This window comes from Dermacentor silvarum, chromosome 1 (genome assembly GCF_013339745.2).
Source record: "Dermacentor silvarum isolate Dsil-2018 chromosome 1, BIME_Dsil_1.4, whole genome shotgun sequence".
Classification (NCBI taxonomy): domain Eukaryota; kingdom Metazoa; phylum Arthropoda; class Arachnida; order Ixodida; family Ixodidae; genus Dermacentor; species Dermacentor silvarum.
In genome coordinates this window covers 186,974,015-187,245,246 of record NC_051154.1, presented here as the reverse complement: position 1 = coordinate 187,245,246, position 271,232 = coordinate 186,974,015, and the positions used below count along the sequence as shown (strand labels likewise).

The 271,232-nt window shown below is 45.6% G+C and overlaps 4 protein-coding genes across 5 annotated transcripts in view; 2 read left to right on the top strand and 2 right to left on the bottom strand.

The window, feature by feature from the left end:
- Nucleotides 1–37,980: 37,980 nt before the first annotated feature.
- Nucleotides 37,981–156,450, bottom strand: LOC119436524 (ER degradation-enhancing alpha-mannosidase-like protein 3). Its single transcript, XM_037703393.2, has 21 exons — nt 156,193–156,450; nt 155,599–155,644; nt 153,835–153,935; nt 153,718–153,757; nt 144,456–144,568; nt 142,988–143,141; nt 135,997–136,125; nt 134,456–134,561; nt 130,898–130,995; nt 103,685–103,810; nt 99,173–99,256; nt 90,406–90,489; nt 85,464–85,588; nt 73,152–73,311; nt 72,252–72,409; nt 68,394–68,523; nt 64,532–64,613; nt 53,993–54,222; nt 51,598–51,643; nt 49,307–49,486; nt 37,981–39,183 (listed from the first exon to the last, which is right to left on the bottom strand). The coding sequence occupies exons 1-21, from the start codon at nt 156,294–156,296 to the stop codon at nt 38,717–38,719; spliced, it is 2,763 nt and encodes a 920-aa protein (XP_037559321.1). The 5' UTR covers nt 156,297–156,450; the 3' UTR covers nt 37,981–38,716.
- A 312-nt stretch (nt 156,451–156,762) lies between these two features.
- On the top strand, nt 156,763–230,045 carry LOC119436523 (uncharacterized). 2 transcript variants are annotated; one of them, XM_049658368.1, is made up of 15 exons: nt 156,763–156,882; nt 164,731–164,885; nt 169,468–169,597; nt 170,540–170,675; nt 173,355–174,119; nt 176,366–176,414; nt 177,863–177,971; nt 184,820–184,999; nt 191,062–191,178; nt 197,457–197,729; nt 198,037–198,178; nt 203,144–203,245; nt 216,245–216,372; nt 221,023–221,220; nt 229,667–230,045. In XM_049658368.1, the coding sequence occupies exons 5-15, from the start codon at nt 173,507–173,509 to the stop codon at nt 229,946–229,948; spliced, it is 2,193 nt and encodes a 730-aa protein (XP_049514325.1). In that variant the 5' UTR covers nt 156,763–156,882; nt 164,731–164,885; nt 169,468–169,597; nt 170,540–170,675; nt 173,355–173,506; the 3' UTR covers nt 229,949–230,045. The 2 variants fall into 2 exon arrangements, with proteins under 2 accessions (XP_049514325.1, XP_037559319.1); XM_037703391.2 differs by lacking the exon at nt 156,763–156,882 and adding an exon at nt 156,890–157,026.
- Nucleotides 230,046–235,273: 5,228 nt separating this feature from the next.
- On the bottom strand, nt 235,274–239,101 carry LOC119436522 (codanin-1-like). The gene has a single exon (XM_037703390.2). It carries the CDS (start codon nt 238,977–238,979, stop codon nt 235,506–235,508), a length of 3,474 nt encoding a protein of 1,157 aa, XP_037559318.1. The 5' UTR covers nt 238,980–239,101; the 3' UTR covers nt 235,274–235,505.
- Nucleotides 239,102–266,284: 27,183 nt separating this feature from the next.
- Nucleotides 266,285–271,232, top strand: part of LOC119436069 (argininosuccinate synthase-like) — a 23,545-nt gene continuing 18,597 nt past the window's right edge. The window contains exons 1-2 of the mRNA XM_037702815.2: nt 266,285–266,552; nt 268,897–268,909. Coding sequence (XP_037558743.1) covers nt 266,451–266,552; nt 268,897–268,909 — 115 coding nt within the window. The 5' untranslated portion in view covers nt 266,285–266,450. The remainder of the gene's footprint in view (nt 266,553–268,896; nt 268,910–271,232) is intronic.

The window sequence follows — 271,232 nt, the reverse complement described above, 5'->3', positions numbered from 1 at the left end:
TGCAGTCGACTTCCAAAAATGGTCGCCTCCTGCGTTGGAGTCTCGCTTTGCAGCAATATTCTTTCGAGATACGCTATCAAAAGGAAACTCTCAATGGCAATGCCGATGGCTTAAGTCGAAGCCCCTAGATCAAGAATCAGCCTCGATCGTTTCATCCAAAATCGTGTTTTTTTTTTCCTGACGTAGGATTGGAAATGTTTTATTTTTGTTTACGCAGTTGGGTTAAGTCACGTCTTGTGAAGCGTATAACAAATTTATGTATGTATTTAGTGCTGCTGTAAGTTGGTAAAACTGTCACTTTTGAGCGGGGAAATAAGCCTGGCAGAACTCAGTGGGGATTTGTCTCGCGCTTGCTGACTGAGTGGTTGAGTGTCGGTGAAGTTCTGCAGACGCATGCGGTGAACGAGAAACTGCTGCAGACCTTTCTGAGGCGTCTAGACTCTGACCGGGACATTGAGCTACGTGTTTCGTGCTCAAGATGACTGTGCGACAACCGATGACGACTGCAAGCACCGACCTGCGTCATCCCTCTGGCCAGCGGATGCCGTCCCCTGCCCATCGGGATCTCCTTCGGTGGCGGGGCAGTCTGTTACGATTCCCTTAGAGCTGCGATGCCCGGACCACGTGTAGTCAATTCTGATTCACTTCGAGCAGCCATGCGCGGACCACGTGCAAACGCATGGTAATCAGCGTGCCTAACGATCTCGCTCATAGGCGGAAAGTTTTCATTTTTCCGAGGGGGGGGGGGGCGGGCTGGGACCTGACCAGTTTTCCGAAACTTACCCATATATATATATATATATATATATATATATATATATATATATATATATATACAGGGTGTTTCAGCGAACACTTTCAAAATTTATTTAAGGTTGCCTGTGGCAGATAGCCCAATTCTAGTTCATGAGCTGGTATACTCGAAGAGGCGGACATTACTTGTGGGGATTGAGGGTTGCGCCGGCAATCGGGCTTCACTGCTCTGCCATCCCTCGCCATCGTTCCCCGCTGGCCTCCTTCTCCGCCCGCGCCGCCTAACCGGTTCCCGCGGTGGCGCTGCGCACGCGGCGGTTGGCGGTGGGGGCGGAGCGCTGACGTCACTACGCGGCCGGTTGTCGGCCGCTAGCGGGGAAGCGTGGACTTCTCTCCGGGACCAGCGCACGGTACGTTCATGCTTTCCTCTCGTCCGCCGACACCTTTGTGACTAGGACTGAGCTCGCGCACGGTGCCTTTGCCCGTGCGGGGAGCGCGTACTTTGTTCCTTTCCCGACGCTAAGCCGACGAGCGGTGATGATAAGTGGTTCTTGAGGAAAGGGAAAGGTTGACGCTATCTTCTGCAGCCCTTGAGGGTGGTGGTGGTGGAAAACTTTTATTGAGAAGGCCCGAAGTAATGAAAATTAAAAAGCAGCGTTGTGGGCGGCCTTCAGGCTGCCGGTTGTGGCGTCCAGGCCGTGCCTAGTCGCGACGTCCTCTGCCCAGGTCACCAGCCGGAGTTGGAGATCCGGCTCGGTGCTGGACAAAGCAGCCTCCCACTGCTGCGGACTGGTTAGGTGCCAAGAGGCAGGGGGCAAGTGTGCCGGGCAGGAGAATAAGATGTGATCGTAATCGGCGCGGGAGCTGTCACATAAGCGGCAGGCCGGCGAGTACGTCCCGGGGTGGAAGAGGGCAAGACGTGCAGGAGTAAGAAAGGTGTGGGCCTGAAGGTGGCGCCACAAGTGTTGGTGGTGCTGGGAAAGGGATTTGTGCGGTGGGGGGAAGGTGAGACGAGATAGGCGGTAGTGCAAGGTGATATCGTGGTACGTGAGGAGCGCATCGCGCGTATCCATTCCCGGCGGGGGCGGGCTTGCTCGGTCAGTCGAATCGCGAGCGATGGAATTGGCCGCCTCGTTGCCAGGATGGGCCGCGTGAGCGGGCACCCAGATGATTTGGATTGGGCGAGAGGGAACAGTGTCGGAACGCAAGATACCGGAGGCCGGGATGCCACCCGTCCAACCGCGTAGTTGTAGACTGCAGGCTTGGAATCACTGAAACTGTATTCCGCGGAGGTTTGCGTGATGGCAAGGGCAATAGCTGCCTCTTCGGCCTCGACCGAGGTCGAAGTGTATACTGAGGCAGTAAGAGTGGGTCGAAAAGAGTTGTCAGTGACTGCAAGGGCATGGGCTGGGTAGTGGCGGTACGGGGCGGCATCCACGTAAGCCACGGCGGGTTGCCGTTCGTACTGACGCCAGAGCGCGGAGGCTCGCGCTGCTCTACGGGACGGGTGGTGTTCAGGGTGCATATTCTTAGGGAGGGGATTAACGGTTAGCAGGGAGTAGACGTGGGAAGGGATGGGCAGTGAGGTGGGAAGAGGGGTAAGAGGGGAGAGTTTAAGGGTAGAGAGAAGTGCGCGACCAGGCCGAGTGCGGGAGAGACGGAGGAGCTGGGCCGTGCGATGGGCCTCCGTCAGCTCTGTAAGGGAGTTGTGGACGCCCATCGACAGTAACCGAGCCGTTGAAGTAGATGTGGGAAGAGACAGGGCCGACTTATATGCCTGACGAATGAGGCTGTTGACTTTGTCTTCCTCGGTGCGTGAAAGGAAAATATACGGAAGAGAATAGATGAAGCGGCTGAGAACGAAGGCCTGGACTAGGCGGCGGAGGTCGTTTTCGCGCATGCCGTGGTGACGGTTGGCAATGCGGCGTATTAGGCGGATGGTCTGGTGTACAGTGTTTGTGAGTCGAGTGATGAGGGTGGTGTGCTTGCCATTGGACTGAAGAAAGAGTCCGAGAATGCGGAGAGTAGAGACGAGGGGAATGGGTGTGCCGTCAAGGGAGACTGTGAGTGGAGAAGGCGACAGGGGGGCCATCCCCCGAGGCAGAAAGAGCAAAAGCTCCGATTTGGCCGGGGAGCAGCTCAACCCGACAGACCGGGCGTGAGTCGCCACCGCGTCCACGCCCGCCTGGAGAGTGGTCTCCATGTCGCCAAGATTGCCGGTGGTCACCCATAGGGTGATGTCATCGGCGTAGAAAGCATGAGACAGAGCTGGGATAGTGCGTAGTGCACGTGCCAGCGGGAAGAGGGTGACGTTAAATAGAAGAGGGGACAAGACAGAGCCTTGGGGAGTACCCTTGTTGCCAAGGGAGAAAGAAGGAGAAGAAAGTGGGCCGTACGAGATCTCGGCTGTGCGGTGGGCGAGGAAAGCGGTCACGTAAGCATGGACACGGGGTCCGACATGAAGGGAGGAGAGAGCGTCCAAAATGGCGGTGTGGTGTACGCGGACCCAGATAGGTCTGGAGGCGAGCCAGGATGACGTGCTCGAACAGCTTGCCGAGACAGGAGGTGAGAGAGATGGGGCGGAGGTGCTCGAGGGCAATAGGTTTACCGGGTTTGGGGATGAAAGAGACACGTGCATGGGTCCAGGAGGAAGGAAGAGTACCAGCCTGCCAATGCTCATTGAGAAGGTCAGTAAGGGCTTCGAGGGAGGGGGTATCTAGGTTTCGGAGTGCCTTGTTAGTGATGCGGTCCGCCCCCGGGGCCGAAGTGGTGCGGAGCGTGAGTAGCGCCGCACGAACCTCTCCCAGGGAGATGTCCGCCTCAAGGTCAGGGTTAGGGGAACCGGTGTAGGCGGGAAGAGTTGTAGGGGGGTCGGTGCAGAGGTAGCGGTCCCGGAGGGCCGCCAGGAAGTCAGTATCGGTGAGTGGGGAGGAGTGAAGGAGATGGGATATATCCTTGCGCTGGGAAGCTTTGGTGTGTGTAGGGTCTAGCAGCACCCTGAGAAGTGACCACGTGTCGCGGAGACCCAGGTTGCCGGCCATGCGGTCGCATGTCTGGCCCCACTGTTGTCGAAGAAGAGAGGAGCAGTGCTCCTCCATGTCCGACGCGAGCCGGGCCAAACGGAGGCGCAGGCGGCGATTGTGTTTCTGAGCCTGCCACCGGCGGTGGACAGCGTGATAGGCCTCCCAAAGGTGCAGTAGACGGCTGTCTGCCGTGGTGGAGTGTGGTGCTGCAGGGAGTGTGGATGTGGCAGTATGGACGTCTGCCAAAAGGGTCTCAGTCCAGGCAGAGAGATCGATGATAGGAGCAGAGGAGGAAGTAGAAAGACGAGTGGAACGGAAGCGGTCCCAGTCAACTATCTGGGTGAGACGAGTAGAGGTGCGAGCAAGGGAGGGGAGAGGGAAAGTGGTGCAGAGGATGTAGTGATCGCTACCGAAGGAGACTCCAGTATTAGACCAGGTCGGATCGGCTACATTTTTGGCGAGGGTAAGGTCCGGATTGGTGTCTCGTTGGACACTGGATCCAATCCTGGTGGGGCGAGCGAAGTCATTAAGGACGGAAAGACATTCATTGTGGATGAAAGTCCAGAGCGAGTGGCCCTTGCGGGTGTTCTGGGGGTAGCCCCAGCTAGTATGAGGTGCGTTGAAATCGCCCAGAACGACCATGGCGTTGCGGCCAGCGCAGGAGAGCGCTTTGCGGAGGACGAGGAGTAGAGGGGCTGAAGGGGCTTTGGGAGGGCTGTACACATTGAGAACAAAGAGGCTTGCCTCAGTGCGACGGCGGGGAAGGATTTCGAGGAGGAGATGGGCACAGCCTGAAACGTCCAGCTGGTGCAGCACGGCAGCAAGGTTACGGTGCACCAGGGTGGCAACGTTTGGGTGGGTCTCAGAAGAAGGATGAAAGGAGGTGTAGTCGCGCAGCTTCACGGGAGCTAGGGGTTCCTGGAGTGCTAGGACAGAGGGGAGAGTGTCGGGAGGGATGTTCTGGAGGTGGAGCTGCAGGGTGCTCCGCTTGCCGCGGAACCCCCGACAGTTCCACTGCCAGAGATTAAGGTGCGGGGGGTGTCTGGCCATGATGGATGGCAGGGTCACCGGACGGAGTTGGGGTAGGTGCCGGGGGGAGGGGGGCGGGGAGCGAGAGGTGCGCGAGGGTGGCCTCAGTCGCGCTCTGGCGGGCCTCTAGGACCGCGACCCTGGTGTCTAGGGCGGTAAGGTGGGATTCGATGGTGGCCACGCGGTTGTCGACACTGGCGATGCGCTCCTCAAGTCGCACGAAGCGCGCCATGACGCGCTGCTCAAACGCCTCCAAGAAGGAGGTTGTTTTGCGAACGATGTCACGCTCGGGCGCTACGTCATCGGAAGAGGGTGATCGGCGTTTGTGCGGGGGGTGGCGGGTGGGAGAGGAGGCGCGCGATGACGCAGCCGAGGGTGCCGTGTTCATTGGCTCCTCTGCTGGCGCCAGCTGAGGCGGCGTTTGTGAAGGTGCGGTAGCTGGGCAAGGAGAAGGAGCGGGGGAGGACAGACGCGCTAGCGCGGCCTGCAACTGGCGCGACAGCTCCTGAATTTGTAGCTGCTGGGCAGCGATAGTGGCCTTGAGGGCCGTGGTTTGGGGGTCCGACGTGTGAGGCTGCGATTTCCAGCTTACCGGTGATGTGGTGGTGGGGGCGGTGGACGCCTCGGACCTGGGCAGAGGCGGGAAGGAGACGGAGCGGTGGCGGCTGGCAGACCGGGCACCACGGGAGGGAGAGCGGCGGCGGGAAGGCCGAGAGGTCTTGTGGATGGGCCCGGTGGGTGGCGCTGGTGGGGGAGGCTGAGGCTTAGAAGAGGTGGCCGGAGGTGACGACGGGCCGTTCCGGTCGAACCGGAGCTTGCACGGACGCGAGCCCGTGACGTGGGCTCCCCTGCACAAGATGCAGCAGGGGACGCAGGTCGGGGGCTCGACTGCCTTGTGAGCCTGGCCGCAGCGGTGACAGAGGGTGGATTTGGGCTTCGTGCACACGTCCGCGCGGTGGCCGGGAGCCCAGCAGTTAGTGCAGGCCTCGGCTTTCGGGCGGAACGGGTGGCAGCGGTAGATCCCGCAGTTGAAGACGATGGCACTGGGGAGTGTTGTAGTGCCGACGAAGGTGATGAGGATAGATTGCGAGCGCCCCATCTGGCGTGCGTCGGCGATGGCGTAGGGGGTGTTGACATTCATGGCTTGTAGATCTTGGACGATCTCGTCCTGGGTTTGGGAGTCCACGGCGTTGTATATAATGCCGCGGAGGGCGTTGTCGGGTGCTGCCATGTAGGCACGCAGGGGGTAAGAGGTGGGACCCAGGCGGAGTTCCGATACCCGAAGGTAGAGACGAGCGCGGGGTTCAGATGGGGTGCTGATAGTCAGGGAGTTGTTGTACGGATTGATCCGTACACGGTCGGCGGTGCGGGCGGTGGCATAGTCGATGGTGGCAAGCGTGCAGAGGATTTGTAGCAGGGCTCCGTTAGTGGTAGTGCGGAGGTCAAGCCCCCCTCCCGGTCTGAAAACGATTTTGAAGTCCTCTGCTGGGAGACGAGGGAGGGGAGCGTGACGACGGAGAGTGGTAGTGCTGGGGGTGATGGCTGGCGGTGGAGTAGGGGTCTTGGATGGGGGCGAGGCAGGCGGCGTTGAGGCGATGGCCTGGTGGGCCGCGGCTGCACGGTGTGCTTTCACACCACGGATCCATCGTGAGTCGGCTTCGAGCTCAGCAGGGGTGATGGAGACGCCTTCGACTTGGTATGCCATGTCGGCGGCTTGGATGGTCACGAACGGTTTCGGCGGAGGCTGGTGAAAACGGGCGGCGTCGGCCGCAGGTGTAGCGTGGAACGCAGCTGCGCGTTGCGCAGGCGCTCGGAGTCGAGCGTTGCGCGCTATGCTTAGCGCGTCGGTGGCGTAGCAGATCACAAGGGTTCGAAAAGGTCGAAAATGGTCGGAGTCATTGGCCGGCCGCCAGGTCGAGGAGAAAAGGGAGCCGAGACGGACGCCGCTTTCCCTGCTCGTGGCCTTGGTGGTGGTCGTTGTTGAGGAGCTCGCTCGAAACACGTCCGGCCTGTTCGGCGGCGGAAAGGAAAGTCCTTCCGCAAGAAAGCCGTAGCGCTGTCTGCCCCCTTGAGGGAGCACGGCTCAGCGCCAACGGGGAGGGGTAAGTGGGAGCGAAAGAAGGGATAGAGTGGAGTCACCATGGCCAGGCGTAGCAAACCGACAGGCATTGGCGGCACGTATCGGCCGATTTGGTGGGCCGTAAAGTGCTGCGGAGTCTGCGGGGGTGTGGTTCCGGACCGGTCAGGCCCGGGGTGGGATGGGAGGCCGTGAGGCCTTCCCGCTTGTAGAAATGACCTTAGAGGCGTGCGGAGAGCCCTGACGAGTCAAGGAACTCCACGACGCCTCTAAGTGCAGAAAGGTGGTGTCGGCCGGGGAAGAGGAGATCTTCCTCCTTGCCAGAGGGGAGGCCCAGGCGGCGGAACTCCTGCAGGAGTAGGCCCCGCTGCTGGAGGTACGCCGGGCAGGCCAGCAGGAGGTGTTCCATGGTCTCCGGCTCCCCGCAGGAACTGCAGGCCGGGGACGACGCTCGTCCCAGTCGGTAGCTGCGAGCTGCCGTCCAGCTGCAGCCGATGCGGAGCCGGAGCAGGAGCGAGGTCTCCCTGCGAGCCAGGCCTCGCTGTGGGAGTGGTCGTGGAGGGCGTCCCAGTGCCACCCGTTTGTCTGGGTGGTGGGTCGCCAGGTGTCGCCGCAGCCGCAGCCCTGTGAAGTCGCCCTCCGTCACGGCCCGGCTGAGGGGCACAGTGGTGTGGTGGGCGTCCTTCGCCAGGGTGTCGGCGGCCTCGTTGCCCGGGATCCCTACGTGGGCGGGGATCCAGTGCAGGGACACCGGGTGGCCTGCGTCCTGCAGCGCTGTCAGCCGGGTAGACAGCAGTGCGACTCCAAGGCTGGCGCTTTCTGGCCTCTGCAGGCCGAGGAGGGCTGCCTTGGAGTCGCAGAGGATGGCTGCCGGTACCCCAGGGAGCTCCTCGGAGAGTAGGTCGACGGCCAGGTGGAGGCCTGCCACCTCCGCTGCAGTTGAGCTGGCGTGTCTTGGCAGTCGACACTGCCTGCTCTTCTGCAGGGCTGGTGCCGTGCAGGCCGCCGTGGCAGAGCCGGTGTCCGGTACCACCGAGCCGTCGACGTACACCAGGAGGTGGTCTCCGAGGGTCTCGTCCAGGAGGCAGGCGGCCGTCTGCTGCAGGGCGCAGGCGGGCGAGCGCCTCTTCGAAGTCCCGGGCAGCTCCGTGGCGATGGGAACAGGAGGCCTCTGCGGTGGGGGCAGCTGTACCGCGTTCGGAGGTGGGTTGCCAACCACCTCCTCGTAGAGGCGGCACAGCTGACCCATCCTTGAGGAGGGCCGGGACTGGAGGCGACGCAGCAGGCCTCTGCCATCAGGAGCGTGGTGGAGGCGGTCGAGGTGCCTCAGCCCCTGCTGCAGGAAGAGGAGCGACAGGGGCCATGCTCCAGCCTCCGCCAGGGTGGCGGCAATCTGGGAGCTCCGGGGGACGCCCAGGCAGAGTCGGATGGCTGCCCGGCGCTGCAGCTCCAACTTTTCGAGGCGGTGTGGCGGCAGCGCCACCAGCGGGAGGGCGTACCGCAGGCGTGATGTGGCCGCCGCCTCGTAGAGCCGCAGGGCCCACTTCACCGAGCAGCCCTCTCCACGGGCAAGGAGCTGCGACACGGCCTTGCGGACCCTGATGGTCTGGGTCTGCATGGCCCCGACTGCCGGTAGCCAGGTTAGCCGGTGGTCGATGCGCAGCCCAAGGTACGACACAGTCGTACTCCATGGGATGCGCACGCCTTCCAGCTGCAGCCGGGGAGCTGAGCGCCGTGCCGCTGCTCTCGGGTGGACGAGGAGGGCCACCGTCTTCCCCGTCGAGACCGAACCGACGAGCGGTGCCATTAGTGCTCGCGCGAGGTCGTACCCCGCCGAGCCGCACTTGCCGAAAGCCTAAGCCGAAGGATATTGCCCGTGCTCTCGCGAGTTGACCCATTGGTTATCGCCAGAGCAAGTAGCATAGCCGCCGGGACTTTTCCTAGCGGCGTGTCCCAGCTTGAGCCTGTGCTCTCGCCGCGACGGGCTATAGGCGCCTGTTATTGTATTTTCGCCCTGGTGCGGGACCCCTTTGGCTCCCCTCCGTGCGGGCGTTTGTGCAGTGCTGGTGCCGACGGTTTCAGTAAACAGTTTCCGTCAACTCAGGGCTTTACTGTGTTTTTGCGTGCGTCGCTCGGTAGCCCCTTGCGGCCTCTGAGCTCGCGCGCGAGCGGTGCTGGAGGCGACGGCTGACGCGGCCCTGTGGCTCGCTAAGCTCGAACCCGCGGTGGTTGGTCTCCTGTGAGACACCAAGAACCCACATACTTCCACAAGAAATTGGAATGCATAATCGAATAATTAACAGAAATTCACTACTTAGGTTTTTAACTAATTACCTGATGGGGCATATTGCAATTTACAAATTGTAGCCGTGGAGTTCGCAAGGCGGATCCACTTGGAACGAATTCTCGGGATGACATCAGTTTCGAGATAGTAATTCCCAAACTTTGCGGAGAAATGCATTGGCGTTCCAGTTAATTTTGTGCTTCAATGCATAACGCGACGTTTTGTTAAGAACCTAACTGGAACGCCAATGCATTTACCCGCTAATTGCGCGAATTAATATCTCGAAACTGGCGTCATCCTGAGAATTCGTTCCAAGTGGATCCGCCTTGCGAACTCCACGGCTACAATTTGTAAATTGCAATATGCGCCATCAGGTAATTAGTGAAAAACTTAATGAGTGAATTTCTGTTAATTATTCAATTATGCATTTCAATTTCCTGTGGAAGTAATGTCCGCCTCTTCGAGTATACCAGCTCATGAACTAGAATTGTGTTATCTGTCTGCCACAGGCAACCTTAAATAAATTTTGAAAGTGTTCGCTGAAATACCCTGTATATATATATATATATACCCTCTGCTCACAATTTTCTATTTCTAGCTTTATGGCGCATGCAATTATATCCACACTTCAGGCAAATTGTCACTGCTGTCGTCGCCGTGATGTTCCGCATGAAATCCAAAAGCCATATACATGAGCGACCCATACCCTGTGGGTGCGAGAAAAAGCACGTAACAGTGAGCCGAAAAAAATGGCGGCTTGTTGGGCATTATCTTCCCACGCGCTCAATATTCGGATTAGTTGTAGGTCACGTAATCAAACGCGAATGGGAAGGAGAGCACGCGTCGTTTCCTCTAGCCCTGCCGTATATAGCTGTGAATGACTGTGCTCGACTGACGCTTATGGGGCCCGCGTGCCATATCATTGGTGGGTGCAATGATAAAGGGCGACCAGGGATGGCTGCTAACTTCATGCGCGCTGTCCTTCCTTGCCGGGCTGTCTTTCTGCGCCCCTAGTGTTGCAGAGTTAAGAGACAGAGGTCATCGCAGATCACTCACAGAGACCGTCAGTAGTGGACATAAAAATAGGCAGACAATGATGATGAATCTAATTTTCAGAGTTGCGGTGAATTGCGCGGTTGTAGAAACAGTTCGCCTCCGCTGCCAGCGTTCTTCACAATACTTGCGTTGTGAAAGCGATTGTTCGAGATCATCCAGTGAGGTATTTACAGGTTCACATGGTCCGTGCTTACTATGTCCACTATGTCCACTATGCTTACTATTTTAATTTTATCCGAATGTTTACTAAAATTTATATGGCCACTATAACTAACGTATAGACTCGTGTAAGGGCCACACTTTTCTGTCGCGATTTTGACGAGCCTTTCATGGGACCGGGCCATTTAACCTCATTTTTCCAACTACGAGTATCAAATCCGATGTAAACGTACGCGATCGCCTCCTCTCGACATCCAGTAGCGACGCGCGAAAGTATGCTGCGCGCGACAATTCGCTGTTGAGCCCGATCAGAATCAGCGCATGGAACGCGATTGCTTCTAGGTTGGATGTCTTTTTTTTTTTAATATTAGCTGTCAAGGTATGGGTGCGGCCCTTACACGGGTGCGATCCTTACACGAATTTGCACGGTAATAATCTTCCTACGTGTAACTGTCTTCTACTTCGCTAAGACTAATACTGCTTCGCCTTCCCGGCCAAACTACACTCTTTATTTTTTTTTTTTTTAGTACTTTGAGTCCGAGTCCCGATAAGCGCTGCTGCGCATGACTTCTAGACTTCTATTTATTCTGATTTTGAGTGAATCTGGCTTGGCATCATTTCGGTTACTGAGTGAATTCTATATACAAGGTGTTTCAGCGAACAGTTTTCAAAATTTTTAAAGGTGGCCAGTGGCAGATAGTACAATTCTTGTTCATGAGCTCGTCTACTCGAACAGGCGGGCATTACTTACACAGAAAATTGAAATGCATAATCGACTAATTAACAAAATTAACCAATTAAGTTTTTAGCTTATGGCCCATGGCCTTATGCCTTATGGCCCACCTTATGTCCCATGTTGCAATTTACGAATTCTAGCCGTGGAGTGCGGATCCACTTTGAACTAAATCTCAGGCTGACACCAGTGTCGAGATATTAATTCTCTAACTTTGCGGAGAAATGCATTGGCGTGCCAGTCACTTTCTCAACAAAACGTCGTTTTATGCATCGAAGCACAAAAGTAAGAAAAGAACAAATTATGGTATTTTACGTGCCAAAACCACGATCTGATTATGAGGCACGTTAGCGTTGCGTCGCACGCTAACGCTAACGTAAGGGTTTTCCGCTATACTAAAACTCCCTAATATTAGAAGAGCTTTTCTTGTTTTATTTTGTTGCCAGTCATTAGCATTGCCTACTGGAAAGAGAATCAATATTGAGACACATATCACTCACGTGCTTTTCACACGCCGTTGTTAGAAGAATCTGCCGAAGGGGTCACTGAAGTCTGCAGGTTTTTTTCAGGGTCAAAAAAAGCACGCGAAGTAATTTGAAGTAAGGTGAACATACATCAACATATTCATTCTCTAGGTATAGGCTATCCATTTAGTTGTTAGTTGGCTACCTCTTTCTCTATAAAAAAATAGAATAAACTTTGTCCTTTTGTATATATTTAAATATATTGTGTCTGTGCGGGGTGTTCTCAGCGGAAATTTAAAAAAAAAATGTTAAAGTCAGGAAACACGGATGAGGTAGCCGCCGCTGGTGCTTCTAATGCGTTTGTCCTCCTATTGTCAGGATTTGCCGAAATAAACGAAAGTATAAATCAAAAGCCGTGCACGTCCGCGCCAACAATGGTGCCGTAAGCTTTTAGCCACAACAAAAGTGAAAATGTGGAGGCAACGCAAGAAAATCCTCAAATTATGTGGGTAACACAACTCTGGTAATTACATTTTAGGGGCGGGGGGGCTCAGCCCCCCCTTCCATAGGTCGGCGCCTATGATCTCGCTCGTCAACATGAATATACGTGTCAGTCGCGAGGGTCAGAGACGAAACCACCGTGCCGCCTTCAACCCTTCCTCCCCCGCTGAGGACGTTCACCCCGCTCCGGTCACCCACCATCTCTACTTCTGGTTTACCCCATGTCCTGCAGTGGCAGAGAAGAGAGGGGGAGATTGCCCGGGTGGTGGAGGGTATAACCCAGTTAAAAAAAAAAAAACCTCCAATTAGCTTTTCCAATAGGAATCAACTGGGACCAATAGGAACCAATTGGAAAATGCTTACTTCCAATCAGTTACGAATGGATCAGAGGAGAAACCAATTGGAGTTGCCAATTGAAATGAACTGGGCCCAATTGTTACCGAGTGCAAAATTCCTAGTTACAATTAACTGGTTACGATTGAGTCAAAGTGGAACCATTTAAGCCCTATTGGACTGGCCAATTGGAATTAACTGGACCCACTGGGAAATCCTTACCTCCAATTGGTTACGATTGAGTCAGGGATGGAACCAATCGAGTCCAATTGGACTTGCCAGTTTGAACCAGCTAGGCCCTCCTTACATTCCCAACTGAGTCTAATTGGACTACCAATAGGAATAAACTAGCTAGAACGTAACCAACTGGGAAATCATACTTTCAGTTTATGAACCCATTCAAGGAAACTGGAATGAGTTATAGCTATATATACATGCAGTACTAAGGCTATAACAAACCTGTTTCTGACAGCTGGAATCCTATTTAGGTTTGCTTTGTGGGGTATATATGTGTATTGGTATTGCCCACTGGTGCAGTTGGCCATTCCAACCAATTGGTTTCAAACCAATTGGCACCCATTGGGTACAATTGGTCACTCCAACAAAAACCAATTGGTCACGTTCCAGTTGGTTCAATTGGTCCAGTTATGTAATAATTTACGATTGGAATTTTCCCAGTTGGTACCAATTGGAAATTTCCCAATTGAAGTCAATTGCTTTTTTTGACTGGGAAGAAAGCCAGCCAACAACCACGTGGAGAACACTTCTGCTTTGCCCTAGCGTGCAGGTGCATGCACGCTGAAATTTTCTTGTATATTTTCTTTAGAGCACACCACTCACCCGTAACCATGTATTAAACTTAATTATGTTACTTGTTTTTACGTCCCCTCGTCTTCCCTGCCGGACCCTCTCCGATGGACAACCTGGTCGAGCTCCAAGCAGACGCTGTAGAAGGTACCCCCAAACGCCGGCCCGTAGCAGTGGGCATATACTTTATAAATCTCAATTGATATTATGTTCTTACTTTGATGCTTCAGCCGCATGAATGCTGCTTATTATAGTGACATGTGTACTTATTAATGCGAAGGCATTATATGTCCCATGAGGCAGAAAAGCCGACGTTGTCCTCAACTGACCTCGAGGCCCAGAAGGGCCTCCTGGATCAAGCTGGGCGGGTGGCGGTGGCCATTGGAGTCTTGGAATAGGGACCCACCCTGAACCGCATCCTTCCTTTTTTTTTCATCAATAAACGTTTATTCCTTCCTTCCAAAAATCTTCGTCAGCGTGTATTAAGATTGGTACACGGAGTAAGATAAACAGGAGGCCGACTCCGCCACCGCGCAACGCATTCGCTCGGGACAACCATGCAACGCGGGCGCCGGGGGTCTAGCTCATTCCTTTGCTCTCTCCCTCCGCTCCTCTTCACGCTTTCGCACATGCTTTCTCCTTCCCTTCTGCTTCCAGCCGACTAATACACCTACAGTCTACCTACAGAGTGGCTTTGCGTTAGTAATGTGTCTCGAAAGTTTGCTTCTCTAAAGGTTGTCAAAGAAGCATTTTCAGTTCTTAATCTTAGTTCATGTTTGTAATCATGTATCCCCTTTTTTTGCCATGTTAATGAACCAGTAGCGCACCGACCGGGGGGGGGGGGGGAGGTTCGGGTGTTGTAAGCCCCCCCCCCCCCCCCTGGGGCCGCGTTAACCCCCCCGGTCTGTGTTTTTGTTCATCAGGCAAATGCAACCTCAAGCACCCTCCTGAATTCTAATGACAATGTGAACAGAGCACTGAAGTTACACGTTGGACTGGTGGGGCTGGACGCGTGGGGGGGGGGGGGGGGGTCGGATGTTGTAACCCCCCCTGAGGCCGCGTTAACCCCCCCCCCCCCCCCCCTACGCGTCCAGCCCCACCAGTCCAACGTGTAACTTCAGTGCTCAGTGCTCTAGCTGTTCACATTGTCATTAGAATTCAGGAGGGGGTTTGAGGTTGAATTTTCCTGATGAACAAAAACACTCAATAACTGTATTGTATTTATTCATTCACTCATAAATTACTTTGAGTAAAACCCTGAAGAAATAAACATCGTCATCATCCTTGATGTCATTATATTAGAAAGGGAAAACAGCGCGAAAAAACACAAGACAAGAGTATGTACCGACTAGCCCAAGCCTCTACGGTCATTATATTATTATAATTATTTAGGCATTTTATTTGCTGTTGCATGCCTCTGACTTAAGCAAGGAAATTGCATATTATGCAAAGTGCTTGCGTCCCCCCCCCCCACCAAAAATATTCAACTCCCCCCCCCCCCCCCCTGGCAGAGATCCTGGGTGCGCTACTGTAATGAAATATATTGTAACGAGCATACAAGATGCAGTTGGAAAGAAGAGGAGGACGAAGTGCTTCTAGGCCTGATTGCGCGGTCACCATCATCCATCTCCTTTAAATAAAGCCATTTCTGCACAACTCTCCGTAACAGTTGTGGTGGAAGGTGCTGGGTAATCGACACCCGAAGACGGAGGTTATACCGCAAGTTCTTCGTCGAAGCCGCCGCCTTGCTGGACTTCCACCGAACCCAGCGGAGTTGGAGATGTCCCGCGACGCGGAAGAGCAACGGCCTGTCCCAGCCTCTGCCGGTTCTGTCCAGCAACTACGAGATGCACGTCCCTTCGCCGGAAAACCGGGCGAAGACGTCGATGAATGGCTCATCCATTACAAACGGGTGAGCGCCTACAACAAGTGGAACAGCACTTCTCAGCTTTCCAACGTTGTGTTCTTTCTTGCGGGTACCGCGTTGGTGTGGTTTGATAACAACGAGGAGACATTCACCACATGGGAAAGATTTGTTTCGCAAATCAAAGAGCGCTTCGGTGACTCCGTGACGAAAAAGAAAAGGGCAGATCAGACGCTTTCACAACGCGCGCAAGTGCCGGGCGAAACATGCATGACCTACATTGAGGAAGTGCTAAAACTCTGCAGGATGGTGGACTCTGGCATGTCCGAGGAAGACAAAGTCGGGCACATCCTAAAAGGAATCGCCGAGGACGTTTATAGCTTTCTGATCGCTAAAGACAACCTGGCCTCCGTCGCCGACGTCATCCGGCACTGCCGCACGTTCGAGCAGCTTAAGACGAGGCGCGTTACGCCGAAGTTTGGCAGATTAGCCAACGTGACGACCGTTGCAAGCATAAATAACGACCAGTCGTTTGATCTTGCTTCAACGATCCGTCAAATAGTCCGAGAAGAGCTCAGCCTGCACTCACAAGTGACTCACCGCGATACTTATCACCCATGCTCGTCCCCTGCTGTTGAAACAACCGTTTCATCCTTCTCCGAGTATCCCGCGGATTATGGACTCCCGCCTCGACAGTCACCACTTGTCTACGAAAGCGGCGCTCCCTCTGACGCTCGATCACGATGGGCAGGGCCACGGTATTATCGCCAAGGCCCCGTGACTTATGATGCCGGGACGCAACCAGAGCAACGTCGACCCTACTACCAGGACCCCAATTACGACCGATACAACCGCTCCCAGCGAACACCGGAGGCGAGTTACCCAAAAGAGAACGAACTCGCTTACCGCCCACAGAGAGCAAGCATTGGTTTTGAAGAGTATACAATGAACCGTGACCCTCCCGTGTGCTACAGCTGCGGTTCCACGGGACACATAGCTCGTTACTGTCGCCAACGCCGTCAGTCACGAAGGACACCGCCGATGTTTTCGCCACCTGGAACCCGTAGATCGCATGACCCATGGATCCACGGACCATTTCTCGCGCGATATCAGACGCAGCGATTCGCCAGCGTCTGACCGCAGCCTGACACCACCAACTAACCGTCCTCGTCGTTCGCCGTCCCCTAGGCGCCGTGCATCTTCGCCCCCGCCGGAAAACTAGCATCCGCGGCCGATGGAGGTGAGGTCGCCGGACGGTCTTTGGATGAAATACCTCTGCCTGCTGTGATGATCAAAAACAAAGTGAATGTGCTAGTTAACGGATTACCGACCATTGCTTTAGTTGATACTGGTGTGAATGTGTCTGTCATGAGCCTCGCTTTCAAGAACCGCCTAGGTCACAAAGTTATGTTTTCATGGGACGATGCCATTACCTTTCGTGGAGTGGGCGGCGAGTGGCTCCACCCCCTCGGCGTTTGCGCTGTAAGTGTTACGTTGGCTGGGAAAGTGGTTAATGTGTCGGAGATTTTAGTCCTTGCCCGCTGTTCGCACGATGTAATTCTCGGCACAGATTTTCTTCAACACTGTGGCGCTTCTGTGGACTGTGGAAATGGTGAAATCCATGTGAACGAGCTGCTTTTACCCGCGCTTTCTGAACAAAGCTCGATCGTGTGACGAAGAATTAAGGGATACACTCAGTGTGCTTGATGAAGTGCTGGCCCCCTCATGGTGCCTAACGCCCGTTCGTGTTTGTGCAACTACTGTTGACGCTCCTTGCGTTGACCTCGTGATTAGGCCCATCAGCATTAACTGTGCTAAAAAATTTATACTCGTGCCTTGCTCTGTCGTGTGCATGACGAGAGGAGTCGCAACGTTGTGGGCGCTGAATTGTTCCGCCACGCCCATAGTTCTGCCTCGAGGCATGAAAATTGCCCTTTTCGATGAAGCTTCATGCAGCTCAATAGCAGTACTCACAGCAGAGCCCGCTACTGCTTACTCTCCATGCGATTATCGCCCTTCTGAAGAGCTGATTCTCGGTATGATCAGCAAGGCGCTCTGCACATCTGAGCGTCAAGCACTGGTACAAGTCCTGTCCCGACATGTTGCTGCATTTGATTTTACTCACGGAGATGCGCCACTTGATTTACCATCATCACGAGCTCGCCACAGAATAGATACCGGCTCAGCACACCCCATTCGCCAGAAGCCCTACCACGTGTCATCCTCCGAGCGCAAGGTTATCGCAGAACAAGTTAAGGAAATGATGAAAAAAGGTGTTGTTAAAGAGTCGTCCAGCCCATGGGCAGCTCCAGTAATCCTCGTCCGGAAGATGGCTCCTGGAGATTCTGCGTAGATTACAGACGCCTAAACGCTGTGACGAAGAAGGATGTCTACCCACTACCGCGAATCGACGACGTCATCGATTGCTTACACGCTGCTTCTTATTTTTCGACGCTTGATCTACAATCGGGATATTGGCAAATACCTATGGAACCTAAAGACAAGGAAAAGACCGCATTCGTGACCCCAGATGGCTTATTCGAATTTAATGTTATGCCTTTTGGCCTCTGTAATGCTCCCGCCACCTTCGAAAGATTCATGGATACAACATTACGTGGCCTAAAGTGGGAGATATGCATGTGTTACTTGGATGATGTTGTAATCTTCGGCCGCACGTTGGAAGAACATAACGCCCGCCTGAGTCTTGTTCTGAGTTGCATCGAGAAAGCTGGACTAGTTTTAAACTAAAAAAAGTGTCGGTTTGGCGAGCGTCAAACATTGGTTCTGGGACATCTAGTCGACAAGGATGGCGTCAGACCCGATCGCCGTAAGATTGAAGCAGTCAGCTCCTTCAAACCACCACAGACAGCACGAGAACTTCGCTCCTTCATTGGTCTATGTTCCTATTTTCGTCGTTTTGTACCCCGATTTGCCGATATTGTTCACCCGTTGACATCTATTCTGCGACAGGATGTAGCCTTCACATGGACACCGGAGTGTGACGCATCATTCTCGCAACTGAAGTTTATACTAACGTCAGCACCCCTCTTGCGTCACTTCGACCCATCTTGCCCGACTGAAGTGCACACCGATGCTAGTGGAATCGGAATAGGAGCGGTACTTGTACAACGTCACAACAACGCCAAAAATGTCGTCGCATATGCCAGCCGTTGTCTGAGCAAGTCGGAGCGCAATGATACGGTTACGGAGCAGGAATGCCTGGCAGCTGTTTTCGCCGTGCGGAAATTTCGATGTTATCTTTACGGAAGACCATTTAAGATAGTCACCGATCATCACTCTTTATGCTGGCTGGTTGGCTTGCGTGATCCCTCAGGTCGACTCGCGCGCTGGGCGCTGCGCCTTCAGGAATATGACTTAGTGGTGTCATACAAGAGCGGACGTCGTCATGCCGACGCAGACTGCCTTTCTCGCATTCCTCTTGCGACTTCCGACTGCGAAGCTGATAATTTTGATGACTATCTCGCTGCCATTACTCGTACGTTCCCCGACGCGGCAGACTTTCAGAGAGAGCAACGCAATGACCTCAACCTGGATCCGCTGTTTGCCGCCGCTCGTACTTCTCAAGGCAGTGGTCGCTTCACCATTCGTGATGAGTTGCTCTATAAGAACAATTACTCCGGGAATGGAGCACGTTTTCTTCTAGTTGTTCCCGAGAGTCTCCGCTCCGACGTCTTACGCGCCATGCATGACGATGCGACATCTGGTCATTTCGGTTTCGTGCGAACGCTACACCGCACGCAAGAGCGATTGTAGACGGGAGACGACCCACGTCGAGGCTGTCTGTCGTGTCGACGTTCAAAACTCGATTCTTGTGGCTGGATCATGGTGATCTGGGCATGGGCGTTGTCGGAAACGGGGCGGTCACCGCAGGCAGGTCGCGGCCAGGCCGCCGGCGCCTCCAAGTAGCGCTCATCAACGGAGCATTGATGGCACACGCGGTTGGCATCTGGGCCTTGAAAATGAGCCAGTTCATCTCTAATCACTTGCCGTACCAAAGCCACCAGGCCGTTAGAGGCAGATACGTCCACACTTGCTATGTTGGTCACGTTGTCCAGCCGACCAAACTTCGGAAGAATGCGGCGTGTCTTCAGAGCCTCGAACGTACGACCTGCAGTGACGCCTTAAGTCGGACGGAGTAGTGAGGTCTTCCTTGGAGATCAAAAAATCGTACACATCTTCGGCAATTCCTGTAGGTGTCCAACCTTGTCCTCGTCCCACATGTTTGCGTTCACAATCCCGCAAAGCTTCAGGATTTCCTCAATATAGGTGGTACACGTCTCTCCCGGTAACTGCATGCGCTCGTCGTGAAAGTGTCTGCTCAGCCTTTTTCTTTTTCGAAAGCGAATCACCAAAGCATTTGTTTATCTCTTCGACGAATCTGCCCCAAGTTGTGAGCGAGCCCTCATTATTGTCGAACCACATGAGGGCAGTTCCCGCAAGAAAAAAGACAACGTTAGAGAGCTGCGCAGCCGTGCTCCATTCATTGTGGCGGCTCACCCTCTCGTAGTGTCTCAACCAGTCCTCGACGTCCTCATTCGCTTTGCCTGAGAATGTGCGTGCTTCTCGATGAGGTGTCCAGTAACCGGCTGGCCTCGGGCGAATGCTTTCGGCCGCGATTTCTTCGCGATCGTTGCCTCCGTCCGAATCGCTCATGTCGACGTCTCCCGGTGGTAGCCCGGCCAACCGTTTGCTGCGACGAAGGGGTAGTAGAGCTCGGTCGTCCAGTGTGATGTACCCAGCACCTCCACCAAATTGTAACGGATGGCATGGATTTATTTACAAGAATGATGGATGGTTAGCGTAGCACAAGGGACAGGACGGTCATCCAAGCCCCTCAGGCAGCGGCCAGCTCCTCGCGCACACTTCTACTTCCTCTCCTTCTGCTGCGCCGTGCAGCGTGACAATATGCTTGTCCACTGGATGATTGTAACCATATGGTATCAAAATTAAGCCAAATGCTTTTAAATTTTAAATCCTTTACAAGTAGCATGGGATAAAAAAGGTCGCAGTTTCGCCCGAAAGGCGAAGCATCGATTGCGATAGCAAATTATTAGACAGCTATGTGAAGTAATAGTAGTTTTATCGGCCGTATAAACTTGTAAACATTCGCTTACTAACTAAATTAACAAGCATGCCACGCACGATGACAGCGGACACTCATCAAAACGCTGGCGTGAGAAAGAGCGGCTTGATCTTGACTGAAGAGCGGATTGACTGAGCAGCAACGAGCGAATTTATCTTAGTGCTGCTCTCGCTTCAACGTGAACTAAGAGGCGAGAACAAAGCTATCTCAGTCCTCGGCGCACCTGGACTCCGTACCGATCGCAGATCGCTTTCAAGATAAAAACCCCCTTTCCCGGGTGCCTTGCACGCGATGGAAGGCGGCGCGCTTCCTCCTTGCCTTCGTACCTCGCGCGCGCGAGATCGAGTCACCACCCTCGGCTTACCCTCGCACCCACAGTACAGTGTACAATACACTGTACCCACAGCATACGGCGCGCAGCCACGATGTTATCGCACTTGGACTTCATACGGTAAAGCCCCCTGGAAGAAAAAAACCACACACACACACAGAGACTAAGGTAGCCCCATTCGTGTCACTGTGCAGGCACCTCCTCTCTCGTGCGTTTCGTAGATTGTATATCAAGTTAATCGAGGTGCGAAGCCCGTGGAGCATGGCCCTGGCCCGGAAAGATGGGCTTGTGCAATTATCCCGATAGGGCACACCAGGGCGGTGCGGTTCGGAGCGGTGCAGTGAAATAAGGAATTATTATCTTTAATGAAGAGGCGAGTAATTAAGTGGTGTCAATTCAACAGCAAGTCATACCCATAGTCAAGCAATATAAGTCCCTCGGCGTACACATAAACGAAGGAAATAATTACTCAAGCAACCACCAAGATAATCTGAAAATAAAGGGGAAGCGGAATGCAGCGCACAGAGCACTGTGGGGCCACAATAAGTATATGAGTATATGAATAGTGCCAGCGCTAACGTTCGCAAATGCCATTCTATGCTTAAAATCGGATATCTTGTCAGGGTTGGAAGTTAACCAAAGATCAGTAGGCCAGTTGGCTTTGAGAACCCACGGTAAAACCACAAAGCAGGTAGTGCAGGGTAACATGGGTTGGGCCTCTTTTGAGGTCAGGGAAGCACAGAGCAAAATCAGTTTTGAAGAAAGACCCAGGAACATGGATGAAAATAAATGGGCGGCTAAAGTGCACGTTTATTAACGAGGCCTTTACTTAGATAGCCCCTCAATTTCCTTCCATTTGTTGACTTCTCATTTGTTTAAAAAATAGTCATATAGCTAGAAAAATATGCAGTCCTTTCTGCATGGAAAAAATTAGCTTCATGCAACTTGTTAGTACAGCAGTATTGTTGCGTATTCTGCCTTGTCTAATCCGAGTGCGCATGTCACAATATCAGACCAACCACCATAATATATATCTTGGGAAGCCGGAATCAAGTATCAAATTTGATGCACATAATCATTTCTATTTATTCAGAGACTCGCCTGATAAGATTTTCATTTATCGATGACTTTGTTGCTTCCACTATCGAATGCTTTCGTTGGTGATCAGCCAAACACTTTACACATATTGAAAATTGCAGCACAGGTCCCATCTATATTTCAAGATGCAGGCAACACATTTTAAGTATTATTTTCATTAGTGCTTTTGGTTTTGAAGCATGATATTGCCGTGCACAGAGCCCCTGAAGGGGATATGCACAGTGAGAGGCAGAAAAAAAACCTTACTCAATGTTCTTAATAAGCTGTTGTCACATTGATATGGTCTCTCTTGGATTCCATCTACATATCTTACTCAGCAGCATGAAAAATTTATCAGTGTAAAGTGCCCTACAGGTATTGGATACCTTGAGTCTAGTGCTTGTGGCTCTCAGATGAAACAATGACCCAACAGCAGCTGTCAATTTGAAATGACGCCAAGGATCTGTCAATCTTCCAGTGGAATGCTAGACTCTCCAAATCAAGCACTTCTGACTTAAAGTCTGTATTCACCAATCATTTTCCCATCATCTTTTGTGAGCCAAACTTGTCAACCCTGACTGTCTGGTTACGAGGCCTTTACATAATCTACCAATGGAGAGCACAACAAGGTCATGGTATATGTATGCTGTGAATTTATGTATGTTTTTCAGCCAGTGCCACCTGAAGAAAATCTGTATGTCTGCCTCACTGTGAAAAAGAACAAGCTCTTTTTAACAGTTCAAGAATCCTACATACAGTTAAACCTGCTTATAACGAACCTCCATATAACGAATTCCTGGATATAACGAAGTTTTTCGATTCCCCGCCGTTACTCCATAGAAGCACATGTATTTGAGACCTCTACGTAACGAAGTGGCAGCGGGAGACCCCCTCGATATAACGAATTTCCCCCTCCGACCACCTAGAGATTTCGCCCCAAATTTCGTCATTTTTGCGCGAGCCGCAACCGGAAGCACCTTCTCCGCCGCGATGGAATGCGAAGCGAGCGCCGTGTGCGTGCGTGCGTGCGTGTGCGAGGCGGCCCTGCATCCCTCGACCCGGCGATCTTGCCGCCGCGGGCGTGACCTTTCCCCCTCCCTTCATTCAAATCTGATCCTGCCGCTTGCTGCAGCTGGCCTAGCGCGCCAAGCCGGCACTCTCTCCTTTTCCAGCTGATGTTGCCGACGCGCTGGTACACGCTGTGGCACATCAGACTCGATGAGCGCGGACACGCGCTGTCAAACGCTGGCGGCGTGTGGAAGCGCCACTGGAGAAGCGAGCGAAGTGACCTTCGTGCTGTTGTCTATCATTTCAACGCAAACTGAGCGCCGAGAACACACAGCACGGAGAAAGCTACGAGCCGCCGATGCACCTACACTGCTACTCTGCCCCAACGCAGATCGCTTTCAAGATACGGCCTGCCCGACCGCGCGCCGCCCCGCTATCCCTCCCCCCTCGCCGGTGCCTCGAGCGCAACGGAAGAAGGCGCGCTTCCTCCCTGCTTTTGTTGCGCGCGCGAGATTTAGCCGCGGTCGTCGGCTCCCCTCGCACGTTTTCACTCGCACATACAGCATACGGCGCGCGGCGACTGCGTTATCGCCCTTGGACTTTATGGTACGGCCACGCTAGCGGCAAAAACACGCAGCAAAAACGCGCGGCAACGCGTCATGCCGCGCGCGGCAAAAGCGGCAGGAATCGGGGGTCTTGCGGCGTGCCGCGCGAAATGGGTTCTGCGGCAAATGCCGCATGCCGCGAGATGAAGAACCAATCAAGAGCGACGAGGGTGACGTCACGGAGCCATCACAACCGCGGTGTTGCTCGCCCGTTCGGAGAGCGCGGGAGATCTTATCGCGCCGCCGCGCGGCGAGACGCGCGTGCCACGGTGGCCTCGTGGCAAGCGCAAGGCGCTGACGCGCGGCAACTTGCCGCTCGCTGCATGACACACGCGTTTTTTGCCGCTAGCGTGGCCGTACCCTTATATACGGAATATCTATGAGCCAAAACCAATTTTAGGGCCACAAAGCGCCATGGAAACCATCTTTATATAGCAAATACGGATCTCAAGGGCCATACTGTTGCTGGCGGAAACCGAAAATACGTCATAGTAGTCGCCCCCGGCACTTTGGGCGGCCAATGCCATCGTCAAGCCACTAAGCCAAGCGACATGAAAAGTCAAAATGGCCGCTCGGGCCGGCGCGGGATGGCAGTTCGCAACACAGTTGCGACGCAACAGCGGGGTTACCAATGCATCGAGTTGTATGGGAGCTGTGCCGGGACCGGTCGAAAACGACGTAACAGCCGGGAAAACGCATCCCCCGGGAACGTAACAGCGAGGTTCTACTGTAACACTATACGACGCTACAACGCCACCGTGACGCTCGCTCTTCGTTTCCGATGCCTCGCGCTTGTGCGAAACGACACGCGTCCTCGCATCCGGTACCTGGTGCGACATTCCGAGGATGAGTGCTTCGACGAAAACGGAAAACGGGTGCGCGTTACAATTGAGGGCGCGTTAGAATCGAGTAAATACGGTAAACGTTTATTTTTCGAATTTTCGTGCCGAACCTGCATATAGAGAAATCCTCTTTATAACGAAGTTTTTCGGGAATTTGTCAATTTCGTTATATCCAGGTTTAACTGTATCTCCTTCATGCAGATTCAAATGTGAAAAAGTTCAGAATATAGTGATGGAAACACCTCATCCTTGGATGATTACAGGGGACTGTAATGCCTTCTACCCCCTTAATTTGGGCAGCACAAGACTATTCAGTTATAGAAGTATGTATCTCATATCTTTTGCCATTAATGAAGTACTTTGTTAAATGATAATATATTCACCTACCTGCATAGTTCTGCATACAGCAGCTGCATGCCTTGGTTGGAACTTTGTTTCACCATTTTATCCACAAAGTGTGATGGTTTATGATCACTGAGATTGGCAGAAGTGACCATTTCGCTTACCTAAGGGTTGAAGGGCTACTCAATTGAAAAGTTACCTGGTTCCACGAGATGTGCCGATTGGTCAACATTTAAATCTAAGATGAAAGATGGATGTCGAGATGGTTTATCCTCTGGCACAGAGGATGAGATGTGCCGATTGGTCAACATTTAAATCTAAGAGGAAAGATGGATGTCGAGATGGTTTATCCTCTGGCACAGAGGATGCCATCAAAGGCGCTCTGCGGGGCACTGCACAGTCACTATCGCAAACACATAGTTTTGCTGGGACAGTAGTAGAGAATGGTTTTGACACGTCCGAAATGGTTTTTAGAACATCACGAAATCTACCCAGACACTATGGCTGGCTTCCATGAAGGCCACTCCTCTATAGGTCGTGCAATTGATATGGTGACATATGTACATTACGAGTCATGCAAATGATTCTCTGGCGCTGCATTTCTGGATGTCAGGGAGGCATATGACATTTCACATGAAGCCACCCTTAGCCAATTGGTGGAGGACTTCATGACAAGATATACAACTGGGCCTGCAGCTGCACGAGCTCTTTCTACATCCAAAAGACAGCCCAAACACTACTGTAGTCGTGGAGTTCCTCAGAGCAGAGTACTGTGCCTGACGCTAGTTACAGGTTTTATTGGACTCACCCACTACTGCCAAGCACAGTCCAACTATCAACTCATGTATGACAATGGCATTTACATTTGGACTTTGGGTGTGAAAAGGTCTCAACTGCATACACGGCTTCAAAAAGTGGTCACCTTGAAATCTTCAAGTGGTATTCACATGGAGAAAAATCCCTTGCTTTGCAATGGGAACCTGTCACACATGACGATAACGTCACACCTTTTCAGGGCCAAGGGGCTGATGTAGCCATTGCCGAGTGATGGGGGGCATTTTGCTGCTCCAGTACAAAACATCCCCTCTTGACGGGAGAGACGGCGGGGATTGTACCGACTAGTCCAGCAACCTATCGTACCGTGCTCACTGGCAGCATCGAAATCGCCGCTGCCTTCGCAGGTGCTTGGCAGTCTTGTCTGCTTCCCAGTGTTTTTTTTTTACGGCACGAAGACCTGCTGATATGTCTAAGCTCAGCTATGAAGCGACTCTGCTTTTCATCTCACTCACTACAGCCTACCCATCGACATCCCCACACAGTCCGTGTGAGTGGGGGAGCAGCGTGAAGCAGTGTGGCGGCTCATGACGTTGTGTTGCCCTCTAAGATGAGGACTCTTCCATGTGAGTACCACTTAAATTGTGGGGTTTCATGTCCCAAAACTGCACAGTAGGAGGAATGCACCCTGGCATCTACATATCTTTGTGACCAAGCCCTGGAGATATCACCTGAAGCAAGTGCGATGGGGATCATTATCGACACGGACCTCTCCTGGTGTCCTCATGGGAGAAATCAAGGAGCATTTGACAGCAATTTGTGGTCTCAAATTTCTTGGTGGAAAGACATAAGGTGCTTCCATGCAGGCTATGCTGTAGTTTTATTAGGAACTATGTGGGGGCTTTCTGTGTTACAGCCTGCCCGTGATATTGAGCTTGTGTCAAAATGAGAGCACCCAAGCTCAGGCACTCGGGACTTGTCTTGAGTTTCCACAGAGTGTATCAATGGTAGTAGAAATAGCTAAGGCTAAGGGCCATCCAGTCAGAACACATACCGCTGCTGAGACAATGCAAGCGCGTATCGGACATCTTGCCCAGATTCAGTGTCATCATCTCGTCAATTTAAGCTAAAGAAGATCACACACAGTGTTCAGCATGACTACTCAACAAACCATGCTTCTACTATGTCGGGCTTCATGCTAGTGGCAAGATCTTTTCTTCTGTGTTGCATTAACTGACCTCAAGTACACATTGCAATTCTGAAAATCCAGAAGACTGATCTATGCATTGCTGCACTTCAACAACACAGTTCTATTTTTACTGAGAGTACTTTAACCAAATGCATACCTATACTGACGGCTTGAATTACATCCATCAGCTCAGCCGGCACTATGGTTGTACCATCAAGATTACTATTCAAGTGCAGACTTAACATGTAATGACAACAATGAGTGTGGGACTTGCAGCCCTGTGTGGCGTTCTCCACTTGATCAAGTGAGGACCTCTGAAGCACTGGGTAACATCTTGGGATTCAAATCCACCAGTACAATTGTCTACAGTTAGCCCTTCAATGCAGCTACCAAGAACAGCAGGAAGTCGAAATTAAGAAATTTTATTAAGAGGCCATGAAATTATCTTTCAGCATTTGCCTGCTCACTGTGGCATAATTGGCAGTGACAATGCAGATGAAGCCACTACAACGTCACACGAACAGAGTTAGTGCAGTGATGCTACTGCGGACTTCTGATTTGGAGCAATTTTTGGAGCATCAGAAATTTCAATTTGGAGCACTTTGGAGCAGGCAATTTGGCATTTGGGAGCAGCTGATTTTTCACATCCTGAAGTATTTCGAAAAAGCGAGTTGCAATTTACATTCAAAGACCTGAATAATTCGTACATTCTTAGGAGAAGCTTGGTAAACATTTCCATCCATTGCAGATCTTGTCGAGAAAAAAATTCTCTTCTGTGCATGTGACACACACACACACAATTGACATAGTTTCATATATTGCTAGTTTTTCCAGATGTCATTCGGTATATCTAGAAACAGAAATGATGGGCACATTGGCGGCATGCAGTTATTATGATCACATGTCATGCTGCGCTTCAAACAAGCTACAGTAGAACCCCGCTGTTACGTTCCCGGGTGCTGCGTTTTCCCGGCTGTTACATAGTTTTCGACCGGTCCCGGCATAGCTCCCATAGGACCAAATGCATTGGTAACCCCGCTGTTGCGGCGCAAATGTGGGACCGTTCCCGCATCATGCGTTGCGAACTGCCACCCCGCGCCAACCCGAGCGGCCATTTTGACTTCTCATGTCGTGTGGCTTGACGATGGCATTGGCTGTCCAAAGTGCCAGGGGCGACACCTATGACGTCTTTTCGGTTTCCGCCAGCAAAAGCATGGCATTTGAGATCCGTATTTGCTATCTAAAGATGGTGTCTATGACGCGTTGGGGGCCCTAAAATTGGTTTTGGCACATAGATGTTCCGTTTCAAGTCCAAGGGCGATAACGCCGTCGCCACATGCCGTATGTGCGAGTGAAAGCGCGCGAGGGGAGCCGACGACCGCGGCCAAATCTCGCGCACGCAGGAAAGAAAAGCAGTGAGGAAGCGCGCCTTCTTCCGTCCCGCTCGAGGCAACGGCAAGGGAGAGAGAGCGGGTGGCATTGTACTCTGGCATCAACTGCGTACTGCGCGGCGGCGCGCGGGCCGTATCTTGAAGGCGATCTGCGTTGGGGGCTGGTGTAGGCTGGTGTAGGTGCGTCGGTGGCTCGTAGCTTTGTGCGTGCTGTGCGTTCTCGGCACTCAGTTTGCGTGGAAGCGATAGACACCGCAGCAGAATCAGAGGAAGCGGATGCGCCGCAGCTGCAGCGAACTTCGCTGCTGCGCATCCTCACGCCAGCGTTTGACAGCGCGTGTCCACGCTCACCGAGTGTGATGTGTTCTTGTTTGCCTGTGCGCGCTGACACCATGCTTGTTAATATAGTTAATAAGCGAATGTTTACAAGTTTATACGGACGATAAAAGTACTATACTACTTTGTATAGCTGCTTACTAATTTGCAATCGCAATTGATGCTTCGGCTTTCGGGCGAAACTACGATTTTTTTTCACACGTAAGAATTAAAATAATGTGTGCAGTTCAACAATACTCTCATTTCTCAATTTTTCCTGTTTCTCTGCTCTTGCGTTTCCCGGCTCATACGTTTTTTTTTTACGGTCCCGTGAAAAACATATCAGTGGGGTTCTACAATAGTAGCTGCGTTTCCGGAGTAGATAACGTCCGTCGATGAATCGCCAATTGACCTTGAAGCCACAAGCCTCAGCAGAAACCGCACTTTGCCATTGAGCCGCCTTGCAAGGCAGACGCCGCGTCGGCGCCATGCAAGGCGCTGTGGCCTAATCGGGACGTACGCGCTAGTGTTGTTTCGTCTCCTGTTCGCAACTAAGGTTGCAACTAAGGCTCGCCCTATCATCACGTTGCACATTTTAATTCCCCGGTGGTGCAATTGCCGGCGATAGATGCCGTCAAATCCGAGACTGTTTGGCGCAGTTTTCGTCGATTGTATCAGGATGGTGCAGCAAATCCCATTTGGCGTAGTTGGCGGAGGAGTGGAATCACTAATAGTGTATTACAATCACTTTCAAGACTGATTCATTATCATTAGAGGAGCGGGAACGCCCAAATATGTCCACGAGACTGCACACCCTGAAGCTGTCACTACAGCTCTGACCACCAGCTGGACTCCCTCACGACGAGGCAACTCTCCTCTGTAGGCTGTGGCTATTTTGTTTACGAAAGCCTACTCTACTCTCATCAGAATGGCTCACAGTGCTGTGTGCACTATCTGCGACTACCTTCAATTTGATGAAGAGACAATTGCTCTCCTACGCATTACCACAATTTGACCATCGGCCTTTGTTTACACACAAGGTCCTAGAATACAGACCTTGCCATCCATGGAAGCACAAAGTTCAGAAGACACTATTGAATTTTTTATAATCGCCTTTGACCTCATGACATTTTTCTTGAGTGCACATGTGTCGAGGAACCTTCTGTTTCATGTTTCCATTCCATCCTCCCCGTTCTCTTGTGTATACGGCCTGGATACTTTTCTGTCAACCTCACTGCCTTCCTCGCACCATACTCTTTGTATCAAAGGCTAGTGCACTGGGCCATATTTTTTTTACAGATAATTGATTATGACATGAAAGATTTTAGCTGTCCTGCCTTTTTTTCCCACAAAGCCCATCTGCTTTATTTTACTTAGCAATGATTGACGTTAACACCACCTTTATGGTAAAACACCAAAGTCTAGAACTGGAAACAGAACTCAAATTAATGCAGTCACTAAAGAATTGAAAGGAAAATGTTAACACCAACACAGTCCCTTATACTCACTTAAGCTTGGTGCACCAGGAAAATACTAGTACATAAGAGCTTACATAACTACAGTAAACCTTCACAATACTGGAATACATCTTTAATTAGCACTTGATTAACAGTCTCATGCCATCCCCACCTCAGTGATATTTCTTCAAAACATCAGAACTTAGCCTATGGCGACTGAAAACTGCAGTAAGGCTTCTTTATAAAAAACATTAACATTTTTGGTTTCAACTTTTCCAAAGCATTTTGGAGGCCTCAATTTAGTGCAACAGGTGAGCAAGAAATGTGGTGAAGAAGCTAGTATGGAGACATACTAATATTAATCTGCGTTCCTCTTCTTCCTTAGTAAAAAAAAAAAAAAAAAAAGGAAAGGAAAAAATAGCAACTAAGTGCACATGGCTTTAGTGTGAAGTGACCTGACGTCCACAATTAAGGTGGGCTAACCTGCATTTCAAGCTGGAATACAGCTTGGTCATGGAAACGGGGGCCTGAAAGTGCAGTGCCATGATACCACTTTACTAATGTTGCAAGTTAACAGGTTATAATAGTCAGCTGAATTGCATGCACTATAAAATTCCCATGGCTGGGTTGCAGACATTGAGAAAAAGTCAGCATTAGGCTGTCACTAGAGAGAGAGAGAGAATATAAACAGCCTACTGCACCAAAATCAGACTGATATAATTGTTGAAACCGCGATGTAAGAATAGTTAAGGTGTTGACACAGTGGCAGAGAGTGTGGGCCAGATAGTATTGCCTGTAGTAGAATCAGCTGCACTCCTGGTGGGCCCCCTCAGTGCAGTGTACCCCGCCACCCTCCCAGATGCTGTGGGCAGCGCCTGTGCTGCACAGCAGCCAGCCATGGCCTCCAAGGTTGTGCCGGTGCACCTTTTGCTAAGATGTGCCAGTGCCACCTCTGAGGCTACTCAATGAATGCATGGAAGTGGCACGTTTAGGTTTTGGTAACGATGGAGCTGCATCAACTCTGACCACTTGGGGTGCCTTTAAAGTGCCAAGCACACATGCATTTTCATATTGTGCCAGCGAAAGCATGCAGCCACCATGGCCAGAAAGGATATAGAAAAAGCAGAGATGAGAGTCTCCTCTTAATTACTGCTTTTGACTGTAGAAATATATTATTCAGTGTCTAAAGAAACTAATGTCCAATGTCTAAAGATGTTCTAACAGTAAACTCAACAAGAATAGTTTTTTTTCTTTATCTATATAAAAATGCTGCAAAGTAATCAATACGATTACTGCTTGAATGTTTGCTTTAAAGCACACGACATGTTGCAATTTACTTCTGATGCTTTTGCAAATGAAACGGTTCTGTGGTTATCTTACTTTCACTGAATAACTTATACGAGCTATTTTGTCATCCAGCAGTTACAATAATGGTTCACTGCATTTTAAAATAATTACTGCCAACTCAGTCACACCAAAATCTCAGAGTGATGGCATTTTATGATGCACGCTGTCTAATATCACTTGGCAACAGCATTTGCCTGCTTAATCTAAAAAACATGAAAAGAAAAAGGGAAACAATGAATAGTAATATACTGGCTATGACTACCAGATGCATGACAGCCTCAACAAATGCATAAGGTGCGAAACATTAATGGTGCCAAAATACCACTGATAAATGTTCTGTTGCCCCTGTCAGATTTGTGCCGCGATGCCTTATGCCACTTTTTCAGCTAATGTAGTTATTGATGTGTACCACCAAGCAGTCTCTGACAGTTCCCTATCCACAATATGGTATAACAAAGCAGTGATGATACTGCTTGACAGTACACACCTACAGCACAAGACACTGGTTGACTAACATAAGATAATATGGACACAGAAAGAGGCGATGAAGGTCTGTGCAAGGCTAAGGCTCATGCCTTAATTATAAAAGAATGTGTCAAATTTCATTAAGTGCCTACATAGCTTTCAGATGAAATTCATGCCGTATCATGCATTGTTGTCACCAGAATCAAGTAGCATTTTTTTTTTCCTTGTTCAGGAAGCCAAATGCTATAATTTTACACTGTACCAGAAGTATTCGACAGCAAAATGTTTCAAATATTTTGGTGCGAAAACGCCAAGCAAGCATGTAACAGACCTTTAGTAACCTTGAGAAGATTACGTTCAATAGAATAAAAGCAAATTTGAAACCATGCAACTGAGAGTACACAAAGGAGATGTCTATAACATCTTTGGAGTCTTGATATATGCTGTAACAACAGAGAAACATGTGTCACAGATTTCACATAAATTTAAAACTCTGCTTTAAAAACTGTCTCAAGACAAGTCCTTTGATAGGATCACTATGTAGCACCAAGGAAAAAAAAAAGTTTTTGCACATGAGAGAGTCCACAACACTTCTTTCTGGCAAATGTGGATGGATGTAAATACATATCATCGTCATTCATTCACTGCAAGAAGTAGATGCACGAACAGACGATGAAGAGAGGGAATGCTGGGTATGCCATAACAATTGCCTTGCAACCACAACAAACAATCAAAAGCACAGAAAATTCCCACACTAACAAAACTACAACGAAGAGGTGCTCCAATTCACAGTTTAACAGCAAATGCCATTTCCATAGCAGTATTAAATGAGAAAAAATATTGAAGGACGCTTAAGATTCGCCTTTAAGAGTAGAACGCGATAGCATTATCGGGACCCATTCGCATCGCACTGTTCGCATCTGGCAAGTAGGCTTCATTCACTGCAAAACGGAACGTGGGAAAGCCAGCTTACAAAGACCAAGCTTACACCAATCCCCTTAAAGTCGGCTTCACTTTTAAACAGAAATGCATTGCTGGGAAGACGTTTTTCCAGGGGCAATATAAGTCGTGATATATTAAAACGTGAAGGCCCTAGGAACTTTTTTTCATTATATTATTAATTGTTTGCTATTGCCCCCATGGGTGCGCGTGTACAAAAGGCATTTACAGGTCAAGTCCCAATTTGACCTGCCAAGGATGCCAGCGCCACCTGGATAAGATTTTCGCAAGTAGGCTCCCAGAGTGAGCCGGTGTTATGGTAGAAATGCTGGCAAAAGAGGTTTGTGTTCGAGTTTCCTCGTAACAGAATTATGTTTTCTCGTACATTCATATAACAGCCCGACGCCACCATGTCTGTAGGTTGTGCTTAACTTGTACTTTACCATTTTTCTGGCGGATTTCACGGTGAGAAATTCAATTTTTGTTCACTAACACCTTGCACCACGACGAAGGGCCTGCGCGGTCGGGGTGGTTCAGATTGATTTTCTCCTGCACTAACACCTTGCGTCACACGTAGGGCCTGTGCAGTCGGGGTGGTTGCGGATGATTTTTTTCCGCCATGGACGCCGACATCGCACGCCGCGCCAACGCAGGATTTTCTGCAACACGGGGCCCTTAACGCTATCGCGTTAAAAAGGGTGGCTGGTTTGGAAGTACATGAACCTTTAGAGCAACAGCCACGTTCAGACATTTATCATTCCCTAGTTCATCCTTCATGCAGATTTATAAAACAAAAACACATCTGTAAAACCTTTTTTTGCTTATCAGGCATTGTTATGAAGAGAAACTAGCATAAATTAAAAGAAGAAAAAGAATAAAAAAACTTAAGCCAACATTCTGCAGTGCTTTTCATCTGAATTCTCACATTCATCTGAATTCTCATATTCATGAGACTATGATACAAACAAAATGAATGCTTGGTTTCCATGAAAGAACAACACACAGACATGTTCCAAAGGTCCTGCAGATTTCACATCACACTTATATACACATGCACACATATTGCAGATAGCCTACCATGGGTGGAAAAACAGTTGGAACAAAAACACGTCTCAAAATCTCTTTGCAATACAATAAAGTTCACAAAAGCAGCTCTGAATTAAAAAATCATGCACAATACTACTCCAACCTGCATAAAGGTAATCTCGCAGGTGGGTTTTTTGCAGAAAAAGAGCACATAAAGCAGGGTAAAAATGAGGTTGGCTGCAGTCGAGAATAAAAGTTCAATATAACTCTGTTAAGAAGGCAAACAGAAACAAATAACTGTAAGCCAGTGCTCAGTCAGGCAGACTACTTTTCATGTTGCAGGAGAGCAAGGTTCCCTGATGTGCAGCGGCAAATTTTTTTTCAGGTCACCTCATTCTACTTTTTCACATCACAAAACATTGTCACCACAAATATACCAAACCTCAGATATGTATGTCATGTTCCACACTATTTTGCCATGACCTTAACTTCTTGCTAGAAAAAAAAAAAAAAAAAAACTTCAAACAGCACCTTCATAATCTTCTGTTAAAGACTGACTTCATTCTGTTCACACTCTATAGAAACGCTGCATGGCTTGTTAACAAGGGCAGTAAACAGCACATGTTTTTGACACATCCCTGACTGAGAGCACCTTCCTTCACATAGCTCTTATGAACAGGTAGCCATCTGCAGATGACACTGGCCCCAGGTAACCTCTTACTTAAACATATGCATCACGCGAACAAGTTCTTAAAGACAATGCTGAATATTTACACTATTTCTGACCTTTGGCAAGTTTCTTCCAAAGTACACGTCATGTTAAATGAAATCAATGGCTCGACTCTTATCCATCATGTTCAAAGAAGTCATGGCGCTCTTTGGCCATAGCTGGCCCCTTGCGCCATTAAACACCACACATCATCATCATTTTCAAAGAAAGTGAAGCGATTTTTGATATTAGAAAAAAAAAGAGGGGGGGGGGGAAGACAAGTGGAACTTCCTGATAGTTGCTTGCATTTCAGTATGGTGTCCATGAAGCTCAGGCCAGAGACACATGCTCTGACACCACTTTACATACAACTAATCAGAAATGGTAAACAAGAACTTGCTGACAAATTGCTTCACTGCGAATAAATGAACATTCTTGTTTTCAGTACTTTGATTGTGGCCCGGTGAGCTGGTGGTTAGGCGACAGTGAAAACATTCCTGCATATCAGTCACCATAAGCAAATGATTGCTACACTGCTGCAGATGCCTGAAGTTGCTTTGTGGGCCCCATATCTTGTGAATAATCTTTGCAGGTATGAAGTTCTTTCAATTAATATACAGGGTGTCCTAGCTATCACGCAGCACGATTTAAAAAAAGAAAACAGCGTTACGCGAAGCAAACCTAGTGCGTATTGTTTCCAGTACAGTGGAGTAGCCGCCAGTAATTTTTTAGTTCATGAGATTTAATTAGGTAATTGTGATTATTTATCTAACTCGAGAAGTACAGGCAGAATTGCCGCGCAACTGGCTGCTCGAGGCATTTTGCGTGTATTCGTAGGCTTCTTTCACGCTCAGAAAGACACATTTATGTAGCATGTATTAAGCAACAGAAAGCTGTATTGGGAGTTTTTCATGTTGCTCTACAATCTTCTCATTGACACTTTGATAATTAAGACAGTACTTCTCGAGTTAGATAATTCAACATAATTACCTAATTAAATCTCAGTAACGAAAAAATTACTGGCGGCTACTCCACTGTACTGGAAACAGTACACAGTAGGTTTGCTTCGTGTAACGACATTCCTCTTTTTTTAAATCGCGCTGCGCTGCGGATAGCTGGTACACCCTGTATATATATATATATATAAAGCTTTCCTGAAAATTTTTCCACTGCTGGCACTGCTGCTTTTTTCCACAGCTTGCTGCGGTCAAAACCACAGTAGCATCCAGTGCTGCAATCTGGCCAGTTATCACGTATAATAATAAGCACAGTAAAGGCAAAGATAATAATACAATATCTTTATAGAATATAATGGCTGATAAAGGAACAATTGGAACCACGTTACCTCTCTGTCAATAATTATAATAGAATGATGATCTATTATGATATCATGGAAGACCATGATAACTCCCATCCTTCATTTCCTAAACCAATTATAAAACTCTGGCCAAGAATAAATGAGACTTTTAGCATGTTGCCTTCAGAGCTGCACATAAAAACAAAAGCATGTACTTGAAAGCACCCTAATTAAAAAGTACACAAGTCAGATGCTCACATATGTGAAAGATTCAGCAAAGAACTAGCAGCTAAAAAAAAAAAAAGCTTTTTATTCTAGGTGCTCATTCTAGCACAATCATTGACTAGGCTGCGCCAGAAGATTACACATATTCTTGTGCGTATGACATAGCTTGACAATGCTTTCCTTTATACATCTTGCTTAGAACTATACAACAGCGCACACACTATATACACATGCTCAAAGCATGTGCACATCATACCTGCCAACCCTTGAACATTAAAATTCGTAAATGTCCTCTGGACACGACACCAGGGGAGGTGGAGAGGAATAGCACATATTTTTTAACAAGTTTACTCTGAGCCTGAGCACAACCCTTTGTTGGATGCGAACACACTTAATTAACGATGGTTTACCTTTAGATGCAGAGCGCAAGCAGAAGCAAACTTCGAACAGCTGGAATGTTGTTATTAAATCACAGTAGCTTTTTTTTTTTTTATCAGACTTTGCTGTTGCCAATGTTGCCTGCTTCAGGAATTCACCCGAATAAACTTGCTTGAAACAAGTGCCCTCTGGTGCCCTTTCATCATGAGGCAACATTTAAAGGGATACAGACACAAAATATGAAAATTTTACAATAATGCTGAAAATGAATCCTCAGTGTGTGATTACACCGAAAAGAAGTAGTCACTTAGCTCATTTTTGAGCCGCTGGCTTTATTTTTGGCGTTTTCATGAGCGCGCGCCTCGCCGCCCGACCCGCGGGAGTTGGAAGGCGTGACGTCACGACACCCTCGTCGGAAAGCCAGCCGGCCGGCCGCGGTCATTCGAAGCGCACCGACACCACCATCGCAAGCATGGATTCAAAGTCTGGTGCCCCTACCAGCGATGAGTACACGTCTGAAGACGAGGACCATTCCAACTTGGCAAGAAATATTACCGCCAGTAGCGCACCCAGGATCTCTGCCAGGGGGGGGTTGACAGTTTGCCAATACCATCTAAACAGCACTAATTTCGATTTATTCACGGGAAATTGTCAAAAAAATGCGCTTTTTACGAGTGTGCAGACGATTGCGCGCCTTACATCTTAGTTGCAGTACTCAAATGCGTAAGGAAAGAAAAGGGGTTAAACAAAAGGGGGGGCTAAGTGGGCCTCAGGGGGGGGGGGGGTTACAACCCCTCAATCCCCCCCCCCCCCCCCCCCCGTCGGTGCGCCACTGATCACCGCTTACAGTTACGAGCCTCACGTGTCAAGCGACAAAGAAGAGCAGGCGGCCGTAGAAGTGCCGGTCAGGTTTTCGCGAACCGTAGAGTGAAGATTTCGCTCTGCACCAGACACTTGTGCAAGAATTATTTGTCATTAGTTTTGTAAACATGCGTTTTCAAGAGCGCACGCAGGCGAGGCAGCTGCTGGGCACTTCAGCACTGCGTGGATGGCTGAATAGTAGTTTATGCCGTCGGCGTGAGCAACTGCTGTGAGGTATCAGTACCTCTGAGACTCTCACGTCCACTTTGCCAGCCGCCCGACAGATGGCAGCACCTGTCTGGTGTTCTCCCCAGTTTTTCCTGCTTTTAGCCTGTGGAAACGCAGAGCTGTGTGTGTGTCAGCCCCGCTGCCACGTAGGACTGATCTCGTGAGTCGCGTTCGCGCTCGCTAGCCTTGTATTGTTTTACTATGCTTTGCCAACATCTTTAAAGACATTACTGCCTTCGTGCCTAGTCTCGGGCATCTCACCCCAGCCTCCCCCTCACACTGCTCAAGATGGCTGAAAGTGAACGAAAACAGTACCGACATCTTTTCGCCTCCTCTTTTCAAATGCGCCGCTAATCACTTCTGCCTTGTGTTTTCGTGAGAAGACCGATGGCAGAGCGTCGGGCTTTAGGCGTTGCCTTTTGAGCGGCATGCCGTGGCTTTTCAGCACAGCCGGGCTGGTCACATAATCATCGTCGACGAAGTGGTTCGCGCAAATGAAGTCATTTTTTAGAGGTCTCCAGGCTGGGCGTGATGGCTGACAGGCAGGTATCTAAAGTTTATGCACCTTCTTGTCTCTGGGAAACGTGTGCGACAGCGTGTCATGACCGACGATGCTGTTATAACAGCAATGCCTGGGAATTTCCTTCCGCTGCGACGAGCGCGTCAATACCGAGCAACGACCGCGGGAAGGCGCATGTAAGACGCACTACCTGCGTGGCGCACCGACGGGAATTATGTTTCAGACGGACCACGTGCGAAGATATGTTGAAAGGGGTTAAACAAACGCTGCAAGGGACCGACACCCCCGAAAACACTGTGACGGCTGTGGCCGACCTTGGCTGCGCGCCCAGGTGGGTGTTATGATGTCAAATTTCGGCTTCTGCCGGCGGCCGCTTGGAGGCAAAGTGTAACAGAAAATGGCAAAAAAAAAAGATGTTTCTTGTTTTTTTTTCGTCATTTTCAACAATTCAACTTTTGTTCCGATGCAAAAAAACCACCCGCCAACTTTTGTGTCCGTATGCCTTTAAGGGTATGGTTGAAGAACGATGAGCAAAATTCTGAGTCTCATTTGCGGTATTGTGTACTAAATATCTGTTGGCAATCACCATTACCATGGCGAATGACAGAATCTTCGGCATTATCACTATGATCCTGTGAAGCTTCAGCAATCTGTCCACATCTTGGATGTTTTCTACTTGTGCCTACTGTACATCACATCTTGGTTCAATCAATGTGTCCAACAAAAGTTAACAAGTTTGCAAGTTGAACTAAAGTTCAACTCAAGTTTCGTACAACTTCAGAAAACATTCATAAAATCATAGAACAAGCCCAAATCGTAAACATTACGGAAAATTCAGGAGAGTTGGCAGGTATGGCGCATGGATGTAATACTTAGTGGACACTTTCATCAAATCAGGACCAGATGCAGTAACTTTGATGGTGTAGGTAATTTTCAAGGGACACTATAGCTTAGAAGTCTTAAATATTTTTGTGAAGAGAATATATGTAAATTCCTCACCCAGGCTCACTAGGCCACAACCAAGAATGCACTGGTCAGGAGCTTTCACAATAGAAGTTATCACCCACTGGCAGACTCCTAAACCACCTTGGCATGGAGTGCACTCCAGTTACCTACAATGAAACAGCAGCAGGCAGCAGCACTGACAGGGCAAAAAGAAATGCACTTCCTGGCAGGATCGTTTGAGTAAGAAAGTTCCCATGGTCATCGGGATGCTTCAGTAGTATATTCACAGTGGTGTAGCATGATGAATGCGACAAAGGCCTCTGCACTGGAAAGTGGGTTGACTGAAGATGTTGCAGGCACAAGAGGTGATGTGCACAATCCATCGGCACTAGAATGCTTTGTCTTGGCTTCAGCGGTGAAGTCTTCTAGACGCTCCAAAAGGCTGCGAATATCCATCTCAAAAAGCTTGTGCTGGCTGAGCAACTTTCCCAGCATACGGCGGATGGTAGCTTCTTTCTCTAGTAGTTCATTTGTCTCGCCATGAAGTCGACCTAATGCATCCAAACGACGTAAGATTTGCACCTTGCGTAGAAGTTCAGCTTCTGCAGAAGATGGTCCACCTTCTGTAGGCATGGCTGTGGAGGCCTTCTTGCTTTTCTTGGCTTCACCTGATGTTTGGTTGGCTGCCTCTTCAGCAGGTTCGCCCTCAGTGTTGGAGGACGAGGCTGTGAAGACAAATATGAGCACAGCAAAGGTTTCAGGTTATTTGCAATGTGGTTATCGCAAGCACACTCAACTTGACATGTTGTTGGGCGAATTGGTTCATGATAAGGAATAAATTAAAATAATGCAAAGAAAAAGACATGGACAACACAGGGGAACATCATGAGCTCTTGTGCTGTTCCGTCTTGTCCATGTCTTTTTTTTTTTTTTCCTTCTCTTTTACTCCTAGATTCAACTTGGCCTGCAATGGCTGCACTAGTTCAGTAGTAATCTAGCCTGCCTCCATAGCACATGCGGCACTGCTGTTCCGCTAATGCTGCTTGAGAGCAGGCAGATCTACAAGCCAGACATGTGCTAGCCAGCATAGTATGGTCATTGAAATGAAGAGTGCAAAATACCAGGTGCATGCTGTTCTGGCCAATAAGGCAGGTTTGTGGCACACTGAATCAAATCATTTTAAATTAACCTTGTAATGCCTAATCCCATTTTCACTATCGAGAAAAATCAGAACTTGTTTACCTTTATTACTGGCTATGGAGAGCACATTAGTACAAGAAACAACAATGAAATGCTATCTGCGTAAAACCTTAATATGTAATGTGTCATAGCTTGCTACTCTGTATATGAGATTACTGTACTTGAGTCAGCTGTTATTAGGTACAGCATATTTATTGCTTAAAATTGCAGTTCGATATATTATTAGATGCTTGCGCTTTTTCTATGCGTATTACGAAGTAAAGAAAGTTCACACTAACAAGCGATACACGCGCCCCCAATGCTTAGCGGCGCACATGCTGTTGTACGTGCGCGAGTTTGCGAGTAAGTACCCAGAGTTGTGTGGTCTCCCTGTGAAATACACAATGCCATCGACAAGTTGTGCCATAAACGTGTGCCAGTGCACTACAATATTAGCACACACGTGGCTACAGCAACACACTGAAGCACGTGTGTAAAAGCATCGTTTCGCTTTCGAGAACTTAACTTGTCTTGGTTAAAAAACACTCTTGACTGGCTCACGACCAAAGCAGTTAGGATAGGAAACCACGAAAACACGTAGCTACTATAGTAGATATAATTGAGCACATTGGAAAACATGAATCGCAGAAACATCGGCTTGACAAACAAAATAATACCTTCTCACAGCTATGGCCCCATTTGTCGTCTGCCTGCCACCAATGCTGCTGTATAATTGCTATCGCGCTCACCTATCACTGTTTTCAGCATGCTTCTAGTTAACGACTACATCCTCAGTGCAGATAGAAAAATTTGGATAAAAAATATCCCATGACGTTTCCCGTGTTACCACTTCATGATAAGTCACTCTGATGACCGATAAGCTTTCCATTGCACTAAAAAAAATGGGTACCATGAAAAATGGTTGTCAGTCCCTTTAACTCTTTCCATACCGGGCCCATAGGGCATCGTTGGCCCGCTATCAAAGGTTTGAAACACCCCTTTCGAGACCTTCTGTGCCGCTCACGGACACACTGCGCCATCGGACGTGAAGGAGGAGAAGTATACTTTCGTTTTTCAAGTAGTTCGCATTTTCCCCACCAGGCGGTAATTTTTGAACGCGTTTCGAAGTTTCGCGACCATCAAAGTTGAAAGCAAAAATGGCCGCTTTCAAGAGTGGCGCACTGTGATTGTGATTCCACTGTGTCTGCGGCTGATTTTATCGATGGATCGAGCAGCAGCAAGTCTGAGGATGCTGCTTTTTTGTGGAACTTTGAGTTTAAGAGCGACCAGCCCAGAACATCGACGGCTGCAGCCTGGCACGCCCCACTGTAGCGCTTGCAGTTAAATTTTTGTAGCGAAATACCTATTCAATGAAAAATTTAGATTTTTTCGGGAGGTAGTGCCTGTTAGACGGCAGTACATTTTGTATACCTCATAATTTTCATTACATTTTTTACTTAGTAGATACAAGCGTGTCTTTACAAACTTTGTTCAATTTTATTCCACAATCCTGATTTCGGCAATTTATATCCTTTTTATGACATACCCATAATAAAACTTAATGTGTGAAAAGTGCTTTTATTCTACTTTTTCTTTATGTATAACATAAAGCATTGAGTCCAGTAGTTCCCTCAGAAAAAAAAAATCTGGCGTAACCTACAAAAAATACCTATTTTCCTCATGGCAGAAAGAGTTAAGCTTCCCAAGGATAACCCTCTACTGCACGAATTATCATACCATGTGGTAATTTTTTTTTGCTGTGTAATTGTATTTTTCATCAAAAGAAAGCACTCAGAAAGATTGTTTTTTGGACACACGGTGATAAAGATATCGGTATGTGCCAAATATGGCACATTGTGCAAATCCACAGAAACCTTTTCCGCATTAGGTGAAATGAAAATGGCAACTGAAGGAGGCGCTATCTTGCCTCGTGAAACAGAATAAAACAATTGCTTCCTGAATTCAAGCACAGGTTGACTGAATTTATTGCAGCGCAGAGAAGATTTTTTTTGTGTGTGCAAAGTGGACGGGACTTGCAGCGTTTTCTATTGTCAAATTCGGGCCAGTGTCCCACTTGGTCGGCTCGAACATCCTACACAGCGCGCCTTCAGCCAACAAAACATGCATCGGATCCCGTTTTGGCGCCAAATACAAAAGTGCGCCAAAGTCGACACTGCTTTACTATGATATGCAAATGTTATACGCAATTGTTTTATTTACGCATCCATTCGATAATCATCATATGAGTCCGAAAGGTCTGAACCTTTACTTGCAGAGGGAATATCAGCGCCAGTTGTCCTCTGTCGAGGCTTTATCAACTCGTAAAATGTGCGCGAGTCCATGCTCTCACTCCAGCTGCATCCATCCGGAGATTTGCACAGTGTGCCAAGTATGGCACCACGGTGTAAGAAAATAGGTGCTCCAACGGCGCGCCCGCGCTGGGGCGAGAGAGCGGCCACTTCGTGTGACTGGAAGTGAGCGCCGCCGCTAGGGGCAGCACGTGTTCAGGAGGCCTTGGAGAAGCGGCACAACAGTGGATAATTTACGACCTCCGTCAGCATTTAAACGCCCATACCCAAAGATATCCAATTTTTCGTTATTTAGACGCCAAATCCTGAGCAGGTAGAAGGTTTCATGCCACTTACAGTCAAAATACCGTCATTTCAAACACGAGAGAGACGCGTCGTCTGCTCGAGCAGACAGCGCGCTGCGCTTACCGGTGCTCGCCGCGTCGGAGTCAATCAGAATGTCAGCAGAAATATAAAGAGACGTTCCTCCAACCAAGTAAAGTCGTTTTAAGCAGGCAAACGACATATATTCATCGAAATAAAGCACTTCTGCCGTGCGTGCCCATAAAAGCGCCAGCAAAGCGAGCGAAAAAGTGGCCCCCAGAACAGGTGCTGCCCCTTGCGGCAGCGGCGTGCGTACAATCACACTAAGTGCCCGCGCCTCGCGCCGTCGTCGGATCACCTTCTTCTTTTACACCGTGGTATGGCACATACCATCTTGCGGTCCAAGACCACAGTTTCGTACATGTAAAAAAATTTTTTTTTAAATTCCTGTTTGCTGTTTATCCCTAAAATTATAAATATATAATTTTTTATTGTTGTTGCATACGTTTAAAATAGAAAAAAACAAATGTTCCAACCCAGCCCATAAGCCAAAATAATTTTAAGCGTTTTTTCAAGACAAGAAATGTTCCTAAATTGGAGAGCTTGCAATAAATGGCAGTACAAGTTTAATTTCAAGGTCAGGAAGGCTATGGGCCTTGTTTTGGGTGCATAATTTTCTTCGCTGGCTTTCTTGCAATAGCCTAAAAAAAGAATAACCACTATGTGCCAAATCTGGCACGCTGTGTCATGGAGGGTTAAATAAGAATTTTGAGCAAACTCACCAGCATTGCAGGATTAATGAACCAATGTGCAGTTATAGTGGTTTATATCCCAGAACGCATTAGTATATACAGTAGAACCACGTTCATGTTTTAGAAAAAAAAATGCAAAAAACAAACGTACTAACCGGGAAAACGCACAATCCGAAGCCATTAAAAAATTTGGGAGACTCAACTGTAGTTGACATCTACGTAATGCGAAGCGTTGTGTGAATCGTTGTGGCGTGACACGCCAATGCACGCAGAGCTGATGGGGCCTGGGCGGCTTGAGACAGACGCTGTCGTTTTTACGGCTTCAACAAGCTTATGTTTGCACTCATCACATTTGGCCTGGGTCAGCAGCTTCTTCAGATGGGGCATTTTGGCAGTACTGTATTTTTCGGTGTATAACATGCATTATTTTTCTGAATTTTTCGTCGGTGAGTCTTATAGAACGGTGCGGACTTATGTACTGTTTTTTTTTTTTTTTCGGGGAAACTGCCGTCAAAATTGGATTCGATGTTATAGCCACGTGAAGCGTGCTGGTTGACTTAATTGCTACGGGTTCTGTGCGTGCTATCGAGGTGCGGGGTTCTTCTCGTGATCGAGTTCCTGAGCGCCGTGCGATAAGGACGGAGCAGCAATGCAAGCGGTGGCAGGCCAACCACTTGTCGACCGAACGCGAAGGCGTCGCTTCTGCAGATCGCTGTCAAGATACGGAACACGCCACTGCGCAAACTACGCAGTTGCCACCAGAGTGCGATAAGGACGGAGCAGCAATGCAAGCGGCGGCAGGCCAACCACGAGTCGACCGACCCCGAAGTCGTCGCATCTGCAGATCGCTGTCAAGATACGGCGCGCGCCGCTGCGCAAACTACACAGTTGCTACCACAGTACAAGCCGCCCTCCTCCCCCCCTCTCTTTCCGCACTGCTTTCCTCTCTTGTGCGCGATTCGGCTCACCATCGCATGCTTTCACTCGCACATATAGCATACAGCGCGCGGGGACGATGTTAACGCCCTTGGACAAATTTATACGGTACATCACGGTAAGCACAACGGCAGAAATGTGCCTGGAGTGGAAATATATGGCACCCATACGCTTGCGCGGGACCCGTGTTCACGGAGTGAAACGTCACTTTTTTTAAAAAATCGCTCACCGAACGAACAGGTGCATCTTATACACCGGTGCCGACTTATATACGTTTTTTTCCGGAAAAACTGCCGTTTTGAGGGGTGTGCGTCTTATACAAAGGTGCAACTTATTGACCGGAAAATACGGCTAGTTTTCACGTGCTCACTTGGCGTGCAGCACAAGATGCCGACGCACGTCGAGCTGGCGAGGTCTGAGCGGCCCGATACGCATGGTGTCGTTTATCTATTGCATGGGTTCTCAAAGTGGGTTCCGCGGAACCCTGGGGTTCCGCAGGCCCCTTCTCGGGGTTCCGCGAACCACTAGCTGATACATTTTCTGTGGTCCCGCGCTCACCAAGCGGCTAAAACGGCGAAAACGAGGTGCGCTCGATCCACAGAACCTCCATTACTCATGCCCGACTGTCAAAAAACACTCACAGCGCGTAACGGCAACGCGCGAACTGCGCAATAAACTTGCAAGCAGCTTGTAGCCACCCAACCTCCGAAAACGGGCAGCGCGCCTAAGCTTTCGCACTTAAATCTCGGAGGCCGTAATTTACCAACATGCGCATTTCTCCCATTTGTAGATAGCGTACGTAGGTGCCGATTGCGTGCGCACTGATGTATACGTTGGAGGAATAAAAAAAAATGAAGAAAAAAAAATGCGCGGGAGCATCGCAAATACGCGCCGCAGAAGAGCAAGAACGGCGCTAGCATCCAACCGAAACGAAGCGGCGCAGTCCGCATCGCCATGGTCCTCAGTGGCAATCGTGCGCGGCACGTGATTGACAGCTACGCCGGAGCGGTTCGTGCCTAATTGTGCCCTTAAAGACTTTATTCTTGCGTTTATCGCCGCGCGTAACACCGCGTTGGCGGCATGCCGCGCACCTTCATAAGTGCGTAGTTGCCATCCATGATCGCGTCGATAACCACTGCAGTTTCGTCCGCAGCGGCTGCGGCAAACAGTAGTTTCGTTTTCACTCGGTGCGCGCATCGGCTGCGTGCCACACAACTGCGTAGTCGCCAACCATGGTAGCGTCGATAGCGACCGCGGTTTCTTGCGCACGTCTTGCAACGAACGGTAGTTTTGCGTGTGTTGGCCGCCTGCCTTCTGAACCGCAAGGTCGCCGTCCATGATCGCGTCGATAGCGGCCGTGGTTTCGTCCGCAGCGGTTGCGGCAAGCAGTAGTTTTGCTTTGACTCATTGCAAAGCTGTCGAAGATTAAGAGCACCGGCTACATCGCGATGTACGGACAATTTGTTGGTGAGCAGCTGACTGGCTAAAAAATAATCGGGATGTACGCGCGCGAGGCCTTCGCCGCTGCTAGCGCTAATCAGTCATGAGATGACTAGAATTTCAGCTTCCGCACTGGTCTTGTGCTAAATAAGTATAAACAGGATTGGCTGATTCATTGAGTAAATAAAAGCGTGTTGACGTAATTAAGCATTTGTTTATTGTTTTCTTGATACCCTCGATAATTCGACATTTGGTTAATTACGTCATTTTAATTGGGCTAATTCGAGGGGGGGGGGTTTCCTTGACACTTCATGGAGCTTAGCAGGGTTCCCTGGAACGAACATGCTTGAGAACCGCTGATCTATTGCATAGTACTTCCGAAACTAAATTGAGCTGGTGGTCTTTGCCAGAATACGATGCTGCCATAGTGAAACAAGGTCCTTACTTCGCGCCGCTTGCAGCAGGGAACGGCAGCGCATTTGGGTTATCATCTGTGGGAATGCACGACTCTCACGCGTCGCCTGATGTTTTTCCCGCATGGCTCCTGTCTCCTGTAATCCAGCTTCGCCGTGTGGCTTTATGGGGAGGCGGTCGGTGTGGTTGCGGCGTATTGCGAGAGATGACGCGGGTGTTGCACTGCTAACGCCACCCGATAGCGGGGTTACTTGGGGGCAAAAGGGAAAAGGGTGCAGCTCTTTGGCGTGGGGTCGGCAAACAGCGCGGACGTTTCACGGGACCGTCCCGAGAAGCCGTAGGAGCATGACACCAGAATGGACGAACATGGATCGTTCGAATGCGCCAACGTTTGCATGACCGTACACGTGAACAATTAGGCGTTGGTGTCTAGCATGCAGGCGAACATATTCGCTCACTATTTCGTCATGGTGAGTCGGACTTCCTCGATTTGTCTCGTGCCCATCGGCGTAGTAATTCGGTTAGCAGGCATTAGTGTATGAAAGGTGCAATAAATGCCCTTTTGATTGTTTGCACTACTGTGTTGTCATTCCTTTGTCCCAGGAGCACGTGTGAGACCCAACATGTCTTTTAAAAAGTGTGCAGTGTGCTTTCTGCAGCACCACGCCCTGAGCGCTGTGACACAGATAGGTGAAGATGCTTATCGCAATAGGGTTGGTGGCAGTAGCTGTGAATGCGGCACTGGTGATGCGTGATGACTGGCAAGATTTGTAGTACTGGAATAGGAAACTGAGTGTTTACCAGCGTTTTCACATGACACGGGCAGGCGAGTACTGCGGGGAAGCTGCAGCGACGAACGGCTGCGCGCCTCGAGCCTTTTCTTGTTTAGGTACACGTAGGATCAAGTGGCCAGAAAACATATCATACAACCACACTTTGGCGATGTACTGAACGTTCGTGCGGAAAGATGGTGTCTAGCAGGAACGTAAGCAAAATAAAAGTGTAGCTGGATTGGGTCATTTTTACAGCAAAGCTGTCTATGGCTAGGGTTCTACGCATTTTTCGTGCCCGTCAACAGATCTGCGCGTGAAAAAACGCAGCTCCCAAATTTGATGCAAAATCGCTTCATTCTATGCAAAAGCTTATATGTCTCATCACTTGGATATGCATTTTCAGTAGATTTCAGTAGTTATCAATGGGCACCATTTTCAAAATGAGTAGACTGTCAGGTAGATAATAAGCGTTTCTAAAAGATTTGCTGCTGCACGACCCGCGTCGGCCATGTGTACGCTCACACCGCCCTGCCTTTGTCATCATTCCAAGCGCTTGCGTGCCTAGTTTCCTTCCCCTCTCCCGACGTGGCGGTCCTGTCACGTGTCTTGTTTCCTCCGGCTCCCTGAAATGACGGTAGTCTTCGACACGAATGGGTGCCGCCGATCAAAATGTGTGCGTAAGCATGTCTTTCTTCGCAATGACCGCTGTCGCTGCTCAAGAGAAATAAAATTTGCTCATACCTTTGATGTAAATTCTGTGTCACATCTATGTCGTGTGCTAAACTGCTTCGCTGGTAATCCACTTTCACAGCAGTGGAATGGCGCGAGATTTTTTCTTTCTGAATTGCGGACGTTAGCACCGGGAAATTGTACGAAACAGGATTGTATGAACGCAATTCTAGTGTAATTAAATTGGTGTGAAAGGATCTTAATCACCATTGGTTATGTTTTAGGATACCAGTAAAGATACCAGCAGGTTGAATCCAGATGAGAACGAACAGGTGGTTCTGGTCACCATTCCCGACATTGATGAAATTTACTTTAGGCGCAGGTTTTGGGCCCAGAACAATAATTTTGAACTTAGTTTTGTGAAAAAAAATTTTGCTCGCCTGAAAAAAATAATCTCAAACTTCAGCTGTCAAAAACGCTTTTCCGCCAGTTTTGCGATTTTTTAACTTTGAGTGTGCATAGAGAAACAATGGTACACTTCTGGATCACAATATTTTTACCTACGAAGAACAAGTTAAATGCTACCTTATGAATATTTTAGTGCACTTGGCTACGGAAGGAACTTTGAAAAAAGAAAAAATCACAAACATGGTAAACGGACCAAAATACCTGCAATTCAGGAATTTATTGCTCTAGACTAATTAAAGTGAGGATAATGAAACTCGGTGCCCATGTTTCAAGTCTTCACATTCTTTTGAAATAATTTTCATTACTTTGTCAAGCACCGCTATATTTAAAAATTGCACTTAAACATAAGTGGTTTGCCAAAAACATCAAAATTTGAAAATAGTTTTCTGAAAAAGGTGATTTCTAATTTTTTTGAAGATCACTCTGGTTGAAGTCAAGGACATTGTGTATCACTGTGCGTAACAGTACCGAACAAGTTACAATGCATCAAATGTGACCACACTCAGCCTAGCAGCTGCAACACGGATTTTGTGCGTTCTGATTTGTTGAGCTATGCAAGCACTCATTCAACGCAATATTCATTGTTCAAATATAATGCTGCCAACAAGCAATGCTGTCCTGTGTGGGTTACAAATTTCAAAGCTGTGCCTTTTCCACCTACTATATTATAACTTCCCACAACTACATGGAAAGCTTCTTATCCCACCAACCTGTACATCTCATCGCCTTTTTAACTATTGCAGCATCCAGTGCTTGCAGGGTTCAACATCTTCCTTTAATCAATCATTTTGCCCAGCGCCATTACAGAGTGGAACAATTTACCAGATAGAGTTGTCAGCGAGCGTAACCCCATTATCTTTAAACAGCTGCTTACCGATCACCTCAAACTCTAACCTTATAATCACCTTACTGCGTTTTTCTTGTTTTACGATTCCCGGTTCACATTGTGATTTTTCTGCCGATTTGCTTTTACACTGCCTATGTGTGCCTCTAAGTTTTTAATTTTTTAGTTCTGTTCTCAAACGAATCCACAGGCTGAGTTTTGTAGGAAATTGTAACCATGTCTTTGTTCCTATTCTTAGCTTCTGTAACCCCTTCTTATGTAATACCCCGACAGGGGTCCTTAAGGGAAAAATAAATGATGATCATGACACACCACCCCAGGCGGCCACTCATGAACGCGAAAAGTGTCGAAAGGCATTAGCACTGGGAAAAGCCACTGCTACAAAATACTGGCCCTAGTTGACATTAGGAGAAAAAAATGGAGCTGGGCAGGCCGTGTAGTGCATAGGGCAGATAACTGGTTGGCTATAGAGCTACAGAATGGGTGCCAAGAGAAGGGAAGCACAGTGGAGGACGGCAGAGAACTAGGTGGTGTGATGAAATCAGAAAATTTGCAGGGACAACTTAGAATCAATTAGAGCAAGACAGGGGTGATTGGAGATCGCTGGGAGAGGTGTTCGTCCTGCAGTAGACATAAAAAATAGGCTGATGATGATGATGATGTTTTAAGATGCAAACCAGCCCTGAAGTTTTGATCAGTTAAAGCCGGCTGAGGAGACCTCCACATACCCAGGAAAATACAAAGCAAGTGCAGCCACTTACATGAGATGATGCTCAGGTCCGACAAGGTGACCACAAGGTTAGGGTGCTCTTTGAATGCATTGAGCAGCAGTTGGCCATCCTCGGTGAAGAGGAAGACAAGTGGGATAGTGACATCATCCGTGCCATCTCCGGACATGGCAAACACAGGTGACTGCCGTGCGTTGGTGCCTGCCTGGTTATCTGCAAGGTGTCACCCACCCATTGAAATTAAAAAATTTTTATTCAACCCTTTGATGGTCACCGCCACACATGTATTGTGGCAACTGCACATTTAAAGGAATTTGCCTTTGTGGAACGAATAACCATGCACAGTAATCCCTAAAGATGTTGTTACCTCCCACAGGATTAAAAAAATGTTTTTCTATTGTGCTGTTGCTCCTTGGCTCCCACCAGGACTGACTTTTTTGCATTGCGCGCTATGGTGGCTACTACTGTTATGACTAGGAGCATTTGTGCTTCGCCTTGTTCGCTGCAGTGGGCTCATGCCGGTGTGCGAGCGCTGCTTCTCAGTAAGAGCATCACGAAAAAAAAACTATGGGGGCACCTAAGCAATTCTTATGATGTGTAAATGCAAGAGCATCACTTGTCGCTGAGTGTGTCGCTGAGTTATGTCACTGAGTTATGTTGCTGCGTTTAGTGCTGCTGTGTTAGTTTCCGAGTGTAATGTTGCTGCTTATGAGGTCACAACAACGCAAGACGACAAACCGGCCGTATTGCGATCTGTCAGCCGAGTTTTATTTCCGGAGTTCTCATTAAAGTAGTGTTTCACGCACATTGCGCTGAGTGTTCTTTCTCAATGACACCACTTTTCAGCACGATGACACCACTTTGATTCTTATTCGTCGTCGTCGATCAACTCCGGCATCTGCGGGTCCCCGACAATGTGAAAGGCTGCGGAGCGAGCACGGCGAGCTGCAGCTTCTCGCTCTGCCATCTAGTGAATCACCCGCCAGGCAGAGCCAAACCATGTGCACAGGCTCGAACATATTCATCACTGTTGCCTGTTGCATCGGTGGTGCTATGCAACAGTGGCGCAGTGGTTAGCGCACACTAAGTATTGAACGGTAGCAGTGGCGGCGGGGCAGAGGATTGAATCCTCACTGTGGCCACTTTTTTTTTAGTTAGATGAAGATGACGTAATTTGTGTGCTGTTTTTCTGCCACGGCTTTCTGATGACAATGGGTTCGCATGATGAGCCAAGTAATGCTCTCGCATTAAAAGTAATTTCTATCTCCCAAAGTGTTACCACGAGACGTTTACCGGCATGGTCCTCTCACAGGCACACAATTACATTATTTGAATTGAACAGTGAAGAAACTTCAACGAAAATTTATTCACAGGTGGGCACTTGCAAACAGACGGTACCACCGCAATTGTGTTTGTTTTCTCAAGAATCGCGAGAACTGATCTTATCTCATTTAGAGATCCGTCAATTATTGCATAATCCTCACTCGCTTGGATTTTTCTGACAGGTGTGCAATCACGGAGTTTACTTGTGGGCGCTCACCATTGTACCTCGCCTTTGCTATGGCCATGCGTGCTGGCTGTTTCAAAGTATTAATGATAAAAATAAGTTGTGTGAACTTTTGCCACATATTTGTAAAAAGAATACTCATTACAGAGTGTATCCATATACTGAAGAATAAACCATGTATGCTGCACAGAAACATTTTTTTTGCTGCTTTATTATCACTTGAAGAAAGTTTTTATAATGTTCATTTTGAAACAAGTTGTCCTGAAGATTTTAAATCTGCAATAGTAGCCCTGTATATTAATATCAAACTTAAGTCATTCCTACCTTTTATGCAATGGTTTAAAAATAAAGCATTTCAGTGTGTCAGCAGCATGAATTATTAAACTAGGTAAATGATGTGATGCAAGTTTGTTATATTATTATTATTATTTTTTTTTTACAATAGAACAATTCCCGAGGTCATTCATTGAATTGTTATAACTGAAGCACCTAACTCTATGGTGGTGTAATCCTCATCTCTCCCTCTCAACACACCTTTTCTTTTACCAGTCTACATGGGTTCATTGATGCGATAATTTATTAAGAACTGCCACTTCTATTCATGAGCTGTTTAAGACATACATGTGCTTGTAACCAACATCAACAGTGTACGAAACAAAATTCAGCAACCTTCATGTGATAACATGAACATAGCTGTAGAGGTAAAACAATTGCCAATCCAGTGGCTATTATTGAGGCACAAACAAACCACAAAAGTGTAAGTTTTGATTGATTCAAGTTCCAGTGCTAATGGACGAAAGGAGAAGCTGAAGCTCACCCAGAACTATGCCTCCAACAGCCCCAAATGCTTGAATTTTTCTTGCCTAGAAACAGAGACAAAAATTACTCTATAAAGATGCAAAAGTCAGTAACAATGAATTAAACGCATAACAATTAGAACCCTTTTGTAAAATGATCTTGTTAATCTGTAAGCAGGGACACCAATCAGAAGCGGTTGGTGAATGAGACAAGCAAGTGAAGCAGCAGCCACTTGCCCACAACTATGCTGCTTGGCCAGAGTTTATTAGGTGCAGTTGTTAATAGGTCAGGGGGAAGGGGCACTGCCCTGCACTGCGTGCTTTGTTCCTCATGGCCCATTTGGGCGTGACAGTCTGTAAGCACATTTTTCCCAAATTGCATCATCTTGAGAACACCTTATCTCTCAACACATCAATTCGCACAAAAACAGAATGTAGGCAGTGGTTATTCGTGGTGTCCAGAGTGTGAAGTATGGCAGCCGGATGCGGGCTCCAAGTTTAACTTGCCTTGCATTGTAGGTTTAGCTCATGCTAGAGGTTTTAGAGTGGTCGTTGCTTGTCACAAAAGATAAAATTAAAACAAATTTATTCTGTCGACTACTGTGCGAAAAACAAATCATAGCTGATGTTTGTGCCATCGGCAGCGGCGACGCACTCAGGCTGGCCTTACAATGGCAGAAATATAGCTTTGACCCATTTTTTTCATTAACAGGAAAACCTTGCCGTTGTGTGGTGAAACTGAAAAACTGCCATTTGTTGGTAGCCAGCGTCTGGAAAATGGTGGAAAGTGTGCCATGCCGCTAGTGTGTACAATTATCATGTAAACTGTTTATTACAGCGAAGCTGTCTATGGCTAGAATCCCGGGATATTTCTCGCGTTCATTGACAGAAAACTTATCAATGGCTCGTACCCCCGTGAGCACTCATACCCCATAAGCAAGCAAAAAATGCAATGGCTCAAATCCTCATAAGGCAGAGGCTACAAGCACTCAGCAAAGTGAAGCAAACAGTGCATACATTCTTTGGAATCATGTATACAACATACAGAACAGCATACGTTTCAATAAAGAACAAGCTCAAAACAAGCATCCGAACCACATAATTGATAAGGCACTCGTGATAGCAATGAGAAGCAGGCAGCGCTCCCTGAATACATTTCCTGGTAAAGATTACTGTTGCACAAGCTGCCACGGCGATGCCAGCTTTTGATGTGGGGCGTGACGTCCCTAGCCTTTCGTATATAAAATAACCAGCCTAGCAACAGATTTCAATGTTGTTGCAGCACCACTATGGGCAGCGGCGTGCTGTCAAAATTACCATTAATCCCATTCCTACCATTACTCTAAAATAGCACTACTATAATAAAGCATTGCATACCCCCCTCAGCAGTTGTAGTGGTGGTTTTCAACAGCTTCGCTGGACATCCACTTTTGCAGGGCCAGGATGGCAAGCTTTATTTATTTTTTGTTTGTTTGTCCTACTTTTGATTTTTTTATTGTTTTTGCGACCATCTGCAGGTCCAAGTAACCAAACATTAGGCAGTGGTGTATGTGATGTTCTGTCTTTTTACAACATGCTATAAACCTAATTTTGTATAGAATGGACCTCTACTATAATGGACCTTTTTCACTGTATTATAATGGTCCATTGTAACGAGCATCAACTGTACAGTTGAACATCGTTATACAGAAGTTGCATCTGACACAAAAATACCTTCGCTATACACATACACGCTGATATCGCTGAAAAAAAAAATTGCTGTCATGTTTATGCAAAAGAAAAGCAAGCATGATGCCTCTGACGATACCATCTTGGATCCCACATTTTCGTTAGTGTATAATCGATATTGTGTCAGATCCCAAATTTTCGAATTCATAATGGCGGTACACTACTCACTGAAATAAAGCATGACCAACAAAATTTTATATTTCTTATATCAGATAATTCGTTCTAGCCATGTTCCTTACATTGAGGTTCAAGTGTATTAATAATAATTAGCTTTCACATAGTTGTTATTTTGTTTCATCCCCATTCTAGCTTAGCTTCAGCTGAGTGGATGTGGCACTCATTGGACAGGCACACACACACTTCAATCACACCACGAACTCTGCAAGATTTCTCAGCAACATGATGACTACTTTGTCAAAACTGAAACGCTTGTCCCTCACCAGAACACATGCCCAAGGCATGCTCTTTGTACCTGCTGCAACCTCTCCATTCCCACAAGATCATTTCTGGGGAGAGGGAGTTGTCTGTACTCCCAGGCATTGCAGATCATGCCCTTATTGATCATGCCAAGGCTGTCTCAGTGCAAATTATCAAGTAATATGAGTACATGCCTCCACCTGAAAACCCCTAGAAAACCTGGACCTTACTATAGTGTCTAAAAGTTGCGAGGAGCTCCAGTGCACTCACTTTCTCAACAAACATACACTCGCCACGCTCCATGATGACAATCTTGCCCTTAAGCTCGTGACTGTTGTGCAACTCCCCACAGCCACGCAGAGGGTCAAGCAGGACAAGTGGAGCACGAACTTCATTAGCGGGCTTCCCAAGGTCCTTGCCAAACTGGGCAGGCCCCGCTTGTAGAACCATATGCATCTTGGTAGAAGGCAGTGTGAATGTCACAGACCGCACATGCTGTTCTGCACACAAACAAGGACAAAAAATAATAAGACACATAAATGCCTACAGCCCATGCATTCTGTATTCAATGAACATTGATTCAATCTGCTTAATGAAGCAATAGGTTTTTAGCGGAACAATTTCTGCAGATCAAAACCACCAAGTCAGAGGATAGTAAAATCTGCTATGCTTTTAAATGTAAGTTCTAGGAACAGCAGAGTTTCAATGTGCTGAAACATATGATATGTATAAGACTTTAGATGTTGTATCAACAAACCCATCAAGTCACAATTACATTTGCAGTTATAATGAAAGTGTACCACATTCATCGCTAAGTGGATATCGAAGGTGAACACGAATCCATAAAGAATTACCGTATTTACTCGCATAATGAACGCACTTTTTTTCCTGAAAAATATGCGTAAAGTTGGGGGGTGTGTTCATTATGCGGGGTAAAATCATGAGCGATTATTGTCTGCAGCCACCTCTAAAAAAGTCGCAGTTTTGCCCGAAAGGCGAATCATCGATTGCAACAGCAAATCAGCGGACAGCTATACAAAGTAAGGATAGTAGTTTTATCGGCCATATTAACTTGCAAACATTCGCGTACTAACTAAGTTAACAAGCATGGTGTCAGCGCGCACAGGCAAACATGAACACAGCACACTCAATGACCACATACACTCGCTGTCAAAACACTGACGTCAGGAAGCGCGGCAGCAACAGCGAGCGCAGTGACCTTCATGCTGTGTATTGCTTCAACGAAAACTGAGTGGTGAGAAAGGAGCACACACAAATGTATAAGCCGCCATCGCACCTACACTCAGTCACCGATGCAGATTGCTTTGAAGACTCAGCACAGACGGCAAAAATGCGCCTGGAGTGTCCATATAATTGCTATCACAATAAAAGTAGGAGATGCAAGGTACGACATGGCATCTGACACAATCGTACCGCCGGATGCTATATCAGACGCCAAATCGTACCGTGTCTCTCCTACTTCACGGCAGCAAGTTCAGGGTGTGATCATTATGCGAGGAAAAGAAAAAAAAAAAACACACTTCTTGATTGGAAAAGTGGGGGGTGCTTTCATTAGGCGAGTAAATACGGTAAACATGCAAAAAACAGTCTGTTACACAACCATATTCTATATTCAAATTGTGGGAACACTTTGATTCACGGTACGAGACCTCAAGTTTGCTGAAGTGCAGATAAACAGTTAGGACTAAAGCTATCACTGAGTGAATTGATGGCTTGCTCACTGAGCGAATTGATGGTTTGCTAAATAACAAGAAACACAGATTTTCTGTAGGTATAGATCCCATTCATTAGGAACTGCTGCTAGCTGTCATGGATAGAGAGATATCAAAGAGTAGCCACTTATGTCTATTGAATGAAACAAACATGCAAGCAACCAGTAAAAAAGTTCCTGAATTTGTTAAGGTTAAGCTGAAATAAACAATGAATAATGCATAAGCAAGTGGAAGCACTCGTGGCTACATGAGCACTACATGATTTCAAAGCATCTGACCTGCAAAGTATGTACTATGCCTATGGCTTTTACTTCTATAGGTTAGATCATAACTCCTTCAGTCACAAATTATGATGCACTGTTGATAAATGTGTCAAGGTTGCACAGTTTTATCCCAAGCAGCTGTAGATTCCATTTCAAAATATATATTCAGGGGGGTAGGATGAACCTTTCAGTATCTTTAATGAGTCCTTATAATTACAGTAAAACCCCGGTGATACGAACCCGGCTGGTACGAATTTCGGTGTGATACGAATTCGTAACATTCCCCAGCCGAAATACATTGCTCACAATACGAAAAAAAAAAAAATCGGCTGTTCCGAACGTGTTGCCGCGCCGCTACGGATCATACGAACGCGTGAGCAACAGCGGCGGCAGCCGAACCAGCGGGGCCACCGGCACAGCGGGATCTGGGCGGGATCCATACTCGCCAAGCAACCGACTACGTCACGCGGCTGCGCAATCTCTCATTGGTCCCCATGTTGAGCGGACCAGACCACATCACAGCCTAGCCATCACAGCCTAAGCGCAGCCCCGACGGTCAAAACGCTCCCTGCACTCGACGTGCTCAGGCGTTCAGTGGCGTGCGAAAACATTCCCAAGATCACGTGCGCGCACTTATACGCCTTTCAGAAGGCGATCGTTGACGATTTGGACAAGAAAACGTCCCGTTGATACGTTTTTTAAGGGACCGCAAAAAAAAAAAAAGCAAGAAAAAGCCGCACTTTCGCCCGAAAGGTGAAGCAACGGAAACGCAGCAGCAGCAGCAGCGAGAGAATTGACCTTTGCGCTGTCTCTCGCTTCAACGCGAACTTAACGTCAAAGACACAGCGCATACGAAGCTATATTGGCACTAAGTGCACTTTGTCAACATCGCAAATCATTTTGACGATAAGGTCCACACGGGTGCGTTGTATCTGCAACGTGCTGGTCGCTTGTTGAAACGCATCGGTCGCTTGTTGCAATGTGCAAGCTGGCTGCACCGCTAAATTTACGTGACCGCCACATTCATACGCAACGTAACGTCCTGGTACATTTTAGATTGGCGAAGTATCACGAGGAACGCCCAGTTATTCGAACGCGAAAGCATCTACGATGGTTAATTCGAACATACTGCGCACCGACAATGCTCTCAGCAGCGCGCCAAATCACGTGGCGGCGCCTCCGACCGGCATTACTTGGAGTTACTGTATATGGTAGCATATACAGTAACTCTAGCGTTGCTCCGACACCACCACAGAGCAAAAGCTTAGGCGAGACCCCTCAGCGCCGCGCGGAGAAAAAAAATGTCACAGTTTCGCCCTAAGGGCGAAGCAATGAATGCGATAGCAACACAGTAATGTCATACGAAGTAAGGTGAGCGGCTTTGGTAGCAATATGAATTGTAGTAAACATGAGCTGATTAAGTAAGCAGGTGTGCTGCGGCGTAAGTAGACCGACATGAAGAGAGACTCAATGACCACGAGAAGGCGCGTGTGAAACGGTGGTGTTGATGAGAAGCGCTTACCGTGGGCAGCGCGTGCAAAGGGACACACCTGTAGCGCTGCACTGCCGACCCGGGCAGCATTGCATGTGTAGCGTGCGTTGGAAAATGTGGCCCGACTATTACTAACTGATTGAACAAGCGTGGTGTGAGCGCGCACAAACAAACATGAATAGATCACACTGAATGACTGCAGACAACGACTGTCAAAACGCTGGCAGCAAGCGCATACGCCGCAGCAACGGGCGAAGGTACGTGCGGTCTATCGCTTCAACGGAAACTGAGCGGCGAGTGCACGGCGCATAAAGGCCAGAGCCGTGTGGAGATAAGCGACGGTGCGAGCGAGCGACGAGCGCGGTTGTTGGCAGAGTAGAAGTGCGCCCCGCCCCCCGCGGCGCTGGCTTCCCGCTTCCTTGCTTGCGCGTGGGCGACTGAGTGCGTTCGCTCTCCGTGATAGCGCGCGTCCCCGCACGCTTCCGCTCGGGCATACGGCGCGCGGCGAAGATTTTATCTATAGGGAACCTCACGGCGACGCCGACGGCAGAAATCCAGTTGAAGTGTCCATATAATTGCTATCGCAATAAAGAAGAGCTGCGGCGTCACAGCAAGGTCGCCGTTTCTCCATGGCGCTGGAACACGCGTGTACGTGCCGACGTCTCCGCCAACGCTGCGGCTGCAGCGTAGAGGGAAGCAACGGTGGAGGCCCAGTTCGGCCAACGCTCGCTTCAACAGCAGGAAAGGAAACTTCAGGGAGTGGGCTAAGCGGCGCCGGGCTGACGGGAGCGGCGGACGCGCACGGAGACAGTCGAAGGTGAGGGGGCTACGAAGGTGTTGAGAGGAAGGGCGAGGGGAGCCTCCGAAGCGACAGAGTTGCCGAGGCCAAATCCGCTTCCCTGCCGCCCTCCTCCCTCACCTGCGACAGTCTCCGCGCGCGCCCGTCGCCGTGTCGCCTCTTCCTCTTCACAACCATAATCTCTCTCTCTGGCCATGCCTGCGCCGCCCGCTCCCTGAAGTTTCGTTTTCTGCCGTTATCGCGAAGCGAGCGCGGGCAGTTTTGTGGCCCTCACTTGAGATGTGCTTGCGCGCCGCGATATTTCACGAATCGCACTGTTCGTACGTCGTGCTATGGTGCACGAATATTTCAAAAATAAGTCCTTCTTTTAATTAAAACAAATTTTGGGCCCCTTCGAGTTCGAATTATCGAAATTCGACTATACATGGAAGTCAATGGCATTTAGGTCGGTACCGCGAAAACGCGACGTAGCAGCCGGGAAAACGCAGCAGCAAGGAAGGTATCAATGGGATTCCACTATTAGAAATCTTTTCTGGTAAAAATAAGTTCATTTTTCTTGATATTGTGTTTGTTTTGATGATACGAATTTCGGCTGATACGAATATTTCACGCGACCCCGCGAGATTCGTATCACCGAGGTTTTACTGTACAGTGATTAAATCTACATTTACTGTATGCTCAGTCATGAGGCGTTATTGCACAAAAATAATTCAACCACCATCTTAAAGCCCATGCTCAATTTATTTATTTGTTGCACGCATAACGAGAAAAAAGACCCTACTATTTCACGACTGTCAACGGAACGTGACACATCGAAAATCACGTCAACATGGTAGTGCCGCTTACATTTATACTTGCCATTCTCTGCTGTGCAGCATACAATTCTAGAAGCGATGCCGACAACAAAAAAATGGCAGCACAGTTTTCAAGTGTCTACATTATAGGTACGTTCAGTTCGCCTGCACCACCTGAACCAGTTTGTAAGGTGCTGCACCCTGCCATTCGTTTCAGTGGTGCAGCAATGGCGCCCGCTGAACCACGCCGTTCGTTTCAAAAGGTGCAGGAAAGGTGCAGGGCTGCTTCATGATTTTGCTGCACCCAATCCACTGTCGGTGCCAGCTTAGTGCAGGTGTACAGGTGCGAAGCAGCAGCGCAGCAGACGACGCAGCATAAGGGCGCGAGTGCCAATAAAACCCCGCTTACGTACGTCTTATGTGTATACGCAAGTGTGGTGAATATTTACGCCCCAAAAGCCGATTGTACCTGCAGTTCAGGACCTCGCAAACTTATGCACTTTGTGCCCATTAGTCGGAAGTAACGCCTGCACCACGTCTGCACCTTAGCATTCGTTTCGAGAGTCACGCTGTGCCTGCACTGCAGAAATCGAGCTGCACAATTTCTGAACTTCTCGTGAACTGGTTCACAGTGATGCAGGCGAATCGAATGGACCTTATATATATGGTTTCAGTTTCATTTCGAAAACATGGCGTAGCTTTCAAACGTAGCCAAATACAGGACGCTCTCTGGGTTTTGGTCAAGAACTGGCGTCTGGCACTCTGCGAAGCACGTGGAACCGTCAATCTGGGGGCAAGGCCTTTGCACTATTCAAACGCTGAAACCTATAGGCAACTTCTAGGCTGCTGCAGATAGATTCGCCAGTTGTGAACGAAACTAGTTTTTGTTTGGAAATGTTCATAACAAGCTTTGCAAGAGGCTCACAAGTAAACGTGTTTGAAAACTCATCTACGTACAATCAAATTTGAATGCAGAAACACGCGCGATTAATTCTAAATTAAATTACAGGATTTTACATGCCAAAACCTTGATCTGATTACGAGGCACACCGTAGTGGGGGACTCCGCAATAATTTGTACCACCTGGGGTTCTTTAACGTGTGAATGATTCTAATGATTGATTATAATGACAGCGTGTCCAGCGAGAGTGACGTGGACACTGAGTGCCTTTTTCTCAGTTATCCGATTAGCAATATTCAGCAGAACAGAACAAGGTGTTCATTCTATTGTCTTTGCATTCTCTGCATAATTATTGCATGCATTTAAGGATAAATATTTTTGAATGATGTTATTTTTACTGAAGCTTCAATTTTTCTCATAATTTTCTAAGATTTCCTAAAATACTGGAAAAAAAATAAGTTTTTTTCCTCCCGTTAAAAATTTCCATAAATTTTGCATCCCTAGTTGTGTGTAGCAATACTCTCCACACTGAAGTGGAGTCAAACTGAGAAGGAGAAGGTTCATCATTCCGTGTGGGTGAAGCGACGCACTGAACAGGACAAAGCGGAGAGACACAAGAATACACAACACTCGCTGTGAGAAGGTTCAATTTGCCTGCAGTTTATAGTTTGTGGTTTCTTCCTTGCCTGCACTGGACAGAACTGGCAAAAGAAGTCACATACACAAAAGTGTACCCCATGAGTGAAGGGGACAAAAGAAAAGCTATCTGATCTCTGGTAAGCCACAAGGTTAGCAGTTGTAACAGGTTTTTCACATGAAGAAGTGGCCACACTATAGAGGTGAAACACAGGTGCACTCTGCAAGTGATGCATAAATGTCTACTTTATGCGCCATTATTCTTTTTGTAGAAGACCTAGAGTCCCTATCACTCAGATTTTCTTATTTGTTTTGTTTTCTAGGTTTAATGTGATGTCATCGCCAGTAAAAATGCGTTTCATGTCATCAGCATTAAATGCTGGATATATACAGGGTTGGAATACGCTAGTTGGAATACGCTAGCGCAAGACAGGGGTAATTGGAGATCGCAGGGAGAGGCCTTCGTCCTGCAGTGGACATAAATATAGGCTGATGATGATGATGATATACAGGGTGTCCCAGCTATCACGCAGCACGATTTAAAAAAAGAAGACCGACGTTACGTGAAGCAAGCCCAGTGCGTATTGTTTCCAGTGCAGTGGAGTAGCCACCAGTAATTTTTTCGTTACTGAGATTTAATTAGCTAATTGTAATTAATTATCTAACTCGAGAACTACTGTTCTAATTATCAAAGTGTCAATGAGGAAATTGTAGAGCAACATGAAAAACTCCCGATACAGCTTTCTGTTACTGAGTACGTGCTACATAAAAGTGTTTTTCCGAGCGTGCAAGAAGCCCGCGAATACACGCAAAGTGCCTCGAGCCACCAGTCGTGCGGCAATTCAGCGTGTATTCGCTGGCTCCTTTCACACTCGGAAAAACACATTTATGTAGCACGTATTGAGCAACAGAAAGCTGCATCGGGAGTTTTTCATGTTGCTTTACAATTTCCTCATACGCACTAGGTTTGCACTAGGTTTGCTTTGCGTAATGCCTTTCCTCTTTTTTTAAATCATGCTGCTTGATAGCTGGGACACCCTGTGTATATATATAAAGCTGAGTGGCTGACAGAAATGCCATCTGGTAGATAGAAATCGAAACGCTTTCGTGGCTCAGTGGCTTCTCAGGCCAAACAGCATAAAAATAAACAGCTGATCTCAATAAAATAGAGCTTTAGAATACGGTACCCAAGTCACACCCAAGTGTTGGGGGGCCCTTCGCACTCTTTTATGCTCGCTGTGCGTTCTTTTACACGCCCGGCGGTTTGCATCCCCAGTGCTTGGGCATCCGAATCTAAAACTTTCTAATAACGGCAAAACACTGCGAATACTTTATCCTTAGTGTAAGATGAGACAAAGCTGATTTTATCATTTATTTCTTGCTGTCACGGAAGAGAGCAAGTAGCAAGAGCAAATTCGGATCGAAGCGAGTGAACTTATTGCTGCAATGTTGTACAATCATGCAGTAACCAGCGGAAACCGACGGCCAGACTTTTGGGCGATAAGCGAAAATTTTTCAAGCAGCAGAAAATGCCACGTTCATGTGATGTCTTGGGATGCTGTCGGCCTTGTCTTGGCTTGGTTTCTGGCAGCGCTTTTGCATTTTAAGCAAAAAGTGATAGCGCTGGTTTTTGGGCGCCGTCTTAGTCCCTTACGGCAGTAAACGGCGGTGATGACGTGTGCAGCATCACGCCGCCTCACTCGTGGCAGGCAATTTGAATTGCACTAGAGAAATTCGGCCTCTTCAGTTATGATTTTCTCTAGGCCTAACTAAGTCTTTTCTTGGCACAAAACAAGCGCTGTGAGGTTTTTGGAATGGTGTTTTAACAGTCCACACTAACTTAATATTGGCCTTTAGTGTCCCTTTAAATGTGTGTGCCGAATCAGTACAACATGAAAGCTAAAATGATGCTCACTCTGGAGCATGGGCTAAGGTGCTCAACAAGAAGCATTTGTGACAAATGGTTTACGATGAACAATTTTGTCACAACTGATTATCTAATGCCTCCATGCCATTTACCTAGTCTTTACCATTGCTGTTATATAAACCACTTGCACCTGAATAGGATGAAATGTGCTACTGGTACAATTTGTTTCATGAAGAGCAATCCGCACTAAACACTATCTGACAAAGTTTTAATTAAAGGCCAAAGTTTATTTTTTTCAGAACCATTCTGCACTTGAAGAATGTGTAATGTGACTATAAGAGCATTTTTCAAGCTATATACTTATAAATAGTGTTAAGTCCAATGATACTGTGGTGCATAACAAACGCTTGCTTGCTGGAAATTGGTTACCCTGTGTTGGTGGTCAGGAGGGAGTTATGAATTTTTTTTAGATCATTTAAAAGTGGGTATAATGCCACCTGGAGGCCTTTTACTTGTAACACTGACACTTCACGTACTGAACTTAACTGAAGCAAATCGTTCACATGAGAGCTATGAATGCAATCAACCATGAACAGCTACATACCTGGCTGAGCATTTCGTTAGTGCAATTGTAACTCAAGTATGACCAAAAATCAATTTTCAATTAAAGTACAACTTGGCAATGTGCCAAAGGTGCACAAAAGAGTGAGTGTTATAGTTCATGTAGAAAAGTAAAACAAAGGCAACACTTTCTATGAAACACGTATATGGGATAATGAAGGCTGAGTGCTTCAACCCTTTAACCCACAAGCTGAGCCTGTATTTTGTAGTGATGCCTTTCCGATGCTAATGCCTTTTCGCGCTTTTCTCGCTTGTTTAGTGGCCAGAGCGACGGTCCGCTCACATTATCAACGGGATCAGCCGGCCATGACAGTGGATGATAAGACTAGTATAGAATAAAGCATAACGCATCACTACAAAATACCGGCCCTGAAACTGCACTCCTAGCAGTTAGTACCAATGTCAACAATAATGAAACCCATTTGTTGTGGCTGTAGTTTGCTTTCTCAGCTTGCTGGAAATTAGCAATGCTAGTCAATTCAGTCAGTCATCAGAAGGTAAACAAAAATTATATTAGGCAATCTGGCAGATATGTAAGGTTGGCAATATAGCCATTTTAAATTGACAGTGCCCATGTTAATAGTAACCCCAGCTTCTGCTGTCAAAGGTGTCCTTTAGTCAAGGAAATTTCACCTTCACCTAAAAACAAGAGCAGCAGTGGCAATTTGTGGTTCAGTGGCACAGGAGCAAACCTGAAAACAGGATGGAATGTGGAAGTCTTGTGTGCCCATGAAGGTGTTCTGGCTACTCTAAGCAGAAACTGTGAAAGGACATTAAGACCAGGACTGAGCACTGGCAACTAGTGCAGTGTGTGACATAGTGCATTCGAGCTCAGATGGGAGAAAAATGAAAATAAGGAAAGCAAGAGGCTTAACTATGGCCTGTAGGAGCTCGAAACAAAGATATCCCGAGAAATAAATGAAAGAAAATGTGTGCATACTCATGCATTCTGTTTATAAGTTGGAATTTCTGTCACCGTTATTATACAGTTGATCATAAATTCATAATTATTTAAAACTTACACATGTACTGAAAGAATGCATCTTTTTCAAACCAAATTTCTTTGTTTAAATATTGAGAGAACACGAATGATAAACCCTAGATGTAGAAGCATTTTCTAAATTAGAATCATACAAGCAAAAATGATTTTTTTTTCTTGACTGAGCTTAGGCATATGAGAGTTAGCATATCAGATTTTCAGAGAGCAACTTTTCCGAGTACCTATGAAAAATTGCTTTCATACTTTAAGCAGCTTTCCCCCCCTCCCGCTTTCCCCCCCCTTCCAAGTATCGCCCCTGTGCACCATAGGAAAGTTTCGAACTTATACCAAGTTTTTTATTTTTAACAAGTTATTTGCGGCCATTCACAACTTTACGGGTGCTAAAAAAACTCGAATTTTAAATGTGAGAGAATAAGGTGCACTGTGACACAACCAGGCTCACATGACTGTTCTGGTTAATCTAATTTTTCAAGCCACAGAAATTTGGAATCTTAAAATTTCATAAAGAGTGGAATTTTGATGAAAATTAATTTGCACAGGCAACCTCATACCATTCAACTAATTAAAACAATTTGAGTGGTTTCAAATATGACACATGAATACCTTATGATTATCGGGCTCTCTGCATGCAGTTAAAAATAATTAAAATAAATAGAGACAATTCAGGCAAAGATGTCTATATTTATAATACACTGCAAGCACACCTTGCTGGTTCTGCTGCTTCGCCAATTCTATCATCTCTTGCATGAACAGCAGGCCCTCCTGGGCATCCTCGGGGCTCTCAGCCTACAATCAAACAACCAATACAGCATTCATGACAGTGAATCCCCAGAGGGTAAGAAGAAAATCTATATACAGTGATGCACAAGAACGCCAGCTGCGACACTTGGGTTGCCAACTCACCCGTGCAGAAAGTTGGGATGGGTGAAAATGGGGGCACTTAAGGAAAAGAGTGTGCTGGTAAAATCTGCATCAAAAATTTTTAAAAGCATTTTGTCCGGTGTAAAACAATCCTTTTCTTGGATTCTTGCTGCTTACAATACAGTATTACATAAAAGCAATTGAGGAATTTCTCATACTTTAGGCAGATGTTCAGCTTGACTTTTTGAAGCTCCATCTTAATGTGCTCTACATGCTTGATTTCAGTCATCTCTCGAGAAGCTTTTCATTCCAGAAAAACAAAACAAAAAAACTATGCTCTCATCTTTGCGAGAATGTTACTGACATGAACAGAAAAAAGATTTGGCAAAGTTGAGGAGGTTCGGGCAGTTCGAAATCACATGCTCAAGATGCTGGCAGCAGTTGCACTGGGAGAGGAAAGTCAGTGTCCAAGTCTCACCAGGCCTCAACTGAGGGCAAATGGCTCTCCTGAATACCGCGGACCGACAATGCTCTCAGCAGCACGCCAAATAACACGGCGGCACCTCCGACCGGCATTGCTCCGACACCGCCATAGAGCAAAAGCTTAGGAGAGACTGCTTAATGCAGCGGCGGAGGCCCATTCCTTCAACGAAACTGCCCACGCCGGCAAACGCTCGCTTCCCGATAATGGCAGAAAACGAAACTTCAGGGAGTGGGCTAATCTGCGCCGGGCCGGCTGTACCGGCGGTGCCGGCACGGCGGCACGCGCGCATGGAGACAGTCGAAGATGAGGGAGCTGCGAGAGAGTTGAGAGAGAGGGCGAGGGGAGCCACCAAAGCCACTGCCACCGAAGCGGCGGAGTTGCCAAGGCCAAATCCGCTTCCCTGCCGCCCTCCTCCCTCACCTGCGGCAGTCTCCGCGTGCGCCCGCCCCTGGTGCTGTCCGCTCCCAGAAGTTTCGTTTTCTGCCGTTATCGGGAACCGAGTGTTGGCCGGCATGGGCGGTTGCACTCGATATGCGCTTGCGCGCCGCGATATTTCACGACTCGCACTGTTAGTGCATCGTGCTATGGTGCTCGAATACTTCAAAAATACGTCCTTCCTTTAATATGAACTTTTTATTTCGAACAATTTTTCAGGCCCCTTCGAGTTCAAATTATCAAGATTCGACTGTATTTGTTTTAATGAAATAACACTAGCCATTTAAACCACATTCTTTGTAGCTTACACCTCATATACTTTAGCTATGGTTCTGCCACAGCCGCTGGATATAAAAAAGAAAAAAAAAAGTGCAGCCTGCCGCGTGCATCGAAAACGGTGTCATCCACCGCTACGCTACCAGTCGGGGTCTGTTGTCTGGGATCGGCATAGGAAATGCATCAGGAACGCGCTTGGAACGCCGTCGCCCGTGGAAGCCGACGCGTTCCGTCCCCGTCAGCTAGTGCCGTTCGGCCCAGCCAAGCGGCCGAGAATGCAACTACGGATGGGACGTTCACTCCCATTGCAGCCCGCCTGATGTGACATGCCGCACTTTTTTTTTTAATCCAGTGGCCGTGGTTATGCTTATGGAGTCAGTATGAGCAACACAGTGCCAGCATATTAGGGCATTTTTTTTTAGCTGCACCAAAATTTTTAAAAATCGTCTGTGGCAGATATCACAATGCTAACCCTTGAACTAAATTACTTGATGAGGGGGACGTTACTTCCACGAGCAATCAAATACGTAACTAAAAAATGCTGGCTCTCCTGTAATCGAGAGTAGATGTAAGCATGAAATGACTACCATATGGCGTCTTTTGCTGCCTGTGGTGCCGCCGCCTTCAACCGCGTTTCTTCTTGCAACAGTTCAGCGTGCTCAACGTCTGTCGCTACTTTTTCTTCTTGTCGCGGACTGCTGGCCTTCAAAAGAGCACAGGCAACCTCTCTCTCTATCTGCCTTTTGAACGTCGCTATTGGAAATGACAAATAAAACTTTAGCATACTAGAAGTTACAGCTTGAATGATATTGTGAACAAACATTAGGAAGAAATTGGAAGCAATACATTTTGTAACTTGTTTAGGAAGTATCTAGCGCATGTAATACGGTCCTGTACCAAGGGTTGGGGGCCAGAGACTGCATTTTCCTAACTTTTGACTGGTTGCCCAGATGATCTCGTTTTGTTCTCGCAATTATGCATGGATGTTCTCATTTGAGTGCCCTGATAACAGCTCTGGCTTTATGCTCAAGGTCACTTGAAGGCCGCCGACAACGGGAGCTAAAAGCATTTCATGCTTAATAATTTAACTAATTCAGTTTTTAATAATTAAGTAAAGGCACATATTGTAATTAACAAATTCTAGCTAGTGAGTTTACAAAACATATCGACTTGAGGATGGCACCGATTTCGAGATATGCACCGGCAAACTTGCGGTAAAAATGCACTGTTGTTCCACTTACTTTTTTAAGAAAACGCCGTTTAATGAATTGAAGCACAAAAGCAACTGCAATGCAAATCTATTTCATTGCACACTTTGAAAATGAATATCTTGAAACTGCCATCATCCTGATAATTTGTTTCAAGTAGATATGTTTTGCAAGTTCACCGGCAACAACTCATAAATTGGAATAAGTGCCATAAAGTAATTAATATGTTAATTTGTGTAATTTTGTTACTTACTCCATTAAGCATTTAATTTCACATAGAAGTAATGCTTCCCTCGTTGAGTAATTTACAAGTGTTAGAATTGTCCTTCCTACAACAGGCGATTTTTAAAAATTTGGTGCAGCTAAAAAAAATAAAAATAAATAAAAAAAAAAAATAAAAACCACCTTGTCTTAGTGCTCAAAGATGGTCAAGTAGCTTCAGATGTTACTCATTAAAATGATGTGTGAAGGCAGTGCTAGAGTTTGCATTTTAATGTGTTTAATTTTCTTGCTGTTTAGTTTTTGTATATCAACTTTATTAAGTGTTCATTCTTCATACTAAAATAAACTGCCAGAATACACCTCCAAACACAATGGAGTTTTCACTCCAAGTAAACCATATAGTATGCATATTATATGCCATGACACTGTATCCAGGAGAGAACTTGCACCTTTTTCAACAGCTGCCCACATCAAATGAAGTTGGCAATGGTCCAGCAAGTCACAGTTAAAATTAAATATGATCTTGTGCATAGCATTAAAATGCGGGGGAAAAGAAGTCCTGCACTTCTTGAGAAAAAGTGTAAACAAATACACAACTTTGTTCCAACCTTTGTTTCTATCTTTCTTTCTTTGCCTGCTTCAGTCAGTCATAGCACACTAAGACTAAACAAAGCTATCCTACTGATTAGATCAAATGCCCTGCTTGTATAATTTATGAGTGCATCAGGCCTTGATTTTGTTATTCATCTTACTACTGCACTTTACTGTGTCAATGCTATCTTTGTTGTGCCATTTCACTTAACCAGGACAGCTTTTTCAATTACTTTCTTACTGTGTAGTAACAACCAAAGCCATAAAAGGCCTGGCTCTTGTGTGGGAACAAACCAAGTAATTTCTTAGTCCAAATATGAACAAGAACTTGCACTCCTTCAGGTAAAAAAAAGAAAAAAAAAAAAAACCTCCAATCCTTTTCTAATACAAACTACCTCATTGTCACACAGTTTAGAGCAATTTAATATGCACGAAAAAGGAACTTCTTCACCCAACAAAGCATGAAAAACGTGCATCAAGCTGTGCTACCTGCGCAGCGTTGTGGATGAGTTGAATGCGGCCGTCAGACATAAGTGTCACAAATACGCCCATTTTCTTGACCAAGTTCAGGTGTTCCTTCTTGTTGGCCTCAAATTGTGATGCATGGAGCCTCCTAGTACTTGAAAGGTAAAGAAGAGCAGAACGTTTCTTTATAAATGGCCAAGAAATAGTGAAGGCTTAACTGCTGCAAATGCATTGGCACAAGAATACAAGCTACAGTTTACAAATAATAGAAAGCACTGATCTCTTGATTAAAGTACGCATTTAAAAATTACCTAAAACTTGAATTTAGCAAGTGAGTGAATGCTAAAAGAGAGAGCATGAAAATGTAATAGAGCCTTGACACCGAATCATGCTGAAACACTGTTCTTAACTTATACCAAGTTATGCCATATCTTAGATAGTACATCACCGTTGCGGGGTTTGTGTCATTTCTGTGCTCTATAGGACAGAAAGCCCTTTTATTTCATGTTTACAGAAGGATTACAACCTCAGCCTGCGAAAATGAGCCAGCCAACAAATAATCTTCTGTTAACTGCCAGGTAAGAACACTGTCACATCAGTATAGATGTGGCATAGTTAATTAAATTTTAAATTTTGCTACATACCATGAACCAACTACTCTAGCAGCAAGCCTTCTTAATACCTCCAAGCACTGAGTTACGAAGTGTCCACCATAAATTGTATCGAGTGCAAATGTGGCAGTCTCAAGTAACTACTAATAACTACTCTGTTAGGGATTGTTCATGCAGCTGCTAGTTCTGACTATAAAGGCAGGTTTGTTTTGAAGTAAGATAAAACAGCCAACTGTTACAAACTGAAAGCGTCTACATAAACCAATTAAAAGGAACACTAAATACGAACATGTACCATGCACAGTCTTAATCAATATTTATTACATATTAGTACCTGGCCTAATTTTCTTCCATTATGCTCCTCAGTAAAAAATAAGTAGAAGGAAAGATACAATAGTGAATCAAAAATGAACCTATAAAATTTGGGATTGTAGATTCATCTCCTTCACACACACACACACACACACACACACACACACACACACACACACACACACACACACACACACACACACACACACACACACACACACACACACACACACACACAACCATGCACATGCACGCATGCAACCCCCCACCCACACGCACATGCATGCGCGTGCGCATACACACACACACTCACACACACACAGGAAAGGGGGTATGCTTATCAGACTTCACTTGAATGGTATGATAGTCTGCTGGGACTGATATATGAAGCAATTTAACAGCAGTTTATCAGTACTATTTTATATAGCTAAAGCCAACAGACCATGTCATGCAATATAAATAATTACTTCCAGATATAGCGCAAAAAAGTACACATACACGCAAAGAAGACACAACAGACGCGGACCAGTGCTTGTCCGCGTCTGTCGTGTCTTCTTCATGTGTATGTGTACTTTTTTGCGCTATATGTGGAAGTAACTATGTTAGACCAACTAGCTCAACAGACGGTCCTTCTGAAATATACATAACACCAGGCAGGTTTAAATGTTGCTTAAGTGCAATGAATGCAATAAGCATTATTTAATATTTTTATCACTGAATTTAATACTCAATAATGGCTTTGTAGCATAACTAGAACTGTGCCTAATAGACACCATGCTTAACCTTATACTTATTAAGTTAGAAACTGTCCTAATACAGGGACCCCTATTTAAGTTTCTTGTTAGAGTTACTGAGGTCCTACCTTTACTTATTTCATTTAGTAAATAAATAAACATTAGTGTACTATTTCTAAAATGATGCTTCCTAAGAAACAGTAAGGAAGTGATTAGGCAACTTGGGACATGGTAGCATGAGATGCTCAATACTGCAAGAGCCCCATTTTGGAATGGCCAGTTTCACAACTTTTGTTTTCTGTTTCCCATATGCCATAGTTGGTGATGTTTCAATAAAAAAAACATCAGCATGAAACCTTTTTTAGATCACAACATAGGTATGATAAAAAAATGTTTTAAGATACTAAAAAGACTGTTACAGCGCTTATCCCCTGGTATCACTTGGGAATTAGCTGCATAAGGACAAGAAGAAATTTAGTATGCAGAAATAAAAATAAAATAAAAGCTGAATGCACTATATTATTTACATGCACCATTCACATATCATAAACACTAAATTTTGCGGGCAGACCACACTTCTCAAAATGATGCAATGTTCCATGAAGACTCTAATTTGCTCTAAAGATGTCAGGTATGAGCATCAGACAAACGGTATGAGCTGTTATCAAGCTGTTATGAAACAAAAAGAAAAGCAAAAGCAGATAGTGTGGGTGTTTGTCAAGGCAGCCAAAGATGACGATCAAAGAGTATAAATACATGTACTACAGCACCAAGTGTTTAAGACCTAATTGCCACCATGTCTTATATAAATGTCACTTTTCACTTTCTGCTGACTAAAAACCTCCTTGGAAGCAACCAAAACAAGCATGGCACTTGCAGGCAGAAGTGGAACATGGAGGTACATATACAGGGGCCGTATTCTGAAATGTTTCACTTCGGCGATAGCTCGCCTAGGCAAACAATTTCGCCTTCAGGCGTGCGTTGATTCGCTAGTTGAGCAAAATTGAATGACGTTGGGCTGGACCAGCCAATCAGCTCATCCAAGTTTGCTAAAACAGCCAATCAGCGTGTGCCGTTGGCGGAGGCATGGCCAAGGCGAACTATCGCCAAAGTGGAACGTTTCAGAATACGGCCTCAGATATGGTGCAGGTTCTGATATGTGCATCTGCATGACAACCCTTAAGTGATTCAGTTATACAACTGCTTATTTTGCAAAATGTAGCCCCTCTACAGATGCAGTGTGAAGAAATTCTAGGCTATATATTAGTCTGGTAGTGTTTCAGATTGGCATTGTGTTGCACAAGTGCCAGACCATACCAAGTTTAAAGCCTTAGCTAAAAAACATAATAATAGTCACTTGTCTCTGAAAAGATTACCAAATTGGCTGTAATCCAGCCTTTTCAAATTACATGTGCAAGGCTCAAATTAACATATACACAAATTAATACACATAGCAATAACACAGCTCATACGAATAAGGGTTGAGAAGCAGGCAAGAGCATCACTGGCTGTATTATGAACAAAAGTACCAGCAGAAATGCATAAAGAAAACTGTGTGCCAAAAACAAGGAGGAATTACGGCACTCCATTGTGATCATGCATGTAAGCATTAAGCAAAAGGCTAAGCTGCTTCTGCAACAGGTACATGGCTCAGTGCACGCATCTGCCCCTTACTACTTACTCCCAGTGCACATAGTGCCTCTAATCCAATAGAAAAGTATGTAGACACTGGAATATCACAGCAGCAAACAATGAAAGACAATGCATTACTGTGTGTTTGGCCTCAACACTTTCCTTGTCTCAACAACAAATTTGGCAGCACAAACAAATTTACCAAGAAGCTTCACTGTCCGTAAAAAGCCACCAGAATGGAGCACTAGTTCCCTCAGGATCGGTATCAAGCTGGTTCTACTGTGTTATGTGTTCAAATGGTGGTTTCTGCGTCACAACACCAAAGCAGTGGCAAAATTCCAGTGCATTGCATTTTCAAGGCATGTTCAAGCATTTTTGGTGACCTACATTAAAGGAAGCCCTGCAGTGCACAGTCTCTCGCAATGTGCAGCTTTTTTGTCCAGAAGCTTTATTATTATTATCGTTATGAAGAAGAGAAGCATTTGCAGGAGGATAAGGCAGGCAGGAAGGCTTTATTGAAGGGCTACTCATGCAGGTAGCAGCGCGTGTCGTTTTGGAGGCAGGGCCCCACTGCAGCTGTTGGCTGGAAGTACCTGGAGGCCACTGTCGGACAGGCACCCTCGACCAGATTTTTGAGAGGCTGTCGCACAGTGTGTGCGTAGTTGCTCTTGGGGAACAGGAAGTGTGTGTTGGGGCAGCTATGTGAGAATTCCTCCTCCGGGGCGTAGAACATCATTCGTGGTGACTGCATCTGCAATCCCAGGTGCAACAGAGAAAAGGAGAGAACAGGGTATTAAACTCCCGACAGTGCTTTGACATTTCTGACGTCCTTTTATACTGCAGCCAGAGATGCGAATGGTGCAAGCGCCTGACTACTTTTTCCTAAAATGTAGTGAGATTAGCACACTTCTCCTAGCTTCACCTGTCGTCTAAAAGAAAGCGGTACAAGTCAAGAAATTTAATATATAATAAAACTTATCATCTTACAACAGTAACAAACCGTAGGAAGATCGACAAGATGGCAAGATGACTGCACCAAAGAACACCAATGCATGTGCACACAGAAAGAAATTGAACATGAATATCAATATTATGAAACCTAAAACAGGAAGAAACACGAAAGAAGCCAGCATGAGAAAAAAAAAAAAAAAAACAAGAAGGGAACAAATTCAAAAGACAGCAAAGCTTAGAATTTGAGAAAACAAGAGTCACTGCACAAAGAAAGAAATCGGTGCATAGGGCACATATAAACTGCAAATATTTACACCAAGAAATTTTACCTGTCATCACGTTTGCAAGGAAGGCGCCAATAAAGAGCTTGGCACGGGCATGCCAAGCTTTATGCTTTTTAAACCATTCCTTGTAAGTTGGTATTAATTTTTTTTCTTCACATTTGCAACGATGCAGTGGACTTGAAGAACACCTCCCTGTATTCACAAATTCACCTCTACTCCGATGTGTACTTTCTTTAATTGTGGTCACCCTTGACTCACCATGTCAAAGTGCGTGCGATTGATGCGTGCTAAGCTGAGTGGGAGAAGATGGGCTTCAGTGGTGAAGACAAAATGGTCCAGGTCTAAGGGCAGGTCCTCTGGTGACGCGAACAGCAGGTACAGGTACTTGAGCGTCTCTGCTAGCACAAACGAGTCCATCCTGTGTATAAGGAGCCATAGAACGACATCAGACAGGAATCTAAAATGAAGAGTGGACTAAGGCACTAGAGTGTTGTTGCTCTAAACCAGGAATTCTCAAACTTTCTGGCCTTAGAGAAACCCACCAGCCTTCCCAGAAAGAACTGTGGAACCCACTCTTCCCTCCTTCCATCTGTGTGCTTATCCACTAATTCACTATGACTGCCGCAATTAATTAATGGAATGGTTACATACGGTATATTACATAAAGATGAGAACAAAAAGAGCACAAATTACTCAATAATTTAAATGAGGTAAGTGTGGCTCTGCGCCACTTATGTCAGAGCCTACATTCTGTTGCACTTGCAAATGGAAACTGTAGGGTGTTTCTAGGTAACATTAGTCAGGCATGTCCAGATGGCATTAGTAATTTTCATGAAAAAAATATACCAAGTGCCTCACATACTAACTTGAAAAAAACTTAATCGTGCTACACATTAGATGAATGAGATCAAAGAAATGGTGTTCATGTTGGTCTCGAGTTACCCAGACAGTTTTGCGATTAGTCAGCTAATTAGTTATGGTAAATCATGCAAAATTTAAAAAAAAATTGTTTTAGGGCATAATTCATACATGAAAAGTTGAAGAGCATGCTCAGAAAGACCAAACAAAATTGCTTCCATGGGGTTATCTTTTATGTGGCTCCTTCTGCGCTATGAAAAAGCCGACAAAATATCGAAAAAAAGGTCACTGTGCTCTTGCATGTCTGGATGGCAGAACTCTCAATTGCTTTTCAGAAGAACAAATCCTGCATGTCTATTGCAAAATAAACAAAGTTATCGGCCATGATTTCCAGCATATGTCAGCCCCTTGGATGTGAAGATCAAAATCCGCCACGAACCTAAATAATACGAGGGAGGCCGGCACTGCACACAGATGCCAACACACTTGCCAGCTTTTGACGGGCATGAGAGTTTCGTTCTTTAGAAAAACGATTGAGAGTGCTGCAATCTAGACACACAAGAGCGCAGCAACGTCATTATTTTTTCATATTTCACAGGCTTTCTTCAGAGCACAGAAAAAAGAACCATATAAAGGATAACATCACAGAACCAGCTTTATTTGGTGTTTCTGAGCACACTCTGCAACTATTCAAATACAACTTATGCCCTGAAACAAAAAATATTAAAAATTTGAAATAATTAAGCACAACTACTTGGCTGACTAATCAGACGAAAAGAAATTGTCCAAGTAACTCAAGATGACTACAAACAATAATCCATTCATCTACAAGTTACATGGAACACACAGTATGTTGCTCCTTTTTCTGCTGGAACATCAAATCCATGCTTCGTTCTTCAACAAAAAAATGTCACAGTTTTACCTGAAAGGCGAAGCATCAATTGCGATAGAAAATTATTAGACAGCTATACGAAGTAAGGATAGTAGTTTATAAACTTCTAAACATTCTTTAACTAACCAAATTAACAAGTATGGTGTCACGCACACACAGTCAAACATGAACACAACTGACTCAATGACCGAGGACACTTGCGGTCAAAACGCTGGCGTCAGGAAGAGCGACAACAGCAGCAAACGAATTGCCCTTTATGCTGTGTCTCGCTTCAACGCGAACTAAGCGGCGAGAACACAGCGCACATGAAGCAATCAGCCCTCGGTGCGCATAGACTCTGTACCCACCACAGATCGCTTTCGACATAGGGCTCTCTCAGCCACATCATACGCAGCTGCCGCCGGAGTAGAACATTACCTCCTACTCCCTCCCTTTGCTGCATTACCCATGATGGAAGACGGTGCACTTCCTCCCAGCCTTCCTCCCTTGCGCGTGCGAGTTAAAGCCACAATACTTCTTGGCTCCTCCTCGCACGCTTTCACTCAGATCCACAGCATACGGTGCCCGGTTGCAATGTTCTCGCTCTTGGGCTTTATACAGAACATCACGGCAACGGTGACTGCGGTAATTCGCCTGGAGTGTCCATATAATTGCTATCGCAATAAAAATACTTTTCCAATGGAAAAAAATTTCAGAAGTTGCCATTGCCATACACACCACTTTCGTCTCTTTCACAAATATTGTCAATTCCGGTAATTATTGCTCAAAAATCATACCTTGTACAGACATTATATTCCTTGAAAAATATGTTTGCAGGAAATTGTGCAGCAGCAATCATTGAAAGCAGTTGAATTGCGGGGCAGCCGTATTTTGTACTTCTCGAAGCTATTGATGGATGGATGGTAGCACTTGTCGGTTTATCTGAGCATGGTTAGATATGTTACCAATACATGGCAATAGTTACCTCTGTTGCTTGAACGTACTTTTGTGTGCTTTTGGTTTTTTATATCATCTCGAGTCGCAGAAGAAATGGTGGCATCCGATGGCGAGCGTGCTCTCTACGAGCGTGAGATACTGAATATTCTCTTTGACAGTGACAGCGATGACAAGCCTTATGACGACTGAACTTTCTCTGAGCCTTCTTCTGAAGAAAGTGAACCTGACAGTAGGTCTGACTCGTATTCACCAGAAGGCGACAGCCCATGCTGGAGTGCTTTAAACTTTTTCACACAATGAAACGCCTGTGACTTCAAAAACTGCACAGAGTAAAATCTGAATGCTTCTCAAATGTACATACATGTATGTTTTATAGTTTTCAACCAAATATTTGACCTAGATGCTCATGGTGCAAAAAAAAAAAAAAAAAAATGACCGTATAGCATACTACTGCTTCCGGGAAAAAAAAAAAAAAAAAAAAAAAAAACACGCGGTACAGAAGGCCTGTGCGCATGCGCGGCAAGTGGCAGCGAATGGGTTAATTTGCAGCCTTGTTTCTTAGGTTATATTTGAGCCAGGACAATGAAACTTGCCTCAAATGTTTTCTTTCTCTACAGTGCAGAATTTATGTTCATAGCAAGCATTTGTCTTATACAGAGTCCTATAATCCCATTCATGTATACGCAAGTATGCAAAAAAAAAACTTTTTAAGTAGAATAAAAAATTCACCGACGATTACGATACTCCCTAATGAGAAATTTGAGCGCAGCTCTATACACGTTTTCATTTCAGGATATATTGGCTGGTGCAGACAATCTGTCTCGTGCGGCACATTGCAAATAGAGCGAAATGTGGCGCGACTGCCTTGCTAAGCGGGAGATCGGGAGAAGCAGCACGTGGGTGCGATCCACAGCAGCCGATGCCAACAGATTTCAATGGCGCAAAGAAAAATTACCATGTAGCATATTACTGCTTTTTGGGGGGAAAAAACATGCCTTGCAGAAGGCGACAGCGTATCATCAACAGTGCATAAAAATATGGAAACAAACAATTTAACTCAGCATCATCTCAAACATCATATCAGCAGCATCTCGAACAAAGTGCTGCTCATGCAGCACTTTGTTTCCATATATGGTATCGGTGAACAGACGACGGCGTGCTACTCTGGCGCCATCTCATAGCGGTCACCGTAGAGCCCGTTCTGTGCAGCACTACGCTTTTCTCACATTTTTGCCATACCTTCCTCCTCCACTTTCCGCCTCGCGCTCTCTACGCTATCGCAATCTTTCATCCCACGCTGCGCTCCGCATTCTCTCTTTCATCCTTCGCTGAACTCGTTCGCTTGGTTAGGAGGGATGCCGACACTCGCCGCAGAAACAGGCGCCTAAGAGCTGCGCTCTAAAGAAAAGGGGCATCTACGACTTTTCTCAGAAAACTATCTTAAAGCCCATCGTTCGTTCTATTGATATCTTTCACGCGACGTCACGCACCTACCTTATCACCGTGTCAGGGCACCAACATGGTGACTACGAGCACTTCAGTATAATTCATCTTATTGAAAGCTTTCATGTGATGTTACAGACCCAGCCTATCATCATGTTGGTGCACCAACATGGCGGCTACAAAGACGTCAGTGCAAGCCATCTATTAAAATATTCAAAAAGAGGCAGCACTATCCATTTATGTTATGGGATGTATGGCAACAAACAACCAACCTCAACATTTCTTATTGCATGTGTTCAATCCTGTGTCACACATCTCTTGGCAAACATCAGTTGTAACTTTCACAGAATAAAAGGAGCTGTATACATACACACATAAAAAAAGGTATTTCTGAAGGTACAACTAAAAAAAAAAATTCTGGGATTTACATGCCTAAACCACGTATGGCTTTTGGCATGCCGTAGTGAGGAGCTCCAGATTAATTTTAACCGCCTGGGATTCTTTAACATACACCCAATGCACAGTACACAGGCATTTTTGCATTTCACGCTTATTGAAATGCGTCCGCAGCAACCGGTATTTGATCCCATGCCTTCGGGCTTAGTGGTGTAACACCAAAGCCACTATGCCACCACAGTGGTTAAAGACTCGGAAAAGTTCTGCCAGCAATATTGTTAAAAGTATCTGCATTTTTAGAGTTTCATGGGACATGACTACCTCGTGGACAGCCTTCCACTGTCTCTCCAATGAAGGACAGCCTTCCAATGTGGCTGTTATATTTTTTTTTCTTACCTTGCAGTTTTGCCATTTCAATGTCCTCTTTTTCCAACTTCTTCATATTAAAAAAAAAAAAAGTTTTCATTTCTTCTGTGTTCATCATTTATCATTTCTGTGGCTCTTTAGCATTGTTTGTTCATTTTACTTCTTCATATCCTTCCACTGTTGTTCTAGTTGCATAGTGACACTATTATGTGACATCACTACATGGCCTCCTCCGACATCTATGCCATAGCTGCAATCCTCCAACCTCCCTCCCATTTAACCTCCCCCAAGCTTGCACCTCTGTCTTCAAAATTACTCCCTTGGTAGCTCCCAGCCAGCTTGGCAGTTTCTGCAGCTATTCCTTTCTTTCAAACTGCTTTTCCTATCGCGCACTTTTCATGGTAAATATCTCTTCTTCCCTGGTTCACAGTATCGATTCTCAGCATCTGCTTTAGTAAGGCTTACGAGACTACATGATGCTGAGTTAAATTGTTTGTTTCCATCTTTGTGTGCATTGTTCATAAACGCTGTGTGATCCCCCATCATAGCCACCTCTTTTTCTATACTTGAGAACAGTCAACAGTTCTTATTTTGTCATGGGCTGTCAGACTTCCGACAGTGTACATGAGAGTTGATTCACTACACTCGTGCTAGGATTACCAAAGGAAGACATACTAAGCACGGCCTGTAATAAAGGGGAGCGTATTAGTAACAGAGTCGGATTAAACTTGTATCGCGATTTTGGACTGCTTCTAGATCGTTTATGAGGTTAACATGATGTGGGTTCCATATGGCACATGTGTATTCTAGTTTAGGTAGAAAGAGTGACTTGTAAGCGAGCAATTTTACGTGATGTGGGGTGAGTCGAAGATGCTGTTTAAGAAATCCCAGTGTTTTGTTTGCTGATGATATCATGTTAGCGACATGTGCATTCCATGTTAGGTCATTAGATAATGTAATGCCTAAGTATTTGAAAGACGATATGGATTCTACGGATTTGCCTATATTATGTGCAGTGCAGGATAAAGGCCTCTCAAATTTTTTTTCTAGAGTAATGTGTCCTGTACTGAATGAACACAACACTATAGTGCCTGAAATATTCTCATTTTATTTACCCAGCTCCGGCTCCAACTTTGCTACAAACTTGAATATAGGAATTCCACTTGATAATAAAAAGTTGTTTTCAAGCCAGTTTTTCAAAAGTGTCATTTTTACTTGGACAATCTACATTCTTTCTTTGCCGAGTACAATGTTAAACCCGCCACTTGAGCACAAAGCCCACACCTGTGATTGCATCTGAATCGATTCTTCATATTGACTGTAAGTACACATGATACTCAAGTTGCACTGACTATCGTGCTTCACAGTTACCATCACAGCAGTGAGCCAAAATAGACATCTATCAGTAGTCTGTCTCAGGCATCGTCAGATTCTAAGAGGATTAGAAGACCACTCGTTGGTGATACTGCAAAGTTTCATTGCTCGTTAAGAACACCTCAATGTGGCTTACTACAAAAAGAGAGTTACTGCCTTCTCATTAGTGTGCCTTCTAATCAGCGTTTGATTGCAGTGCGTGTGGAAGAAGCAGCTGGCACCGCTTTCTCCTCCTCTATGCAAGGCGAATACCCCCCACATACTAGTCTTCTTACACACGTGCGCTCAAGTGTGTGTTTTGAAGTTTCCGAGGCAGAAATTTTATAATAATTAACAGGGCTGACCAACACAATGAAGCCCTCAATCAAGTGCTGAAGGCAGCCATAATACACTACCAAACTGCGCATGCAGGCTGTCTGAAGCAAGACAGCCGCTGCGCTTTACAGTGAAGAGGTAGCACGGATTATGCAGAGCACGGTGCCGGGGCCAATTTCAGAAATTCATATCTCGCTTATAATAGCAATCGATATATATATACAACATCGAAATCAAAGGCCGATAAGCAGACTTATCTAATACATTTGATGTCGTATTTTTACGAGGAGTACCTCATTGTGAAAATCATGAATGAAAGCGAACCAAAAGCAAAATTTTTGTATGTTTTGCATGTTATTTCAGAAAATTCCTAGGGTGTATTGGCACTTAAATAATTTTAGTATATTATATAGCTTTGCATTTAAAACAATTATAATAAACAAATCGATAGCAGTTTGGCCAAGAAAACATTGTCTGTTTGGTACATTTTTGTCAGAATTCGAGACTCATAAGGACCATTTTGTTACCGAATTGCCAATAAGCACCATAGCATTTTGAAGACAGATCATTGTACATTCAGTAGGCAAAGTTGTAAAGCGTGAAGATATTCAATATTAATTTTCTTGTAGTACCATGTTTCACGCACTTGAGGAAACTGAAATTACGTCATGTGACGGAAATTTTTTTGCAACAAAATATTTCGGGAGATTCTTTTCAACAAGGTACTAAATAGCCATGATTCTTTAAAGTATTATCTGAGATGGTCGAGCGACATGTCCGGGACACTTCGCATGGAATGACCCTAAAGGCAAACGTCAGTCTTACTTGTGCAGCTACCACTACCGAAGCAACTCAATGTTGTGCCATCATCAGTGATGACACCTGCTTTGATTCCGCACATGCATCTCTGCTACCAAGAAGATGCATGAAAGGCTCGATGTAAAGGCGCCTCACACGTTACTTACACCAGAGATCACGCAACAACCCATTTTAAAAAGTTTCACCTCCAAGAACTAAAGCGTAGCAGTTTCGTGTCAGCTAAATAGTTGTTTTCTGCTACTGACCCTGGCAACAATATCTGTGATGGAGTTGGCTTGATGGCTTAATTTGTGACAGCCCATGAGTGTATGAAGTGATGCAACTAGAACACGCATGTAGGCTGGCGGAGTGCACCCTTCTCTTAGCAGCACTTGATAATCGGCGGACTAGCATATGGGAGAATTGCCTCATTAAATTTTCTCCACTCGATACAAACAAATCTGCTATTCGCAACATCTCTATGTGGCTGACTGCATGTGGAAACATGAAAAAGGATATGTTCAGGTGCAGCTGCATACTCTTGCATATCAGGGACTGTATCACAAAAACGCTGCACTTGCCCATTTGCCTTAATGAACCATTTTCAATCATTGGTTGTGAACTCATAGCGAGGACTGCAAACAGTATTGTTCAATGTTGGAAGATTGTGTTTCTCGAAAATTACTTGATAATGCTAGTAGACAGGCAAGCAGGCAATGAACTTTATTTTATAATGCTAGTAATTTGAAGAAATTAATTGTGACCAGCTGCCTTTGTGACTAAACTTTGAAAATGCCCTTTATACAGTACAGTTCACTATCTCTGTACTAAATACCAAGTCTGCTCTGATCTGTCTCGTACAGTAAAATTAGTATTACATATAGTGTACTCACACTGTGCCTTCTACATTCCATATATGAAAAGTAACTTTCTCCAGCACATTACCATAAAGTGGCAAAATTCGCAATTCTAGATACATTTCTTTCACACATCTTTCCTTCCCACGGCAAGAACAGGACCTTTTGTTTCCAGCTAACATTTCAAATTGCAAACCATGTGGCACTGTAATGTAATATTTTGTTTTCCATTGGTGGCAACCAAGAGATCAAGGAATTATGTTCAGTGTCCTCTGATGTTTTCAACACATGACCTATGCCGTGCATGGGAAACCACGACCATTGCTCGCGAAGAGGTACACGATGCAGGATTGAACATGCACAACAAGAAATGTGGAAAATGGACTGTCTTTGTTGCCATACAGACAGACGAGGCAGGAACCAAGGAAACCACGGAAAACGGACCCAACGGCGCAAAACGCGTTTCCACGGGAGAAGACGCTGAAGTCGTTGCGGACGGTTGGATCGAAGTTACCCACAGAAGAAGGCATCGCATGAACGCCAACGAGATGACGGGAAAGGACGACACCCGCTCGCGAAGCCCGATGCACCGAGGCGGTCGAAGCATAGTGAACAAAGTTCTACGAGCAAGTAGGATGCCCAGACTACCCAGGGATGATATCAAGATAATTGTTCGACCGAAAGACGGGCTGAATATAAGGAACACGTGCGGAATGAGTCTCGACGAGGCGATACGCAAAGAAGCGGTAGTGGGGGACGACGAGATGATCACGATCTGTCCCAATCCCACGCAAAACATCCTGGTGATAAGCACACCGGATGAGACAACAGCGACGAAAATCGCTAAGGTCAAGGTTTTGACGATCAACGGAAAGAGGCACGGGACCAACGCGTACGTTTCGGCGTCAGAGCAAATGGTAAAAGGGATTATCCGCAACATTCCCCTGAAGTATACCCAAGACCAGCTCACGCATGCGTTGGTGAACTCAAGAAACCCCTCTTTAACGTACGCCAAGCGGCTCGGCAGTACGACCACCGTGATATTGTTGTACGAAGGAAACAGAGTCCCCACATGGGCTTACTTCAATAGCATCATGATAAGAGTATCCCTGTATCGGAAACAGATTGACTTTTGCAAGGAGTGTGGCAGGCTCGGCCATCCACCCGACATGTACCCAAGACCGGAGATCAAACTATGCCCGACCTGCGGATCGAAGAACCCAAGCAGCGAACACGAATGCACGCCCAAGTGCCGGATCTGCGGCGAGGCGCACCCCACGGCCGACAGAATGTGCAAGGCAAAATACAAGTTGCCGCACATGGTGAAGCAGAGAAGATGGCAGGCGAGAAGCAGAGTAGAAAGGGAACGCACGTTAGAAGAAGGAAAGACGACCCCTCAGCGGACCCCATCACCATCGGGGGTACAGTATGGCGAAGGGAAAAGGCCAAAGTCGCTCGAGATCCAGATCCCTCTCACCAATAAGAAGACGGAGCCGAAGTTGTAACAGACGTAAGAGCAGAAGTCGAAGCCGGAGTCGGAGTGGAAGCAGCAACCGGAACCGAAACCGCCCCCTGCCAGACGGCGTGCGGGCCACACACAGCGAGACACAGACAGGGCCGCGCAAAGTCACCTGGTCCGATATAGTCGCGGGAAGAAATGGATACTCTGTAGAAAGCACCCCCGTCACTGGCAGCACGAAGGGAGCCCCCGACGCCCTCCTGGCAGCGAGGATGGAGAAAATGGAGCGAGAGAACAAAGAACTTCGAGAAGAGCTGGGCAGGGCCAGAAAGCAGAACGAACAGTCAGCAAGGAAAATCGACGAGTTGCAGCAGACGCTGAACGAAATCTTGAAGAACATGAAAGGATCCTCTCATGAGAGGATCTCCTCCTCCACCTCCCGTGAGGCCGCCGAGCGAGGCAATGCGACCGCGACAGGAGGCGAAGTAGGGGAGATGGACACTTCTTGCGGCGACGAAACGCCGGCGACGGCGGGCTCCAAGCGCAAGGGCACGAGCGATGCGCTACCTACGGAAGACGCTGTGGACCACGCACAAGCTCCGAAGAGACCCAGGTCAGGAACCAGAAATATAGACGCGATAGAAGAAATGGTGAACAAACTGACGGACAAGACGGAGCGAATGTTTCCGCATTCGTGTCCGGCACGATTACGAACAAGGCCCTCAAATGGTTCCCCGCGCACGTCGGGGAGCTTGGCACCACCAAAGACAACAGCCGCAACAACAACGACAACAACGACAACAACAATACCAACAGCCGAAGACGCACCGGCATTCCGCCCAACCACAACGCGATCCCCCAGAGGGCAGCCGCCGCCATTGTTGTGCGGGGCCCCAACGGAGGAGTTACCAACACAACCCAAATCGCGGCGGACGGAGCTGGGGGCCACGGGGACGCCAACCGCGACATCACGGAGTTTCCGGCCTCGTATCGAGAGGTTCTTGGTCACTACAAGAAAGAACGTAAGAAATATCCACAACGCCACGGGCGGCTGGACAGGTCCCAGGCAGTTGACCTGAGGTGGTTGCAGACAGGCACTTTCACCAACCCCTACCACCTGCACCGCCTGTGGCCCGCGCGGCACCCATCGCCCGGCTGCCCCTGGTGCGAGCACGAACGGGCTGATATGGCCCATATGCTTTGGGAATGTCAACGCCATGAGCAAGAAGCACCAAGAGGAAGGCAGAAGACAACATGATGCCGTAACAACAAAGTTACAGGCGTTTGATGAATGACTACACATCTACCACAGTTTCTCCATTGCCTTCACTACCCTCCTCACAGGCACTCTCTCCTACTTGCTGTGTACTCTAACCAACACCATACAGTGCAGTGAAAGCTACGAGTGAAGTCAGCACACAAGAAAGGCTCTTCCATTGTCCACCTCTGATTGCCTTCCATGAGACGCCCACTGAATAGAAGCTTCATGGAAGGATCAGTGACACACAATGGGCAAGCCCTCCTATTTTCTAAGAATACACAGCTGGCTCTTGCCACGTTGGTGCTTTCATTGCCGGCCAACCATATCGACAGATTTTACCCTGGCGACATCATGTACATGACCCTGCTGGCATCATGATATGCAAAGAGACTGGAAAAGCGCGCAGAGGAGTACAGGATTGTTTTTTGAATTGGTGACTTCCCCAGTACAATAGAACCTTGTTGATACAATCCAGTTTCATACGATTTCCCGGCGCCGATGTTCATGATAGAGAATGCAAAAAAACTACCCAGTACAGTTACGCTTCTTTATTACTGGCTAATGATTCCTGGAAAACACTATCTTTCGGCACCAACACTCAGTATATCACTAAACTGTGATCGTGCGATACGTTTTCGGCTTCTAGAGCCCATGTAAACAACAAAAGGTGGGAGGCACACGCGCGATTGAGAGCGGTAGGTGCCAGCAACGGCAGCTTTCCTGCAGTACTCACCTGGCCGTGTCACATGGAAATGCCGCCATGCACTTGGTTTCCTATTTCGGTACCAGCAAAATCCTCGTGGGTCATCGTACATTGCCATTCACAGCTATCGCTGCCAACCCATGGTGATAAGCATCTTCACGTATCTGTTTCACAGCGTGTGTGGTGTAGGAAGCGTATTGCAAGCTTCTAATAGGCAATTACCCAAACACACTCCGCCGTTCCCTGCAGCAGGTGGCGTAACGTGAGCGTCATGTTTCGCTCTGGCAGCATTGTGGCATCATGTTTCAGCATTGCCTACCAGCTTGATTTCGTTTTGGTTAACCATCACTGACTTAAAATGACAAAGCACGTCTTCGATCGCTTGGGCCGACATGTCTGCGTCTCGTGCCTCACCGATTTGATTCTCGCCAACTGGGCACGTGGTAACTTCCTGCCAAAATTCTCTGCCCCAAGAAGCTGCTGACCCAGGCTGAATTCGAGGAGCATGAACATAAGCTTGCCGAAGCAAGAACGACAATGTGCGTTTTGGGTTTCTCGTGCACCACCACATTGGTGCGTGCACCAGCGTCTCGTGCTGCGACAATTCGGGCAGCGCTTCTCATATATATTATGTAGATGCCAACTACAGTTCAGTTTGCCAAATCTTTAGTGACTTCAGATTGTACGTTTTCCCGGTGAGTATGTTCTTTCTTGTGTTTTTTTCCAAAATGTATCAACGAGGTTCTACTGTATTGTGTGCACGATGCACATGTCTACTTTAAATGTGTTGAAAATGTCACAGGTGGTTTGGTGCCCTTTAATGCTTATAAGGTGTGTATGGAACAAGCGTGATTGAAGCACGACACAGAAAGATGGATAAACTGACACCATACTCCTGCCATTATCACACACCTGTCCTCATGTGTTCCAGTGCGAACATCCTTGACAGCTGCAAATCCACAAAGCACTCTTGCATGCTTCTGCAATGACTCCACCACTCTACGGCCAGCTTCAAGGTAGTAGGGGTCCCCTGTTGCCTGCACAAAAAAAAAAGGAGAAAACACAACAATGCGGCGCTATCAATATAAGGCAAGTACAAATGACTTCAAAAATTTTAAAATGTTTTAAATGCACGCTTGAAATGGATGCCCTTACTGAGAGTTGCGTAGAGATCGAATCATACGCAAATGCCCATTTATTCCCGTTTGACAGGGCCCCAATATATTTTGGTGTATGAGGATAAACTATGGGTTAAGGAATGATTCAGCACTGACTATGTAGTGCCTATAAATGCCTATTTCAGCCTTCTGTGTCTATATACAGTGGAATCTCGATGATACGATCACAGCTAATACGAATTTTCGGATGATACGAATTTTTCTGTGGTCCCGGCCGAGCCCCATTACTTTGCAACGTGCTAGAGAACGGTTGTTACGAATATATTTTCGACCCGCATCGGTTGATACGAATAAACGCCGCCCCACCGACAGCCGCGAAAGAGAACAGCGCGCAGTGACGCGCTTTCTCCTTTTCTCTTTTGGTGCGGAGGCGCACACGCGGCGCCGGACAGCGCGGCGGCCGCGACTGGGCGCGAAGAGTTTAACGCGGTGGCGCTTTTCTTGCTTTTGCGCTTTTCGTGGGGAAGTGCGATCTATCGCTTCAACGGAAACTGAGCGGCGTAACCACAGTGCATACAAAGGTCAGAGCCGTGTGGAGATCTTTCAAGATATGGTGCGCGCGACAACCCCGACAGCCGACACAGGCGCAAAGTACAAGAACGCATTTGTTGGCAGAGTAGAAGCCCCCCCCCCCCCCCCTCCCTCCTTCCCTCCCTCCTGTGCTGCCTTCCCGCTTTGCTCCTTTCGCGTGGGAGATTGCGTCGCCAGTTGCCCTTGCGCCCGGTTGCACCCCCCCCCCCCCCCCGGCCTTTCGCGGGACGGAAGCAGGGCCGGGCTCGACTGGCGCGCCCGGCCGTGACGGAAGTCGCGTTTGTGCGTTCGCTCTCCGTGCGTGAAGGCGCGCTTTCACTCGCACATACGGCGCGCAGCGACGATTCTATCGCTCTTGGACTCATGCTCCACGTCTCATGCTCCTCCTCGGCATCGCCCTCGTTGATCTCCTCTCCCGTCGGTGGGCGCACCTAGTTGAGAAGCGTGCTCGCTACCGCCCTTGTCGGCGAGATTTTCCAGCGGAAGCCGCATTATAACCGGCATTTCGTCTCACGCGGCTGCACTGTAAGCAGTATGCGTACACATGGAGTTCTATGGGAGGGTAAACGGGAGTCGGAAAAGGCCGCGTTCTAGCCTGTTCTGCACTATAAACAGTTACGTTATAAGTAATCTATACTGTAAATGCTTTCTACGTGCGTGTGCCTGAGTGAGTTCACCTCCGACTCTTTAATTTAGCTAGTTTTAATTGTGTTTCGATGATACGAATTTCGGCTAATACGAATATTTTTCGTGACCCCGTGATATTCGTATCATCGAGATTCCACTGTATGCCTATTTTTGCTTTTAGTACATGAAAATGCTTTTTTTCTCGAGATCTTTTTGTTTCAAGAGCACATTTGGTTGCTTTTTTCCACAGGACCTAGCAGCATTGGCAAATACTGTTGCTAATGGCAACAAACCAGACAATGTGACCTAGCAAAGGGCCTCAGCCCATCTGCTGGACACTCATTAGTAATGCCAGAGAAGAATATCACAAAAAGTCCCCTTCTTCAGCAATGGATGCGCAACTTCATGTCACATTGCAGGCGGGAATTTGAAAGAGAAAAGTGCAGAATTTTTAGAAAGGTGTACTGTATACTGTAGCTTGGAAATAAGACTGTTGACTGTAGATTGCAATGCGTGTGGGTTTGGTGGAAGCGTGCAAAGCTTGCATTGCAGGAAATACTGTTGACTATGGATACACTATCCCCTTTTTCGTTGTCCTCCTCTCCTTTTCTGGGTGCACAGACATACCAGCCGATGACGGCTCATCTAAACTCTGCAATAGATGAGAAATAAACTCTGCCCCTCACTCCACCCTCCCATATTCTTCTTATTCAAATAAGTGCATGTAAGGAGACACTTGCTCCTTTACTCAAACCTGAGACAGAAAGAGAAACATTTTGTGAAGAATAAAGTAACTGCGATATACAAAAATTGTTTGAGCCCTCAATTGCCATGAGAAATTTTGAAAAATTGATGAAAAGTTCAGAATTTTTTTAAACCTGCATTTTTTCTGCCATTTTTCTATAAAATATGATACCAGGAATGCTATACAAATTTTACTGCTCTTGTTTAAGATATTGTTACGGGGAGAAAATATATGAATTTACTATATATACAGTTACAAGGTTGTAGCTCAGTGGCCAAGGTAACACCATCTACCGATCTCCGAGACACTTCAACTTCCTCTTCACCTCCCAACATCATTATGCCCACAGCGGCACAAACTCGTATGTGACAATATTAATGAAAGACATTGCGTATTATTATTTGTCAAAATTACAAAATAGTGCAACCTGTATTTGCATATACACAAAAAAAAAAAAAAAGAAATCGGAATTTGCAGAAAGGTACTTTGACCGTGTAGCATACAGGTGAGCCAGTAAATGCTAACCTGGGAGATACAGGAGGCAGACCCGAGTTCTGACCCCAATTCCAAGTGCTGGCCATATGGTATGATTCACAATCTGTGCTAGTACTGCTTGATGATTCATCAGTCAAAATCTTCATCAGTTTGATCATCCAGCAACTCAAAATCATCACTCGAGCGATTGTTACTGCCAAAAAAACTTGCAGCGTGTTTCGTGGCCACACGCACAGCCTGTGACGTCGATGGCATTGTTAAATTCCAGTTTCCACAAACAAAGCTTCAGAAAGGCCGTTGGCTGCCTAGCAAAAAAAATACAACTTAAATGCTTTAAAAAGACCCTTTTTAGCATATTTATGCAGTGACAAAGTGTTTTTTTTTACTTAAAGTTCACAATGAAGTCACTCGCCACCAAAGGTCATGACGTGTTCGCTCATCATTGGTAGTTATAGAGTTACAAAATAGTTCCTGGGAACAGTTCAAGAGTCGTGACACAGCAACTGCACCAAAACAGAAGCTTAATGAATCCCAAGTGTGTGGCAGCAGCTGTCGAAAAAGACTGCAAAGATCTTGTCTGTCTGATACAAGAAACAGTTTTTTTTCTGCTCAAAATAATTTTGGTGGTGCTTACAGGTCGAAAGAATCCCTGAGTGCATGAGGCCTGATTTTTCAGACATACCCGATAATTCGGACGCCTTCACAGCACCACCACGAACCCCATAGAGCCAATGTATAAGGACCTCTGAAATTTAGGATGCTGAAACTTTTCGCAGTTAGAGTTTCTGGACATTTTGCCGTGAATGCAGGTTCAAAACGGCATTAATCGAAGCCAAAACCGCCGCAATTTTCATAATCTCGCAGCGTCGAACCGGCACTCTTGCACGCCGATCCACTGGCAGCCATAGCCACCGCAGCAATGACAGGCCTAGCTGCTTTGACGTTTGCAATTAAGCTTCCTGCTGTTCAGCGCCGTGATTTTAATTGAAAGATTTTGCAGACTCTGTCATTGTAGCTGTCATGGTCTCAGAGATCTGGCAGCACGCATCACTCAATATCTGAGGACATGATCTGTTGAGTGCAATGTCACTTCGTTCTTCTTCTTCTTCTTTCTGAGGTTTTATGTGCCAAAACTAGTTCTGATTATGAGGCACGCCGTAATGGAAGGTGCCGGATTAATTTTGACCACCTGGGGTACTTTAATGTGCACTAAAACGCAGGTACTCGAGCGTTTCTGCATTTCGCCTCCATCGGAATGCGGCCGCCGCAGCTGGGATTCGATCCTACGACCTCGTGCTCAGCAATGTCACTTCGTGACACTGCACTTTTGACGCAGCATCACAAATGTTGTGACACAGCATTTTTTCCCCAGTATGCGCAAAAAATCTCAACACACTGTGGGAAAAGTGCGTGCAAAATGACCGTGCTCTCACTTTCCCATTAGCTCAATGTAGAAAACGGGCCCCGTACTACTCGTGCCATCTACCGGCTGAGCACCAGAAACTATAGCGACTTATGGAGACACTCTCTCCACGGCGCCGCTGCACAGTTCTTGCATCTCTCATATTCTTCCACCAAGGCTTAGACGATGTGCGCGCTGACGACGTACTTGCACGAGTGAACATAAAGATGAAGTTTGTTCAACTCTCAAAAATTGCATCGTTGCCGTAGAGATAAGTGTGAAAGGAAATCTGCTGCAAGCCACTCAGTGTGAGAAAGATACGCGTAGCTATGTAGTACACTGTAGCACAGTGAAGGAATGAGAGACCGTGAACTCCACTGTAAGTTGAGGGATAGCCTTAGAGTTTGGCGTGTGATAGGTGCCAAAATCGGTAGTGGCGTCTACATGAACATCCAAAATCAAATTTACACTGTGCGCCACAGTAACGTTCAGTAGGTGGAGCATTGTGGGCATGCCCCACTCCACCGTAGCCTTCGCAGTGCAGGCCATTGAAGAATGAGCAGGAGCACCGCAAAGGGTATTGGCGATGTTTGATTGCCAAGAACTCTGCTTCTGCTGAACGCATGAAAGCACATTTTGCGGCAAAGTATTTCTGAAATTGTCTATTTTAAGTTCAAATGCATTTCTTGACTTCAATAAAAAGTGGTTCAGGGCCTCTTTAAAAAATTTCTTTAGAAGTCACGGAAGGTTGCAGCACTTCCGGAGTGACGCAAGGCAACGCTTTGTTCCATAAAGGAGAGTTTTGTCAAATGTTTGGTACATGTACAGCGATGACCCTCAAAGGGTTAATTTACAGCAAGAAATGCGCTTTCTCACCTTGAAGAGGAAATAGGTGCTTTCAACAAATTCTGGTCTCAGTGGATGTTGGCCCCAATGTACTTGGAAGTCAGTTGTGAATGCCTGAAAGTATCCAAAGGGGAAGAAGACGAAAGAAATAAAAATAAAAGTGAAGCCTGCTGTGTTACGCTCAGTTATATAACTAATAACACAAAACCAAAAGCAGCTTAGCTTAAGTTCGTTATTTTTTTTTTTACAAATGCTTCCTTTGCATACAGTAGTTTTCATTTGCTGTTTTCGTATACAACGTAGACTGCTTCTAATGCAAGTCGCTGGAGCTGCGAATATCTGCATTACAAGCGGTACCACACTATAACCTAAACAACATTTTTCAAAGCCTGCACACAATCAAAATGTGTAGACCAGGCAGCCACATGTATCTTATATTTGAAGCATGCAACCGGGACATTTGTATCTTTTTAAATTTCCAGATGTTGAAAGTTAAATTCCAGAGGACTGGCCTTTACATATGGTCTTCACAAAAAGCAGACAAACTAACAGAAAAAGAAAGCAAAAGATGAAAGTGACAATGCGCACACATTCAGTGCGGAGTCCGGCGTGGAGCGCACACTGCTGACAAGGGGGGCCGAAGCAAAGGCGTCTCCGTCATCTAGGCAACACCCACGCATCTGCAGAACACCTCACACCATATGACTTATACAATGTACTGCTGCCATTGTAGGCATACTGTTCTTTTTCTCCTTCTTGTTCGTTCGCTGCGCGTGTCCTCCTCCACATGCCCTCGTTGCTCTCCCCTATGCCACTCTATGCATGCATCTCATCGAGAAGCATGAGGGCTGCTTCACTTGTCTGCAGGATTATTTGGTACCCACATTATAATTGGTATTTTGTCTCGCATGGATGCACAGTCAGCAGCACACGCATAGTAGATTAGTTCTATGGGAGGGTAAGCGGGAGGAAGAAAAGACCAAGTTATATCCTGGCCTGCACTATGTACAGTGTAGACCGCTTATAACGTAAGTCGCTGTAGTCGCGAATATCCGCACTATAAGTGGTAATGCACTATAACCAAAACAACTATTTTATTGCGATAATGGACACTCCAGGCGTATTTCTGCCGTCGCTGTCACCATGCTCTAGGTTCCGTATTCGCTTACTAAATAAATTAACAAGCACGGTGTCCCGCGTGCACAAGCAAATATGAATACATCTCGCTCGTTGACCCCAGAAACGAACTGTCAAAACGCTCGAGTGATGAAGCGCGACGAGCGAATTGACCTTCGTGCTATCATGCCTTTCGCTTCAACACGACCTATAAGCGGCGAAAACACGGCGCGCGGCGGACTTTCCCCGTCGCAGATTGCTTTCAAGACAGGGCCAAGGCGATCGCATCGCTTAAGTGGATCGTCGCAGATTACGTCCTGCTTCGGTTCACTGAAATCGTTCCGCATTGCTTTACTGGCGAAAATCCCCTCCTTCTGTTTGCGCCAGTCCCGAACGCAAGTTTCGGATTCTCCGAACGCCCGTGATACGGCCCGATTTCCGTCCTTCTCCGTACACATGATCACTTTCCTTTTAAATGTGGCATCATGATTAACTCAGTACTTCATGCTGATAGAACAGACGCAGAGAATGTGAAGACAGACGGTAGACTATTGCCTAAGAACGTGTACTGCAGCACATGGTGGAAGCTACGGTAGCTAGGTTCAACGCGCATGCGAGGCAGCCATTTTGAAATGCCGACGGCTACATGGTAACGCATATTTATGGTCATACTCGATTCTAACGTGCACGCAATTTTTGGACCTGTTTTATCGGAAAAAAAGTGTGCGTTAGATTCGAGTAAATATGGTATTTGTGACTTGAGGGGAGTGTTTGCCATCTAGGTTGACTGCCGAACTTCCAGGCAGCCGCACTATAAGCGATACGAGTATACATAGAGTGCTATGGGAAAATTAACGGAAGCCTGAAAAGACCGTATTATATCCGGTCCTGCACTATAACCAGTTATGTTATAAGTGGTCTATACTGTATAAGCAGTTACATTATAAGTGGTCCGAGTTGTAGATAAAAATAATACATGTACAGTAAAAGCTCGATGATACGATCACGGCTAATACGAATTTCCGGATGATACGAATTTTTCTGTGGTCTCGGCCGAGCCCCATTACTTTGCAACGTGCTAGAGAACGGTTGTTACGAATCGATTTTCAGCCTGCGTCGGTTGATACGAACAAACGCCGCCCCACCGACGGCCGCGAAAGAGAACAGCGCGCAGTCACGCGCTTTCTCTCCTTCTCTTTTGGTGCGGAGGCACGGCGCCGGACAGCGCGGACTCCGCAACTGGGCGCGAAGAGTTTGAAGCGGTGGCGCTTCAAGAAATAAATGCTTTTTACGAACATGCGCCTGAGTGAGTTCACCTCTGACTCTTTAATTTAGCTACAGTCGAATCTCGTTAATTCGAATACGCTTATTTCGAACATACCGCGTACCGACAATGCTCTTAGCAGCGCGCCAAATAACGCGGCGGCGCCTCCGACACCGCCATAGAGCAAAAGCTCAGGAGAGACCCCTCAATGCCGCGCGCGAAGGAACGGAAAAAAAAAAAGAACCCACGGCGGAAATTTCCCCCTCTCTCAAATTGCAAGGTCGCCGTTTCTGCATCGCGACGGAACAAGCGTGTACGTGGCGACTAGAGTGTTCTAGACAACCGTATTCCAGCACACACTAGTGCCGACGTCTCAGCCACGCGGTTAAAATGGCAGTGAACCCTTCTCCTCTATTTTCTAGTCACATGTTGACCTTGCACGCTGCGGCAGCAGCGCAGAGGGAAGCAGCGGCAGAGGCACAGTCGGGCCAATGAAACTGCCACACCCGCAAACGCTCCCTTCCCGATAACGGCAGAAAATGAAACTTCAGGGGGCGGCTAAAATAAGCTGGCGCCAGCACGGCGGCGGGCGCGCACAGAGTCGAAGGTGAGAGAGCTACGAGGGAGTTGAGAGGGAGGGCGGGGGGAGCCACCGAAGCGGCGGAGTTGACGCGGCCAAATCCGCTTCCCTGCCGCCCTCCTCCCTCACCTTCGACGGTCTCCGCGCGCACCCGTGTGCCGGCGCCACCCGCTCACTCCCTGAAGCTTCGTTTTCTATCGTTATCGGGAAGCGACCGTTAGCCGGCGTGGGCAGTTTTTGGCCCGCGCTTGCTATGCGCTTGGGCGCATAGCAAGTGATATTTCACGACTCGCACCGTTCGTGCATCGTGCTATGGGGCACGAATACTTCAAAAATACGTCCTTTTAATTCGAACAAATTTTCGGGCCCCTTCGAGTTCGAATTATCGAGATTCGACAGTAGTTTTAATTGTGTTTCGATGATACGAATTTCGGCTAATACGAATATTTTTCGTGACCCCGTGAGATTCGTATCATCGAGCTTTTACTGTATATGTAACAAAACAAATGGCTGTAAACAAAGGGTACAACAATTCTGAAATCATTTTGAGCTATCGCTGAAACATGCCAATAGCAAACCTACGTATTCTTTTGCAGTTGGTCACTGCTCGGCAAAAACATTTCGAAGTGCAATTACTATACATATTTTTATGTCAACCCAATATGCGGCTGATGCCCCATGCTCTGCTCACCCGTGCCCTGCTCTATATAGTTGCACATATGCATTCCCTCCTCGTTCCACACAAGAAAGCAGCTGGTGCTTCAAAACTAAATACTAAATTGACCAAAATGTGAGTTTCTTACAAGACATGTTAAAATGTAACATGTTTATCTTCTTACTTTGAGTGGTTGACTACTATTTACAAATTATATTGGACCCTTTTCATAATTGCAAAGCTAGCTTTCCCTTGAGGCAGTTTGCCAAGCTAAAGGCGCTGAAGTCAATTTTTGCAATTGATGCTTACGAGCACAGTTTGCTTGTCTTACGAGATGGAAAATGTAGACATGGATCTTCTGGTGAAGTTAAGAACAAGTATAAGGTGCCCCCAGCCCCTGTGGCTAGCACTTCATCTTCATTTGAATTATGACTAGTGCCGCCATTAGTTGGACAAATGTGAAACGCAGAGAAGTGCACTTGCGAATTAGGAAAAGGGTCTCTCAGGACATAGGCAGCGATGGAACAGCCATTCAACCTTTTGGTGCAGGTCTTGGTGCAGGCAAAAAGCTGATTTGGTGTAGGGACAAGTATTTTTGGCACACTGTCCAATGTAAATCTATATACCAGATATGATCGCAACTTTAGCTAAAATAGTCAATAAATTTAGCAGAGACCGCTTTCTACCCATCATTAAGAGGCATTCAGAATAAAAATGACCAAATAAGGTTTGATCAATTTTGAATAGAATGGCTCATACTGTGTGTATATCACAGTGTAGAGCCACTTCTGCTTCTACCATTTCGACTTGCAACAGGCATTGCCCATTCAGTGCGTTTTGAGTGAGCAAGAAAAAAAAAGAAAGATTGTGGAACTAGGATATGTCAGCAAGACCACACAATAATATGTGTGTGACTAATCCTTTCCTGCATAAATTTACCATAGAACATTTTAAAGGTGTTTAAGTAAAACCACAGAGTCTGCAAGGGGTGGGAATACCCAAAGTCATTTTATAGCAATTCTTGGAGCAGGTAAACCATCATTCTGGAGCAGATTGGAGCATGCACGTTTTATTTTGGAGCATTAATATGATTAAGTGTGGTAACAGTCAAAAAACAGTGAGCAAGAAGTGAGCAAGAAAAAAAAAAAGAAAGATTGTGGAACTAGGATATGTCAGCAAGACCACACAATAATATGCGTGTGACTAATCCTTTCCAGCACAAATTTACCATAGAACATTTTAAAGGTGTTTAAGTAAAACCACAGAGTCTGCAAGGGGTGGGAATACCCAAAGTCATTTTATAGCAATTCTTGGAGCAGGTAAACCATCATTCTGGAGCAGATTGGAGCATGCACATTTTATTTTGGAGCATTAATATGATTAAGTGTGGTAACAGTCACAAAACATTGAATAAAATATATATATATATATATACAGGGTGTCCCAGCTATCCTGCAGCATGATTTAAAAAAGAGGAATGGCATTACGCGAAGCAAACCCCGTGCGTATTGTTTCCAGTACAGTGGAGTAGCCGCCAGTATTTTTTTTGTTACGGAGATTTAATTAGTTAATTGCAAATAATTATCTAACTCGAGAAGTACTGTCCTAATTATCAAAGTGTCCATGAGAAAATTGTAGAGCAACATGAAAAACTTGCGATACAGCTTTCCGTTGCTCAATACGCGCTACATAAATCTGTTTTTCCGAGTGTGAAAGAAGCCCGCGAATGCACGCAAAGTGCCTCGAGCGGCCAAACTCGCTATCCAAACCCCTGCAGTGAGTAAGCGCGGCAGCAGCAGCAGCGAGCGAATTGACCTTCGTGCTCGCACTCGCTTCAACGTGAACTGAGCGGTGAGAACACAGTGCACATGAAGCTATCAGCCCTTGGCGCACCAAGACTACGTACTCATCGCAGATCACTTTCCCAAGGTGCCTTGTGCACGATGGAAGATTGCGCGCTTCGTCCCCGTTTGCTCCCACGTGCGTGTGATCAAACCACTATCGTACGCTCACCCTCGCACGCTTTCACTCGCATCCACAGCAGAAGGCGCGCAGCCACAATGTTATCGCACATGGACTTGATGCGAAACATCATGGCGCTGCCGCCACCAAAAATGCACCTGGAGTGACCATATAATTGCTATCGCAATAAAACAAAACACACATACTGGCACATGGTAGCATTGCATTTGCTGAAAACCAAATAAACTTTTTTTTAAAGTACAGTAAAAGCTCGATGATACGAACCTCACGGGGTCACGAAAAATATTCGTATTAGCTGAAATTCGTATCATCGAAACACAATTAAAACTACTGTCGAATCTCGATAATTCGAACTCGAAGGGGCCCGAAAATTTGTTCGAATTAAAAGGACGTATTTTTGAAGTATTCGTGCGCCATAGCACGATGCACGAACGGTGCGAGTCGTGAAATATCGCGGCGCGCAAGCGCATAGCAAGCGCGGGCCACGAAACTGCCCACGCCGGCTAACGGTCGCTTCCCAATAACGACGAAAAATGAAGCTTCAGGGAGCGAGCGGGCGGCGCCGGCACACGGGTGCGCGCGGAGACCGTCGAAGGTGAGGGAGGAGGGCGGCATGGAAGCGGATTTGCACGTCAACTCCGCGCTTCGGTGGCTCCCCTCGCCCTCCCTCTCAACTCCCTCGTAGCTCTCTCACCTTCGACTGCGTGCGCACATCTCCGTGCGCACATCTCCGTGCGCGCCCGCCGCCGTGCTGGCGCCAGCTTATTTTAGCCGCCCCCTGAAGTTTCGTTTTCTGCCGTTATCGGGAAGCGGGCGTTTGTGGGCGTGGCAGTTTCGTTAGCCCGACTGTGCCTCCGCTGCTGCTTCCCTCTGCGCTGCTGCCGCAGCGTGCAAGGTCAACATGTGACTAGAAAATAGAGGAGAAGGGTTCACTGCCATTTTATCCGCGTGGCTGAGACGTCGGCACTAGTGTGTGCTAGAATACGGTTGTCTAGAACACTCTAGTCGGCACGTACACGCTTGTTCCGGCGCGATGCAGAAACGGCGACCTTGCAATTTGAGAGAGAAGGAAATTTCCGCCGCGGGTTCTTTTTTTTTTTTTTCCCGTTCCTTCGCGCGCGGCATTGAGGGGTCTCTCCTGAGCTTTAGCAATGCCGGTCGGAGGCGCCGCCGCGTGATTTGGCGCGCTGCTAAGAGCATTGTCGGTGCGTGGTATGTTCGAAATAAGCGTGTTCGAATTCGCTTGCTTCGCGTTGACGTTGAACGAAAGCACGTTTTTCATGATAGTCTCGCTCTGCAACAATTGTGCTCAGTGTTGACGTTGCGAGGCCTAGCTCCTTAGCCAACTCCGTCCGCTTCCTCTTGGGATCCTCATCGACCTTTCGAAGAATGTCTAATTTCTCTTTAAAAGAGAGTGCTTTCCGCTTGCGAGACATAGCTCGCTGCGACTAGGTAAAATGGCGCAAACACGAAGAACGCGGCCCGAAGCGCAGCAGCCACTCCATCTGACGGCTCGCAGAAAAGGAGGAAAAGTACAAAGGCACCAAAAGCCCAACGCTTCAAAATCTTCGCGCCCAGTCGCATAGTCCGCGCTGTCCGGCGCCGCGCCTCCGCACCAAAAGAGAAGGAGAGGAAGCGCGTGACTGCGCGCTGTTCTCTTTCGCGGCCGTCGGTGGGGCGGCGTTTATTCGTATCAACCGACGCAGGCTGAAAATCGATTCGTAACAACCGTTCTCTAGCACGTTGCAAAGTAATGGGGCTCGGTCGGGACCACAGAAAAATTCGTATCATCCGAAAATTCGTATTAGCCGTGATCGTATCATCGAGCTTTTACTGTATTCTCAAAACTATAAAAGGGATACTAAAGGCAAATACTAAGTCGACGTGGACTATTTAAATACCATCCCAGAAACTTCACAACGCTTGTTTCGTGCCAAGAAAAGACTTTGTTTACGAGAAAATTGCATCTGAAGGGTCCGAATACCTCTATCGCAATTCAAATCTCCTGCCACCCAACTGGGGAGTGGTGACGTTGCATATGCCATTACTGCCCTTTGCTGTCGTTGGTGAGTAAAACGGCACCGGACAGACGGTGGTATGGTTTCTTGCACAAAACGCAAACACGCGGCCATGGATAAACCGAGCCAAGACAGAGTGGTGGATTCAACGCTGCAGCTGCTTTTGGTCAAGTGGCAGGCACCCCCGCGACATCACATGGAAGTGAAATTCTTTGCTACTTGCAGTTTGTGCGAGTTTCGTGAGCCAGAAAAAACCAGCGCAGTACTACACCATAAAAAACTACTGAAACGTGAAAGCGCCGGCTGCGCAGAGTCGAGCGAAAACAAACCTTTCGACCGCCCGCGTCGTTGTGAAGGGTTATTAAAAGCACTGATTTAGCACTACTTCTTAAGAAAAGTTGCAGTTTTGCCCGAAAGACGAAGCATCGATTGCGATAGAAAATTATTAGACAGCTATACCAAGTAAGTAAGTAAGCCAATGAGTTCTTTTTTCTAAAAATGAAATAGAACAGGACAAGCAGCATTTTCTTTCATCTTACAATGCAATACAATGATGTTTTTATAACGAGTGGTTGAGTACTAGAGACAGAATTTAAATGAGTGCCTTCATCATCGGGCAAGTACTTGAATGTCCTGGGGGGAGTCTCTAAATGTGCCCTGCATTAACCTCAATTTCTCGATTACTAAAGCTTTGTTTGCAATAATACTGACACCTTAGAGATTCGCGAGCCCTAATCTATCACTTCAGCTTGCCTTAATATTTGCCTTTAGTGTCCCTTTGTTTTGAAGAGCAAAGTCAGGCACTCCACCTTTCCACAGCATGAACCACCAAATTTCCAGTTAACGTGCCTAGCTGTGCTTAGTGGTAACACGAACTCGGTGAACTTAAAAGACATTTAATCCCATAATAAAATTCTACTCTATTCATCATGTTTTCGTACAATAATAACTTTTACGAGCGGTTACATGTATTCTTGTCACATCATTGTGTGCATCTAGCACATCTTCCTGCCAACCATACCCTTTTATAATGTTGACTTGCTGTAACCTCCTACAGAGACATTCTTTAGTTTAACAGGGCACATAAAATAATTCATCGCCCCCCCCCCCCCCCCCCCCTCATCTCTAAGGAGACAGAGTAAGAAAATACTAAGCTCATGCCGACAATGATAAGCTCTCACCTCTGGAAGAAAATTGTGAAGCTGCATAACTTGGTAAAGCATTTCATGTGTTTCAATGGCTGGCTTGATGTCACCCTTGAGCACCTGTCCAGAATCAGAGACAAGTAAAAACATCAGTCAGACACAAAAAAATAGTTGTGGTATTCAACTGTAATTATACAAATTTTTAGAAGAATGGCCTCAAATTAAATCACAGCAAAAATTAAATAAACCATTTTTAAGACTGAAAAAAGTAGACATACTATTACAGGTTGCACACACATGCTCAAGCCCAGAGGACTTGTTTTTAACTAATTACAGTAGAACCTCGTTGATACGATCCCGTTACGTAGGATTTTCCAGCGCCAACAATCGCGAACGAGAACACAAAAAATGACCCAATTGAGTTACGCTAATGTTTTACCGGTTCATGCGTTCCCAGAAAACACAATCTTTCAGCACCAACGTTCAATACATTGCCAAACCGCGATTGTATGATACGTTTTCCAGTTGCTAGATTCCATGTAAACAAGAAAATGCATGAAGCACATGCGATCGAGAGCAGTAGCCGCCTGCCGCGGCAGCTTCACCGCAATACTCGCCCGCCCGTCTCACGTGAAAATGCCGGTACGCACTGTTTCTTATACTGGTACCAGCAAACCTCCTCCCGGGTCGTCGCACATCACTTTCATAGCTATCGCTGCCAATCTTACTGCAATAAGCATCTTCACCTTTCTGTCTTACAGCGTGTGGGGAGTAGTGTTGTTGGAAGCGTACAGCACGCTTTTAGTAGGCGATAACCCAAACATGACGCCATTCCCTGCTGCAGGCGGCACAATGTGAGTGTCACATTTCGCTCCAGCGGCATCCGGCATCGCTCACTAGCTTGATTTTGTTTCGGTTTCCCGTTGCCGTCCTAAAATACTGCACAATAGGAAAACAACAAAACGCATCTCAGGCTGCCGGAGCCCCACCAGTTCTATGCGTGTCGACGTCTTATGCGGCAACGATTCGCGTTACACAGATGTCAACTACAGTTGAGTCTGTAATTTTTTAGTTACTTTGGATCGTACGTTTTCCCGGCTAGTACGTTTTCTTCCTCGTTTTTTTTTTCCCAACACATATGAACGAGGTTCTACTGTATATTACCAGAAATATATTACTATCTCATGCGCAGTATATGCCTTTTAAGAACACCAAAGGAAGAGTTCAGTGTTAGCCAACGTTACTAGAACCACCAAGCTTAGTTTCAGAGCTCCATATGTTGGCTGACACAGCCTGAAGGTGCAAACAGTGATCACACTTGAAGTGCCGTAGCCGAGTCATGGTTCCAGTCCCACATGTCAGGATTACAAATGAACCATTGAATTGCATGTTAAACACAGAAATGCTTAAATATAAAAACACTGAGTCATTCTCATTTGTTTTTTTTTCAATGAAAAGCAATTTCTACTGGTGGATTAGAGCATAAGAAACTTACAGAACTAATCAAGAAAGATACATCATTCAAGAAAAGAACTTCGAAGAAGGGAAGTTAAAGCACCCCTGTAAACCATAGCTGATAAAGCGTTTGAAAAAGCGGGCATGATTATTTACTTTACGTGAAATTTTTGTCTTGGCTACATGAGTTTTGCAAACATCCTGTTCATAAAATAATGGCATAATCTAGTCACATATAATACAGTCGATCCTGGGTATATTGTATTCAAAGGGTATTGCGAAATAGTTTGATACATTGGTAATTCAAAATATTAAATATGCCTATCTGAACTTATCCAAGAACTCCGCAAGTCTGTTTCCCAAAATCATGACAATCAGGAGCTTACTAATTTGTTTCTACGAGACTGTGTTGGAAGCACAAAAGTTTACTTAATTTTTTACACACAAGTGACATTAACTGCAGAATGGTCTTCGATATACAGTTTTAGCACATTAACTCGAAGTTGTAAAAACCAGCTTCTTTGGCTTCCGCCTCAAGTGGCCACCTACATGCCTACGTTGCCATACCTGTCATTCCCTGATGGCGACTTTGTAGTAGCTCCGCTTACTGATGTGATCCTCGCCCGCAACGTCATATTTACGCACACCATTGTAGCTGTTGCCTACAACAGAATATTCCTTCCTGTTCTCAACTTCTCTACTTCCATCCAAGTTCTTCCTCAAGGGATCTCATTAGCAGAGCTTTCTCCTTTGGAGGAATGCAGAATTTCTGCTTTCGCCCATGACGCTAAGCCTACGGCCCTACCTTCCACAACCGCGCCAATTGGGACATTCCTGGACAAAATGATATCTCCCAACCTACGACCTTGCCAAGTCGAAGCATTTAACGTTATTCTAGCGTCCTACCTCGATATCTTCGATGTCAGCGATCGTCCTCTGGCCCGAACACATGTTACAACCCATCGTTTGACACTGCGATGCCAGCCCTCTTCATTGATGCCCTTACCCTGCATCTCATTTTTAATGCCAAGTCATAGAAAAGAAGGTAAAGAAAATGCTTGCCAAAGAGCCTTTCTCCAGCCCTTGGGCATCACCTGTCATGCTTGTTAAAAAGAAGGTCAATAGCTGGCGATGTTGTGTCGATTACCGCATTCATTCATTTATCACCCCTGATGGCCTCTACCAATTTAAGGTCATGGCGTTTGGGTTGTGTAATGCTCCTGACACTTTCAAGCACATAATGGCCTACCTTCTATGCGGCTCTATATGGTCGACCTGCCTTTGCTATGTGGAGAATGTGATCATTTTCTCACCCATGTTTAAAAGTCACCTCCCTTGTCTGTCAGCTATTCTTGACATTTTTCGCTGGACTGGCCTCCATCTAAACTCTTCTAAGTGACCTTTCGGGAGTCGTCAGATCAAACTTCTTGGCCACCTTGTCGACGCTACTGGTGTCCAGCCAGGCCCTGACATAGTTCGTGCTTTCCGTAAGCTCCTGGTTCCGCATTCTTCTCAAGAGGTCCACAGTTTCCTTGGGCTCTGCTCTTATTTCTGGCACTCTGACATCAACTTTAGGGACATCGCACGGCCACTCACTGACCTCCTCAGAGAGAATGTTACCTTTTCTTGGGGTGCAGAACAAGCGTATGTCTTTACAGCACTGATATCTGTGCTCGCATCACTACCTGTGTTGGCTCATTATGACCCAGCCGCTAGAACAGAGCTTTGCACCGATGCAAGTGGCCATGGCATTCGTGTTATCATCGTTCAAATACAGATTTGCGCAAATTGCGTCATTGCCTACGCCAGCAACCTTCTTTCTCCATCAGAACAGAATTATTCAGTTAATGAGTGGGAGTGACTAGCTCTTGTTTAGGCTATCGCATAATTGAGGGTCCCCAAGGCAAAAAGCTGTCGCAGAGAGCTTGACAGGACAGAAACACATTTAAGATCTTATTTTAACAGAGAAAGAATTTCTAAGTATTGAATATAACAAATTATATTTAGTTCAGAACAAAGGTCTAATGATCATTTCGTGTTGATAAGGCTGAAATATGGCACCATGCAGCACTGCTAGTAACTCATCTGATGCGGTAATGCTCAATGCTTGACCAACAGTGGCTGCTCTGCCAATTCTGTGGCCACTCCCGTACTCTACTGCTACCATCTCCAACTCTCTTTGCCTTGGTTGAATGTTGTGCCCTATTGTGCCAAAATGAAACGTGAACAGCAGAGTGCATGGCCAGTAGTGCACGCTACCTGGTGTAACCATGGCCACAATAAAATGCTGCACGTGTGCAAATGACTCCGTTTGCAGCTACATATCCTGCATTTATATATTCGGCAATCACTTGGCTTAGACATTTCATGAGCATGCCAGTGGAGTGATGAAAGCCTCTTCAATGTTCGTCACAAGATGACAGATTAAAGAAATTGATTTTGTCATTAAGTGTCCACTCGCATCCAACAATGAATGTTGTACACCATCATAGGTGGCATACTCACAAAATGCTGATAAGCCAAGCGATCACCAAATTCAGAAGTGCACTCTTTGTTCATCTTTAGCGGCACGTAACAGGCTGTTGCATTGGCGTCAGCTTACCTGGTGGCACCTACACCCCCAACCACTCTTATAGGCAATGCTGGCCGTGGGGCACACAATGATTATAATGAAGTAATGGTTATCAATTATAATGCAGCAATTTTGGTTTCCTTGGATCTTTGCTATATACTAAGGCTTTAGCGTAGAATCTGAAAACGGCAGAAAACTTAGTGGAGTGATGAAGTTAGGAAATTCGCAGGCGCATGTTGGAATCACCTAGCGCGAAACAGGGGTAATTGGAGATCACAGGGAGAGGCCTTCGTCCTGCAGTGGACATAGATATATGCTAATGACGATGACGAGAATGCCACTTGTCCTACCTTTCAAGCAATGTGATTAAACTGAGTTTGCCCTAGAAATGTTGCTATTAGTAGTAGTATGAATGCAATATACCTGCTTATGCTATTTGTTCTTTCAGAAACCACTGCTACTGTTACCACTTGCCATGAGTGGCGTGGCTTGAAAGTGCGAGTCAAAATAAGTATGCTCACCTGCAGTCCTGGCCAAAAAGCCAGCAAGGCATCCATGAAATTCCTTGAGTTTGTATTGGGCCGATGCATGTGCACATCAACAAGCATAGGACCCTGGCTGACGTATTTCATCACAGCAGTGTAGTGCTACAATAAACAAAAGTATGGGGCGGGGTGTTGATAAAATTCAGTAAGAAAGCAGTGGGAAATGGGAAAGCTTAAAGCAGAGCTTCATGAAAATATACATGTATCCTGCACATCACTCTATGAACCAGTACTACCTTAATGAAAAGCAGTATTACAAAGCAATGCGGCCAACTGCTTGCCCATTGATCAGCAGTGCCAAAAATATGAATTTTAGTCAGATTCATGTAGGAATTTTTTTAGAACCTGAGTGGATGCAGCTACCACAGTAGAACTTCGTTAAGGCATATCTGACCAGGAGAATGGGAAGTACACACTAAATGGTAGTACAGTTCAAGTGAAAACCACAGTGTACACCTACTTACCTACAGAAGGCACAATGCAATGTAAAGTATGGAACAAAGTGCCCATAAAAACCTTTAGTGCATGCAGAGCGACAACATTTTATTATTTTTGCACCAAGTCTTGCTGTCTTGGTGGCCTCACATGAACCAAATATAAAGAAATTATGCAGATCCAAAACACTGCGAGAATCAACGTTATGTGAAGCATTTTGCAAGTAGGTGCTATCTAGCATCGTTTGGGTTTCCGCAACGTGTTACCAGATGGACTACCTAACATGTTTGTGTAAGGTGAGTAACTGTGTGTGTTATGCACGTGTGTGTCTGACAACAGCAGCAAGGTGATGGCGATAGTATGACCGCGATGGCGATGGCATGCAACTGATTTATTGTACACCAGCGATGAAATGTTATAACCTGTTTTATTATGGCTTGGGCAAATCCTGAAGGCAATACGTCACATAATGCCTCAAAGTGCTAGCTTCCACTAAGGAAGAATGGTGGAAACTCGCACGCTTTTGCATTTATCAGCAACTACTTGCTAGGTGATGTGACGCAGGTGAAGGACAGTGGTAAGGTTGACAATTACTCATGCTTTCTATTCTTCTACCTGTGGTGTAATCAAAATTGGTGCACATTCTGTCACTTTTTAAAGCAAATTGTTGCTAATTCTATGTGATGCACGTGCCAATCATCTCAAAGCCCTAGATGCCGTTGGCACAAGAGAAGAATGCATGCATGCATGGCCCAATTGGTAGAGCAATAAACTGTTGTGCTTGAGGACCTTGGTTCAAAACCCATCATCGTGCACAACATTTTCTTTCGTGTGATCACCATTGCCATCACAAGATGGCGACCATGGATGGCGACAGAATAAGTTCATGCATAGCATGACGACAACATGTGGCTTTCATTCTGATTACAAAGCCACATCCAAATGATAAGTTATTTTACATGTTCAGCTAGCGGCAACAAGTCGCGTATTGTGTTTTTGGTGTTCCAGAGAATTGCATGTGTCACCGGACAAATTAGCAAAGTGGTTTGTCTGGGCATGGGCCACCATCCCGATTGCAATTGTTGCGAAGTTGTTTCATAAATGCAGAATATCAAATGCGCTATGGACCATACGGAGGATGACATGCTGTTGTTCTTTATAGACAGTGATAAAGTGCTGTCTGAGAGTGATGATGATGGACATTGTGTAAATAAAGTTGCATTCTGTGAAGGTAAAGTTTGCTGGTTTCGTCTTTTTGAAGGCATGCTACGTTTTTCTTGCAAAAAATAGGGTGCATGTTTTATTTCTACTGTGTTTAGGAGCTCTAATGTCAGTTTTACGTCCATTTTCTGCTTTGAACCCTTAAAAGGTGGTTGTGCATTTGATTCAGGGACGTATTAGAACTGGGTCAAATACGGCTAAATGAATTGGCCGTGCATATCGATTCGATGTTTTTTTTTCTGCCACTTGTTTAATTCGACCCACCTGATAATTCAACCTATTTCGTCGGTCCCGTCAGGGTCGAATTAATGGAAGTCGACTGTATAATTTTTTTGGTTTTTAATGCGCAAGAGTGGCAAGCTGGGAGCTGTCGCAGTGTATATTGTGCCATCTTTTTTATCCTTATTTAGAAAGCTGTTAGTGCCGCATCAATGTGGTTACGGCGCATTAATTGTAACACTGAGCAAGACAATCAATGCCGTTTGTGTAGGGGCGTCAAGCCAGCAGTCTTCGAAGTCGCGCAGGGCATCACTGCACAATCTATGAAAGGCTTTTTTGTGTTCAATTGAGTCGCGGGCATTGCTGAAGTGCTGTTTGTCCAATAACCTTGGTGGGTGTCACAGTGGATGATACCATTCTTGCCAACATTGAGAAAGACGTCAACACTCGTGCTTTCATTTTATTTTGAGGCAGCAGTTCACAGTAATGATAAATATTGCCTTGCAGGCATCTGCTTTTATACGTCATTTCCTGTTTTTTGTAGCATATCACTTCGCATTATATATATATATATATATATATATATATATACATATATATATACATATATATACATATATATATATTGTTATTTTTCTGAAAGACCAAAAGTACCCCCTCGCGTTATATTTGTGGTCCCATTATTAACATTCAAATATGGTATTTACAGCTTATGGAATTACTGATGGAACGTACTGACATACTACCTTTGATGAACCTCATTGTGTGCATTTCATTTGAAGCTACTCTTGTATGTTTAATGATTACAGTGCCTACTGTTTCTGTGCAATCTCACACTTGATATTACAAGTTTAGTGCTAAAAATGATAAAAGCTTATATTGCATGAATTGCTAAAGGTGCAAAAAAACTCATCTTTCTGACATACTTTCGCAGGTATTAACAATTATCCCAAAGATGCCCCATTTCCCCCTCTACTATATGTTAGTAAAAACAATGTGATGACCCTGGCATGCAGCATGCAAGGGCTTTTCAGTAGTTTGTTTTTTATTTGAGAAAGGTAGGTTTAGAGGCCTCTTATGACATAAAGGGCAACTCCGATGATAGTTTGGAGGTCAACAGATCTCAATGAACTTTGCTGGGTGCGTTCCTCTGCGCACTTGCATCATTTCTTCAAAATAGCCGGCTTGAGAGTTGCGCAGTTTTTACAAATGAATTTCATGAACTAATTCAAACCACCTGCCTTTACTCCTCCTGAGATACTGGCCACATTGTGTTATGACATAAACGGCAGCATACGAAGAGCATGATGGGAAGGAATAGCAGATGACAGTGGCGAAGAGTCAGCAATCGTGAGCTAGAGCTTGGTGTGAGAAATTGCTGTTGCGAGTAGTTACATTTTGTGTGCACGGGCAAGTGATGCTTGACAAGAGATGTTGCGTTCTTGGCTGCAGCACGATCTTCAGCTCTCGCGAGCTGCACACACAGTTTGAGCCAATTTCGACCGTGTTCAGCCGAGGTTAGTAGACCTTATACAGGCACTGAGTTCATGCGTGTACTACTAGTGGACCTGAGCAACTGACGTGAAGCCATTAGGATGAAGAAAACTGCTATTGTAGTTCAGTTTTGACCATACGGACTTGAAATAAACCATTCATATTGTAAAGTGCACACACAAAAAACGAGAAGCGACGACATCGCACACTATCAACATCGATATGGCGCTGTTCTCGAAGGCTGCCAGTCGCACTCGCCGGCACTTCCCTAAATTAAGTGCGACTACCGTAAAATTCCAAGTAAGCGCCCCCACCCGTGCAAGAGCCCCCCCCCCCCCCCCCCCCTGACTTCACTGCTAATTTCAAATTTCCGCGCCGTTCCGGAAAAGCCCCCCCCCCCCCCTCCCGCTCGGCGACAACACTGGCCTGCCTCATCCAGTCCATGAAAATAGTGGCAAATTCGGCAAATCGCACCGGTGCGCATCAGGGTGCCCCAATGAGCCATTTCATCGAATCATGGTCGAACCCGGGCGAACTGCGGCAGGCGGTTTGCAGATCACGGACCGCCGGCGAGACTGCCTCTCACACAGCACGACAGCGCTTCAGAACGAACCGCCGACGCTCTCAAGCAGCAATGTTTTGTTACCGTCGTTGCCGCTTTACCCTCTCCTCGCAATAATTTCACACGATGAAGAAAACATGCTGATATTTGCGGTGCCATTAGCTGCGATGCGAGCATGGCCGAGCCGTGGTTCGCTGTCTGCCGTCGGTAGCCATGCACTGCAGCTGAGCTTGACTTGTATCGGAACTCTCATTAGTGCTATACAGTTCACCGTGGGCATGGTTTTTAATAAAGTGAACATTAGGCGTCACTTTAATCAAGTGGACATAATTTCGCCTGGAATAGAAGCTGCATAAGAAATGTTCATGTCGCCGATCGTGGCGACGCGTCGGTGCAGCGTCGATGCGCTCTTTCTGTAGTTCTTTCGGTGGTTTCGACAGTGATAAACACGACTAACAAATCTTTGGCTTAATAAAATTCATGTTCAATAAAATGTTAATGCCATTCCCATTGCGTTTTTTTTTTTTTGGCGGGAAAATTTTGTCGTTGCCATCTTGAATTTTGGTGCCGTTCCGGGATAGCGCCGCCCCTAACTTTGCCAGTAATTTCGACTTGCTTGAGGGGGGGCGCTTGTTCGGAATTTTACGGTAGAGTCGAACCCACTTATAATGATACCGGTTTTAACAATATAACGGTTATAACAATGAGAAGCTGCTGCACTTTTAACTTTTTAGTGTTTTCTATGGTGAAGAGAAAGCACACTGCTATAGATTTGGAAACAAAGTGCTTCTAACCGATGAGGCGATCGTCAAAACGTGCTTTCATAGAATAGCAACAGCGACGACAGCAGCAATGATGCGGCTATCTCAACATCGTCCTTGCAGGAGTTCCTGCAGATAATTAGTACCTCCGGGGCTTCGCTTTTGCGAGGGACCTTCGCGAGAGAAGGATGTCGGCAAGCTTTGCGTAAAGCAAGTAAAGCTGACGGACATGGAGTTTTCTCGTGCAAGCCAGTGAGAAGTATGTGGCGAGATGCTTGTGGCGATCTCGCCCCAGCGTTCCTTCTGGATTTCTCAAGCTGAGAGGCTGCCGTGGCAACCTTCTCACATTTTTTTAAACGGCGCCTTTCGAGGCCACCAAAGTGACGCCTCGGTGGAGTTCGCATGTCACTTGCAGCCTGTAACCCGGCTTTGCAGTTGTTATAGCAGTGCCATTCTTGAACGCCGACAGCAGCGGCATGTTACACGCGATCGGAGCGTGCATGAAACAGAGTTATAAATAGCTGTTTTTAACAGCTCTCTGTGACCGTTGGCGAAGCGGCATGGACGTGTTTTAGAGCGCATGCCGCCGCTGCGATGCTTTGCGGGTGCAGCGACACCAGCGTGGCCAACGTGCTCCCGTGCATTAGCACTCTTCTCTTCCACGATGACGCGGAGTTCGAATTATCGGTGGCGGTGAGGATTTCAGTGTGAATTAGTGGGATGCGTTACATATTGCTTTCAATACATTTTTGGATGGACTGCGGCGGCTACTTCGAATTATCCACAATTTCGAATTAATGAGTTGTGAATTAACGAGCTTTTACTGTATCGGTTATAACAATGGAATTTTCGTGGCAATTGAATATAGTTATAAGTGGGTTCGACTGTACATACATGAGCAAATTTATACATATTGTTATGCTGACTCATTATTTAGCTACCGGGGTGCACTATTTGCCTCATCCCAAATGGGCAAAAGTAGAGGCCCCTTCAATACAGCAACGTTAACAACCACCTTATTCAGCTGCCAACGGTGTCAGTACTGGCATCGGCATTTCTGTGAGAAAACTACGTGTTTTCTAAATGAACGATCATATGCGCAAAGCTTTAATCTATGTCTGCTCTAAACACATGAATTGTGCGATTGAAAAGAGCACGAAAAATGATAAGTGAGCAGTATAATAATGTGTACTATGGTTTCCCATTCACTGTTTTCGAAGGTGTTCAGTCGCTCATATCAGTGCGACTCAAAGTGATGTGATGGGGCTTACATCCACAAAATCTGCGTATTTTCCTATGTTCTGACATTATTTAATGTCACTGATGTGTGGCTTGCATTATATTTCAAGCGAGAGACGAGTGGTAGCTGTACATGCCGATGTAAACAAATGCACCGGTTGGTGCTTTGGACTGTCAGCGGCGTTCTTCCGGGGAAATTGTATGCTCTATAATTCGACATACAAATGCGGAAAGCAGTGGTCCACATATTATAGTGACTATGCAAAACGCTTCCTTGAGAAGAAGTAAAACACCTAAAATAGCAAGTACAGTGTAGACCGCTTATAACGTAAGTCGCCGGAGTCGCGAATATCCGCACTATAACCAAAGCAACAATTTTCAAAGCCCACACATATGCAAAACATGTGCACCGAGCCGCCACGCGTATGCGACAGTCGAGGAATGCGGCTAGAATGTTTGCATTCAATTTATAGTCAAATATTAATTCGTACCAAATCACGCGGCGGCGCCTCCAACCGGCATTGCTCCGGCACCCCCATAGAGTAAAAGCTTAGGGGAGACCCCTCAATGTAGCGCGCGAACAAACCAAAAAAAGAAAAAAAAAAAAAAAAAAAAAACGCGGCGGACATTTCACCCTCTCTCAAATGGCAAGGTCGCCGATTCTGCGTTGTGCCATGCCGACGTCTCAGCCACGCTACCGTAGCCACGAGTAGAAAATGGCACAGTGAACCTTTCTTTCTCCTTTATGCTTCCTCTACTTTCTAGTCACGTGTTGACCTTGCACGCTGCGGCTACGGTGCAGAGGGAAGCAGCGGCGCTGTCCCAGGCCGGCCAACGAAACTACCTACGCCGGCAAACGCCCGCTTCCTGATAACGGCAGAAAACGAGAGGAGCTGGCGCCAGGCCGGCTGTAGCGGCGGCGCCTGCACGGCAGCGGGCGCGCACGGTGACAGTCGAAAGTGAGGGAGCTACGAGGGAGGGCGAGGGGAGCCACCGAAGCGGCGGAGTTGCCAAGGCGAAATCCGCTTCCCTGCCGCCCTCCTCCCTCACATTCCACGGTCTCCGCATGCGCCCTTCGCCGTGCCGTGCCCGCACCGCCCGCTCGCTCGCTGAAGTTTCCTTTACTGCCGTTATCGTGAAGCGAGCGTTGGGCGTTTCGTGGCCCTCGCTCGCTATGCACGCCGTGATATTTCACGACTCGATTCGCACTCAAGATTCTGGTTTCAGCCTCACTGGCTGTTCGTTCGCACCACGTGCCCTTCTCCTCCACTTCGTCTCTTTCTTCCTCGAGCACTACTTGGGGCGCCCGTTTGAGGGGTGCGTTCGCCGTCTCCGCCGACTTCCGTACTCCCAGGCGGCTGCACTGTAACCGGTATTTCGTTTCCCGCAACTGCACTATAAGCGATACGTGTATACATGGAGTGCTATGGGAAAATTAACGGGAGTCTGAAAAGACCACACTATATCCGGTCCTGCACTATAAGCGGTTACGTTATAAGTGGTCTATACTGTAGCATGTATCAAATCAGTGGCTACGGCTACCCTTGGTCTTCATGTTGCAACGCAATGTGTTGAGCTGGGCGCTGGCTCTCGTGGTGCTTGCTGGGTCGAATGTGAACGGCAATTCATAGCTGCTGAATTTATTGGAATCATAGCCGTCACTGCTTGACAGCTCGAAAGAGCTAGTGCAGCTGACACTGTAACCCGAAGACGTTCTGGCAATGGTTCAGCACTGTTACGAATCAGTTGAGCGTCTGCTCTTCGCCACCATACCGGTTTCGTTCTCCGCGCTGGTGAAACTGGCATGCCTTGCACACCTGTCATGCTGGTGTGCCGCCATTTACATCACACGAAGGGGTTCGCTTGCGGTTTCGTTTTGCGCTTTTTTGCTAATTTAAAATTACTTTCGAATTTGTTGATAAATTCTACTACTATCAGATGCATGACAGGAGGGTCTCAGGAACATAAAATCGTCATTACCCTGATATGGTCAAAAATCACCGGCATTGTACAGTACAGACCACTTATAACGTAACCGCTTATAGTGCAGGACCGGATATAGTGTGGTCTTTTCAGACTCCCGTTAATTTTCCCATAGCACTCCATGTATACATGTATCGCTTATAGTGCAGTTGCGGGAAACTAAATACCGGTTACAGTGTGGCCGCCTGGGAGTACGGAAGTCAGCGGTGTTGCGTTGCGCACCGCTTATCAGCCGGCGCCCAAGTCTGGCTCATCTGTTCCGGACGATAATCTGTTTCGCGCATGTGCGCTGATGTTTTCCCTCGCCTTTGATCACGGCGTTCCTTTATAAAGGACTGCGGATCACGCCGTTGGCGGCTTCTTTTGTACACCTTCTTTCGGCAAGCATGCCGCATTAAAACTACGTTCTTCCTTCTCCCGGCGTCTTCTTCGCCCGGCTTGGAACCGAACTCGGCCAAACGTAACAGCTGGTGGCAGCGGTGGGATGGCGGACCCCCGGGAGCGCTGCGGCAGCAGTCGGTGAGGCTTTGGCTTTGTACTCTGGTACGCCGAGTGTTATAATTTCCAGTCAGGGAAATAGGAAAGGCGGCTTAGAGGACTTTTGTCACAGTTACGGTAGTGAACATGGATTTGAATAGCTTGCTAAAGGTAGATTTGTTGGCCGTAGCAGACGAGCTCGGCTTAGAGCTTAGCAAAGCTATTCGGAAACCCGAAATTGTGGGCAAAATTTCAGCCTGTGGGGCGAGTGCCGACGAAATTGCTGAAGCAGTTGATGAAGTGCAGAGGAAACGCAAAGTGAGAGAAAGAGAGGAGGAACTAAAACAATGCCAATTGGAGCAGCTAAAGCGGTCTCTGACCACTGAGGCAGAGCCGAGAGCCGTCAATTATGACATGAGAGGTTTTCTTCAGCCTTTTGTTATTGGTAGTGAATTGGGGCTCTTTTTGACAAACTTTGAGCGCACTTGCACAAGAATGGGCTTTGAGCTGACGTCCTGGCCTCAAAGACTTCTGAGTTTGTTGCCGGCGGAAGCCGCAGAAATTCTAGCTAGGTTAAATGCCGAAGAAGCGGAATGTTACCAGGACGTAAAAAGGGCCTTGTTAGCAAAGTACAAGTTGTCGCCTGAAGCTTTCCGGCTTAAGTTTAGGAAATCGGTTAAGAAGCCGAACGAAAGCTACTCGGAGTTTGCGTACAGGCTAGCAAGCTTCCAAGAAAATTGGCTAAAAGGTGCTGACGCGTTCGAGGACAAGGCAAAATGTTTGTGGAAATCTGCCTAGAGCAATTTTGCTCGACGCTTCCTGAAAAACTGAGGGAATGGATTCTCGATAAGCCAGATGTGAGGACGGCCCGCAAGGCAGCAGAGTATGCAGATGACTACTTCGCAAAACACCGTTCTTTTGACGCAGAAAGAAACATGCGAGGCGCACGAGGCTCTACAGCAGAGCAGAAGGAATTTAGAAAATCTGAGAAGAAAGATAACAATACCACAAAGCAGGAATCTTTGGATTCACAGTTAAACCAATCTTTTGAGGCGCGGAAGCCTATCGTGTGCTTCAAATGCCAGAAACCAGGACACGTAGCTGCGGGGTGTCGCGTTCCAAAGGTATCGCCGATACAGTTCGTTATGGGGCAGGGCGAAGATTTGCTGCAACCTTACCTACATGACATGGAAGTTAACGGCCGAGAATGTAAGGTCTTGCGCGACACAGGTGCAACGTATGACGTGGTGCACTCTTCCCTAGTAAATTCTGGTGACTTCACAGGTGATTACGTGTGCTTAAGGCAAGCCTTGGAAGAAGGCACCCTGAGCTTGCCAGTAGCAAACGTAACATTGAAAGGGGCGTTAGGTGAAATTAAGACCGAAGCAGCTGTCTCGGATAACGTAATGCCTCAGTGTCCATATTTGCTATCAAACAGAACGGCAAACGAATTGCTGAATGCAGGCGTAACACTTGATATGAACCCTGTAATGGTTGTCATGAGGTCGATGGCGAAAGAAACTGTCGCTCACCAAGAGCCGTCGTCACGCGTTGTCAGTGCCGAGGATCAAAAACGGAGTCAATCAGATAATGGCGATGAGGCAAGCTCAGACACGCATGAATCCGCCCACGAGGAAGGCGAACAGGCACCGTGTTTCATTCCACCCACGAGTTGCGATTTTCAGGCGTTATCTACCGTCGACAAAGCCACGTTGATCGAAGAACAGAAAACGGATTTAACCTTGACAAAATGCCGTCAAAGCGTCGCTAAGCAAGGTGCAGGCAGTGGCTCTTTCCATGAAAGAAATGGCGTTTTGTACCGCGACTTTCGGGGCAAGAAAGGCGCAAGCGCTGACCAAATCGTGGTCCCTCTAAAGTACCGCGAGAACATACTGGAACTTTCCCATCGGGCAGGCTGGTCTGGTCATCTCGGAATTACCAAGACAAAAGCGAGGCTGCTAAGCGAGTATTACTGGCCAGGCTGTTTTAAAGATGTGGAGGAGTTTGTTCGTAGTTGTGACGTTTGTCAGCGAACTGGGAGACCACACGAGAAACACAAGGCCCCCATGACTGCAGTTCCTATTATTACTGAGCCGTTTCGTCGAGTCGTAGTGGACATTGTGGGGCCCTTGCCAGTGACGAAGTCGGGATATAAATATCTTTTAACGATGGTGTGCCCTGCAACTAAATTTCCTGAGGCAATGCCGCTGCGCTGTCTTGCATCAGCAGAAATAGTAGACGCCCTCCTTTTGATATTTTCCCGCGTGGGTTTTCCGAGTGAAATACAGTCGGATCTCGGCAGTGTCTTCACGAGCGAGTTAACAACGACCTTTCTTAACAGGTGCAGTATCAAGATACACCACAGTTCTATTCAACATCCGCAAAGCAACAGTGTAGAGAGGGTTCATTCTGTAATGAAGCGGGTATTGCGGGCTTTGTGCTATGAGAAAAAAAAAGAATGGGACGCCGCGTTACCAGCTATGCTTTTTGCCTTACGTTCGGTGGCACATGAATCGACAGGTTTTAGCCCAGCGGAGCTCGTGTACGGGAGGGCGCTGCGCTCCCCGCTTAGGCTAATTCGTGAAAACTGGGAAGAGAAGGGTAGCGACCCGACTGTGGTCGAGTACGTTTGCAACCTACTGCAGCGCCTATACGACACGCAGGCTCTAGTGGAAGCTAATATGCTTGAAGCTCAGACAAAAGCAAAAAAACGCTACGACAAAAACAGCAGTGTGCGCCAGTTTCACGAAGGGCAGAAGGTGCTCATGTTGCGTACTTCTAAAGCTAACAAGTTGGAGGTACACTGGGAAGGCCCCGGTACGATACAACACAAACTTTCAGACACAACTTACGTTGTTAAACTGCCAGGTCGTAGGAAAGAAATACGTATCTATCACAGCAACCTCATGAAGCCCTATGTAGAACGTGTGCCGGTTGTGAATTTGGTGTTAAATCAACCTGAAGAAGTAGAAGCTGAACTTCCTGACATTCCCCGTGACATGACTTGTTTTTCTGTGGATGAAATCCTTAATTTGACAGCAGACAGTGCTGCTCTAAGTGAAAGCCAGCTTGACGAATTAACAAATTTGATAGCTGAGCACAGACACGTGTTCTCAAAGGTACCCGGTCGTACCACTCTGACGACTCATGATATTGAGCTTACACCAGAAGCGAACAACCCAACGTTGCACAACAGGAGATGTAAAGCTTACAGATGTTCACCGCGCCATGAAAAATTGATGAGGGAGGCAGTTGATCAAATGCTAGAGCTTAAAGTGGCCGAACGAGGTGAAGGAAGCTTCATGTCCCCAATGATAATTGTAGAAGCTAACGGTAAAGAACCGCGGCCGTGTATCGATTACCGTAAGCTTAACTCTGTAACTGTTACCAAAGTGTATCCCTTACCGCACATAGAAGACTGCCTTGAAAAGGTGAGCAAAGCTAAGTTTATCTCTACGCTCGATTTAGTGCGGGGGTACTGGCAAGTGCCGCTAACAGAGCGAGCGAGTGAATTGGCTGCCTTCGTGACGCCTTTCGGCACGTTCCGGCCTTTGGTTCTTCCCTTCGGTCTTAAAAATGCCCCCTTCGCCTTTTCGAGACTCATGGATCAAGTGCTAGCTGGAGCGGAGGCATTCGCACTACCGTATCTCGACGACATCGCAGTATTCTCAAATACTTGGCCGGAGCACGTGAACCATTTGCAGGAGGTTCTAAGTCTCCTTGGCGACGCTGGCCTAACTTTAAAAGCCCAGAAGTGCAAGTTAGGTCGCTCAGAAGTCTGCTACCTAGGTCACAGATTAGGTCAAGGACATCGAAGTCCACTTGATTTAAAGGTTCTGCCAATCAAGGAATTCCCTCAGCCGAAAACGAAAACTGAGCTCCGTACTTTCTTAGGGATGGTAGGCTACTACCAACACTATATCAAGTGTTTCTCGCAGGTTGCTAGCCCCCTTACAGATTCGCTGAAAAAAGACGCTCCTACACGTGTGCAATGGGACGAAGCAAAACAAGCGGCCTTTAATTCTTTGAAGGTAGCTCTCACCGCAAAGCCCGTCCTGGCGAGCCCAGACCACTCGAAACCTTTTCTTGTGCAGTGTGACGCAAGCGAAAAGGGGATAGGTGTAGTTTTGAGTCAGGAAGACGAGCACGGGCATGAGCATCCCATTTTGTATGCCAGCCGAAAGCTGTCTGCTCGTGAACAAGCTTACAGTACCATAGAAAAGGAATGCGCGTGCCTCGTTTGGGCTGTAGAAAAACTTTCCTGTTATTTGGCTGGAGCAGAATTCATTTTCATTACAGATCATCGTCCGCTCACGTGGCTTCAACAGATGTCCAACAAAAATGGCAGGTTGTTACGTTGGAGCCTCAGTTTGCAACCGTACGCGTTTACGGTTAAACATAAGAGAGGATCGCTGCACGCAAATGCAGATGGTCTCAGCAGGGCTTTCTCTCCCTCGGCGCCGGTCGGCCTAGTGGCACCAAAGCCTTGATTCAGTATTCGCATAGAACCGTACGTAACTGTCGCAAGTCCTCGACAGCCAATTTTGTTCCGATTGGAAGGTTTCCAAAACACTCTGCGTATGAGGGTCTAGCCTGGCCGCACTCGGCAGTTGTTTGCGGTGTTTGCGGCGGTGCTTGCTGTATCGCCTATGCCCAGGACCCTGGCCCGGGATTCGTGCCCTCGGCGTCGCCTGCAGTTTCCTGCCACGCCATGCACTCCACATTTCCGCACATCGGCCTGAGACCACCGGACCCTGCGCGCGTCCGTAAAGGACGCATCCTTCGACTTGAAAACCGAGCACCGAGTCATCTGTCCTCGGACGGTCAGACGTCACTTCGCCGGATCCTTGAACATCGGTCGCCAAGTACTTTGGCGCTTCTGTGCACCTCGGACTTGACCATCAAGCGCGCAGCCGGCTGAACTGGCGAAAATCTCCGAAAGTGCCGTTACATCGAAGTCTTCGATGAACCTTTCGCAAAAACCTGTGCGGGTGAAGCCTTCTTTACCCCCCCCTTGGTGCTCTTCCGTGGGGAGGGGCTGTTGCGTTGCGCACCGCTTATCAGCCGGCGCCCAAGTCTGGCTCATCTGTTCCGGACGATAATCTGTTTCGCGCATGTGCGCTGATGTTTTCCCTCGCCTTTGATCACGGCGTTCCTTTATAAAGGACTGCGGATCACGCCGTTGGCGGCTTCTTTTGTACACCTTCTTTCGGCAAGCATGCCGCATTAAAACTACGTTCTTCCTTCTCCCGGCGTCTTCTTCGCCCGGCTTGGAACCGAACTCGGCCAAACGTAACAGAGACGACGAACGCTCCCCTCAAACGGGCACCCCAAGAAGTGCTCGAGGAAGAAAGAGTGACGAAGTGGAGGAGAAGGGCACGTGGTGCGAACGAACAGCCAGTGAGGCTGAAACCAGAATATTGAGTGCGAGTCGCGAAATATCACGGCTCGCATATCGAGCTAGGGCCACGATACTGCCAACGCCGGCCAAAGCTCGCTTCACGATAACGGCAGTAAACGAAACTTCGGGGAGCGGGCGGCGCCGGCACGGCACAGCGAAGGGCGCACGCGGAGACCGTGGAATGTGAGGGAGGAGGGCGGCAGGGAAGCGGATTTCGCCTCAGCAACTAACTCCGCCGCTTCGGTGGCTCCCCTCGGCCTCCCTCGTAACTCCTTCACTTTCGACTGTCACCGTGCGCGCTCGCCGCCGCTCCAGCCGGCCCGGCACCAGCTCCCCGAAGTTTCGTTTTCTGCCGTTATCGGGAAGCGGGCGTTTGCCAGCGTGGGTAGTTTCGTTGGCCGGCCTAGGACAGCACCGCTGCTTCCCTTAGCGCCGTAGCCACAGCGTGCAAGGTCAACACGTCACTAGAAAGTAGAGGAAGCATAAAGGAGAAAGAAGGGTTCACTGCCATTTTCTACGCGTGGCTATGGTAGCGTGGCTGAGACGTCGGCACGTAAACGAATGTTCCGGCGCAAGCAGAATCGGCGACCTTGCCAATTGAGAGAGGGTGAAATTACCGCCGCATTTTCTTTTTTTGTTCGCGCGCGACATTGAGGGGTCTCTCCTAAGCTTTTACTCTATAGGCCGTTTCACATGCTGCGACTGGAGGGAAAAAAATTGGTGCGATCACATGCGTCGCAATGCGATTTTTGGCGGTGCCGAAGCAATGCCGGTCAGAGGCACCGCTGCGTGAATTATTTCGAATTAACGAGATTCGACTGTAAATTGAATGCAAACGTTCTAGCCTCATTCCTCGACTGTCGCATACGCGTGGCGGCTCAGTGCACGTTTTGCATATGTGCGGGCCTTGAAAATTGTTGTTTTGGTTATAGTGCGGATATTTGCGACTCCGGCGACTAACGTTATAAGCGGTCTACACTGTATAAGAATGCAAAGGGAATTCCTTGTCTGTAGGGATCTAAAATCTTTGGTAATACTGGGTACAAGGAATAAAAAAATTCTACCTCCATTCTACCCTGTGAAAGTGGATGTACAGCGAAGCTGTTGCCGACGTTACACAAGCGCCAGCACCATAAGGCGTCGCACCGTCGAGATCAATATCGCGTCCACGACCTCGTTCGTGCCTTTTCCGTTGGTGCTTCGACGCCGCGGTGCACAATTGCAGCGTCCATACGCTTGCGCGTAACCCACGTTCACGAAGTGAACGTCACTGTCACTTTTTAAGGGGGGACGAGGCTTTGAAAATCAACTTCCTGATTTCTTCATGGATTTTGATGAAAATTGGCACGAATATTTAGAATGCCTCTCTGATACTTCCATGAAAGTTTCAGAGTGATACCTTGAGAACATTTTATTGAGCCGAATTTTTCTCTCTTGAACTTTCTGGAGGGCCTGGGGAGCTTAAAAAACATGATGGAAGGCTCGTTGAGTATTGACTGCATAGCTGAATGCGTGCTGAAGGTCGTGACAGTCTTACTTTTTTTTTTCGCAACACAAATTTTTTAGACATTTTTCAAGTTACCTTCGCACCAAGCACACTTTCGGGCTGAACGAATAGCCACGCCATAAATTTATAAAAAGTGAACATAAAAATGCGAGACTGTCTCGACCTGCACTGTAGTCCAAGAAATGTGACAAAAAATACAGAATCAAAATAGGCTAAACGGTAACGAAGAAATCAGCTCCAGAAACTGAGCAGAAAGGCAAAAAAACATTTTTGAGAAAACGGCTCTCAAAGTTGCACCTTCTCTTCAGTTCTCTAAAACGCACCAAAGTTGTAATCTTTGATGTGTTTTGTGGCGTGGGGCTTCTTGGACATGTGGCCTCTGGTCTGCTGAGCCTTCGTTCTGCCTTTTTCAAGTTTGTATGGCATTCTTTACTGCTCCTCTACAAAGAGCATGGTGCCTGGGTTTCAAACCAAGTGAGGTGCAGAACTATGTGGGCATAAATATACAGTAGTTCTAGCGTTGTATCTGCAGACTGCCTCATTGATAGCAGCCTCTAGTGCAGTCAGTGAGGCATTGTTTTCTTTTGGTAGAATCGACCATGTTACTGAATGAAGGCTCTCAGCAGCCTTCTGAATCATCTTCCATTGACAATGGCTATGGAGGTTAGGAGAGCCACTGATAGACAGGCAGCAATGCAGCTGCTTTCCAGCCTGTACTTTTGTATCATGTCTCACTTCTGCAGCCAGGTGTCTGTGCCAGCCCAAGTAGCCTAGTGAACAGAGCTCATGATGAGGTTCTCTTTATGAAGGGGTGGTATGATAGGTAGTGTTACGAGATATCGTAGCATTACGATAACAGAGTCAGCGCGCGATGTGCTAAGTCGCGGGTCCGAGGTGCCGATGTGCGAAATGCCTGGTCGCGGGTCCAAACGCTCGGTAAGCTCAATCGCGCAGTCCGAGGTGCCGACGCGCGAAATGTCTAGCCGCGGGTCCGAGGAATAGACGCTCGAGGTGTCGACACTCCATGAGCCATGTGCCGAGACGCGAAATGCCTAGCCGCGGGCTCGAGGAGTCGACGCTCGAGGTGCCGACGCACGAAATGCCAAGCCGCGGGCTCGAGGAGTCGATGCTCGATTAGCTTAGTCGCACAAAGTCCGAGGTGCCGACGCGCGAAATGCCTAACCGCGGGCTCGAGGAGTCGACGCTCGCGGTGCCGACGCGCGAAGTGCGTAGCCGCGGGTCCGAGGAGTCGACCCTTGTTGAGCGATGTGCCGACGCGCGAAATGCGTAGCCGCGGGCTTGAGGAGTCGACACTCGTTTTGCTTAGTCGCGCAGTCGGAGGCGCCAACGCATGAAATGCTTAGGCAAGGATCCGAGAAGTCCGCACGCGATGTGCTTCATCGCCGAGTCGGAGACGCCTACGCGCGAAAGGCTTAGCCGCGTGTCCGAGCATTCCGTGCCCGAAGCTCGGTCGCGAAGTCCGCGTCACCGATGCTCGGAATGCTTAGCCGTGGGTCTGAGACGTCCACAAAAAGCGGGGTCGGCCATGCTACTGCGATGTCCGCGTAGAGCCCGCTTTAACACTCGTCGAGATTACGGAAACTGTCCGGAGCTCGCGAGGAGACCGCAACAAGCGGAGCAGACGACGCCATCACGGAGCGAGCACCGGACCAATGGCGAACCGCGCTGGAGTCACGTGGCGGACGCGGCCAATCGGTGGCTCCGGCACGACCTTCAATCATTTGCTTTTTGTGTGCTTGTTTCTGTATGGAGGAGATAGCTGAAGCGGCAGATTTGAAGACGGAGAAATGCGCTTTCCAACGAGACCAAGATGGCGGCGCTCGGCTGCCCCGTTCCGGAGATATTGTGGCTTGAAGCCGTTCTTTCGCAATTTTCGCGCAATTTTTCGGCACCTTGGCTGATACAACGATTTTTTTAGAGCACTTCTACTTGGTTTTCAGTGATGATATTTCGGAATCAGATAGAATAAGAGTTACAGAAACTGAAAATGTGATTTTCAAAAAATCGATCTTTTAGCCATTTTTCGCGATGCGAAAGCCGCGTCCCCCCTTAACAGTCTTGCCCTGATGTCGATTACGGTCACAGCCCATTCTGCGCAACCAATGCAATGGACAGAGCGCCCACTTATCAAGGACAGGTACATCGTGAGTACAAGTTCGTCACGCACACACGCAGGTGTGCCAGAGTGCAGCATACATCCTCATTCTCCTAGACCCTCTGCCTGGCGCAAGTGCGTTATTGAACTAATTAAATTTCTCAAAGTAAAGTGCGTCACAAAATTTGTAAAGCATGACTTACACACAACCTGCAGAGATGATAGCATCGGATCGTAACTTGAACATACGAAAAAAATTCCGCAGTTTCGTCCGAAAGACGAAGCATTGATTGCGATAGCAAATTAGTGGATAGCAAGTAAGGATAGTACAGTAAAAGCTCGATGATACGATCACGGCTAATACGAATTTCCCGATGATACGAATTTTTCTGTGGTCCCGGTCGAGCCCCATTACTTTGCAATGTGCTAGAGAACGGTTGTTACGAATCGATTTTCAGCCTGTCGGTTGATACGAATAAACGCCGCCCCACCGACGGCCGCGAAAGAGAACAGCGCGCATTCACGCGCTTTCTCTCCTTCTCTTTTGGTGCGGAGGCGCGGCGCCGGACAGCGCGGACTCCGCGACTGGGCGCGAAGAGTTTGAAGCAGTGGCGCTTCAAGAAATAAATGCTTTTTACGTACATGTGCCTGAGTGAGTTCACCTCTGACTCTTTAATTTAGCTACAGTCGAATGTCGTTAATTCGAACACGCTTATTTCGAACATACCGCGCACCGACAATGCTTATAGCAGCGCGCCAAATGACGCGGCGGCGCCTCCGACCGGCATTGCTCCGACACCGCCATAGAGCAAAAGCTCAGGAGAGACCCCTCAATGCCGCGCGCGAAGGAACGGGGAAAAAAAAAAAAAAGAACCCGCGGCGGAAATTTCCCCCTCTCTCAAATTGCAAGGTCACCGTTTCTGCATCGCGCCGGAACAAGCGTGTACGTGCCGACTAGAGTGTTCTAGACAACCATATTCTAGCACACACTAGTGCCGACGTCTCAGCCACGCGGATAAAATGGCAGTGAACCCTTCTCCTCTATTTTCTAGTCACATGTTGACCTTGCACGCTGCGGCAGCAGCGCAGAGGGAAGCAGCGGCGGAGGCACAGTCGGGCCAACGAAACTGCCACGCCCGCAAACGCTCGCTTCCCGATAACGGCAGAAAACGAAACTTCAGGGGGCGGCTAAAATAAGCTGGCGCCAGCACGGCGGCGGGCGCGCACGGAGATGTGCGCACGGAGTCGAAGTTGAGAGAGCTACGAGGGAGTTGAGAGGGAGGGCAAGGGGAGCCACCGAAGCGGCGGAGTTGCTGCCGCCCTCCTCCCTCACCTTCGACGGTCTCCGCGCGCACCCGTGTGCCGGCGCCGCCCGCTCGCTCCCTGAAGCGTTGTTTTCTGTCGTTATCGGGAAGCGACCGTTAGCCGGTGTGGGCAGTTTCGTGGCCCGCGCTTGCTATGCGCTTGCGCGCAGCGAGATTTCACGACTCGCACCGGTTCCTGCATCGTGCTATGGTGCACGAATACTTCAAAAATACGTCCTTTTAATTCGAACAAATTTTCGGGCCCCTTCGAGTTCGAATTATCGAGATTCGACAGTAGTTTTAATTGTGTTTCGATGATATGAATTTCGGCTAATACGAATATTTTTCGTGACCCTGTGAGATTCGTATCATCGAGCTTTTACTGTAGTTTTATCGGCCATATAAACGTGTAAACATAGGCACACTAACTAAATTGACAAGCATGGTGCCATGCACGCCCAAGCAAACATGAATGCATCACACTAGACGACTATGGAAACTCCCTGTCCAAACGCTGAAGTGAATCGGCACAGCAGCAGCAGTGACCAAATTGAGCTTTGTGCCGGCCTCGCATCAACGCGATCTTAGCCGCAAAAACACAGGGAGGGCAGACTCTCCCCCCGCCAGGGTCTTCGCTGTAAAATGTTCCACTGCTTGCTGATATGTGCCCTGTTTTAAAGCAGGTTATGCCTTGTGTGGCATCACTTTAAAGGGCCCCTCACCAGGCCCCATTGAAAATTTCAGTTATACAGTACACGCTGTAAACCGCTGTTTAGGGAGCGCTTTACATAAAACATTTTTTCAAATTAGTGAATTATTAGAGAAGGTAGAAGAAATTAATTGTCCTGTTACCATGCCGCCAGGAGGCAAACGTCACTGCCAATGGAGACTCTCTCCCTCTTTAAAGTAGCATTCCCAAGTGGTGTTCCTTCCCTGCCTTCTCCCTTACCGGAGCCAAGGGACGTATCGCGGCGTCGAGCCCCGTCTCCTTTTTTATCTTTTTCATTTTTTTTTGTGGCATCGCGCCGTCTGCATTGGATGATTAGTCATGGTGAGTGACGAAACACGCACTGCAAAGAGGCATTTGTGTATGTGACTGCGGCTCTCTAGCTGGGAGCGGGCATCTTCCAAGAGTGAAGGCGCGTGGTGTTTGGTTTGAAATAACAGCTGTTTTCATGGTGCGCAGCGCCGTAATGCTTTGTAGACACAATTGTCAACTCATCATGTATACACTGTGCTCGTTACTTAAAAATGGCCAGACTTGGTGAGGGGCCCTTTAACAGAAACTTTTGCCACAGCTTCTCCCCCCAGACCAGACCCTTGTCTTTTTCCAAACGAACCCTACTTTCTAATGCTATCAGAGTTCAGGTAGCATACAACACAATGGTGCAGTGGGTCTTTGTGTTTTGACCATTGCCAGGATGTATGATGAGTAATGATGGCTCTGTGAAGAGTCTCACAAGAAATGGGCAACCAGGCCAATGTTTTTTCTAAATCCTATTGGTCTAATGCTCACAATACTTGGCTGTGATCCTTCCAAACCCCCCCATTTTGTTGTGGAACTGAAATTTGCTTTCTGAAGTCAGACTGCTTCAATAGGTTACCAGAGCTGAGCAGCTCAGTTTATCTGAAGGACAACAATATCAACCATCTTACTACCCAAAAAAACATACAGAGTTTCATTGCTGTAATGAAGTGCCAAAAGGTTAAAGACATGCATGCTTTCTTGTGTTTTCTTTTTCAACACTACGACAGCACTCAGCTTATCACGCCCCTACTCTGCTTCTTGATGCTGAAGGCATCATCTTCATGAGAGCCGACATTTTCTGTCTCTCCTTACCCCTTTCCCAGTGCAGGGTCATAAACTAGATGCTCGTCTTCTGGTTAACCTTCCTGCCTTCTGCATCTCATTTCTGTCTCTCTTGGGCTATTTTAAATAGCACAGATGCATAGCGAAAAACCGCGCAACTTCACACTGATGCAGAAAGAGAACACACACCAGTGCTGGTATGTGTTAGTGTGTGTCCGTGTGAAGTTACGTCTGTTTCTGCCATGAAGGCAACCCTAGCATTCAGCTAGTGGCATTAACACTGCATACTTATTTTGTAAAGCATTATACCTATCTAAGTGCAGTTTGTAAGATGCAGAATGCTCTGGTGTTTTAATCCAGTTTTGTCCTCTTCCTGTACTACAACTGAGACCCCTTATAACGTAACCGCTTATAGTGCACGACCGGATATAATGCGTTTTTTTCCAACTCCCATTTATCTTTCCATAGAACTCAAAGTATAGGCATACCGCATATATTGGAGCCGTGCGAGAAGAAATACCGGTTGTAATGCGGTAGCCATAAAATCCTGCAGTTAAGCAAGGCAGCAAGCATGCTTCTCAACGAGGTGCGCCGGCTGAGGGCAATGCAGAGGAGGTGACACGGAGCGAGCGAAAGAAGAAGGAACGGGGGGGAATGAAAAAATGCAGCGGTAGCATGCTGGCTCGGTGGGCTCACGGGGTTTGCCTAAGCAACGGAGAAGCCTTTTGCTCCGGCCGCAACCAGCCGCTTGTCAGCAATGCATGGTCCGCACTGAACGTGTGTGCATTGTTGCTTTTTGACTTTTCAATTTGTGTGCAGAAAGTAAATACAATCACCGATTGATATTTTCAGACACGAACAGGTTCTCAAAAATGTCTGAATTATCAGGCAGGCCAGAAAACTAATTTCGATAGTAAAATCACTGTTGCTTTTTTACAAGTCCATCACCATGAAAAAATTGGTCGAGGTCGTGAGTGCGTTTCGCGTTCGCCCTTCGCAAAGTGCAGATAACGTGCATGCGACTTCTCCATGATGCCGTCAGTTTCAGGGATTTTTACACACCTACCCAACACCCCTCCAGGTGGACCCCGAACCCCCCCCCCCTCCATCCCCTCTTTTACAGACAGGCACTCATCCCGGGAAAAAAAAAATATACGCTGATCCCATGCACTGTGGTAATCGCTTTAAGAAATCTTTAATCTTTGCGGAGGTGGACACTGCGTGGCCTTAATTTTGAGGCCCCATTTTGATGTTCAGCGTGCAGACCACAGTGCGAAGACGACAGTGCTACACTGCGACCTTCAGGGAGCGGAGAAACCTTGATGTCACGGTAAACGCAATACACGTCCGTGTGTTTTCGTCTGTGCAACTGCCGGCACTCAGAGTTGCACGCCGTACTATGTCATGGTTAATGGTCATCAGAGGCATATACGAATATATAGGCTATTTTTTAATTGTGTTTTTAAGGTATATGGCTGCTCCGTGTCTGTTGTGCTTAGTTCTTTTTTTCTCATGCAAAATTATATTGTACTTTGTTTTCAAAACGTCTGCACTTTGTTCTATTAGATTAAGAACTTGCTTCACTTTGTTCTGCATAGAAAAAAAAAACCTTTGTGCAATCAAATGAAGATTCTGAACACCACCCTTATGTTCTTGCAATTTAAAAACGTGGTGACAGAATGTCATGAGTGTTTAAATATAGTATTGAATTTACAATCCTGCAAAACGAGGCGCACATTTTGGCCTGCTATACAAGGTTTCGTTCTTGCGTGCCTGTCTGTGCCCGCCTGTCGCTGTCTCCACCTTCGTTGCAGTATTTTTTGCACATCAGCTCCACATGCACCAATAAGGATGAACTCCCTTGTAGCATGCAACTTAAAAGGTTACTTAGTGTACGTCTGCTAATTAGCAGCTTTTACGTCACGATTTGTTGAAAAAAGACGTTCAACCTTAATTAAATAAAACAAATGTGGTAAAAAGAGCGCTAGCCCCATGAACCTCTCTCCTCCCGCCTTTCGCTCAAAAAAGATATAACCAATAACTTCGTATCCAACCTCCCCCCCCCCCCCCCCCTTGTTCTTGTTACACGCCCCCAAAATCGAAATTCTGGATAAACCCCTGGTCAGTTTAAACTGTACTCTACAAATTCGGCACTTCGGCACATTGTCTACACACGAGCTTTTGCCATTCCTACCAGTATGCGCGCATAGAGACTTTTGTTGTACGTGTACGTGTTCGTGGTAGTTGCCGGCTGATTGCCCACGAACCCCGCTTTACGCACACTGCCGTCAGTTGAGCCTGTGCACGTGATCTCGCACCAAAGCTCCATGTATTCCTTGACGGGTACGAACTTGTATCAAGGCGAGCTTCCCACGATGACATGCCACCCGACACTGCCGCCAGCTAGGCCTAACTAGCGGCATCTCGTCGGGAGTCAGCGGCCAAAGTTGCACTTTGGTGCAGTGAACAAAATGCTTCATGGTGGCTGTACAGCACTTGGAAAGCGGAGGAACCACCTTGCCAATGAAAGTGAGGGCACATCCCAGTCGTATGCTTCGATTCCCAGACACACGGGGCTGCTTGGCCTACATGTTTTGCACGTGCACAGCCTTTGAAAACTGTTGTTCGGGTTATAGTGCAGTACCGCTTATAGTGCTGAAATACACGAATCTGGCGACTTAAATTATGTGCAGCCTATGCTGCAGTTTCTTGCCACTGGGCTCTTTTCTCCTGCTTCGCTAATCTTTGGAGAATGCTCCACCGTCTAAAGGTAGCAGCAATACTCTGCTGCAAATTCACAGCCAACAGACTGTATTTGAAAATGATATATTCATGGCTCTGTCAAAGAAATGATCATTTGCTTTGACAGAGCCATGCTGTAGTTATACCAGATTTTTTCGTGTATAACCCTCCACTGCAAATAACCCACACATCCAATTGCAACAGCCCGAAAAGAAAAAAGAAAAATAAAAATCTGCGAATATAACCTGCGGAAATAACTGCATACAACACTAAAATCCTTACGAAAAGTTTCCGTTCACAGATGCACGACTTGTCCACGTCGTATCTTTGGCCAGCTGCTCCGCCCCTCTTCTTGGCAATGCTGATAAAGCTCGACTCAAACAATGGGCGTTATCGTGGACGAATCAGTCATGTGACATGTGACGTGAATCAGATCACTTCGCAGCTAGCATTTGCATGACAGAGGATGACAATGTGAACGGAGCAGCCCTCGTCTTGGCAATGGTGACGGAGCACCGCGGGTAGAGTGTAAATGGGGGAGTGGGTCCAGCGGACGCCTTGGCAAGCGCCGAGGGTGAAGCAAAAAACGCGGAAAATGTGGTGGAGCTGCTGTCGCCTTCTTCCGAGTCTCCGGCCAATAAACATTGGCTCCGGCTGTTTCGGCAGCGCTCATTGGCTGAGGCAAGTTCACGGGCTGAGTAGCTGTCGTCTGCTCGACGCACCGTTGTCGGTGCGTCGTTTGTGTTCTTTCCGCCGCTGTTTTTTCATTTTATTTAGAATAGATCAGTGGGGAATAATCTCAGTGTTGCCACCACCGAATATCTGCCTGTCAAAGCTCCATGCAGCTGCGGTAGGGTCTCCGATGCGTCCGGCCGGCAGTTGGGGCCACTCATTCGGGAGAAAGCGACGGTGGCGCCACCAACTTTTCCATAAAAAAAGCCTCAGCGGGGAGCCTGCGTTGGACACACTCCCCCAATTTAGTATACTCTACCACGGGTATGGGTGACATATTGTCGCAACGTCAAAAACAGAGGTCGCACAGCCCTGATCAAGAGGAATAGCAGCAGGTCGCCTTTTTAATACAGTGCGCTACTGCGGCTTCTTCTTCTTCACCACGGCTTGATAGAAAGGCTCATGCCTGCTCGCATAGTCCTCCACTTCATCGGAGTACAGGTGCAGCATTTGCGTCCCTCCGAAGGAAGCATCGTCCCGATGCGCAACTTAAGCATATGAGGGTGGTGTACAAAGGCTACAGAGTAACACCACAGAAAACAAAACTACAAAAAAAAAAAAAACTACAGAAAAGAACAAACGAAACTTAGTTCGACAGATACGGCTTCATCCGCACCACATGCACCACTTCGGGTGTGTGCTTGCGGCGACTGGAGCTACTGTCACTGTCAGGAACGACCTCATAGGTCACATCACTCAGGCGTCGGATCACTCTGTACGGCCTAAAGTACCGTCTTAGCAGTTTTTCGGAAAGTCCACGATAGCGTATGGGTATCCAAACCCATACTTTATCGCCAGGAGTGTAGAGAACGGACCTGTGTCGAAGATTGTACCGTTTTGCATCTTGGTCTTGCTGATAGGAGATACGTACGCAGGCAAGCTGTCCAGCTTCTTCGGCGCGCTGAGTAAATTTGACAACGTTGGTAGGTATGTCGTCACACTCGTGCGGCAGCATGGCATCTAACGTCGTCGTGGCTTCACATCCATGGACCAAGCTGAAGGGTGTCATTCGAGTAGTTTCTTGTCGAGCGGTATTGTATGCGAAAGTTACGTAAGGCAAAATCTGATCCCAGTTCCTGTGTTCCACATCGACGTACATGCATAGCATGTCTACGAGGGTCTTATTAAGCCGCTCAGTTAGTCCGTTGGTCTGGGGATGGTATGCGGTTGTTTTCCGGTGGCTTGTACCACTTAGTGTGAGAACCGAGTCAAGAAGTTCTGCAGTGAAGGCAGTTCCCCTGTCTATGATGACTACTTTTGGGGCGCCGTGCCGAAGGACGACGTTTTCGATGAAAAAATGAGCCGCTTCGGCTGCTATGCCCCGCTGCGTAGCTTTAGTCTCCACGTAGCGCGTCAGGTAATCGGTTGCGACAATGATCCATTTGTTGCCGGCTGTAGAAGTTGGAAATGGGCCCAGGAAATCCAATACAACTTGGGTGAAAGGCTGTCCCGGTACCTCGACTGGATGTAAGAGACCTGCAGGCTTGCTGAGAGGTGATTTGCGTCTTTGGCAGTCGGCACATGTTTGTACATGATGTTCCACAGCAGCGGGTAGCTTTGGCCAATAGTACTTGCGTCAGAGTCAGGACAGTGTTCTCGTGTAGCCTAGATGACCTGAGATGGCTTCATTGTGGCATGCTGTTACTATTTCTTTTCGAAGTGATGCCGGTACGGCAAGCAGGTACGTGCTGCTGCTGGCAGAAAAGTTCTTCTTATAGAGAACATCATTCCGCAGACAAAACGACGGCAGTCCCCTGGCATAGAGTCGCGGGAAGTCTTTACTTCGGCCTTCCAAGAAATTAATGAGTGGGAGCAGCTCTGGGCCGTGGCGGTGCTCCTGTGAAATGGTGACGGTGTCAACGACTCCCAAAAATGCAGCGTCCACGTCCACGTCATCGGTACCTGCGGGCGCGACGGGTGACCGCGAATGGCAGTCGGCGTCGGTGTGCCTCTTCCCTGATTTGTAAATTATGGTTATGTCGAACTCCTGAAGCCTAAGACTCCAGCGCGCCAGACGGCCAGATGGATCTTTCAAGTTAGTCAGCCAACAAAGAGAATGATGATCGCTGACAACCTTGAATGAGCGGCTGTACAAATACGGGCGAAATTTGGTAACGGCCCACACCATGGCGAGGCAATATTAATGATCACCGTGATACGCAATCCGCAAGCTCAAATTGTGATTTGCTCCATCGCGTGAAAGCTTTATTATTGGCTTCTGCTGCGCTAGGTCGGCTGTTAAGCTCAGGTCATCGTGATCGAAGTTCTAGTTAGCTGGCACTGCGTGCACTATTCGCTAACTACTAAATGCAAAGTGGCGATCCGTAAAGTGGAGAATGGGTGACCATGGAGGGGAGAGGAGAGCTTCAAAATGCAAGGGTGAGGAGAGGATGGGGCTCCTTAAGAGATAATGAAACTGAATGATGGAGAACCTGACTGTAAGGGTGGCTTGCGCACGCGCTGAACAGAACGCGAAACGAACAAAGATCTCTGATCGCATCCCAGGTGGGCGTTGTCTGCTGACCGCTTGAAGCACTGGCCAAACTAGCCAGAAATACTACTAAAACATGCTTCTTGCTGCTGGAAGTTTTGTAGCTGCTTTGAGCCAGCATGAAGAATACTTCGGGATGTGTTTTATGGTGCATTTGATTTACCTAGGTGTTGATGTTTCTTTTGTAATTCTCATCATGTGTTTTGTAGTGTACCATGTGAAAGAAGAAAGGTATCTTGAAATTAGACACATGCTTTTGTTCTCCCATGAGCACAAATGCTACAGAATTTCCACCAGAAAACATTGTATAGATGACATGCCACCCCCAAAAATTTGTCTTGTTATTTTGCGAATACTCTTCTGATGACAACTGCACAGTGACAACTACTGTTTCTTCAATCAACATTCTAAACACTTTTTAGCGGTAATCCTACTACCCTACCACTCATTTGGCCGTGTCTAAATAAGAAAAGGTGGCACTTTAAAGCCCATAAGCTCGGTATAAAGCCTAACAAAACCAGCCGTATAGTAACTCAAAAGCTGGGCTTTGCGGTACAGGTACATGTGGCCCATGGGCAGAATGTGGGTAGCATCAGGTGCAGAATTGTAACCATTTTCATAACCCTTTTTGTCACTCGCATGCTGCAGGGAATACACAGAAAAGAACGAAAGAAAAAAGGGTCAACGTGATTTACCTTGTTAAACCTCTCTAGATAGAGGTCATCTCCAAGAAGTATGTATGCTTTGAGGCAATACTCATAGTAGGAGTCAATGCCAGCCCCAACGCCACTGTCTGCAAAATAAGCCGCCAGAGAAGTTCGAATGAGTACATTTCTGAATACTATACAGGGTGTCCCAGCTATCATGCAGCACGATTTAAAAAAAGAGGAACGGCGTTACGTGAAGCAAACCTAGTGTGTATTGTTTCCAGTACAGTGGAGTTTCCGCCAGAAATTTTTTCGTTACTGAGATTTAATAGGTAATTGTAATTAATTATCTACCGTAAAATTCCGAGCAAGTGCCCCCACCCGTGCAAGAGCCCCCCCCCCCCCCCCTAAATTCACTGGCAATTTCGAATTTCCGCGCCGTTCCGGGAAAGCGCCCCCCCCCCCCCCCCCCCCCCCCCCGCTTCCGCACCAACATTGGCCTGCCACATCCAGTCCACGAAAATAATGGCAAATTTGGCAAATCGCACCGATGCGCATTGGGGCGCCCCGATGAGCCATTTATCGAATCATAGTCGTACCTGCGCGCCCCAGTGGGCACACGAGTGCATCGGGGCGAACTGCAGCTGGCGGTCTGTACAGTAATAGCTCGATGATACGATCACGGCTAATACGAATTCCGGATGATACGAATTTTTCTGTGGTCCCGGCCGAGCCCCATTACTTTGCAACGTGCTAGAGAACGGTTGTTACGAATCGATTTTCAGCCTGCGTCGGTTGATACGAATAAACGCCGCCCCACCGACGGCCGTTAAAGAGAACAGCGCGCAGTCACGCGCTTTTTCTCCTTCTCTTTTGGTGTGGAGGCGCGGCGCCGGACAGCGCGGACTCCGCGACTGGGCGCGAAGAGTTTGAAGCGGTGGCGCTTCAAGAAATATATGCTTTTTACGTACATGTGCCTGAGTGAGTTGACCTCTGACTCTTTAATTTAGCTACAGTCGAATCTCGTTAATTCGAACACGCTTACTTCGAACATACCGCGTACCGACAATGCTCTTAGCAGCGCGCCAAATAACGCGGCGGCGCCTCCGACCGGCATTGCTCCGACACCGCCATAGAGCAAAAGCTCAGAAGAGACCCCTCAATGCCGCGCGCGAAGGAACGGGGAAAAAAAAAAAAGAACCCGCGGCGGAAATTTCCCCCTCTCAAATTGCAAGGTCGCCGTTTCTGCATCGCGCCGGAACAAGCGTGTACGTGCCGACTAGAGTGTTCTAGACAACCGTATTCTAGCACACACTAGTGCCGACGTCTCAGCCACGCGGATAAAATGGCAGTGAACCCTTCTCCTCTATTTTCTAGTCACATGTTGACCTTGCACGCTGCAGCAGCAGCGCAGAGGGAAGCAGCGGCGGAGGCACAGTCGGGCCAACGAAACTGCCACGCCCGCAAACGCTCGCTTCCCGATAACGGCAGAAAACGAAACTTCAGGGGGCGGCTAAAATAAGCTGGCGCCAGCACGGCGGCGGGCGCGCACGGAGATGTGCAGATGTGCGCACGGAGTCGAAGGTGAGAGAGCTACGAGGGAGTTGAGAGGGAGGGCGAGAGGAGCCACCGAAGCGGCGGAGTTGACGCGGCCATATCCGCTTCCCTGCCGCCCTCACCTTCGACGGTCTCCGCGCGCACCCGTGTGCCGGCGCCGCCCGCTCGCTCCCTGAAGCTTCGTTTTCTGTCGTTATCGGGAAGCGACCGTTAGCCGGCGTGGGCAGTTTCGTGGCCCGCGCTTGCTATGCGCTTGCGCGCCGCGATATTTCACGACTCGCACTGTTCGTGCATCGTGCTATGGTGCACGAATACTTCAAAAATACGTCCTTTTAATTCGAACAAATTTTCGGGCACCTTCGAGTTCGAATTATCGAGATTCGACAGTAGTTTTAATTGTGTTTCGATGATACGAATTTCGGCTAATACGAATATTTTTCGTGACCCCGTGAGATTCGTATCATCGAGCTTTTACTGTAGTTCACGGACCGCCGGCCGACGGCGAGATCTGCCTCTCGCACGGCGCAGAGGAGTTCCCTGCGGCACAGCGACGTGACCATTCGGCGATAGAGGAGTGGTCGTGGCTCTGGCATCGCCGGCAGCTTCACCGCTGCTAATCACTCGCCACCGATATCGTCGCTAGGCCTTTTTCAGTTCACTTCGAATCTGTAGCAGACGGCGCTTCAGCATGAACCGCCGACGCTCCCAAGCAGCAATGTTTTGTTACCGCCGTGGCCGCTTTACCCTCTCCTCGCAATAATTTCACACGATGAAGTAAACATGCTGATATTTGCGGCGCCACCAGCTGCGATACGAGCATGGCCGAGCCGCGGTTCGCTGTCCGCCGTTGGTAGCCATGCACTGCAGCTGAGCTTCACTTGTATCGGAACTCTCATTAGCGCTAAACGTTTCACCGTGGACATATGGTTTTTAATAAAGTGAACATTACGCGTCACTTTACTCTATAGCGGATATAATTTTGCCTAGAATAGAAGCTGCATAACCAATAACCAATGTTCGTGTCGCTGGTCGCGGCAACGCGCCGGTGCAGCGTCGATGCGCTCTTTCTGTAGTTCTTTCGGTGGTTTTGAGTAACGGTGGTTTTGAGAGTGATAAACACCACTAACAAATCTTTGGCTTAATAAAGTTCATGTTCAATAAAATTTTAATGCTATTCCCACTGCGCTTCTTTTTTTTTGCGGGAAAATTTTGTCGCGGCCATCTTGAATTTTGGTGCCGTTCCGGGATAGCGCCCCCCCTAACTTTGCCGGTAATTTCGACTTGCTCAAGGTGGGGCGCTTGCTCGAAATTTTACGGTAACTCGAGAAGTACTGTCCTAATTATCAAAGTGTCAATGAGAAAGTTGTAGAGCACCATGAAAAACTACCGATACAGTTTTCTGTTGCTCAATACGTGCTACATAAAAGTGTTTTTCCAAGCGTGAAAGAAGCCCGCAAATGCACGCAAAGTGCCTCAGGCGGCCAGTCGTGCGGCAATTCTGCGTGTATTCGTGGGCTTCTTTCACACTCGGAAAAACACATTTATGTAGCACGTATTGAGCAACAGAGCTGTATTGGTAGCTTTTCATGTTGCTCTACAACTTTCTCATTGACACTTTGATAATTAGGACAGTAATTCTTGAGTTAGATAATTAATTACAATTACCTAATTAAACCTCTGTAACGAAAAAATTACTGGCGGCAACTCCACTGTACTGGAAACAATACACACTAGGTTTGCTTCGCGTAACGCCGTTCCTCTTTTTTTAAATCGTGCTGTGTGATAGCTGGGACACCCTGTATATACAAAAAAGTTCAACAATTTACACACCGAGTGCTGAAGTCTCACAAAATGTTGAAGGTGATGCCCACTGAGACAGTAGGCCAGTCCCAGTAGGTGGCAGTCAACACTGCCTCCAAGGATAATCGCACGTCTCTACCAAGCTCACTGTTGCCTCATTTTCACTAAGCAGATCATGCATTGCTGTGAACAGGCAGCAGACTGCACTGCTGTCTAACTTGTCATGGAAGTAGTACCATCTCTGCTCACCTCTACGTATCCAGTCACCATTGTGAATATTAAGGACAGTGCCCATGAGATCACTTGACCGGTGTCGCTGCTGCCACAAGTAGTCCATGGCAGCCCGTGCCTTTGCCTGCACATGCCACAAATGCAACACACAAGAAACACAATATGAAGCATACTTCAGAATGACACAGCATGTCTCATGTTGCCTGCACAAAATTTAAAAGTTGTAAAACTGAATCTACTTCTCACAAAACATAAATAAGACTGACTAGCCAAGGCGCTATATTAGTTAAGGAAGAACATAACATGACCCACGCAGACAACTGTCAACTAAAATAAAGTGGCTCAGCTTGTGACACATGGATGGATGGGATAGACACATGGATGACACACAGATGACAAATAAACTAATGCATCCGACACCATCATATTCATTGGTTCATCTATCATCATGCGCAGCATGGAACTCAAGAAAAAAACTCAATTTTATGGTGCTTTCAGCAGTGAAGCTCGAATTCAGAGGTACTTTGTGACAGCCCAGACGGGGAAGTATATGCTAGGCATTTTTCTTCTGAGAAGGCTACGTTATCAGCGATGTCGTTTGGTTTTATTGTAGGTCCTACACTCTGAAAACTGTTTTGGTTGAGGGTACACACTGAAAAAGACATGGGCCAAACATTAACTAATCGTTTCTGACTTGGCATGTGTAGTACAACAGGTGCCTAGAAGTGCAAGCTAGAATATTGTCAGCTGTAGCTGTGCACCATTACATCAGCACTAACTGCCAGTGGCAATTGAGTCAGAGACTTCCCACATGCAACGGACTACAGCGAGCAGCAGTTTAACTGAAATAGCATAATGGTTTGCGGTTGTCAAGTGAAAACTAGCAGAGTAAGTAGAGTCCCCACTAGTTTGCCTACTGGCTACTGTAATCACTGCGCTACTGGTCCCTGCAATCATCTTCAGTCTTCAGCATACAGACCGCATGCTAATTTAGCATGCACGTTAATATAGTACCATGAAGCACATACAAGGCTTATGGCATAATATGGTCACAGCACCCAATGTCCTGATGGTGTAGTTTGCTAAGTGTCATTCTCAGAATCAAAAGAACGAAAATTAAATCCCAGCATGTGCAACTTTGTTATTTATTTATATATTCATTTATAATGACACTTAACATCTACAATGCCAAACTTTTTTTTGCCTGCCCCCCCCTTACAAACACTTATAGATACTTTCAATATACAAGATACTGCCCTATATAAAACAATGAGTGAAGTAAGCTCCTGCTGACACAGACTGTTATTGTGGAAAAGCCAGCATTTATAAAGTCTCATATGCAACATGCACACAAGTGCATCACAAGAACCTCATACAGGCTTTAGCCTCTAAAAGCAGAAACTGCCTTGCATTCCCTGAACATGCAACAACACAGCTGTCACAATCAATAGCACTTTAGGGGCACATGACCTTATCAGGTGCACTGAACCGCACTTACAATGAAATGAGCAAGGTAAACACAAGCAGCCTTTTTAAGGCTGCTTGTGCTGCTCCTTTACCTCAAAAACAGGTTCCCCAGTGAGCCTGCTCAGGGCAGCAAACTCTAGAATCATTGTGCCAGCACACGCTGTGCATGTCTCATGCACTTGTCCCAGCTTGGGTGACTTCAGGCCTAACCGTAAATTTATCTGTAAAAGGAAGAAAAAGAGAAATATACAGTAACATGGTAATGAAATTGGTCAGCTTGCACACATCTTAATCATGAAAAAAAAAAAAAGGCAGAAAAGGAAAAAAAAAAAGACCATGAGGAGAAATGGAATTGCAGTTAGAAAACCACCAGTTATGACCATGTCTATTCTTACTGTCACCTTTTTCAGTGATATACAACATGTAACATACTCTGGCTCCCACATGGTTCCAGAACCACTAAGACAGACTGTGTTTACAAGAAACCTTTGAGATGCTCTGTATATTTTGTTCTATCAGCATAAATTAAATGTGAACAATAAAAATAAACAACAATAATGCACTTCTGCATTTAAATGCTTGCCAATATAGGCGACACTGTAGTGATTTCTTAGTGGATGCAGAGCTCTGAGGCTGTTATGTTTAGTGACTGGCTACACTGCATTGCCACATTGCATACAAAAAACATGAGGCGTTCCTATTTGTTTCTTTCTTATTTCGCTTTAATTTATGCGAACATTTATCAGTTTAATGCCTTTTCTTTCTTTGTAAGTACAAATAGCCAAAAGCAAGTGTTACACAAAACATTTTAGAGGGAATAGGTTGCGAGAAAAACCTGAGAAAGTGAAAATGTTTAGACTTGTTTTGTAGGAATTCCTAGTATTGAATTGAAAAGCAGCCCAACATTTGGGCCAGAAAAATGTAATGATTCTTAGGGAGGAAGACCCCCAGGCTATTTTTATTCTCTTCTGTTGCCTCTCCCATGCCCCTACACATGTGTAGCCAAGAACATGGCGCAGCCACTTAAAGTCCTCTGAATCCTGAACACGACGGCATGACACTGCCATTCACAGCTGCAGCTGTCAAGAAAACGGCTCCAAGTTGCATGGGCCAATTCCAGAGCCTGTGCAATACTGGGCTGACCCACATCAATTATCGTTGCTAAATCACAATGCATAGTAATGTTATGTGGTGCAATTGATGTGCACAAACCGTTTTGCAACGCTTTAGGATGCATTTGGACTGTTTAGGGTTACTTTCTGCATATATTTGGTGCTGGAACAGGCTCTCTTTTCTAAGGTGCATGAACGAATCTCGAAATGCAATAAATGTTACATATAAACTCGCACCATGATCCTCCCGTGAATGTCACCCATATTGGCTCCGCCAATAAATTCATGTTCAGGCCATCTAAAGGACTGCTTGCTATCACCACATGCATTATCACATACATTGCTGCTGCTCCTGCTTCTCTGGCTATCAAACACCAAATTATCCTCAGTTCCTTTACCTCCATAATGTAGTGCTACTAAAAGAGAAACTATGCCTCTGGCTTGAATGTCAACAGCTGATGCTCCCATACAAAGATGGTGCTCACAATTTTTGGGGGCTCTTCAGTAATAATGGAAGAGGGGGGCACTTGCATTTGATAACACACCCCAGTTAACCATTAATCTGATTTTATGCTAAACATTAATAGGCCAATATTTCTTTTGCTATTCTATGAACCCTTTGAGGGTCAAAGAGGTAAATATATGGCGCCGTGAACAAGTCCTAAATGATCGATGCCGTATGTTTACAGCGCCTTCTTTATGTTTGAAAAAAGCGCCAATTTTTCAACTCTTAATTGCCCAGCAAGTGCTGCCACCCTTCTCTGCCACCCCTCGTCTGGATAAAAGGATTTCTTTTTTTTAACAAAAAAGTGTTTTATGCTGGCTTTCACGAATGACTTCCTGCAATGGATGTAACGTGCCGCTATCTAGGAGGAGTGAAGCGAAGTACTACATCGTGACACTAACGAGCGCCAACAGGGAGCGCTTCGGTAGTCACAGCGCAGCGGAGGCTCCAATGCGGTGTAGCCACAGAATAATGAACCAAGTGTAAATGGCTTCGTGACTTTGTAAACTCGTCATTTTCAACCAAGTACTGTGTAACAAATAATAAAATAAACCTTATTAAAAGTGTCCGATGGCAGAATTCAAACCCAGGACCTCTAGTACAGAAGCCCGACATTGAAACCATTACGCCACGGACGCAAGCACCGACATGCGGCTTAGAACACCCTTATCAATTTCTCACAGGCAAGTTGAGACGCCTGGCGTGTTTCAGCGCCGCTTGCCGACACGACGCCACGCGCAAAGTAAACATGCAACGCAGTCGCTGTCTCGCAAGTCGTGTGCCTTTCACTGCAGCGGACCGTGAGTCCATCAACCAAATATGCAACAGCTTCTGTGAAGACACGTTTCACTTTCGTGTTGTACCAATTCCTATGAAAGAGGGATCAACTATAATTTTTTCTTTTTTTTTTTGCTCCGTAGTCTCTTGGTTATCATTCTACGGCTTCTTTAGGCTGGCGTTTCAGTGACTGCTCGCGCATCCACGCATGCACGGGCACACGGCGGTTAGTTTTGGTTTCATCTCGCAGGCGGTTTCCGTTTGCTGCACTCGTAAGCACTGATGTCTACCTGGTTTCTAATCTTTCAAAGGGCCACCGTTGGATGCTAGCTCATTTATTGCTCAGAGGGGTGCAATTACATCTGTTTACAGGCGAGTGCTGGTACAGTAAAACCTCGTTAATTTGGATTTCACGGGACCGAAAAAAATGTCTGAATTACCTGAATGTCAAATTATCGAGGGTATCCAGAAAACAATAAGCAAATGCCGACTACGTCAAGGCGCCTTTATTTAGTGGATGAATAAGCAAATACTGTTGCTATTTTGCACAAAAGCAGAGTGGAAGGTGGAATTCTCGTCATCTCGTGACTCATTGGCTCTTGCAGCGGCCATCGAGGCCTCGCGCCTTCATTTGCGACATACTTTGCACTACTGCGCGCACATCCCGATCATGTTTTCGCCACTGAGCTGATCGCCAACAGATCGTCCATCCAACGCGATGTAGCCAGTGTTCTTCATCCTCGACAGCTTTGTACCGAGTCAAACCGAAACAACTGTTTGCCGCAACTGCTGCAGAGGAAACCGCGGCTGCTATTGACGCGATTATGAACAGCGTGCTGAAGGCACGCGGCCGACGCACGCACTGAGCCAGAACGAAACTACCGTTTGCTGCAACAACTGCGGACGAAAGCGTGGTCGCTGTCCATGCTATCATTGATGGCGACTACGCAGCTTTTTTGGCACGCGGCCGATGAGAGTACCGAGTGAAAACGAAAATTCTGTTTGCCGCAACTGCTGTGGAAGAAACTGCGCCCGCTATCGATGCGATAATGGATGGCGACTACGCCATTATGAAAGCCCACGGCCAATGCGGTGTTATGCGCGGCAGTAAACACAGCAATAAAGGCTTTAAAGGCACAAAGCGTTCCGGCGTTGCTGTCATTCATGTACGATTTCCGCTGATGATTAAGGCGACGCGGACTCAGCCGCTTCGTTTCGGTTGGGCACTAGCGCCGTTCTTGCTCTTTTGCGTCGCACATTTGTGGTGCTCCTCGCTCGGCGAGCTCCGACAGTTGTCCGAATTAACTGATGTGCAGCCAAATACGTCCGAATTAACCAGAGTTTGATTGCATTGAATAATGCATACGCTGGCCGGGACCAGGACTAGTCCGAATTATCTGATTTTTCCAAATTAACGAGGGTCGAATTAACGAGGTTTTACTGTATATACAAACAATGTCACCGTATACGCACGATGCTGCCATGCCTGCGTTTTTTTTTTCTTGAGACTTGAGAAAACCGATTGCCCCTCGTTGGCGATTGCATGGAGGAGTACTGCAAATTTCTGACTCGTTTCATTTTTCTGATGGGCGCATGACCATTGAGTTTTCTTGTGTATGCTAACATACACGGTTTGATTACACTATGAGTGTGTGCGCCGGTTGCTCTGCTGCGAGTCGAGCGGTGATTCCTCCGATGCAGATCGGAAACCTAACTGAAAAGTGACCAAGTGCCGAATTGGAATATACAGTGGAATCTCGATGATACGATCACAGCTAATACGAACTTCCGGATAATACGAATTTTTCTGTGGTCCCGGCCGAGCCCCATTATTTTGCAACGTGCTAGAGAATGGTTGTTACGAATCTATTTTCGACCCGTGTCGGTTGATACGAATAAACGCCGCCCCACCAACGGCCGCGAAAGAGAACAGCGCGCAGTCACGCGCTTTCTCCCTTTCTCTTTTGGTACGGAGGCGCGGACGCGGCGCCGGACAGGGCGGAGCCCGCGACTGGGCGCGAAGAGTTTGAAGCGGTGGCGCTTTTGTTGCTTTTCCCCATGCAGGCGTTGGGAAGCGCGGCCGCTGCAGCGAGCGAAGGTTCATTCGGTCTTTCGCTTCAACGGAAACCGAGCGGCGTAAGAACAGCGCATACAAAGGTCTGAGCCGTGTGGAGATCGCTTTCAAGATACGGTGCGTGCGATAACACCTACAGCCGGCGCAAAGTACAAGAACGCATTTGTTGGCAGATTAGAAGCTGCTCCCCCCCCCCCCCCTCTTTCCCTCCCGCGCTGCCTTCCCGCTTTGCTCCTTCGCGTGGCAGATTGCGTCGCCAGTTACCCTTGCGCCCGGTTGCAAGATACGCATTTGGTGCTGCAGCACAGCGTCGCCCCCCTTTCCCTCCCATACCCCCCACGGCCTTTCGCGCAACGGAAGTTGCGTTTGCTCTGGGCTGTGCGTTTGCGAGTGAAAGCGCGTCCCCCGCGCGCTTTCACTCGCACATACGGCGCGGCGACGATTTTATCGCCCTTGGACTCATGCTCCACGTCTCCCCATCACCCTCGTTGATCTCCTCTCCCATCGTTGGGCGCACCTCGTTGAGAAGTGTGCTCGCTACTGCCCTTGTCAACGAGATTTTTCCGCGGAAGCCGGATTATAACCGGTATTTCGTCTCACGTGGCTGCATTCTAAGCGGTATGCATATACATGGATTTCTATTGGAGGGTAAACGGGAGTCGGAAAAGGCCGCGTTGTAGCCAGTTCTGCACTATTAACGGTTACGTTACAAGTGGTGTATAGGCACCGGGTGTGGGATGAATTTGGAACGGTGGCACCTATATGTGGCTGCGCCGTGAATGTAATGGCATGTGGCAGCCGGGCCGCGCGCAGCAGGCGCTGCCGTGAAACCAAGTCTGATCAAACATATTGCGTTTTTGGGTGCACCAACAGTTACTGAAACATGACTGAAGCCGGTTAGGCCATTCAATTCAATCGTTGTTCATCGCGGCATCGCGTTTTTCAGGCGGAAAGTCTGTGTATGTGCGGTCTGTAGGCAACAGCGTGTACAGTGCTCAGCAATTGAAACGCGATACTCGAATCACATGGTCGCCAGCGCTTTTTGCACTGACTGTAAGCGCTGGGGACGCCAAACTGATGCATTGTGGTGTAGAGTGAAAGCGAGAACCTTCGTAACGCATTATGACTGCATTTCGTCCCACGGCGCTCACCTGTGGCGTGAAAAAAAAAAAAAAAAAAAAACGGCAGCAGCCGCGCGCTGCCAGCGCTTCAATCGCTGGGCACTGTACATTTCCGACGCTGATTTGCTATGGTCTAGTTGTTAACGTTAATAAAAGAGCAGTTCATACGCAAGAGCTTCGTGTCCCACTTGCCTGTCTTCGCCTCCGCAGTGTAACGGCTGCGGAGCTTGGGCACCGAAGGCGAACACTCAGATTTGTTGTCATTTTGCCGTCTTATCAGTGTATCAGCCTTCCTTTTAATGTACATTTTCCTTCCTAGCAATTCCCAACTCTGGTTGAGTCCGGCAAATGACTGTGCTGTGCATCGATGGCAAACGCCAATGCAGTGGCGTGTTCACACTCGCCACCACTGACGGCTCCCGTCGCGCTAAGCTATATAAAATGGGCCATGACAGAAGACTAAGCTAGTTTATAAGCAATTGAGAATGGGGAAGCATTGCAAAGATAAAAGAACTACAACGGACAGAGAATGACTGACACATGTGCGATCGGCGAAGCAGCTAAAGAAACAGAATAAGGAAGATGTATGTCTTCTTTTTTTTTTCTCTGTCCATAATTGTTGTGTTCTTCGCCTATTTACATGATTAAATACGCGAGAATGTTAACGCACACAGCAAAATAACATCTGGAATATAACTGCTGGAGTTCCACGTCTTAGCTTGCCGCGGTGAGCTCCGTTCGCGTGGTGCATTTGCATCGCAATTTGCGCTCGTTTTCTGCTTTATATACTACCTGATGCCACGAATGTGATCTGCCTCGTACAAGTGACGACCTTTCTCAAAAGCAGACACACAAAAATGCGTTTTCCGGTGCGTCAGCCCTTAAAACCCGCAGTGCCGAATCGCCGGAAGCACCGAGCGCCTTCGTCCCGTCCTCTGCTTCACATGCCAGTGCTCTGACAGGTGCCGTTCGCGGCGCTGTTCGCCAGCATATGACCGGCGCGCCAGTGGCGCCTTACAACGGCCGCCCAGTGCCTATACTGTAAATGCTCTTTACATGCGTGTGCCTGAGTGAGTTCACCTCTGACTCTTTAATTTAGCTAGCTTTAATTGTGTTTCGATGAGACGAATTTCGCCTAATACGAATATTTCTCATACTGCGTGAGATTCGTATCATCAAGATTCTACTGTATCTATTTCAGTGTATCTGCTTTTTTATTCGAAGTATTTATGCAAGTCTATCTGTATTCAGGAATAAGCAATGCATGTTTACCTTCATAAAAAATTATGGTAAATTTTGGTAAATTGTAGTAAATTGGGTCGCATTTGGCAAAAAAAAATTGACCCTCAAAGGGTTAAGATCCATTTGAACGATGTACAATGGGAGCAGTACCTGCTCAGCTGCCTCATATAGCCGCAAGCCATACCTATATGGAGCAGGTTATACTGAATTTGGTTTGGAACAGAATGAGCAGATTTCAGAGGCCAACCTTACCCTAGGGTGTGGCACGCCTGTGGTGGTATTAAAGGCTGGCAGTAACCGGTAGCCAAGCTCCTTAGCCATGAGCAGCAGGTCGCCTCTGTACCAGGTCATGAGACCATGGCGTTCCTGCAGGTATGAAGCCAGGATGTGACCACTCAGGAGGCCCCTGCATAGGAGTGCATCGAAGTAGGAGACCAAGGTCACCAATGAATACTCTTTGCAACAACAGTACAGTGGAATCTCTTTGATACAATTCTGCATGATACGTTTTTCGGGATAATACGTTTCTTTTTATTTTCCCGATAATACAATTTGGTTGGGTAATACGTTGCATAATACGATTGTCGGATGATATGCGTTATTTACTGGTTCCCGTGAAGATTGTATCAATGAGATTCCACTGTATTTGGAAATCATAGCTGTATAAGAAATTGGAAATCAAAGCTAAATTCTGTGGCTTTACATGCCAAACTAAAATATGATTATGAGGGCAACTATTGAGCAACTCCGGATCAATTTTAACCACCTGAGGTTCTTACATGCACCCAATGTACAATACCATGACAGTTTTTTCATTCCGACCTCATTGAAATGTGGCCACTGCAGCCAGAATCGTTCCCGTGACCACGAGCTCAGTAGTGTAATGGCATAGCCACTGAGCTACCATGACGGCTATAGTTGTATAAGAGACTGCAGGTTGATATGAGAGCTACGGCTACTGTTGCCACATGTCATCCTAAAAAATTAGACAATGATGCAGCCGTAACCATGAAGCTTCACCAAAAAGTGATCCCAGGAATCCGCCGGACCAACTCACAGAGGCCTTTGCAATATCGCTTGAATGCGTCTTTGTTTGCGTGACTGTACTCATCAATGACTTGGACGTTGGTATCTGGCATGGGGCGAACATATTCTATCCTTGCGTGGTGAATCGAACCCCCCAGATCTTTCAGCGTATTCTTTTCCTCGTGTGTAGTTCAACTGGCTGGCATTTTTGTATAATAGGTGCAATAAATATAGTTTTGTTTTTGTTTTGCACTACTATGTCCTTTGTTCCTTCAAGCACTTAGACCCCACAATATATATATAATGTGGCCTCTACCACAGGCGGACAGGTGAACTTTAACTGTGCTGCTTATGGCACAAATGACACACTCTCTTTTTCTCTCCCAATCTTCACACTGGCACATATGTTCAGTTGCTTATGATGACACCATGTGCATGCATACACATAATTCAATCTTGAATTACTTGACATGTAGCACTTTTTCGATGGAAATAGTGGTAGGCTCAGCCCACAGGAATGTGCTACTACTAGTTCAAACTTTCCAAGAAAACAAAATTGAGTGAAAAAAATAATTAATGGAGTCAAATTAACAAAAGTCTACTGCAGAGGCCTTTGGCTTTTTAGGCTAAAATCCATGCAAACGACATGCAAAGTGGAGAATTTTCTATGACACATATACAGTGAATTGCTTACCCAACCATTCGGATATTGGTTTCAAATACAGATACGACAATGTCACTGTCAAAGCTGACATCCCGGATCACAAGTTTAACAGCCCTTTCGAATTCCTCCATGTCACCTAATAGCTGAAAGAGAAAACAAGGCTTGTATTATACAAATTATTGAAAGTTTATAGCACTACACATACACACATCACAAAAGAGGAAACATGGCATTTCCTTTTTTTTTTAGGAACCGCTTCATTTTTATAACTTTACTTCTTGGCAATAAGTGTCAGTTCAAAAATTACTCAATCACACAATTTACATTTATCATGCACAAGCAGAATCCATTTCCTGTATGGTTTCTGTCACAAAGGTTTATTGAAGCTCGCAGGGAGAATACTTGAAACGTTCAACAGCCAGTTTCTCTTAACACTTAGCTGCAGAAACAAGAGAGTTACGAGATGAATTATGCATAAACTCATCGAACTACCAAGCCAGTTTCCCTGTACAGTGTGAACTCATTAAGACTTTGCAGATGATCCTTTCATCACTTGGGCTTTCTAGCACAGAGGTTAGATGTGGGCAGCCTATATGTAGGGCTCCGTGTTTTCGGATAAATCCGAAAAAATGCGATTTTAACGGCCAATATGACCCTGTTTTGTTTTATATCGAAAGTTCTATACTATTCTATGTTCTAAGCAGTCATTGATACATCGGCCGGTTTGGCCAATATAAACTTTACATCACGTCAACAGTATCACGTAGACCACACCCATCGCACATTTAACAAAGAGTTAGTTGCGCATGGAGTGAGAGATGTATGACCGCTCAACGATTGTCACAGACCTTCATGGATAGTACGCTGCTGTCGCTGAAAAGTGGAGACAGACAGTTGAGAGGAACCTTTTCGATGCACTCCAGTACGCCAGTGAATTTTTTTGGTATAGTGTTCAAATTGTGAATCTAAATGTGAAGCATGAGTTACCCCGCGCATTCGAAACCTATGCGCTGATTTTTAAGTTAAGTGTTTCTTGAAACTGATGACATGAGCCAACTCATGAGTGATTTTGCGAACTATCAGAGCTAATTAATCAGTAACATTGTTGAACCCCTGTCGCTTTGGAGACTTCACACTGTCCAGTGGCCAGTGCTTTCTCGCTGCGCGCAGAGTCTTCTAGCGCAAACGTTGAAAGGGCATTTTCAAAGCTGAGAGTCGTCAACAGAAAGGAGTGTGCTTCCATCAGTGACAGCAACCTCGTAAAGTATGATTGCATCTATTACAACAAGCTTTAAGGTTGTAATATGCACAAACATAGGTGTTTTGCATTCAAGTATTTGTGCTTGTGTGTATATGTGTTTGTGCGTTCAAACCTTCCAGACAACACAAATTCGCTTAGTGTGTTCTGATGTTTTCGTGTTCAGATATCATTTCATCTAAGATTTTAGAGTATTCAGAATAATGCAAAACTAAACTCCAAATTTCGGAGAATTGGGGATTTACGAGGAATAAACTCCGAATTTCCGCCAGAAAATAAACTACGAAAAACACCCTCTGAAATTCAAGAAAAATAAACTCCGAAAACACGGAGCCCTACCTATATGACAAACATACATGTACTTGCCATATGCCAAAAGGCCTGAGTACTGAATTCAGTCTCCACTCCAAGCATAGGCCATAGCAGTGGTATGTAAACAGCCACTATGTGGGGAAACTGGCCAGAAACTTCACAAAGAGCCCATTGAAGTTTTTCCACTGATACTAGCGTTGAATAATCAAATACTCAAATAATTACAAGTTTACCACATAACACCACTTTAACAATTTATTCTTATGCTACGTAGGGGCATGACAAGAGAATTTCAAGTATGTGTGATCACACTTGGAGAAAAAAAAAAAAAAAAAGGCAGAAAAAAAAATGAACTGTAGCAGTTCAAGGGATGGTGAAAAATAAGAAAAGAAAAAGTGCAATGCTGTTAGCCACACCATCCCTCTGGAGGCAGCTCGAACTATAATGTCCAGTGCACAAGGTAGGCCATTTTTGATATTTTAAGCATTCCTGAATATCCCAACTGGCAATCTCCTGTGCCCTTAACATTCTGTCTCATCCCTTTTTGAATGTAGGCAAGCAAGGCTTTTGATGGATGCCTTGCTTTAGATATTGGCTTGCAGTGCTACCGCTCTGTCAGTTATTTTTACAATGAAGCTGGTGCACAGACGTCATTATAAGTGTAAGGCAATCTGAAGGCCTTGTGCAAGTTTTGTTGGGGATCTTAAATGCTTGTACTATAAGAGAGTTTGCTTAAAGTGGGGTAGTTATAAGTGGGCACAACTGTATATGGCCATTAATACACATAAAATGGTCTTGAAGTGCTTGTGGGGTTGCAAAAAAAGAGGCCATGCAATGCCTTTTATGAAAGACGTGGAATGTGCTTGGTATGAAAGGACGTTTCCACATAAGCCTTTTCCAACCAAATGTTTTAGAATGATTCTTCTACAAATATAACTATCAGCAATAAAATGCTGCCTTTGTTATGCCCTTGTGGCCTTCCCCTCCTTTTCATCTTTTATATTTTACTTGAAACTGTTCTGCCATGCCCATACAGAATTATGCTTCCCATGCTCAGCTCATAATTGTGCCCTGCTCTGAGACTTCAGGAAGTCACATGAAACAGCAGGCACCCTTTCGAGTGAAACTGTGGGTACACTGCTGCATGCACTAGGAAAACGTTTGGCTCAGGCATTCATGACAGCACTGTCTAGAAACTTTACTTTTATTGTTTTATTTAATGAATTGCATTTATTCTGAGATGCAATATTTAATCATGTTTATCTTGTGTGTTCCATAAGTGCTGCAAGGTCCCTTGAATTAAAAGATAGGTCTTTCGTGCCTTCACCCGTAAAAACGCTTCATATAACGAAAGCAGTTTCAAATATTCTAAATTTTACATGGCTGCCAGAAACTTGTTGTACTACTGCGAACAAGCAAAATGGGCAGAGTACAGTGAGTATAGTATGCAAACATTATGCAGCTTCGTGGAACAAAAAGAAATGGAGTCAAAAACAAGAGGTGTGCTAAGGTGAGACATGTGATGCAAGAATACTAAGTTGGCCAGTTGTCCATATTTCTGTATTATACCGCATAGACAGACTTAGACAGCATTACAAGGCTAGATACCATATTTGCATGTATACAACACAATCATGAATGCAACAAAGGAGGTATTCCTGACGATTCAGAAAATTAAAAATTATACTATAATTATACTGTGAATGAACAATTCAAAATGCATAATGCACCCATGCAGGCAAGCACCAACAACAGTGCTTACCTGTGCAGGGCCAACTGCACATGCATGGCGTGTAGATCAGATTTTCGATTGCACTATGCTGATTGATTCGTGGGATTTAACATCCCAATGCAATACTGGGGCTATGAGGGACACAATAGTGGAGGATTCTGAATTAATTTTGACCACATGGGGTTCTTCAATGCACACCTAAATCTAAGCACATGAGTATTTTTGCATTTTGCCTCCCTTGTGACTTCGCGCTCAACAGCAGAATCCTATAGCCACTGAGCCAGGTCAGTGCTGGTCCTACAGAAGTTTCATTAAAGAGGATTCTTGACAGCTTTGCACCATTGATACCTTCTCCACATTTGTCGCACTAAGCTGATCTCTCACTTCGTCACAGACCCACAAACCCTCTCACACATGCACATGTATTTTCCCCAATACATCTAAAAGTTGACCTTTCTGCAAAGCTCACTTATCTGATGGTTGATTTGCCACATTTAAAATTGTGAACTTGCGAAAAACAAAAAACTGCACAGTGACCATGATTCTGCATGTAACACAAGGAGCAATCTCAGGCAGAGAATTACAGGAAGAAAAGGCAGCAAAACAGATGCAAATACAGTACTTGGAGCTTATTAGGAAAGCTTGAGTATAAGTGAGACAATATGTATGCACACACACACACGTGCACACAAAATTTTTTTTTTTAAATATGGGCAAGCATCAAATGTTTAACATCTGTTGTCTTTTTGTCTCCCGTTTTATGACTTGTCCATTAGCATACAAGGTTTTATAATAAGCATCATGCACTGCAACCAGCCAAGTAACACACTAAGCTATGGCATTTGGGATTGTTAGTAATGCATAAGCAGTAAGTATAGTGTATGAACATGAGGAGTGGTGAACAACACACAGCGTGCCTCATAATCAGAACTGGTTTTGGCCCGTAAAACCCCAGAAAGACGAACAACACACAATGCTGAAAGTTGTTTACGATTCCCTGCTCATTCTTTGCTGTTGTATTGTCCTCTTCAAAAAAGGTCCATTGTGTCCTGGGTATAGGTAGACAGAGCGAGAGTTTACTACTAAATTTTTTGTAGTAAGCTAAAAATTTAGTTTCTTCAGCAGGTGGAGGCCATGATGAGTAAGAAATCCTGAAACGCCAATTATAGTCACTGCGGAGCTGCTTCAAGTGACAGAGTGGTCAGCCAAGTTCCCTGCGGGCGATGTCATTAGGCACCACTCCTGAGTTGTTTCTGATTCAAGCATGTAGCTGTTATCGAAGCCGAATTCAGTCAATAATTGAGGTTGAAGATGGTTTTATTAACAGTCTTAGAAAACAGAAGTAAAAGAAAGAACGTAAATTTGGAATGAATATTTTGACTTGTCTGAAATGTTGTTGTTTATGAAGTCATCCTTACGTTTGCACATCCGGTAAATGTGTTCTTAAATGCTTTAAATGAAGGTGCCAAATGAATAAATTCATAATAAATTAATCCATAACTTTTGTTTTACATGCCAGAAACCTCACAAAGATTTGGTAAAAGTAAAACTATATATATATTTTTTCTGAACATAATGTTTTGAGTGAACATGTAGAATATTTATGTCAAAATAAAGCATGTCATAGGCAACCCATACCAAAACTGTCATTCTCCCAGTTGCTATATGATAAAGCTATTGCATACAGCCACATTTTTATTCTATGTTACCTTGAGCAGGTGCCCCAGCATTCAACCTGCAATTACTCACCCTGATACAGACTGAACAATGCACACCACAGAAAACACTTTTTCCTTGCAGAATATAATTTAGCAGATAGTCATATATAAAAACTTAAAACGTACATACTTACATGATTCTAAGCACTTAAAAGTGCGCTACACAGAGTAGAGCAGAGCAGAAACATTTTGAGAGGGTGCAAGTTTCAAAAGAACTACAAACACATCTCTTCCATTACAAGCAGCAATGTCATATCCCTTCCTTTGTGGCACTCATGGAACAGAGAATGTTCAATGTGCATTGCCAACTGTGTTCAGTAACTTTTACTGACAGCATGTATAGGCAATGCAACACCACTTGCATAGCTTGTACAAATACCACTCTACAGAATTGAACACATTTTATTTCCATTTTAGGCATAAAGCACTCTTTCAAGTTGGTGTTTACTAGAGATTGCGTTAGCAGTTTCTAAAATAGTTCACAGGCTCAATAAAAGCAAAATCAAGGTGCCTGTGTGTTCGTCCCGAGAGAAATTTTGGAATTGTTTCTACTTTTTTCAGCTCATATGCTGTTTCCTGTGTTTATCACTGAAGTACACTAAAGGGAAGCTGTGGCTTTATGTCTAAATACATTGTCGCAGTGGAAATTTTAATTACAGTTGTCGTTTACTTGGAAGAGGTTGCACAATGATATTACCACTCCCATATCTTGACCTTCATATGGGGAAAGAAAACAAGTACAATACACTTCCATTAAAACAAACTCAATTAAAACCAAATTGTCAAGACCTGAAAAATACTGCTGAACCACTTGACTGGTTTCTTACAGCCCTAATACCAGAAAAACTTACTTTATATAGAACACTTTTTCAGTGAAATTTCTTTTCCTAGACTTTCAAACTGCAGGTACAACTATATGTTCGCCCATGTTGGTTCCCCAAATGTGATGCAGCTATGATAGGAAGAAATGACCACTAGGAAAATGTCAGCAGACAAGGCACTCTGCAAGCTTAGAGCAAATCTGGCCTTTGGTCATCATAGTTGGCTTCAAACATTTTTTTAGCAACTGCTTTACAGCATGCAACTACTGGCAACCACAGTAAACCTCAAGGGAAAAAAGGAGCGAAAGTGCCCTGCTGTTCAAAAGCCTTGTTGTGGCGCACTTTCGTATCACACTGCCATAATGATGTCCTTAATTATGACTCGGTGTGGATAAGCAACACATTATGGAATTTTGTGGTGCCGATAGCAAGTGTTGAAAACTGTTGTTGCATGCAGCACTGCACGTGCTGAATGGGCATTCATGAGTACACATGCAACATGCAATCTGGTAATGGCTGCTACTAAGACATTTATAGGAAATAAATGAAGGAAAGCTGTTAAAATAGCAGTAGAAGAGTTCCTTCGTGGTTTCAGTCAGCACTGGCACCTAAACCACGCAGCAAAACGTGCTACAGAATAATGTAACATTATTGTTACCTATGTTAGGCTAAAATTGTGTGTTAAGACAATAATATTACTGTAAAGCTGCAGCTTGACATACAATGCTACTGTTACACTTTAAACATTAACAGAACATTTAGAAGCTGAATACAGAATACTGTTTTAAGTAAATATATTTTAGTATGGTTCAAGATCAGGTTACTACCAATTATTTATGGAAGTAAAAACAGCATTAAAACACTGCTGAAATATTCTAGACGGCTCTGGGCAAGCTCAAGGGCTTATGTGTGCTGTGTTCTGTGGTTAAAATTAGCTGTCTATGCTAAATAAAATTTAATTAACACATATATTCACTTGTGACTTCTAAACCGTACTGATCTACATGGCATTTGTAGCCTCAATACTTACTGAGAAAACTTAAATTGTTTTCATTGGAACTTTTGCAAGCCTTTTCACCTTAAATTATATACAAGGACGTTCAAATGTAATGTACTTGTAATGTACTAATGTACTAACAGATAAGTTTGGGTTGTATTGTTGGCTGTAGTTAGTGTCTTTGTTGCACTTCCATTCACTGGAGGCTGTTAGCATTGTGTGCACTCCCAATTGGATGGCATTCCTGGTCGTGCAATGTAATAATTTTATTAATGTTATTATTATATGACATCTGTATTGCTGGAGGTTTTGACCAATGTTTTAGAAAATGGTGGAAAATGTACAGCAATAACACTATGGCAACATTACAAAAAATAACACTAACAATTTTACCTCAAGATTTTGACCAAACTAAAAAGTAATGTCAATATGATGTTTGACACCATCTGAGAATGGGCATTTTTGTTAAACGAAAGGTCTCCCTTGCCATTCAAGTCCCTTTTAAAGGAGTACTGACAAAAATTACGATTTGCTTTGTTAGGTAGCTGTTGACTCCATAATTATGGTACAAGGTCTCAATTCCATGAGAACGCCACAATTAATTAATCGCAGCCCTTTTTATGCGACCAGTTCGAAACGCACTCAAAGTGCAGTGTGGCTTCGGACGTGAAAAGGGAGATTGAATATTCACATCACCAAAAGCGGTGTCACGTTGATTTGATTGATTCTGGGGTTTTACGTGCCAAAACCAAGCGGTATCACGTGGTATCACAAACAGCTCAAGAGTGTGCTAGTCAGCCCAGTGCTCCGGGGTAATGCCATACAATTAGTTTCACCAAAAACTGCCAAATTGGTCCTTCCAATGGTGTGCTTCTCTTGGAAAACCAGAGGAACCCACTTCCCCTTGAGTATTGAATGGGCTCTGCCTTCGGCAGCACACTCATAGTGTGTGTGTGTGTGTATGCGTCAGTGGTGTCTGGTACTACGACACCAGCACATCACACATCAAGTTCCAGTGAAAAGAAGTTTTCTTTTTTTAGTCTGAAGCAACGCAATTTTTGTTTTCTTCCATCAATCTATCTTTATTAGCGACAGAACAGAAGTGATACATAGGGAAATACTTGCCACATGTTTTGAACTGGCCGCATTAAAAGGTAACACATTTTATTTGTTGTGCCCTCGAGTAATTGAGGCTCCAAAGCACAATTACTTGGTCAGCTAACCAATAGAGAAATAAAACCAGACAAAACTTTTCTGTCGGTACACCTTTAATGGTGGGTATCTATGTCACTGTTACCAACACATAATATAAAACACAGTGCAAAATAAGGCATATACATGGGAAGTATCCCCCATTTTTAATTTTCTTGCCAATTAAAGGGACTGACAACCAATTTTTGTGGTACCCATTTTTTTAGTGTAATGAAAAGCTTATAGGTCAGAGTGTCCAATCATGCGGTGGTAATGCGAAAAACACAATTTTTTTTATCAGAACTTTTCTATCTGCAGTGAGAATGCAGTCGTTCTCTGGAAGCATGCTGAAAACAGTGATAGGTGAGCACGATAGCGATTATACGCCGGCATTGGTGAAAGGCAGACGACAAGTGTGGTCGCAGGTGTGAGAAAGTATTATTTTGTTTATCAAACCGATGTTCCTGCAATTCGTGTTTTCAGAAGTGTTAAATTATTTATGCAATAATAGCTACAGTTTTTGTGGTTTCCTGTACAACAGCTTTTGTCATTAACAAGTCAAGGGCATTCTTTAGCCAAGCCAAGTTCTTTCAATTGAAACAACGCTTTACACATACGTGATATGCAATTCAGCGTGTTGCCATAGCCACGCGTGCGCTTTTGATTTCCGAAGCATGTTGTCTATCGATGACTTTAGCAAGCTCAATGATTTTAGCTCACACGCATGCTCAGAATTCCACGTGTGTAAAACAGCAACCATGTGTGCCGCCACGCATTGAGATGCGAGCGCCGCTTGTTAGCATAGATTTTTTTACTTCGTAATACACACAGAATAAAGCGCAAAAGCCTAATCATATATGAACTGCAGTTTTAAGCAATAAGCATGCGGTACTCAATAACAGCCAACTTTTGTACAGTAATATCACATACTACATCCAAAGTACCAAGGCTTCACCGCCAGTTCGTGCCACTTACTGGTTTTTGAGACTTTCATTGCCACTTTAAAATTAGAATTCCTACTTAATTTGCGAACAGCATGCTGGATTCTACCACTATAAATCATGGTCATTCCATGGCCATCAACGTTTCACAACACATTCTGGCCAGTTGTCAGTCCCTTTAAGACATGTTATCATGAGGCTGTAACTAGAAAAAATGCTTTATTTATACTGGTAACGCCCCACAAAGTTCACTCTTGTACACTTGTACCCAATACAAAATAAATTTTCTCTGTCCTGATATTTTTTCCCCCTTGTCACTTACCATTAATGTGTCCATGGTGTCCACTAGGGTTAATGAAAAACTGCAAAGGCAATAAATAAAACGGTCACAATACAGTACAGTGCAAGGCTCTGAGTGCATGTAGGAAGGTTGACTTACTTTCCCAATGCATCATCTATGTCCCCCCGATTGGCCTCCGTTCCTCGATATCGGCCTTTGCAGCTCAGAGGCATGAGCTCATCAGCTGGGTATGCATTATCCTGGAGAAATTGACCAGCACACAGTTGAAGTGAGCATTCATCTGCATGTGTTCTTTATCCCTGTTCGCACATTGTTCGCGCTGCATTCTATAAATGGGCCCAACTTTTTTGTTTAGGCAAGAGTAAATAGAACACTAACATGTTACAAATTATACTGTCAAGTGACTTGAATCTCATGTGCATTAAAGTTGCTTAGTGTTTGTCAGCTTATTTCACTCTCTTTGAACTTGCCAAAAAAAACCTTGGGAGTTGCAGCTGTTTTTCAAATCCTGCTTCTGTCCTCATTTTATAGAGACCAGAACAGCTGTTATTTCTGAAAGAGCCCACAGCTGACATATGAGTAACCCCTCCTCCTTTCCCACACACGCACACAACAGGCCAATCACTATACAAAAAGTGAAACATACATTTTGCAAAATTCTTCTGGAAAGTCGACTTCTCTGCTACGACTTCTCTGCTACTCTGCTTTATATCGCAGACATTTCTTTCCCAAGCATGGATGACTTGGGCAAAAGATAATTTTTTATTGTATCCAGAATGTGCCTCATTTCCTTTGTCGTGAAGCATTCTTTGCCTCATACCAGGCACTTTGCAGTAGGTAGGTAGATATTCGAAACGTTCAAATAACGAATTGAATAGTCACTACTCGTAAACGCAAATATTTTTCGAATATTTCAAAATGTTAACTGTGCCCAATTAAACATAAATTGGGGCAAACATACCATAAATTTTCACCCGTACGTGCATAGCATAGACATAAAACATAAGAACTTGCATGGTGGAGCAGGCTATGTTGCTTGGGTGGCCACACTTTGCAGTCTATGCAGCAATCATTCGCACACTCTGAAGAGTCATGCGCATGCGAAGACACTGCATGTTTGCTCCGAATGCTTCATTTGCACGTTTTAATAAACAAAGCTTCATAACGTACTATGTAATGACGGAGACTTGCTAATTTTCAGAATACCATTATGTGAACATCGTTTTATATTAATGTGATAAAGGCTATTCATTATTCAAAAACTACTATATTTGATTCACTTCTGGCACTATTTGATTCGTATTTGATTCGGTCTCAAAAATCACTATTTGCACACCACTATGCATCAGTTTGCACAGCAGCGATTACCTTAGAAAAGCGAGCATACGTGTGTACAGTTTTCATTAGGCCAAAACCACAGGGATGGATTGCACAACTAATAGTCAACCTTAATACTCTGTTAAAAGCTCAAATTACTACTCGAAAGATGAATGCCAAAGCAATTGACAAGCATGCTCCACCAGGTCAGCTTAAGAACTTTAGCAATTTCGGATGAATGTGAAATAATACTGTGGACCTTCACAACAGCACATACATATCTGTAAACAAATGTAAAATACTGCAAGAACACCTCAAGAACCAACGGAAAAGCACTGAACTTTAAGGGCAAGACTGACTAGTGAACATCCAATCTTTATGTAACCATCAGAGAGGTCAGAGAGGAACAACTGTGCTGTTGTAATATGGTTTCACCTATACCAGTTACATGTTTTACAACATAGTGTGCATAAGCTGGTCTATTTAAATTGATTCAGCTTAGTTCACAGGCATACAAATAATCAGAAACTTTAACTATGATGCAAGAAAGTACCCAGCCAAGGATCTTAGAATTATAACACATACCATGTAAGCCCGGTAGGCGTGATAAAACATTTCTTTAACTTGTTCCCTGCAAGAAGAGGCAAGAGTAAAAAAAAAAAAAAGGAGAGATTTGAATTGGTTGCAAGGTACACTATTTCCTATCAATGACTACATGCACACGCGCGAAAGCCCAAGTACACATCCCGGTCGTTTATTAGGATGTCGAGCACGTAAAAATTCCGAATTACGCTTGTTTCTTTTTCTATTTTTTTCATTTTAGTATCATATGAATTGCGTTGGTCCTCGAAGCACTATACACTGGGCTTGAGGTTTGAGATGCAAGGAGAACAACACATCAACACTTATGTCAACAAATTATTTGGCAAATGACACGCACAGACATGAACACCGCGAACGTAGCAAGTGAACAACGGGCAAACAACTGCGCTTTAGCAAAACGCGAGACGTCATCAGTAGAGAGACTGACAGGTGCAGGGCTCGATGACCGATTCAAACACATCATATCAGCCAGCAAGGAAGCAGCCGCGCCGAAATTGCAAGGGCTTTAGACCATGCTCTACGGCAATGACGTTAATAGTACGCAAGCAAAAGTTAATATGTGTTAGAGGAACTCACCGCAGTTGGACTCTCTCTTCCGTAGTTACGGCTTCGGTAGTGGTTCCGACGATGCACATCAGTATGCCAGCAATCGCCACTACCGTAATATGAAAAGATGCCATTTGAGGTGAGGAGGGATCGATCTAAAGTGTCTGTTTTTTGACGTTTTGACTAGAGTTATGGTAAGCGTGTGCGCAAAAATTTTAGGATACAATCCATCGTCTCCGATTCCCCTTCGCCCACCAGTTTCCTACTGCATCAATGCAGGGAAGCAAGCAGCAGGCAGCGATCTCACTAGCGATGAATCCCCACCATAGCTCAACGCTTTCTTTTTGCGTGTCTATGCCTCTTTAAAAAATTTTTTAATTCTTAAATTACCCATAAACTAAAAATATAAATGCAAAAATGAAATATAGTCGTAATTATTATGTTGTAAATACACGCCCTAGCTGGGTAACAAATGCAAATCTCAAAGGCCTTGCTTTTACAACCATAAATACGTCATAGACGCCATGTTTAAGGTTATTAGTCAACGTTCTTAGACATTATCAGGCTTCCTGCTATTATTTTTTTTAGTTATAATGGCTACTACACCTCAGTTACAGTGTACCTCAGAGCATAGAGTTTCCTACAAAAATTTTAGTAGGAAACCTTTTGCCTCACGTTTCTCAATGTAGCAAAAACAAATCTCAAAGGCCATGCTCGAAGGTCACAGTTTCACCATATTCACTGTCCCATTTCCTTGGAACGTTGCAGTTTGCGATGGCTGCTTTTCGCAGCTTTGAATACGGGCGGGACATTTCATTGCTTAAAAGCGCACTTCGTTTTGCGGAGCGCATTCTTCAACAGGAGGTAAGTATTCTGTGAATTCGTGGACATCTCTCTAATCTGCTGTAAACTGCGCTGGACTGTTGCGGGCAAGCGTGAGAACCTGCGCGTTAGCGCCAGGTAGGCTGCACCAGTTTGCAGAGTCTAAAAAAAAAAAAAAAAAAAAGCACGTGTCCTGAGTCAAAATTGAAACAGTGGAAAATAGTATAAAGTGTTTCCACTCTCCTTCCCTTCTGTTCTTTTTCGATACCAGTGAACTTAAAGCACACGACGAAATGCCCACGCGCGCGTTACTGTGATTGCCTCCGGAGCCTGCATTGACACGCTGTAGGTGCTGTGGTGACATTTGTTGTGTTTCTAAGCGCTAGGGAACGAGGGCTTTCCGCCAACGTGATGCCAAAGGCCCCACGTTGTTTGCCGCCAATTAAGAATTATTTTTGAAAAATTCATTAATTCTTGTAGAAGCCCCTGATGTTATGAAGTAGTTCATAAGTATGTGTCCTTATTAGCAAATAACATTGGCTCGTCTGTGACTGCAAAGACAGCAGAGGGCTGCTCACCTATGAAGAATCTGCGAACCTCTCACGGTATCCAATTAACATGCCTCAGAGTCTCTACAGCGCGCGTTTAATCTAATCCTAGAAACTGTGGGACTATTCCCCTTTTGATGCACATTTATCCAGTGACATTTTCACCACGAATTCAAGAAGGGACTGCAGGCTCCTCGAGTTCATGATAAAGGCTGACATTTTAGGACTCTTTAAACAGTGTTATTTCATATTATGTTTCTCTCCTTTATTTGTCAAGCCATGATTGTGGAATAAAGGTGTGCTTCACGCACTGAACAAAGCAGACGATAAGTGAAAACAGGCATGCATGCTCTGGGCGATGCTTATGTCACGTACCTTTGTGCAAAATACGGAAATGAATACCTTGACTATGATATTGTGTTTAGACTCTGGCATGATTTAAGGCTTAGGTAACATATTGCTTAGCAGTTTTACTTTACGGACAACAGACATCTTCCTTCCTGGCACCAAAAGTAATCAGTCATAGCTGCAGATGACATATAGTTTTGACTTATTCCTGCAAAAGCAGGGGGCAGGGGGGGGCAACCATGTTAATGAACAAAACCCACTTCAGAATTTAACTTCTATGCATAATTTCACCTCAAACTAGCCAGAGAAGCAGTCTATACTGGGCTTGTTATTGACATAGTATTCCGTACTTCCCATGGATGGTCCCCCTACAATGCATCCAACTGGAGTTTTTTTTATTTCATAGGAAAAATGTAAGTTGGAGTTGATATTGCTCAATTTTTATTTTGCGACCCTCCTGTGACCCTGAAAGGCTTCGGTGTGTTAAAGGACATGTGGGCTGATCATTTTCAGCATGGTTGTTGACGGCATATTGCCTCTCAGGCTAGAGAGCAAAAATCAACCTGTATTCAATTTTCGGTTGTGTTTGGAGCCCCTATTCCAAGCTCCTATCAAGACGACTGCAGCGTGTGCCTTAAAAAAAAAAAAAAAACATATATATATATATATATATATATATATATATATAAAATGAAGAAAAGAGAGTACGATGTACGTTGTATTTGCGCAGTATATTTTGCTAACGTTTCGGCTGGTGGACCAGCTTTCGTCAAAGCTAAACTATATATATGTGTGTGTGTGTGTGTGTGTGTGTGTGTGTATGTGTGTGTGTGTGTGTGTGTGTGTGTGTGTGTGTGTGCAGATTTAACACACTTGTTGGAATCTATGTGAAGAGGAAGGGTGTTGCTAGCTGCGTATGAACCTAGCCTTACAAAAGCTGCCAGCAATTGCTCCATTTGAGTGCTGCTTATCAAGGGCGTTAGTCATGCCTGCCGCAATACATGCGGGGACTAACAGTGAGGACGGAGTTCAAGCAGGATGTGATATGCTGAACACCATCCATGATACTTTCTCTCTTCGAGCCTGCCCAAAAATCTTGCCGTTCACATTCCAGTTATATATCGAGAAGGAATTTTAGTTGAAGCCAGAACACCTCCCTCCTATAAATCCAACCTCCTCGCGGGAACAAACTGTCACTTGCCCTTGTGTGCGGAGTCATTCTATGTTTGAGACCAGTTTTTAACACTTTGTGTTCTGTACCAGATTCAGGGCACTCTAACAGTTAAGGGTTAAAGGGGCCCTGAACCACCCTTCGGGCTTGGTGAAATAACATAGTCCGTGGGTAGCATACACTGCTGTGAACATCTCAGCCAAGTTTTGCTGTCGTAGGCGGTGCGTGGAGCTAGCAAGCGGAGCGCGAAGTTACCTTTCTCTCAAACGCTCTCATTTCAACAGAAGCTATGATCCTCACTCTCTTCTGTGTGCTTTATTACGTAATAAAGCACATTCCAATACGCGGCTACTATTGGTCGCTGCAGTCGGCTACACCGCGGCCGCCGCGGGGTGCCGCCACGAGTCCACTTGCTGTGGGCGACCGCATTTGGCTTACGTTTAGTGCGTTGTAGGCACCAAAATCGGAAGTCGTGGCGTCTATGTTAACATCCAAATTTAAATTTGAACTGCACGCCACGGTGGCATTATGAAGGCGGAGCGTTGTGGCCCCACCACACTCTGCCGTAGCCTTCGCAGTGCAAGGCATTGAAGGAGGAAGGGTAGCACGGCAGAGGCCGTGTTTGATTGCCAATAACTCCGCTTCTGCTGACCGCATTGAAGTACTTTTTGCGGCAAAGTATTTCTGAACTAGCATATTTTCACTTCAAATGTCTTTCTCCACTTCGATAAAAAGTGGTTCAGGGCCCCTTTAATGTCACTGAGAGCTGGGCAGTGCACACACGACAATGATGCGCTAAGTCCGGTCTTGTACTGCCAAGCTGGAGTTTGTACTGACAGCAGAGGCGGGCAGCTTCAGTTCTGCATAGTCTTTTAGTCACACGGTGTGGTGAGGAGCACAATCAATGAAAGTAGCTTAAGTAGGTTTTCTTCGTTGGGCTTAATGCCAACGCTGTGCACGCAACACTGTTAGCAGCCTCATTGTTTGCTAAGCCGATGTGTGAGGGTAGCCAGTGAAAAACAATGCTAAAACCCATGATGTGTAACTCTTTAACAGTACGTAAGATGCACTTAATACACTTGTCTAGGGGCAACAGACATTGTAGTATAATTGCAGCAGGGCAGCCTTGCTGTCTGAAAAGAGAACAGGCTGCGGCTGGTACGACTTCAGTTTCTGTAAGACTGCTTCAGTGGCTACACTTTCGCATGCTGTAGAGGACACGACGTGGTCCAGTCTGGCAGCCAATGACACCTTGAGAACAGGAGTGACATAAGCTGCTGCACAAGCTCCATTGTCTTTTTTGACAGAACCATCCATGTATCATCATCATCATCATCAGCCTAAATTTATGTCCACTGCAGGACAAAGGCCCATCACTGTGATCTCCAATTACCCTTGTCTTGCACTAGCTGATTCAAACTTGCACCTGCAAATTTCCGAACTTCATCACCCCACCTAGTTTTCTGCCATCCTTGACTGCGCTTCCCGTCTCTTGGTATCTATTCTGTAACTCTAATGGTCCACCGGCTACCCATCCTACGCATTACATGGCCTGCCCAGCTCCATTTTTTCCGCTTAATGTCAACTAGAATATCGGTTATGCCTGTTCTCTGATCCACACCACTCTCTTCCCGTCTCTTAATGTTAGGCCTAACATTTTTCCTTCCATCGCTCTTTGGGCGGTCCTTAACTTGTTCTTGAGTTTCATTGTTAACCTCCAAGTTTCTGCCCCATATGTTAGAACCGATAGAATGCAATGATTGTACACTTTTCTTTTCAATGACAGTGGTAAGCTTCCAGTCAGGATTTGGCAATGCCTACCGTATGCACTCCAACCCAATTTTATTCTTCTGTAAATTTCTTTCTCATGATCAGGGTCCCCTGTGAGTAATTGACCTAGATAAACGTACTCCTTTACAGACTAGAGGCTGACTGGCGATCCTGAATTCTTGTTCCCTTGCCAGGCTATTGAACATTATCTTTGTCTTCTGCATATTCATCTTCAACCCCACTCTTACACTTTCTCGGTTAAGGTCCTGAATCATTTGCTGTAATTCGTCCCAGTTGTTACTGTATAGGACAATGTCATCTGCAAACTGAAGGTATAATGTATAAATGTAGGTAACTCATACATTCTGTCAATGTGTTCTAGCACCAAATACCTTGCTTCTGCCACAGCTTTAAGGCGCTTAGTACAAACATTGGGAATACTTAACTGAAATTCCACACTCTCGTACGACCATGGTTTTTCTAAGTGTTTTAGTTTTCAGGGAAATTGCATGTCAAGTAGGCGAAGTGTGTTGAGGGTCACATTCAGTCCATCTGTGAAGTCTCTGGAGAGTCTCTGGAGAAGAGCTCTACCTGAATCAGTGGGTTGAAATGCAAGAAGGCAGAGAGAGGATCCTTGTTGCTGGTACATCAAGAGCAGCCGATTGTATTGGGACTTGGACGGCAATATTAAAGGCAAATGGAAAAGCTTGCGGTTCACCGCAAGTGCAAAACATAACTTCAACATCGAAGAAGGGTGTCTTCCTCAATGTGGGAGATGGACACCGTCCATTCTTCAAACTGCATTAAGGTACGGTTCGAGGGAAAGACAGTGGTACCTAGAGCACGTCGCCACTACATTCTGGAGTCAAGTACAACGCCAAGAAATCATGCATGATTGGACTGTTGAATCAATGTGTGGTACAGATCATCCTCGGGGCTCTTTGCTGCAACCCAAGAAACAACACAAAATGGGACTTGTCTGCTGAGTTAGTTAAATATACTGCTCGTGCAGACACAACGGTCCATTGAGCCATTACTGCCAGGTGCTTGTGTCGGTATCCAGATAGCCAAAGGCATAAATCATCTGGATATATTGATACATGTACTCTCTTACATGCACCCTTCTGGGTATCTCGTAACCCATCCATGGCAACGTTAAATAGCATGGGCGACAATACACTTCCCTGAGGTACGCTTAGCGAGATTTCTGTCATGGTACTCATCGCTGCCGCTAATTTCACCAGCATCTGCTGGTTATTTATTAGTATATTTATAAAACTTAAAATGTGACCTGTGACACCACGTCCATTAGCTGACCAATTATTGAAACCCGGAGAACGCTGTTATAGGTCTTTGATAAATCAAGAAACATGGCTAGTATGGAAAATCCGTAAGCATGTTGATGTTTGATGTGGCTTACCAAATCAAGGATGTCATCTTGAGCACTCAGACGCTGCTGCAAACCAGACATACATGATGGAAAAAGCTTATAATGTTTCAGTCACCATGTCAGTCTGACGCACGCAAGCTTTTTCATCAGTTTCACCATGCAGGAAGTAAGGGAAACCTGTCGATATGATGCCAAGGCTGCTCTCTTCTTTTTGGGCTTAAGTAGTAATGGCACAACTATAGCCAACTTCCACGATGATGGTAGATCTCCAGTTACCCAGATATGATTAAAGAATGTTAGATGTTTCTTCCATTCATCAGGCAGGTTAGCGATCATCTGATTAGTGATGCCATCAGGTGCCAGAGCACAGCGTCAATGCAGGGAGTCTGTGGCTATGTGAAGTTGTCCAAATGTGAAGGAGGTGCCCATAGTAGATTGCGCAGTGGGCAAGATGCATATAGGCATCACTGTGGCCTTTCCACACTCATGGGTGTTTGCAAAACCCTCAGCCAGTGAAAACAAGATCTTGTCTTTCAGCAGGAAAAGTGCACCAAAAGGCTTTAGTGGCCTAGATGGGCTGCCTGGAACATTGAACACAATCCATATTCTAGTCGGTGGTGTAAACATACTTAATTTTGTAAAAAAAGCCAACCATTATGTCCTGACCTCGCTGACCATTGTGTCCTTCTCTCAGGTGTTGTGTATTAAATCCTATACAGCTAACAGCAATGCGTGGAGCTGTGTTTACTTTTGTCCTATGCAGTGTGCAACCTCATTCAATGTTTATGGTTATCTACCGCAAAGGTCACAACTTTAATATTATGCATTTTTTGTTTATGCACTACTTCACTCATGAGCTATGCCAAATGCAAACACTAAATCAGGTGGATGCACAGTGTGAGACATCTATGCAGCAGTATCACAAGAACAAATGGGATGTATAATGCTTGCCGAGGGAAGAATAGGGATGACAGGTGCACCCACAAAGAAGTATAACACATACCTAGCTACATTTAAGGATTCTATACCTCCTGTGTCACTGTGGCACATACCCATTCTGGAGGACTGGGCAAGAATAGGCACACACCAAGTGGCACGTACTGAGCTAAACCGAAGAAAAGTAAATAAAAGAACTTGTTGAATATAATGGCGCTGTTCTATTAAGAGGTTGATGTGCTTTAGAGATACCTGTGAGCCGGCATATATATTCAGGTTTGATGTAGTTTATTTATTTTCCCTAGAACGGAGGTGCGCTTACTGGTACTACTTAGTCAATCAGCATACAGGGGTCATATAAGCCCGTTTCTTGGTACTTGCATTCGGTGCACATATAACCTTCTTGTACATATCCACAAATATATCTGCCGACATAGCGACTGACTTAGTAGCAGCAGCAGCCGCATCAAACCTGGGAGAGTGAGCAAAGAAAGTGCTCTAATAAACAGTGAACTTTGTCTGTGTGGTGCTCACTTGTACTATTGTGCCCTTTTTAAGTGTGTGGTCTTTGTAATATTGTGGGAAGGCGGAGGAATGGAGCTTCAGCTCAGCTGTTGGCAATTTAGGTAGCTTGCTTAGCAGCCTTTAGGTTACAGCTTTTGGATGAAAATGTCTTTGTGGGGTTCAAGGTGCAGCTTTTGCATTCATAAACTGTCACAGTGTGCACTAGTATCTATCATCTTTGATAGAGCGGTGCACACAGTATGAGACAAAGAACAAGGATGTTACACCTCTGCACTCAGAACTCAAGTTTATTTGAAATTGCACACCTACATTATACAAGCTAAACACCTATGGGACAGAATGATTCTAGTTATTGTACAAAACACAAGTAACAAACAACCAATGCATTTAAGCATGTTTATTTATTTACATATTCCTCACGAGCTCCTATTTGTAGTGTTGTGTAAGTGGGGACAGTACATTGATATAGAGCACATAACAACCAACAAACAAAATAAGGACTAAATGCAATAACAAGAGCACTCTTTAGGTATTATGCAACTTGTCATTATGTAAGAAAAAGTTATAAAACAGTTAAAATGAGATATCACTATGAAGTGAGCTTGGCTGGGCTCTTAGGCCAGCAAAAATGGCATAACGCGTGCTCACACACGGCACTCTTGTTATATGAAACATTTTGTTTACTCTTCTGGTGTGTTTATCTTTACTGGCCAATCACGAGGCAGTTGTATCAATGCATCAGCTTTTACTATATATTTGAATGGATGGTGCACTAGCAAAATGCTATTGAGTCAGCTCAGAGAAAAAGTGCACCATACCATTTATTTATCGTATGCATGCTGCTAGACATAGCATCGATGGTTCATGCATGTGGATAAACCAAGGGTGACATTATCTTTTGTTTCTTCAGCAAGGAACCTTCCTTCCTGAAATTCACTGATTTATTTACTATGTCAGGCTGCTGCCATGAAGGTTGCCACTGTTTTGGGTATAGTGTGTATTCTCAGCAACTTTGAAAGAATCAACATGACGAAAGATGTATACCTTTCTTTCTGCAGGATGCAAGCCAGTCTTTGTTTTCATCTGACCACAGGCACTCAAGAACGGCAGCAGTGACTGTGTCAAATAAGATACAAAATGCCGGCAGTGCTGGACTTGAATCAGCTGTTACCAATTCAAGGCTGCATACTGCAATTTTTGTAAATGTGCTTCTGTAAGTGGAATTGGGGCCTGTGTACATGGTGTTGGTTTGTTCTGGAAAGTCGCCATCAGTTTAGTCATTTGAGCTGAAAATTTGTAGGTTTTGTAGATGCACTCTTGTTATTGTGTGTTGACTGTCTTGCACGTCAAGAAAGGAATGCATCATCCTTGCTTTTGACATGCGCTTGTTTACATAAATGCAGTCTTAATGCAGTTGAACTCTTGCAGCGTTTCCTGTAGCACATGAAGAACAGTTTAAAAAAAATATTTACTGTTTATAGCTAGCAGTTGTAGGCAAGGGGTGAAGGGTCTGTATCAGCCAGCCTACAGTGCCATGCCCCTGATTGGTATAATGTGCCAGCATTTAACATTAATTTGCTGCAGGCGGCTGCTATCACTGCACCATCTCTTGCACATTAGACACAACATTTTGTTGTGTCTTCCATATGTTTGTTGTGGCCTTCCATATGAGAACTTTTCAAATGGTAAAGTTTCGGCCTTGCTGGTATGACACTTTTGTAGGTTATCGTGCCAAACCACATAGACAGGCTGCAATGACTCAACAGTGACAGTAACATGGGTGAGAGTAACACGGAGCTGTGTCCTTCCTGTCCCTATGGTTTTGCGCTATAAACCTACTAACCGGTCAAAAGCTTGCGGGACCAAACCACCTTAACCACTCCCTGGATTTGATCAACCAACTCAATATTTTCTTGTTGCTTCACGTATCTTTACCAGGATCCTGATTTCGACTGCGTATTTAGATATGTACACCATCCAAGCCAACGCTTTACAGAGTGTAATGGTCATATATTAAAAAAAAAAAAAAAATCTAGCTAAAGAATGCGAAACTGGTAGCTGCTCACAAGAAGAACCTTTAGCTGGACTATTTGGTTCATGTTAATGAGTTGCTAGACTTCAATGCAAAAGCACATGACCATGAAAATACATGCACTAACAGGACAGGTGCTGCTAACACGGGCTTATTTGAAAGCAAGAGAGCAAACATATATTCACATTTGTACACAAGCACTACATGCTGATAATTCATTTTCATTGCACTGCAATTTATTTATTTAGTTATTTATTTTTCTTGGGGCATAGAGCATTACAGAGAGGAGTGGGAAATTATTTTTAAAAAATGTTATATATAAACACTTATATACACACACACATATATCACATCATGTATGACATTGCATATCATATATCACACATATATACATCTGCAATCAGGTTAATTAACTTCTTCGGGTGCTATGTGCACAATTGTGCATGCCATGAAAACACATCAAAAGCAATTTCACTGAAAGAAATACTGATATTTAAAATGTGGCATATGCATTTTGAAACACTTCTGATTGGACCCATGCTGCAAGTTTGACTAATGTCTGTAAAGTGTCTTCATAAAATGAGTTGAAAGGTAGACGTTTGGGTGTCTGCTCTCAGTGTCAGTATCTTGTCATGTAGCAAGATCATGTCATTGATTGTTTTTCACAATACTTTAGATTGAACATAGTTTTCAAGGGGCCAGGTAAGTGCTTTCCAAGTATGCTAGACATGAGACAGTTTACATTGTCATCTCTGACATCCAGGTAAAGAATTCGTGCACGGAGTCCACGTTCTGTAACCTTGACAAAATTCCACCGAAGGACAGAGAATTTCTCAAACCAATCTGCAGCTGTGCATATTTTATGATTCTGAAGATACAAGAGATGTGGTAAAAATAAATTTTCAGTGAACACAATTAATTGGTGTCTGAAGGGGTTAAAGGTAATTCCAGATGGCAATCTTGAAGGCTGCAATGTTGGTTTCTGAAGTGACAGGAGGGGAGGGGCAGGGGGGGGGGGAGAGGCAGTTCCAGTCAAGGCTAGTTTTGGGGATGAAGGTTAGCATAAATACAGATTAGTAAGACTGTTTGCCATGTCTAATTTATGCTGGTGGTTGAAATGTATGATGGCTGGAGAAAAAGGGAAGTGCTGAGGACAGGATTGAAGTGATATATTTTATGAAACAGGCAAAGGTGTGAGGCTTGACGATATTGGCTGGGTTCATGGAACATATAAATAAATAAATAGTTGTTAGCAGCACCTGTCCCATTTATCTGTTTATTTCTTTGTGGTCATTTACTTCTACACTGAAACCTAGTAATTGATTATTTAGTCATAAATGCATCTTCTGAACATTACACTTTGTCATTGGTGTTGTTTCAGCCGTGCAACATTGCTAATTGTCAACTGTCTTGTATGTTAAACTTTTTATCTTGGCTGGTGTCTTTTTATTACAGAAGCCTTAGAAGTCCCTTCCGTGTTCTCCCCTTTCTTGTCGACTTCATGAAATTGTGCCGAGCACCATGATTGCTTATGTTTTCTTGACTAAACGTACTACCAGCATAAATTGAAACACAAACAAGAACTAACTGGTCAGAACTTTTGTTATGTGTAATTACATGGAAGCTTCAATGTGTGATCGCTCTGTAGCTGGTTTTTAAGCATGGAGTAGTCCCAAGTGTATGCTTTGACGTCTGTATTAAGTCACTGTTACAAATACTGGTGAACATAGAAATGAAACAGAGCATTAGAGTACTTTCAGAATTGTTTGCATTTGAATTTTTGCTGGTAGTGCATACACACAGAATTGTAAGGAGCATATCTAAGTTGTATTTCAAGGTGATCAAATTATTTGCTATGATGAGAGGACAGATGTCAGTAAAATAGTGAGCAGTTAAAGCTTTCTGCCTTTGAACGGCTCTATGTGCATTTGTTTTGATCATGTCAATCCTAATCTTGATTTTGTTTAGGGGTCTTTGGGGGAGGCGTCAAAATAAACTGTGCAAAGAACTCAAAGCTAAGGTCCAGTGGAAGTGAATGTGAAGGAGTATGCAAAAAATTGAGTGCATCATATAATTCAGTGGCATGGGGAACCACTTTAAAGGGGACACTAAAACACTGTTCGAACATGGTAAGAAAACGTTCCCGCTCTGTAGACAATGCTGCCGTGAATATGCCAGCCGAAAATGCGGCATGCAGCAGGGAGCCTGCAGTCTTGCCCAGTAAATTGGTTGCTCTCTCCTGCAGCTTTCGTGGTCCTCACTCCTTTTCCGCCATAAATTACGTGAATGATAACCCATGGATGCCAGCCATTTCACATCTATGGATTAATTCATGACTATTAATTACGAACAAAAGCTTGTCCACGCATGCCCGCACTTCCAGATCTTCTAGAACACAGGGAAGTGGGAGTTGTTAATGTCTCTTGCCCATCCTGTCACCTCTCCTTTGTTGCTCTCAGGCACCTTCATCGGATGCCAACCTTGAAAGGTTACCATAAGTGCACCACAAAGAGGAGAAAAAAAAAAGCAGCACAGCCCTGGCTGAGCGGAACTGATGAGTTGAGGGGGAATGCGGAAGTAAACATTTTGTTGATTGTATCGTCCACATTAGGTCCTTTTTAGAAAAACTGTCTTTGGGAATATATAACTGAAAGCCATTGCACTCACTCCAGCGTGTTTCTCAGGTTTGAAGAAATGTGTTTCAGTGCTGGTTTAAGCAGTATGAATTGTTTTCTGTATGACTTCGTCAGTCTCCAGCATTCTGGGTTTTCCACACACCACGTCTCTATATTTTGTGTTAATGCTTGTTAAAAAAAGTGGTAACCAGGTGTTATAGATGATGAAATTTCTCTATGATGTGCATTAGTTCATTTGTGTATACAAATAATGAATTATATGATTTCCTGAAAGTATTTGTTTTTCTTGCTTGCATTGTGCATTTTTTTTTTTTTTTTCATTAAAAAGATAAATTTCTTCTCTACTTTTATGGTTCCTGGGGAAGGGGGACATCGAGCCTGACATGTCCTCTCCAGCATAACATATATGTCACCTCTATTGTAAGCCTTGTCACCCTCCACAGTTTATCGTCAGTAAAATGGGCTTTGCACAACATGTCAATGGATTCAAATTCTACCCCAACCTGCTACACTTTATTGTCGGAGCTTGTATGTACACCCGGCGACAAAATATTACGATGTATGAAATGTGAGAAAAATCTGAATATCTCCGCAGCCTGTAGCAGTAGCCAGTAAAACTGTATACGACTATGTTAGCATATTCTAGTCGAAGCCCGAAATGCAAATACCAGGCTGTGTTGTGAGGCTGCGGAGATATTCAGCTTTTTCTCAGATTTCATGCCCCGTAATATTTTGTCGCCGGGTGTACATATGAAAGCGTGTGGGATTTACCTTTGCTTCATTAACTTCAGTGCATATCTGACTTCAATTCAGCATTGTGCTTGCACACTATAATGTAGCTATCAAGTCATAGTGTGTTCAGAATTGGCTTTGGCTTCGCATGTTCTGAAACAGTTTACAGTGAGAAATTGGTGCATGTACTTTCTTTATATTTTGCCATGACTGTTTAACCATGTGCTTTAGCTTAGTACTATAATATTTCTACTGTTTTGAAAAAATGCATCTTTTGGATCTTTTGCATGCAGAACTTGCATAAAAAGTATTTAATGTATTATGTTTTTGAAAACTTTGTAAAGCACTTCATCATTTATGTTTCACTGTGAAAAACTCAAAACTGTTGTTCTTAGGGCCAATGACTGTATAGGAGAGGCTGAACTGGAGTATTTTGAGTCTGTGCTCGATGACTTCCCACGTATTGGATGGCACTTCTTTTCGGAACTTGTGTCAGCATGTGGCTGGAGAGAGTACTTTATTCAGGTAATTAGAGCAGGTGCACTCTTATGCATCTTCAGTCTCTTTCATACTTCTGGTTTAAGTTGAGGTGACAGTTTTTAAATAAAAAGGATTGTCATGCTCTGTCATGGAATATGTTGCTTTGGGCAAACTATCTCATGCTGCAAGGAAGGCTGACTTAAATGGGCTACATTAGGCTAAGCAGCTGATTCTAATTTAGTTACTTTCACTCCTTAATTTGCCACGAGGTGGCATCCAGTGCAGTAACATGGGTACTGCAGCATATTTAACCCCACAAAGCTCAACATATTGATTTTGCAACGCCAAGTTTCATACTTCAAAATTCTGATTTAAGTGTGGGAAACTGCACAGGGCCCACAGTAACATTTTTGATATGCGGAAGGGACTCATCAGTTGCGAGTTCAAGCAAACCCTTTTGTGAGTTCAGCAAACCATTTACGAATTAATTACTATACTAATAAATTTCTTGTGTAAGTAACATTAAAATTTTTTTTTCCTGTATAGGTGTACTCACTGTGGCCAGAAATAAAGATTAACACGTTCTCATTTTCCTTGATGTGGAATGGTGTTTGGGTTTTGTGGGGTTAAATGTGTGCCAATTGAGGAACCTTGCTTGAGTAATGGAATATTAAATTAAACCAATCGGAGCTTTGATGTGAGGCGCTGCTTTGCTGTGTGTCTAAGCTCATGTGCATGAGCTCCTTTTTGGTTTAGTTTCAACCAACATGTGCATACTGGACTTTTCATTGGGCTGTCAATAGTTGAGCAGTCGCCTTTCAATTTGTTGGCTGTTCATCAACCTTTCCAGCACCTCCCTTCTCCATCTTCTTGTATGCTGACAAAATTGAACCTGATTGTGCCACTATAAAAGTTTATAGATTCCTCAACATTAGTGCTGTTTTTTTTATAATAATTTTTTTGCTACTGTGTTTGCATTTGTTGCAGAATCTGAAAACACTTTCTCCAAGAATTAGGCATAGAGTGCTTGAAGCAGTCCATGACATTTCTAAGACCTTGCCTTACATTTGGAGCTGCACAGTGTCTGCATTAACATGGTCATTGTGTATTTCACCTATAAAGGGTATGCATTGTTTCTACGTCTTTGTTTAAGAAATCGATAAGGTTATTCAGCCAATGTCACAAACATTCAGATCTTTAAAGTGCATGTTTTATACACCTAAAGTAGTGTGTGACTATGAACAAGATTCACTTTTGATTACATATCCAGAGACTTTACCAACAAAGCAATCTTTTCTGTTCTATATGTGGTGCCGTAATGATAGCCTGTGGACTTCCTTAAAACCTTGCTTCCCGGGCATTGGATGACGCTTGGTCGATTCTTAACATTGAGCTTCCTACTAAAATTACTAGAGGGAACCCTGGCACTGCGACTGTTCAGCTACCATGGGAAATGATGATTAGCACATGGATTTGTCTGATCTTTGTGCTTGTGGCTTCAGACGTTCCTTGTGACGTGGCCTATTACGCTTTATCTTTCTAAATTTCCAAGCGCAAATAGTTTACTAAATACAGCAAGCCAATTAGTCACTGCCCACATGCGTAATCATTGCAAATAGTTGCATTTTTAATGCAATATTTTATTGAAAGTGATCAATTTGTAAAGACTCAAAGCCGTTTTCAGCCAGAAGGATGAAGTTTAGGCAAATTCATGTAATGGCCAATTATTCCCATGCTGGCTGAACCACCATACTTGCACTTTCCATAGACACTAGCGCCAGAGTTCCATTGAGAAATTTTTGAAGGTAACTATGGTTCCTATGGTGTAAAAAGAAGGCAACCAGATCAGTTCAGCAGAGACCTTGGACCTTCTGCTTGTGTTTCTCCATGTCTGTGGACTTTTGGACATGTAGTGACAGAACTTTGTCCCTGCACCTGTTGCAACACCAGTCTCTTCACGCTCCACTCTGCACACGTTTATAACCATAGAGCACCTAAACAGGGCACTTTGCTGGGCCTGGTACCTGTCACTCTGAGGAGATGCAGAATCTGCAGGGCACATCTAATGGACGCTCCTCATGCACTGTCTCTCCTTTAGTGAACAAGGTACAAATTTAGTAGGAAAACATGCAAGCCATGCTAGGTATATTTCTAGAAAAGACACAAATGAGTAATAGGAGCTAAACGGGTTTGCTGTGCAGGAACACACAAACAGTTTTCAGAATAAAATTTTGAAATGTTTGATAAAAGTGACTATGTACTGAGCTAAGACATCAATGTGCATAAGTGCAACTGTCTGTCTTCCCATAGCCCATGATCTTTACAATGCTCTGCCTGAAATTGAGGAAGCAGAGCTTGAGCTTTATTCTGAAGATGACGATGCTGGGGGCTTGCCTGCTGTACTTGTGTCTCAGTTTTGTGATATATCTGTTGTTGTTTTTTCCTTAGATAATTCAGTTTTAGTTTATTATTCATTCAACATACAGCGAGTGGATTACAGGTAATGTACAGACGAGGGTCCCAAAGTCAGAGACTGCAATGAGACCCTCGCTTAATAATAAAAATGTGGAAACATACGAAAAAAAGCTGCAAACAACAAGAACATTAGAAGCAAAAACTTAAAAAAAAAAAAAACGAGCAAGGACAAGCACAATCGCATGATATTTAGAATCTGGGGTTTTGTGTGCCAAAGCCATGATCTGATTATGAGGCATGCTGTAGTGGGGAATTCCGGATTTATTTGGACCACCTGGGGTTCTTTAATGTCCACTCAATTCACGGTAGGCAGCCGCGGCCGGGATTTGATCCTACGACCTCGTGCTTAGCAGCGTAATGCCAAAGCCATCGCATGATATACATCGTAACAAAAGTGCAACAAATGAAGTCAAATACAATGCTATAGTTACATAAAAAAAAAGATTAACACAATACATACAAATACCACACTGTACTAATGCTTCAGCTTGACTTTAGATGCATAAAAGGAAGATGAAGTTTTGAGAGAAATTGGTAAACCATTCTATAGTTTTACAGCTCGAAATGTGTCAATTTTCCATAATTGGAGTCAACTTTTGTAGGCAGCAGGAAATGGGAGTTACATGCAAACACACTGTTCATTTTTAATTAGAATTTTATAATCAATGGATTTGTGTTAAAGCTGTTAAGTAACTAATTTATTGAACACAATTGTGAAATGATAGCTGAACAAGTTTGTCTCAATAATGATGCTGTTTTCACAGTAATGAACTAGTATTTGAGCAAGCAGACAATTATACAAATATTGATTCATGTATTTAAGTTGTAAGGCATGGGTTACAAAACATTGTAAAAGTTAAAAATGCAATTAGTCATCCTTTGTTCGATCTTCAGTGAAGCTGTCTGGCTCATAATTGTGGAAACTTGAACGACTGACCCAAATATGTTCTGTTGCCGTCAAACTTAACGTGAACATTGGCAGTATATTTTGAACAGTCTTGTTTAATATATCCAGACTATTGAGCATACATCTATGGTTAAAAAAGGAAATTGAAATGTTTGCAAGGCAGTGGTACTATAATGTTGTAGCACCATCTGCACAAAAAACATAAATGCCCTCAAGGCACGTTCAGGGTCTGACAGCAGATACTTTTGCCTTATAGTTTCCGGTGCTTCAGAGCCACCACGTTTGTCTTTACCTTTTTTGTATAAGTGGCTTTTGCATTTTAAAGGTCCTTCCTTGCATGTTGGTACTTATGCCTGTGGTGTTTTCTTAGTGTTCTGTTTTTAGTCAGTTTATTGTTAACATATTGTTTTGTTTTTACAGGAATTAGCACCAGCCAAGATGAAGTACTTTCTGCTCTTTCCAATCTACAGGCATTGCCTTCATCAAATGAAGCTTCACCAACAGGAGAATGCCTTCTTGAAGACAGTGTTCAATTCCTTGTACAACTGTCAGGGAATTGCAGCTCGTCTGATATGAAAATGATGGATTGGGCTTTGTCACTTGTTAACGTCATCCTTGATTTTTTGCAAAGCGTCTTTGAACCAACAGAGTTCAGCCTTTTGAACCCTAATCTCTGGCTTACAAACTTTGTCAACACAGAAGAAAAGGCAGAACATGATTTCTACTTAACTTCGCTGTGCTGCTTCCGTGTATTAAATGACCTTGCATGGCCAGATGTTTGCCAGCTACTGAGCCATGCTGATTGCTTGCTTTTTGCGGAAGTTAAAAAGGCCCTTGTGGTCTTTGGAGAGATGTTGGCTCAAGAACAGAGCATTAGGCATTCTCTTTGTCTGACCCATGATTTTTGTGCTTCTAGTTTGATTGATGGAAATGAAAGGAACGCTTCATTTAAAGTTTGGGCGCATGAAGACCTGTGGCACTTGATCAGAAAGATGCAGTGCTTTCTCAACTCACTTGAAACTGTGAAGAAACATTGTGGAGCACAGAGCCCTCTTCTAGCTGGTTTGAAGGATTTTGTCAAGAAGTGGGATCATGAAGGAGTTGACTTAACTGTTTATGGTAAAGAGACTCAAATTAGTGCCATTGAAAGCATTCTCAAGGAAGGAACTATTCCACCTACTCCAGGTAAGTTTTCATGCATTTCTTTCTTTCTCACTAGGGGCAGAGGTCAAACTCTAAATTTAGCTCATTTGTGAATTAAGGCCTCGTGCATTCACTAACTCGTAATGTGATGTGTAGTTTGTATTTGTAAGCCTCACAACAATTTTTATTGCGATAGCAATTATATGGACACTTCAAGTGGATTTCTGCCGTCGCCGTGAGGTTACGTATAAAGTCCAAGGGCAATAAAATCGTTGCCGCGTGCCGTGTGTGCTAGTGAAAGCGCGCGGGGGATGCGCGCTATCACGGAGAGCGAACTCACGGCAGCGAGCAAACGCGACTTCCGTCACGCAAAGGCCATGGGGGTATGGGAGGGAGGGAGGGGGTTTGACGTTGTGCTGCAGCACCAAATTCGTGCCTTGCAACCGGGCGCAAGGGGAACTGGCCACTCAATCTCCCATGCGAAAGGAGGAGAACGGGAAGGCAGGGAGGGGGGGGGGGCAGCTTCTACTCTGCCAACAACTGCGCTTTGCGCCGGTGCGGCCCGCCGCGTGCACCATATCTTGAAAGCGATCTCCACACGGTTCTGACCTTTGTATGTGCTGTGCATTCGGCCACTCAGTTTCCGTTGAAGCGATAGACCGTACGAACCTTCGCTCGCTGCAGCGGCTGCACTTGCTAGCAGCGGCTGCACTTGCTAGCAGCGTTTTGACAGTGGCTGTCTGCGGTCATCGAGTGTGATCTATTCATGTTTGCTTGTGCGCGCTCACACCATGCTTGTTAATTCAGTTAGTAAATGAATGTGTCCAAGTTTATGCAGCCGATAAAACTACTATCCCTACTCCGAATAGGTCTCTACTAATTTACTATTGCAATTGATGCTTCACCTTTAGGGCGAAACTGATACGTTTTTTTTTTTTTTAAACAGATCCTGTGGCATATTTTCTATGTAAAGGGCTTTTTTTTTTTTTCTAAAAACAGTGCCATCATATTTTCACCTGCATCAATGGCAGCATCTCTTAAAGGTTGATGTCATGTTGACTTGGCTGAAAACAAGGATAAAAAATGTTCCAAGAAAAGCAGATGCATATCTAGTAATTTTGAAATACTGCATATCTGTAGATGACTCGTACAGATACACCACCTGCAGAGGAAGCTGACACACTTGCCTAGTGCCTGGTTAAACAACAGATTGATAAAGTAGGGTGTTGGTTAATTAAAATGTGATCAATTGCCAGTCTCTCATCAGTTAATTAATGAAGTTGGCATATTTCCATACACATCCAAATGACAACAAAACATGCAATGTAGTGCATTAGTTACTTGAAATACACGACCGTGTCTCATGGCCTTTTCTTTATCGGAGGTTCTCATGGAGAAAACATGTCTCAGCCAAGGTGCTAACATTTTGCAAAATATTTTGTGTTTAATCCTGCTCTCGTGGTTCACAATGTGTGGTTTGTTCTTGGACTGCATTTTGTCATCTTGGTATTTCATTGTTCACAGGCAGCTAGCTATCTTGGTTTTATTTTTTGTGATTTGATTGGTAAGCAGTATTCCCTCCAGGCTGTGTGCTGCCTTGCGAATTGTTTTTCAGCTGCCAAATGCTGCAATATAGAAAGCAAATATCATGAACAGTAGTGCACACATATCCGATGTACTACTGATTGTTGCACGATTGAAAAATTTAGAGGCAACGCCGCCTTGGAAGTTAGCTTATTAAAGTGCTTTAGCATAGATGTGTACATATTAAAGTTGAAGTTTTACTGGAATACCGAGATAGAACCATGAACAACGACACTAGTGATGGCATCTTGCGACTTTGTGTTCAACTAGAATGTGCTGGAATTTTTTGCTGTTGCACAACACTTTTGGTGGTATAAAGGACATTGGTGGTATAAAGAAATGAAGGTTCTATTACTGCTGCAGACATTTTGCAACATCAGATAAGAGAACGCATAGGCATAACATAAGAAATTTACATGGTTTGGTTGCATTTATGAGCATAAGATGACAGTACCAGCAATACTATTCTTGGCTCCATTGTGGTATTTCAGCAAAATGACAATACTACTCGATAGGGAAAGAGCGAAAAAAAAAAAACACAACAAGAAGAAAGAAGGGAGACAAACACGAGTATGTACCAACTAGCCCAAGCCTCTACGGTCTTGACAACACTAATATGTGAATGTTCAGGGTCTGTTATTGAAAATATGTGTTAGAGGCTGATATTTGTCATTGCAATATTGTTTGCTCTCCCTCTGTTCTAGCGTTCATAATTTGGATTGTAAGCCATGAATCGCTTCTGACACATCAGTGGTAAGATCAGTTTTTTTTTAATGGCTAGAACAAAGTTCTAAGGGTCTTGACCTGTGGTTCTTTTGATTTGTCCTGTGTTTCGCTGTTTAAAGGCTGTTTAACACAAGTTCTAAGGCTTTTTTTATGGTGGCATTGTAGTGCACATTGTTGTGGAATTGTAGAGGAGTTTGATTTAGGAATGCTAGTCTTGCATTTTATTTTTTGTTATTAAAGTGCCAGTGTGATATTTAAGGGGCCCTGAACCACCCCTTCTGCTTTATGAGCAAACACGTTTTGCAGGTAAAAGACAGAGCTGCAAACATTTCAGCCAGGTTTTGTAGTTAAGAACGTGGAGTATGGAGCTAACAACTTGTATGTGAAGACAGCTCCTGCTCTTTTTGAACAGAGGGTTCTTCCTCATCATTTTTGAAACTGCTGACTGGCTTCCAGCTGACAGCTGACTTGGAGTACAGTCGAACCCGGATATATCGAATCTGAAGGTTCACATCTGATCACAAAAAAGTTCGATATATAGATAATTCTATATATAAGATAAAAAATTTAATGCAAACATTGTAAAGGGGATTTTACTGCTGTTCGTTATACACAATAATTTGTTATATGTGGGTTCAATATATCCGGGTTCGACTGTACTGTAGCGCATACAGACGACGCAAGAAGGCACTTGAAAGACGCATACACTGACGTTGGGTGGTAGCAGCTCGTAGACACCTGTTGGATGATCGTTTTTGACCGCAAATTAGGCTCGCATGCATGTACACCCTGCCAGACCTGTCAAAGTTGATTAGAAAATGGAGAAGCAACTTTTATTAACGTGTTGCTGCCCCTTTGTCGTTCACTGGGAGTATCAGAGGCCCATCTTGAATGGTTGCCATAAGCGTGCCCCCCCTCCCCCTACCCAAAAAAAAAAAACAAAAAGAATAAAAGAAACGTAGGAGGCACGGTAAGCTGGGCATGGTGAATGGCACCAGCCCCCACTGAGGAGCATAGATAAGTTGAAGGGGAATGAGGAATGTATATATTGCACTGCCAATTACTCTGTTCATAGTGAGTATTCCTAAAAAAATTTCTTGGGATTACATTCTTTGAAAGACCCCACGCTCAATCAAACAATTTTCTCAAGTCTCAGAAGGCCCCTTTAAGTGACTTTGCTGGCAAGTTGTAGTACTAGTGTGAAAATAACATTAGGGTATTGTGAAATATCTCGGATTTTCTGATTGGTGCAAAACAGAGAATCACATAACTTGGACATTTCATATAATAATCATATAAATTTAAATGATGTATAAGGTGTGTCTGTCGTTACAGCCTGGTGTTGTGCAAGGGTGAGTTGCTTGTTCCTCTAATTTTCTCACGAGTTAGAAACCTCAGTACGCAGTTGTACTGTCAGTACCCAACCTCATTTAAAGAATATCATACTTTACCATGTATATTTCTTGCTCTCCCAGGATCTGTGATATACTGAATGACCATTTGAACCTGTTAAGTCATCCAGAACTTTTTCATCGCCTGTGCCGAGCCGCTTTGTGCAGTGATGCAAACACATGCATAAAAAAGGTGCCAGAGAAAATTTTTCTCTAGCTTTGTTTTCTCTGCATGCTTTTGTTGCATAGCTAGCAACATGTGAATGTGCTGCCATGATGCTCTAGCTCCTAAAAGGGGCACTAAAGACGGTGTTGTATTTCATCTAAACTGCTTCAAAAAATTGAATCCAGTGTCTGTACAACACATTCTATGAGTTTGAGCCCATTAGATAGCATGTTTCTAAATAATTATGGGTAGAAAAATGGCTATTTTTATCTCTCGCACGCCTTCTTGATGATGTGCAATATAACTACTAATGATATTCATTACAGTAGGCATTGGCAGTGTCTTATATTGCTTTCAACTTAGCTTGGCTGTGTTGTGTGAGCTTGGGGACAATGGGGGGAAACACTGGGATTGGTGCACATTTTTTTAAAAGCGATTTCTTTGCCTCTTTCCCACACTTTGCGGGTGCTACTTGCTCGTTGTCGGCTGCTGCTGTCTTGCTGATTATGCCGTGTGGCACTGGATGTGTGAAAGGGGCCCTGAAACACTTTTCATCGAAGTCGAGTAAGGCATTTGAAGTGAAAATAGACTGTTTCAGAAATACTTTGCCACAAAAAGTACTTCAATGCGCATAGGCGGAAAGCGTAAAGTTTTCATTTTTCCGGGGGGGGGGGGGGGGGTCGACCAGCTTTCCGAAACCCACCCATGTATATATATATATACCCTTTGCTAACAATTTCCTCTTTCTCACTTTATGGCGAAAGCAATTATATCGACACTCCAGGCATATTTTCGCTGTTGTCGTCGCCGTGATGTTCCCAATAAATCCAAAAGCCATATACTTGAGCGACCCATACACTGTGGGTGTGGGAAAAAGCACGTAACAGTGAGCCAAAAAGAATGCCGGCTTGATGGGCATTATCTTCCCCCGCGCTCAATATTCGGGTTAGTTGTAGGTCACGCAATCAAACGCGAATGGGAAGGAGAGCACGCGTCTTCTCCTCTAGCCACGGAGTAGGATAAGACAGGAGCGCCGACTCCGCTCGTCTGGAAGGGACACATTCTGCAACGCCGACTCCTGCTTCACGGCGTGTTCGCCAGACGGCGCTACGAATGATGAAAAACTCTGCAGTAGAGAGGCGGGCCCAACAAACCGAAGGAGCAAAGGCGCGGGGACTCTCACGCGGCATCTGCTTGCCTATCCGTTTCGTCGTCTGCTCCACGCACTGCCCTGACGCCTGTAGCGTACATAGCTCTTGCGGTTCACGGAGTGACGTTAGCAGGAGGAACAAGTCATGTATAATTTAATTTAATCTATTTTATACAGGCCAAATGCAGGGCATTTGTCAGGTGGCCTACATGGAACTTTACAAGGCACAGGAACAGAAAATAAACAAATTACGGAAACTAAGACGGAAAGAAAAACTATAGCAAATGGTAAGGCGATATAATGGCAGTTCGGGTGGTCTCAAGCAATGACAGACGACAGTGAAAAGAAGTTTTTATGCAAAAGCTGACGTTTATCGCTCTTTTTTTATCTGAGCACGCATCAAGTGCTAAGATGCTTCGCTTGCTTCTTTGTTTCTCGTGGTGCTTTTCTTGTCGCCCGATTATCTTGCGAGCAGAATCCCCACATTCTCATTAAACATAATAATTGGGAATTCCTGCCAGTGTTTCCTGCTTATTATTTTGCAAGAGAAGCTCTGATTATGTGTCTGTATAATTAGGGGAATCATCTCGAAGGCGAGGCTGAGAATTTACAGGGTAGCTAGCCGGTATTTACACTGGCCAGCCTCCTTGTCTTTCTTTCCCTTTCTCTCTCTCTCTCTACATTACGGCATGTCTCTGGACAAGGAAAGACACCTGCACTGTGTGTAGTTGTAGACAAATTTAAATTGAGCTCCTCTCGTCCTTCCACATTGGCGTCTTCTGGTTCTTCCTGGCATTCAGCATCATTGAGCTACGCCAGGCTTCCCTAAACAAATTGAAAGAACGGCTCCGCTTCGAAGTCGAGGCACTTGCTTTACATCTAGTAGGACATCGCCTTTGTCTTTGCTGAAGTAACTATTAAGAATAAGCTGCTGCTCGAAGTATCGCGAACATATTTTGTCCATTGCTTTAAGCGCTCGGTTACCTTCAGGAATTTTTTGACGCCACTGGTGCAGTAGTTGAAGATCAAATGGCACCGCGATGAGCGAACACTTCTCGCGTCCTTTTGCCATACCCAGATTTACAGCCGGGAAAAAAACACTGTCCTGTTGCTCAGTCTCTTCACGCACAAGTATCAAGATACCTTGTTCCGTCAGGCATGAATAAACATACTGCAGACATGGTAAACAAAGCGAGGAAGACGAAATTTCGCACCTTCGCTTCTGCGCAGATGTAGAGTGAAAAACAAGTACTTCTGTTGTGTCTTTTTGTACAGCATCATTTATCGTCTGTTTCCTCTAAAGACATCTAAAAATGTTTGGTATGCGTGCATAAAAGTGCTACCGCGTGTTTATTTGCGCTTTTATTACTTGTGCGCATATATTTTTTTTTTGTGTTTCATTGCTGTCAAATTGAGACGGCCGAGGGTCAGCGTTTGTAGCAGACGACACGCTCTACGGGTGCCGCGCTGCCGGTTCTGCGCCGCCGTCGCCGCCGGTCTCCGCCTGTCTCCGCCTGTCTCCGCCACTCAGCGCATGCGCACATGGAAGCAAGCTGTTGAGTGTTTTCCACGTGCCTCGACAGATGGCGCTATGCGATGCATAATTTGCGTTGCACGGTTTGTCCTGAGCGAATGCGTTGCGCGGCGGCGGAGTCGGCGCTCCTGTTTATCATACTCCGTGCCTCTAGCCCTGCCGTAGCTGTGAATGACTGTGCACGGCTGACGATTATGCGGTCCGCGTGCCATATCTAATTGTTGGTAATCGTTGGTCGGTGCAATGATAAAGGGTGAGCAGGGATGGCTGCTACCTTCATGCGCGCTGTCTTCCTTGCCGGGCTGTCTTTCCGCGCCCCTAGTGTTTCAGAGTTAAGAGATAGAGGTCATTGGAGATAACTGATAGAGGCCGTCTGTAGTGGACATAAAAATAGGCAGATAATGACAATGAATCTAATTTTCGGAGTTGCGGTGAATAGCGCTTCTATACGAACCGTTGCCTCTGCTGCCGGCGTTCTTCATAATGCTTTCATTGTGAAAGCGAGTGCTCGAGGTCATTCAGTGAGGTGTTTACAGGTTTACATGGTCCATGCATTACGCTAAGCTTGCCACTTTAATTTTAGATGTTTACTACAATTTATATGGCCACTAGAACTAACGTATAGGCTCGTGTAAGGGCCTCAATTTCCTGTCGCGATTTTGACGGGCCTTTCATGGGACCGGGCCATTTGACCTCATTTTTCCAACTACGAATATGAAATCAGCCGTAAACCTACGCGATTGCCTCCTCTCGACATCCAGTAGCAACGCGCGAAAGTACGCTGTGCGCGACAATTCGCTGTTGAGCCCGATCAGAATCAGCGCACGGAACGCGATTGCTTCTCAGTTGGATGTCTCTTTTTTTAATATTGGCTGTCAAGGTTGGGGGTGCGGCCATTACACGGGTGCGATCCTGACACGGATTTACACGATAAGAATCTTCCTTCGTGTAATTGTCTTCTACTTCGCTATCACTAATACTGCTTCGCCTTTCCGGCCAAACTGTACTCTTTTTTTGTTTTAGTATTTTGAGCCCGAGTATAAGTGCTGCTGCGCATGACCTCTAGACTATTTATTCTGATTTCGAGTGAATCTGGCTTGGCATCATTTCGGTTACTGAGTGAATTCTATATACAAGGTGTTTCAGCGAACACTTTCAAAAATTTTTAAAGGTTGCCTGTGGCAGATAGCACAATTCTAGTTCATGAGCCCGTCTACTCGAAGAGGCTGACATTACTTGCATAACAAATTGAAATGCATAATTGACTAATTAACAAAATTAACCAATTAAGTTTTAACATATTAACTTATGCATGTTGCAATTTACAAATTCTAGCCATGGTGTTCGGATCCACTTGGAACTAATTCTCAGGCTGACACCAGTTTCGAGATATTAATTCTCTGACTTTGCGGAGAAATGCATTGGCTGGCCCTGATTTGATCCCGCGACCTCATGCTTAGCAGTCCAACACCAAGGCCGCGATATTTTGTAGCGATGCCTTATGACTTATTCTATACTAGTCTTATCATCCACTGCTCACGGCCGGCTGATCCCATTGATAATGCGAGTGGACCGTCGCTTTGACCACTGACAAAGCGCGATAAGCGCGAAAAGGCATTATTACCGGAAAGGCATCACTACAAAATACCGGCCCTGAGCCACGAAGCAACCACGGCGGGTAAGCACAAAATTAACTGGAACGCCAAGGGATTTCTCCGCAATGTTCAGGAATTAATATCTCGAAACTGGTGCCATCGTGAGAATTAGTTCCTAGTGCATCCGCCTTGCGAACTCCGCGGCTAGAATTTGTAAATTGCAACATGGGCCTTACGTTAATATGTTAAAAACCCAGTTGATGATTTTTTGTTAATTAGTCGATTATGCATTTCAATTTTTTGTGCAAGTAATGTCCGCCTCTTAGAGTAGACCAGCTCATCAGCTAGAATTGTGCTATCTGCCACAGGCAACCTTTAAAAATTTTTTGAAAGTGTTTGCTGAAACACCCCATATTTATTGCCTCTGTATGCCAGAGGCGATGTTTGCATCCCTAATGCGTAAATGTTGTAAATAATTAGAACTTCTTTCTTTCTTGTTTGTCGCCAGTCGTTAGCATTACCTACTGGAAAGAGAATCAATCTTGAGACACATATGACTCACGTGCTTTTCACACGCCGTTGATAGAAGACTCTGCCGAAGGGGTGACTGAAGTCTGCAGGTTTTTTTTCTGGGTCAAAAAAGCACGCAAAGTAATTTGAAGTGAGGTGAACATACATCAACATATTCATTCTCTAGGCATAGGCTATGTATTTAGTTGGCTGCCTCCTTCTCTTTAAAAAATATAATAAACTTTGTCCTGTGTATATATTTAAATATATTGTGGCTGTGCATTGTGTTCTCAGCGGAAATGAAAAAAAAAATGTTGAAGTGGTGGAAACACGGATGAGGTAGCCGCCGCTGGTGCTTCCAATGCGCTTGTCCTCATATGGTTCGGATTTGCTGAAATAAAGCAAAAGTATGAATTGAAAGCCGTGCACATCCGCACCAACAATGATGCCGTAAGTTTTTAGCTACGACAAAAGTGAAAAGGTACAGGCAATGCAAAAGGATCCTCAAATTATATGGGTAACAGAACTCTGGTAATGACACTTTAGGGGCAGGGGGGTAGGCTACGGATCGCCCGGGGGTGGGGGGGCTCTGCCCCCCCCCCCACCCCTGGGGGCTCGAGCCCAGGAGCCCCCCCATAGTCGGCGCCTATGTCAATGCTTTAAGCAGAAGCAGAGTTATCGGCAATCAAACACGACCTCCGCTGTGCTCCTGTTCTTTCTTCAATGCCTTGCACTGCGAAGGCTATGGCGAAGTGGGGCGTGGCCACAACGCTCTGCTTTCAAAATGTCACCGTGGTGCACAGTTCAAATTTCATTTTGGATGTTAATGTAAATGCCACTGCTTCCGATTTTTGGTACAGCCAGTACAAACATAAGTCAAACGCAGTTGTCCTCAGCAAGCCGCAGTGTGCTTAGCCAGTGGACTCGTGGAGGCACCCCGTGGCGGCCATGGTATCTACGCTACGTAGCCGACCGCAGCGACCAATATCAGCCGCATATGGGAATCCCCTTTATTATGAAATAAAATGTCCAGAAAAGAGTGAGGAACGTGGCTTCTGTTGAAAAGAGAGTGTTTGAGAGAAAGGTGACTTCGCGCTCCGCTTGCGAGCTCCAGGTACCGCGTACGACAGCAAAACTTGGCCGAGATGTTCACAGGAGCGTATGCTACCTGCGGACTATGTTATTTCACCAAGCTTCGGTTGTGGTTCAGGGCCCCTTGAACATTCTTGGCCAACCCCCCAGAAAGGATGTGTGATGGTGTGTAAGTGTCTGTATAGACAAGTGGAACAAGAGGCAATAAGTCAAGAAGTGTGCTACAGAAAATTGAAGAAGTCTGCTACTTAGAAGTGAAGTAGTTGGCATCAAAAGCAGCCGAGTGGGGAGAAAGAAGTAAAGGAAACAAAATGGGACCAGAAATGCATTGAGCAAATAGCGTTGAGCTACAGAGAAGTGAAGTCGGTATAAGAAGCAGCTTAGTGTGGAGAAAAGTCAAGTGAAAAAAATGGGAGCAGAGTGTGCATTGAGCGAGGTGAATCGGTCATCATGGCAGTACCTTGCACCAATTAAAAAAGAGCATTGTAGCTGCTCATGTGTCTTAAGCATTTTGTGATGGTACAAGTACTTTTGGTCTGCGAGAAACAGGAGGAAGTGGTGGTGTTTTTTGTGATACAGTGCTTGTTTAATATGTGGCAGCTTTACTCACTTAGTTTTTCACAATTTTCATATAGCAACAATGATTCACAAGTGAGGCATGTATATAACCGTACATTAATTTCTCGTAAATGAAAAAGTTTTCTCCGCATAAAATAGTGAAGAGGGCAACAAATCATCACTCTCCCAGTAAGTGGCACCTGTAACTCTCATTTGTTGCTGTCTGTGGTAACCTGCCTACCCTTGTCAGCGTTTGTAGTTGGTGAAGTGGCTGGTCTTAAATGGCTCAACTGTAAAAGTAAACTGGGCATGCTACATATGTTTTACCAGTTAACATGTGCCTTTAATCAGATAGACGGGGACCAGGTAATCTATTCCTTGTGAAAGAAAAGCCGAACTTTGGTTGTAAATCTACTCTTTTGCATGTTATTTGCAGCTGGTGCTCAAGATGTGCAGTGCATCACCACCGAAGTTGCAAGAGGCTATGTTGTTTTATGTATTTAGCTCCAAGAGCTTCAGTGATGACTCTTTGCCTTTGAAGCTGACAGACTTTGAAAGCCTGCTTACTGAGAAACTGAACCTTATCTCTGATACTGACTTGAGAATGGATTCTGAGGTGATAATTTATTAACTATGTTGTATATATATCGCTCTTTTGCAATTGGAAGGCACATAATAGAGTTGATAAGAGGAAATACAGACACTATATTTGTCTATACCAGAATAAACTGCTGTGATATAGCTGCCATGCTATTACAAAGTCAAAGATAAATCCGGGGTGTGAAATCTGCTTGTAACAGTTGATGCCACTGAATGCTCTGAGATCATGGAAAAAATAGCATCAGAGTGCTCTATGTTGCAGATGTGTGACTAGCTCACTGAAGATAGCTGGACATTGTTTTGTTACTGGCTTTTTAGTTTGTTATAGGCTATAGACCTGGAAGGGGATGTCAAAGCATAGGAATGTGTCACTTTTTATTGCATTTATTAGGTGTGATAAAAGAAGACCGTACTGTTGCAGTAAAAGCTTTATTTTGGTAGATAAAACTTACGTTTGTTGCCTTTGAAGTGGTTTCCTTTCTAGCTGCACACCACTCGCAATGTTTCTTCCTAGTATAGAACCGATTCTGGAACGCTTCTTTAAGAATAGCGAACATCTTCTCTGAATTTTTTTTGTTCTCGTCAAATGTGTCAGGACAGCATCTTTTAATGTGTAAGCATTCTAGGGCTACTTCCTTTGGAAATCTGTCTCTGTCCATCTGTAATGCATGACACGATGCACTGCATAGGTATATATGGGGTCCTATGGAGGTATAAATGAGAATGCCTTATGACTAAGTATGACTACTGAGATTTATGCTTATGACTATATATATATATATATATATATATATATATATATATATATATATATATGAGCAGCGACTGGAAAGGTGCTTAAGCATTATCTGACAAGTTCCACTTGGGAGTTCCTGCAGTAAATTTTTTTTAGGTGGACTTCAACTTGGGAAATAAAAAAAAAAAAGTCTGCTGGAGCCATATCTGGAAAGCATGGTGGCTGATGTACAATGGTCATTTTGTTTTTCACCAGAAAAAAATCATACACAAGGAGTAATGAGTGAGCTGGTTCGTTGTAGTGTAACGCCCAACTCTGGTTCGTCCACAGCTGTGGCCTCTTCCGGCGTACGACTTCCCTCAAATACTTCAAAATTGCAATGTAGAATTTCTTGTTTACTGTCTGTGCACGTGGGACGTGTTCATAGTGGATTGCTCCTTGCTAGTCAGAGAAAACTAGCAACACCAGCTTCATGTTGGATCGACTCATCCAAGCTTTCTTCAGTTGGGGCAATGCTTGCTGCCTTGCGATGCTTGCTTCACTGTGATGACTGGGCCTTGGTTTTGACGTTGCACCTGCACACTCAGGTTTTGTCTCCTGTTATGATAGTTTTCAAAAATTTTTCATCAACGCTGGTGTGATCAAGCAGCTCTTGACTGATGTTAAGACAGTTTGCTTTCTAGTCCTCGGGACCCAAATATTGCTACAATGCGAAGCATGTGGAGTTTATTGTAAGAATTGCTTGGCACAATTTGAAGTTGATGCCTACATCTTAAGCAATCTCTCTGATAGTCAAACGGCAATTTTGGAGAACCAAATCACAAACTGCATTGATGTGAACATCGCCTGTTAATGTAGAAGGCCGTACATTTTGGGGATCATCAATCGACATTCTTTCCATTTTGAAATCACCATACCCCTCAGAACACTGCGATCGGCTGAAATATTTGGGCCCGAAAGCTTGTTGTAGCGTTTCTCACGTTTCAGTCACAGTTTTCCCAAGTTTGAAGCAGAATTTCACACACACGCATTGTTTTTCCAAGTATTTTATTTTCACTGCATCAAAAAATCTCAAACTGGTCGCTGCACCTGTTTACTTAATTGGCTATAGCTCACTTATTACGGGCAGTAGTAGAATGATGCGGCAAAAAGCATTGTAGTATTACCAAAGGCTGATGCTAGTCACTGCCAGTAGCCACTGTGCATTCTGTTCCCTGGTTTGGAGGCTGTGCAATTATTCTGGTCCCTTTTTGACCACACCTCGTATAATTTAATGCTCATAGGAAATATAATTGAAACTTCTGTGCATGCCTCGTATTTTTTTAATGTTGTGGCAAATGAAATTTTACTGTGTCGATTATTAATAACTTGTAATATATCTGTCAATGTACCCATAACTTGCAGTGTGCTGGGGACTGGAATGGGCTTTTCCACCTCAGCCATCAACTACAACACATGTGCACATACACTGGCAGTGTTGTTCAATTCATGAAACAGCATGTGCTATGCACAGTACAATTACATGCAGGCACATGGTGCATGAGACATCCATTGTGTATGGATGTTCCTTGTGGATTCATTTCTCAAACCATGCCTCTGGTATTCTTGCCCCTTTCTGTTTTTGCCTTCATCTCTCTTGTATTGTCACCGTATCATTTGACAGAGTCTACATGGCTGGAGCTGCAGAAAGACGCTGCTCAAGGTCATGCAGCTACAAGTTTTTCTACTCAATTTAATCCAAGTGCCATACAAATTAATCCAACTGCCAGTCACTTTAACCCAGGTGCCAGTTAATTCAATCCCTACACCAGTCGATTTAATCCAAAGGCCAGTGAATTTAATCCAAATGCAACATACTTCAAAAGTAATTGAATTTTAAGCGAGCTATTATCTTCAAACTGTTAGGGGTTGGTATCTTTTATTTAAATAATAGGGAAAGATGTGGAATCAGTGGCTTTCTTCCCATGTGACCAAGGTGTCAAACTGGAAAAAATACTGGTTTGGGTTCAGTGCGTTTCGATTTCGTTCTGTTTCGGAGAAATAAAATTCATAACGGTTCACGAAGCGGTTCACAACACTGAACCGTTCGGCACAGTAAACTTATCGTCCCTATAGCTACATGCTGCACAGTGCTATCGACTTGTACACATGACGCACGTGCAGGCTTTCTCAGGAGGTGGAAGAAATGGGCTCCCTGGCACATGGGAGACAGAAATCGATGTTTTTTATATGTGAATATCAATGAACTTTAATGCTGTTCAGCTACAGCAGCCGTACACATAAAGACTGTCATCTTAGGCAATGTCGTTGCAAGAGTGTGCAGTACTCGCTGGTGGTGCTTTGACGTGTTGTCGCTCTTTTTCGCATTTTCTTTTATTGTCATCATACAGAGTACGGGGAAAACAATAGACGTTTATAGATTGTTCAAATAGCAAAATTTAGTAATCAAATCGTATACGAGGATGCAGCGTAGATCTGGGCTTTTAGATGCCGACAGCGTGGGCAGTGGCTGCGTGGTTCCATGCTGGGTCCCTTTCTTTTTTTTTTTTCTTGTTCTTTATTTTTTCTTTTTTTGTGTGTATGTGCACTCGTTTGAAGCATGAGGTGTGCTGCTTGGATAAACTTTTAATGTTGCTTCCATTGCTGCAATTTTAGCAAGAGGCCCCTTGATAAGAATTACAAAGTTTTTCTGTACAATGCGCAGTTTACGAAGAGTGCACAGGTATGGAGAAATTTTTATGTACATATCAAAGACAAACTTAATTAGTGAGGCTGTCTGTGTCTGCATAGGGTGGGCTTAGCTTCCACGCCTTGACAGCAGCAGAGCCAGTTAATTTTTCTATTTCTTCCTCTTCTGTTCCTATCTGTGCCATTGTTCCCTTCCCTCTTTGTGGAGTAGCAAGGCAGAAGCATGTCCTTCAGGTTGACCTCTTCACCTTTCCAGCATTAAACTATCTCTCTTTCGCTTCAAGTAATTACTACTGGGACAGGTGATGAGTTAACCGTGGCATGTGACACAGGGCGAATTCAAACTGTATTACATAAATTACAACTCCAAACTTCTAGTCTGTAGCAAAGAAAGAAGCAAGCAAGTGACATTTTGCTCAGTTTATAATTCTTTTTAAAATAAAAGCAGGTGAGGACATCGATGCTTCGGAGTGATGAACAAGGACAGTTTGTGCTAAACGCCACAGCGATCTTCTTTGCGCAATTGCACGTGGCGCAGTGCTTTGTGCTGACTAGACGCTGACATAATTGTCCAAATGGTGCACATTGTGTCCTGGGATTGATTTTTAGAAATGGAAGAGTGCGTTGTACTCTGCTTGGAGGTGTCAGATATGCGTTGAACGCAAATTTCTTGTGCCGTTCACAGTTGTCCCATTGCACTGAGAAGGTGATAGCATCCATTAGCGACTGAAGTGTTATTGTTCCAAGCCGAGCAGATGAACTATTTGTTCATGAGCCGTAACAATGTTCTCGTGGGATGCGCCGACTTAAAAGTAATTACTTCAAAGAATCGCTGATGTATTTAGCACCCATTTACATCCTATATGCTTGAACCGTTTCATGCCGAACCGGTAACCATTATTATTTTTTTTTGGTTCAGGTTCGGCTCAGTTTATGCACTTTTTAAGAATATCGATATGGATTCGGGTTCAGTTCTGGCTAGAATTACGGTTCGAATATGGTTTTTGGTTCAGGTTCGGGTTCGATTGGACACCCTGCACGTGACACAAACTTTTGGCTTTTTGTTTTGTTTTATCAGAGCTACACAGCTTATGACAACTCGTTGAAGGATTGCTAGGAATGTTAGCATGAGATTGTTACAAGAATTAATAACGTCTAAAATTACTGGTGAATCTCAGCAGTGGTTCAGTGGCCATCGTGATCTGTTGAACATCATATGATGGTGCAGGTTTGATTCCTGGCTATGGTAAGAGCATTTTAGATGGAGGCAAAATACAAAACACTCATGTACTATTCAGGTGCAGGTTAAATAACCCCAATTTGTCAGAAGGTATCTGAAGTCCACGTATACTGTGCCCCACATATCCTGGGTGTTGTTTGGTTGAATGAACTTTGTTTAGGAGCAAATAAAGCAGAAGCATCAGTTGCTTTCTAGTAGTCTGACAACAGACTACTTTAGCACATTAACATTCCAAATGAGTTCTGGCATAATGGGCATTTGACATTGACATTGCTGTTTTGATTTTATTCTTGCAGTCATCTCCAATATTAGTGCAGATATTTGCAGATATTTCGAGGCAATTATATATTAGTCAGAAGAAATTAAAATTTGCTCAATATTCAAGCCATTCTTTTTTTTTCAAGACCACTTCAATTCTCCTTAGTTTATGCTAACATTTATTAGCAGTTCCTTGCACATGAGTTGCCGCCTGCTGTGTCGCTCTGAAAAAAAAAATCTAATGATATTGTCGTGTCATGTGGGGAGAAAGCTACTGGTCATCCACCATTTCCTTTTTATTTTAAAGCAGAACTACCAACTCCTCACAGTTCCACAAAATTTTGCTTCGATTGACCTTTGATGACTTTTTAAGTGTGTTCTGTTTGGATTGAATTCACTGGCGTATGGATTAAATTTATTTGTGTTGGCATTAAATTAACTGGTGATTGAATTAAAACGAGCGGCTCTTGAATTAGTTTGTATGGCACTTAGGTCAAATTGACTGGCGCATGAGATTAAATGACTGGCATACAGATTAAATCGAGTGCGAAAACCTGTAGTGTTGTTAGCACTGTTTGAAGGCAGCTCCTTCATGTGATTAGCAGTCATGGCAGTGCAATAAAAGCACTTTGAGAAGGCTAGCCTGATGTTGCCCTGGTATATTGTATAATGGTATATTGTGAGATTGGTTATTTGTGTAGATAATGGGGGTTTGGTATAGGGGCACAATGCAGCTTGCCATCTAGTTATATGGGATTTTCATCAGCATGTTTCTCTGTCCTATCTCCTATCTTTACAGTAATCAGAGCTACTCAGGTTGCTACTCAAGTTTAATGTGTTGTGGGTTGACATTGTTTTTTACAGCTAGAGATAAGTAATTCCTGCTGTCTCCCCCCCCCCCCCCCCCTAATTTTTTCAGCATTTTTATTGTGGGGTATTGTAGTGTATTATATTGTATTATATTATATTATTTTAGTGTTGCATGTACAGCCTCCTCCCCCTTTTTTTTCTTTCTTTTCTTTTTGGAAGTGCCGTGTCTGTGCCCTTCGTTTAGTAGTCATTTGTAACATAAAAGCACTCGGGAGTAATTCAGCTAGAAAGTTGCTGATGACAGCTTTGTATTCTTGTTCTCTCTTTTTTTTTTTGGGGTTAAAAGGACAGAGCAAAGGTGTTCAGTGAATTTGCAAGCCTGTGCATGCAGTCTCCCACAGAAGTCATTGAAGCAGTTGTTGACATGGCTGTTACTGATGGGTGCACAACTGCTGTTGCACAGGTGAGTTCTTATTAAGCCAAATTCGCAGGTATGTAGGCCTGTTATTATAATCATGAGCTTCTTGTAATGTTACTTAAAGGTGCTCGCTGCACTTCTTCCTACTTACTTTCACTGCCCTGTCTTTTTTTTCTTTTGTTATGGCCAAAGTGTCTGCCTAGACTCAAGCAGCATTCGCTGTACTTAATCACTCATGAGCAAGCATGCCTCATCTGCCTTTGCTGCATGTACAAGAATTATATTTGGCTCAAGTGTTCATAACAGCATTGTCTTCTGACTGGGAATGCTTATACACCATGTTCAAAAAATGGTGTAGGGCCCCTTTAAAGGAAACGTTAGACACCTTTCATTTCCAAGTCTAGAAAAGGTAGTCTATAGGAAGTCCAATATGATACCAAAAAGCCCAATGCTCTTTTACTTAGTGCAAATGAATCATATTGTCATGTGTTATTTCATTGTTACTGAAACTCGCAAATGGGTTGATGAAGGTGTAATTGAAGGTGTGATTGTATATGCCTCAAGGCTAAGTTAGGCCATATCAGTGCTATTTCATCAAATCCATTTTATTAGTAGTCCAAGAGGCCTGTGCTCACTGCGATGGCTCAGTGGCTCACAGCGGCCAACTTTCTAATCAAGGCTGAATGCAAAAACACTTGTGAATGCAGCATTGGGTGCATGTTAAAGAACCCCAGGTTGAACCTCTGTGTTGCTTTGAAATGTTGAATCAATCCATTAATCAAACGATCAATCAATCAATCAATTACGGGGGCTCATACTTTTGTGATTGTTCTTGGGAGTGCAATTTGCCGCACTGCAATTGCTGCACATACCACTTATGGTGTATTATTTGTCTCAAGCATGATCAAGTTTTGTGTTTAGTCTATGCAGAAGTAAACCATATACATATACAGTGTAATTATTTTTCCCAGATTAGATACAGGAGTTCATTTTATATTCTAAAGAAAAAGTTCTTTTCTTCAATTAATGGGCATAAAGTTAAAAAAAAAGAAAACTAAAGTTTGTCAAGCAAGTGGTGCCAATGTGGTGCAATACAAATGACTGCACAAGCCAGATTTAGTGACTAGACACAGTAGAGATGATGTGATTGCCATATGCTCTCTGCCCCAAAATGCAGGAGATTTGAGAATTTGCATCTGAATGCCTAATAAACCATTGCATTTTAGGGTGCTTGAATCGGTGTCAAACTGAACCTAAACTTGAACCAATATTCTCGGATAGTACTTGAAGCAAACCTGAAAAAAAAGAAAAAGAGAAAGGTTGCTGGTTCAGAACGAAGCAGTTCAAGAATTTTGGGTGCTAATGAGTGAAGAAATTCTTTAGGCTAAACAAAACAGCTTTCCTTTTACAGTTGGCCCACCCCACTTTAGCCTGTTCTTGCAAGACAGGTTGTGTGTGCCAGTTGAGATAGATGCTGTGTATATTGTTGTTTATTAAATTCTGGGGAAATAGGCCACTGAAAGGCCAGCTATCCCACTCGTCAAAAGTCAACTCTAGCAACTAAGAAATGTAAAAAAAAAAGGAACAAGACAGAAATTCTGGGCACCTTGGTTGAGGCATTTGCCGTTCCAAACTCATGCCATGCTAGCTGGGGTCCATGACAAACATTTTGCCAGGGCCTTTGCAGGATCACCAATTGTCTTGAAACATTGTGGTTTGGCTGTTAACTGAGGCCACACCAGCCAAAAAACGAAATGGGCTTCGCGCAGTCTTCGCGGCGGCGCCACTAGATGGCACCGAGCATTCTTAAGGAAGCGTGAAAGTGGAGTCCCGCTGCAGTACAAGGCCTCATTGAGACATGCAAAATCACTTCAAATTAGTCCATGTTTGAATTACATGATATACAGTAAAAGCTCGATGATACGATCACGGCTAATACGAATTTCCGGATGATACGAATTTTTCTGTGGTCCCGGCCGAGCCCCATTACTTTGCAACGTGCTAGAGAACGGTTGTTACGAATCAATTTTCAGCCTGCGTCGGTTGATACGAATAAACGCCGCCCCACCGACGGCCGCGAAAGAGAACAGCGCGCAGTCACGCGCTTTCTCTCCTTCTCTTTTGGTGCGGAGGCACGGCACCGGACAGCGCGGACTCTGCGACTGGGCGCGAAGAGTTTGAGGCGGTGGCGCTTTTGGTGCTTTTGTACTTTTCCTCCTTTTCTGCGAGCCGTCAGATGGAGTGGCTGCTGCGCTTCGGGCCGCGTTCTTTGTGTTTGCGCCATTTTGCCTAGTCGCAGCGAGCTATGTCTCGCAAGCGGAAAGCACTCTCCTTTAAAGAGAAATTAGACATTCTTCGAAAGGTCAATGAGGATCCCAAGAGGAAGCGGACGGAGTTGGCTAAGGAGCTAGGCCTCGCAACGTCAACACTGAGCACAATTGTTGCACAGCGAGACTATCATGAAAAACGTGCTTTCGTTCAACGTCAACGCGAAGCAAGCGAATTTGAACACGCCAGTGGCGCACCGACGGGGGGGGATTCGGGGGTTGGAACCCCCCCCACCCCCTGAGGCCGACTTAACCCCCCCCCCTTTTGTTTAACCCCTTTTCTTTCCTTACGCATTTGAGTACTGCAACTAAGATGTAAGACGCGCAATCGTCTGCACACTCGCAAAAAGCGCATTTTATTGACAATTTCCCATGAAGAAATCGAAATTAGTGCTGTTTAGATGGTATTGGCAAACTGTCAACACCCCCCCCCCTGGCAGAGATCCTGGGTGCGCTACTGGAACACGCTTATTTCGAACATACCGCGCACCGACAATGCTCTTAGCAGCGCGCCAAATCACGCGGCGGCGCCTCCGACCGGCATTGCTCCGACACCGCCATAGAGCAAAAGCTCAGGAGAGACCCCTCGATGCCGCGCGCTATGGAACGGCGGGGGGGGGGGGGGGGGGGAGGAATCCGCGGCGGAAATTTCCTTCTCTCTCAAATTACAAGGTCGCCGTTTCTGCATCGCATCGGAACAAGCGTGTACGTGCCGACTAGAGTGTTCTAGACAACCGTATTCTAGCACACACTAGTGCCGACGTCTCAGCCACGCGGATAAAATGGCAGTGAACCCTTCTCTATTTTCTAGTCACATGCTGACCTTGCACGCTGCGGCAGCAGCGCAGAGGGAAGCAGCGGCGGAGGCACAGTCGGGCCAACGAAACTGCCATGCCCGCAAACGCTCGCTTCCCGATAACGGCAGAAAACGAAACTTCAGGGGGCGGCTAAAATAAGTTGGCGCCAGCACGGCGGCGGGGGCGCACGGAGATGTGCGCACGGAGTCGAAGGTGAGAGAGCTACGAGGGCGTTGAGAGGGAGGGCGAGGGGAGCCACCGAAGTGGCGGAGTTGACGCGGCCAAATCCGCTTCCCTGCTGCCCTCCTCCCTCACCTTCGATGGTCTCTGCGCGCACCCGTGTGTCGGCGCCGCCCGCTCGCTCCCTGAAGCTTCGTTTTCTGTCGTTATCGGGAAGCGACCGTTAGCCGGCGTGGGCAGTTTCGTGACCCGCGCTTGCTATGCCGCGATATTTCACGACTCGCACCGTTCGTGCATCGTGCTGTGGTGCACGAATACTTCAAAAATACGTCCTTTTAATTCGAACAAATTTTCGGGCCCCTTCGAGTTCGAATTATCGAGATTCGACAGTAGTTTTGATTGTGTTTCGATGATACGAATTTCGGCTAATACGAATATTTTTCGTGACCCCGTGAGATTCGTATCATCGAGCTTTTACTGTAGTCAGAAATTTTCACCAAAGTTAACATTTAATTAAGTGCACTGTGATGGTGGTAAATGGGCACTGTCCAGCTGGTCTTGATAATATACAGGGTGTTCAAAATTATGTTTTACGGAATTTAGAATATAGAAATCGCCTGTGGCAGGTAGCATCATTCTTATCATTGAGCTGGGTTGTTCGATGAGGCGGACATTAGTAGCATGAGAAATCAAAACACATATTTAACTAATTAACAGGAATTCGCTAATTAACTTTGTAGCTAATTACCTTACGACACATATTGCAATTTACGAATTGTAGCGGGTGAGCTTGTCAGGCGTATCCACTTGGAATCAATTTCCAAAATGACACCAATTTGGAGATATGCGCCATCAAACTTTACCTTCGCCTTAACGCTTAACGCTTAACCTTTGCCTTTAAGAGTGGAACGCGATAGTGTTATCGGGACCCGTTCGCATCGCATGTTTCTTTCAGTAAGCTTCACTGCTACACAGAACGTGGGAAAGCCAGCTTACAAAGACTAAGCTTACCCCGATCACCTTAAAGTTGGCTTCACTTTTAAACAGAAATGCAATGCTGGAAAGACGTTTTTCCAGGGGCAATATACGTCGCCTTATATTAAAATGTGAAGGCCCTAGCACCCTTTATTATTATTTTGAATTGTTTGCTATTGCCCTGACGCACGCACACGTCCAAAATGCATTAGGCAGGCGAAATCCCAATTTGACCTGCCAAGGATGCGAGCGCCATCTGGATATGAATTTCGCAACTAACCTATCTGAGCGCGCTGCTGTTGGTATGGTAGAAATGCTGGAAAAGGGGTTTGTGTTTGAGTTTCCTCGTAACAAAATTGTTTTCTCGTACATTCAAATTACAACCTGACGTCACCATGTCTGTAGGTTGTAGTTAAGTTGTACTTCACCATTTTTCTGACGGATTTTACTGTGAGAAATTCAATTTTTGTTCACTAAAACCTTGCGCCACGCGGAGGGCCTGCGCGGTTCGGGTGGTTCGGAATGATTTTCTCCTGCACTAACACCTTGCGGCCACGCCTGCGCGGTCGGGGTGGTTTGAGATAATTTTCTCTGCCACAGATGCCGATACCGACGCGAGATTTTCTGCGACACGGGGCCCTTAATGCTATCGCGTTAAAAGGCCCTGTTGTTCCACTTACTTTTTTACCAAAATGCTGTTTTATACATTGAAGCACAAAAGTAACTGGAACGCCAATCTATTTTGTACCACACTTTGGGAAATAATATCTCAAAGCTGGTGTCATCCGGGAAATTCATTTCAAGTGGATGCATCTTGCAAACTCACCGGCTACAATTTGTAAATTGCAATATGTGTCGTAAAGTAATTAACTAAGAAGTTCATTAGTCAATTCTTGTTAATTAGTTGAATATGTGTTTCGATTTCTCGTGCTACTAATGTCCGCCTCTTCAGATAACCCAGCGCAATGATAAGAATTATGCTACCTACCACTGGTGATTTTTTAAAATTCCATAAAACTTGAAAATGAACACCCTGTATAGTGTAAATAAATGGTCACAATATACCCTATGTACCCTATATGGTGTAAAGCGTAGCCAGTATTGTTTTTGTTCCCTAAGGACCATTATTATAACAGTATAAGTTTAGCTTGCACTTCACTTGTAAGTCCTGTTCAGCCTGTTAATATTGTAAAGATGCCATCAATAATTTGGAAAATGTTACAGTGTACACACTATCGCCACTTAACATGCCACATGTTCATTGCTGCTAGTGCAGCTCAGCTTTCAGCCTCAGTTATATTCTTCTACACTTCTCTGCTTGCATGCCATTATCACATTGCTACACCCCCTCTTACTCGGCAGTGCCTTCTATAATTCTCCTGTACCTTAGTCCTATCGTGCAGATTGAAAAAAAAAAAAAATTCTCCATGCATCTGAGAGAAGGTGTGCGTGAAGTGTCACTGGTGCAGGGCCCACAAGTTCACAGGAAATATCTCTGTTATCACCTTTAGCAAAACTAGTAGTGCTCAATATGGTTATTGACGATTGCCTCCAGTTTGATTTATCCGACGTTTGATGTAATAAGTGTCAAACAACTAACTTTCTTCGCCGTTTAAAAAATATAGGCATCTATTAAAACTTTTTCACGTGGTTGAATTCAGTGATGTTGAATTAACCGAAGTTGGTTGTGTTGCTTAAAGCTACAAAGGAAACCCATACAGTTTTCTCAGACAGAAAACTTTCCAGTTGGAGAAAGATTTGTACTAGTCCAGGAATCGGGAACCTGGAAACAACTTTTTTCCAGAGTGACCGCCCCTGAAAGGGCCTTCATTCATGCTTCTATTGGGCCATAGGGTTAACATGGGCCTACTGCACTGTAATGCCCTTACCCACTTACGTGACTTAACACAGGCTTACAGTGCATTCATTTTTACATTTTGTTGTGCAAGGTTGAAGGTCCTACTATTGAGCAAGGTGTTATTTTAGAAGCTTACTTTTATAGGTTTCTTACATTGCTACATACCTTTCTCTACCACGTTTGCAGCTCCTCATGCACCTTGGAGTTGTTTGCCACTATAAAAAACAGTGGTACGATGGGCAAGACCTCCTTGGAAGCATTGTTCTAGATACATTTCAAAGGCTTCGCAGTGAAACATCAAAGCACCAGGACAACTTTACGTGCTTAATCAAAGAACTTGTTGGGCACAGTGATGTCTTGAATTGTGACTGGTTCCTGACCCAAATTGTCTACTGTGTTGACTTGGCTGGTGCTGGGGGTCGACATTTTGACAGCTTCTTTCCTCTTCAAGTCACCATGGTAAGAACTTTTCAGTTCTTTTTGATCCTTGCATGTTTGTTGTATAAATGCGTAGTGTTATAGCATGTGCAGTTTACTCAGTGCTGTAAGGTGACAAATAGTGCGCATTCTAGTACCAATGCTTGTATGCTTCTACATGAAATAGATTAAGCACATTGGGGTAGCTGTTATTGGAAACGGAAAATGCGTAAAAATTTTCAGAACTGCTGTACTGAATTTTATATGCAGCATTTGGAGTGTTGGTGGGAGAGCCTTAGTGTCGCTAAAATTGTGTTGTTTTTAACTGTACATACCTTTTTTGTTCCAGGCCATTGCACCAAATATTTCTACGCACTATGTTGTTCCCATGGCTCGGATATTGCTTCAGATGTTGGATGAGGCCTGTATTGAACTCAATGGAGCAAGAAAACAGAAAGTGCTTCATTTCTTGCATGCATACCTAAGTTTAGGTAAAGCTTTTGTTTTGTGTCAGTTTTTATCTTGGGAAAACTGCAAAAGACGCAGACGAGCAAGAGGACGACACAAGCCCTCTAGACAAACAAGAGGATGACGCAAGCCCTCTTGGCAGCTGGATTTTTTTTTTTATTGCATTTCGCAAAATTTGTGAGACAGGGAATGTGGGTGCACAAAGGAACTTGTACACTGTAGAGGCAGTCATCCTGGTCACTAACACCAGCAAAAGTGGCATGTGACACAAACCAACAAATGCAGAACGGTTGAGAATGGCGGCACGGTGATATGGAGGGATCATAGAGTTTCCTAAAATTACTAGAGAGAACTCTGGCATTGCAATCGTTCAGCCACCATAGGAATGATGGGTCGTACATGGATTTGTCTTATCTTTGTGCTTGTGGCTTCTTTAATTATACTTTATCTGGTCCTAAATTAGACTAAATTTCAAAGCAATTTATAATTTTTAAATGCAGAATTTAATGCGACTCTGCTAGCATGCATAATCGCTGGTAATTGAAGTGGTTCCGCTTGACCATGCGTCCGTGGCGTAATGGTTTCAAGTATGAACCAGGAAAGGTACGGGGAACAAAAAATTGGCGGCAGCATTCATTCTATGGAGTTTCTTGGTGACAGTAGTGCGATTAGCATTCTTTCTTGCGACAGGTCTGTAATTAGTAATTATACGCTACTGATTCTTGTATAGTGGAATTAACGAGACAGAGACAGGGTTGTATGATTTATTCAATTGCACAATGTTTATTTATTTTTATGTGGTTTAAAGGCTTTCTGTATATAACAGGGTTTTAAAACCAACCATCATACTAACTTGGGTCACTGAGTATGCGGCAATGTGTACATATATGGCATTCTTCGACGAACCTCTTTCACGCTGACATGAGTCACTGTAGATGCGGGACTGGGCAAATACAGCTGTTCGAAAAAACTCTTGAACGCTCCGCTCCGACTTGAAGCACTCAGCATGTGCCACTTGGTCTGCGGTGGTCTTTAATGAACCTATTTGATGCCAACTTGAGTCAACCTATTTGGTGCCCGTAGGTGTGTGCCTATCTTCAATGAACGTCTTTGACGCCAACTTGGGTACGTATGTGCCACGGGAGATGTGCTGCTCTACAATGATGAAAAAGATCCCTAAAGTTTCTCCGATGCTGACTGGAATTGAACTGACACCACAAGGGTTCCTCAAGGACAGCAACCCGACGCATTAGCAGGCTTCTCCGAAAATGCACTTGGCATGTGCCGCTTTTCAATGACTGCCTTTCACGCTGTGATGCACAGGTTCTTTTGTCTAATATTTTCTGACGGTTCTCTGAGGCGAAGCCTCCCAGAACCCAATCGAGGACAAAGCCGTTTGTTGAAAAACACACAAACTTTTAATAAAACTGAAACGAAAATTAACCCATAAAAACAAACACTTAAAACGACTAACACGGCACAAAACGTTCGGGCAGCAAGTTCGGGCAGGAAGCAGACGTGTGTGCACACTATAGTCTCGACGTGGAGCAGCGGAGACGAGACGACGAGAGAAGCGGTGTTGGTCTCACCAAAAGGTCGCTGTATCGGACCATCGTACAGGCTGCCAGAGCGTGGCAGCTCTGGCTCGGAGGGAGAAGGCAGGCGGCTTGGCAGCACGGGTTGATGGCGGCGACGTTCTGGCCGGGCAGCTGGTCGTGGAGCTCGGGCCCGTAGCCCGACAGCTCTCATTCTGCCCACGGGCGTAGACGCTCACCGGCCTCGGGCAGCAGTTCCCGAACGGATGGAGTGGCGACGCCCAGGAATGGGTTAGCAGGCGGCGCCAGCCGAGTGAAGTCCTGGTGGCTCGGGTCTGGAACCCGACGGCAGTCTTCAACCCCTGAACCGGTGGCCGACCTTCTCCTGGTACCGCTTCTGGAACTCTTCCCCCCCGTCTGCCAGCATGCATCCTTTTTCTGCTGCTCTGGTCGATTCGTCGATTTCTCATTGGCTACTCGAGGCTCCGTGTTCCTTTATGATTGGATTGGCTTTCTTTTGTTGTTTTTCTTGTGCCGCGTGTTCACGTGCTGGCCGCTCTTCGACGTTGTCGTCTTTCAGCCATCACGGAATTCGCCTCGGCGCGCGCTCTCCTTGCCGTCTGCTCCTTGTAGTCTTAATCCACCGCACCGTGTCACGTACCACACATACCACAGTCTCCTACCACCGCACCTTGTCGCGCACTACACATGACACACGCCTACGCTTTAGCGAGATGTGTCATGAATGCACTGGGTACGTGCCACTCTTTACTGAACCTCTCGCCATCTTAGGTCACTAAGTATGCGCCACTGGGTGTGCAGCAAGCGAGGGAACGATTCTCGGAGTTTGTAGGCACTGGTGCGCCACGCTTCTTGTCGCGGAGGCCATGCGCGGACTTCTTGGCAGCACCACTAGTTGGCACAGCATGCCCAGAAAGAAGCGCAAGAGAAACGCCCAGTTGCTGCATTACGCGTTTCTCGGAGGCGACGTGCAGGTCACGCGTGTTTCCCATTTCAGAGGCACCGCACAAGCTTCGTGGCGGCACCGCTAGATGGTGCCGAGTGTTCATAGAGAAGTCTGAGACGGGAGTCCTGCTGCACTACATGCCTCATGCATAACTCGTTCTGATGGTGGCAATACATTGTGGCACTGTATTGATTCAATGCTAAACGCATTACCATCAACAGTCATCGTGAGATGGGTTCTGCATTTTTGCAATTAGGAAACAGACTTACTTGACATAGACTATTCAAGCGCGCGATGCTGCTTGCAGATAGAGTCTTCTTCCTCATTGAGTTCCTGCAGCCGCTTGCAGCAATGGCCAGTTGGCAGTGGTACAATGGTTGGTTTCGAACCCTATTCCCTCAGCACAGCAGCGTGATGCTCTAACCATTCGACCATGGACTACACTGTGAGCCTGGTTGATGGACGGACGAAAAAGAAAGAAAAAAAGAAATTTGGCAGCACACCCGTCTCATGATGACTGTCAATGGTAATGTGTTTAGCATTGAATAAATGTAGTGACACAATGTATTGCCACCATTGAAACGAGTTATGTATGAGGCATGTACTGCAGCGGGACTCTTCTTTCGTGCTGCCCTAAAAACACTCAGCGCAATCTAACGTCGCCGCCGCAAAGCCTACATGTGGCCTCCGAAATGCATGGTGCGCTGGTGTGTGCGAACGTTTAGAAATGCGTCATCTAACATTTCTAAGTGCCCTACTGCTGTGGTGCTTAGAAATGTGCCACAATAGTAGGGCACTGTTGAAAAATAATTGGGAGGAGGTGTTGCAGTTGAGATGGGAATCGCAGTGTATACTAGGTAGTTAGGTAGGAACAAAACAGGGAAAGATGCTGTTACAGTAAGAACTGAGAAAGCCGAAATGACAGATAAAACAAATAAGGCGAGAAAAAGATAAAAAGAAAATAGAAAAGAAGAGGCTGAAAACAGATTATTAAGCAGGGGATAGGGGAAAAAGTTACTGTGACAGGAGGACAGAAAGCAATATGTGTAAAAAGGAGGAGAAAACAGCATAAGATTTCTGGTTAAAGTGAGTAATAAAAGACATGGTCACAAAATGTAACAACATTGTTAGGAAAGTAACAGTGTTGCATCCATCTATAGAAGTTCTATAGAACGTTTTCTGATGCACGACTGACATTTTTTTGTCCATGATGAACACCTCAACATTCTTGAGCATTTGCATGATCTCATGATGTTTTAAAAATGTACATTCTGTGAAGGAAGGCGTGTGGTGCCATCTTTGCTGGTGTGGGTGACAATGATGATTTCCTTTTCCATGTATGTATTCCTTTTTGTGTTCTTAGTCTCTCTCCCACTATATTTTGCCAAATGCATAATAAACCCTTCAATTGGCAGTAGCGCTTGCGCCGTCCTTTCACTCATCTGTCTTTTTTGTTGCTTTCACTATGGATCTTAAACATCTAGCCCAAGTCAACACCTTACTGCCTTGTGTCAGCTGTAAAGGATTATTAAGCACTGTGGCCGGCTTTCTTCATGGAATTGTTAAGAACTCTTTACCAGTTTGATACTAACCAATCTACTTGACACTGCACTACATTGCACACAGAGAAAAGTTTAATCTGGGACCTTAGTGTGTTATGAGTGATTGCATAGTATTGGGTGTCCTTTATGATGTTTAATCTAATGTTCTGCTTTGATTTAAATTTTACTGGAAAGTCTGTTTCAGTACAAAGTAAATAATTAAAAATAGTTGGTAATGTGTCAAAGAAACCTTGGTACATTTAATTATTTTTTTATAGGTGGTAAATTACTTTTTGTTCTAAAACTTGATTACTTAGTTCATACAGTTTTTAAGTTTACAACATACAAATTATTTGCTCTAAGTTTAGTGACCATGAATGTAATACTTTTATTATGTAGGAGAGCATAATTGTAGAAACAATATGCTTAGCTGAAGTAGCAGTTCATTGGCAATATTGTATCTTGTGTTAATGCGTTGGGTAAATATATTACTCTTCTGGAAATACAAAATAGATTAGTATTTGCAGTTACACAAATGTTCTTGCGATTTGTCTGTGCTGTGTTACATTCCGAAACTCTGAAACTGGTGGGTTGTGATGGAAAGATATGGCTTTTTTCTTTACTCACTTTTAGAAAAGTGAGCAGGAGGTTGGTTGTGTGCGCATAGCATGCTCTAGAGGTGTTTTATGGGGAAGAGCAGTGCAGACCACTACAGCAATATTAAAGCACTAATGTACAATATTGCAGCTCTTTTGTTGCCCTCCTGTACCTTTTATTAAAAACTTATAACAGTTCTTTCATTTTACTTATATGGTAGTTTAGTGCCAGTTTATACTTATTTAGAGAATAGCAGTTTTAAGGTTGAAGGAAGGGGAGGAAGCTTGAAATGTCTGACGAATTTATTAATAAATGTGTCAGTGTTTTGCTTATGATTTCCTTTTACAGATATATGTACTTCCCAAGCAGATGTGCTGTGCAATAGCAACCTAAGTCATGCAGCAATAAAATGCCTTCTCAAGAAAAAGTGCATTGTTCATGAAGCCTTTGGTGAGTGACACTTTTTCATCATCTTTCATATTTATTAAGGGAAGGTGCTATTTGGAAAACTTTTTCTTTAAATATTTGTGACAGCTCAATGAAACTTTCACCCTTTACAGAGTTTGAGCTTCTCTTTTGAAATATGCTTTAAGTTTTTTGATAGCTCATTTGGTTAATTTTTTGTGTACCATGTATTTGTAAAAACTATGTATTTTTGTGCAAGCTTAGGCGATAACAGTGAGCACAAGAAAACACTAAAAAATAGCTCATATTGCTCCCAATGAATAGCCAAATTCAATAAAGCAAAAGAATATAGTGTGTCGCGAAGCACTTTGGAAGTCAGCGTTTGCAACTAGCACAATAGAGCAGCGAGAGGTAACACAGCCGATCGAGCACCGAAACAAGGTTTATCTCTCTCGTCGTCATTCTCCCTCTTATAGCCACAGCCCCACTGCTCCTTATTTTACAGTACAAGTGTAACATTTGTGTTTTAGTCTAGAAAAAAATTCCAATGTTGATTTTCAGTTTTACCATTCTCAACGAAGAAACTTTTGAAATTATCTTACTGAATATGTTTGTGGAAAGCTCTGAAAGTTGTTTCTTTGAATTCAGGACACGTTGAAGCATAAGCATGCGAAATTTCATTATGATCAGACTACATAATGTGCACAAATTTTAGTGCACAAACTCTAAAAATGTCACAAATTTAACTGAGAAAAACACGTTCGAAAGTTAAAAAAAAAAAAAGTCGCGATGCTAGACTTTGGCGGGGAAACAACTTTTTTTGCGTATTTTCAGCAAGAATGCGGCGCTGCTGAAGTGGGCTCTGAGAGAAGAGGGTTAGGCCTACATCCCCGCAAAAATTCAAGATCAGGCAATGCCGTGGACGCAAGATGCCGCGTGCGCGAAATTCGGGTGAATTTGCACTTTCACAAGCCACTGCGAGTGCTTTTTGCATTTTTTACTAACTTCTAGTTGATTCTCAGCTATGATTTTTAATACATAAAGAGGAGGCTTGGAGGAATACGAAACACAACAAAACACTAAATCGACTTTTTTTCTGAAAAAATCAGTTTTTCGACCTTCATCTCCCCTTAATTTGCATGAAATACCCTTGCAATTAAACCATCTTGTGAAATTTTAAACCATTCATTATATTCTAGCTCTAGGTAGATTTATCAATCAAATATCCAGATCAATGGATGGGTATTGTGGTGCCTAGTTACCATAGTTACCACAAAAAAACGTCTACTTGTTTTCAATAATATTTGACTGACGTTTTTACAAAGATCTTCCAAGCATACCTTCCACAGAGGAAGTAAACTGCAGGTGCATGAGTGCATTGTGATTACATGCAGGGGTTTCTCATCATTAATCAGCGACCTTAAAGAGTCATCATGTGCAGGGATAGATGAGAATAAGTCTAACATCCTAAAATATACTGCTTCTGTTTCTAGTGTCAATCGTTGTCACCTTTTTCAGAAAAGCAATCTTTATAAACTGGAGAAATACCACATGAATAGAAAAGTTGTAAAGTGGTTATACTGGCCACTACTTAAATCCAGCAATAAAAACTTTACCACTACCTCCCAATATTGTTAATTAGTGTCGCACGCCAACTTCTCGAAGATGTAATTGCCTCTGACATTGCTCAGAACTTCAAGAGCAACTTTTTCCATCAAAATCAACTTAGCTTTAGAAAAGGCTTTTCTTGTGAACCGCAAATCATAGAATTTACTAATGACATATTTATGTAGATTGATGAGAATCTAGATGTTTGTATCATATTTATTGATATTTCAAAAGGTTTCAGTTGCGTTGCTCACTCTCGATTAATAGCTAAACTATCCTAGCTAAGCATGAATTCCTCAAAGCATCATCATGGTTGAGAAATCATTAATTCTTACAGTAGTTTACTGTTGATTTCTTCTCATTTCCTCTCAGAGATCTAACATCAACGTGTTCCCCAAGTTAGCATTATAGGTATGCTGTTGTTTCTTATTTACGTTAATGACCTACCATCTCCTATCTTCTCTAACAATCAACTCTTCACTGACGGCTGCATAATGTATTGTAAAATCTATTCAACTGCTGACCACCTCGCTCTCCAAAATGATCTTGATCCTATAACCTACTTGTGTTCACACTGACAAATGTAATTTAATATGAAAAAATGTAAAGCAATGACCTTCACCCTCAGACAGCACTTTTCTATTCACAACTACTCACTTAGTAATTGTGACTCATCTCATGCGACATCCCATATCTTGGCATGCATCGAACACCAAGCCTGTCCCAGAAGCTTCATGTAGATAAAATAGATAGGTAAACCTAACCTTCATGGAACCCCTACTTTGATCTGTTAAATTGCACATCAAACATTTCTTCGTCTTCATCTTGAATATGCACTGGCCATCTGGTCTGTGTTCCAGGACTACCTAATACAGTAGAACCCCGCTGTTACGTTCCCGGGTGCTGCGTTTTCCCAGCTGTTACGTCGTTTTCGGCCGGTCCCGGCACAGCTCCCATAGAACCCAATGCATTGGTAACCCCGCTGCTACGTCGCAACTGTGGGACCGTTCCCGCATCATACGTTGCGAACTGCCACACCGCGCCGGCCCGAGCGGCCATTTTGACTTTTCATGTCGCTTGGCTTGGTTGCTTGACGATGGCATTGGCCGCCCAAAGTGCTGGGGGCGACATTTATTACGTATTTTCGGTTTCCGTCAGCAAAAGTATGGCCTTTGAGATTCGTTTTTGCTATCTAAAGATGGTGTCTATGACGCGTTGCGGCCCTAAAATTGGTTTTGGCTCATAGATGTTTCGTATAAAGTCCAAGGGCGATAACGCCGTCGCCGCGCGCCGTATGCTTTCTTTCGCGCGCGAGACGCAGTCGTCGGCTCCCCTCGCACGCTTTCACTCGCACATACAGCATACGGCGCGCGGCGCCGTATGCTGTATGTGCGAGTGAAAGCGTGCGAGGGAAGCCGCGCGGCCGTATGCTGAATGTGCGAGTGAAAGCGTGCGAGGGGAGCCGACGACTGCGTCTCGCACGCGAAAGAAAAGCAGGGAGGAAGCGCGCCTCCTTCCGTTGCGCTCGAGGCACCAGCGAGGGGGGGGGGGGGGCCGGGGGGTAGCGGGCAGCGTTGTGCTCTGGCATCATACTACGCGGCGGCGCGCGCGCGGTCCCGCGGACCGTATCTTGAAAGCGATCTGCGTGGGGGCAGATTCTACGCAGTGTAGGTGCGTCGGCGGCTCGTGGCTTTGTGCGTGCTGCGTGTTCTCGACGCTCAGTTTGGGTTGAAGCCATAGACAACAGCACGAAGGTCACTTCGCTCGCTTCTGCAGCGGCGCTTAACTGCGTGTGTCCGCGCTCATCGAGTGTGATGTGTTCATGTTTGCCTGTGGGCGATGACACCATGTTTGTTAATTAGTTAATAACCGAATGTTTACAAGTTTATACAGACGATAAAACTACTATTCTTACTTTGTATAGCTCATCGCAATCGATACTTCGGCTGTCGGGCGAAACTACTTTTTGTCGCACGTAAGAATTAAAATAATATTGTGTGCAGTTCAACACTACTCCCATTTCTCAATTTTTCCTGTTTCCTGGCTCTTGCGTTTCCCGGCTCTTACGTTTTTTTTTACGGTCCCGTGAAAAACGTAACAGCGGGGTTCTACTGTACACTTGAAGCAGTTCAAAACTGTGCTGTGCATTTCATTGCCAAGAACTGCAGCATGGTAGTCCAATATTACTAACATAATGTCTTAGTCAATACCTTCTTTCAATTCACACGGAAACATTGGCCTTAATCCACTGCATAAGATAACTTCCAGTCTTCATTCATGTACCCTACCCCTCTCCCAACCACCTTGTATTTTGTGTCACTTACACAATCAACGTAGTTTCAAGTGCATCTTCAAGCAAACAAAATCATTTAATTTGTCAGCCCTGCTACAGGCCATTAAACTATGTAATGGTCTTCCTGACAATATTGTTGACATTCACGACCCTGTGAAGTTTAGATCAAGAGTAACTACTACCATATTTCCATAATCTTTTATAGTCTTTTAGTTTCCTTTTTCCTTTACTTCATTCTAGTCCTTGCTAACTATTGTACAACTTATTTCTTGTATGAAGATATTATCGCTTATATTTTGTTTGCTCTCCATCACATAATACTCATTTTGGAGCCTGTGAGGCTTGTGAATGAGTGAACGAATTCATATTGTTACAAGCGCGAAAGCCTTGTATGATTTGGGTATGTGCCACAAGCAGTAGTGGGACACGGAGTACGAGGGGGGCAGAAGAGGAAGACGTTCTCCTAGCGATAGCAGAACCTCGGCTGGCGCCCAAGACCGTCGGTTGCGTCCGAATAAACCCTCTTTTCACGGAGAGTTACCTGTAACAGAGTGGTGGAGGTGCTGGGTACACGACGTCGCCGTACTACGGAGTCGCAACCGCTTGAACTTCGCCGGAGCCGCCGTCTAGCCGGTCTCTCGCCGACAACATTCATCATGCCACAGAACGGAGGACCAGACCCGGAGCCAGTTGCAACCACGCAAAGGTCAACGCCAGTTGCCCTTGCCCACCATTACATGGAACCACGCTCGTTCGCGGGAAGAGCGGGAGAAGACGTGGACGAGTGGCTTACGCACTACAATCGGGTGAGCCGATATAACCACTGGAACTCGCTCACGAAGCTTGACAACGTAGTCTTATTTTTGAGAGAAACCGCATTGATGTGGTTCGAGAACCACGAAGAGTCCTTAACAACATGGGAACTCTTTGTTGAAGAAATAGGGAAGTGTTTTGGCGACACTGATGCCAAAAAGAAACGCGCCGAGAGAACACTTGCCCAAAGAGCTCAAACTCCAACAGAGACATGCACAACCTACATAGAAGAAGTACTCAAGTTGTGCAAGATCATAAACCCACGGATGTCTGAGGACGACCGAGTCGGACATCTTCTGAAAGGCATCGCAGAAGACGTCTATAATTTTCTGATAGGGAGAGAAGACCTCACGTCCGTCTCAGATGTCTTGCGTCACTGCCGTACATTTGAGACGTTGAAGACCCGTCGCATTGCACCCAAACTTGGACGACTGGCAAACGTGACAACTGTCGCCAGCGTCGATACCAGTCCATCCACCGACCTTGCCTCTACAATCCGGGAAATAGTACGCGAAGAACTGCGGCGACACAATGAACTAGTGTGCAACACAGCTCAACCGCCGGCTACGTACCCAGTGTATCACTCGGCGCCCACAGCACCATGCGCTACTTTGCCACCGTCTGTGTGTGTCACGGACGTCGATGTGGCTGGAACGACGTGGCCACATCTGGAGACGTTTCCGTCAAAGCAGCGGTATGGGCAACGCTTTCACTCCAGCCGTGATGCACAGAGGCGAACGGCTCCTGTTCAACGTACTGGGGTGCTGTACCCTGTTCGACAACCTCTGCCGGCTGAGCGCTTGGAGCGGCATTTCGTCGAACGTCCTCTGCCCTTGTGCTACAACTGTGGTATCGAGGGCCACATCGCCAGGTACTGCAACGTGGCCCCACAACGCCGCCAGCCGCCAAGGTACGACCGATCAACAACATCTGGCCAGCAACGTGTTGGCGGTGCGTACACATATCCACGCGGGATGTCCAATGAGAACCTGGGAACACTGCGAAACCGTTCACCGGCTTCCGATCGGAGCTTGACACCACCTTCTGCTCCTCGCGTAAGCCGGTCACCGTCTCCCCGGCGCCGCTACCCGTCGCCTTCGCCGGAAAACTAGTCAGCGCGGCCGTTGGAGGTGAGGCCGCTGGACAGTCTTCGATTATGACAGAAATACCTCCGCCAATTTGCATGCTTAAAAATAAGATTTGTGTACGTGTAGACGGCGTCTCAACGATGGCCTTAGTAGACACTGGAGCGACCGTTTCCGTAATGAGCCACGCATTCAAACGCCTGCTAGGACGAAAAGTGCTGTTTTCGTGGGACCGTGCCGATGTGTTTCGTGGAGTGAGTGGAGAACTATTGTACCCTGTAGGTGTGTGCAGTGCAACAGTTAGCTTGGGTTGTGAAACGTTTAACGCGGAGTTTGTAGTTTTACCTCATGCTACGCATGACGTAATTCTGGGCCTCGATTTTCTTAAGCTGTGTGGTGCCAATGTCGATTGCCGAACGGGAGAAATTACTGTAGATTCGAGCCTTCCGACCGTCTTTGTGGAACACCCGCCGTGTTACGAATGTGCCCTTTGTGTGTCCGCAGATACCATCGTACCGCCGCTGTCTGCCAAATGTGTCCCAGTCGCCTGTTCTCCTGCAACCGACAGAACATTTGAAGCTACCGTAGAGCCCATTCACCTTAGTTGCCTGAAGAAGAATGTTCTGGTGCCCTATTGTACGCTGTCGGTTATCGGCGGGCGTACTGTATTATGGACGATAAATTGCTCCAACGAACCCACAATACTACCGGAGGGTCTGAAACTTGCGGCTATTCGTGAACATCAAGTATTGGCGCTCGCCATCCTTGCAGAAGCCCCCGATGCCACGGATGAGTCCCAGTCGGATGCATGCGCCACGGACACTTTGATGATGGCTATGATAAACAAATCGCTCAGCACTAACAAACGTCAGGAACTGGCAAATATTCTACGAAAACACTTCGCGGTATTCGACTTTTCCCAGCAAGAGGCTCCACCATCCATTCCCCCTTCTCGTGTACAGCATCGCATAGACACGGGATCTCACCAGCCTCTGCGACAAAAGCCATACCGGGTGTCACCTTCGGAGCGCAAGGTGATCAATGACCAAGTCCGTGACATGCTGAAGAAAAACGTTATCCAAGAATCGAGTAGTCCGTGGGCAGCCCCAGTAATTCTAGTTAAAAAGAAAGATGGCACATGGCGATTTTGCGTTGATTACCGCCGCCTCAACGCCGTTACTAAGAAAGACGTATACCCTTTGCCACGGATTGATGATGCTTTAGATTGCCTTTCTTCGGCCTCGTACTTTTCGAGTGTAGACTTGCGGTCCGGATACTGGCAGATTCCGATGCACAAGGCAGACAAGGAAAAAACGGCATTCGTGACACCCGACGGACTTTTCGAATTTAATGTGATGCCGTTTGGGCTGTGTAACGCACCTGCAACTTTTGAGCGCTTCATGGACAACATTCTGCGTGGTTTGAAGTGGGAAGTCTGCATGTGTTATTTGGATGATGTCGTGATTTTCGGACGCACGTTTAGTGAACACAACGCTCGCCTCAATCTTGTACTAGAGTGCCTAGGCAAAGCACGCTTGGTACTAAACTCCAAGAAATGTCGCTTTGGAGAACGCCAAACACTAGTTCTAGGCCACCTAGTGGACAAAGAGGGCATAAGACCTGATCCAGCAAAAACTGCTGCGGTCGAAGCCTTTCAGCAACCTCGCTCAGTAAAAGAGCTACGAAGCTTCTTGGGCCTGTGCTCATACTTCCGTCGGTTTATTCCCGGATTTGCTCACATCGCGCATCCATTGACGTGTCTGCTTCAGAAAGGCGTTCAATTTGACTGGACCCCAGAATGTGCGTGTGCTTTTCGTGAATTGAAGTTCCGTTTGACGTCCCATCCAGTTCTCAAACACTTCGATCCCTTGGCTCCCACTGAACTGCACACGGATGCTAGCGGTATTGGTGTCGGCGCAGTTCTTATTCAACGCTTCGACACCAAAGAACACGTCGTAGCGTACGCCAGTCGCTCTCTGAGCAAGCCCGAGCGCAATTACACCGTCACAGAACAAGAATGTCTCGCGGTGATTTTCGCAGTACAGCGCTTTCGGTCATACTTGTACGGACGCCCTTTCACCATCGTCACAGACCATCACTCGCTGTGCTGGCTCGTCAATCTGCGCGATCCATCCGGTAGGCTTGCACGTTGGACACTCCGTCTACAGGAGTACGACTTCACCGTTTCCTATAAAAGCGGTCGACGGCACTCCGACGCCGACTGCCTGTCGCGGCTACCGCTTCCCACGACGGACTGTGACGCGGACAACTTTGACCACTACATCGTAGCCTTGGAGCCAGCATTTCCTGATCTCAATACCTTTAAGACTGAGCAGCAAAACGACGACACTTTAAAACTGCTTGCTGCCAAACAGAAATCAGCAGCCAATCGTTATTGCACACGTGATGGGCTTCTGTACAAGAAGAACTATTCTCCCACAGGCTCACGATATCTACTGGTGGTCCCGAAAAGTCTACGCACTTCCATCTTGCGGGCTATGCATGACGAACCAACCTCCGGTCATTTGGGAGCAGCTAGAACGCTGTGCCGTCTTCAAGAAAGATTTTATTGGCCTAATATGCGTCAGACGACGCGGCAGTACGTGTCTAGCTGCAACGAATGTCAACGTCGCAAACGTCCCACAAGTACTCCTCCTGGTAGATTACACCCTGTGCCACCCCCAAGGACTCCATTCGAGCAAGTCGGGATCGACCTTCTCGGCCCGTTTCCACGGTCCTCCAGTGGAAATCGTTGGATCGTAGTGTGCACTGACCACCTGACACGCTACTGTGAGACGGCCGCAATACCATCGGCTACTGCAGCCGACGTGTGCGTTTTCTTACTACGTTTTATCATCCTTCGACACGGGCCTCCTAAAGTCGTTATTAGCGATCGCGGGCGCCAGTTTACTGCAGATGTGGTTGAAGAGATGCTTCGCCTGTGTTGTTCAAGTTTTCGACACTCTACGCCGTACCATCCACAAACAAACGGCCTTACGGAACGCACCAACAGAACTCTCACGAACATGTTGTCCATGTACGTGTCGACGGATCATAAGAACTGGGACAGCGTTCTACCTTTCGTAACTTATGCATTTAACACCGCCCAGCACGAAACTACCGGCTACAGCCCCTTCTTTCTTCTTTACGCTCGGCCGCCACGTTATACCCTCGATACGATCTTCCCATTTCTGAACCACGATGATGCCTGCATATCGGAGACAATCTGTCGTGCAGAAGAAGCCCGCCGCCTTGCTTATTTGCGCACTCTTGCTTCACAAGATCGCTCGAAGGCACGTTACGACCGCCGACACCGACACGTCACATATGATCCCGGTGACTTAGTGTGGATGTGGACGCCTACCAGAAAACGTGGGTTGTGCGAAAAACTACTGGCGCACTATGTTGGACCTTACGTTGTGTTAGATCGTATAAGCGAATTGACATACCGCATAGCACGTCTCCTTTCAAATGGTCGACGGTCTTCAAAGACTGAAGTGACTCATGTTGCCCGCTTGAAGCCCTGCACCACTCGAGATGCTGTTTGACTTGCCCGGTGGGCTTCGTCTACGTGGGGGGATGTGTTACAAGCGCGAAAGCCTTGTATGATTTGGGTATGTGCCACAAGCAGTAGTGGGACACGGAGTACGAGGGGGGCAGAAGAGGAAGACGTTCTCCTAGCGATAGCAGAACCTCGGCTGGCGCCCAAGACCGTCGGTTGCGTCCGAATAAACCCTCTTTTCACGGAGAGTTACCTGTAACAATATTATTATTATGTATCAATTTTGTCTTATTGCTGTATTTTTGCTGACTATGTACCTGTTTATCCTGTTTTATTTTTATCTTTCTATTCTTATCCTGTTCTATTCTTATTTTTATCCATTCTATTTCTTATCGGATAACTTTTGGTCCGTAGTTGGTTACCTTTTTTTTTATGTCTGTGTGTTTCAGTATCCAGACCCCTGGTTGTTCTAGGGCTCTCATAAAATAAAGATTGATTGATTGATTGATTGGTTGATTGACCCTCTCCCTGCAGTCTCCAATTACCCCTGCTTTGCATCAGCTGACTCCATCCTATGGTTGCATATTTCCTAATCTTGCCACACTACTTAGTCCTTTGCCACCCTCAACTGCATTTTTCTGCTTTTGACACTCATTCTGTTGTTCTAACTGACCACCAGTTATCTGCTCTATGGGTTACATGACCTGCCCAACTCCACTTCTTCCTCTTATTCTCAACTGAAATATCAGCTACACCTTTTCTCTCAAATCTATACCACCATCTTCCTGTCTTTTAATGTTATGAATTATCAGTTTTTATACCATCACTCGTATTGCAGGCCCTAGCTTCTTCTGAAGCATTTTTGTTATTGTCAAAGTTTCAGTCCTAAAGGTCGGTTCTGGTAGATTGCTCTGATCGTTTACTTTCCTATTCAAGGATATTGACAAGCTCCCAGTCATGACTTGGGAGCAGCTGCCTTATGTGCTACAACCTCTCTCTCTCTCTTTTTTTTTTATCTGGAAAATGATTTTTCATAATCCAGGTTTGCTGTGACTAATCTTTGCAACATTCTTTGGCTGAATCTGTATGATGCCTGTTTACTGAACAATAATGTTAATGTAATATTAGATTAAACAGACATACAGATACAATCGGGAACCTTCCCAAAGCGATCACTGAACATTTCAACCTGTCAGGTCCCAGTCGAGGAACTTATGCTGTAACTTTATATTCTACAGTCAAACTTTTGTTCTTCCAGCGGCAAAAATTATAGAGCCATATCGCATCTGCAAGTTCAACACGCTGCAACCAATACTGATTAATGTTTTAAAGGGAACTCTGGAATTCATTTGTTAAAATACTATCGGCTAGAATTGAAGCAGCAGCATTTAAGTTTTTGCAGTCTTACACCTGGTGAGAACAGAGCTAATCATATCCCCCCCATATCCCCCATTTTTTAATCTTTTATTGCTTTATTAAGCATGCTTTTTTTTTACTAATTTATATTTGAATCTATTGTCATCTCTCTTATAATGTTAGTGTCTTTTTTTGGCACCTAATAGTTATATTTGGTCAGTCTACTTTCTCTCTCTTCAACCAGATGTTAAAGTCTCAAACGCCTTTATATCGAAGTGCTTGGGACCTTATAAATCATTCATTGTACAGCTCACTTTGTTGTAAAGATTGTGCACCACAGCACTCATAATAGTGCAATCTAAGGATGCTCAGTAAGAGAAGCCTTTATTTAACATGAATTCAAAAGAGTCTTAGTGAAATAAGTTGCACATTCCATTGGATGAAGTGGGCACAAAAAAATTTGCGACTGCAACCGGCCTTATTGTGCCGAGGTTCAGGGCATGCAGCTTGGCAAAACGTGGGAGATACGCATGGTATAAAGATGCAGAGTGTTGAATGTCGCTGTTGCCTCCCTTCCCGTCAAAATTCTTGGTCTGTTTACAGCTCTTCATCACGGTTGCCTGCATTGACATTCACATCCTTTCTGCCCAGATGGCTTTAAAGACGTCGGTCGTCCGTTACGATTAGGTCATTGCATCGTCATTAATTGTGACTTGTTCATCACCCATCGCACCCACTGCTGTGTTACAACTAGCAGCGTATGAGTTTAGCAATTTCTGGAGCAGTGCGGCAGGCCTTCACACTAGCTGACATACGGACACTCTCCAAGTGCATCGCTGGTGTTGCCATTACTGCTAGCGCTAAGCGCAGCTCAATGGCACCTGCGGATGGCAGTGGCGGCACCAGTGTACGTGGTGTTTGTTGTAAAGCAACAATTCTGCCTTTGGGGATGCCTAAATTCCTTCGTTGTATAGGCACAGTCATTGTAGTGGCCTTTGTTTAGAGGCATTCACAATACACATGAAAGATGGGAATTCTGTCAGGATATAATTATTCCCTCGTTACACAGGTCATTTTGTTGAGGATGCGTTCACTGTAGAGGCGTTCGACTATATTTTTTACTTATTGATTTCTTTTCCTATTGGAACATTGTACTCTTAACTGGATACGTTTTGATACAACTCTCTCGGTTATCTCTGCATACCTCCTGCTTTTTAGAAACAAGCCTTCCAGATTGACACTGCTACTTACACATCAGAGTTCTTTACCATTATTACTATTATTTTTTTGATCCCCACCTCTTAGGAGGACTTGCAGCAGATTTTTCACCTCTTCACCCCACTCACTATAATGATTAATCCCTCCTTTTTAACATCTCAAGTTCCCTAACTCTCACTTTATTCTTGTGTATCTGCTTATGTGTCTTGCCCATTGGGGTGAAGCAGAGTGAGCTACATATAGAAACGCTGCCAAGAAAAGCAGTGGTTGCCCTGATGTGAGTGAGTCTCCTTGTCGAAACGTTAGCTCCAGGCTGATGCTTTTCTTGGTTGCCCATGGTTTGTTACTTGAAGTCTCCACCTTCTTGTGTACCTTTTGTCTTGTTTGAATTTATACATGAAGGAAGCTTTAGAACACTATAGCTATTATTCATAGTTTAGAGTAGTTCTCATTGTCAGCCTCTGGTTTGGTGCCTTATCAGTTATTGTTATTATTGTTATTGAGAGCATAATTTTTATATTGCACAAACAATTTTCTCTTGTGTTTCTGAGAACATTTGTTCACACTTCTTTTTTCTTAAATTTGGAATGTTTGTTACATACATTGTTTCTAGGTCTGACTTTGGATAGTGTATTATGGAACATGCCCTTCCCAGATAAGTCACTCAAAGTGCAATAATGCAATATTGCAATCAATGCAATAATGAATTGAGGCTTAATACGGGCGAGCAGAAGTCCTGTACTTTCACATCGGATATTTGAGTTCATGCTTTTCCTGCTTTGTATGGCAAATGTTATGAACATCTGGGTTCAGTATAAGCAGGTTTGGGTATTTGTTAGTTCATGTCCAACCAGAAAGCCAGAAGTTGACGAAAAATATTCAGTGAGTTACTATTTGATTTAAATTAAAGGCTTGAACAATGTCACAGCCTCATTTTTATTTTCACCCTTTTTTGTTTTTGCCACAGATTGAAATCTTTAGAAGCAAATCACACCATGTGAAAAGCAAATTCCAGTAGCTTGTCTGATATTTATTATGCAACATAAATACTAGTGGGGTAACCTTTGCTGTACTTTCTATTTTTCAAAAGTGCTTGTTGTATCTTCTTTTTTTTTTTTTGTGCAAGAAATTAAGTGTTCCATTATTATGTGTGCTTGTTGTCAAACCAGGTGTGCCCATTCAACGAGAGGAATTGGTGCTGTTAGATGCGAAAAAATGGAGAAACGAGTGCCAGAAAGTTGCCTCTCAGTTTCCCGAGTGTTCTCTTACTGAGCTGTTGATGCCACACTTCTGTCTTGTAAGTACTGTGGCCAGACTTTTACATATCATCTGTGTTTTACATTTTAATTGGGCTTTTTTTTTTTCATCTTTTACTAAATAACACTAGGCAGGTTAGAGTGATAAAGATTGTGCATTGGTTAGGTCATGGTTTTCAAATAATTTTGATATATTGCATAATAAATCTGATGCAGTGGAAACCAGTGTATGCTGTACTGAGGTTTGACACACTAAAGTTTTTATTCGAACTGTACAAACTCGAAGAAGTTAACGAACAGTATAGTGTCATTTGCAACAGTATTGATTTATTTAAACTCTCCTTTTAATACGAAGCATTCTTCTATGAGTTAAGCCAGTTTGTTGCTATCTCGTCTTGCCATTTTGGTGGGTGAATGAGCAGACAACTACTGCCATCTGTAGCCGAGGAAGGGAAGTAGCTGACAAAGCGCTTTGGTTGGTGGCCACTCGTGAAACGACGAGGGAGAACCAGCCAAGCACGTTGAGTGTGAGTGGTGTTGATGCACGGCCTTGATGCGTGGTGCTAAGTGAATGTCAAGTTTCACTCTGGTGGCATCATATTCCGGCGTCGCACTCTTTTGACCGTTATTGTATTAGCTGCGAATGAGCTATTCGCTAGCTCGGTTCCCCCTCAGCGTTTTAAAACTCTAGGCAGTAGCAAAACGAGAAAGCATGTCTCGAGCCACTAGGGCCCTATCAGCTCAATTTTGCTGCAGTTTCGCTTCATTGTCTTAAAACACTATGCAATAGGAAAATGGCAAAGTCCATCTTGGGCTGCTCTGGCCCTACCTGCTCAGCGTGTGTCAACATCTCGTGCTGTAACGATTTGTGCTATGTTTCGCATTACGTATTTGTCAATGATGGTTGAGTCTGCCAGATTTTTTGGGAACTGCTTGCACCATGGCTGTATCCTTTTCACCCTGATTCTGTTCTGAGAAAAGAGCCTTCTCATTTCATTTTTAATTCCTCAGGCAAGGCAAACTAACTTCATCGATTTTCCTGGAATAACTGAGCAGTGCTATTATATTCCTTCAGTTACAGCACACTGAATGTATTTTATGATTGATTGTACAGTGTGGCCTGATAAAAAAGAAGAAAAGGAAATGATAATAGGCAAGTAAAACACCAAAAATAGCCATAACTGCAAGCCACAGCTCTACAGGAGCACTTTAGTATGTCAAAAGTGAAAGCAGTGTAATGATAAATTTATCGTACAACCTTTGGTAATTTAAAAGATGAGCTGCTTTGCCTTTCAGGTATGAGCATGTGGCAATAGCAGTGTTAAGGAATCTCATTTGACAAAGCATATCCAGCAGAATCATATGTCAAGTAATTAAATTAGTTAGTTTATTTTTCTTCATTGTCTCAGCTCATACTAAGCCGTCATTGTTAGTACAATTGAACCTCATTATAACAGTCAGATCTCTTACAAAAATACCTTACATCCAATATTCGTTAGAAGCATATATTCGCCACACCCTGATATCAGCTAGAAACATTTTAGATTTACTTCGTTATATCAGATAATTAGCTATATTCGTGTTCTTTAAATGGAGGTTTGACTATATGTCTGAAATGTTCTCCAATGTGAAAGAATTTGTATCTTCAGGGTCTTGGATACTTATCATTTTGAAGTTGGTTCACATATTCTCTTGTATGACTCATATGTGAACCATATTTCTATTGTATGGGTATGAGTAGACCATGACTACAGGTCTGTGTCACACCCGCGTACAAACTACGGTTTTTCAAACTCTAAAATATACTTTAACTTCTTTGCTATACTGGTGCGGCTTATTTGACACCTCGATCTGTGACATTTCTTATAATTCCCTTCGAAACATCTTTCGCAAATTTTTTCTGTGCATTGCCCTGCCACTATTTCTCTCTAAATTGTATTGAATATCGGCAGTGAGATGTTATTGTTTTTGTTGTATGGTTCATCTTATGCTGCACCGCGTGTACTTCTTTGTTTTAAGTCTTCCCTGTAAATAGCTTTGTCCTGTGCTGTCAATGTTAGTGTGTGTACCATTGTACTGTTGTATACATGGGGAAGGGAACACCGTCAAGCCTGACTTAGCGGCTTTTGTCCCCTTCTCCTCAGACATGTACCTATGTATGCATGTCTGAAATAAAGACTCACACTCAGGTGTGAAAGAAGTTTTGAAACAGTTGTAGCTGCCAAGTACTACCATGTTTTACTGTGCTAAGCAGTTATGAGCTCCGTATCCAGATATCCCCCTATCATCATGCTTCCTTGTAACATCACGGCCCCGTGTAACACTTGCATCATCATGGTCGAAGCTTCAGAAACTAAAATAAAGAACGAAAACATTTCACAAATTTGTGTAGAGAACCAAGAGCCTCATTAGTCTGAAGTGGATGTTCTAGCACTGTTTCACAACTGCACTTCATTCCAGATAAAGAAAAGTTGTGTTATGGGCTCACTCTCTGATGTCACAAAATGGTTTTAACGAGTCACAGTAAAAATGGGGCACTTGAAAATACGAAGTTCTTTCTTTCGTCATTGAAATTATGTCTTAAAAGTACCCGAGGACCTACTGAGCAAGCAGCACTCCACCTTTCCTTGTTTTCCCATCTTGCAAAGAAAAAAAAAATTAGTGGCGTTTCACTGAACGTGGGTTACGCACAAGTGTATGGGTGCTATGTCAATGGCATTGACATTGACTGCTGGTGCCAGAGACAATCACACACAGAGCACACGTACCCAAACGGGTTATTGTTGAAATCCCTTTTAAGGATTTTGGTAGCACCTGTGGAACTGGGCATTCTGTTCGGTCTTGCGCTTCCAGGCTTCACACAAGACACTGCGATGGGCTTTCAAACGGGCTTCATGCTGTTGAGGAGCTTCTAAGCTATGTTGTCTTGCCTGATACACCTGCATTGTCGCAAGCCACCTAGCACATTCCTCAGGAGTCTCCTGGGCATGTAAAGTCCGTGCCTTTTGCCGGACTTGTTCAGCTCATGCCTGGCGCTTGGCGATGGCTTCGGGGTCAGTCGACTCGCGCACGGCCTGCCGCCGCTTGCGTAGCTGCTCCGTCCTTCTCGCTCAATGCTCGGCCTCTCGATCACGAGACGAACGCGGTGCGTCCATAGAGCACACAAACGCGTACCAACTGCCAAAGGGGGTCAACCCAGCGCACCTCCGCCTACCCTCCACCTACTCTCTTCTTCTGGGACGCTTCGCCTCGTTTCTCCTTCCGCACTTCACTCAACGCCACCTAGACTTTCCTCTAGGTGACGTTGCTTTGCCACACGCCTCAGTGTGCTCCTCCGTACTTTCCCCAGCGCTCGATTCTCTTCTCCTCCTCCAGGCGCCTTCCTCCTCTGGCGCTCGCCTCCCTCACGGTGACATGCATAATCTCGGCGATTTCACAGACGGGGCATGTACACTTGCGCGTAAGAATAATTGCTTTATGATCCTACTGCGACCCGCGACGGGTCACAGTAAGATTAGAATTGCATTATAATTTTACTATCCTGGATTGCAAAATGGATTTAATAGGGAGCATTTAAAGGGGCCCTGAAAAATTTTCAGAACTGATGATACAACAGTCTCACTATTAAATTAAAGTACGTCGTCCCATGAATCTCGTGCTGAAAAAATTTTTCGAATCCTTCAACTATAAGTGCTGTTATCGTATCAATACCCGGCTTTCTCTTTCTTTTTGTTGCCACTAGCGCGCTGGAAGCTGCACAGCGGAGAAACCAAAAGGGCAAAGCCCTAGCCAAAAGTTGAGTGTCGGGGCGATGAAAGGGCTCATCGTCGCACCCATAGTAGCCATGGTAGACTACACTGCGCAGCACGCCGCTGCCATCACGGCGGCCAAGCGCAGCAGACGCAGCTGTGTGCACTGCAACAGTGAAATTATTTTTCTGTCTTTTTTGAGATCACAGATAAATATTTTTATTTATTTAACTCAAAATTAGCTATTATGTATTACTGAGAATGTTCTTGTGATCACGAAATCAGCCAGTAGCATTGGTTGGCCAACTGCTTTCGATCAGCTTTCGATGGGGACATTGTGGTTGCGAGAGCAATCGTCTGTTCACTGCTTTTGACACGAGATTGTAAATTCCTTGCTGCATGCAGTGAAATAATATTTCGCTCGCATGTTCACAGACGCCTCATTCACAGATCGACAACATTTTTTTTTTACTATGTTCAAAAAGTGCTTTAGGGCCCCTTTAAAAGTTAGTATCAAAGAATATAAAATCGAATTTTGTGAGGATTTCTTGTGACGTATTCAGGGAATCTGGCTAACATACATAAAATGTGTCCCTGGCATTATCATGCAGACTGACCTAAGAAGGGTGGTTTCAAAATGCAGCAGGAAAGTATGAGCAGTCTTTAGAACAATGTCGTACATTCTTTGCTACATGCAAGGGAGTATTTGGCCCCCATGTTCAAGACAGCATTAGCTTGTGTCTGGTATAGCTTATTTGCTGTGTCCAAAAAAGTGTTGCTGGGCTGGTACAAAGTTCTAGCAACAACTGTAAGTCACAGAAGTATGGAAGGAATGTATTCAGATAATTAGCATGATTAAAACAATCCATTTGTGTATGGCTGTGCAGTCTGTCCAAGATGTGTTTGGATTAGTACAGCAACTTTTTTTAAATTTATTTTCAGTGGCTTGCAGGGGCTACTTCAGAGGAATGGGAGATTTTATCAGCTCAGCTCAGGAGAGCACTGGATATTGATGCAGGCCATAGTGTGTCTGCTGCCATTTTTATCCAGGAACTTGTGATGTGCCTCATTGGTTGCAAGAGTTATGTTGCCGTAGGGAACTGGAGCTACCTGTTCACATGCTTTGCTAATACTGTCATGGTGAGTGCGATGCATCATTAAATGCAATATTTACATTAAGGAAATTTAAGGAAGGTCCTTCACAAGTGAATCTGAGCTGCATTTCATGCTAATGACCTGAAAGCATGACCTTTTTAATGTCGTCTGGTTTAGGATTAAGTGTAGGCTACCACTGATGAAGACTGCAAGAGTGTGATTGTAAGGGTAACATTCTTCACACATTTCAAACTTCTGTCCTCCGGTTCTGAAAGCCAGCACGATGGTTCACTTAGCCATTGTACTGGTACACTTTTGTTTTGCTTATTGTAGGTCCTTAATTTCCAACAGCAGATGTGAGCAAACCAATTATGTTGTGGTTTCAAGCTGGGCATTCTAACCACTACACGATGGTGACTTTGTGAGAATGAACAGCTAATGCTTGAATTGGGTGCTGACAAATGCCAATAGTTTTCCGTCTGGCTCATTTTTTTTTTTCGAAAGTTCGCCCAACGGCATAAACCATTAAATATAACAATGTAGGCCGGTTTCAGCGATGAACAGCAATATTGCTCGATGGTTGCTTCCATAGAGCCATGATTCATAGTTTGGTGGTCGTGTAGGATGAAGGCCCACTGTTTTCAGGTAGCGCTGTCGGACCTGGTTTAGACCAGGGCATGTCCACAACAGGTGTTTGATTGTTGCCGAGGACGCTCGAGCTGGGCAATATGGGCAGGTATCTGCAAATGATCCATGGAGGTGTTGTGGCCAGGCATAGGTGACCGATGGGGTAAGTGCCACCCCCACATGGAGTCTCCGCAACACCACCTCCTCCTGGCGTGTAAGGCCGCCTGGAAGGTTTGAACCACACGGTGGGATTAACTCTCGTGTGGTGCGGCGGAGAATCTCCTTGCGGTAGAGGAAATCGCCTTGGGGCTCACTTGGGAAACGTGCTTCCACAGCTAGTGGCAGCTCACTGTGGGTGGCGGTGTCAGCTTGTGTGAGCATAAATAGTGTCCCGTGGGATCCACTGTGTCCGAATCTGACCAGGCATCTGTGCAGTCATTCGGTGTATATTTCGTTTGCGACAGGGTGGGCATTGTAAACCTTCCGAATCTCCTTTATGGCCAAGGTGGAGTCAGTGCATATTATTATAATCGGTGCTGGCGACGTGGAAGCAGCTATTACCAAGTTTGTTGCGTCTCGTATGGCCAAAAGCTCAGCACTGACCGATGGTACCGGAGTTGTCAGACGGTACACATAATTAGCACTTATGGATGGGCGCCCTTGCACCACGGTGGATGTAACCACTTGTATATCCGTGCAGCTCGCATCGGTGTAGGCCACCAGTGAACCTGTCGGGAGTGCTGCATCGGCTTCTTCCATGTGGCAGCGGAAGGTAGCCGATGGGCGAGGGACCGGATTTCGGAGGCGGCAGTCCACTATACTGCAGCATTGACCGAGACTTTGACGCCTGCAACGTTGATGCATGTGAACTGCAGCACACTTTCCCTTCCCTCCATTGGTGTTTATATTGCGCTGCAAGCGCCATCTGTGAAATTTGTGGGTTTGTGAAGCAAAAAACAAAAAAAATTTGCCAGAGACACTTCAGACTGCTTACGTGCAGGAATGTGAAAGCATTACAGTCCCTTTGGTGAAATGTTTTTTTCCACGCGTTCCTTGTCCGCACAAGCTTTGGCCTGTGTTTTGACTGCATCTCAGTTAGGCCAAATCAAAACACACCAAGCACCTCAACGCGCTCGCTTGCCCATGAGGAGTTCATAACTTGAAGGACCGCTCAGCGGCGTTCAACTGGACATTCATTGCTTTTTATTTGATATACTTATGACATGGGGCCACCTCCTCCCCATTGGCTGCGCCGTCACGTGCCCAATGATGCACGCACTAGGCCATACGTGTAGTCTGCCAGATGGCTGCGACATGACGTGTGCAGTGATGCACACACTAGGCACACCTTTAGTCAACCAGAACCAAGGAGCTGCTGTGGCATCTGGGAACCGTGCTTGGTCTCGCACCCCGGAGGCCTGGGTTCAATTCCCACGCAGACCAAAGTTTGCTACATTTTCTTTTCAAAGGCATTAATTTGCTTCGTTTACAGGAACCTCCATGAGAAATTTGACGTCAATCCAAGCATTTTTTGACATGTATTTACTTGTTGCGGCGTCGGCCATTTTTGGTACCATATTTCGGTCACAGCGATTACAACGAATTTTCGTGTAATGGGGAATATAATGCTTTCGCATTAAAAGAACAAACGCACGCAGCACCAGTGTGCATTGGCTGCTGTGTGTAGGTTGCATGCAGATTTCAGCTTGCGGGTAAGCTTCTTAATGTTGTCCAGGAATTCTTCAGCTTGCTCTTTCTGTTGCAGTTTTTCGGAAAGTACCGAGGGGATCACGTGGTCACATATCCAGTCTGGACTCATAATTGCTGTTCACAGAACTTTTGAACACAGATTTCAAGAAAATTTGGCTGCATGCTTCGTCTTGTTGTCGATAAAACATGTAATACGCAGAATAGTATCCATGAAGAGCTCAAACGTGGCTGGGGTGTTAGACAACCCAAACAGCATTACATTGAATTCAAATAGACCGTCTGGGGTTACAAAGGCCGTTTTCTCCTTGTCATCCGAATGCATGGGAATTTGCCAATAACCGGACCTTAGATCCACGGAGGAGAAATACGAGGCAGAATGCAAGCAGTCAATTACGTCATCGATCTTGGGAAGCGGGTATACATCCTTTTTGGTGATAGAGGTGAGACGTCGGTAATCCACACAGAATCTCCAAGAACCGTCTTTCTTCATTACAAGGATCATAGGTGCAGCGCAAGGGCTGCATGACTCCTGAACACGGAGCAAGAAACCTTTAGGAGTGGAAACTCCGCCAGTTGCGGCGACCAGAAAATGTCACAAGCCTGCGGAGCCACTATCATGCTGGCGGCTGAGAAAATTGCCGTCTTGGTTGCCAGGGCAACCGCTCATGTGTGTTACTCCCGTTCGGCCGCGCGCCTCCACAAGTTCTACTGAGGGCACTCGTGCGTCCCACCTGCGTCCCATCTTAGGCTAGCAAATTCCGAACAAGGGTACACTGCATGTATCAGTGCTGTAAGTATTACGGCCCTCGAACAGACACCGACAAGAACAGTTGCTGTTTCACTTAAAAGCCCACAAAAACAACGTTAAGGCATGCACGCTGAAGCGAACGCCCGTGTCGTCTGCTTCGAGCGGGAGACACGGGCGCCGCCGAAGAGAACGCGCCGGAGCAGCACCACCGGGCTTCTGCTCTTTTTTCTTTTTTCGCTGCTGCTTGCATGACACGCCGCAAGGCGCCGCCACTGCATGCGCCCCCATCGGCGCATACTAATGTGACGTTATCTGGTCGCACGCGAGCGCCCGTGCTGACGGGAGTTTCTACTCCTAAATAATCTTCCTCCGTGCTTCTGAATGACCTTCTTCTTTAGCATTTCTTCCACCTGTTGAGCAATGATTTTGCGCTCTTCAGGTGAGACACGGTACGGTTTCTGCCGGATAGGATGAGTGGATCCCGTGTCAATCATGTGACGAGTACGTGACTCTGGCACATTAAATTGTTCCTCGCTCTGCGCAAAATCAAAGACTGTGGCATGCTTGGCCAGGACGTGGACCAAGGCTCGGCGCTTCTCTGACGGCAATGACTTGTTGACCATACCCAGAAACTGGTCCTCTGTAGGGTGAGTGACAGCCACGTGGTCTACTGTCTCGTTGCTTAAAGCTGCAATACAACTGCTCACATTTTGTTCGAAGAGGGCAAGCCGCATTCTACTGGGTAGCACGACAGGCTCACTAGAACAATTCAGCACCCATAATGAGGATCGCCCATCAGTAATAGAAAGGGCGCAACGCGGCACGAGCACATTTTTCTTGGCGCAGTTGAGGGGGACCGGCTCCACAAGGACATCAAACGTTCCAGCGTCTACAGCAGGGGTATCAACGGGCACTCTTGACAACGACTGGGGCTGCAAGCAAATATTGTCAGTGACGGCGAGGGTTCCATGACAGTGCGGAGACTACTCAGTAAAAGCGGATAACAAAATTTCACCAGCGCCGCAATCTACAGTGGCGCCGCACTCTCGTATAAAATCGATCCCCAAGATTACGTTCGTGCATGGAGCTAGTCAGAACAGCAAATTCCACCTTGAACACTCTGTGGCCTAAAGCTACACTCGCAACACACATCCTGACAGGGTGCAGCGACTCCCCACTCACTGCACGGAATGTGGCACAGTTGTCCAAGCAAAACATCACTTTGGGTCCTAGCCGTGATTTAAAATTTAAACTCATAACCGAAACAGCTGCTCCAGTGTCTATCAAAGCCATCGTCGGAAGTCCGTCTACAAGGATGTGAACCTTGTTCTGCATCATAGAAACTGGTGGAGGCATGTGTGTGTGTTGTGACAAATGTTCGGCGACCTCACCTCCATCGACCGCACCACCTAGTTTCCCGGCGGTGGGGAAGTGACACGGCGACCAGGCGATGGAGAACGGCGCCGGCGTGCAGTTGAGGGCGTCAAGCTTCGTACGGAGGCGGGCGAGTCATTGCGGGTGTTCTGTCGGTAGTTGTTGCCCATGAACGTGTCACCACGGGAGTTCTGCTGGAAGCTGTTTTCGAAGTACGTGTCCCTTGTCCAGCGAGCACTACCGGGCCGATTGTTTCATCGAGGAGACTCTGGTGGATTCTCGTAAAACTGTGGTTGTCTGCACTGGCGCTCAGGGCAGAATCGAGCCACATGTCCAGGGACACATCACTGGAAGCACACAGGTGCCTCACGCACATCACGAAACCTTCCACTAAGCTCCGTGTATTCATGATGAACGTCCCACAATGACGCCATGGTATCTGGTTGGTTGAAGGCATTCTGCAGGCCATCGTGAAGATGCAAATCGTAGGTTGGTCGTTCCGGTGCTCTTGATCGAGGCGCATCGTCATATCCCGTGGCATGAACGGACGCACACGTTGAGTCGTAAGGCAAATAGGCATCGCTGACACGTGCTTTTGTCGTAGCAACAGCTTCACGTCGATCAAGTTCTTCGCGTACAATTTGTATCGTTGACGCGAGATTGCAGGGTGGTATAGGACCGACGTCAACACTCGCAACGGTTGTGACGTTGGCGAGTCTACCAAACTTAGGTGTAATGCGCCTAGCCTTCAGAGTCTCAAACGTGCGACAATCTTTGATCACATCGGCTACAGACTCCAAGGTGTCCTTTCCTATGAGGAAGTTGTATACGTCCTCGGCAATCCCTTTCAGAAGATGTCCAACCTTGTCTTCTTCTTTCATGCGAGGGTCTACAGACTTGCACAGTTTCAAGATTTCTTCAGTGTAAATTGTGCAAGTCTCGCCTGGAACTTGAGCATGTTTCATCAAAGTCTGCTCGGCGCGCTTCATCTTCAGAGATGGGTCCCCAAAGCAGCTCTTTATTTCACCCACGAAGTCTTCCCATGTGGCTAGAGTTTCTTCATGGTTTTCAAACCACACGAGCGCCGTGCCTTCTAGAAACAATGCCACGTTGGTCAGCCGGGTGTCCGAATTCCAACGGTTGTATCGACTAACCCGACTGTAGTGGTTCAGCCACTCTTCATTGTCTTCTCCGACCTTTCCGGCGAAGGTCCGTGGCGCCATGTGATGTTGCCACGTAGCGCCAGACAAAGACAGCGCGTTGTCACCGGTAGGAATCATCTCCATTGGAAGCGGTGGTAGTCCGGCCAGGCGGCGGCTTTGGTGTAGTTTCAGATGTTGCACTTCCGTGATCGTTCGTCCTGGACTCCTCTTCGTTACCCAGCACCTCTACCAATACTGTTACGGTGAGATGCGTTTATTAATGAAAATGATGGATGCGAGAGGCTTAGGGAGCGATGAGATCACAGTCCGAACTCACGTCGTCTTTCTTCACTTCCAAGCGTCCCCCCGTATAGTAGCAATATTTTTTTATTTTTTTTTAAGCTTTGGAGCTGTCCAGCGCTCTTGCCTGGCCTCATAAGATGCTGGCCTTAGTTTTTGTTTTGCCCCATGTTCTTCTTGTTTGGATGTTTCTTTTGAATAACGAAAACAAGGCTGGGCACAAAAACAAAGCCCTGCTGGTGGGAAAAGTGAAATGTCTCGAGTTTTATTTCCGCTAATCCAGGCTTCAGTTTCGGTTTTGCAGGCAGTCTGGACCGCAATCTGGGCTCGCGATGGCCCGAAATGTGCCTTTCTTTTCTTTTTTTTTTTTTTCGTGTTTTTTAATACTCTCAACAGAAAGTCTTCCATCACTAGAAAGCACGAAAAACAACCTTTCTAACATGTGAATTTACTCCACGTTAGGCTCCTCTCCCCTTCTACAGCCACATCTTAAAAACAGCATTCGTAGGTGCTTTCGATGGGAAACGCGTGCCATCACCGAGTTAAAAAAAAGCTATTTTTCATCTTTTCTATTGTGGAGATAACCAAACTTCTTGAGAAGCTTCTTCATATGTTTAGCAATCGCAAACAAACGAAAATTTGAAAATGCTGTTTTTCTTCGAAAATCACAATTTTAGCCCCGTATCTCCCCTTAAAGGAAGAAAAGAATCACTGAAGTCTGTGGATTTTTAATGCTCTCTTCCACAAGTTTATGTCAGTGCCTTGTGCCTCTTAACCCTTTGAGGGTCACATTCTTTTCGGGAAATGCGGCTCCCCAAGGGAACATTTTATTGCAGATTAAATTCTTTAGAGTGACTTATATTGAGAAAAAAAGAAGGAAATAATTTTTTAAGAGACAAGTGAAAAACTGTTATTTAAAGTGTGCAGTTTTAACGTGGTTTATTTTTAACTACATGAATGAAGTTGCATAAGTAATTTTTGTACAAATCTAATAATATTCACTACCTATTTTATGTTTTAATTGGGTTTGTCACAATCAGGGCATGTATTTTAAACCATACCGTATAATGTTCCACTTTTATTATGTGCCTCGTCGAGGGTGCGATCTCAGCATCTACGGTGTTGCCCCAACCACCAACCTGGGTCTTAACTAACAATGAAGGGCCAGAAGAAAGGAAAATTAAGTGGAACGTTCGATAATACGGCTCCAAGACACTTATTGCCCATGCATAGTGCAAGCATGCCATGCCATGTGCGCAGCTGCATGCAAACTCAGTGGTGTATACCCATCAGAAAAACAAAGTGAGTGGGAAACTTACAGTAATCAATTGTTTGATTGCTAGAGGAGATTTTGTCAATTCTCCCGTGTCTCACAGAAAAAGATGCATGCAAGGCATTATTGCCAGCTTGTGAGTGCCCGTCTGTAACCAAAGTAATTGCGTGAGTACGGGAGAGCCATGGGGGCAAGCATCTCGAGGTAACGCTTTGAGTGATAAGAAGTAAGATACAAATCCCTTTTCTTGACACCTGTAAGTCAAAATGAAATGCGTGAGCATGCCTATTATAAAGTGCGCAAGAGTGGGCCTCAGTTCGTGGCAGGAAACTAGGCCAAGTGGGAATACACCCAAACTACCATGGTGGCAGCCATCTTAAAGCAGTGATAAATCAGTTTGGGTGGAAGCTGAGGAGTGGCAGCACAATGAGAATTGTTTCTAGAAGTTACGGAAAGTTGCAGTACCTCCATAGCAATGCTAGGTGGCGCTTTGTGTGGAAAAAAAAAAAACATTTTTCAAACATTCGATCGCTGCCGTACATGTGCATCGGTGACCCACGATGACCGGTGACCCATTTGTGGCACATATTGGTGTCGTAGGCAACGAAACTGAAGTGCGATGACCTATTCGTGTCAGCCAGCATTGAAGGCTTTGCACTCCTGTGTTACTTCTGTGCTGTGTCCTAAAAAGATTACTTTCTTGGACTCATAGTGTAGTGAGTACAGCATTAGTTAGTGCAATATGAAACATATCTAGTGCCTTCTGGAAGTGTTTTCTGTGCACTTTGACGAATGAATATATATTTGCCTTGTCAGAGGTGTAGTATCAGCATGTTTGCTTTGTTCTCCTTGATGTATTGGTTGTGTTTTTCATACTGGAACTTGCAGTTGTGGGCTAGATACTGAGTAGGTCTTACGAGTTTTTTGTTTTGTTTTTGTTTTTTTTTTTTTGTGTATGAGCTGCAGGGGAAAAAAAAAGAGCCACTGATGTAAAACAAATTATGCCTGAGCAATGGGCCCTGCATGTGGTTGCACACTTAAAATACACTATTGTAGTTGATACCTTAGCTTGAAAATTCCATGAATGCTTTTGTGACATGGCAATTGAGGAACCATGTAGCATGCTGCATTACTTAATGGACTTTACTATGTGTTTTGCAACAGGAACTAGCAACAGTACACCAGGATTGAGAAGTGTGCAAATTTTTGTAATCTTTAGTTGTAAGTGAGACTCTTTGTCTTGCTGGGGCTAAGACAGACAAAACCATATGCGCCTGTGTGAGTTGTGAAAGTGTAACCTCCATTGGTTGCTTGCAGGAGTGCCTGAAGAGGACGAAGGAGCTCTCAGAGGAAGATCTACGTGAAATTCTTCTGGCACTGGTATTTGCCCTGTCAAGTCTGCCGAGTCGGTGTCTGAAGCAGGAGCTATTGCTACTTGTTGATGTCACCCAGTGGATGAAAACTTCAGTTCTTGGAGGGGAGTTGGCTAAATTATTTGGGGAGGCCCTTGCGACACATTGCTATCACAGCGACTTTGTGTCAGGACTTGTGAAAACATCGGTGCACAAGCTGCTTGCACACAAAGCCAACCAGTCATAATGGTGCTTCAGCAGCATTTTGTGTCTTGTAATGAATTTCTCCAGTGTTTGCATTTGTGTATAAGTTAAGCCTTGCTATAAATTAAAGTTAACATGAAGTTTTTCTTTCTTTCTTTTTTTAACAGCACAATTCTTTTTTTTTTTTCAGAATAGTATCAATGTATACTTGACAGTATGAAAGGCATTCACTTCTCTTTGTTGTTTAACCCTCTGGGTGCCGGGTATTTTTCCAAAATGCAACAAATTAAGTTTTGGTCTAAGTAACGTATTATCATTGCATTCTGCCAGTGCGAATATATGGGGCTTTAGAAACTTCAAGGATAACAAAGAAGCTCGAGAACAAGTTAAGGACCGTGCAAAAAGCGATGAAACGAAAAATGTTAGGCGTGACATTAGGGTGTTAGATGTTGTTAGCGTGCGACGCAACACTAACGCAAAGAAAGGCAGCACTGCGCGGTACAAGGTAGCATTTAAGAATAGCGGAACGGAGAAAACGCTGACGCTAACGCAAATACACTTGGGCGCCATCTCGAGGCGGATACAGCAAACATGAGCAAACCCTCTCGTTAAGCCTTCTCCGCCGCTAATCGAGAACGTATATCGAAAACAACGTCCATTTGTCACCTGTACGCCGCTCTCGAAGCCTCATCACACAAATCTAAAGCAAACACGAGCATTAGTGGGGAACAAATGAGCTGAACAGTGCAGGCCGACGACTCGATAGATCAGAAATGGACGGCTCTCGCTTCAACAGGCGCCGCCATCTTGCCCTACGTACGGAATCCCTTGCGTGCGTTAGCGTTGAACGCTATATTCTAGAAATAGCGTTTCTACGTAAGAATTCTGGCTACGTTTACGTTCTGCGCATGCGCAGTTTGCAGCATGCAACGCTAACACTGACGCTAATTCCTTGCGTTTGCTGTTTTCCGCAATGCTAAAACTCCCTATTAAGAGACAGGAAGCGAGCAGTGTGGATCAGAGAGCAAATGGGGATAGCTGATATTCTAGTTAACAATAAGAGAAAAAATGGACTTGGGCAGGCCATTTAATGCATAAGGTGAACCGGCGTAAAGAACCGATGAACCATTAGAGTTACAGGATGGGTGCCAAGGGTAGGGAAGTGCAGTCGATGACGGCAAAAAATTAGGTGGGGTGATGAAATAAGGAAATTTGCAGATGCAAGTTGCAATCAGCTAGTGCAAGACAGGGGTAATTGGAGATCGCTGGTAGAGACCTTCGTCCTGCAGTGGACATAAAAATAGGCTGCTGCTGCTGCTGCTGACGATGATGACGAACACATTATCAGACTTTAAAAATGAAATGCTATTTATTTGCAATATGTTGCTGGACATTCTACAAATTTTGTAATCTGAAAATTCAAACAAAAATTGAAACATGTGGTGCAGTGGCCCTTGTATGTGAAGTGTAACTACGGTGATGCCAAGCCTCCTTTTTGATACTGCATTAAAACATTATGTGACTGTTTGCTTCCGTGTCGCAATGATTAGTGCCAATTTAGTATTCAGCAGTCAAAAAGCTTTCTGCAGATGAACTCTGCAGCATCTCTGTGTCAGTTACAGTATATAGAGCTTGTGATATCATTGGTGTCACCATTACGTATGTTTCATCAGGGATTTATCAGTGTACTGGAGGGGCTTGACAAGTGCTAAACCCTCCACTATTTTAAATTTTGTTAAAGCTGTGTTGCTTAGCTACACATGTCATATTATGTAAAACATCAGAGCAACCTCCTGGATAATACTGATAGTGTAGATGTTGTTAACCTTTCCAATTACAGTGGAGTCATAAAATGGGCGAGCAGCACCTAATGGTGCGAAGGATACCATGAAAATCCTCGCAATCAGGAACAACTTCGTAGGCTTTCGAGATTGACACTCAAAAGGTTCACAGGAGGATGAAGGTGAAGTGATCAACAGTTGGTGAACAAGGGAACTCTCAAGATGGAGCCGATGTTTCAACAAGGGAACTTGTCTTCGTCAGGCAACAACTGTTTTTCTTGGCAGCGTTTACGCTATACATAACTCACTCTCCCCACAGGGGTGAGGAGCATAAGCAAGTACAAAGGAGTAAGGTGATTTCCAATAGTAGTGTATTTCTACTCATTGATTTTTTTTTCCTATTAGTGCATTTCACTCTTTAGCCAGATTCTTTATGTTACAACTCCTTTGGGGCGTGTTTTTACACTGTCCAAGTCCTATCTCTACTTATTTCCTGTTTTTTGGGAAAACTAAGCCTACCAAATTGACAATGCCTACTTACATCTGAAATTTCTTTACCATTTGGTTCGTCATTCCTACCTGATGAGAGAACCTGCATTACATTCCCATAGCTACCATAACTAATCCATCCTTTCAAGTTTAGTTTCATTTCAGTTCTCTTACTTTACTTTTTTTTTTTGTATCTCCTTATGCTCCTCAGTCCTGGGGGAAGAGTGAACTATGCATATAAATGCCACCAAGGAATGCAGTTGATGTCCTCATGAAGACAAATCACCTTGTGGTGATTGTCTGAAAACAATGGCTCTAGCCCGAGGCTTTCGTTGGCTGCCCACTGCTGATTACTCCAAGACTGACACTGTTTCATAAATTTTGCATTTTGCACAGTGCTGTGAAGTCTGAGGCTGGCTTGCCAGATTGTCAAATGACTGCTTTGCATTGTTGCAATGCTTGGTATTTCCACGCTCTATTCTTAAGTCTTATGTAAGAGGCCCATTTCCTCACTACCTTAAACACATCTTGGCGTCCTCAATCCCTTCCCCCCTGCCATGTTAAATTTCTGGCTGTACTGTTGTCTGGGGCTTTAGAAAAAAACATTGTTGTCACATGCAAAGTAATGCGTCTGCAGTAATTCCTATTTAATAATTCTTGCTCCTTGTGGCATGTTGCAGGTAATTATAAAGACATAGCAGATATTCTTATTGAAATAATGGAATTTGGCATTGCTCTTAGCAGCTACTGTGTGGGCAATAGTGTTGAAATGTGTGCAGAATTTGCAGGACCTTTGGAATAAGGTTAGTTTCTGCCAATTTCATGCTGCCATGGCAGACTGGACATGAAAACACACACAGGGACGACAAATAGGAGCAAGTGTCTCATGTTCTTGCCTTGTTCCTGTTCGTCATGGTGTACGTCTGTATGGTGTCGCACTCAATCCGCTGCAATTTCACAGCAACAACTTGCCCAAGGAGTTTGTTAGAGTTCATAAAGCTTTCTAAGCCTCATTGAGAAAGGTGTGGATGCCTTACATTTAGGAGTGAAGAGAAGGGAAGCGCAGTCGAGGACGGCAGAAAACTAGGTGGAGTGATAAAGTTAGGAAATTCGCAGGCGCAAGTTGGAATCAGCTAGCGCAAGACAGGGGTAATTGGAGATTGTAGGGAGAGTCCTTCGTCCTGCAGTGGACATAAATATAGGCTGATGATGATGAATAATGAAATTTCCAAATATTCTCATTTGATAAACAAAGGGAAATGTAAAGTTTGTGCAGAGTTAATTCAGTAAAAAAAAAGGGGGGGGGGGAAGAAATAGGCTAATTTGCAATATTTGATACAAGCATGTAATACCATTCACAATTGGACATCTGGTTGACTGAGAAGATTGTTAATTATAAATGGCTGCTTTCAGCTTCCTGGTGCACGATGACAATGACTTCAATGAAACAAGGAAACTGTATGTCACCAGATGTACCTCGAGTCTTGTGCTTGTTGAAGTAGAGAAGTGTGAACAGCATGGCACATTGTTTTTAATGGCTGCAAACATGACGAGACTCGCCGAATAATAAATTGCTTTGCCTAAATTGGGAAAACAAATTAGGCTGCCTAAAAGCAAGGCATTCTTAATAAACAACAGGAAATTATTAAGCACAAGTTATATGTCTCATAAGTTCACTCAGGAGCTGGTTCCTCAGCTCCACAACAGCGGCTGTCCTGCAGCAGAATCATTGGGAAAAGTCTCCGCTTGCATAGGATTTTCTTCCCCAAGACCACAATAAGCATTATCCCTTATTGTTGAGAAGAAATGAGTATTCTACAATTTCAGATTCTAGTGAATTCTCTAATAAAATATGAATCGAGTAGCAAAAACTATTCAATCCCTATTTTAAGTTCTGAATATTTACACATAACCCTTATTTATTTGGCAAGCAAGGTCATGGCAAGAGGTTTCCCATGTCAGGACAGCTGGAATTCCCACAATATTCTTGGCAAGTAGAGCAAGTTTTGGGTTCTTGGACTGCATCTGAAGTGAAAATTGCACCTGAAGAGTCTGAATACCTTTATCACAATTCAAATCTCCCGCCACGCCAACTAGGGAGTGGTGACGTTGCATACGCCATCACTGCTCTTTGCTGCCGTCGGTGAGTAAAACGGCGCCCGACAGACGGCGGTATGATGCGCAGCTGCATATTGCTGCTGCAGCTGCTTTTGGTCAAGCGGCGTGGACCATTTGGGCATCCTGCGACATCACATGAAGTGAAATCCTCTACTTGCAGTTTGCGTGAGTTTCACGAGCCAACAAAACCAGCGCAGCACTACGTCATAATAGAACTACTGAAACACGAAAGCATGGGTGGCTCAAGAGTCGAGCCGAATGAAACCTTTTGAGTGCCAGCGTCATTGTCAATGGTGTAATGTCAGTGATTTCTTTTTTCTAAAAATGAAACGGAACTGATCAAGTAGCATTTTCTTTCGTCTTATAATGCAATACAATGATGTTTTTATAACGAGGGGTTGAGTACTAATGACAGAATTTAAATGAGGACTGCCTTCGTCATCGGGCAAGTACTTGAATGTCCGGGGGGAGTCTACAATCGTGTCCTGCATTTACCTCAATTTCTCGATTACTAAGGTTCTGTTAGCGATAATATTGATGCCTTAGAGATACTCGAGCACTAATCCATCACTTTAGCCTTGTGTGGTATTTACCTTTAGTATCCCTATAAGTACTTCTTCTATATAGTTAAAGAAACAATGTGTAACATCTAGAGAAGATGTGGCAGACAGAAGTGTAGAAGGTAGACAGCTGAGCTAGTTTGTAGATATTCATGGTATTGAAATGCTTGTCTTGTCTCCCTTGTATCCATTCATTTTTCAATACCATGAACAGTCAGCAGTGTTTATTTTCTAGTGTATCCAAATGCTTGATGCACTGCTGAAAATGCGGAATAAGATGAAAATGTCAACAATTACTATAGATAGAACAAGCAAACTGTACATTACTACTTTGCGATTTGACAATTCCAGTTGTGAGCTAAGTCACTGGTCAAACTGCCGAACGAAATCATGCATGTGCAAGAATGCAGAAAGCTTTAGTTCCAAATTCATTTTATCTCGGCTATTGTGTACAGCTGAATATTTGTACTTGGAAAGTAGTTACAGCAGAGAAGATAAAAATGTTCAAAGTCTTTTCATTCTCATGATTTCAATATTTACCCATGTGAATATGCACAACACACATCATATCACTTCACTGTTGCAACATGTACAATTGCTAGCAATGATTTGAAAGGCCTTTTACAGAATTAAATGTTAAACGCTAGTGGTGCTAATCTGGTCTTACTGATGCACAGTCGTTACTGATATTGCAAAGTTCCAAAACACTGCTGATCACACACACAGCTGGTTCTAGAACAACACCAGGCAGTTCAAAATCAAGCACTTCCTTCCGGCTTTTTTCCAGGTCTTCTACAGTCATTAAGCCAAAGTGCAACAAAATCTGTGCTAGCTGTCCAAACTTCAACATTGTGCTATAGGTATCAACACTCATCAATGCTAGATGTAGATTCCTGGCACAGTAGAGTTTCTTGCATGCCTTCTTGACTGCAGAGCTGTTTTCCCACAATGGCAGAGCAGCATTAAAGACATCACACGTGCACACATCTGGACACCAAATTGCAAGGCACAGCACAAAGTCAAAAGATGCTTGCTGCAAGGTTGAAATAGCAGTTGGTGACCACTCTAATCGAAGATGCATAGACTTCACACACAATCCTAGCAGCTCTATGGCTTCCTCAGTTGTGCATCCTTTCCCAGATTGCAATTGTTGCATGTGGTCCTGCAGGCTATCCAGGATAGCGGAGGCTGATGTGACAGTGTAGTGAGATATGCTACTTTTCTCTCTGCACAAGTCCTGTCCCAAATTAGCTGTGCTAGATGCAGCAGTTAGTCCCTGCCTCAAAGCTTTCTCTGTGACATTTGCCTTTATCCATTGCTGTACTTTAGAAATTGCACTCTTTGTGCTCAAGCTGCAGCACATTCTCACAGCCTGATTTTCCATGTCAGGAGGTAGTAGTGCAGGTAGCAAATTTTGGATGCACTTGCTACATTGCTCAAGTGCTGCCTTTTCAGTTTTCTCACTCATCTGCTGAAAAATCTTGGCAATGTTCTTGGTTTCTTCATTTTCATCATATGCTGCAAGGTCCATTTGCATAAGAATGTCTCTTGAGCGGGCAATGGTATCTTGCACATCCTTTTTCAAGCGTTTTGCAACATTGGAAGAAACTCTGTCAGCAACAAATTCAACAGTTTTTCTCACAGACAGAGGGTGAATATGGAAAAAGTTTTCTTCAAGTTGATTTGCAAGTTGTACCTTTAAATCACCTTCATTTGCAGAAATGGGAGTGATTTTGCGAATTTCACCGAACTTTGTTTTCCTGCCAGCAAGATGCTCTAGCAGAATGCAGCGCAACTCACGAAGATATGGGCAACACATGTAGATAATGGAGCCATCAACAAAGCTACCCAGTGACTCAACATGTCTAAGAATGCCATTTGAGGCATGTGCAAAAACATCAGACTGAATGGACTGCACCTCAAACAACCAGCCAAGCAATACCCTAGCAAAAAATGCAGCACTGCTAGTCTGCAGCAATGCAGTTGATCTGTAAATGGAAAATAGCAACCCTAGCACATCCTTGTAAGCAGTGAGTGTCCTTGCAATAGGATCCATCATGCTAAGGAAGTTGACAACCCATGTCAATGTTGCAGCAAGCTGCTTGTTCTGTACAGATTCCTTGATGAGGCCAGTAATGTTTAGGGGTAAAGGCTTAGGGTTTCTGATGGCCTGTTGCGCATCTTGATATTGCCTAGGTAAGCTTTCAGTGGTGCTATATGGAAGAAACTCTACAACACCAAGAAAGAGACCCAGTAACTTGAACTTGTATACTGCTGCGATGAGGGCTCTCCTAACATCGTCACTTGGTACTTGCTCAGCATTTTGAAAAGGATTATCTTTTTCAAATTCGACAATTTTTGCTACACACTGGTCTTTAAAGTGCTGTAGAAAAATGGAATTTGTGGCAGCCCTAATAAATTCATAGAAGAAAACTTGGGAGCCTGTAAATGATGGGTTTGGACAGGGGCCTCCAACTTTGAAAGGCAGCAGAAATCTTTCTTCCAACTTCTCCATCTTTCCTGGGGAGGTGCTTTTCAAGTCATAAAGAAACTTCTCATCGAGGTTTCCTTGGTCATCAAATTCTAGACCTCCACAGCAGCTCGTCATGAGTTGTCCAAGAACAAGGCGAGCCAAGTGTGACAAGTTGCATGGATTACTGCACATATGAAGAATCTCTGTAACCCTGTGTGTAAACTGGGTACCAAAGCTTTTGCCAGAGCCAAACTGGTGTCGCTGCCAGTCACGAAAAAGGCTGTAGAAGAGGTCTCTTTGCTTCCTGAATGCCCGGAAGTTGCTGTCAGAAGCAAAATGCTTCTGGCTGTCAGTAGAATTGTCAAAAGCTACACCCTGAATTGAGGAGGACCAGCCTCTTGAAACTGGCTCCACACCTTCCACAAGCTTCACAAGGCTTGAGTACAACTGTGGCGCAAATGTAGTTAGCTGCTTGACATTTGAAAGCAGCTTTAATGTTGGCTTGTCCAAGAAACAAAGCCACTGCAGAATATTCTGTAACACAGTAGCTGCAAAGTGAGTGCAGTTGTGTACCGAATGTAGGAGTTTTGTAGAACATTTTTCATCAAATTTAACTTTTTGCTTCACTGTCAACAATTGCAGCAGGAAGAAAAGCTCAATGGTCAGGTTCACTACAAGGCCCTTATTTAAGAGCGCAGCATACACAGTAGCTAGAGCATCAAGCTTTTCCCGTTCAGTAATGCAATCTGGAGCTGGTACAATGTAATTTTCAACTTGCAGTTCTTCAGCAGACTGCACAGAAATGTCGATGACGGCAAATTCTGGTACGGCCCGATGCTTTCCACTTCGACGCTGCGTAGGGCTGCCGGTGTGCGATGCAGAGCTCAGGCGCAACTGCAACGCATCCGTTTTCTTGAACTGGGATTTTGCGAACTCCTTGGATTCTTTGTGAGGTTGCCTAGGTGATCGATGGCTATCCTTTCGTTGACTTTCGTGAGAAACCTCCGGAGGCAAGAAGTCGCTCAGCGTGAGCTTCCTCCAATGCGATTTTACAGGCGTTGGCGTTATTCTTCTGATCGGCCTTGTGTGTTCGACAATTGCGTTGACGGCTGGAAATACGGTGCTGTCGCCAATGTCGGGCGCATTTTGGGGCACAGTAACTGTCGGCTGTGTTGGTTCGCCCCTGGAAACTAGGCTTCTGTCATTACGGCACGGTGTAGCCCCCCATTCTGAGCCCGAAATTTCACTACGAGCGACAAGGGATGGGTCGAGTTGGCCGGCAGTTGTCGGGAGCGTCAACGGTTTGCTGCAACCACCGGCTACCCTGACAGTAGTCTGACGACGGCCAACTGGCGCAAATCGTGATCTCGCGCAAGGTACGCTTTCATGCTTGAGGGTACGAACGCTGTCACAGTTTGCGACACTCGCGGGCGGCGAAGTATGCTGCCGTAGCTTTGCGGGAGACGGCGTCTGTTGGATAAGCGGACACTGGTCACGAATGAAGTCGATGAAAACTCGTATAAAGTCTTTCCTCTCCAAATCGAGCGAGCGTAGTTCGGGAATAGTAGCATTGTACTCCGGGTTTGTCAGCCACTCCAGTAGCTCTTCCGACGATAGCGCTTCCGAAAGCAAAAGGTCTAAAACTAACGCCATCACATACCCATTTCCGCAGACTTGAACACAAAGCACATTTGTAATAGTTGTCAGTACCGGCTCGCGACGCTTCAAATCGGCACAATGCACTCTTAGCAACCCGGTTGAATCGAACAGTTGGCGTTCGCGAACCAACCAAACCAATGAGGCCAGACGATGGTGTCCAAATCAACAGCACACTGAATTTAAAACACACATCTTAAAGGCTTTGCTTTTTCAAGTTGAATGCACCGGAAGCGATTGCGGGAATCGAAAACACGTCATAAACATAAGGGTTTTGGCACCACCTATTTAACCAACACGTAATACGAAGACGTTTTCAGATTAAGAATCAAATAAACTTTACGAGAAGCTTATAAGGTTTTTATGCACTAAAGTACATTGTTGCGAAGAATATGCCCTGCATTGAAGCGATGTACAAAAACAAATCTCGAAGGCTATGCTTTCGTTAACCGCATGTACCAAAAGACCAAAAGCGATTTTTTTAAAGAGGGAGCTTTACTCGGGCAGAACTCCGACGCGGCCTATTCAAATACATGTAAAACGCATAAACGCTTTTTCGAGAAAACCACTGCACCTATTTTAATGAAATGCCTTGCATTTGAGAGAGAGAGTTAAATTATAGTGACTGTTGGAATCGAAATTTTGATTTAGGGCTTGAATTTTTTAAAAGGAATTTTCAAAAATTCGGAAGTTCGAAAAAAGTGGAAGCAAAAAATTCGCAAGTGCCCAACATCTTTGTGAACACCTTGGTTTTGTGAACATTTATGCCTTGTGAACTCATGTGCTGCGTGTGAACACTTCGGTTTTGTGAGTATTTATGTTATGTGAACTCTTCTGTTAAGAATTAATACGTGAATGTTCGTACATACGGTTATTAGTCCAGTTTTGTGGTTTTTGACAACATTCCGAGGACAACTATTATGTAAGAGAAGAGGAGTAGCCGGCGCCACACATAGGCACCAACCTCTCCTTAAATACATTTAATAAACAAAGCACGAAGTTTACAAATTAATAGCTCTGCATCAAGAACAGATATCGCAGTTTCGAAAACGGCATCCATTAGATCATTCAAAGCGGACAAATTCGATATGTCAATTTATATCTTACGTGAATTCGTTACGTTGTGTACAAGGGTTCTACAAAAGCTGTATTTCCATATTATTAATTTTTTTAGATTCATGTGTAACATATCAATTTTGTCCGCTTTAGATGAACTATTAGATGCAATTCACATATTTGTGATATCATTTTTCACTGCTGAGTTAGAGTTGTAAACTTGATAGTTTCGTTTATTGAAAATTTGCGATTTTTGACAATTTTTAATAAAAATTGACAACCTAAATCAGAAATTCGAAACTCATGCACTGTCACTAGATTTTATGTTTTCTTTTAAATGCAACAAACCTCGTCAAATTTGGTGGACTGGTTGCCGAGAAAAACGAATTCTCCTTTTACATGTATTTAGATAGGAGCACCCGAGCTAAAGCTTCCCCTTAAAAAAGTTTACTTGAAACGCACTTACACACAAGTCTCTGGAGATGCGGCTAAAAGCGTCAGTTTGCCTGACGGAGCTGCATCACCCACATACACTCCTCACTGTGCCCGATGAAGGTTGAAAAGTGTGTACTAAACACAAAATACAAAAGACCCGCCGTGGTTGCTCAGTGGCTATGGTGTTGGGCTGCTGAGTATGAGGTCGCGGGATCGAATCCCGGCTACGGCGGCCATTTTCGATGGGGGCGAAATGCGGAAACACTCGTGTACTTAGATTTAGGTGCACGTTAAAGAACCCCAGGTGGTCTAAATTTCCGGAGTCCTCCACTACGGCGTGCCTCATAATCAGAACTGGTTTTGGCACGTAAAACCCCATATAATTTAATTTTTTTAAATACAGAAGCGTGTACAAAATGCAAAAGTGTATATGAAATACAATTACAAACACAGGTAATAGCAAGGCTGAAGTGTCTACAAAATGCAAAATACAGCGATTACAAATAACAGCAGCATTTTGGAAAAGTGGCGCTGTCCTGCGCACAAAATAAGAGATTGGTTCCCATGTGCTTGTGTGTTCAGCGCAAGTCAGAGGCTGGTTGTCCTTACTGCCCTTTTAAAAGCCCAAGCCGACAAATCTGCGTTTAGCACTTCCAAGCAAGAAGTTACTGTTTAATAAAGTGTTAATTTGAAGTACTCAAGTTTGCGTTCTGTAGTTTAATTGTGCGAGCTCGCTGACTCACAAATTTGTTTTGTCTCAAATTATAATAGCCTGTCTCTTTTATGCAGTAAGTAATATCGAATTGTTCACGATTCAAGTATCGTAGCTGGAAAGCATCAATGGCGAGCCTGTACTTAAAAAGTTGTTCAATGGGGAGTGTACTTAGTTTCATAAAGCAAGGTTTCGTGTGATCATGATACCAGGTTACATATCGACCATACAGCTATTTTTGTCAGGTTACCTATCGACCATGCAACTATTGTTTTGTAATCTTTATAACAGCGTAAGCTTAGTTTTTGACGCAGCGCAAGTCAGAGGCTGGTTGTCCTTACTGCCCTTTTAAAAGCCCAAGCCGACAAATCTGCGTTTAGCACTTCCAAGCAAGAAGTTACTGTTTAATAAAGTGTTAATTTGAAGTACTCAAGTTTGCGTTCTGTAGTTTAATTGTGCCCTTTGTAATCTTTATAACAGCGTAAGCTTAGTTTTTGACGCAGTACTTCACCCGAGAAAACAGCATTCGCTACGGTTTACCAGCAGAGGTGAAGCCAGCCCTTGCCCTGACTTCACCTCTGAAAGTGCCGCGCAGGCTGCAGTCCGCGCACACTTAATGTGCTTTTGTTTTGCGAATGTAAACGCTAAGGTAATTGTAAAATAGAAGGTTATTGTTTCTAGCTAAAATATTATATTTGGATGAGTGTTGGTATCAAGAACTCTAAAAAAATGTGCCATGGCATTCAGGTTTCCTCCTAATACCAGTGAAACAGAGGCATACATTCAATATGATCTTTACAGTGAAATTAGCCATCTTCAACATGAAGGAGGCGAAAAGAAGGCGCTTCTTACATTCCACTATTCCCTGATGTCTTTTCGTGCCCTGAGTAAGATGGCGGTGGCCTGGCTTCACTTTCGAAGCAGCATTGCCACTCCAGAATTTTCTTTAAAACCTCCTCGTTCGTGCCATATGGTAATTATTCCTGTTTCCCTACTAATGTCTTTGCGAATGAATTCGACGTGGTTAGACCAGTTTAGGTTCTCGTGAAACGAAATTCCTAGCAATTTCATGGATAGTGCGCAAAATCTTATTTCTAACGTTAAGTTCCAAATTGATAGGGATTGACTTACTTTTCTGGCATGAATGTGACACATCTTGTTTCGTCACTGTTTAACTGCTGTTCATTTGCATCTAACCAACAGGACAACAGGACAGTTCCTCAAGCCGTTTGTTTGCCCACGCAAACAGCATTATAAAGATTACACACACACCCCACACACACACACACACACACACACACACACACACCACACCACACCACACCACACACCACACACACACACACACCGACACACACACACCACACCACACACACACCACACACACACACACACACACACACACACACAACACACACACACACACACACACACACACACACACACGCACACTACACACGCACACACACACACACACACACACACACACACAACACACACACACACACACACACACCCACACACACACAGAGAGAGAGAGAGAGAGAGAGAGAGAGAGAGAGACGTTTTGTCAGCATATATTACAACAAAATGGGTGCCTGGAATGCTAACAATGTCGTTTACGTGCAAGATAAAGATGGGCCATAATGGAGCTTTGAGGAATCCCACAAACCAAAGTTTTACAAACTGAATTCGCACCGCCATAGCACACAAATTGTTTCCGCCATTTCCGCGACGTCAGGTAGCTTCTCAGTAGTGCATGTGGCAAACCTCGTATACCACATGAAGGTTATTTGTTCAGTAAAATATCGTGTGTGACCGAATCAAAAGCTTTCCTAAAATCAAGAGCACCGAGCGTGTAAATTTGTTTTTCAATATTTTCTATTATTTCATCTTTGACGTATAGCAGTGCTTGCTCAGATGATTTGCCTTTTACAGCGAAGCTAGCAGACTGATAAGGCACTTGACCGGAAGTTTCTTGGGGGCGGCACGCTCACTGGCTGTTATCGCGGGCATGAAACCGTCTATAGCAACATTCCCTACAGCAGACCCACCATAGTCACAGCTTCGCTGGCTTCCATCTTCAAAGTAATGGAAGGGCTATGTATTTTTTTTTTTTTTTTTGAGAGGCAAATTGTTGCGGAACAATGATATTCTTCTTGAGATGTTTAGATGATCAGTGCCGGCCTTGTCTCAAGGCACTGAGCGCGATCTCAGAATTCACTTTTTTGAGAAAAATTAATACTATGTTTTTATTGTTACTTTGCTTCGAAATCTTTTGCATGCGAACCAAAACCGTTATGAACCGTTAAGGATCATTTTTTTTTTCGTTTTGGAGCACAACCGGAACGGAACTTTTTTTTCAGTGGAACAGAACTAAAAACAGAACGAAAGCATTTCGTTCCGACACCCTGGCTCTAATGAATGAAGTTTACAGAAGTGCGATATCTGTTCTTAGTGCAGAGGTACGAATTTGTAAACTTCGTGCTTCCATTTTTTCCAAACTTACCAATTTTTGAAAATTCCTTTAAAAAAGTTCGGGCCTTAAATCAAGATTCCGCTTCAAACGGTCACTCTAATTTATTTTTTTCTCTCAAATATTAAAAACATTAATCAAAATCGGCCCAGTGGTTATATCAGAAAAGCGTTTCTGCGTTTTACATGTAGTTGAACAGGCTGCGCCGGAGTTGGGCCCAGCTTAGGCGCGAGACTAAATACCGACCGCAACATCGCCCAGGGTTAGCGGTATAGAAAATACCATGCTGGCAACTCTGGGCTAATCACCAAAACTAGCTCTTTCATGTACCCAGAAAGGAATGCCGAAATTCCCTAGTCAAGTCGACCTGTTGAACAGACGAAGTGGAACTCGCTGTGCATATTTTTTTTCCGCTGCTGCCAATATGATCAATGATGGACCCGCCCACGACCCGCCTATGCGCATTGTTTTGTTTATAATATTTTCTTTGTTTGTTTTAGCCAGGATTGCGTTATCTCGTGAGCGCTCACATGAATTCACGAGGAAATTGTTAGGACTGTCAACAATTTCATCTTCTGCGATGCCTTATGGACTTGTACGTGGCATGTGCGATCATTTGGATGAATTGTCTTGGTGGCGACGATTGTTGACCCTTTTTGTGCATGTAAGTGGTCGATTGTGTGCGATAAAGAATCGGTTATTCGCATGAACCTGTGTGTGTGTTTATTTGACAAGAAATTTAGTTCGCTCCGCGGTCAAGCTCTTTCTGTGTTCTCAAATTTCGCAATCTGTTCACATATGTGCACCCACTAACCACATGATTCCAAAAAGTCACGTTAGAAACATGATCTTTGCGTTTTCATGAACCAGTGAGCTGTTGCCGGTTAGAGCTATGGGAAGTCCACGTGGCAGGTCGAAGAAATAAGACGACTGCTGCAATGCACCTGTAGGTCGTGAGCGCGTTTGAGAACGCAGGTGATAGGCTGACTTTATTTGAACTTGTGAATCGATAAGTCGCGCAGTGTGTGCTGCTATGAGATGCAGAATATGCAAAGGCAGAAACGGAACCGAGATCGAGTTTTCTCAGACGTGCAAAATTAAAAAAAAAAAAAAAATAATCGGTTCAGGTCAGACTGCCTAGATCGTAGCTGGAACCATGCAGTGCTGATGACATGCTGATTGCAAAATTAACTGCACCACCATTAGTTTAGTAACTGCTTTGCGGAAAAGATAACATTACATTTGGTAAATGTATTGAACATATAGACAAGAAATACTTACAGAACGCTCATTTGCTCACGGCAAGATAAGTCAAGGACGGGTGTGCTGGGCCAGGGAAGCTAAGAAACCACCACAACAAACAGGTGGGAGTGCAGGTAGGTGAAAATTGGCCTCGAAGTCTACGCAGAAACAAATATAGGAATGCTAGGGGCCGCCACGCCGTTCAAGAATCCGGTGAATGTTGAAGCGTGCGACAGTGACTAAAGTAACAGAAAATAATTTTAAGAATGGTAGGGGGGGGGGGGGACCGCATAAAAGGCGTCAAGAAATAGTCGGCGGATAATTATGGGCATAGCGAGAGCGTCTCTTCACTGCCCGATCGCTCAACAGACGGCCGTGGCCAGTCGCCTAGCTAAGGCTCACCTACCCCACCGTAACGCGTGGAACTTGGATTTCTCATAAATAAATGAAACCTAGTTTAATTTATTTATTCACTTTCTCTTCAGAATAAGCTGCAAGTTTAATCCTTGCGCCACCGTTCATCTCCAGCGTGCACACACGTTGAAATCTGGCGTACGCACAAGGAGGGGGAGGCGAAATGAAGGAGTGTGCGGCACGCAGTTCACTAGGGACATCTCCGCCGCACAAATCTAGGCAGATCTAGGGAACCGAACGCGACGAGATCTGGCAACACTGGTGTGTTCTGGTGGGGATTTAGTCGCTCCCGGAGACAACCCCGCTGGCGCCGCCATATTGAATCACACGAGCTCAGACTCAGCTACGCTTGCGTTCATAAATAGTGTTATTCGCGGCGCGCTTCCAAGTGCTTTGCCTTGATGAGGATTTTTTTTATCGGTATCGCATCTGCACATCTTTATAACCAATAGCCGTTAACTCGTCGAAGGTCGAAGACGTAAATGTATGGCGCCGGGAACATGCCCCAAGTTGCCTAATTCAATCACATTTAATATGCCGTGTGTATGTTTGAAATACGCACTATTTTTTTGCGCTTCGATGCTTAGTATATAAAGTTTGCGACCCCCTGTGTGTGGAAGTTTTTCTTTTTCGCTGTTGTATTTTGGTTTACGCGTCACGCCTCCTTTACCGTAGCCAGACACTCGCGCACGGTGGTTAGTTTCCCTTGCGTTGCGCGTGCTCTTCGCGTTCGTTGCAATTATTTGACGATATCTACGCGCAATTTTGCTTTTTTTTTTGCCCACAAAACTCTGTGCTGACAGGATTAAGTTGGTGTAAAAATAACTGCCATGTGAAAATAAGGTTTAGTTAGTGCTGTAGAGAAAAATGTAACGTAACTTGTCTGGGTCAATCTTGCGCAGTACGCACAAGAAACCAAACGACGCACAAGATACATTTACTTATAGTAATGTCTACTACAGTCAATCATGAAAGAGATATGTACATGAAACATTATATGTACTGTGTGGCGCCTGAAGGTTATGTTGAAAGACGAGATAAAAAAAATTCACAAGGTAGGCTCGACACACACAATTCGGGATAGGGAGAGTTTTTTTTTAATTTATTCATTACATGGGGGGGGGGATTTCAAGTGAGTACATCAACCTCATTACACACAATATAAATCGAAAACAAGAATACAAACAAGAAAACGAAACCGCGGGGAATATTGATCAAGATATCCAGCCAGAATACATCAGCTACCATCGAATACGGCGCATCAGCCAAACACATCGATGGCGAGTACAGAACATTTTATAAATAACCATTAGAACACTGATAACTACATTGAAAAGATAAACACTGCATACATAACGCGTACAAAAACCGTAAATGAAACTAAGACAGTCAAATACAGATTAGCAATGTTTTTCACTTCGAAAATATAGTCCATGATGATGTAGGGCTGTTGACTTTAACAGACGGCGCCCTACCTGTCGATTTCCCTCGTACTGGTTCTCTTCAAAGTGTTTCTAAGTACAAGTAAAACAACAAAAGTGATTATTGATATGAAAAGTTGCCTTGTAAATACAGAGAACCCATTACAGTGCTTAAAAATAAATTTTCGCAGAAGTAATGCTGTATTACCTCGCTTCACACGTTTCTAAGAAATGCACAGGCTACGACAGACACCATGCCAGAAAGCGCCGAAACATTTTGGTCCCATGATGCCCCTTAACTCTACTACACCTGGGCATACCGTGCACAGGCATTTAAAGACCGTCACAGTACCCACTACGATCGGGAATGAGCACGAATGACCATCGGCTTACGAGCACCACGCTACAAATATATTCGTCTAAAAAATCAGCTATATAACGCAACAACCTGAGATCCGCAAGATATCTGCTGAGAAATCAGAGAAAATCACAATGCTTCGCTTGCCACGTACACAACAGCCGCTCTCCCCAAAAGAATCACTGCGTTCTTTAGTCCGAAATAACCAGTAGCGAAAAAAGAAACTGAAAAAAAAAAAAAAAAAAACAAGAGACACACACGATGTGTGCTTCCCGTGAAAAAGTTAAATAGGTGGTTTGCATGACGATTTGTAGCTAATGTAAGACTATTTCGCGGCGAAGCATTTTCGTCAGTCCTTAAAATAAGGGTACTACTCGCATAGACTGCGCCGATCAAAACGGCAGAAGCCTATGCGACGCGCGCTCGCAAACCATAGGCTACTCAGACAGCATCGGTGCAGTGCTTAGTTCGTGAGCGAACGTAGGTACAGTCAACCACAAAAGTTTGCGGACCACGCGAGCGCGTGGCCAAGAGCCTCTTCGCGACACTTCCGCTACGTCACCAGCGATCGACAGCAGCGCTACGTTGAAGACGCATCCCTCCTTAAATCTATGGCCTGTCTATTTTCGCACTGTGCGCAAATATTTTCTACCTATCTCTTTCAACGTGACGCGCTCTTTGTTAGCCAGGGCTACTTGCTTATATTTTGAGAGCAGAATATCAGTACAAGTAATCAGACAGCGTATTCTTCGGCTGTTATCAGTTCTATTTTCGCGTAGCCACGCTGTTTTTTTTTTTTTTTTTTTTCGTGAGTGCGTGAGTGAGCGGTGAGGCAGCCATGGGACACAGATGCTTAGTCAGTAGGCAGAATTTTTCCGTTCCTCCCCCATCGCTAAGTGACAGTAGCGGCCGGGATTTGATCGCCTGCGCCCAGGTTTTGCTGCGCAAAGCCCGAACCACCGCGCTGCTATAGTGGTTACATTTAGAAAAATAAGAAATAATCGGGTGCGATGACTCTTTTTATAACCCTTTGCGACACGGCGTCCTCGTTTGGGGACTCGAACTTCGGAGGCGCGTCCCACGCCACGTGTTTCTTCAAATGACCTAAAACTCAGTGTGCACATTCGTGTCCGCTTCCTGATGGGACAACTAGCGGTCAGTTAACTTCATTGTCCTGCGTATTGCTGCAGATGATCACTTTGCTGGAGACACTACCATGTTAGACAATCGTTCGACGTGCCGCGTTCCAAGACCAACGTCAAGAGTATTTTTTTTTCTCCGGTCGACACGAATACAACCGAAAAAGCAAGTGTGCATGCGTTTCGGGCCTAATAGTTGATTCTTTTTATGCAAGCATTGAAGCTGACGGATTTCAGAATAATTAGATAATGAGTTATACGCTAATTAATTTTTTTACTGAAACTCGCACAAAACAGCACATTGCTTCGTCTTCTTTCTTGGAATGTAATAGTGAGCGTCTTGAAATGATGCCATGCGCATTTGACGCATTTGCAGACAGTGCATCATAATTCGTGTCTGAAGGGGATGAATTTATTCACAAGACATTTACAGAAGTGTCATGAAACATAGGTCTCTCAATGATCTAGTAGGAAGTGAAATGTCCGCCGTTTTCTAGCACCTTATTGATGCGTGTGGGCATCGACTCGTACAAAGATTCAGTAATCTCCGGTCGACCGCGCAGGCTTTCCCATTCTTGTGCGATCGCTTGCCACAGCGTATCGGCCGTGCGGCCGCGGTTGGCTCGTGTGGACAGCCGTTTCTTCAACATGCCCCAGACATTTTCTATGGGATTCAAGTCGGCGCCACATGGAGGCCACTCAAGCTGGCAAACAGCATGTTCTTCTAGCAATGACTGGACGATACGTGCTTTATGGATCGGGCTGCGGTCGTGTTGAAAAAAATAGCAGCCGTCGCTGAAGGGACCGTCCAGCGCATACGGAACGAGGTGTCTAGTGATGACGTCGCAGTACCGTGACGCAGTGAAGGGCCCTTCCAGACGCACAAGGGGACCAAGGCCATCTTTGCTGATTGCTCCCCACACGCTCACGGAACACCGTCCACTGGATATAACACTCTGTGTGTAATTAGGCAGATATCTGCAAGAAATAGCATACAATTGGGTTCCAGCGGCGCGTCTAAAAATGTTGTGATTCCTCTTGCGTATGAACTTTATAATGCTGTTATAGAGTTGCAATAGAAAACGTGCAAACATCATTAGATAGTACTGAAAGACCCACTGGCAGCTTTTAATTAGCTTCAGAGTAAGTAGTACTATGAAACAATCGTTAATGTTTTCAACATAATACCACTACAGAAAAATCTCGTAATGTCCAAAAGCTCATTTTACGTGAAACATGTTGTGATGCAGAATTAGCTTCGTGAATTAACTGCCAATACACTGTAAACACACCTGCAGTTTAGTGGACGCCAAACCCGCTTCCGTTGGTCCCAGCGCGTGGAAAAAGTTGACTCGTCGCTAAAGATGACATCGCCCCATTTCTCTGTTGTCCAATCTTTCATTGCTGTAGCGAACATGAGTCGTTCTTGTAGCTGGCTGTCTGAGAGGCAGGGCTTCTGTGCTGCTACGAAAGACTGCAGGCCAAGCTCACTCAGCCTTCTTCTTACAGTCTCAGACGATACCGTGAGCGAGAGCGCTTCTCGGATATCCTCTGCATTTTGAAAAGGATCAGCCACGATGGCGGCCGTAATCAGGCGGTCCTCTTCCTCAGTCGTGGCCCTTGGACGCCCACTGCGCTCCATATCTGTGAATCTGTCATCGTCGCGGAAAGCTTGAATAATCCTATTCACGGCAGTCCGGCTCCTGTTGGTTCGGCGGCAGATTTCGCGCTGAGGTATTCCCTCTATAAATAAACGCACAATGTGCCTTCTTTCGTCAAGTGGAACACGCAGCGGCATCTTTCCAAATAGGCAATCACCACGTGGCCTGAAGCAAGTCTACTACGTTTTCAGCGACTGATGCGAAGATGCGCCTATGTGTGAAAGAAAATTTTCTATGCATCGGCTTTTTCTTTATTTTTGATGACAGTGAAACACCTCCCTACCCTTTCTCTCAAGACGCAGAAGCAGCAACGCTCATTGGACCAAGATGCGGCCAACCAAAGTGCGCCAGTAAACGTCGCGTAAAAAAATCGTCGCAGCGCTTCGTGAAACTTATCTACCCACTGGCACACCAGTCGACAAAGGTTGCAGTGATTGCTCCGATACTGCTATCAAGCCAGATATGTGGCGGTCTTATCGCAGACAGCGCTCTGCGTCAACACAACGAACTAACAATGTCATGCACGGGAATAAAAAATTAACAGGCAGGCGAGTACCAAGAGGGCTCATATCCGGGAGAGCGCCCCTGTCGCCGCTAGGTGGCGTACCGCTAGGTGGCGCGGATAGGCAGTCTGGCACGCGCTCGCGTGGTCCGCAAACTTTTGTGGTTGACTGTACGTGAGCGAGGATCAGAGAATACTTTCTTATTTAAATGAAAAACACGGTGCGATAGTCTAAACTTTCTAGACACTTACCTCGCAAATGTAGGAGCTATCCGTTGCCTTCCAGTGATACCGCTTTACTTGGGCTTCCCATCTCTTCCTTCGCTCTGGGTCCCGGGGGAAGCGTAAACAACGAAGCCCTTTATGCGTCGATCCGGTGCACTTGGGAACACAACAGCCCGTCATGTCGACTCGATGCACTTTACAAGCTTGTCATTCATGCGGCTGAACACTGTCCAGCAAGTAGAAGCGTCAGCCAAGCATCCGCGCGCACTGTGTCTCGAACTAAGCACCGGCCCCAAGCAATCGCAACCGCTCACTGTGATTCAAGATGGCGTCGCAGCGAGAAAGCGGCGGCGCGGGGGCGGTCAAAGGATGGCACCACCCTGAACGGCGGCGCTGGCATCGAGGCACCCTAGCCCAGCTAAAGCTTCCTCTTAAGACAATTTTGTTTCTTTTCTTTTTTACATGGCACAACAGCAATTACGACATGTGTTTTATTTGTGTACTAAACTACAAATTAGCGTGCGGATAACCATTTTAGTTCCACATTTTTACAAAGCCCTAACTCAAATGTTCACAAAATTTCGTTCACATACACCAACCAGCTTTTTAGGAAGAATGTACAAAAGTACCCAAAATAGCGTTCTGAGAAAAATGCAAATAAAGTAGTGTCAAACTGCTTGATATATCAAAACATTTGGGATTAGTCTTGTTCGAGGTGAACATTACTGCAGCCTTCCTCTGTGTTTCTGCGGTCCATTCTTTGCTGTATTGCTTCTGCGTCTAGTTTGAAGTCGCCTTTTTTTTTTTTTTTTTTTTTTTTTTTTTTTACCGCCGCGAGTCCATCGATAGCGCGCACGTGGAAGCACACTTCTCTCCTGTTGTTTGTGTCCTGAAGGCTGGGTTCCATCGTTTCTACAAGAAGCACACAAATGTGGAGGAGTGACTGCCAGGTACTTTACCACGCTTGAATTGCAGCGGTTGCTGTACGACTTGCGTTATCGTGTCAGTCTCTGCATTCTCCCCATCAGCAACCCCGAAAAATGCCCGAAATTGGTCTTTAATGGACCCGACGTATACTCGCCGAAGAGCGCACGCCACCATAAACCAACAAAAAAAGGAGCGCACGAGACCTACAGAGACATCCTTAATGACAGTAAGATGCACTATACACAGAAAAAGAAAGTAGCAAAATCAACACTAAAACGTGGGTCAAACACAAGTTGTTTTTATGTGAAGGAAGCTTCGTACGCATCCGAGACTCCACTACGAGGCATGCGCACTTTCCAGTAGACGTGACAACTAAAATGACAAATAAGCATGTTAGGAGCAGTTTACACTCACGCGTTATATATTTTTTGAAAGCTAAATACATGCACTATCAATAGAAGGCAAAAAAAATCGATATTTGGGACCAAACAAAGTCTTCTTAAGCTCTCTGTTTCGAGCCGTTAGTCTTGTGAACAAGGCTAACAGCCCGTGGTCTCATGTTTAGAGCATGGGGCTGCTGTGCCACGGGTCCCTTGTTGGAATTCTGTGGTCAGACATATTGATTTGTGTTTATTTATTTAAATATAACATATCTATGTCTATATGTACTTGGAACATCACGGCGACCAGTGGTCCCAGGGGCACATACCCAGTAACACATATGGGCCCACGTTTTTAGGCTGCACTATCTCAGAGACAGGCGCAATATAAGAGGCTAGAAACACACCCGATACGGAATAGTGGTGGTAACTCGCTAAGAAAAACTCGCGGCACCATTGGTTTCCAATAGTTTTGCTAGCGACTGTACGTACGTATCAGACACAGCGCGACGTAAGGCCGGGCAAAATAAAGAGAAATACACTCCGCGCTCGCAGGCCCGCGCTCAGCATCAGAGGCCACGTGGAGGAGCGCCGTCAGCCAGTCGGGAACACGCGTCAGTCAGTCGCGTCGGCGGCGCGCGGAAAGGAAATGGGTTATACTCTTTTTTTCCACATGTTACGCTATCGCAAAGCAGCACCGATGTCAATGAAACGCAACACTGGCAGCTGCTGGCTATGATGGGTAGCTGCTGAAGTTTTGTAGCTACATTACGCCAGGTTTTCGCCTCTTCGCCGTCGCCGCACTTCGAGCCGTGGCCGCACTGTGACGTCACACCACGGCCCTCGATTCTCCAGCAACTCGGCTCGTCGCGGTCGCCGCGCGGCCACCCCTCCTGCCGTTGGTAAAGTCGTTGGTTAGCGGCCACCACTCCACAAACACACTGCGAGGCGTAAGGAAACGAGCTGCTCCAGGGTTGCGCCCTTCTGTCGCTCGTTATTGCAAGCTCGGACACCATCCAGCTCTTCCAACGCAACTAGATAGAAGAACATTCTAGCACGCAATACAGTAAGGAACCATAAAATTATGTTTTAACCAAGCTCAAAAGTGGAAGCAGCTCCAGCAGCATGTCCTGCAGCGCGCGCAAAACTATAAACCGAAACACGCCATACTTGTTTAAAGTAGCGAAACTCTCCTCCACTCCCGCGCTTTCCTCCTCGATATCCTCTCCAGGCCGGTTGCGCGCTCTGCGCACGGCACGCTGAGAAGGCCACCGTACGTACGTGCTCGCGACGGCCCGTTGTGGGACCCTGGCTGGGGACACGCGCTGGCTTACAACCACACAAATCAGCATCAATAGGAAGGATTCGAACATTCTTCCGTATTCCGGATACCGCGGCACACATCCCAAGTGCTTCCGCACTTGCTGTGTGCACCCCGTCATAACAAAGACCTCATAAAAAGAAGACCTTCAAGAATCAGAGCGTACGCCTCGTACTCCGACGGAGCTTGACTCGCGACAGAGGGAGGCGGCTTGCTAATGGCGCCGATGAAAAATGAAAACACAAGCAAAGAGTCATTTCGCGCGCGTTTCCCTGGCGACGGCCCGAGGGGCCAATCATCGCTCAGAAAAGCGCCGATTCGAGAGGCGGGAGAGGAGGGCATGCGAGGGCCTTCGGTAGGGTGGCCACCCTACCTTCGGCGCGGCGGCCGTTCAAAGAATGTCGATACTTTCAAATTATCAAGGGACTTTAGCCGTTAAAGGTGGATACACACGCGAGGGCAAAATCCCGCCTGCTCCGCGGGCCAAACAGTCACGTGATCACTTGAATCCGGCGCAGCCGAGCAGCGTTGCCAGATTGGACAGTAGGGACGACACCAGAAACTCGCTAAAATTTCCCCAGATTGCACCAGAAGCTAAAATTGCCGAAAATTACTAAAAATCATTAATTTCTTGTGAATAAACAAACACTCGCGAAATTAAAAAAAAATTTTTTTTGTTGCAACTTTAGCGAGTGTTTGTTTATTCGCAAGAAATGTGCGCGTAAAGTAGGCGCGTCGAACTCTGGACTACCTAATTAACATTCGTCAAGTACTCACTTTATTATTTACAAAGTCATAATGAGGAGCCTTTAATCATCACTTGGAGCATCGTAGATGTCTGATTGAAACCTGCTTAGCATATCGTCCGTGATAGCAAACTTCACGCAACAGCCGTCTCTGGAGGCACACGCTGTGCAAATTCGTACAATGGAATCCAAAGTTTTCAGTGACATCTTGTTTCTATACTTTGTCTTCACACAAGTGACCTGACTGAAGACACGGTCCACCACTGCATTTGACACTGGGCACGAAAGGCATGCCAGCGAATACAATGCAAGTTCCTTGTAGGGCTTTTCACCCATGGCATTTTCAAACTTGAAAATCCCTGCCCAGAATGTTGCAGAATCCTCTGGAAGTTTGCCTTCGAAGACGGCCTCCTCAAGATGCATAACAATTCTCCTGTATTGTATTTCAATAACGTCCAGGTTTTCCTCAATGAGATGTTGAAGTGGAAGTTGCAAAACAGAATGTCGTGCAGTTTGAGACAAGACTCGCGAAGGGTGAGGTCCACTCATGCCCTGAAAAATGGCTTGATAGGAGGCAAGACGCTTTTCCTTCACTCACTTGGATGGATAGATGGATGGATGGATGGATGGATGGATGGATGGATGGATGAGGCTGAACCCTTTAAACCGGGCGGTGGCATACGCCACCTAGCCATGACTATTAACATATTTTGTACTTTGTGGTGGGTGAAATTTCACCCCTGCCTTGATTTTATCCACCAATCAGATAACCTCTGTTTGGTTATTTCTACCCGCTTAAAGTCTATTTTGCCTTCACTGTCCCTAAACCCCAATGCTTTTAAAAAATCAGCCCGTTGCTTTGCACTGTAGGGTTAAGCCCTTTACAGAAAAGTATGAGGTGTTCAGCCGTTTCCTCTTCTTCTCCACACGCACAGCACAACGTGTCTATACCTTGGTACTTGAATCGGTACATCTTAGTCCGCAATACTTCCGTCCTGGCTTCAAACAACAAAGAGCTTCCCCTAGAATTATCGTAGATATTTTCTTTGGCAATTTCTTGCTTGAAAGTTCGGTATGTTCCCAGTGCTGATTTCGTCTGCATCCCTGTTTTCCACAGACCCCTCTCTGTTTCCTCAACCTTTTCGTTAACCGCTGTTTCCTGGTTTGCACCCCTCCTGCAGTCCAAATATTTGATTGTCAGTTTTCTGGTCAGCTTCCTCCATTTTGTATCAACATTCCTCATGTACAAATAACAAATAACTTCACTTGAACAGTTGGCGCCGTCTAGTGTAGCTCCTCATAACTAAACATGCGTTGCAAATAGAAGCTTTGGTTGACTGTACACTCTATGCCCTAGCGGTAGCTTATCAGCCTTACGTTCGGGCGGCCGTAGGCGCTCCCTAGTGGTAAACGTTTGGATGAGCAGCGACAGTGGGCAGTATTTCGGTTGAGTGGTTTTCCCCACATTTCACCAGATGTTGTCTGGTGTAGAAGTTTGCTAGCCTGGCCACCAAAAGCTCCAGATTTTCACCAGATTTTCGAAATCTGGTGACGAGTTTCCCCAGGTGGCAACGCTGCAGCCGAGTCAGGTCGCATTCCCACAGCCGGAGCGCCGTTTGCGGAATCCGTGTGCTTACTCTCGACTCCAACGCTTATTAGCAGCTGCACGTTTGCATACTCAGCGTGCTCTATATTCCATAACGCTGTGAATCCATCAACAAGAGCCAAAAAAGTGACCGTTGCCTCGTCACTTAGCGTTTTCTTGTGCACCTCACTCATGTTGAGGTCACGCAGGATGCGCGGTCTGAGTAAATAGAAGTGCGCGCGCAACCATGGCCGGTATTTTGTAGCGATGCCTTTCCGGTAATAATGCCTTTTCGCGCTTATCGCGCTTTGTCAGTGGTCAGAGCGACGGTCCGCTCGCGTTATCAACGAGATTAGTCGGCCGTGAGCGGTGGATGATAACAATAAGTCATAAGGCATCGCTACAAAATCGCAGCCCATGACTCGCCTTTCTCGCTGCACCACAGCAAAAGCATGTGCGGTCACTGCTGCACAACAACAACACACGTGGTTTCAAGCCGACAACACGCCATCGTAGCCACGCCAATCTCTCCAATGTTGACAGATTTGACGCTGACTACGCTTAATTGACGTCAGATGACCGCCAAACGGACGGATGGAAATACCGGCGAGCATTTTCAATCCGGACCGCGAGCGGAGGGGGGCCGGACTAGGCGAGGGCGGCACGTTTTGATGACGCGCGCGTCACGTGATACGCCATTCGCTGAGAAAATTCCTCCTCTTCCGGTCGTGTGAATGCACCTTTGGGGGAGACACACGATCCGATTCGGTGTCCGATCCGGCGTCCGACGCGGCGGAACGGCAGCCGGAACCGAGGCGTTTTGCCGTGCCGAAGCGCCGGATCGGGGATGCCCGGCGTGCGATAAACTGGACAGATTTTCGCCGTCCGACAACCGCACCGTCGTTTGGCCGCAGCCAATGACAGCGCGCCTGGCATGTGACGTTTTCTGACGTTCCCTCCAGAGAGGCCGTTCCGGCGGGCCAGTTTCTCGCCGCCTCTTTTTTTTTTTTTTGTTCTCATGACGGCTGCAACAGCATTGCTACAATTCGTTTCTGACACGAAATAGTTACCAGTTCGGTAAAATTATCTCGAACCTGTGTCTGTTCTGCAAAGCAGCGCCTACTACTAGCACTCAGCTACTTGCGTTTTCGGCCGGGAGCCGCGATGCGACAGCATTTCGCAGGTAGACAGCACACACCGACTGTCTGAGCGAGGCTACTCGCTTAGCTTGAACGCTTGCCCTTCACATCGACGGCGTCGAGTAATTCAAGTGTATTTAATTACACGTAATTAATTACACGTAATTTAATTACGTGTACAGTGTTAATCATGTTGGCAAAAATAAACGCACTTTGACGAGCTCGGACTGGATCGCAAGAGCCGTCGGCCGTGGCGTACGCCGAGCTAGGCCTACCGGCCCTATTGCTGGCTGTCGGCGGAGCCGTCAGTAGAAAACACACCGCTGCGAAGTGTTTTGTCGTTCGCAAAGAGGTAATTTTAGTGACAGTGTTCGCGTAAAGCGAAGCCGCATTGCGCGAAGTTGCTTATTTTGTATTTCTCGACGAGGATATGTAGTCTTCCGAGCGTACAAGCTGGGGCGCGAGATCTGGGCGGAGCTTATGTGCCGCTCGCTCGTTCGGATGCCCGTCCCGTGTGCCCCGAATCGTCGTATGCCGCATGCCGGAGCATGCGGCGCCGCACGTCGGATTGGACGCCGAATCGTACCGTGTGTCTCCTGCTTTAAGGCGCTCACTGCACCCTCTATATGACATCACACCCCGCGCTCCGCAGCCGTGATAATTGGGAGTATAGAAGGGGAGAGCTCGCCTCACCGCAGCCATAGTTGAGGCCTCAGTATGGATGGTGAGAAGTCTGGGGCCAGCCTGAAGGAGGCCAGTGGGAAACCACTAAGTTTAATAACATGTCTAACTACAAGCGAAGCCTCAGCGCAGCCGGGGGTCTGTAGCTATAGCTACTCGACTAGGTTTAACCAGAGCTAAACCACAGCCAATTTTATTGCGATAGCAATTATATGGACACTTCAACCGGATTTCTGCCGTCGCCGTGAGGTTCCGTATAAAGCCCGGGATACATGGAGCGAACTTTCTCGACGAACTTCACGCGTCAAGTAACGACGCGGCGACACGACGCAGGATGTTCGCTGTGTCGCGATACATGCGGCGAACGCCGCCGCGCGTTGGCCGCCGTGTTGGCGGCGGTCCCGGCCGCCCGCTTCGAACTGAATTTGGTGTTGTCCTTGTAGAATTCCCTTCGTTGGTAGCAAATGACTGCGTAAACGGCTTTCGCTTAGTCAGGCCGCTTCGACGACAGAATATTATGGATAATCTTGAGTAGTTTTCGAGATCGCTTCTCGTTTCGAAAGCGTCTAAGCCTAACAAAAGAAATAGCCGATGCCAGCGCCATCTATCGGGGAAGTCGGGAGATAGGCGTGACGACAGCATGCGGCCTCTGAGATCAGAAGATTTCTGTTGAAGGTTGTTGTAGAGAGCTTGCACTGCTTGTCTGTTTCCCCGCAGATCAGCGGATATGGGATGTACAAATACAACGCGATTCCTGAGAGATCATACTGGGAACTACTCAATCGGTGCAGAGACATGCAGACACGGCAACACCAACGCGATTGCAGACGACACGAAAAGGCGCGCGCGCGAAACACCAGCATGCATTGCGACCGGAACTAGTGCCTCCTGATTGGCTGTCGTCCACCGCTGCGCGCTAGACGCTTCCGGCGGCGGCGTTCGCCCGACGAAAATGTCTGGACAGGCAGATCGGCTGCGGACGGCAAATTTCTTGACGCCGGCCATCGGACGTTCGCCGCCCGACGAAGTTCGTCGCTCGGACGCCGGTTATTCGCTCCATGTACTCCGGCCTTAAAGTCCAAGGGCGATAAAATCGTCGCCGCGCGCCGTATCCGCGAGTGAAAGCGCGCGTTTGACCCGCGCTATCACGGAGAGCGAACGCACGGCGGAAAGCAAACGCGACCGTCGCGCGAAAGGACGTGGGGGTATGGGAGGGAGGGAGGCGGGGCGACGCTGTGCTGCGGCACCAAATGTGTATCTTGCAACCGGGCGCAAGAGGAACTAGCCACTCAATCTCCCACGCGAAAGCAATAAAGCGGGAAGGCAGTGCAGGAGGGAGGGGGGAGGGCAAGCTTCTACTCTGCCAACATGTGCGCTTGTACTTTGCCCGGCTGTGGCGGTCGCCCGCACCGTCTCTTAAAAGCGATCTCCACACGGCTCTGACCTTTGTATGCGCTGTGCATTCGCCGCTCAGTTTCCGTTGAAGCGATAGACCGCACGAACCTTCGCCCGCTGCGGCGGCTGCGCTTGCTGCCAGCGTTTTGACAGTCGTCTGCCGGCCATTCAGTGTGATCTATTCATGTTTGCTTGTGCGCGCTGACACCACGCTTGTTAATTCAGTTAGTAAGCGAATGTGTCCAAGTTTATGCAGCCGATAAAACTACTATCCCTACTCCGAATAGCTCTCTACTAATTTGCTATCGCAATTGATGCTTCGCCTTTCGGGCGAAACTGCGACATTTTTTTTGTTATCTGACTTTGCACGTGGCCAAACGACTTAATCATGCAGAAACTGGTTCTAATACGCCACCAAATCAAACTTGCTTGGCGCAACAATGGCCTTATAAATTGTGTGGTTTTACGTGCAAAAACCACAATATGATTATGAGGCACGCGGTATAGTGGGGGACTTGGGACTAATTTAGACGACCTGGGGTTCTGTAACGTGCACCGAATGCACGGTAGATGGGCGTTTTTGCATTTCGCTCCCATCGAAATGCGGCCACCGCAGCCGGGATTCGATCCCGCGACTTCGTGCATGGAAGCGCAACGCCAAAGCCACTAAGCAACCACGGCGGGTAACAATGGCCTTATACGTTCCTGGCCAACTTCGCCTAGATTGGCCAGAAGTCAGCTGCCATGAGAGGCAGCTGACTTTGTGAATTGACGCCGGTTTAACATTGCCCGATGTTCGACCACGGACATATATAGGGCCACTCACACTGGCCAACACCCGGTCGTTGTTTTCTGAAACACACTTTAGAAAAAGCGATGGTTGTATTTACTTACTATAAATTAGAAACAGCTTGTCGCATGCGTTACTAGCGGGTTAGCAACTGCAGTTCAGTAACGGCAAATATAAGGCGTTAACTATTATTAGTGGATTTCAGTTGCCGGCTGATAAATGCAGCAACCGTTACTAACGCAGCTACATAATCATGATCAGCATTGTATATGTCCCGCTTCCATGGCTATAATTAGTTAGCTTTTATTTTGAAAGCATATCCACAGAAAAGAAATCAAGCAATAATATTATTCATTGATATCCATTTATATTTATGAAACCATCAGTTGCCATCATGCAGACTAATATACCACGGGAAACACAAGACATGCCAGTAAAGTTAAGCTTCGAATGACTGCACTGCACCAAAAGGAACAAACCGGAAACAACGATCAAGGAGAACCAGCACCCAATAAACGAACGGGCTATACTACGGGACGTGGCTTTCGAAGTAACCTCGTGAGTATTTTAGCTGTGCTTTTAGGAGCAAACGCGGGACCTGTGAGCGCCTATGTATTTTAATAAAAGCACCAAGTTACAGACCTAACTTTCTATGAGGGGATGATCCTACATAATCAAATTACCTAAATTAATCTAAATGTTGCACTAACAGTGCTTTTCTGCAGCCTAATAGGACCACGGACAAGACGAGGCAGGCGCCTCACTATATGTTTTGACCTCCATGCAACTGTAAACCGTCTGCATTAGTAAATAGCTAGTAAAAAGTTGGTAACGTTCACATGCGCCCGCGTTGATTCCGCACCTCATCATGATGCATGGGGACGCCTCATCAACCTAATACCGAGCTTCGCCCGCGCTCGTATATATTCCATTTAAGGGAGAGTCATTGGACAGTACGCAACCTGAAGGCATCGTGCCAGCCACCTGGGCCGGTATTTTGTAGCGATGCCTTTAAAGTAATAATACCTTTTCGCGCTTATCGCGCTTTGTCAGTGGTCAGAGCGACGGTCCGCTCGCGTTATCAACGTTGATAACGCGAGCGGACCGTCGCTCTGACCACTATAAAGCGCGATAAGCGCGAAAAGGCATCGAGATTTTTGTGATCCGTGTTGGTAGGCAGTTGGCTGTACTGTTGCGTCTCTTGCCTCTGATTATGAACTCTGCATTAGCGGATGTAGGCCGACGTATCTGCGGAGTTCTATGCATAGAGTTGCCTGGACTTGACTTTAGTGTCACGGAGCTTCATATCACATGTTATATGGTTCTGCGACATCGAGACTCATGGAAGTGATCACATTCCCACCTACTTAACGATTAATGGACTCACTCAAACTTTCTCTCGCGGCGTCTTGAAGAGCTTTGACTAGACCATGTTTACGTCACTTATGGAAGAAGCGTGTCGGGGAGATTTCGCCGGCAACATCGACGACACCATTGCAGAAGCAATGAAAGCTGACAAGTGTTCATTATCGCTGTCATCAAACCGAACGGATTTCGACATTGAACTTGAGAGACTTCGTGCGATTCGACGGCGTGCAGAACGACGATACAGACGCACGTCGCATTCTGAGAGACGCACGTCGCATCTGATAGACGCACGTCGCATTCAGAAGAAAGTTCAGCATCGTATAGACAAACTAGAGAGTGGGCGATGGAAGACATTCTGTGAGTCACAGGACCCTCGCAAGCCGCTTTCACATATCTGGAGGACAGTACGTGGTCTTCGTTCATCCCCACAACAACGACACCCGTTTGCAGCTTTGACCCTCCATCTAGGCCAAACTGAGCTTGGCGTGGCGGAGGAATTCTGTGCGAGAGTCACTGGCGAGCCTGTCAACACGAACATTGATGTAAGTGACCTCCCAGCGGCTGGGGTATCGGAAATGGATGTGTCCTTTACCATGGAAGAACTCGAAGCTGCCCTGGCAGTTTCTAAACGATCATCCTCTCCAGGCCCTGACGGCGTCACCTATTCCTCCCCTGGGACACCTTGGACAAGAGGCAAGAAGAGCGCTTCTGAACAGCTTTAACAACTCATGGCATAGATGTACAGTTCCTCGGCAATGGAAGTTAAGTCGGCTGGTACCATTGCTAAAGCCGGGAATGTCTCCGTTGGACTTGGCGGCATATCGCCCTATTGCTCTCACCAGCTGCATCGGAAAGGTGATGGAAATGATGGTTCTTGCACGTCTAGAACGGTATTTCGAGCGTTACAATATCTACCCCGCTTCCACGGCAGGCTTTCGTCGGGGTCGTTCCTCAATTAACAGCACCATTGACCTCACAACGTTTGTGCAACAGGAGAAAAGCCGTAAGCGCATATTAGTTGCGCTCTTTATCAACGTGAAATGCGCGTATGAGAACGTTGCACATGATGCCGTCATCACCTCCCTGGAGGCTATTGGAATCGGCGGCCGCATGCTTCGTTGGTTATCCGACTACATAACTCGCCGGTCGTTTTTTGTGCAAACAGAAGATGACCCCGCACTGAACATTACACGTACTGCGGCGTGCCTCAAGAACGAGTATTGAGTCCCACGTTGTTCAATGTGACACTCATTGGACTAGCTGAAGTTTTACCTAAAACAATCTGCCTCTCGATATACGCAGATGACATTTGCCTTTGAACTTCTGCGGTTATTCGCCTTTAGGTGCGTGCGCGATTGCAGCGGGCAGCAACTTTGACATCAGCATACCTTCAAACGCAAGGCTTGTGTGTATCAACCGAGAAATGTGCATTTATTGAATTCACACGTAAACCTATGACGCCATACCCAGTCTCCATTAATAGTCACACTATCGCCTATGGAAAGACCCATCGAATTTTGGGTGTAATAATCGACCGAAATCTTTCTTGGAGCCCTCATTGCACGTACCTGAAGAAAAAAACTATCGTCGATTGCCCAGGTACTGAGATTAATGTGCGGGAAAACATGGGACACATCTGTGCGCTCCATGCTTCAGTTGTACAGAGCTCTATTTCTAGAATAACTACGCTACAGCCTTCCACTGTTGTCCAATACGTGCAAGTCAAATGTTCGCTCATTGGAGAGCTTACAGGACCAAGCATTGCGCACGTGTTTAAGACTTCCACTCTGCGCGTCAACACCTGCAACCATCGTCCTCGGCAAAGATCATCCGATGATCCGATCCAAACATACGTTGCAGTGGATTGTTTCAGGGCGCATATCCGTCATCTTTCTCGCGTCCCCGATCATCACTTGGCGTTCTTGCCTTCGCAGAGACCTCGTGCCACGTTTTCTGAAGTTACCATCACCAATCCTGATTGTTTTCCATAAGCATACACCCCATTAGCAAGGCCTTCGTTACCCTTTTGGGCCAATTGCCCAAAAATAGCTCTGAAACAGACGACGCTGCTAATAATGAATGAGACATACGGGACCGAATACACATCTATATCGATGTTTCGGTCTCATCTACAAGCTCTTCAGGCGCCGTTGTCATTCCAGCTACGCAAACTTCAATCAAATTCAAACTGTCGCACACACACAACGTCATCGGTGGCAGAGCTTGCTGCTCTGCGTGCGCTGTAAAATACTTCCGGCAAGAGAGACCTCAGGAATGGGTCATCTTTTGCGATTCTAAGGCAGCACTTCAGAGTCTGCATTTTGCCCTTTATCACAGGACTCATGCGCAGCTGGCATATGAGTTAAGAGAAGACCACAATCAACCAATCGCTAAAGGGCATGAAATTATAGTTTAGTGGCTACCTGAACATACCAACATTGCTGGTAATGACCTCGCCGACGAAGCCGCCCGGTCTGCCCATCTGGAAGCCCGACCAGTTCCAATCTCCTTATCCAGGACCGACGCTGCGAGAGAGCTTCATATCGTGGCTAAAGCTATGACACACAAATATTGGTCTTCTCGCAACCTCCCGAAGTGTCATCTTCACGGACTTGACTCATCCTTAAAGCTATAAGTGACATCAAAAGTTTCCCAATTTCTTTCTCTATGGTTTCCCGCTCTAAGGCGACAGTATTGTGCCGGCTCTGGCTCGGAGTGGCATTTACAAAGGCCTACTCGTTCTGCATTGGAATGGGGGATACACCTATAAGCGACTCTTGTGGAACCAGAGAAACGATTGAACACGTCTTATGCCTCTCTCCCCAGTACGACGTCGAGTGTGAAGCTCTCCGGACAGCATTGAACCGGTTGGATGCTAGACCATTTTCGGAAATGAAGATCCTTGGACCATGGCCGTACGCGTCGATGGGACAAAAAACCACAAAAGCGTTGTTGCAGTATACCTCAAGTCGACAGGTCTTGGCGACCGTGTGTAGATTTGGTGCGAACCTCAAAATGTGCGCGCAACTGCGTTCTCTCTGTCTCCTCTCTCTCTTTTCATCCCTATACCCCGTCCCCCACTGCAGGGTAGCAAACCAGACGTGCTTCTGGTTAACCTCCCTGCATTTCATCTCTTCTATTTCTTTGTCTCTCTCTCTCTCTCACACACACACACACACACACACGCACACACACACACACACACACACACGCACACGCACACGCGCACACACACACACACACACACACACACACACACACACACACACACACACACACACACACACACACACACACACACACACACACACACAAAAGCTTCGCTTCACATAGAATGCAACAAACAGGTGTGTTGGATCTGCGTATTTTTTAAGAACATTCAACGGACAGCTGTCTACTCGTTAACCGCAGTATGAAGCCTGAATCCCGTGAGATCGCAACAAGTAATTAGAAAGTTTCAGAATAGGGTACCCACGCGCTGGGGGACGCAAACTTCATTGCAGACCCTTCGCGCTCTTTCGTGCTCGCTTTGCATTCTTTTGTATACGCCCGGTAGATTGCGTCCCCCAACGTTTCCTAAAATATAAAACTATATTAATTACGTCGTATTTTAATCTAATCAACTCAAATCGCGCGTCATGTGCAGTATGCTTTCGGCCTTGATGCAGGACTCCTCGTTAAACCACCAAAATCAGAGGCGGTGGTCGCGTGTTATGACAGACAACTAACGAGTAGTTCAGTCAGCCCCGTGCCGCATTGTCGCGGAAAGGCGGATTATGCCACGTACACACTAGCGGCAAAACGCGCGCGGCGCGCCGCCGGCGGCAGGACGCGCGCCGCGAAAGCAGCCGCGAAATGCCACGTACACACTAGCGGAAAAACGCGCGCGGCGCGCCGCCGGCGGCAAGACGCGCGCCGCGAAAGCAGCCGCGAAACAGGTTCTTCTTGCCGCGGCAGGGATCGTGCAGATGATAGTGCGAAACGAGAAACAAGCGGTCGGGCGGGTCCGCATGGCACCAGTTTCCCGCGCGCACGTCACGGAAGCGGGCCGCTCTCATTGGTCTCCTTCATCCGCGGCACGCGGCAAACCGCAAGAAATCGGTCCAGGAGCGATCCCTGCCGCGGCAACAAAAACCCGTTTCGCGGCTGCTTTCGCGGCGCGCGGCGCGCCGCCGGCGGCAAAACGCAGCAGCGGCAGGCCGGCCACACCAACCGGCGGCGCGCCGCTGCGGCAATCACGTGACAGACTAGACTCTCTCCCCCCTTCTCGAACTATCCGTCAGCTCGGTCCGGGAGCTGATGCGTGCAGATGATAGTGCGAAACGAGTTTCCTGCTAACAGCGGACGCGAGTACCAAACGAGCGGTCGGGCGGGTCCGCATGTCACCAGTTTCCCGCGCGCACGTCACGGAAGCGGGCCGCTCTCATTGGTCTCCTTCATCCGCGGCACGCGGCAAACCGCAAAAAATCGGTCCAGGAGCGATCCCTGCCGCGGCAAGAAAAACCTGTTTCGCGGCTGCTTTCGCGGCGCGCGTCTTGCCGCCGGCGGCGCGCCGCGCGCGTTTTTCCGCTAGTGTGTACGTGGCATTACTAGAACACAGCTGGACGCAGCGTCATGCAATTTGCCAATCTTTTCCCCTCTCTGGGCGTTTCGCATTTTACGCAACTATATTAGCTTGGCAAGTCATAAGCCTCGTTATCTGCTGTCGCCTGCTGTCGCGAGCTGTGCTTGTGACTTCTAGTTGTTATAGCTAATTTACAGCCATGCTAATCGCGAAGACTGACTCGCGCGTCAGTTGTTTGTGACGCCACGTGATCACCCCCTCCGATTTTCGTGATGCAAATGAGGAATCCTGTTGGGAGCGTTATACTCGGTGCCCACATGTGTTGCAACCGTGTGTTGCGCACTAGGCCCCGTACTGCTACCACGATAGCCGCCCAAAAAAAAAAGGGGGGGGGGGAGGGGAAACATGAGGGAAAATTTGTGTGCCAGTACTGCCTTAACGGGACGAAATGCAGAACGTACCCTCTAAAAGAAATCAACAATAACAAAAAATAATCGGTCGAACTACCGCACACTTTTTTTGTGTGCGGTAGTTTTTGTGTGCACGCCACGCACGCACGCACTATAACGAATCAAAATGGAAGACGGGCAATTACTCCTTCAGAAGGAGTGATAAGGAAGATATGACTCCGTAAATACGCATCATCATCACACAACTACTTACGATCTCTCTCGAAGCGGTCTGCGAATGAAGCATCAAGGATAAGCCTTATCTGAGCTCTCGAAAAGACTGCTTGAAAGCTGATTACGACGCAAGGTCCGCAGGAAACGACTGTGTGGTAAACTACGGATGATGCGCGATATTTCACCTTTTTATTTTCCGTCGCGAGCTTAGCGACGCTGACAGCGCACTGCCGCTGCTGGCGGGCATTTCCGTTTTCAGTCAGGCTGCTCATTTCGAACTCGAAGCCAGAAACGTGGCCTGCTGCGCTATGTCGAAGCCGACTGTCGTGCTCGCCTACAGTGGCGGCTTGGACACCTCGTGCATCCTTGCTTGGCTCATCGAACAAGGATACGACGTGGTCGCATTCATGGTGGGTTGCCTTGCCTCAGAGCACTTTTTTCCTGGGAATTTCGCCAGAGCTAAAAAATGAAAATTGAAAGTTGACGGCAGATAATTTTGAGCAGGACACACGCCGAAGTCTTCGTGTGCTTTATTGCATTATATTTCCCAAAGCTGCGAAAAAAAAGTAAAGTATGTTCGTGTGTCTAAAACCAAATAAATTACAGGAGGAGAAGATAAATTGAGGAGGATAGCAGAGTAGAGTGTCTTTAAATACGTAATAGGCTAAACGGAATTGTCTGATATGCCGAACGATGTGGTAGCGTTTGATAGACTTTTTATGAGCGCATCGTATGAAGAATTCACTTGAGGGGATTCCCCCATCAGCTGCCTTTTGTTCGACACGATCTTTTTTATTCATCGCCATCCTCGAGCATTTCAAGCTAAGACACTTTGACGTGGCCTTTAGTGTTGACCCTGGGGACTGATGTAGTTCGATATGGATACTTGTACACTGAAATATACAGATAGTATTAGTCCTTAACATTGCAGTGATGGCATCATTATCGACAAGGACCATGCTCTCCCCTTTGCAGTGCTCGAAAGTATTCGCGACTCGATGTCGGCTCTCCGACTGCGCCGAGAACCAGCCGATCCAGGTTGAGGCTTGAAGCGAAAGAGGATCTCCGATTACGGCATGCGTTGAATGCCTCGTAGTTCTCCAATCGTCGTGATGCCGCCGCGCACGAGCCCGAAAAATGAAAAACAGATGTCAAAATATTTTGCTGTTAATAATTATGTGGGTCATCATGGTGGAAAAACAGCAATATATCATTACATCGTATACCGAAAGAAGCAACCGACGCACATCAGTGAGCGACATGAATAAGAAACATGCGCATTGGGAAACTTATGTCTGATACTATGCTGGTTTGTTGGAAACACTTCACTCGGGACGACTTTCTTCTTGCCGGAGAGAAGACCATTGTTTTCTTTTTATATATTTTAAATATCATGGGGGCCTTCCAAATCATGGACTGTACTTTCGTTTCGGCAGGCGCTTTATTAAATTATAGTGAGGTACGCTTAAGCCTAATCTGGTTTTGTTAGTTTAGTTTTCTGCCCTGGCCTTAGTGTCAATAATGCTTTAAACACCAGGAATATTCTCTCTCATGTGCTTTTGTCCGCAGGCACGTTAACAGTGAACGGTAACTGGCTCGGAAGGCCTGAAGTAGATCATGACACGTTATGCCGCGAGGCGACATATCGTTTTGATAACATGCTTGTGTAAGCAACAGAAGATACGGTAGCCGCCGTGGTGGCTCAGTGGTTATGATGTTGGCTGCTGAGCACGAGGTCGCGGGATCGAATCCTGGCCACGGTGGCCGCATTTCGATGGGGTCGAAATGCAGAAAACACCCATGTACTTAGATTAAGGTGCACGTTAAAGAACCCTAGGTGGTCCAAATTAAGCCGGAGTCCCCCACTACGGCGCGCCTCATAATCATATGATGGTTTTGGCACGTAAAACCCCATAATTTTTTTAAACAGAAGATACTGTTTTCTTATTCAACGCGGTAAGTTGTCAGTTTATTCGCTGGCAAGTAATTGAGAAGTAATTGCAAACAGCGCTGGTTCCAGCTTTGGAGCATTCGACCTGCGCGAAGCGCGGCTGGTTTGCTTACCGACACTGTGCACGCAGCTAAAATCCGTTACGACTTGTTCAGTTGGTGTACAAGTCATGAATTTACATTAATACCAATGCCTTTGTTCAGAAAAATTCACAGGGTCTCTTATGTTATTCCTAAGACGACTTGATGCATTAAAGACGGACGCATGACGTACGCACCCCCCTTAATTCGCTTTGTCTGCGTCGCTTAATTAGTCATTTCTCTTAATTCACTTACTCATTCTCATAATTCGCTTAGTCATCCTCCTTAATTCGCTTAGTGTACTTCGCTCAGTCGTCCCTCTTAATTCAAAAGATCGAGGGTTCGACTCCCACCCAAGGTTGTGGGTTCGAGTACCTTAATTAACTATATCTTAATTACCTGTGCCATAATTAACTTGGTCTTAATTACCACCAAATACCACCTGGGTTCGACTCACACCAAAGGTCGTGGGTTCGAGCGCCTTATGTCTCTCTTAATTAACTGTGCCTGAATTAACTTCGCCTTCATTAACACCAAAGGACACTACCACAAATGGTCGAGGGTTCGTAGCCTTTTTGTAGCTTTCGTGTCGCCGACGCGTCTTCGCTCGTCTGAATGACTAATGAGACATTAATGAGACATTAACCGGAAAATAATCTGGAGAGCACGTTCTGTGCACAGACATCCGCTAAACATGATCCTTGGGAATGTTTAAACTTTCAGGGTCGTATAACTGGTGCGTCGATAGTTATAGCACTAAGTGCATTCAGAGGGATTGTGTGGTTACCAGCACTCGACTGTTGAAGGCAGTCTCGACTTTAAACAAATGAGTGAAACGCGAAATGCAGCGGATGTTTAATCCGATGAGCATTCTTAGGGTATGTCACGCACTTTTCGGGGGCTATCTATCTATCTATCTATCTATCTATCTATCTATCTATCTACTATCTATCTATCTATCTATCTATCTATCTATCTATCTATCTATCTATCTATCTATCTATCTATCTATCTATCTATCTATCTATCTATCTATCTATCTATCTATCTATCTATCTATCTATCTATCTATCTATCTATCTATCTATCTATCTAATCTCACCGTTTTTCTCGCAAACCTGGGTATCTGGGTGGCCCATGGTAGAATGGGTAGCGCGTCGGGCTCCTGTGCTGCGGAAACTGGCTTCGAAACCGTCCGTTGGACCAACTTGGGTTACTGCGTATGCTGCACTGTGCACCTATGTGCCGCTATTCAACGAACCTCTCTGACGCCGACGTGGGTCATTGGGGTATGTAATACTATAGGTACGAGGCCGCGAGGAGGTAGCTGAATCAAAAGGGCACGCAATGACCATTCATAATTTGCGTCTGCTACAAATCAATTCAATCATTGGTTCTTGGAAAACTTCGGCCACGCTCGTAGTGTATACGAGATAGAATGTGGTTCTCATAAATGTTACTGTCACGCATAGGCGCCGACTATGGGGGGGGGGGGGGGGGGCTCCAGGGATCAAGCCCCCCCCCCCCCCCCCGGCGATGCGAAGCCCCCCCCCCCCCCCCGCTCTCAAAACTGTCAGTACCAGAGTCCTGCTACCCAAACCGTTTATGGTTTCTTTTGAGGTGTCCCTACATCTTCCCTTCGAGTGTTATTCGGGCTAAAAGCTAACTGCATCATTGTTGACGCGGACGCGCATGGCTTTTATTCATAATTTCGCTTTATTTGTGAAAACCCTGGCAATAGGAAAACAAATGCATTAGAAGCACCAACAGCGGCTCCCTCATCCACATTTTTTCACCTTCAACATGTTATTTTAATTTCCAGTGTGAACACCATGTACAGACACATTATATTTCAATGTGTATATACACAGCACAAAATTTATGATATTTTGAAAGAGAAAGAGGTAGCCAACTAACAATTATTTCTAATCATTGGATAACCTATGTCTAGAGAATCAATATGTTGCTGTATGTTCAACTCGCTACAAATTGCTTTGCGGACTTTTTTGACACTGAAAAAGACCTGCAGACTTCAGTGACCCCTTCGGCAGAGTGCTTTATCAACGCTGTGTGAAATGCACGGGAATGATATGTGTCTCAGCATTGCTTCTCTTTCCAGTAGGTCATGCTAGCGACTCGTGAAAAAAAAAAAAAAAAAAAGAAAAAAAAAAACCTAATAATTTACAACATTTATTGGGGATGGAAACATTGCGACGAGCATGCAGAGGTCATAAATATATATATAGTTAACTTAGTAACCGAAGTGAGGCCAAGCCGGATTCACTCGAAATCAGAATCAATAGCAGTCATGCGCAGCAGAGCTTCTACTAGGACTCAGAAAAAAAAAAAAAAAGAGGCTGAAGCTTTCCGGAAAGGCGAAGCAGTAATAATGATAGCGAAGCATAAGACAATTACACGAAAAAGATTCTTCCCGTATAAATCCGTGTATAAGCCGCACCCCCAACTTGAAAGCAAATATATTTTTTTTTAATCCAACCGAGAAGCAATCGCGTTCAGCGCGATTCCGATCGCGCTCCACTGCGAATTTTCCCGCGCAGCATACTTTCGCGCATCGCAACTATGAAAAAAATTCGGTTATAACTTATAAAGACAGGAGAGGCGCCCCGCCCTGTTCACTGAAGCGCAGCAGCCTATTGCCACCGCGACTAAAGAAATAGTCCCACTGACGCGACTCGGCCCAGCTCGAAGCGCGGGCTGCCATGTCCTCCGTCGGCGGGGTCACCGGCCGTCCGGCTCATGACGTCAGTCTAGAGTGCACGCCCATTGATGGATTCTCATGTGCATCCGCCTTTGAGGGACAAATGCAGCTGCCTTCTAAAGTTGTAAGCTAATATAGAGGGCGAGAGGAGGCGATCGCGGAGGTTTCCGGCGGATTTCATACTCGTAGTTGGAAAAATTAGATAAAATGGCCCGGTCCCTTGTAAGGCTCGTCAAAATTGCGGCAAAAAAGTGCGGCCCTCACACGAGTCTGTACGTTGGTTATATCGTCTATATGAAGTGTAGTAACATTTGCTCACTCTTAAAATAACACATCGTGC

Coding starts and splice junctions, on each gene's coding strand:
- LOC119436524 (XM_037703393.2), bottom strand. CDS start 156,296: ATGGCATCTTTTCATATTACGGTAGTGGCGATTGCTGGCATACTGATG. Junction 134,562..135,996: donor CTGGGGAACCTGTTTTTGAG/GTAAAGGAGCAG, acceptor TGGCATGTGCAG/GCAAAGGCACGGGCTGCCAT. Junction 64,614..68,393: donor TCATCCACAACGCTGCGCAG/GTAGCACAGCTT, acceptor GTTTGATTGTAG/GCTGAGAGCCCCGAGGATGC.
- LOC119436523 (XM_037703391.2), top strand. CDS start 156,937: ATGGCTGCTTTTCGCAGCTTTGAATACGGGCGGGACATTTCATTGCTT. Junction 169,598..170,539: donor GGAGAGAGTACTTTATTCAG/GTAATTAGAGCA, acceptor CATTTGTTGCAG/AATCTGAAAACACTTTCTCC. Junction 221,221..229,666: donor GCTTTGCTAATACTGTCATG/GTGAGTGCGATG, acceptor GGTTGCTTGCAG/GAGTGCCTGAAGAGGACGAA.
- LOC119436522 (XM_037703390.2), bottom strand. CDS start 238,979: ATGGCGTTAGTTTTAGACCTTTTGCTTTCGGAAGCGCTATCGTCGGAA.